Below are 236,067 nucleotides of genomic sequence, written 5' to 3' on the forward strand. Positions count from 1 at the left end.
GACAAGAATGATATCATTTAGAGAAATTGCTCAAAATTTTTATTATTTATTTCATTTTATAAATAAATATAAAACTTTATATATATATATATATATATTTGTGTGTGTGTATAAATTTTCTGTAGAAACATGGTAGGGTTTTTTTTTCTTGAATTGCTGCCGCCACCTATTATTGATTGCAGAAAAGTCTAACTTAACCATATTTACATCTAGCACCCTATATGATGTCAACATTATAAAAGTACGTGATACGACCACGCCAAGCCCGATTCCAGCTTGGGCTTTCCTTGATGTGGATTAGGATTAAGCCCAACATGCTAAAATTCTAGGCTAGAGGCCCATGGTTTTTTATAGTTGAGCCCCCACGCCACTCGGGCTGGCCGGGTCCATTAACATCCCTTAGCACCTAAACCAACTGATCCTCTCATCCATCGCCTCTTGCTACTAGGAGCCAAAAAGCATAGTTCCCTTTTTTACTTGGATTTCTTATATGGTATAGGAGAGACAAGGAAGATGTTTCTATAGTTTTGGCTTTACCTTTGAATATTTCTTGCTATGACTACAATAAAAAGCTTTGATCCATGGGTGAATTTTTTAGCCTTTTTTTTAATTGATGAATTTTCTTAGTAAGTTAAAATATTTCATTTCAACCTGAGATTTTTTTTTTTTTGGCGGGGTGGGAGGGCGTAAAAAGTTGTGCGGAAGATAAACGAAATTTACGTAACACAACCAAATTTGCCGGCGGCACCTAAAAAAGCCGACTCTAGTCAAATAATTGAGCAAAGTATGAACAAACTCTGAAGGAAGAAGATCATCTTGATCATGAGCAGCCCTATTTATGAGCAAATTATGGAGATAAACAGTCCCACTGGAGTTCCCTCTTGGATAGCCAATCAGCAGCCCTATTTTTTCATGAAATACATGAGCAGCCACTTATGCTGGGAACAACTGTTTTCAAGCCAAGATATCCTTAAACAAAAAAAGTTCAACCCTAGATTGATGGTTTGATGAAACTCTTTGTTCTGAATCAATGTACAGATGGATGGATATCGATTCGTTCTTTATAGGATGCTTTCAAGCCAAGATATCCCACCTTCATAGAAAATCGCATGATTTTGTAATGCATGCTTACATGAGCAAAGTTGCTAGTTTAATTGGTAAAGTCTCTACAGGGAATATAATGAAATATTGCAACCACTCTAAGGTCCCCTAAGAAATGAAGCATCGAATGGAGCCGCTACGGATAAGTTATGGGTGTAATGAAGGAAACATACAATGATGTACAAAGTAACAAATTCTAAATTCTCATTAGCATCAAATAACCCACATTAAGGATATAATCTATGCAGCTGAGTGGATTTTCCCTCAGAGCAAGAAAAATGTTGCAAACCTGCTTATTAGCATAAGATCTGATTCATTGTAAGAAAACTATGAGGACCTGTGCAAGCGTGTATTTAGTCTCACATCGGTTATTCGCTAGGTAGATCATGAGTACTTATACAGGATCAAGAAACCTAAATAATACCTTTCGGCTAACCATGTTGGGTGAGGTACTGGGTTGTTACAAATGGTATCAGAGCGGACCCAGCCCATAACCTATGTGGACTAGGGGACACTATAGCACGGATCCATTGGAGCTGACCACGAGTCGATCACGGTATTTGTGTTGGAAAAATTAATGGTGTATGCGGCTTGAGACACTTTTCTCGGGCGCGTGGGCACCTGCTGGCACCCGCTGGGACATCCACAAAATAATCGCGGGCTAGCCACGTCCGCATTCCGCGGACGCGTGCTAGCACCCGCTGGCCGCGAAATATTCGCGGGCTGGCCGCGAAATGTTTGTAGGTTGGCTGCGTCCGTGTTCCGCGGATGCGTGCCAGCACCCGCTGGCTGCGAAATGTTCACGGGCTGGCCGCATCCGCATTCTGCGGATGCATGTCAGCACCCACTGGCCGCAAAATGACCGCGGATGCATCCGCAAAAAGACCAAAAGGCATCTGCTTTCTTTTATTGGGCCAACGCCTGAATTCTATAAATACCTCTCATTTTCCTCCTTTCTGGACATGGAAAAAAATAGAGAAAAATACTGAAAAAATTCTAAAAAAATTTCTTCCCCCTCTTAGCCACTTCTGATTTTTATTTTTTCACTTTTATTCAGCATATTTTATTTTATTATTTTTATTTCCTTCTTTGTTGGATATACAAGTCCGATCGAGTTCATTTTGGTTTTTTTCGAGACGTACCTAAGAAGAACCTTTTGCGTCGTCGTATCTCTGAGAAAAATTGCCAGGAGAACTGTACGTGGGGGCAAACACTTCTTGGGACAGTGTCTACGCGCTTCGACCTGCCTTCAATCAGGTTATTTCCTCTCACTTTTATTTCAAATTTAATATTAGTAGATCTGTAGTATTTGCAATTTTATGATTTAAATTTATTAAATGAATAGATTTATTTTATGCTAGAATAGATTTTTTTGTGCTAAAATAGATTTATTTTGATACCGAATAATATATATATATATTATTCCTTTTAAGATTTTCTATTAATTATAATTATAGATTTATTTGCTCATTTAGGTGATATATTGCTAACAATTTGTGCTTAGATTTGAATGGATTTGAACTCTTAGCCTGACGAGGACGTCAAGTCTTGAACGGAGGAGTATGTGAGGACTCGTGCGGGCATGTATCTAGTCCCACATCGGTTATTCGTTGGGTAGATTATGGATATTTATACAGGATCAAGTAATCCAAATAATACCTTCCGGCTAGCCATTTTGGGTAAGGTCCTGGGTTGTTACAAAATCGATTAAAAGGCACAATAAGGAAAAAAAAAGATTTATCTCTTCCTAAGAAAGAGCTTTTCTTGCAGAAATTTTAAAATAGGATTTCCATTGTTGTTAAAGAAATTTTCTGCAACTTGGTGCTGGTTAGCATTCATGTCTTGTGATGCCTTCATTAACAAATAGTCTTATGTCACTAAGCCAATCATCCTTCTTTGTTCTGTAAAGAATTTGTGCAAGCATACCAGCCCAAGAGCAATGGACACCATGAGAACTCCATGGTTAAATGTGATTAGAACATCAAAAAGATAAAAATGGAAATCCTTCATAAGTGATTCAGTGATTGTTGCTTGTTGGTCTTTGAGAAATCCAGACTCCAAAAGCATCAAGGCTTTGGCTCCCCTTAATACTAGTCTATCAGCTTACACCCTGGAGAAAAGTAATGACATGTCTACAATGTTCTTTTGACTATATATAATGTTCCTATCATCCTCATCCTACGGCAGTGGTAAATCTTGTTATAATATATCTGTTTAATATTGTTAAAAGATGGAGATTGAGTTATAAATTGTAGAGAGAGTTAGATGGGATTGGATCTGGTTTGGATCACATATAGCAAGTGTTTTTTTATTTTTTAGAAATTTAAAATATAAAAGAAATGTGAAAAATGAAATACGAATCCACAGTGAAGTGGATGAATATAGAATAAAATGAATGCATACCCATATAGTATTTCTAATGAAATAAACATTCTGTTTGGTGATTCGAGATACTTATATACTATCCACTAATTTAATTATCCTTTTATGTAGAATATTTCAAAATAAACAAGGATAAAACTGTAACATATGGCTATAAAAACACAAAAGATAGTATCTTATTTTAACTTGAACTCCAATAAAAGAACTTGCTAATTGTATTATTTGAGATTATTAGCGATGAGTAATTTACGAACCAGATAGTCGAAGAAATTTTGAAAAATAGACTTGCACACAATTTAGTATGCAACCGATACAATCAAATTGGGTCCTGTGATTCAAAGGAATGTAAAGTCAATCATCTAGATCTGAATCTTGTGATCTTAAACTGATCCTGATCAATTAAGGGGGATCCGGATTATTTAGGACCGTTTTGATCCAGATCGTAAGATCCAGACTGTAAATTATAAGATTTTAACAATAATATATGTGCCTAATGGCTCTATACAGTACCATTTTCTTATGTTTCAGGGAAAAAATTGATTCACCAATTCATTAGCCAGAGTCATCAAATGATGAAGTACTATTTGGTTAAATGACAAGGACCTCTCTCTTCACTCATGATCCAATATGGCTTCCATTTCTGAAAATATTCTGACCATGGAAATGTGATGCAGATCTCTCTCACATGGTTTAGTGAGCATCTGGAGATCTACCTCTAGGTTATGATGGCATATAAAGAATTGAGTTGTGGCTTCGCCCTCTCGATCATGATCAAGAAGCTTCGAGGTATATACATACATTACTTGGTCGAATCGAGAACCGGCTGAATCGAAATGATTAGTTGGCGCTTTCAAGAAAATAAAAGGATCATTAGATTCTTAATGAATCAATGAGATATAATCAGGGGGTGGAAGAGTTGTATTTGACTAGATCTCGCAGCGTCTAATTTCGATCCTCACCTTGCTCATCGAATCCAGATCACATTTTTAAAAAAATGATGGAGAACCGGTCGCGGTCGACGACTTTCAAATGCTGCAGCCTCCATGTGCATGGCATGGAGTCCCAGCTGCACATTAACCCTAGGCTCATGTGCCTTTCCTTGGAGAAAGATTTGGACTAAAGCTGCAAACTAGTTTATGAATTCCATCATGTGCTCCTTTTGCTTGGACCCCATTCCCTAGTCTAAGGATTCCATATTACTCCACCATGGATCAATTAAATCCATCCCTTGTTCCCTAATGATCATGTAGGGTTCACCACAAGTTGGTGTTTTATATAAATATGTATACTTATATATATTGCGGACCGCTGATTCTTGGATCTGATGACTTAGATCAATGCATTTAGTCTGAAAATAATGGATAAGACTAGTGCTCGACTCCTTATTAATGCAAGTCGGAAGAGTTGCGGTGTAGCTAGGGATCGGAGACGAGGTCAAGCTTAGCGGCACCTAATGAGGTTGTCCTTAATATAATCAACAAAGCAATTGTTTTCCACTAAGAGATCCATGTGGTTAACATCAATCCTAATGCATCCCTTCAGGAAGCACCTGTGGTGGTTTATCTTCCAAATGCTCTGTGGTCCCTGGGACAGGATGTTGCAAGAGGTTGATCATCCATGCAGCAGCTAAGTGGTGGTCCTGCAGTGACATCCAAGCTGCAGCTTTTATCTTAAGTTGGGTTGTTGAACTTATCAACCTCTTAGTTGGAGGTGACGCAAAAGGTGCATCTGAAATAAAGATCACATGAAGTTTTGCTAGGGCCTACTTGGCAACTATTGATTGATAACCATATTGTTTTGCTAGCCTTTGCTTGGTGGTAGTAAAAAAAATCGCATAGAGGTTCTTTGTTGTGTTAAATCTCGATTCCGCTGTCCATTCACTCTCAAAAATCGCATGAATGTTTCATGGTTAGATGGTGTTTGTGTGAGAACCCCATATATTTTTCCACAACCACTGTTATATCGAGCGAGAGCTTGCAACCCAAATAATACCTTCTAACTAGTTTTCTTGGGACGTTAAGTAGGATATGCTAATCGTGCTATAAATATATACCTTCTGCTGCAGCGTTTAAACATGTTGTCCCAAAGGAATGGGGCCCAATTAGAAGGAAATGTTGATGTTCATTAAAATAATGGCATTTACATTGAGAAATGCATTGGGGCACCAATTAGCATTTCTTCAATTAAAAATCATATAGTCTTTGCTTGTCTGCATCATTTGGCCTTATCATACCTAAACAATGACCTAGCAATGATGGTTTGTGGTGTCTAAAATATATGGAGTAATATGTTACCCTTATTCATAAACATCCGATCCTTCGCACATGCCTCGCAAAAGTGAAAATAACTTCATATAGGATTAAAGGAGATTGCCCTTTGCATTCCTTGTGAGTTTCTAAGAACCTTGCTAGGGCTCATTTACCCAAATCAATGGGCTTGGCTCACAAGGTTTTATTGGTCATGGTGTCTTTTATAATAAATACATTCATTAGGGGTAGCTCAAGTCTCCCTTTTCATAGGGTCATGAGGCTTGTGGGTTGTGGCTGCTATTAGGGACAAGTTTGGGGAAGGATCCTATCTGTAAAACTTCACACTAAGAAGCAGTCCTTTTACTTCTTCCTTCCACTTGTCTTGCGGCCTTTGCCGGCGCCTAGGCAACAAGTACAGCCTGCTTCGAACTATTTGATGTGTGTATCTGTACTAATGAAAGGAATGTATTGCCTGCTTACTTTCATTAAAAGAAGCTAAGCAAATTGCAAATACCAACATATTTCTCGAGTGCCATAAAGATTTAGACTTACCAAGAAAAGATTAATTTGTGGTGACCTCACTATTTGCTTGCAGCTGCATGAGGAGAGAAAAGGCATGATAGATTTGGTCTAAGGATCGATGTCGAGATGGCCAAGGAATCAGAGCATTTTCAGAAAAAGCTATTTTAATTAGTAAATCTTTTAAACTAATGGCTATGAATGCATAAACTAATGTGACATATTTTAAGATGCAGTCTTTCGGTATCGAGATATAATTGAGATGAGCTTGAAATTAGAGGTGATTTAGATCAAGTCATAATAGATTAAATTAATAGCAGACCAAGTGAATAAAGCTTATAATGGCAATAAAAAAAAATCATCCATTATTTAAATAATAATAATGCAGGTAGATATGATGATTATATTAATAAAATTATTGTGGATAATACTTTTATATTTTAAAACGATGATAATTTTATATAGTGGTTGTCCCTTACAGTTAACAATCATGATGAATTTATGATGGCTCATATTGAAACCATCCTAAAACTTGTATAACAGGATCTGTAATGTTCTAATGCTTTGCTATGTAAACTTTCAAGTAGAATTTTCTTTTTTTAATGTTTAGTCACATCAACATTTCATGTTTGATGCAGTCCAAATTTGATGCCCAATTACAGCATGACATATGGTTCATAGGGAGACCTATGTCAACCTAGCTCAAACTCCTGGGTGGATCAAGATAATGTAAGCTAGAGGTAGCTCTCCTCTCGACTTGAGACTAAGCCTAATGGGACTATCACTCCTCTATAAAAACAGTGCCAGGGATCTAGCCAGGCATGCATGGCTCATTTTATATACAATATTTCACTATTATACTCTTCCGGCCTTTTCGTACTCATCTGTTCCCTCGAAGTTCTGTTTGACTTAAGCATCGGAGAGTCTCCAGTCGGATCATTCTTAGCGACCTTCAATCTTTCTGCTTCTTATTGCGTACAAATTGGAGTTCTTCTTCTGAAAATAAAACCATCAACAATCCCCAGATCGTCATCAGCTTCGGATCGAGTTTTGGCAGCAACAACATACATGAACAAAGTATATTTTTGTTGTTTGGCATATGTGAATGCATGCCTGGTACTGTGTTGTGTGTACATGAGAGAGAGAGAGAGAGAAAGAGAGGAGGAGGAGGAGGTGGGGTGGGAGTGGGGGTGATTTCATTTGACTTTGTGCATTAATCTGCTTTGGCATTGGCAAATACTCTCTCCCTTGTTTTTCTCCTCTTCTCCTGCCCTTTTCATGGATACCCTGTCCCCGTAAAGGACACTCTCTTACCAATTATTTTATTCTTAAAACTTGAAGCAACAAATCCAGCAGATCCCGGTTTTTTTGATTTAATCAATGGCCGAACATTTGTTTGTCTTTTATATTCCCATTTTTTTTAAAGAAATCTTACCGACGAACATATTTTAATACAGAAGAATTAAATACCACCCATTGACTTCTATCTGATTAGTTGGCCTATCCTTTGCCCATAAGGCCTATGGACTTGCATTAGCTTTAATATCTGATGTGATGAAGCTTAGCTCATTGATGTATATATTCACAAAAAATTGATTACACAAAGTATACAGCTAATGTAAAGCTAAGAATCATTAAGATAGCTTTCTTCAGTAAAATTCAACAAGTTTAGTAATAAGAACAACATGAAGTGCTACATGAAATGCATTTGGCAAAGGAGGCCTTTTTTTTTTGGCAGAGCCTGTTAAGCTCTGTCATGCTGTTTTCAGATGATGTTATGCATTGCTATCGATGTTGAAGTTCCAAAACCAGTTCACTGATAATATGCTATTGATGAGTGAATTATGAGAAGATGAGCTAAGATTCACTATAAATGACAGAACTCCTGTCTTCAATCCTTTCATCATACTTCCTGGCATTTAGTTTTCATTCTCTTGACCCACTCATGTACACGAAAAGATGCATCACCTATTGATTGGATAATGTTGATCATGTTAAAAAAGACAAGGATTTTGAAAGCTCCCAAACTTGTCTTATATTGTAAATAGTATTGGAATTTAGGATACAGAGATAGCATTACCTCCAACGAGTCTTGTCTGCGTAATGTTGCAGTTTGACAAACTTAGAATGAAAGTAAACACGACATTCCGTCAATCGTAAGTTATTTGAGATCAAGTAGACATTCTACCGAGTGTAAATCATTAGACATTTTATAAATGTTCAGCGACAGAGACCACTAAAAGCAAGAAAAGTTCAAAACTCACCAATAATATAAACAAGCTCGAATAAAGGTTTCACTTTACATCCAAATCTTAGTTCAGAAGTCGAAGTTAATGGCACTCTAGATACATCTATAGTACACACCTGAGTTCATCATTGTACTGTTCTTTGTCCAGATTAGAAATCTTAATTTATATTTGTAAATCAGTAACAAGCTTAATATATATATATATAGACACACACACACACATTGAATGAGTACGTCTCAACTACTGAATTCCAGCATGATTCTCAGTACATTCCTAATGTTAATAAACATGCAAGCCCTCCTGTAGCAGACAGGCTGTTGACAGAGTCTCATTTCAGAACAAACTGCCAACCTCTCCCCTTCGTTCTCTGGTCACAGGTTTTAGGCTTCGCTCAGGTACAATTCAGTGAGGTCATGAGAGTGAACTTAGAGCAAACCATGCATTCATGCATGCGAAGCGACATCAAAAGCCTCTTCTGCTAGACTAGCCAAATTCAAGTGGACAGAGAGGCGAAAGCTTTTTGGATGACTAGTCTTGCAAACGTAATCCCAACACTTTCAGTTCCAAGCAGTACTGTTTGGGTCCCTAAAGTTAGTGCAAGGGTACTGAATTCGTGACGCTGGAATTGCTTGTTGGTTTCGACTTTTTGTTCTCTTTGGATATTAAAAATACCATGAGGTTTGACCCTTAATAGCTGCATCTAATCACAGCCTACCAGACATGGGCACATGTGTAGGACCTCCACAACCTCTTCTCCCCCCTACATTTTATGCTCTTTCCCATACATCTGTTTCAAATGCGTCGATTCCAAAAATTCCAGCCCAAAGGCCACTAGTTTATTCACCTCCTGCCTTCCTCCATCAGAAGCTACCAAGAAGCACAAACCTGCAATTCGGAGAGAGGCTGCTGTTTTTATATATATGAGGCAGGCCTAATAGCTTGAAGGCCAGGTCCTTTGTGGCAGCCTCTTCCCCCCCCTTAGGAAATGAGCCACCACCACCTCCATAACATACATTCACTTCCATGGCTATCTAAGTTCAGCTTTTTCATACGTCGGTCATGAAAGTGTTTCTTCGCCTCCTGCATCGAACTCGCCGGTCTTCTCCAGCTTCCCGATATCGATGATGATCCCCGAATGCGATCCCGATGACGGAGAGCGCAGCATGAGGCTCATCGAGGACCTGACCGCCAACACGTCTCAGGTCCAGCAGCAGGTTCTGAAGAAGATCCTGACAAGAAATGCGGGCACCGAATACCTGCATGGCTTCCTTAGAGGCCACGAAGATGGAGATCTCTTCAAGAAGCAGGTGCCTGTCATCGACTACGAGCAGGTCAAGCCTTACATCGAGCGAATTGCCAATGGCGAGCCATCTCACATCATCTCTTCTCAGCCCATCACAGAGCTGCTTACAAGGTGCTTGACTGTGCCATATTTCCAGCTACTCGAGCACCTCTCATTGAATTCTTTCTTCTTTGCAGCTCTGGGACTTCCGGGGGCCAGCCAAAGATGATGCCTTCAACTGCAGAAGACCTCGACAGGAAGACCTTCTTATACAACCTCCTGATTCCTGTTATGAATCAGTGAGCGACTTGCTTTTCTTCATTATAGTCTAATGGAACAGTGAAGCAAACGATCCATGAGTCCACTGATGCTTCGTCTTTTGATCTCAGGTATGTGGAGGGCCTCGACCAAGGGAAAGGCATGTACCTCCTGTTCGTCAAGCCGGAAATCAGCACTCCCTCGGGCTTAACGGCGAGGCCTGTGCTCACGAGCTACTACAAGAGCAGCAATTTCCGAAACCGGCCCTTCAACAAGTTTAATGTGTACACCAGCCCGGACGAGACCATCCTCTGCTCGGATAGCAAGCAGAGCATGTACTGCCAGCTGCTTTGTGGTCTGATCCAACGGGACGAGGTGCTCCGAGTCGGAGCTGTCTTCGCCTCGGCCTTCCTTCGGGCAATCAAATTCTTAGAAGATCACTGGGAGGAGCTTTGTTCCAACATCAGGACCGGGCATGTCGGCGACTGGATCACGGATACTAGCTGTCGAAATGCTGTTGGCAAAATTCTTGACAAACCGAATCCTGAATTGGCCGACTCCATCGAGCTGGAGTGCAGAAAGGAGCCATGGGAGGCGATAATTAGGCGGCTGTGGCCGAGAACAAAGTACGTCGACGTTATAGTAACAGGATCCATGGCGCAGTACATTCCCTTGCTCGAATTCTACGGCGGGGGGCTGCCGCTAGTCTCCACCATGTACGCATCATCCGAGTGCTACTTTGGGATCAACCTGAGACCATTAGACCTGCCATCTGATGTCTCATACGTCCTCCTGCCGAACATGGCCTACTTCGAGTTCATCAAGGTCGAGAGGACCGACGAAGACGAGACCGGCAGCATCGAGTGCAATGGCAATGGTGAGTCCAGGGTGGTGGATCTCGCGAACGTGGAGGTTGGTAGCTATTACGAGCTCGTCGTGACCACATTTACAGGTGAGATATCGCTTTCTCTGCATCTGAACCACATCCCTCCATTGACCTCCATGGCTTTTCTTGTTGCTCTAATGGTAGGCAGCGTCCATTCGATCGCACCTCAGCCACAGTGCATGCACAGTTTTTTTTTTTTTTCTCTTTTCCAAATTTCACAGTGCTGTCATTGGATCCTGCATGCTTAAATAACATGAAGTCTTGGTCCAATTGGGAATCATATGGCTCCCACTCTGGCCATCAAGTTGACTTTCTCCTGTGATCTCCCAAAAGGCTATCAACTTACGCAATTGGTTTTCATAGCATGGCATTTGAATTAAGACTTTGATTATATGCTCGAGAGTATTTAGAAACCAATATTCAAAGAATTGCTCGAGTCGGTTGGTGAACATCGATTCAAGATTCGAGCTAAAATCCAGACCGAACCCAATTCCAGACCTATCAAACCAACTCTAACACCAAAACTAATCCATTGCTCTTAAAATTTACCTTGTGCTATATGGTTGAGATCAAGTGGCACCTAGGAGCCTAACTCTGCAAACCATTTGTTATCTGAATCCAAGCACCTCACCCCCCACAGATTTTTTTTTCTTTTTTTATGTGAGTAAAGATGGAGGAAGTGAGACACTTCCCCCTGATTTATTTATTATAGGAGCCCCCACACAAAGATAGAGACTACCCCCATCAACTTTAAACAACTAAGCTGAAGTGGCCAGCTGCGGGGATCTGACCCACAAACTTTGCCTGCACTCATGGAAGTCCACAGGTTTGGCTTCATTTGTGCAGATGCATGCACATATAGAAACCAACTGCCCCACTGATCATCTGCTGGAATCCGACCAGGAGTTAATCTGCTTTTGGTTTGGAGGTGTACCTTTTGGAAACTTAGGCCCACTTCATTGATGCTGAAGTCATAGATCAGGCACTGCTATCAGAATCATACATGGGATGCATTGCACCCTCACCCATGTGCATCTGTTTCTACAATAAATATAACAAATAATCCTCTTTAATGTCTGGTTAGCCGAAAACCTCGGCTAGCTAGCCACTTGTATGGCATATCCTGAACCATACATGAAAATTTTGATATGATCAATTCGATGAATAAATCTTGAGTAGTTGCGACAAGGCTTTTCGGTTAAGATTGCCAAGTTTAATAGAGTATCCACTCCGAGTTCTTATGGATATTTGACCCGATTGAGCTGTTGGTAGGACTAGACTTCGTCCTTAGAATGGAAGGGATGGAGTTCTAATCTTATCAACTTTGGCTGAGCATGATGGATTAGTCTTAATTCTATCTTACAAGAATTGTTCGGTTTTTGCATCATATATGCAACCAAAAACTTATTTTTCCTCTTGTCAAATGCAACCAAAAGTAAATGTATGTCGGTCATAAAGATTGATCATTTTATTTGTGTACATTTCTTGGTGTATTGCTATGCACTCGGTTCATGATTCGACATGCCAATCTTTCATATGTAACATGGAAGTTGCCTGCAAATGCTTGTCAGTATTCAGCTACAACTGAAGCTAGCCTTGTTGCAACTTATGTCCATATATTTACCTGGTATATTAAAACAGTACTTCTTTCTTGCCACAAAATAAAAGTAGATTTTCACCAATAGTTTGAAATATACACACACAGAAAAAAAACTTATGTAAAACTACTAACATCAGTCTGAGAAGATCATTTTAAAGTTTAAACCTCTCAGACTATTTCTTGTTTTTGATTGCATGGTGAAGCCCTAGGGTGGATGATACTTCTGCATGCCCAAGTAATTAAGACACTACTACTCCAAAGTCCAACTAAGGTTTTACTTGAAACAGATGATATACTCCATTTGCTTTCTTCTTCTCAGGCTTATACAGGTATCGGGTTGGCGACATCCTCATGGTGACCGGTTTTCACAACACGGCGCCCCGATTCCGGTTTGTGCACCGCCGCAACGTAGTCCTCAGCATCGACACGGACAAGACCAATGAAGAAGACCTCCTCAAGGCCATAACACAAGCCAAGCTCCTCCTGGAGCCCCTTGGCTACCTTCTCACTGAGTACACCAGCTATGCCGACACCTCCTCCATACCTGGCCACTACGTGCTCTTCTGGGAGCTCAAAACAAAAGGATGTTCAGATCTCTCAAACCTTCATCAGACTGTCATGGAAGAGTGCTGTTCCACAGTGGAGGCATGCCTCGACTCGGTTTACCGCCGGTGCCGGAGTAAGGACCGGTCGATAGGGCCACTGGAGATCAGGGTGGTGCAATGTGGTGCTTTTGATGCATTAATGGATTTTTGTGTTTCTCAGGGTTCATCAGTGAACCAGTATAAGACACCTAGGTGCATCAAGTCCAGGGAAGGCATTGGAATCTTAGAGGAGAGGGTGGTGAGGAGGTTTTTCAGTGGGAAGGTTCCTCTGTGGGAGCCTTACAGGTTGGAGACCGGGGCTGATTGAAGGAGGTGGTCGGTCTTTCTCTTTCTTTGACTGCTCTTGAATGCTGGGCTCCAGAGAAAGTTTGGAGGAATCTTTGCTGTCTGTTGGTGGAAAGCTGAAACCCAACTTGGAGACTGTGCAGCGATGTGAATCTTTGGGTTCCATTGAAGTGCTGTTGAGACTAGGATTGTGTGTAGGTGAGATAGTTTACTAGTGCCCCATGTATTGAATTAATTAGGTTGGCCCAATTGATCTATTAGTCTATTTCAAGCATAACAATGTTAGCATTTCACTAGTGGAACATGGCTTCATTTGCTTTAATATATCACTGGAGAATCTTATGCCAATATTTTGAAATCCAGCATGGATATCTTTCCTTTCTCATATTGTTCAGAGAAAGCCAGTCAGAGAACCAGTAGTGTCATGGAAAAATGAATTGATAGAGAGGAAGAAAGGAGGAAGACTTGCAAAATTTTGGGCCAGTCTGAGAATACACTAAAATTCTACAGGATCTGTGATCTTAAAAGTCTTAATAAATCATCGTAATGATTGATTGCAGAAATAATTACAAATTGGCATAATTTTTTAGCACAAATTTTATATGAAATATCGGATAATTTCTTTTTCTTCGAAGTATGATAGTACATAGGCGAGAAGTTCTCTATAACCTGTTCGACCTAACATATATTGTTGATTCATTTTACAAATTTGAAGTTTTTGAGATTAAGTGGGCAATTAATTCGATATCAGAGTCAATAATGTTAGAGCCATGAGTTCAAATACTCTCCAAGTCAATATTTATTTAATTAAGTTAATTATTTTCTGAACCCATTTATCTAGCATGATGCAGCCTGCATTGAAGGTGGGGAGAATGGTCAGATGATAGGCATAACATACACTAGCTTGAAGAAAGGGACAAAAATATAGTTTTCTTTCATAAAATAGCTGTCGCCAGAAGAAGATTCAGCTACGCTTTCTCTATCTCATTGGAAAACATAAAAACATCTCACCTAAACTTGACGAAGTCTATCCTAATCGACTATTTCAGAGATATGTTTGGCTCTCTTCCCTCTACCTTACTAGACTTGAGTTAGGAATCCCTTGTGCAAACTCAAGATCAAATGTTGACTACACTTGAAGCTCCTTTCATAGAAGAAGAAATTAAAAAGGCCATCTTTGGCTTGCCTAACAACATGACTTTTTTTGGATAAGTCTAAAATTTACACTAGACATGAAAACAGAAATACTATTCTGGCATGATACGTAGTTACCACAACATTCGCTGGCTAATTTTTTCCCTAACCTAAATTTGGTGTCTGAAAGGAGGGAAGTTACTATTGCAGACTATTGAAATTTTTTGATGTAAAGGGAGGCAAAAAGGAGCTAAATAGTTCCAACAAGCAGGAGCATTTATTACCTGAAAGTTTTTAGTAATTTCACAAAGATTCCTAGAAAAAAGCAATCCAGAATAGCTACAAGCTCCAAATTTCACAAAAGCTTGAGAGAGTTTTTAAAACAGAAAACAACTAATTTTCTACCACCAATTTTATATGTCGTCTGGTATCTCTTCCGAAGCATAATACAATTTGATAGAAGGTATAAGAGGACGAACATGAGCTGTAGCTGAAGGAAATAAAGTTGTGCCCGGCTCTTGGAATTACTTAACTGAAAGTGACCCCCTCTGGTCTAAGTCTACATCTTAGGAACTAAAATAATTGGCCGACATCTTCCATAGTGTCTCCCCTTTGACTGATAATGACAAATTTTTATTCAGATGGACTGCAAGGTGTACCATGTGAAGTCCTTTTACAAGCTCATCAACCAGGAAGGAGTTATTTTTCTCGTCACCCCATCCCTTTGGAAAGTTGTTGCTCTTGAAAAGATTAAAATGTTCAGAAACTGTCGAGAATATCTTATTGAAACATTAGTTTACTAAGCAATATTGGCTCTCGGTGCCTGCAGATGACCTAGAAGATTAACCCTTAAGGTGATGTAGCTAGAATGGAGAAAGAGTTCTGCAATGAGAGTATACTGTGGCATATGGGACTCCTTTGTCCTGCCTTTAACTTAGACACTTTGAGTGGAGAGAAATAGAAGAATCTTTTTGAACAATGAGAGCATAACTTCGCAGTCTCTTCGTAAGGCCACTGACATCTGTTCCACCTAAGTGCAACTCTTCCCCAGTAGTCTATTCTCTTATTGAATTCATCAAACATATCATATAGAATGTAATATTGGTACACATGTATCCTTGCTCCTCTTCATTTTATAAAGAGAATCTTTTTCTTGCACTCTTAATTTATCTTAATGAACATAGGTAGACCTTTGGCTCTTCCTTTGCAAAAGAAAAAGAGAGGAAAAAACACTACTACCCATTTTAAAAACCTTCAATTTTTAATGTTAAATGGTAAGTTAATCAATAAGTTCATATGGGAGATCTTCATAGATCAAGCAAAAATTGACCAATGAAAGTTCTCTCTACAGTGGTATTGCTCTTTTAGGCACTCTAGCAATCTCATGCATAAAACCAGAAAGACTGAGTTGCCTATTGATGCATTCCACCAGGAGTGAGAAATGTTTATAACTTTCCATGAGCCTTGATGGCCAAACAAACATACTTCCCCTCTTCTCTCTGTTGAGGGCGCAAAAGGCCAAGTGCCATGAATTTGACCCAACCGAACAGGGGACCCCTTGGTTGTAGGGTCGTTTCATCGCCGAATGCATGCACCTTTTCTCGGAGCATTTATGAGGAACCCGTGAGGACATTGACTCCTTCTTTTGCCTCTCCTTTGTAAGGGCTTGCTCTAAACCCATTTAATCACCTTGGTGGCAAGAAAAATTGAAAAGTAGCTACTTCATTAATGAGTCCTCGCATGCTACAGATAAGCTATCGTTTTGTTGAATTTAATATGGTTTCCCATCAGATAACTTCCTAGTAATTATAGCTTATCTTGCATGGTTTCTTGGGAGATGATGGTTTGACAACATATGTCTTGGATAGCTCACACAGAAAATATACTTATGCTAGCTGTCTTCAGCAACGCTAAACTAAGAGCATATTTATGTTGGATGATTTTCATTCTAGCTGTTTGGTTCTTTCAATTCCAAGAAAAAATAAGAATTGCCCTTATCCTCCAGAATCCGATCCGACTCCTTCTTAGTATTAAAATTTTATTTTGATTTCGATTCTAAAACCAAGTCCCGATTCCCATTTTAATCCATTCAAATTTTGATTCTAATTATGATTTCGATTGCGAACCAAACACATTCTAAGATGCTTGTTTGAACTTTATACTAGTGTTGTGTACTTTATGTTACATTGTACAGCTCAGCACACTTACTATATCGGTTGGCATTTATTATGACATGGGAATTGGTATGATTCACCAGGGGTCGGTCTTATTGATGGGGTTGATGGCCCTTCTTCATAAGCTTTACACAACTTCATGAAGGAGATGAAGGGAAAAGTGGGCCTCTCGAAAAGGAAAGGAGAGATACAAGGTAAAAGGAAGAGGGGGAAAGCACACCAAAGATGAGAAGTGATGGAGTTACATGCTGGATAAACTATTCAGACTATTACAAAGAGAGAGAAAAAATCCATTCAACAGCAACTTGTTGGAAGATATATCCTTCCAGGAAATGAACAAAGAGATGTCTTTTTATTCAAGGTTGCTCAAGGCGTGGCTTCCTTGTTGAGGAATATCTTCTTATTCTTTTTTATCCAAAAAGACCAGGAATTGGTAATGACTAAGGAATTTCATGAGACATTGGCATGTTGTCCAGCTTATCTATAAGGCTTTAATACACAATCTAGGAGTCCAATGTTCACAAATAGTACTATTAATCAATCTCCAAATGTAAGAAGATTACTTGCAGTTTAAGAGGAGGTGGCCTATACTTTCTGATAGAGACTTGCAAAAAGGACAATAGAAGAGGGCACTCCAACCTTGTTTTTTATTTAAAACTTCTTCCATATTCAGTTTGTTTTCAGTAGCTAACCCCATGAAAAATTTATATTTTGTTGGAGTGGTGGCCTTCCAAAGAGCAGGAACAAGTGGACAGATCATGCTTCCAAGATTTATGAATCTATAGAAGGACTTCTTAAAATACATACTTGATCCCTATCGATGCCCCAAATTCATTGGCAACTAGTTACTGAACAATGAGTGTCAAATTTTGGATGTCAGGGCCAATCATTGTGTCAAGTAAGATCCAGGTTTAATAAAATTATTCTTAGCCCATGAATCTCTAGCAATTAGCACAAGAGTAATTAAGTAGGCAGGAACCGGCCAGACCCCCTTCTCTTCCTTCCTTCCTTTTGTTATGGAGAAAATGTGGCAATCTTTTATGTCTTCATTTGTTTCACTCTTTTCTTTTCTGGATTGAGAAATGAAGACAACATCAACTTTAACTCTTTTTTTGCATGAAGACCCCCTGACTGCTAGATTTTACTAGCTCTTTCATTCCCTCTTGTGCCGACCATGGTGTCAGTGCCAACTTGGGAAGCATGTTATGGAATTTGAGTGGCGACTCGGGAGCATGCAGCATGGTCTGCATGTAAACCTCTGTAAATAGGATCATAAAACAACCATGAAGGGTAGCGTACCTGGATCCATGGATTTTTATGAATGATCAAGCTCCGTTTTCTCCCTCTTGACCCCTGTTCAAACACCCGATGATGGAGACCAATTTTGTGTTCGCGTTATGGGCAGAGGGTGAGACCCATGAAGTTATCCTACCATCAAGGATAACGCAGCGTAAACTTCTCCGTAAGTGGTTACAGTAACCACCCACGTTTAGTGGCCCATGAGAGATGGTTTAGTGGCTGTACATCATAATACGAATGGCGTCGAACAGCAGTAGTACTGCTGCTGCTACTGTTCATAAAAGTATGCCGTGGATAATAATTTGTGAATCTTACTCTATCCGAAAGCAATTTCTGGTGACACGGGCAGCAGTAATTTTTCTTTGGATGGTAAGCGTGTTCTTGCTCCATATCTCAGAGAAATTATCCGTAAGTGATAATCATTAAAATTCTGCATTCCTAGGATGGATTTCTTGAGTGGTGAGTTTTCTTTTTTCATCAAACTCTGTATTCTTTGAGTTGATTCTTTTGGATGGTAAGTTTTTATCTATCAACTGTTCTAGTTTTTGGAGATTTTGGGTTCACCGCTATTCTTAAATTTCTTAATGGTTTTGGAGTATTCATTGATGTCTTTCCCCTCTGTTTTTTCGGCATTAGTTGGAGAGCTCTATCTGTGCATGGTACATGCATCAGTTGGCTTCATAAATATTCTTGGTCACCAGGTTAAAAAATGGAGAAGGATTTGGAGAATGCCGGAGAGAGTGTGTAAATAGGCCATTTGCACCAATTTCTATACCCAAGAAAACCAAGTGTAATTTTTTTGGGTGATGAGGGACAAGTGTGTCGATAAGATGACAGGAATAAGTGAGGCCCTTTATTCCAAGAGTAATAAACAGAATGATTATTTTATTTTTTTGCATGCAGCAAGATCTATTCCAAACTCCATCCCAAGCTTATTTCTGATGCGAAAACTGGTGAACCGTCCGGTGTGGCTGATCTGGAGTCACGACTCGAGACTAATTGTTGCGGATGGGTATAGACGGATGGCTATCAAAACAGAGCTAAGAGCAGCATAGAAAAGCATTATATATGCGAGACGGGTGTTACGGATGGAGTGTATTCTGCTTGAGAAAGATTTAGTCACAGTGATTGATTGAATTTGACTAATGGAACCAAGGAGGGGTGACAACTCTTTGCTGCATTATATCTGGAGGATGGCGGGCGACTGCATAGTTTTACATATATATATATATATATATATATATATATATATATATATATATATATATATATATATATATATCATGAGATGGACAGAATTGTTGGTTGGATTGTCTTTTTTGTTGTTTTTTTTTTTTATTTTTTTCTACTGTACTCGAGTAGAGTGGCGTATGGAGCCGGTGTAACTAAAAATTGAAAAAAAAAAAAAAAAACCTCGGCACACGGATTTGCGCATCGGGACGGCTCCCTCCACCGTCGTTCTTCGCCTTTTCTTCCCTAATTCTCCATAAAGTCTCCGCTCCAAACTCCGCCGCCCTCGATGCGCTCCGCCCTACTCGGCGGCGCTGCCTCCCCTCTGTCGGAACCCTAATTCTAAACCCCTAAACCCCCTGTTCTCTGTCGCCGCTGGCCAATATGATGTCCGACGAACCCTTCGCCCGCCACCGCGCCTTCATCTCCTCCTCCTCCAGCGCCCCCACCTTCCCCACCTTCACTTCCCCCGCCGCAGCAGCTGCCGTCGATCGCCGGAGCCCCAGCCCCACCCCCCTCCGCCCCTCCCCCTCCTCCTTTTCATCATCCGCTGCCTCCTCCTCCGCCGCCTCCAAGAGTCGCCTCCACTCCCCTCCCTCCTTCGCCCATAACGCCCGCGTTGCCCTCGCTCTCGCACCCGCCGCCGCCTTCCTCCTCGACCTCGGTGGCGCCCCCGTCCTCTCCGTCCTCGCCGCCGGCCTCCTCCTCGCCTATCTTCTCGACTCCTTCCGTGTCAAGGCTGGCGCCTTCTTTGCCGTCTGGTTCTCCCTCGTCGCTGCCCAGCTTGCCTTCTTCTTCTCCGCCTCCCTCCACTCCGCCATCTCCTCCCTCCCCCTCACCGCCCTCGCCCTCTTCCTCTGCGCCGAGACCACCTTCCTCGTCGGCGTCTGGGCCTCCCTCCAGTTCCGCTGGATCCAGATCGAGAACCCCTCCATCGTCGTCGCCCTCGAGCGCCTCCTCTTCGCGTGCATCCCCGTCGCCGTGCCCGCCCTCTTCACGTGGGCCGTCGTCTCCGCCCTCGGCATGGCCAACGCCGCCTACTACTTCATGGCCTTCTCCTGCGTCTTCTACTGGCTCTTCTCCGTCCCCCGCCCCTCCTCCTTCCGCTCCGGCAAGCAAGACTCCGCCGCCGCCGGGGATTCCCAGGTCCTCGGCCCCCTAGAGAGCTGCCTCCACACCCTCTACCTCCTCTTCGTCCCCCTCCTCTTCCGCATTGGCTCCCACCACTCCACCATCTTCTCCTCCTTTTCATCCGTCTGCGATCTCCTGCTCCTCTTCTTCATCCCTTTCTTGTTCCAGCTGTACGCGTCCACAAGGGGGGCGCTCTGGTGGGTCACGAGGGACGCGCACCAGATGCACCGGATCCGGATTGTCAATGGGGCGGTGGCGATGGTGGTGGTGGTGATCTGCCTCGAGGTCAGGGTCGTCTTCAATACGTTTGGGAGGTACTTGCATGCCCCGCCACCGCTGAACTATCTTCTTGTGACGGTGGCGATGCTTGGAGGAGCTTCTGCTGTAGGAGCTTATGCTGTTGGTATGGTCGGGGATGCTTTCAGTTCAGCGGCCTTCACAGCTGCGTTCATTCTGGTTAGCGGAGCTGGCGCTATAGTTATTGGGTTCCCAATATTGGTATGCTCTCGATTTGCTTGATATCTTTTATCTTTAATGTTTCCTTTTCTTTATAATAATCTGATTTTGAAAAATAGTCCGAACTCCGAACCACTTATCGGAGAATTGGAGAAAAAAGAGCAATACAGCATAATTGTTAGAACTAAAGGAGAAAAGTAGGGCTTTTGTGATGTTCCTTTTAAGAAATCATGAAGCTTACCCCTCAAAAATGGTAAAGTGGCAGTATCCGACATGCCACCCATGGACTAAACAATAAAAAAGTTGGGGCTTTTGTGATGTTTCTACAATCACAGAATGAATCCAACATAGGCATGCACCTTACATATGAAAAGGTAGGTGACAAAGTAACCAAGCTACATTTTTTAAATCTTTGTAAAAAGCAGTTAATATAACAAGAAAACAAAAGAAACAAATGTCTGGCCATAAAACACAACATGAGAGAGGAAAAGGCACAGACATTGAAGCATAGGAGTTTCTTAACTACATATAGGAGTTTTAACAATGATTAGAAACTATGTATGCATGGATATTGAAGCATGACACTGTTCATTAAAACTTTCCTAGTTCTAATATATTTAATCACCAACAAGGCTTCAGTTTTGCATGTCATGGGTAATTGCAGATTAAAAGAAGCCCAATTGGATAATTGTTTCTGTTTGCAGAACTTAAGATGGTCTGTTTGGGGAATATTCTCTTAGCTTGATGGATGGGATTGGAGTTTTCATTGTGGGTAGGGAATTAGAGTCCTAAATTGAAAGGGACGCTAAGAGAATGTGGGTTCTGACAGAGCGAGTTGGACTATTTTCCTTTGCAGGAAAAAGTTTTGAAAGACTATAGATGGTTAGGATTGAATCAACAAGGTCCAAAGGTTGTAATTAGCTCTGGACAGAAAGTGTCTGTACTTTTATATGTGGTACAGATTTTATAGCAAATTTTGGAAAGCAGTGATCAAGAATAGGAAGAATGTACTGCACTTGGAAGGAGATTGGTAATGGTTATTGCAACTTAGAAGAGTTGCTTTTTTTTTTGTTGGGAGGGGGGTGGGAGGTGAGGGGCTATATCAAATTACAAGATATCCTTTCTGTATGGTAGTTTTTGCTCTTGCTTAAAGTTCGCATTCTGTTTGGATTTCTGTAGAGTCTGGGGCCAACTTCTGTCGTTTAAGATGATATGCAAACTTATAATTATATTCAATGTCGTGTTAAAATACTGAGATTTTTCATTACTATTTGTGCAGTTCATCCCTCTCCCATTGATTTCCGGCTTCTATCTAGCTCGATTCTTTACTAAGAAAAGCTTGTCATCATACTTTGCATTTGTGACGTTAGCAAGCTTGATGGTTCTATGGTTTTTTGTGCATAACTACTGGGATCTCAATATCTGGATGGCTGGTATGCCTTTGAAATCCTTCTGCAAATTGATAGTTGCAAGTATACTGATGACAATGGTTGTTCCTGGTCTGGCACTTCTTCCATCAATACTGCGTTTTTTGACTGAGCTTGGTCTTATCAGTCATGCATTACTGTTGTGTTACATAGAGGATCGGTTCTTCAACCATACCTCGATATATTATTATGGATTTGATGAAGAAGCGATGTATCCAAGTTACATGGTTTTGACAACAACATTTTTAGGCTTAGTTCTAGTGAGGAGGTTATCTATGGATCATCGGATTGGACCAAAAGCTGTCTGGATCCTGACTTGTCTATATTCTTCAAAGCTAGCAATACTATTTATTACATCAAAATCAGTTCTGTGGGTCTCAGCTGTTCTGCTTTTGGCTTTTTCCCCACCATTGCTTCTTTACAAGTATGTTATAAACCATCTTCTTTTTTCTGTGTCTTAATGTGTTCCGTTCACTGGATCTGTAATAGTCTCTTTTAGTTTCATGTTATGTTGATTCTCCAGAAGTATTACTAGGTTACTTAGCTTATTACTTCACTCCTATAGTTATTTTCCTTTGAATGCTTGTCAGTCAGTCATTGCATTCCTGTGAACTCTTATACTCAGATCTTGTTTCCCTGTTTGAGTTTCAGAGACATGTCGAAAGGAGCTTCAAAAATGAAAGTATGGCAAGGATATGCTCATGCATGTGTAGTAGCTTTGTCTGCCTGGTTGTGCAGGGAAACAATCTTTGAAGCTCTTCAATGGTGGAATGGAAGGCCTCCATCAGATGGTTTGCTTTTGGGCTCCTATATTCTGTTATCTGGGATTGCTTGCATGCCAATTGTTGCTCTTCACTTTTCCCATGCTCAGGTATTTGCAATTCAGCTTCTTCATTCTACTATTAGGTGCTGAATTATTATAAATTTAATATTTTTACTGATAACATCTTGTGATAGTACTGACATGTGGGAAACAATATGAAGAAAACTATTTTTGTTGCTTTCCACGGTCTTAGTTATACTGGATGTAATCCCCGTAATGCATTTGTTTGTGTCTTTTCTTGTTTTACAGATTACATCACTCAGTTGATGGTGCTAATTCTGTTCTATTGTCTTTTATAAAGTCATGCACATGAGGTCCTTGTTTGGGTCCAAAGATCAACGTGCGTTATATAGATTGTGATAGTTTGGTATCTTTTAGAAGATGAGTTTTTGCTTAGGAAGAAATTGATGGGTTATGACATGAGTATTTCCCCTTGAAGTTCCTCTAATTATCTTTCGAAGTGATCTCAAAGTTAATATTTCTTTGAGTCCTATAATTAGGATATGGACATCTCACCATCCAGCAAATGAAGTGGATTATCTATGGTTAGATGCTTTTCACACAAGAGACCTTGTCTTTTGGAAATTGAAGGACTGAGAGTAGGTTGTACCAAACCAAACCGGTCAAGAATCGAGACGACTTGAGCAGGTGGGATGGTTTGGTTCCTTAATTAATCCCCAGGCTACCACTTCTCCCCCCCCCCGACCCCACCCCTTCGAAAGGCTTTGAGCAAGGTCGGAGGAACCGGTTCTTCGGCGGCATGAGCTGGTACGGGCCGTGCCGGGCCCGTACCAACGAGCGAGGGAACGGTACCGTGGGAGAGAAAAAAAAAAAGAGAGAGAGAAGGGGGAGAGTGGGGGAGTGGCGGACGCCAACTGAGGCCACGACAGGCGAGGCTGAGGCCTCCGCTGGCCCTTCCGACCTCTCCTTCTCCCTCCCTCCCCCGCTTGTTCTCTCTTTTCTTCTTCTTCTCTAGCTCCGGCAATAGGTCTCGTTTCTGTTGCCGAAACCATACCGGTGAGCCACCGGTACGGCTCGAATTGGCCAGAACCGCCCGATTGGCCTTGCCTTTGAGCCTTCGACTATTCACCCTTCCCCTAATTTTGCCATGTTCGGAGCTTCAAAGCTCTACAGTACCCAACGAAGGCTCCATTGATGATACCTCTCTATCCACCGAAGGCTCCATGGTACCCTCTCCATCCACCATGGTCAAAGCTCTCTCTTTCTCTCTCTCTGAAGCTCCATGTATCCCTCTCTCTCTTTCTCCCTCCCTCTCCTTCTCCCTCGCCCCCCTCCCCATCCGTCTTTCTTCCTTCTTTTCTCCGAACCCTCGGTTCTCCTAGGGTTAGGGTTTTCTCTCCCTCTCCCTCCCCCTCCTTCTCTCCCTCCTCTCGCTTTCACCCCCTCCCTCTTCCTCCTTTTCTCTCTCTCCCTCCCGCTTCCTCGCCCGCCTTCTCCCTCTCTCCTCCCTCTTCATATTTCGATATGCCCCAATACAAACTGAATGTTGGCCGATACGGGCCCTAGTGTTGGTCTGGCAAACCCTGATTGAGAGCATGGTTTAGATTTAAGTGTTTGTGGTTAAATGGTTTAATAAGAGATTGGGCACAACTAGTTGGAACATCTACTATTTTTAGGAGGTAGAGTGCCTCCGATTAAGTTGGTCATCAAAAAATGTGTCTGTATGTTTACATGGTGGATCTAAGAGAGAGTTGTAAACAAGCCAAAGAAGTATCAATGGAAATTGTTACAAAAAGGAGGTAGGGTGTGCTTATTGATTGGTATCGCCTTGTCGAATGAGATAAGGTGTGTGGTGCATAAAAGATAATTGTCGCTTACTTTATCTCATTGGAGATTTTTTATTACTGGATGCATAACTAAAGACATCTTACTATAGGAAAAGACTACAGTACATAATTCCATGATTGGGACAAGAGAAGAGAGGGCACAATCGTACATTCCTGCTAGATGCCTGCAAGTATTTTTGATCCTATATGAACTAGTTGTGATGAGAAGAGAGTTGCATGTAATTAGTTTGATTTCCGGTAGGCAAGATATAATGAACAATGTCTTTTTGAAGGAAAAAAAGGGGTAAAATCATGGAGACAGAGATGAACATAACTAAAAAAGAATATAAAAGAACAACATACCTCAGAAAAAGAAGGTGAAATCTTAGAGATAGAGATGAACATAACGAAAAAAGAACATAAACGAACAACATAAAAGGAAGGAAGAGGGGGGAAAAGCAAAGGAGAGAGGATAGATATAGGAGATTGTTTTTCAAAAGGACTTTCATGATTCATTTGCTCTGGTTTGCATGAGTTTAAACCAAGGTTCGCCATCTCTGTACCGGACCTCGTACTAGTGCTACATTGGCACTGTGTAAGTACCTGCCACCTAGCTTTCCAAGTTTCAGAACAAACATCTCATTTGCCTAAAGTTCTCTTGGATAGGATCTCAGTATCAATTCCGTGGATTGACATCAAGTTGCGAGCTGTATATTTTCAAAGTCTAATGCCTTGATCTATTCATCCAACCGCGGATGATGGAAAGAACTTACTGGCTTAATATTTTATCTATTAAAAATCGCCAAAACTCAGGACTCTGTAATGCATATTACATCAATAGATGCCTATTTATTTTCATGCATTTCATACTAACAGGTATAGAACTGTCTTCATCAAATCTATAACCAATTAAGCATTTTTAATTATAATAGTCAAAATTTAAATATTGAGGTTCTATAACATTGCTACTAGATTTATGCCTCTGAACATTTTGATTTGTTAGAATTATGGGTATGAATTATCAAACCTTGTATTCTTTTGCTCAACCACAATGTTTTTCTGGGCTTATAACTCCCATAGCATCCAATTTTTTTTACTCTTGTTGGAACTTGGAACCATTTTATGCATTGTCCGGATCTTGGATGTTGTCCATTGCCATAGGAAGGATTATGCCCTGGTAAGGCTATCCTCTAATGACATCAACTTTTCCCCTTTTCTGTCAAGCTGATTGAAGAAGCTTATTTTGTCTATTATTTCAATCTAGACCTTGACAAAATGGATGCAAGCTCCGTTGAATGTATACCCTAAGGATATTGTAATATTGAAAAATTGTATGTGTACAGTCCATTAACTGAAGGTGCATTGTTATATCAATTGTCTCGAATCTCGAATACTTGTAAGTGCAACTTATCTAGGTCATAAATCCTTCTCCAAACCGAATAATAAATTTAGTTCGATCCTTTTATGACAACTTGAGACTGTAGAGAGGTTTAAAACTGGAAACCCCTCAGATGAACTACGTCAACTTAATGATGGTCTCATCTTTAGTGTCCTCCAGTTGTGGGCATAAACCATTTGGTGCGGCAGCTGTATAAATTCTTGCACCTATGTTTATATCCCTCATGTGCTAGGGAAACCTAAAGATGGTCAGGTTACACCTTCAAGGCTTGAGGAGACCTGATAGTTCTCACACCTTAATACTGAAGGTAATATCTAATGGACTGACAATATGAAACGAGAGCTATGGAGATTATCATCACAACAATCATTTTTCTGTCTATCCCTAATATTTTCTTATCCTTTTTAATTGATCTTTTTGACTTTTTTTAAGTTTCATTGTTCAATTAAAATAAATCACTCCAATCTAATATCAAAATTTCAGCAAGCCTAAATTCTTCTTTATTGATTCTTTAACTCCTTGTAATTCTTAATCTAACATCGAGATTCTCGATTCTTAAGATAAACCTAATCATCTATCACCTACTTTCCATAGAAAACCTCCTTCCTAGCTTACTTTTATTGAATATTCAGACGGTTTTGTTTTCTGGCATATCATATTTTTCTAGCTTTTCTACATAGCCCTATTATCCTACTATATAAGGTACGCTATACTGTATCGAATCAGACGGTAGGGGAATATCACCGTACCGGTACTGAACTGGTATACAGTACTAGGGTGTACCGACCCTTAGTACACCAAACCGGCTCCTGTACAAGGTATACCGACACTGTAGCAAGACGGCACCGGTATGGGGCCTAGTATTGAGATGGTGTACCTTGCTACTGTATGCTTGTCCCCTACATTCTCTTGCATTAAAATTACACGAGTTGGCTAGGACAGCAGGTTTGGGAGGGCTTATCCTTTATTTGAAAAATTAAACGTATGCTTGATTCTTCATTTTCATGAAGGTGGGTAGTCTGCATTTTCTTTAACTTTCATAATAAGATGTTTTCATTTTAATGAAATAACCTAACAAAAAGGTCAATTGTATGGTTTTATTTGACTTTGTACCCGTGTAGCCACCATAGTAACACGAAATCACCATGGCTGAACTATGGATATCACTGTCCTTTGTTAGCATCTGTAAATCACCAAAAAAAGTGATTGGATGTGAATGAGTTGCCGACGAAATGTGTGTATATTCCATATTCAAGTTTTATAATTTTTCTCTAATATATAGTGAAGCAACAGAATGCACTATAAAAACAGATAGTGATTATTTACCGAGTTCAAGTACAGTCGGAAATTTTGGTGTCTATGGGAAAGGCTCAGTCTTTTGTTGAAGTACCAGATTTTACAAATAAATATTGGTTTCTCTTTGTATGTATGGTTTGTCTTCTAGATTTCTTATTGGACCTAGTTATGTTATCCTTTTTCACCCAGTTTTTGTTCTAGATCGTACGATTCTAGCACATGTGCCAGTTGAAAGTTGATTGATTGGGTTCATTCATAGTGCTTTCTTATGTGCAGTCAGCAAAAAGGTTCCTTGTGCTCGTGGTAGCCACAGGTCTGCTATTTATCCTTATGCAGCCTCCTATTCCTCTGTCGTGGGCATTCCAGTCAGACTTGATCAAAGCAGCGCACCAGTCTTCTGATGACATTTCAATATATGGCATTGTGACTTCTAAACCTACATGGCCAACATGGTTGCTCATAGCAACAATCTTACTTACATTAGGAGCGGTCACCTCCATCATTCCTGTCAAGTATATTGTTGAGTTGAGGACTTTTTACGCAGTTGGAGTTGGAGTGACATTAGGTATCTATATTTGTGCAGAATACTTCTTCCAGGCAGTAATTCTGTACCCCCTTCTTGTTGCAACCATTGTGTGTGCTTCCGTCTTTGTAGTCTTCACACACCTTCCATCTGCATCAAGTACAAGAGTTTTGCCATGGGTATTTGCTTTACTAGTAGCCCTCTTCCCGGTGACGTACTTACTGGAAGGACAGCTGAGGGCCAAGAGCATTGAAGAAGGGGAAGAAGCAGGCATGTTCACTATTATGCTGGCAGTTGAAGGGGCAAGAATGTCACTTTTAGGTCTCTATGCCATGATATTTATGCTGATTGCATTAGAGATCAAATTCGAGTTGGCATCATTGTTGCATGAGAAAGCCCTTGAAAGAGGTGTTGCACCCAGTCAGTCTGGTCGGAACTCTGGCTTCCCACCAAAATTCAGGCTCATCCAACAACGGAGGGCATCAGCTGCACCATCCTTCACAATCAAGAGGTTGGCGGCTGAGGCTGCTTGGATGCCTGCAGTGGGCAACGTCTCTACATTTCTGTGCTTTGTCATCTGCCTGATACTGAACATGCATCTCACTGGTGGCTCAAATCGTGCAATATTTTTCCTTGCACCAATCCTTTTGCTTCTCAACCAGGACTCAGATATATTTGCAGGTTTTGGGGACAGGCAACGATATTTTCCAGTGACAATGGCTATCTCTGGCTACTTGGTCTTGACTGCCTTGTACAGGATATGGGAGGAAGTCTGGCATGGAGATAATGGATGGGGACTTCAGATTGGCGGGCCTGGATGGTTTTTCTCTGTGAAGAATGCTGCCCTTCTTATTCTCACCTTACCAAACCACATTCTCTTTAATCGCTTTATGTGGGACTATGTGAAGCAGACAGACGCAATGCTACTGCTGACAATGCCTCTTAATTTGCCATCAATCATAATAACAGATATAGTTACTGTGAGGATTCTAGGATTATTAGGAGTTATTTATTCTCTTGGTCAGTACTTGATATCAAGGCGGATAAGAATTGCAGGAATGAAATATATATGAAGCAGGTTAGGTCTGCACAAAGAGGTATCCCTTTTTTTCTGGTTTCAGCTTCCTTGCCTTCTTCATCTTATTATATATGGTTGAGTTGCTGAGGTTGTTTGCATCCGTTGGGTTACATGTTTGAACCACACTTTCTTATCTTGGAGCTCGGAACAATTTTAGTTTCTATTTCTGAAGAGCAGAGCCAAATATCTCTGGGTTTTTTGCCTTGATGAACAAGTATATGGGCATCACAGGAGCTTGTATTGCGAGCACGGTTAGAAAGGTGGACAACCCTACCTGCTTTGCTGGATCCCGATAGTTGTGAAGGTGTGCTGTAAGCTTAAGAACCTTATACCGAGCCAAGAATCTGTTTCCCATCTTTACTTTGATATGCCATTAGAAAGTGGTGTGTTTGATGCTTTTACTTGTGTAACAACCCAAGCTGAAGGGGCTTAACTAGTTTTCTATATTGGCAGTTTTTGTCGAAATTAATTTATATATGGCAGACGTTAGAATAGAGACTAGTTTCTCACAGATTTCTGCTTTCTTGTACTTCGAATCAGCCGAGTCCTATGTACTCTGGATTATTTCGCACGCTACTTCTGGCATGATGAGAGCTAAAATGAACAGGCTTTGATGATATAAAGGGGAACTATTTAGAAACTCACCCCTCTTAATTTTTTGAAGCCAATTACTGTAACTATTAACAAAAGCAGTTCTTCCTGGTGGGTTAAGAGGGGGCCATTTCACCATCCCACCCTCCAAAAAAAGAGAAAACGAAAAGAAAAGAAAGAAGAAGAAGAAAAGGAGGAAGAAAAAGAGGGGGCCTTGTTCGGAGTCTGGCAGCAATAGAGGGCATCAGGTGCAGCATTTGTTAAACTTTAGGAGCACCTTCCTCCAGAGCTTATGGACTGTAATTTTTTTTTTCTTTAAGCTCTTAGACTTGTTTGTTTACAACTGCCCACAAGATTAAGTTCTGGATTTGATTTTTTTTTCCCCCCCCAAAAAAAAAATTAAGTCCATATGCGCTTGGTTCTTGTATTAGCTCCCCAGATATTCTGTCTTGCATTTTACATCACACGTCCACCTGTGATGCAGAATATTTCAATTGTTGAGCCAATAGTTAGAGGAGGGTCCAGGACAATCCCCAACAAATAGGCTGATCAGGGAAAGTTCTGATGGTTAAAAGCGTCCAACTTCACTGACCAGAAAGCCCCAGATACATTTCCACAGCCATTTAGCTCATATTACATTCTATGCTGCAAAGAAAACATCTAGATATTCTGGGAAATAGGATAGATAATGCAATGGTGATGGAAATGTAAAACACAACGCCATGTACTTTCATTTTGTCAGACTAAAAGCAACTGAGTCAATTCAATTATCATGGTATATACTTATTCAATTTAAAAGAAGTGCTGCTACATAAACCTGCAAAAACTTTCTCTTCCACAACAAATCACATAATTAGATCTCAGAATCACTAATACAGTCCCTTATGTCTCAGAACCCTTTATAATATGATAAGGGTATCATGGCCCATCCTTCCCCCTCTTAAATGTGGCTCACAGGAAAATGATCAGAGGATCAAACGAGGGCAGAGAATAGCCTGAATGAGATTATATACTCAGTTGCTAAGAAGTTGCTCCAGGGAGGTATATGCGGTGAATATTGCTGATGGAAAGTTTCTCCCGGCATGTTGGGCATCTCTTCTGCACTCTGATGGCATCAGTGATGCAGGGTTTGCAAAACACATGCCCACAAATTGTCGATGTCTCCTCTTTCATAGTGTCCATACAAATAGCACATCTCAGTTTCACCTCTATAGAGTCCGACATGTAGCGGCTACTTGATGCCTGTCCACACCCAATCATGTTAATGCAAGATGACTTGTGGTGCATCCGCTAACATGAACAGAGATTCATATAGTCAATGAAATCAGTTCAATCTATAATCACTAAGAAAAGGTGAAGTTCCAATTCAAATTTAGATAGAATATCATGGAGAAAATAAGCTTAATGGTGCATCCAAAATTTATATGCATGAAACTGAGGAAGAACGTTGACACCATGGAAAATTTTAGAAAGCATGCTTACCAAAAAAACAAGAAGAAAAAATCAGAAAGCAAGCATACCAGCATTCCTAGTAAGCAAGTAACTGATAAAACATAAAATTTTTATGTTAATCAGTAAAAGTGCATCCTGCTAGCGGCAGCACCAATTTCTGGTATCAAAAATTGTGAGATGTCCAATCTAGAAACTAGTAGATCACGTGCATAAATGCATACATCTCTTAACAAAAGATCCTCTTGTCATGTTCATTTCCTCCTTGAATCCAAAAGTCAATCCAAGTAGATAAAGCATTACCTAGCAAGGAAAAGGAGAAACTGAATGTATACCTTGCTGGATTTCCAGGCATTGGGGTTTCTGAATCTATCTTCTAATGTATTAGCCCCACCATTTGAATTCCCAGAATACCCACTAGAGGCTGCCACAACACAAAAAGCATAATAAAAACTGGTATGCGTCAATATACCTGTCAAACTTGGTTCAAAAAGAAGATGGTCAAGTATACACAATCAGTATTCAGAAAAGCAGAAAAGATAGAAGTTAAAGCAGAATAGAAGAACCTTTGTAAGCCTCTTGCTGATATCACCATTCAAAGTATTTTCCAGCATATGTATCATATGTGCCTTGGTATCTGCAAGCATGTCCTAGTGTAAATCTCCTACAGCTCTAACCGCCTAGCCAGGTTAAAAAAGAAAAAGAAGACTCCAGCATCAGCAAGGAGTAGCTGATTAGTTGCTTTACACATCCAACAATTAGCTTTTCACATCCACCTTTTGGTCAAGTCAGCAAAGCAATAGCCCAAAAGGTAGCTTAAGAAACCAAGATACCTTGGTGACTTTCCTAAGTGTCAGTGAGGAAAATATACCGAACCTAAGCTAAACGGTTCCCAAAAAATTGATAGTAAGCAGAAAAAGAGGTCAAATATTAAAGAGTTTTTTTTTTAAAGGTGGTATTATATAGAGATTTGACCAATGAAAACAGATCCCAACATGCTCATAGCCAAATCTAAATCTAACAAGATGACAGATGTAAGGACACAAGCAAGCAACAGAATATTGCTTCTCTTCTTGGAGGTCTAACATGCCACATATGTTGGAAGCAAAGAGCTCCTACAAGATGGGATTTGGAAACAAATCTAAATTTCAGATAAAAGTTCTTTCATTAACCACTTTCTTCAGGAGAACAAACACACCTTAAAGAATCATCTAACCTCGAAAACTCTTCAAGATCAAAATCTATTAACCTATAATGCAACCTGGAGACAACACTGTGCACCCATAGAATCCTTCATCTAATAATGTCTAGAGTCACCTAGAACCTGTAAACAACCTCAGAAAACCTAGTGGCAAATAAGAACAGACTGCAGAACTAGGTAGTTAATAATCGTACTTTCCTGCTCAACCACCATATAGCAACTGCCCTCAAAGCTACTCTCCTATCCAATTCACATTTCCCCATACCAATTAGGCAATCTTCTAGTAAGGGCGTGGGGGAGAGGGGTGGGGGGTTCTGTAGTGCGAACTTGCCAATACTTCCAAGCATTTACATCCAACCAAAGTGGGCTTGGGGAGCAACCCCCCCCACCAACCTCCCCACCCTCTGCGGGGAAAAAAGAAAAGAGTCAGTTCGCACTTCTTCATGAAGCTAAGGCTAAATTTTGGCAGTTTGATTACCACAGCTGCCAAACCCCCACAGGGAACCAGCGAATCCTATCAAAGCTCAAGTTCAAGCTGCCAATTCCTCCAAGCCGCCAAACATGTCCTAAACAAACATGCTCCTTTACAGCCACCATTAGATTCTCAAGATATACAGGCATCTCAACTTTCTTGAATCCTCACCACCAATTGGTTGTCTTATCTTTGATGCCCGCCCAGCAATCCTAAGGCACAATTCTTAATCCTTGTTGTGAGAGATGAATTTGAACCCCGAGCATTTTCATCAAAAGAAAAAAAAACACTTATTGTAAATTTAACTGTCATAAGAAACATCAGGAGTTGGAGGGCATGGATCGAACACAAATACTTGCAGACAGGATTGTGATTGAGTACATGCACTGCAAAAACTACAGTATTATAATCTGACTGACATTTTAACCACTAAGAACTTATAAAACAGCCAATTTGTCACACTTAAGGATCAATATGTCTTGATGTGTCAAATACAAAAGAAAGGATAAAAAGGAGATTTATAGAAAAAAAAACAAAGAAAGAAAAATCTTATTGTTGTGAAAAGTATAAAGCAACAAGATACATTAGGTGTTGCTTTAGTTTGTTATTTGATAGGCATGTAGATAAACTTAACAAAGCTACAACATCACACCCCAATGAATAAAAAAGAAAGAAAGATTAGGCATTCCTTACACAGCCAACACACCTTGGCAAGTCAGCTATTTCAGACCTCTTGTTGCTGCCTCTACAAATATGACGGAAATGTCTCCCTTCTTAATGCCTTCAACCTCATCAGAGACGGGAAGCAAGCTCCAAAAAAGGTATGTTGACCATGACCATGTTATTGTACACACATCATCATGCAGCATGCACATTGTACAAATCATCATAAAGTTTCCCATTATGCTCTCCAAAAAAAGCAATAAAACATCCCTATGTAGGCATTCCCTACTATCTTTCTCAAATTATCATTGAATGGCTCCAAAAAATTATTTACCAAGTCGAAAGTAAAGGTAGTCAAACCATATCAGTTTGAGCAAATAAGGTTTTAGGCACCCAGAACTGCTGCAATTATCAGCAAGTATCCTATAATACCAAAATGGTTCAAAAATGAAAAAAAGAGAGAAAAAAATAATAAACAATTGCTTGACATAAAAATCCCATACATGTGAAGAGAAGACTATATCCTAATGTCAGTCCACATATTTCCCACCACCAAGAGAAAATATTCTAAATAGTTGTTTCTCTTTCTCCATATAAAATTTAGATGTTCATATTCTAGCACAATTATGCCTCCTGCAACTTTTCTTAAGAGATCTCATGCACCTCAAAATCCATTGAATGCAACAAAATATTAAAGATTTCTAATCGCATCACATCTAGTCTAAAGAACCATTGGCAGTTCATTATCATCCTACTGTTGGTGAAGTTAGTGGTAGAAATGAAGAATTTTTAGGTGTCCATCATCCTACATAGCATTATTCAATAGATCCATATTAAATTAGACCTAAAACTTACTCATAGTTCGTTGGGAAGTCTTGGAGCTGATACCAATTCCTCTTATCAACTATCAACAAATGATAGTAAAAGCTTACCCTTCTACAGACAAGATCGTGTCTATACTGCTCCCGTTTCAGAATTAGGCCATAATAGAAAATTTGACAAAATGGTGGAAACAGTACAACAGTGGTCTACTAAGAAAGAGCAAATTCAAAAGATAAAATATGATTATATTCTGGAAAAAGAATTGTTCAATCACCTCCAACTCCAAGACGAAGTTCTAAGTCCTCTTCTCTGATTGCAGGTGCCCATGGACTTGAATAAGGGAAAACCCTAAATGTCTGAAGGAAAGCAAACATATGTGAACATAAGTAAGCAGCAGCTAAAAATTCGCTCCAAATAATATGAGAAGAAGAAGATCAATCTGGTTTTGTGCATGTACCTCGCCCGAAGAAGCAGCAGCACATATTTGCACATCATCATCATCATCCTCGATCATTATGAAATCGGGGCAACCCCTTAAGCAATTAGCAGCCAACATGCCTCCTTTAGATGGATAAGCAGGCCCAAGCCTTAACTCAAGATCTTGAAATGTCTCCCTACTTGATCTCGATCTACTCATGGTCGATCAGGCTCTCCTCTCTGTTACAGTAACCCTGAATTTGATTTGCATGGATACATTCAGTAAAGTAGATAGGGAACCAAAAATCAAATAATTAGAAACAGCATAACACGCCGTGCAGCAGAAAAATAGAAACTTTCTCGATTAAAACATCGCTAACCTATGACCACTCCCAGCAAAAGAATATCCGGCAAAATAAGGTAACTTTTTGACAGAATTCTGCAGCCGAGAAGGATAATTTGATAGAAAGGGTAAACCAGAAAAGAAGAAAAGGACAAGCTAATGAGAAAATCGGAAGCGATCGCCGCAGATTAGATCCCAGGGACCTGATAAACATCTTTTTTCTCAAATAGCAAAAGAAAAAGGAGCCAGAATAGATCCCCAGGGAAGCATTTACCGCAAAAAGGAGACTTAAGGAGCCCATTGATCCATAAATTCGATAGTATCCCTTCCAAAACAGAGAAAAATTCGGGAAAACAACTGATCTTTACATCAAAATCAGCCTTACTTCCAACAAAATCGCCGATTTTCCCCAAAAAAAACATGGATCCGAGACCGATCTCGCATCTATGCAAAGAAGAATTGGGGAATTGGAGTGGAGATAAAGGGGAAGGGAATTAGAAACCCTCACCATAGTCTAAAGGGGGGAAGAAGACGCATCTACCGCGGAAGTAAATTAACCTAGATTAATTTCGTGCGAGATAAAATAAAGGAAAGAAGAGCGAAAAGGGCAAGAAAAGGTTACCCCTTTTTTGTCCAACAGCAGGCGAGATCGTGGGATCAAATGGGGAAGAGAGAGAGAGAGGAATTGGGTTTGAGAACAGGATGAGCGGGAATTAAATAACCGGGAGGAGAAAAACAATGATTATTCTCTTACACCCAAAGTCTCACCCCATATTGACAGGTTGGCATCTGCCCATGGGACCCGCATTCCGAATGAGTGGGTGTGAGATTGGATGACGTTTTATTTGGTTTAGTAAGAACATCCTTCAAAGGAAAATGGCAAGATTCTTTTGCCATGGATTTTGATTACATAACAGTTGTTTTTACTGCTTTTTTTTTTTACCATGAATTTTTATGATATAAAAGTCGTTTTTACTATTTAACTCTACCTCTAAACTTTAAATTATAAATACATATTTGCGTCGGTAATGTTGGTAAATAGTTGCATGCTATATATTTTTCTCTTCATCTAAGCATGCAGTCATTGGCATATAGGTTTTATCTTTCATTGAATTATTGCTTGCAAAAAGAGGATGTTGTTGTGTGCTTATTTATCATTGTTTTAGAACCAAGTGTAGAGTAAGTTGTGCTTGAAACAAGAAAAAAAGATTTTGGTATAAGTAATTATTATACATGAGGTAGTTCGGGTGGATAATAAGATGTGTTGAGGGTTCTAAGTAAAAACAAATGCTTGATGATTATGGTGCAACTATTACATATCTAAGTTCTAATTATTTATTTATTTATTAGTAAAAGGATATGCACAAGTATATGTGTAGAATGAAAATAATCAAAAATTCTAATTTGTTATGATCTAATGATTAACTTTTATCAAAATATAGTATGGTAAATTATTTGAAGGCTTTTTATATAATGGCCATAGAACCATTTATGGTCTCCACATGAAACATGCTAAATAAAGCCAAAAAAGTGTTGCTCTAAAATTTATTGATTATAATAATACCTAAATTTTTGTATTTCAATATATCAGCATAAAACCTTTCTAGTATCACTATAATTTAATGATGTGGTATACTTTATTAATTATATTAAGATCCAAATTTTATATTTCTATGTAGCAAGTACAAAATCACTCTTTTAATCCTCATATTAGAATAAGTAATGAAATCGGATGTCAATTTTTTTATGATTTTTGATTATAATAAAATCTAAATTAATGATACTATATGATGATCGCGTGACTATTCAGTAGCCACCATACAAAACATGAGAAATAGAAAGGCATTCTATTGTCCAATTTTATATGATTGAGATCATGAAAAATTATTATATGAAAAACACAAAATTATGTTGATTTTGTAGTGACTATCCTAAACACGAGCAATAAAATTTAACAATCAATCTCATTTTACTTCATATATATATATATATATATATATATATATATATATATATATATATATATATATATATATATATATATATATATATATATATATATATATATATTAAAATTTATATTTTTTAGTTTTACATAGCGCTCATAGTGCCATTTTTAATGTCAATACAAGAAACATGAGAAATTAAATTTGATGATATATCTTGAATTACAATAAAATCAAAGTTTTTATCTCGATATAGTAACTATAAAAAAACTATTCTAGGATCATTATATAAAATAATGAAAATAAAATTTAATAATAAGTTCCAATGTCAAATAACGGGATTCGTGTATCAAATGTATTCCAAGAAATTCTTTATATCGAGTTCGGGAAGACGTGAACCCAACTCTTGGCCATGGCGACCTTAAGGAGAGCTCTCCTCCGCCTCCACCAATCCCTAGTCCTAACTTCACCAAGGTCGTTGCAATCCCTTCTCCGGCATTCGAAATTTCCCATCATCAATTCCTTCTCTTCTCCATCGCTAGTTTCTCCTAATTCCAGTGTTTCATCTCGATTTCTCTTTTATTCCACCCTCTCAGGTATCATCTCGGATCCATCTCCCGGTTCTCTTCCAACCGCGGATCGCTTGACGTGGACCTTTCGGATGAGGAGAGCAAACGCCGTCTCCATAACAGGTTCTGAATAGGTTTCTGCTCTTAATCCATCGTAAGTGAGTCGATTGCATGTTCTGATGATCGTGGAAACCCTAAAGATTGAATCTTTTTGTAGATTGTTATATAGGAGCAGGCAAAGGGGATTCCTGGAGTTGGATTTGATTCTGGGGAGCTGGGTGGAGGAGAACATTCGCTCCCTGGATGAGCTGCGTATCAGAGCTCTCATGGACGTTCTTGACCTGGTAAATTTGATGACCTTTTGTTCCTTTTTCACTGTTCTTGAGTTTTATTTTGCTTCTGGAAGCTGGCAAATGGACTCGTTTTCACTCTATCGTGATGCGAAGTGTAACTTAATCATTGCCGACAAATATGTCGCAGAAGCAGTAACCTTTACCTAGATATGATTTTTATTTTTTCTGAAGGAAATTTATATATATATAATTATATAATTCATAGCATATTACTAGAGTTTGATGGTTTATGGCATCGTGTGGTTTGAATTCGATTGTTTCCAAGATGATAACTGAGTGTACCTTGTAGAAAAACTTAATAGTACAAAGTGCTTCATTTTAATCAAACATCTGAGGACTTAAACTTGGTTGTGAAAATTGACACTCGTATCATTATTGAGTAGAACAATTCATGATTACCCAATTTTCTTCTCATGTTACTTGTTCTACCTAGTCCAGATTGATCTTCATAATGGTCCTTTCTCTCTTAAGAAATGATTTACTGTCTTTTTGTGCATTCACTTTCATCACGTATTCTTTTCTACTAGAGCCACTTGCTTTTGGAAAATGCACCTATTGACATACAAAATTCAACTCGAGGATAATTTACCTAGTTATTCCACCATGCGCTGAAAGTCCTGATTACTGACATGTTGCTTCTGGAACAAATCAAAGCCTGCCATAAATGTCCATCACATACATGACAAAATGTCGATAACATACATTACAATATTTTTGTGAGGCACAAACCATCCATTTTGGTTTACAAGTCACCTACAGATTTTAATACCTCTTTTTGTATCCTTCCACTCATCCGTGCTTGCCTAATGGTGGTGCAAAATATAGATGTGTTTACAGTTGCATTTTTGTCGAGAGTAAGGGAGGGAGACCCACCTGTACTATATTTACTTGGGTTCAGATATTTAGGGATGCATCACCCTAGAATCAATCCCAGAAACTCTGATTCATAAGCAGAGGGGTGTGCATGGCTCCATTGAATTGCAAACTTTCTCACTGTGCTTGCACCTCTTTAGTATGCTGAGATTTTGAATGTACTGAGAGACATTTGTCTGTATGGAAAAATCCACAACATTTTGTATTGCACAAGAATAAATAATGTTACATATATATTTCTGATGCTCTATTTGTGATTGGATTCTCATTAATGCTTCAGGAAAACCCAGATTTGTGGAAATGGCTTACTGGCCAAGAGCAACCACCAGAGGCAGTCCATAATAATCCTGTATGTCATTCCAAGGCTGGAAAGCTTCGCTAATGCTTCTCTCTTTCCCTGCTGTAGCCTTGATGTTATACATTGTATTCTTTTATGCAGGTATTTACTGCTGTGCAATCCAGGGTCATGGGAAATCTCAACAGCCATGCTGCTCCAGAGACTCGAGCAAATCCTGGTCAGCCATGGGTAAGAGGATGGGATGATAAGAGGGGACAAGATGGTGGTCCAAAATATGGCAATCAATGATGCTAGACTCATATGTGGGTACAAAACATGAGCAGATTGGAGTGGTTTCTAGGTAAATCAATGGTTAGGTAAAACAGTATATAAGATCTACCATGTACTGCATCTATGTTCTGTCTTTCCTATAAAACTGCCGATGGAGTATGAACATCTTGTAATAATTATTATCTTTATCTGTTAAATAAGCTTGAATTATATTTTACCTTGAGGAATTTTGCATTCGCTCAATTTCTTAAGACTTCGATGCATGTAGTGGCATGCTAAATTTTGAGTGTTTAAGCAAGAAGCATATGTCTGGTTGTTTTTGCTTTCCAAGGAAAGCTTTTCTTGCTACATTGACACTCTTGATTCGTTAAGTCATCCGCTGACTGCTGAAAGGAAAAGGAAAGTGGAATGCTGGTGAGAGTTTTTGATTTATGGTTGTCAATCTGCCTCATGATCTCTTTTCCAGTTGTAATTCTATTCTCATACTGAAATCAAATTCGATTCAGATTTTTCTACTGATCAGATCAAAATTCAAATAGTTCCTTGTGATTCCAATTCTTAAAATTTTTAGGTGGAGGTGGTTTATTGTAAAAGACTCAAATCAATTGTCAATGATTCAAGTTTTCTGTTTCCTATTTTGTTGCTTATCAGAGTGTTTTTTTTTTGTATAAATTTGCAACTTTTAGTCACTTAACCATAAAATTATCCTCTATTATATAGCACGATGCTGACTACCATTGCAAAGCTTCTACATACACTTCCTTTTCTAGTGAATGCATCCTTTTTGTCTCTCTCTTCTTTGTTTCTTTTTGATTCTCTCTCTTTATAAATAATATTTTACAGAAAGCTGCATAGATCTAGCAAAAACGGGATTTTATTTGTCAATTCATAAGTAGATATAATTTCATTGTTGGGAAACTTAGTCCAAGGCTGTTGGTCTGTTGTTAAGGTCGTAGCTGTCCATCATTTACCCTCTACTCCTAAATGAATCATGTGAACCAGTTTATTTTACTAGAACCGTCTTGCCATGCTTTTGTATAGCAACATGAAGTTAAAAATTCTTCGCTATGAAACATGAATTTTCACTGTTGTCAAGTCAGATTGGATTGCAGTGATTCCCCATTTGATTGAAAATATTTTCTATTATCTATATAATTTGATAACCATACTCCAATTTTTGGGAGATGTACTTTTCACATTTCTCTCCGTTAGAGCTCAACTAAATGAAGTTTATTTATTAAAAATGGCAGGAGCTACAAAGGTTGGGAGAGTAGTACAAATGCTCTCAATAGTAGGATGAACTCTTAATTGAATAATTTCTTTGGAAGATGTTATATCCAGGAAATGCATTCTTTGCACCTGGTGCAGCCCAAAACAAGGCAGGCCTAGGCCAAATAAGGTGGAGAAGAATCACTCTGGCTCTTAAAGCAGCCCATGGCAGGGATTTAATTGGTCCAATCTGTGGGACTATGTAGATTCGATTTTAGATGCTTAAACATCTGATTTACAATACTAGTTTCATCCAGATTTCATGTGATCTGGCTAGTACTTTAGTGATACGAAGCTTTGGACATATTCCCTTATTCATAGATTGTCTAAATTTCGGATTCATTTGATTTTCAAGCTGTTTGAATCCTTTAAGGAGTCTGTTTTTAGGAATATTAGCTGGCTAAGGGAGAGGAATAGCTGATATAAACCAAGACACCAATTCAAGGTTCATGATAGTTAGATGTGAGAAAAAGAAAAATAGAGGCACTAGTCTCTATTTTCCTCTTCTGCTCTCTATCTCTCTCCTCACTATTTCTCTCTTCTTTTCTTCTCTACTCTGTCCTCCGTGTTTCTTTGAAAGTTATTATTTGCTGCTGAGTTAAAACATGGTGTAGATGTCATATCTGATAACTTATTTAATCCAAGTCTCTTATTCCAATTGTCTTACCATTTCATTACATTAATTTCGACTTAATCACATTTAGGGCTGCATGATCATCTCATCTCTTCTAGATATTGGCATTCTATGAAAGATTGCATTAGCTTTGAAGATTTATATGACTACAACCAAATGCTTCAATGCAGAAAGTAAACATGTTCTCCAATAATCTAATCCATGTAATACCCCAATGCCACTTGTCATGGATCGCAGACAAAAGGGTGCTCCAAAGGCACCTTGCCCCCCTAGACTAAATGTATCTAGTATAAACACCAACTGAACAGTCATCTTGTATCAATACAGTAGACTTACCAACTCTGCCAGTTGGCATCCTTCATTTTCATTCAAGTATTTAAAAATCATTATTTGAAAAATGTGACTGAGAAAGGAAAACAGATCATGCCCCATGTATCTTCCTCTTAAACTTAAAATTTCTTTCATGAGGCCATAGAATAACTATCCTTACGCATGAACAAGTAGCTGGCAAATCAAAAATGGAACTAGTGCAATTCATGGTTTGGAGGCTTTTGCCCAGTTTGCTTATGTTTGAGCAACATGAACTTTCTTTGAAGCTTAGGTGAGGTCTAGCTAAAATGCCGAACACAAATAGAGATGTGCCTTTCAGAACAGACTATTAAAGAAACATTCCAAAAAAAGAAGGTTGCATTTACATTGCCACATATTAACAAATCCAGATTGAAGTTGAAGTGCCACATTATAGAATATTAACAAGTCGATCACATCTAGAAGAGAGGAAAAAACAATCAAAGTTCAATTGATTTGAGCAATGCTTTCTTGGTTCAACCCAAAGTTACATTGCAGAAGCCACAGATGACATATATCGAGCTGTTCTTCTCACATGAACATCAGCACAGAAGAGCGCAGAGTCTGGAAGTTCCTCCAGTTGCGGATCTTGTTTATCTGGGATTTGCTTGCTTATCTTGTTTGCTTTTTCGGAGTCCGATGCTTCGAGCTTTTGTTTGCTGCTGTCCTAATATCATTTTGGATGGAATGAAATTGTATTCATGGTGGACTTCAGAACCTAGTGCCTTTGTTTGCAGTATATAGTGTATTTGGCACATTTGATGGATGTGAAAGGACTTATGATGGTTAGACTACTTATTTGTTTGGAAATATAGTTATAAATTTGATGAATATATTTCGTTTTCTTAATGCCTGCCCTTAAGAGAGAGCTAAACTAGATGAGATATAGAAACATCTTTTATTTTCTTAATTGTTCTTTTCTGGAGAATACTGGCATGGTCATGCAGTCTCCCTTGAAGATGAAATCTAATGTTCAAAAAAGAAAAGAAAAGCCTGCTTTGTTCGCACCTTCTACTTCCAAAAGATGGGATAGAGAGGGGGACTCGAGCCTGTAACGGGTCGGATGATTGCGTGGGTATGCCACTGGTATCTAAACTGATAAAAATAAAAAAAAATTTATAATTCTAATTAGCGGAAAGCTCCTGCTCTATGTTATATTCTGATATTTATATAATTAACTAGAAAGTACCTAACAACTGCTTACTTTTTATGTTGAAGCATGTTGTGGTCTGTCCTTCGACTCTTTTCTGGCAGGTTAGAGCAGTCAGTTCCAGTCATTTGTTCCACTTTTCACATTCTATTTCCCTGATAACCTATACAAGTTGCAAGTTCTAATTGGCCTCATGTTCTGGACTTAGCTTTTTGGATAGGCTACCTTCACTTGGTCTATGCTTTCAATCTTTTAAAACTTGATCTATCCTAGGGGTGATTCTCGGCCTGATTTGATTGAGACTCTTTTTGGTGCGACTTGGCCTGTTAGGGGTCACACGGTAGTTTAATTAGTCGAGTTTCCAATCATTTCATTCAACCTGTAATTTGAATAGAAAATCTAACATCTCGATTACCAGCCTATGTGTTCATCCTATTTAATCAATCTTAAATGCTCGGTCCGTCTTCTATGACAAGAACCTTTAATCATTGCTTTACTCCAATAGGTTAGGTGGTTGTAAGCACACCGGCCCTTGGTATTTATTATCAGTTAGGATATGGTGTAAACAATACTTATATCTCATCGGCCAATGATCAAAAGGATGATCGGACGTAGCTATACTCTCATTCAGCGCTAACACCAAAATAGGTCTTTCAAAAATATCTATCAGAATCCTATGATACATCTAGATTTATCCTTACCCTTATTCAAGGCACAACCAAATACATCTCCTTAACCCTAAGCAGCAGCGTGTTCGTACAATACATACTGCCCTTTATCTATATTTCTGAAATCAGACCGAATTCATCTGTATCTCTCTTTTATTCGTATTTCTGAAACTAGTCTGAGTTTTACTTAATTGATCTGTTTTCGGCTTCAAATGACGTAATAGCAACCTTTAAAACATTAACTGCTCTCTATAAGTATTACAAGAGCACCCTATAAGAGCATTACTCCAAACCTTGAGAGGTCTTTATAAGTTGTTCCTTATTCTTTAATAAATTAGGTACCAGGCTTCCAATCAAGAACAAAGAAAAAAAAAAAGAGGTATTAGTTTTTTCAACAATATATTGCATCTCTATGTTTCAATATAACCTAACCATGGCTTTCAGAGAATCTTATCCCCACCATCATCTATGGTGGGTGGCAGAGAAAAACGGTGCCAAAAAGGCACCATGTCTTTCAAGTTAAACTCATCTCAATTGGGTGGCCTATCTTCTTCAGCAGCAGTGACTGAGTGCCATGGTCATCAGGATGGTGGAGTCTTAGAGAAATTTTTTGGAGAAAAAGAAAGAGATGCGTCCAAAGCATTTCACCTCAACTTACAATGCGGAAGAAGCAAGACTTGGTCTCCATGCCAATTATTTTATGTTCTCCAACAAAGGCATGGGAGAAGAAAATCTCGCGTTGACTGGTGACCAATTGCCCATTAGATTTTTTTGCCATTAGATAGATTCTTTGCTTCGCATGATATCAGACAGGATTTCAATGCATGGGTCCAGACAACAGAGTTCGAGGCATGGTGGTCCGCACCATGCGCGGATGGTGCAGTTAAAGTAAGACTTGTGGGTCAATCTATTTGGACGTTAGCATCTAGCTTGTACTGTAATATGACAACTGACATGCAGGTTATTATCTATTGTTTTTTTTTAAAAAAAATCTGAACTTTGACAGGAAAAGCATTTCAGGTTTTAGAATGAATTATGATTTGGTTGTCGCTATTAGAGATGGATGATTAATAAAATAATAGAGAATTGATTGAAATGATACAAACATATACGGCAACAAACTAAGAAGGCATCAATTATGAGGATCCGTGCGGGTACGTGTTTGGTCTCAACATAGTTATTTGCTAGATGGATCTTAGATACTTATATGAGATTAAGAAATTTAAATAATACCTTCCAACTAGCCATTTTAGGTGAGGTTCTGAATTGTTACAAATGGTATCAGAGCGGATTCAACTTATAACCTATGTGGACTAGAGAACACTGCAGCACGGATTCAATGGGGTTGACCACGGGCCGATCGTAGTGCTTGTGATTAGATTTGAGTACATTTGAACCCTTAATTTGATGAAGATGTCAGAGCTTAAATGGAAGAAGTATGTAAGGATCTGTGCAGGCGTGTGTTTAGTTCCACGTCGGTTATTTGCTGGATAGATCTTGAGTATTTATATAGGATCAAGAAACCCAAATAATATCTTTCAACTAGCTATTTTAGGTGAGGTTCCGAATTGTTACACTAGTAAAGAGCGATGTCATCGACCTAAATTGTGAAGAAGGATACGAAGATTGCTAAATTAAGAACTTTTGGCTATAAGGAATAAATGGTTCCCATTTTACTGCGCATCACTCATATTTCAAAACATAGGCATCATATCTGCAAGCATGCATGGAATCCAGCGCTCTACAGTCTGCTGGTGGAGTGAGCCAAATTCTGTCGATCGTATTATATTAACTAATCTCAATATAGGTAGGTTGTTGAGCTCCTATAACTTGATTGCCTCCCTTGTATCAACCTTAGGCCTCACTCCATCCAAGGATTAATCTAATCAAGAAATCATTTAAATAAAACTTTCTTAGCTTGGTGAGCCACAAATAATGACCCACATCACCTCCTTATCCTAACTGGTCTCATAGGTCCAAGCCCTCCCAAACTCAAGGTTCTAAAATGCTTTGAGGAGTTCTAGCTCTCAAGTCATGTCCTCCTAGGTGGAGATCCCTAATCCTTTTCACAGTACCATTCTTCAACTTCCCATAGGCTCAAAGCTATAGCCTTTCCATGCACCTGACCATTTGTTACATGAAACAAACAACAGAAAAAGATCAAAGACATGGACCATAGCCACTTTACAAAATTGATTTCTGTCTAAAAGATTCACGGAAGACTGGAAAGCTAGCAGCAGAGTTGTCCCACTGCTATGATATATTATATTAGATGTGGTGTTTTTTACTTGAGCATGAGAAGGGAATCTTTTCTTGTGAGTAGAGGATGCATGATGAGGGACAACGGGCTCCCCGTACAGAGACAATCAGCTAGATTCGTGGCCTTTGGCCTCATGTCCCATGATTTGCCCTCATCTGAAGCTTGGGTCCGGGTAATAAGGCTTTCGTTTCAGTAAATATATCCATGCATGGCCACAGATTTCCATGCACTTGATTCCCCTCCTACCTTATTCACATCCTTCTAATGTATATGTACTACTAGTTACTTCTCTTCTTCATGTATTTATCAAGAGCATGCATATATATATATATATATATATATATATATATATAGTTGTTACCATTATTCTGGACTACATGCATGTGGATAGTTGTTACCATGTTCTTTGTGTCAGCTACATGGTATTTAAGTTTAATTCTTTAATTTTTTACAAGTTTAGATGACTAATTTGAGATGATAGGATTGTGTGAAGTGAAAAATTAAGCAGATTATGATCAAGATTTGCAATGATAATTATGGAACAACAAACTAATCTAAGAGGAATAAGACATGCAAGAGGATATGAAAATTAAGGATAGCAACAGTTAATCGTTTTATCTATTTAAATTATCTAGTTAATAAAATGATCCAATTTGAATTTAAATTTTTGATCTATGTAAAAAAAATAGATTAGATTTGTATGGACAGATTCTTGACCTATTTATATCCGTTACGGTCTGTATCTTACCGATCCGATTGCCCCCTCTAAGGTTTAAAATAATCAAAATTTTAATACCCTGCAGTATTAATAAGTCAAAATTAATAAAAACAAATAAAATGCAAAATATTTCAAGAGTGCTTGTTTAAAATACTTTTCTAGCTTGGTTCACATCTCAGCATTTTATTGGAGCACTTTTCTTTATAACCACTTGGTACGTACTCCTTGGGAAGTGTTCCCTTTTTGTTTGTGAGATTATATATGTCAGAGAGAGAGAGAGAGAGAGGGAGAAAGACTCTAGCCTAATTTAATCTTAATCTAATCCACTGAGTTTTTGGGATATGAGCTTTGGCTGTCAAGTAAAACAGGGAGCCTTTTCAATAAGGGTGTAGAAAGGTATGGCAGAACTTTTTGTATTGTTCCTGTGGGTCAAGTCAAACTACAAAGAAGGAACCCATGGGGCCTGCAGCCACTTGCACAATGGCTAACCCTAGGGCTCACCCACAGCTTTGCTGGGTGGATTAAAAATTAATTATGTATACTGACAAATATGTGCTCATGAAAGCTAAAGTTTTTCTAGCAAAAAAAAAAAAAACAAATATCTATCACTCCATTGGATGAAAATATAAATTTCATTATTTTTTCTTAATTCTATGCTATAAAATATCCTAATAACCCAAACAGCCATTAATTGATCATGATCAAAGTTATAGGTTTATAACTCAGCCTGTGGTCGGCCTCTATAGATCCGTGCTGCAATATTTTCTAATTCATATAAGCTATGAGCATCGAATCAACGTAGACATGTTCAATTCAACATTTGTGGCTTGTTTCAGATGAATGATGTTTGGATGGTTTATTTGAACTGCAATTATAAAAAATTGTTATCTAACAATAATAATGGTGATAAGAAAAAGAAAATAAGTGCTAATATAGATGAAATGAGATCTTCTGGCCTATCGTGTAGCAACTTCTTGCTACTATACATCCACTGTTGAAAGACATATTGCATTGGAAGAGGATTATGGCTGTGTTTAAGACAACCCATATTTTCCATGAGGGGAACTAAGCGGCCGATTGGGTTGTTTAATACAAACTTATCTTCCAACTAGCCAGATATTTTCTTTGGTCTTGCAATCTATGTTACAATCGTGTCCCCAAATCTAGATATGATCTTCACCTTTCACAACCAACTAAAGGTGCTTCCAATTGTGCAAAATTGCCAACCACAATCTTTCAAAGTCTCACCTACCAAATCTCCAATCATTTTTTTATAATTGACACTTTTCCTCCTTGTCCTCCCTACCAAAATAGACCAAGAGGACACCCAACTAATCCATCTTCTCCATAAGATTAAGATTTTCCCATCCTTTCAACTTCAATTCAATCCTTGTTAGGCCTCCTCTCTTCCCTTTAAGTCTCACTGTGCCTAACTCTTAGCTAACTTAGCTTAGCTTGTATTCACATCACTCTTATACCCAATGCTTTGCATATACTCTTTATACCTTAAATCACCTTTTAATAGCATACTTATATCTTTATACCATATTTAAATCACTTGAAGCCGGCCGTGGCCAGTTAATCTGGTCCGTCCGATCATCCCCCGTGTGGGCCCACCGGTCGCACGTGATCCGTGGGGCAATCCAACGCCCGCGGCGAATCTTTCTTTCCCTTGAATCAGTTAAGAGTAAGAAAAAAAAAAATATTATTTATTTATTTTGAAAAATTTATAAGCTCTTGCTTCCTCTCTCTCTCTCTCTCTCTCTCTCTCTCGCTCGAGCCTCCGTTTCTTTGAAACCTCCACCACAGCTCACGGCAGCGCCCTCGCCGGAACCCTAACCCTGTACGGAGAGAAAAAAGACTATTCCTTGCCGAGACCATGCCGGCGATGGCCGTTTCGACGACGACCCCCTGACTTTCTCCGGCCAAACCTCTCCTACACGGTCGCCGCCTCCTCCGACGCCACGGGCGCCTCGTATCTCCTGCGGTCGGAAACTCGCTCGCCATAGATTTCTATCTGGCGACAATGGCGGTGACTGTGCTCCTCCTCCTCGTACTCGCTCTCTCGGCGTTCTCTCCCTCGGCGTCGTCGGATCCCGTGGCTGCGGGCGAGATTGCTGCCCTGCTCGCCTTCAAGCGCTCGATCTCTGCCGACCCTTCTGCACTCATCTCTGGCTGGGACCCGGCCGTCCAGCGACATTGCGAGTGGCGCGGCGTCACCTGCGACGCAGCCTCCGGCCGGGTGACGGGCCTCAACGTCACTGGGTCGAAGTCTTCGCCGCTTGCCGGAGCTCTAGCGGTCGCTGTTGGGAACCTGACGGAGCTTCGCGTCCTCTCCCTCCGCCACAACGCCTTCTCCGGCGAGATTCCGGTGGCGGCGGTCGGGGCCCTCCGGCATCTGGAAGTGCTCGACCTCCGGTACAACAACTTCTCCGGCAAGATTCCTGACGAGATAAGCTATCTTCCCTTCCTCCGTGTTCTTGATCTCGCTTATAACTCGCTCTCTGGTCCGATACCGGAGAAGTTGATTGGATTCTCACAGCTCGAATCCGTGGACTTGTCCTTCAATCAGCTCACTGGAGAGATAAAGATTTCTCCTCTCAGTTCATGTCGATTTCTTACTCATTTGAAACTCTCTAGTAATTTCTTGGTTGATAAGATCCCGCCGGAGATTGGAAATTGCTCCAATCTCCAAACTCTATTACTGGATCGAAATATTTTAGAAGATCAGATACCGGCCGACATCGGCCAGATAACCAACCTTCGAATTCTCGATGTTTCGAGGAACAGCCTCACTCAAAGTATACCGAGAGAGCTCGGGAATTGCCGCAAGCTTTCTGTTTTTGTGCTTACCAATTTGATTGACTTCACCTCTTCTGATAGTTCTTCAGTGGGTTCGAGTGATATCGAGGAATTTAATGCCTTTTCTGGGGCAATTCCACCTGAGATACTCTCAATTCCGAGCCTTGAGATTCTTTGGGCACCAAGAGCAAATCTTCATGGTCACCTGCCAGATTACAGGAATGGTTCATGCAGTCTGAAGTTTCTCAATCTTGGGCAGAACTACATTGCTGGTCTGATACCTGAATGGCTTGGAATGTGCAAAAACCTTTCTTTTTTGGATTTGAGCTCGAATTATTTGCAGGGTCTGGTGCCTGTCTCGCTACAAGTTCAGTGCATGGTTTACTTCAATGTTAGTCAGAACTTGTTGTCTGGTTCTCTTCCAGGATTATCTGAGTCTCGTTGTACGGATGGTTTGATATTCGGTAGTCAGAATGATAGTTTGTTGGAGGGTGAAAATCTTGGGACAGCGTACTCTGCAAATATTCTCCAGAATGCTGGAAATGCATTAGAATCAGTTTTGAATAATGAATTTGTCATTCTTCACGACTTCAGTTGGAATGGCTTCACTGGGTCCTTGCCTTCTTTCTCATTACCAGTTGACAAAAAGTTTTCTTATGGTCTCTTTCTGAACAATAATAAGTTTAATGGATCACTTTCAAGCAAGCTCTTTGGATCATGTGAGGTTGGAAGTGGCTTTGCAGTTAATCTAAGTGTTAATCAGATATCAGGTAGCACCGAGATGCTTTCAAGTTGTTTGCTTCTGAAGAGTTTTGAAGCGGCTAATAATCAGTTCAGTGGGCCGATCACTTCCGATATTGGAAATTTACATTTGCTCAAACATCTTGATTTGAGAAGAAACCACTTGAATGGCTCTATTCCAGGTCAGCTGGGGGAGCTGAAGTATATGGAACAGGTTCTGCTTGCTGGCAACAATTTATCTGGGGTGATACCTGTTCAGCTTGGTGGATTATCATCTGTTTCAGTTCTGGATTTGTCCGGTAATTCTTTATCAGGCAGTATTCCAGCAAGTTTGGCACATGATGCTAAACTTGAAATATTGTTGCTTGATCACAATCGACTCACGGGAAGTATCCCTCCTCCTTTCTCCACGCTTGCTCGACTTACTGTGTTTGATGTTTCTTTCAACAATCTCTCTGGGTCTATTCCTCATTTTGAACATTTAGGTGATTGTAAATTTTTCATGGGCAATTCCTTTCTGCAGCCATGCCCGGATTCGAATTCCCCCTCACCATCTGGACGTTCATTTGAAACTAATGATTCAAACCGGGGTGGCGGAAAGAGTGGATTGAAGCCTTTCACTGTGGCAGCAGTTGCTTCAGCCTCTATCATAGTTTTAGTTCTTGTAGTGCTGGTTCTTGTTCTGGTTTGCAGAAAAAGGAAATTTGTTAGGGTCAAAAGCCTAAGGAGGAAGGTGGTTGTGACCTTTGCAGATGCTCCTGCCGAGCTGACTTATGATTATGTTGTCAGAGCTACAGGTAACTTCAGCATCCAGAATTTGATTGGGACTGGTGGGTTTGGAGCGACCTACAAGGCAGAGCTAGTTCCAGGTTTCTTAGTAGCAGTCAAGAGGCTCTCCATAGGCAGATTCCAGGGTCTTCGACAGTTTGATGCTGAAATCAGAACGCTTGGGAGGATCCGACATAAGAACCTTGTAACACTTATTGGGTACCACATGGGAGAAGCTGAAACTTTCCTAATCTACAACTATCTCTCTGGTGGAAACCTTGAGACCTTCATCCGCAATATGTCAAGCAGAAATGTGCATTGGCATGAGATTCATAAGATAGCTCAGGATGTTGCACAAGCACTAACTTATCTCCACTACTCTTGTGTCCCTCGAATAGTTCACAGGGACATCAAACCGAGCAACATCTTGCTTGACGAGAAGCTAAATGCTTATCTATCGGATTTTGGTTTAGCAAGGCTTTTGGAAGTTTCAGAGACACATGCTACTACTGATGTTGCTGGGACCTTTGGGTATGTTGCACCAGAGTATGCAACCACTTGCAGAGTCTCTGACAAGGCTGATGTTTATAGTTATGGCGTTGTGCTTCTGGAGCTAATGTCGGGGAAGAGGTCTTTGGATCCATCATTTGCAGAGTATGGGAATGGTTTCACCATCGTTGCTTGGGGAAGATTATTGATCCAGGAAGAGCGTGCGGATGAGCTTTTCTCTCCAACACTGTGGGAGTCGGGGCCAAAGGATAAATTAGTTGAAATGCTAAGACTTGCATTAGCCTGCACTGTGGATTCTATTTCTGTTCGGCCATCAATGAAGCAGGTTGTAATGACATTGAAAGAATTGAAGAGAGAGTAATTTTCATGCATGATGAGCTTCCTAGGACAACATCTAGATGGCTATCAAGCTTCTATCAGAGGCTGAGCACGGTAATCTTCAAGGAAACCATCTAAAAGAGCCATCCAACCTAAACTTCACCAAAAATCTACAGTGTTGAGGTGAGGCAATCGATAATTTCTTAAAAATAAGTTTTAATTTTTTAAACACATTTTATTTAAGTTATTCTTTTCTGAAACTAAGATATCAGGACCAAAAGTAAAGATCTCAGGTCTGATAACACATTTTCTTTCAAGCTGATGAAGAAAGTTTATGACTCAACAATATAGAAAAATATTATGGAAACAAATTCCCCCTCGATGAAGTAGGACCTTAGACTCTCATAGACGTAGATGACAATTTTCAACATTTCAGCTAGTTCTGTCAGGAAGTTTAATAATTTTTTTATTTGAGAAAAAGTTCGAGAATGTTTTAGAAGATTCCATTTTCAAAGTTTATGACTCAACAATATAGAAAAATATTATGGAAACAAATTCCCCCTCGATGAAGTAGGACCTTAGACTCTCATAGACGTAGATGACAATTTTCAACATTTCAGCTAGTTCTGTCAGGAAGTTTAATAATTTTTTTTATTTGAGAAAAAGTTCGAGAACGTTTTAGAAGATTCCATTTTCAAAGTTTGAGAAGATTGAAGAACCAAAACCTGTCTTCTTCTAGATAAATGAACTTCCAGATATAATTATAATCATTTGATTCCATTTCTGCATGGTAATATTCCTTATACTAACTCATGGAATTTGTTACTATCGCAAAAATGAGTTGATCTTCTGAAACCAAACTTTATTCCATATTTCAGCTAGATGATTCGATTTTATAGTGCTTTTGATTATTTCTTGAATGAATTGTAGCTCTTATCTTTATCCTCCTACTTGAATTAGCCATAACATTAGCAACCATACGTGACTATCTAGCCATCTAGCATAGGTGTACATACTTAAGTTTGTCCACATTTTTTTTTTCTAACCACATAATATTTAGGGTAATCCCATAATTCTCCTGTTAAATTTTTGAGAAGTCTATTTTCATGCCATAGCTGCTTTATCTGCATGATTATGCACATTTGTGATTTATGTATGTGTTTTATCATAGATTTCTACAGCAGCACCAGTCTCATGTAGTCCAAACTTATTTATGGATGGGATTTTGTATTACCATGGGCCTGATGACTATGGTGTTTTCTTTAGGGAACTTGGAGAGTTCAGGAAAATTTGTATGTGATTCGCATTGATGCTTCATGCTTTTTGTCGTCTCTCCATCCAGGGTAATCATTATTAACTTGCTTTTCCGATCCATGCATCTATTTTTGGTTCTGGACGTCACATCTAGTCTTGCAGTCTATTCCCATACATTCATATGAAGTATGAACTATGTTTCTTGCTTATGTTGTGCAGAAGTTGTCATCTGGTTTATTTGATCACGACTAAAGAAATCCTTGCAGCGACCAGTCTGAGGAGATTAGCATAGACACATGCACATATGCTCTTGCTTGTGCTGTGCAGAAGCCATCAGCTGGTTCATTTGACCATGACTCAAGAGACAAGCTCTCCCTGGCAGTGACCATTTCTTGGTTGCCTAATCCATCACTAGGTTCTGCAATGCATCTGATGGTTCCTCCAGGTTTCTCGATTGCAGCCAGCAATTTTCCATGCTGCTGTTTGAGGATTTCGCTCGTTGTAAAGGACCGTACGAGGTAAACATACATTTCTTTTTGAGTTACAACAGAGTGCAGTGGACCGGTGATCCATTTGATCTTTGAAGCATGAATGAGATATGTCTTAATTGTAGAGTTTTTTCCCCCCCGCTTTTCTTGTAAAGCAAAATTGGTTTTACTGGTTGTACACCTAGATTAACCAAAACAAGTGACCCTTCTTTTATTCAAATATTTTAACTGTGAATCGCATGGGTGCCATCTCAAAAGATGTCATAGACATTAGCTTCTTCAGTTTCTTTTCTCTATTTCCATTTCATTTTTAAAAAAAAATACTTAGGACATATTTCATTGCTTGCTCTTGAAGTTGCAGAAAATATATACATATGCATATATACATACATACATATGTATGCGTGCATGTAGAAAAAAAAAAGAAAATTTTTTTGCAGTCCTGCCTGAATATGTCCGGACCTCTATCAAACTACTTATAGTGATTACTCCTGTCCTGATTTATCATTTCCATTGTTCATTTCTTGTCCATTGTTTCAGGTACGATATTCATAGATATTAGTTCAAAGGTAAAACAATGACACATGGCACTAATGACAACGTGGCAAGATGGTGATGTGGCAATAATAAACATAGCGTGGCATTGTTATTATCCAAATGACCCCAAGCAGTTCAAAGCAAAAAGGAAGTTAATAGCAGTTCTGGTCAGTTTATATCAGTCCATAACGGTTCTATCAACCAGATAAAGAGAAAGAAGGGAAACTTCTGCTAGGCCTCTTTCAACACTCGGACATTTCAATAAGGTTACTTCATGCTTGAAATCGATCAAAAGTTATTTCTCCAGCAGTGAGATCGATCTCTCCTAAGTGTATCTTATCTCAATTCTCTTTGAAATATATGAACATTATCTTTTCCTCATGCATTCCTGAATTTCTACTGTTTAGCCTGATTATCCACATCATCATCATCATCTAATAATCATGCAAAAATATTCTCTAAGATACATATAATCTCTCATGTCCTCTTTACTCCCTAGTCTTAAACTTCTTGAGTTAGGTTGATATAAGCTTAAGTAGAAACCTGGCCAAGAACGAGAGGGCACGATGACATGGCACCCGACGGTCTCAAACAAGTTTCCTAAGGCTGTGAGGTAGGAGGTCATTCGCGGTCGCTCCTTCTGAGCCGTCCGTCTTCCGTGATGGGTCCTCCCCATCTCTATCGTCGGTGAAGCAGTACGAGGGCGCCTGCCACTGCGGCTCTTCCAGCGTCACACCCACCTCGAACGTCATCACATGAGTGGATATCCCTGTACCGCATATTCATCATGCATCAGAATTACCCTACGGTCTGTGAAGGTCACTCATTCTTCAGTAAAACTGAAGTTTTATTTAAAATTATTCCTTAAATTAGGAAATAAAAATATTAAGAGGAAATTCAGATGATGACCGACCGTCGTAGAAGTCCCATCGGACGGGGCGGCGGGTGGAGGCATCCTCGTAGTACCAGATGAAGTCGACCTTCTCCCAGAGGTGGCACAGGAATCCGTCGGTGTACCGCAGGCCGAGGTAGGTGGAACCGAGCATGAAGTCCCGCCGGGGGATCCCGACCGGGAATAGCGTGGTCCGGCAGTACCTGGTGGGCCCCAGCGTGTAGTAGAAGGACGTGCCGTTGTCCCACTCCACGTCGTGCAGCAGAACCCCCAGCTGCTTCTGCATCAGGTTCACGTTCCTTCCCGCCGGCCAGTCGTACCACAAGTCCGACATCTGCAGCCGTCCGTCGCTCAGGTTCATGTACAGCAGCGCGTGGAACCTCTCCGGCCACGCCGCTGGGGTCGGCGGATCTTCGCCGTACGATCCCACCACGGCGGCCGGCGTCGCGAGGAGGAACACCCACCAAGATACGACGGTGATCCGCATGGAGATTAGTGCCATCTTCTTCGATTCTCTCTCTCTCTCTCTCTCTCTCTCTCTCTCTGGGTGGCAACGAGCCTATTGGATTGCATTGGCCAGGATAAGGAGGTTAGCTTGTAGTATGACGTGGAGCGTTTTTGCAACGCACCACGCCTCTGTGGTCGTCAGATAGCTGGGCTCTAGAAAACTACAAAAGTATGGGCCAAGTTATTAGCCTCTCTCTTTGGGAAGGTGGGGTCCATCAGGTACCAGGTGATTTAGCTCTCAATCCATTGTTTCATAAGGTTTTCGAGAGAGTCTAATGTCAGAAAAGTATCCATGAGTAAGTAAGATTCGCTGTTTTGATAGCGGATCCCGTATCAATGCCACACTAGCACTATGTCAGATCGTATTGAATATCGATACATCTTCTGTACTGGATACTGGTTTAGCCGGTGAACCCTATCTGTTGAAGGTTAGAACTAGAAGGGTTTCGAATGCGGTGGTGTTATGGTGACCATAACTTTGCTTGATCTCTCTTCTACTTCTAAAGAATAGCTCTGCTTGGTAATATGGATTGGCTCTCATATGTTCATCACCATCATGCTTATGGAAATTCTGCTGTACATTAGCAGTTGTTATTCAATATAGTAGCCACAAGTATACATCATTTTCATACTGATCGGAGGAGAAAAAAAATTCTCATAAAAGCAAGCATTGTGATAAAAGAGAAAAAAGGTTATTTCTGTATACAAACTGAAGGTATGAAGACAATAACATAATTACATAAAAAACTAATAAAAGAATGAGGTGAAGGTTCGTGGTCGGTTTATATTACATGAGTGGATTGATGAGGTTGAAGGATTCCAAGCAGTCAGCTGAAAATGGAAATTCCACATCTTTCTCAATGCATCATGTTAAAAGATTTACTTAAAATGGTGAGGAAAGAGGTGTTAGGAATGTACTTTACCTTGGAAAATTACTTGGCAGGTCCTTGTTGGGCTCTTATCACCATTTCTTCAGTTGTGGTGCCAATGATTTCATTTGCACGCTTCAAATTAACACAGGAGATACTTCCAATGGTGTCCTGGACATACAAGTTTGCATCTCTTTGTCATCGTCCAGAGATAAAAAGTCTAGTAAATCAACAAGATAATAGCCAACGATGCAGACTTATTTTCGAAATTTCAACAAGAAATCACTAGAAAAATGCTCCTATTCTTCCAACTCATTGCTACTTGAGAAGCTGTGAATAAATGCTGCATTGGAGAAACTGATATGATCAGGATCTGTTTGGTTGAGAGAAGATGTTCTGCTACATCCTTAACAGTTGATTTTCATCCAAAGATAAAGAGGTTAGAAATCCAAACTTATCGAGGAGTTAGAAGTGGCTGTTCTGTTTGTGCGACCAAGTTTGATCATATTTGACCAACCATGACTTACTCTGCATGCAACTATCAACCAAACACTTCAATAATTTCCTTTAAATTCATCAAACACTCAGAAGTAACTTCATTGGATGTTAATGCTTGCTCTAATGGATATAGATCTAATGCTATTCTTGCAAGGTAGGTCAAGTTATTAAGGTCTCCTTTCTCGATAAAGTTATGAAGACTTTCAATGCGAATCATATCAGCAACTTGTTATTTTTGTGTCCTTTATTACAGCCATCGGATTGGGTTTTAATCTAACGATTGTGGTTTGTTTAAGGTTTTATTCTATTTGCACTAAAACAGATTGTATGCCATCATCCTGCTTCTTCATGGGTTGAGAGAGGGAGTTAAGAGGGGTGTATAAGGATTATAGGGCTTGGGTTTTGGGATGAAGTCTAAGCAAGAATTTTCCTTGTATTTTTCTCAATTTTTATTATAGTGAAGAAGGTGCATGCTCCGTGGACGTAGGCATGCATTTGCCGAACCTCGTAAAATTCTGTGTTCTTTTATGGTTGCTTTGATTTATTTTTTCTTGTTATTTTGCTGAAAATATTTGCTGCAAAACTCAACACAGCTTCACTAACATGTTGAGAAAATGTAACTGATCAATGAATCTACACAAATATGATAAATTTCTCAACAAATAATAAGATGATGCCACAATGGTAGAGTTTTTTTTTCTTTTTTTAAAAAAAAAATAGTAATTAGGAATGGCAAAACATGTGAACACTCACTCTAGCAACAATTCCAAGCTTCTCTAATTTCTGCACAGCATCCTCGACATCAAAATTGCATTCAACACCAAACTTGTCTTTGATTAGTTGTTCGCACCGCTGGTCGAGTTCCTATGAATATGTACTAGAGAAAAGTTAGTGAGAAGATCTAGGCATGATGAATTATTGACTGGAAAACAGATAATCAAAATTCTGTACCTGTATCGTTGCCTTCCCCTGCTCCATCAAAATAAAATAAGAAATTATCACCTCTTTAACCTGCGTATTCAGAATTACAAAGACCTCGTTAGAAAGTCGAAGGATGTCAAAATGACCAATACAAGTCATCAATAGATTACACAACAAGACAAAACAATCTTTTGACAATGCTCACTTCCTGTTGAATCACATCATCACACAAGTGCAGTAGTGTGCCTCTCCCACTATCCAGTTGCTTGTCATATACTGCTTGCATGATTAGATTTTGGTAAGCTCTTATGTTCTGCTGAAACCTGCAAAATAATGGTAAGGCTTTACCAAAAACAATATTGATCTTAACTAAAGGATTAAGCAATCTTTTTCTCTTCTTCTTTCAGTGAAGTAGCGACATGATTAGATGTTTAAGAGCAATTACACAAAATGTTATTATCACATGCATCGCCTAAGTACTAAATCCAGGAAAAGATGTAGAACCAATGAAAGTAGAATATGTGAGTTTCATTGGTGAGAGGCTCCTATTGGACGTATTAATTCTTGAACCCGTAACCAAAAGAAGCAGGAAGTGAGGTCTGAACAACATCAAATGGAAGCAGGCTTACATGCATACATATGCAAGCAACTTCAGAGCTCCAGTATGCAGGCTTACATGCATACAGACATACAAAATTCTCATTTACAAAATGAACTTACGTGAAGTAGACTTTAGAACAATATCCAATGAGAGCAGAGAGGATGGCTATAACAACCCAGATATCAGCTTTAGGCATTTGAAGAGAGCTAACAAGAGTAGCCTGAGTAGAAGAAAAGAATCAAGTATAAGCTGCAGAGAGACAAAAATAACCAAAATCACTTGATTTTATGTCATTTTGAAACTTACAAGACCAAGTGCTGCAGAAACAAGGAATTTCACCCAGTCCATTGGCGTTAAACCCGGGTTTATCTTTTCAGGCTATAAAATCATTCATCCAAATTAAGCAATAAGTAAGAAAAGTTGTGGGAAAAGATTCTAAAGTGCTTCTGTGCTTTTAACAAAACTTTTAGAAGAATATCTCACCAGAACTATCTCCATATCTGCCAATGGAATATTCTTAAAATGTTTCAAAAAGATTCCTCGATCTACTTGGGATTTGGTGCTAGACTGCCTGAAAAATTACAATTAGCAACACCCACATGCGACAGGTCGTTAAGAGAAATACAGGGTACAGAGTAGAAACTAATGGATTTTCTAAACAAAATGATTCCATAAAGTTAAAGTTTCTGTTTCCTCCAATGACAACTTTAGTCAGTGTCATTTTCAGAATCCTTTCTCATCAAACAATTTTTAAGAACCAAATAATGCAGATCTCATTAAGTGGACTTCCTTATAGACACATCTTCCTCTATGACTGATAAGCAGTATCTATCAGACTATCGCCCATTTCTCTCCTTTAACAAAACTATACCTGTAGACAACGATCATCCTATCAAATGTTGGTTCTTGGATTGTAAGCTGGCCAAATAGATTTCGCATGCTGTAACATGTAAAATGTGAACACATCAGAACATGAGAACATTTTTGTTGCAACACCTCTGGATCTATAAAGAACTAAATTAAGAATTAGTTAGAACCTTAGCTCCATGTTGTCAATCCGAACACGTTCTACAACTAAGCCTTGCTCTTCTGTGTCAGCACTTGCTTCATGAGTTTCCTTAGCATCTTTCTTGGACTTCACAATTCGCTTTTTGGAGAAGAGTCGCCGAAGCCTGGAATTGTCATTACAGTGGATTATGTAAATATTAAACTTTTTATTGAAAAAAATGAGCGTAAATATAAATGGAAGCATTTCTCACACATGGCTTACCCAAAAACTCTAAGAAACCCTCTCCAAATACGTGCTAGAATCATATTGAGTTTCTCCATAACGAAGTAATCGGTTGTATGGTCAATTCCAATGCCCCGACGAAAAATGATGTACTTCCATACAGAAAAAGATCAAAATATTGTAGAAGTATTTAACACAATATAAATTAGCATTTCCAAATAAGTTAGAAAAGCTTACCAAAATATTCACAGGCAATAGAATCAAATTGTTATTTTTCTTGCTAAATATTAAACCATATTACTGGTTCTGCTACATAAGATAATAAGGACAATGTAAGTATGTCTGCAACTTTATATTACTTAGTATGCTCCAATAGCTATGCATAGCTGTACTCTTTATCTGTCAGGGCGACAAAACAACATTTACAAAGAATATGAAAGTTAAAGCAACCCAACCTTCTTGATATTGGATTGCATTGGAAGCGTTAAGAGTCCCAGAAAACCAAGGGCAAACATTACAAAGTAGATTAACCTGTCACAAAGAATAAGCTACACTGTATGCCAAATTTTTGCCAATATACCTCCAAGGATCTAACTGCAATTCCCTAGCCATTTGCATATGTTTAATTAGACTCTAGCATGACTGGAATGTTAACACCGGAAGCAAATAGATTCTGTATTTACTGTTTTCTCATCGTTTGACATCATTTCTTGGTTCAGGAGTCTTAAATGGATCAGGTTTCTCTGCTCATTTTTGATAACAGATCCATGTCCAATTTCTTCATTTAGTTTTTTAACGCATAGCACATGCTATTTTTGATCTATTTTCCTCCTCTGACATCTATTATTCATCAGATAAATGAATGTAGAGTACCTAACTGCAAGACCCATCATATCAGGAACCAAAGACTAGCTTGAAACTGGAAAAAGGATATTTTTATACTGGATTGGGTTTGGCCCAATCCAGTATAAAAAACCAGTACGGCTGTGCATGGGATACAAATACCAAATAAAGAGGATTAAAAAGTCCAAATCTCAATCTAAAAGGATCCTGGCTTGCTACATAACATTATTTAAATGGAGAGCTTTTTATGCTTTGAGGAGAAAATATTTCTTGATTAAGGCTAAAAGTCTAACTTACAGGTCAATAATAGATGCCAGGAAGAGAGGAAATTGTATGTTGTAGGAGTATTTATGATCAAATTTTGTAGATTAACTTGCTGGAAAGGCCCTAAAGATCCAACATATAATGTTGCCAAAGTAAAAAAGAGAATGGGTGTTCAGTTTGTATGATACAGGTGGAGAATGATTTACAGGATGGGCCATTCTAGAAAAAGCTTGCTGGAGTAACTACTCTGATTGCACCTGTAAGAACAAGTGGAAAAGAATTGGTCGAACAATAAAAATTCCGAAGACAGAGTCTGTTAAGCATGGGTGAGTGCTATCTTACTTGTGACAGAGGGATGAAACTAAAGAACTCAGTTTAAGATACACTTAATAGAGAAATATAAATTCATAAAAGCACATAATACATCTGGTAACCAAAATATGATATTCTGTAATAATATTCAAACAGTACCTTATCAGAAAATTCAGGAAGGTTTTCATGAGGATTGTCTTTAAAATACCCCGGGAAAAGCTGTTTATCCAGCTACAAGCCTCAAAAAATCAAAGAGTTAGTTTGCATTTAGTAGATCACGAGCATCAAGTGGAATGTACAAAATCATGTTTCAGACCTTAGAGTCATCCACTTTGACAGGAAGGTTTAAGAGATATTGCCCAGACTGTGCGATGTTGATCTCCTCATCAGTCACTAGTCTAAAGTTGCTCTTTTCCATTATCTGTTTCAAGAAAAATAATTTTTTTTTTAAAGAAAGGCAACCATTTGAGGATTAAAGTTATGATGATCATGGAATACGTAGATAAGAGAAAGCTAGACATGAAAATGTGACTTGTTTGACCTTTTTTTTTCTTTTTTTTAAGGTGGAATAGCAAAGGGTGGGAGGACATATGTTTATCCCTATACATCTTAAAAGTCACACCAGTTCATTGTCACTATTTAATAACATCATGAATTATATTGAACGGAAAACACATAAACTTCTTTAGTTAGGACTTCGGATCATCGACGTTATAATACCAAATTAACAAACAAAAGAACATCCCAGTTCTTTGAGATTCTTTTGAATAGCACCACTGTACCAGGAATATATATGAGCATGAAGCAAAGAGATAGAACAAAGATAAGTTCCAGTTATAAGCAATGGTATAGTAGTAAAACTAAACTTCAAAATTTTCAGTCATTAATTGTGATACCCTGCAAATGGTTGTCTTAACTGTTCTTTAAAGTTATGTCCTTATCTCATCGTGCAAGACACAGAGTCCAAGAAGGAGTTGGTGATTTGTATCTAATTAGATAGTCCGGATGGAAAGTATTTCACCAGAGCTCTCGCAATGTCCTAGTCTCCCACAGGGTAGCTGCAATACGCAAGCAGCCAGCAAATGCATAAAGCTTAAGTGAAACAAAAGGCACTTAGTTGAATTGTATTAAAAGACTATAGATTAGTTAAATTCATAATGAGAGTACCGATTGTGAGTAACAGAAAAATAGAAGATTAGTTAAAGAAAATATCTTGTATTTTTATTGAAGACCTAACATCGCTTAACATGTTAACTAGTTAAGTGAATTTTTTCCTTACAGATGTTAGAACAGTATTTAAAAACACATTCAATGGTTTATGTAAATGTGCAAAATAAGTAACTTTACCAATGACTTATAACCAATATATCATAAAAAATGAGTAATGTAAGATTGGTAGAACTTTTAAATTGCAACGAAGGTGTAAGACACCCTCAAAAATATGTGGCATGTTATAATTATCCTGCCCACCTGCCTCATATCCTGATCTAACATCTAATACCCAACCTGCCCCAAAGAAAGATAGGCCAAATCTGACTCACCATCACAGAGGCCTCGGGCAGCTGCTTGGACAACCGAGGCCAATCCTGAGTATAAATTGTCCAATTTTACTACTATTTTATGATAAAGAATAAGAAGGTGAGGCAAAGCGGCTTATTGAACATCACAATAATCTTGCCTTGAAATTCATCTGAAGAATGCAAGGTCATGTTTATAGGTACATTCCATCATCTAATATCAGATAGCTTGCCAAGCTCAAGCTATATTTAAGGATTTTCTCACTAAAATTAAGATTTTAATGCATTCTACTAGAAGATGTGTGTCTCTCTGTAACATGACCATTAAGAATATAAGATACAAAGATACAAGGATAAGATACAGAGATGGAATGCAAAAATTGACCAACCTGGAAAAAATACTTTAGAAAATTAAGTTCGAGAACATGTATCTCTTCCGAAGATAAATGCTGCTGCTCCAATTTCCGACCACCATAAATGGGATCAAACAGAGAGTACAGTTGCTGCAGAGAAATTATTCTCTTCAAGGTTGATATCCAACATAGATATAGTGAATACATCCAAACAAACTCATGGGTACATGCAAATTCATAAGAAGTGCTTAATCATAATACAGAAATGTATGTATATAAACACATAACGGCATGTGCAAAACTCCACGTAGATACTCTTTTGTGAAAATAAACTGTATGCATGGATACTTACATGTCTGTGCTTAGTCATTTATATATTTTCAGATACATGCATTTATTTGTGTATGTATGCCAAGTGCCAACCATGATACACACATTATGCTCTCAAATATACGTATGCATGTGTATGTAGACATTTTTATGTCCTCAAGGGAATAAATGTGTGCATCACATATATACACACACAGTCAATTACTTCTACAGTGGATTTGCATGCATGAATTCGGAAATGCATGCATATCAAAAGGGAAAAGGACATGACTATACCATCAGATCCTCAAATTGCAGAAGATACCAAGCACGAATTGTGTACTCAACTCTCTTGCAGAGCTTCAGAAATTCCATCCGGTCAGAAGCAAACACTGGAAGGAAAATCAAGGTGGAAATGTCAACTCAAAAGCTCGAGAAGTGGTAAGATTAAACACAGAAGCAAAATACACTCATTCAGATCCTGTGGATCTGCAAGGGGGCAAAAAGCATTTCAAACTTGAAGATTAAAATTCAATGAGGCAGGGAACCAAGTCAACATCAACATGTACTTGATACAGAATATGAACAAAAAAGATGTAAAAAAATCTGAAACTTAATCATATTTGGCTATGAAATTCCATGCAAGTCATCCAACATATACAAAGAGACAGAAGAGGTATTTAGACTCAATATACCCAGAAACAATGGCTCGAGCTTGACGCAAGGTCAGACTGTGGACTAGGATACCAAGGTTGCTTGGTTTGAGGGCATTGTTGATCTTTTTTCTTTTTTTTTTATTGTTCAACTCTCATAAAGAGCCTTTTAGGTGAAAACAAGTCCAGAAGTTAAAGAATAGTTTTCTTAAGTTCCATATTATATTAAACATTACGTTGAGCACCGTTACAAGTGTTCTTGATTGTTTTTAGTCTCCTTATATATGAGCATTAACTGGTTGACAATGATAGTTGTTGAGAAGAAAGACAATTTAGGATCCCTTTAAGAGCGTTTCCAATTCAAGGGGGTGGTTTTTCAAACTGGTATTCCTCAAGATGCAAGGAAAAGAGCTCAGAAAACCATACTTCCCTGGAAATTTTAATTTTCCTTTTGTAGGTTCAGCAGAAAGTTAAAATCAGAAAACAACCAGATTTCCTGGGAAAAAATGACATATTATTGTCCACTCTCTAAAAGGTATCATAAAAATGTAAAACTGAGGTCTCCTTTTTAAATTCCATATTCTTTTCCCAGTATCCCAAACACTCTAAATTTAGTATTTTTTACCTTTTCCATGATAAGAAAGTAAGAAAATCCCACCCCATGACGAGTGATGAATGAATCTCACAACAATTGCTATTCTCTCTCTCTCTCTCTCTCTTCTTTTTATGTACATGATTCCGTCCTTGCATTTCAAATCTCAAGACCAATATTGCATTCAAGAAAAACCTTTTAAGCATCCAAGAAACAATAAGCATAAAAATAAAACCAGAAAGCGAGAACCAATATCAATTTCAATATATATTGTTATGTTGAAAGCGAAAAACAACAACAACACAACAAGATTCAAATGACATGAGAGAGAGGCAGAAACAAATCTTCGAAAGAACAAATCTTCTAAAAACCAAGAAAGGGATGCATATACAATACCAATGAGGGAGGCGAGCTTCATAATGAGCCTGGGCTTGATGACAGGAATGACGGCCTCCCGCTCCAGCCGTATCACGTCCCTCCTCTTCCCATCCTTCTTCCCCTCCTCCATGTCCAACGCTTCTATCTTCCGTCTTTGGAAACACCAAGTGTATATATATAACGAGAAGAAGAAGAAGAAGAGATCTCTGTCTCTTTATATATCTTTCAAGAGAAGAGATCGAAGAGAAGAAAGCGAGAATGGAGTTTAGGAATCGAAAACTTTTCGTGCAGAGCAATCGATTCGATTCAGAGAGAGAAGAGAAGGAAGGCAAGGCTTCTGTGAAGACGGAGGTTGGGATTCTTGGGAATGGATAATCGCGGCGTACGAGCCCCGTGACGTCTGTGGGTGGGGTCGTATGGTATTCTATTTATAGTAATAGTTGTAGTAATATTTAATATTGATAACAGTATCTCTATCTATATGTTAGATTTCGTATTTCGGTTGATATTGTCGTCGTGTCAGCTGATGCCGGTCGACAGTTATCGGACCGCTGACCAAGTTTAATCTTCTTGCCGCTGTCTATTTTTATTCTTTCGTGGGAGAACAACTGCTTGAACAACGAGGGAGAACGTTTTGGACGCTGCACCTACTTGGTGCGTTCTTCTCTTCACCTTCACTTATCTAGTGGGAGCATTCCATATCCAAATTCCAAGCCCGTTAGCTTAGAGTTGAGTGAAGATGCAAATAGATAGTTCTCTGATGCTTATACAAAGTCAAAACATTCAAATAGTACCTTTTAACTGAGTTTTTTTAGATAAAATTCTAATTTATTATAAATGGTATCGGTGCAAGTTCGGCCGATAGCCCATATAGATTAAAAAATACTGTAACACGGAATTATAGAAATTGACCACAGGTTGATCATAATTTTTGTGATTATATTTGAATGGATTTGGATTCTTAATCTGGCAAGGACGTCAAAATTTAAATAGCTATGCACTTGGCTAGGTTTTGGACATTTATATAGGGCTAAAAAATCAAATAATTTCTTTCGACTAGCTTTTTTTTTTTTTTTTTTTTTGAATGATTATATAGTGAAAAAAAATTATCAAAGAAATTTTAAACCATTTTAAATATTTATTTTTGTGGACAATAATCTAATTTTTCGAGACTTTCAACGTTTATTTTGGTGTATGGATAATGAGGCACAAGTACTGAAGTGCCACTGTGATGTCATTCGGGTGGAAGTAAAAAACTTAATATTTCAGGTGCTGGGGAAACTTATTTTTTACAGTTTCTTCGAATCAAACACTAGAATTGCCTGATTTCACTTTAACTCGACTTTGCTCTCTTGCCAACAACTAAATGAAATTGTGAGAGATTTGTTTGTCAGTGTTAGTGTTGGTAAAAGATGCAGGTGGGTCGGATGTGTGTGGATCTGACCTGTTGCTGACTCTGACTAGATTTGACTCATAACAAAAAGTTTAGATAAATTTGGGTACCAGATTAGCCAGGACTTAAACATCCCATAAGGTCAGAAATGAGTTTTTACAAATTTGCACTCAACTTACTGGACCTGATTCCACTTAAAATGATGCTTTATTTTTCACAATTTTGGTGATAGTGTTGATAGTCTGATGGCAACATTTTTCCTTTAATACTCCCTTTCCATCAACAATAGAGCTGATCTGCATTCATGCTCTTTTGAATTAGTAGAGTATGTTCTTTTTTTAATCCAGTGATAAGATGCCTCGTTGTTTATTATTGATACTTTGTACACAATTATATTCTCCTAATCGGTCTGATACCAAGTTGTCAGAATCAAGCGCTACCATTACACCAAAACCCGCAGATGTTAGTGAAGGTGCAACTTTATTTCCTTAAACTAGCGCTAGGCCCATAGTGCCACGAGTCGACTCCGACCAAGCCTCGCCCGACTCCGGACTCTGACAGGGCCTCGCCAATGGGTTCAGGGATCCCCTAGTGGTATAACCCACCCTACTCCTCCAACGCATCCACGTTGGTAGGCGGCAGGACTGACTCGGCTTTTCAGGCCTCCGCCAACATTGACTCGGCCCCTCAGGCCTCCGCCAATAATCCCCCCAACGTGATGCTTGGGTTTCGAACTCGAGACCTATGGCTTTGATACCAATTATCAGGATCAAGCACTACCATTACACCAAAACCCGCAAGTATTAGTAAAGGCGTAACTTTATTTCCTTAAACTAGCGCAGGGGCCCATAATGCCATGAGTCGACTCCGACCAAGCCTCGCCCGACTCCGAACGCCGACAGGGCCTCACCAGTGGGTTCAGGGATCCCCTAGTGGTATAACCCATCCTACTCCTCCAGCGCATCCACGTTGGCAGGCGGCAGGATTGACTCGGCCCTTCAGGCCTCCGCCAACATTGACTATATGATTGTAAAAATTAACAATAACAAACGGACATTGACATACTTGACAAGATCCTCAAGGGGGAAAATGAATCAGATATGGGTTCACAAATCTCCCATGCAAACTCTTTGTTTTTTCTCTCTCACACTCTTTTTTCTTATGCACGCGCGGGCATGCATGTGTAAGAGACTGAGAGATCCCATGAAACGATGCAAACTAGGTTACGCCATATCGTACCAAACTAGATGGTAATAAAGAGTCCATACCGTATCAAGTTCAATTCTAGTACATAGTACGGAAGACGTACCGAAAGTCAGTATGCCGAACTGGCCTCCGTACTGAGTATACCGACATATTGATAGAAAGGCATTGTATGGAGCCTGATACTGAGATGGATGGCGTACCTTCATGCAACACTTACATAGGTCTTCCTTGAGTTGGTATAACATGCCTCAGTCCTACGGGAACAAGAATGAAAGACGCCATGTAATTATATGTAACTGATCTCTTTAGCATCACCAATCAGATGGTCATACGTTACAAGCTCATTACAGAGTGTCCCATCTGCTTCCTTCACCTTTTGATCACTCGGAATAACCTCAATACAACAGTCTGATCTGCTAACAGAGGGAACATCGCATCACAGACGACTGAGATATGATGGTCACCAGTTCAATGCTAATCTGCTTGCCATTTTACTCCATTCCAGCTTCAACTAATTTCTCTCCTGAGGAAAATTCCTCATCTCATTGCGATTGTGACTGGATTTAGATGGTAAACCAGTAACTCAGTTCAGTTCCAGTCCAATCTCTAGCTTGATCGGGCAAAACCCTCGACATGCATACATAAATCTGAGGAAGGTGTTGCCAATGATGTGGAAGTTGCATAGAATTTCTTGCGTCAGAAAATAGACCCTGTCATCATTCCTAGATTTGCAAGTACATGAGCTTAAAGCTTCCATCAACCTATATGAAGATCTCCAAGCAATTGGCCTACACAAAAAGGAGAATGCTGGCGCTCCTGCAAACTGTTAACATGTTTAAAGCAACAGACTCGAGCTAATCCAAAGAAAACAGAATGAACAGAAGGTTTTTTAACCAAGTATATGAATGAAATTTTTTATTGTGCAGAGGAATTCACCTCCCCCCCCCCCCCCCCCTAAACATGAAATATGCCCTTCAACAATGGAAAATCAAAAAAGTCGAACCAAACTACCAAAATTACCGATTAAACAAAACATATATTAAACCTAGGCATCTTAAACCCTCTCCTATCCCATATATACATGGTACAAATTTATATGTACAAAACATCAAATTTCATGTTTGTGATTTGGATTACCAAGAAGCAATCCCCAACGAGAGCTACAAGTTAACTGACCTGGGAAACCAACTTTTCGCTTTCTGCACATAAGCTTCTCCCCGACTGAGCCATAATTGACTTAAAAAAGTGGCCTGATATTGTGCAATATCGCCAAACGTGCTACCGGTTCCAAGGCCTCAGAAAAGGTTTTCCCATGGGGTCGTGCAGGGAAGGATTCTGATGTGGGAAGTTCATCCATGACATATTGTTCATGGAAGGAGTTGTAGCTGCTTCTTCACTGCCTGAATTGTCAAGTTGATGATGTGCATACCCATAAATATTTTCAGCTGCGGGAATACCCCCACCCCGACTTGAGTAGTTCCTCGCTTGGATATACTGTTCCGAGTTTGCAGTGTCGTATGGTGAGCATGATGACATCTTGTTAGAGAAAACACTAAAGAGGCTTCCATCTGCATTGCTACCATCAACCAAGCACTGACCTTGGCTGCTTGAAGACTCAACTCCAGACCAATTATTATAAGCTTGATGCTCACCAGGAAACCAATTGTACCCAATGGATCCACCATTTACAGAGGATTGGAGGGCAGAAAAACTCTGCTGATCAACTGGTGAAAAGTGCCCTTGGCTTGGATATCTGCCAGCGCAGTAGACATTTTTGTTCATTATCTGATTCACATAAAGCTCTTTCTCTCTGCCCTGCCTCTGCCCCAGAAGCTGCTGTTGCTCATGGAATTGGTGGGAGAAGTGACCAGGTTCTGGCAAGCTGTCATTGGTCATCAAAAATTGCAGACCAGGCTGTTTCACACCATTCATCTGTTCATGTGGATAAGATGATAGCATTCCTGGTCCCTTTGAAAAGTTGGGAAGCAGCTCATTGCAGTCTTCGTTTGCATAAGAACAGAAGAGCGATGCCCCACTGTCCACATGAAAGGTTGAGGCAACAGGGGCTCCAGCATCCGGTTCCATTATGTTTCTTTCTAAATCAATCACATCAGTTGTGCATTCTTCAGCAAACTGGGGTTGCCCAAGAGATAAATCACCAGCAGATGTGCATGCATGGTTCTCTGTAGTAGCATAGTAAGGATCATCAAGGCTTTCTGTCCGCCACAAGTCCTTAGCAGGTGAGCAAGAAGCCTTTGGTTGTGTAACATCGTCATCAGAAGGATTCTGTTTTTCTAACGACTGTGAACGAGGTGAGGAACTTTCCATTGGTTTTAATATTTCTTGTCCCTCTGCTTCTTTATTCAGAGCAATTGGGCTAGGCTCCATTGTGCTTGGCTCCAGATGACTGTTGAGGGAAGGAAGACGTTCCAGATGATGATCATGTGTGGAATTATGTGGGGAATCAGCATCATCTTGATCTGCCACATATGGGCTGGCTTCACGTTCGTAATCACCATTTCCTACCAATTCTTGAGTTGAGGTCTCCAGATTCTCTGTCTTCTCATCCTGACCAATCAAACAGAACCATTGATTAGCATCACTAAGCCTTCTTGTACATTCTTTTTCATTTGATCAAAACCTCAAAGAACTAAATGTGAAAGGAAGATTACACAAAAGAAGATGTAGAGGAAGATAAAAACAGAATCAGAGAAGAGTAGAAAACAGGGAACAAAATGCATGTGGTCCCATTCACGGCAGCAAATTGGCAAGTAGAAACCACCATGTCGCAAAGAGAAAAGGAATACAGAAACTGCAATCAACAAGCTAAGTTCATCCAGTATCACCAAGGTCATCAACTCGAAAATTTTGCATTTCCTTTTTCCATTACTGGCCCAGCATGACTAATTTTTTTGTATCTCTAAGGGGAATGTAGCTCAAATTATACTTGCAGAATGAGTTGAAATTTTCTTTAAGAAGGATGTTCTCATAGCATTATATAATTATATTAAAATAAAAATCTCATACAATTGTATGAGGCAACTACTGCTTTAGACCTGATATTCGTGAAGTCATCAAGCTGGCCTGCCATCAGCTGACAATAGCAGTCTGCCAGCCCATTTAGATGGACATTAATAAGTAGGTTTTCTTAATAAATAGTTCTTCTTCCCCAGATGTCTTGAGAACATCTCCCTATTTAAAGTCTCGTCTGTGCTTTGAAATAGTAAGAGTATGTCGTCTTTTGTTGAAGTATGGGAGTGTGTCAGAAGTCTTAGAAGGTTAGGGTGATTTCTTATCACTTTTGGGTTGGTCCATGTGGGTAGTCCTCTTTCCCTGCCTTTCCAGTAGGTAAGGTCCCCTGTAACTATCTTCTTATAGTCTAAATCTGGGAGAGCCTCATCTGTCCATCCAAAAAAAATGAAGTCATCAATCAACAAAGCATTTATCAACCATGTGCATTATCATGACGAGGCTATGTGATCGCTGCATCTCGGTTCTCCTTTGGCTCAATATTAGAGTGGCAGTAAGGTTGGTAATGGTGTACGGGACTGAAAGTCTAAAAGATTAATATAGGTCCAGACACCTACAATTGGCATGGAGGAGAAACGAAAGCTGAGACAGTGGTCTGATAAACTAGGAAGAATAAAGTAATGGAAAAAGAGTTTATCGAGGTTGCTGCTATTTTCCCCGAGAACTTCCCAGAAAGCGCGTAAACCCAGTTTGATGTTCATTTGGGCCAGAAATGCCAACCTTTCCCTTGGCAGTTGCTAAAATACAATGGTTTACAGCCTTTTGGGAGCTTTTGGGGGATGCATATCATTTTCCTTTTGAAAAAAGCAATAGCGTATGAAGTGATAGAAAATAAATTTAGATAATAATAGCATGTAAACAGAGGCTTCAAATATCAACAAGGATCGTGGTATGTGGGGTGATGTGTCAGACAGAAGAAATGAAAAGACTATGGACAGAGATAGAAGCTATGAGAAAGGATATTAAAATGTTGGTTTCACAGACATGCAAGCCATGATAGGAAGAAACATGAAAAAAGTGTTTCCAGGCATGAATGCAAAGTCTGTGCACTCAAGTCTTCAAGAACTGCTCGAAGTTACAATATATCCAGACAATGGGTTGAGATAATAGGTCTTGGTCAATCAGGCAGTATGCTGGCGGAGCAAGCAGATCAAGGCAAGAGGAAACGCAAATTACATCCATAGTGCATCAGTGAACTTAATTCGCCAGAAAGAATATAGCTAATATATGAGATCATTTACCAAGTCAAACCCCATGTACGGGTCATTTGCAAAACCCACTAAAAATAAATATACATTTATTTTACATCTTATTAAAAACATATTGTACAGATGTATGTCAATTATCATGTGATATGTCCTGTAAATGTCTAACATTCCTTCTACTAATAATGATGTAAGTGATATTGTACATGTAAGTCACTATGCAACACACATACATACATACTAATTCAGTGCAGACCTTCATGGTGAAATGGAGCACCAGAAATTAATTGATGAAAGAAGGGTCGCACCGCAACTAATATGAAATGTCCAGAAAAACTGATTTTCTTTATAGCTTGAAGTTTTTATAATATGATAGGGCTAAGGTATACCTTATCCATTATTAATTTCTTTTTTTCCACAAGTTCCTGTTCCAATGATTTCATCCATTGGTCTCTCAGCAGCTTTTTATTTCTATGGACCTCAAAAGCTGATGGGAGATCTTTGTTTGCCACCTGCAACCTGTTTAAGCAGTCCTTAATTTTTCAAAATTTCGAATTCAAAAGCGTAAAATGACTACCAATTAGTTGAAAAGTTACTAACCAATGGTCGTGCAACTTCTTCTTTTCTTCCTCTTCATATGTTTCAAATGGCTGTACATCAAAGCTTTTAATATCACCCAGTACACGGTTGAGAGACTTTGATTGAATGCCATCACCAGAATGCTTTATATTTTTAACCAGCTGGTGCTGAGTCCTGCTTACCTGAAATGTTCAAAGGGAACAAAATATATACATAAGCAATTAATTGCATAAATAGAATCCAACTCTTAATTCTTGAGATATGGCATATTATTTAGGAGAACATGGAGATATTTAATGGAACCATTTATTGTTTCTAGTCCAATTTGTTGTAAAGAATAACATGGAGAAATCTCATTTTACTACAGATTTATTTTCTTTTAGGAAGAAATTTCACCATAGATCTTTAGCAGTACCAAAGCCAACAACTTCTGCACCTTTGTGGTGAGATGAAAGCCTTTAGAGGCTCATAAACATATAGATATTAAATTTAATCCAGATTAAGACTAATATGAACAGCAATACGTTGCTAAGTCAGAGAACCAACAATAATAGCAAAATATCAACTATTAAAATGATGTAATCAGCAGTTAGTTACTTTCAAAGTTCGACAGGTTATGCTACCATCACAAACAATGGAACTGGTATTTTCAGCCAAATATCTAGACTAATATTTGGACATCTGCTTAAATGTATATTTGTCCCAACACTAGCATACAGCTATTTTCAACCATAAAGCTAAAAAAAAAGAAAAATTGGAAACTGAAAAAATAACGTTAAGAAAAATCAAAGGTGAAATCCCTTGCCAGGTTTTTTAAGTAATGCAGAGATCTTAACCACAGCTTCCAGAGGAGCAATTTTATGAGCTATAGCATGTGCATCACATAGTGATGACTTCACCTCAAATCAAGTTCAGAGTTTTCCAGGAATAGTTATGCCCCAGAAATTAAAAACAGCAAACAACGTTACAGCATGAGCCTCGTGGGCTTATATGGTCACCTAACATCTAAAAAGAGATATCATGGACTAGAAATATCATGTGAATTAAATCATGACCCAACATACAACAGCACTATAATGAGGGTGGACATGATTTTTTTTAATCCTTGGAAGCACCATGCTCTTCAGAATTGCCCATGATCATCAGAATTGCCCATGACAAGCTGTAGCATTGTCAAGGCTTGATGTTTGATCATCAAACAACACATATAAATATATCATACTCATCCTGCATGAAAGTATTTTAGGACCACTAGCTGAAACAGGCTTTTGTGTTCATTATTTACCAAAAGAAAAGTGAGTTTGTGAAACAAAAGAAATTGCAAGATTTCTCACACAAATAGACTCATTTCGTTGAAAATCAAGTTCATACTTACCCGAAGCATCTATTGTACTATTAAAAGCAAATTCCAGAGCAGCACTTTTGAGGCTCCACTCAAGAGGTCATCCATCTCCACTCTCCAGTCACATGCATCGTGCATATCAAATTCAAGTTTCTTATAAAAATCATTTTCCATCCTTAACCTATTATTTTATCAGTGTAACTGAATTTAACTTTTTTTTGGTAAATGTAACTGAATTTAACTTTGAGCGAGTCTTAGGTGCAGCATTCATATTTGTCTGAAAGAGATGAGCCACAGTGTGTAAATTCCAGAATGAAAATGTTGTTAAGTATGTAATTTATTCATCATCCATAAGATGGAACTTACTAACAATGTAAAGCAAACCCCAGATCCTAGTTATTAAAGTTGTACCTAAAGTTGCTCAAAAAAAAACCTAAAGTGACTAAGAATATATTTGCCTTAACAGCGAGCTAATCAACAAGTATGATTGGGAGTCATCTGACCTTAATAAATGACATATATTTATCAGCATCACCATTTCGGATGCAGATTTTATGTCGGATTTCTTTCTTAGCTATATTAGGAACTTTAGTCTTTTCTGCAAATGCTGTTAAGCTTCCTTGCTTGTGCTTGGTAAATCCTTCCCTGCACATCCAAAGAGTTCAACTTAAAGGTGCCATAAAATAGCAATGCACTGGCAAACAGTTCTTAGAAATTAAACATTTAAATAGTAACACGTTCAAGAGAAAAACAAGATAATCATGGTCACAAAATGATGGTAGCAACTTTATATAAAATATAAACTAAGATGCATAGGAAAATATAGACAGAAAGCTGTGTTCGGGTATGCAAATTGTGATTTTGGTTGATCAATTTTATCAGATATTTTTCTGTCATAAACAATTCAATGTATGAACATTAGCCTTACAATACACAAACATCTTGCATAAATAGGAGCTACATATTATTTGGCTAATTCTGAGCAACATAACAATCTAATCTTTCCTTTTCATCAATTTTGACATTTGCATCATATCTTCTTGGTAGACATGTAAGCATAAATTTAGGATTGCTGAAAATAGGAACAAGAGCAATGGAAATAGAAACAGTACAAAAATTCCTCAAAAATCCTTAATGCATCTTTTTTCACAATATGTGAACAAAAAACACAAAAAAAGGAAAGCCATCTGGTCCAAGGTACTTCTTTTTCCATTTTGAAGATTGCCACTTTCACCTCATTCAATTACCTTCTGGCTCCTCTCTAGCAATGTTATCGAGTAGCTACTCAAATTTCCATCTCCAAGTTCTTTCTTCCCCATACACATTAGACTTAAAACATCTTATGACAAATTTTCTCTGACTCACCATGTTTCCTCTTAACTGCTACTAGTCACCGTAACCATAACCATTCAGCTTTTTCCCAACTATCAAGGTCAGCTTTCTGGATCCTAATTTTATTTTGTTAACTATCTTATGAGAAAACTTAGTGTTTTTATCACCTCATTAAAACTTGGCCATCCTATGTCGTAAATATGCAGTATAATAATATTATTAGGTAAATAAGTTTGTTATTTGTTGGGATAAAAAGGATGTGTATATAAGTTATTTGGCCTTTTTATGATTTGAAACAAAAGAGACAGGTGAGAACGAAACTTAAATATATACATTCTGTATAGCTGCCCATTTCTGAGTTAAACCTGACTACAAGGATGAAAAGGGGCAATATTGCAAGCAAACATCATGGATTAAAATGTATTGATCAAACTGAGTAAACATCAGATTGACATTTACAAGAAATTCAAACCAACAAATCATCAACCAAGCCCACTTCAAAAGTTAGAGATGTCAGATTGGAAAAAACTGTGCTTGATTTAATTATGTTGAAGATGGTAAAGAGTATAAGGAAATAAATCATGCAGCCAAAACAACTGTAACTCCAAAAAAAAAAAGTGCCATGAACATTGTTTTAATCAACAAGCAAATTGTACTAGAAGCGCAATATTCTACATGCATCTGTGTGCAAATTTTAGTATTCTTTGAACTTCAATGTGAATTTAGATATTGTTGCACCACAAACTATCTTGATGACTACTTCAGGCACGAATATTCACAAAAAATCAGACAAGGGTTCAGTGGAGAGAGCCACCTCCACAGCCTTTCTGGATCCTCGCAGCTTAAGCATCTGTCCTTCCATTTTTGCAGAACCTCAAGCATGCTGCCACCAAAAACATATCATTGAGCACAATAACTACTTCAATAGCAGTATTAGCACGAATAGCAAGGAAGACAGTCAGAAAACTTTTTCATATTTGACATACCCAGTATGATACTTATTTATCTCATAATAGTATGCCCTTCTATTGTCTCTCAATTGCCGCTCTGTACGAAGAACAGCATCTGGATGAAGATTACCGGAGCAAAGTGAAGAAGACCTGTAAAATATATCACATGCATTCAATCACATCAGTATATGGCCAATTTCATTAAGGATCAAAGGCATCTTAATAAAAGATCCTTCATGGAAATAGGCTATTAGTGATAAGCAAGACAAAAAGAAAATGAGACAAAATGATTTGATCGAGATCAAATGCCCTGCCATGGCAGCAGCTGTGATTTGTGCTTGTAAGGAAGAAAGTATTGTCTTAACTAAAGAAATATCACATTCTCCCATGAGCCTTAATAGGGACTGAGATATTGAGAACTCAAGCTGAAAATTCCAATAAATGCATATATAGCCATCTTCATAACATGCAACATTAATTTCTTATCTAACGATGCATTTACATCTTTCTGACATTTTGCATATTCAATCTGAAACTTAACCTTCTATATATCATTGTTCTAAACTTATAATCCTTTCCTACTAACCACACATAGCTTTTGAAACAAAATATCTCTCCTCTTACCAATCCCTTCTTCACAGGGATGCATTTTAACAAATAGAACAACATTGCACCGTAGTCAAAGAAAACTAAAAAGGGAAACATCAAGGGGGGGAAAAGCACATCAAAGAAAAATTAACAAAGAAAACATCAAGGCAGAAAGCGACAAGTGCACAAACTCAGCATATTATAGAAGAAGAACAAGAGATGCTTGTTCAACCCAAGATTAAAACAAGACATCACATATTTCTAGTGGCCATTGTTCACGTAACCTAAACAGTTCCGCAAAGCTTTCAGTTTACCACAAGAAGTTGACAAATATTGTGGTACATGTACCAGATGCAGACTTTCCTGGATTTTGAATGTCCTCTGTAGTTGTTCAAGGCTTTAACTTGCTTCTTAACCATATGGATTTCAATGTTGGATTTCTTTGCCACCAGGGGAATTTTATTTGATTTTCTATTAATTTCGCTGTTGCATTCTCTTTTTTTCTCTCATATAATTTTCTGCAGCTTCTTAAACATTAAGTTTGAAATTAACACATGAAGCGAAAGTTAATAATAACATGCTCACAAATAGATTACCGACCCTTAGAAATATGCAATTAAGTGAATTAACACGACACACTGCAAATACTGGCAAAATAGAGCTCTAAATTGTTCGCCATAATAAGTGATGACTCATCAGCAAGACGCAGAAAGACAGAAAAGTAACCTTTGAGAATTTATAAGCATTACTTGCCATTTAAGATAAGGATTCCCAAAGTGATGGTTTTCCCCCTTGAGCAACGAATGAACTATTTGTTCTGCACCTGTCCCACTAGGAAGAAACTGAGTCAGAAACTTTCTCTCCGACTCTGACAGACATGTAGCCCAAACCTGACAATAATTTGGAAACAAGTTCGTAAACTCTACCAAAAATTGAAACAGATTTCTATGAAGTACCAAAAGAACAAATTCAAACAAAAGGATATCCCATATTTAAAAAAGATAAACACAATCATACCTCATACGAAAGCACCTCAGTCAAATTCTCCAAAGAAAAAATTTCTTGGGGAACAGATACAACATCAGCTAGACCTGAATGAGATTTGGGAATTGAATCAACAAAAGGTGCCATGTCCATCCATTTTATCCCGATTTGTTCCCTCTTTGCCACAGCTCTCTTCAGACTGTCATTCCACTCCAGGTCAACATGCGATCTCAAATTCAACACATAATCAGATGAGTCCAGCATTTTCTTCTTCTTTCCTCTATATTGTTCGCGCAGGTTAGAACTTGCTAGCCGCTTTTTTTGTTGACCAGCTGCCATTCTGCAAGTCATCTGAATATGATCGCACCAACAATTTGTTTCAGTTTGAGTGCATCCTTGATCTCTACCCAAACATATTCTTCATTAATATGGTTACAAGGTACCTTGATATAAGCTACAATGCTTATACTAAATCATTCTGACTATTTTAACATAACAATGGAGCATTCATAAGGGAGTGCAGCAACATCAAAACATATCAATCCACTGCAAGAGCTATTTAAATTTCTATTTATCATTATGCATACAGAACATATGAACATAAGTACATGGATCTTCGCTTTATTGGAGCAAAATAAAGAAAAGCATAGAGTTTGTGATGATTTGGAACTAAGAAAGTAAATCTGGAGTCTATCTGAAGATTTTATGAGAAACTAAATTTTCAATGGTGTATTCTGATTTTGGTTGTGTAAAATTCTTCATACAAGCAACCAAAATGAACAATAATTCCTAGAAAAATAATCAAAAAGAAATTCGCCAACATTCATATACCCTGATTGAAAATATGTCATCAACAATTAATCGACATTTTAAACATTTTCAATTACTTTTCTGTGGCACCATGCCAATTCTCTGCTTTAGTTAGATGCCAAAGTGATGGAACAGAGATGCAGAAAGACGTGACAATTTCTCCATAGAATGGTTATTGACTATCGTTCCTTTGATTTATATAGCACCTTTAGCTGCAACTAAAAGATCACATGCCAAACAGGAAAGAATAAAGTAGTTGGGGGAAAATGGGCCAAAAATAACGTAACTGAAGAGGCAAAAAAGGAGTATCAGAAACATGAAAACAAAGATGAAAGCATCAATCAATGCCCATAAACCAATATCAAGAGCAGGAAAGAGCAATAAAATGAAAGAAACACAAAAACCAATATCTGCGGCCAGTAAAGAGAGGAGGTAGGAAAAAACTATGAGAAACACAAAAATCCAAAAAGGAAGGCATCAGCAATAAAATGGACAAATCCAGAAGGGGCAGAATAACCAAAATACTCAAAGGTCAATTAAGCAACAAAGCCTCCCATGTATTTCCACCAGACAAGCATAAAGTAGAATATATAAACACCAAATCTACAAAAGGTACAGAACTGAATCTCCAATATGACAGTTGCATAATGCAGGAAAATGAGACAGTAGCAAAATTTAGTAAAACATTGTTTTGATTAATCAATCATATTCAACCTAAAGTAACAGTGTCAATTTCACTGGACAATCATTATATTAGAGCATATCAAGGCATAAAAATTAATAATAATAGTATAAAATGAATAAGAGCATGTGAAATCCTGTGATCCAGGATTATAACAAGAGAAAGAGCAAATTGATGGAGTGGGTACAGCGCCCAAGTCAGAAGGTTCTGGCAAGAAAGCTCAAGAAGAAGGGCTATAGACAAGAAGGGCAAGAGAGAATCCACTAAGACGGTCGGTGAAAACAGCAATAATTTGTGAATTGTAAAAAAAGATTATCAGCTTTTGTCAGTATCAATATCCTGAATATCAACAGCATATAAAGGAAAGGAATTACAGAGAAAAGAACTCATACAAGAAACATCGTGCCCCAAGCAAAATTTTCTACACCTCACATTTTTCACATAAGTTCACACCTTCAAAGCTTCCATTAAATGTGCTCATACATGGAAGCATTAAAAAAATCATAAAAAAGACAGTTCCCTTAACTAGAATAACTCCAACTGAAAATGCAACCTCCTGGACGTTTTTTTGATACAACAAATTCCTTCTTGATGTACAAGAAGTTAGACATCAACTAGCTTTATAGGAAAAAGTCATAAGAATACCTTCCAGACTTCCTAGAACTAAATCTATGAATCATTAATCATTAAATAGAAACAAAACACTAAAATCTCTAGAAAATCCTCATGAAAAATTCTGACTTATGCAAACAATGGATCATTTAAGCATTTTCTCATTACATCCACGTTATGTATAACACTCTATTGCTAAAATTATAATGAAAATGGCATGACATTTTGCAAGCTATTTCAAGTCCAGATGGCCATGATAAATAAGTAAGCTTGCACATTTGGAATGCTCAGTTCAATATGGATGTTCCATAAGATGATCCTGCCGTAGAAACTTTAAAGTAAGTGAAGAAGTGTAGACAATGTTAAGAATCACTGATCCAAGCAAATGTTATAAGACCTAATACAATTCCCCAACAAAACTTCCAGACACCAGCATCTCTGTCACCCACCAATCTAAGTCCGCACAGGAGTCTTCTTATAAACCCTAGTTAGAAACAAATTACTCCAATATCTATTCTTTGCACCTTATTATCATACCGTCATGGTCAGTCCATACACCAAAAGGATAATAACTGTAGCTATTGCGATGGTGTCCAGAACTAAAGGTAGCCTGCCCAACCCAATACATGGAGCAAACTGACTTCAGCTTGAGATATGAGGATATCTGACAAGAACAAGTTGGGGCTTGGGTCAAGACAAAGCCCGAACAAATTTTAGATTAGATCAGGCAGTTCAATGTGCAGACCTAGGAGTCCAGTTTGGAAGGCTTCTAAAGAGGCACATTCATCCTCTTTAAAGTACAAAAGTGTTGGAATCACACCGCTCAAACTACGGATCTCTAAGTGGTGACTTAAAAAGTGAGAAGCTGTGTATGGGTCACTTCCAACCAACCCAGTTAAAGTTCTTAAGTTAATTTACCAATAACCACCGAGCTTTATGAGTCACGATATCATCTTATAATGTCTGCATGAATACTTTTGCCTATTGGAGATAATGCATGTCTTACACTCAGAGACAGAAAAAATGCATAGAACATTGGTGAGCAAACCAACATTTACATATCTGAACAATGCAAGATCCCCCTCAATTAGGAAAAATTTATGTTATGCACCTCAACACTTCAGTAGGATGCAGCCATTATTTTATCATAACAGAAGTATAAATCATGGGGGAAAAAGCATGATACAAGACTTCAGTATCTCGAAAAAACATGTCTTAGGAGTCAACTTTCAGGTGCCAAGAAATAATGATGGAAACACTATTTCAACTTCACTAGTCAAATTTCAGCATAAAAAGGCACTACTGTCGCCACAATCTGATGGCAAAGAAAAGAAAAATCCAAACTACCAAGTAGAAGCACTACTTCTTTTTATTTTTTTAGGAGAAGATAAGGCAGGGCCCAGCGAAATTCATAAAAATAATTTAAAAATAAAAGGATTATTTATTTAGTGGAACAAAATAAACATATACCCAGTTATTCCAAACCCATCTTAACAAGGCAACATCAAAAATACAAGAAATAAAGGCTACAATGCAATGCAGCATAAAGAAAAACAATACCAAAACAATTAACATCTCCCTATTATCCATCAATCCTAGTTCACTGCACACAACCAGAAACCTACTTATTGAAGGGAAAAGAGATAAAAATAAAAATAAAACAGAAACCTATTTAACAAAACCAAAAAACATAAAGAAACTTATGATATTCTATCAAAGAAATTTCTCGCCAAAAAAAACATAAAGAAATCGACTAGAACAATATCAGTACCAAAACCAGAACTTGGGGGCGAATTTCACGCCAAAACCATCAAATCAACGACTTCCTGCACGAAGATTGATCATACGAATCGAAATCCAATCAATCAAGAACAAACAATAGCGCGGTCCTCCCGGAGGAAACCCCGCATAGCCAACAAGAAACGAAAAGAATACCCTATAAATCAAGAGAATGGACAAGGTGGAAGAGAAAACCTATTCGAGTTGGGAAAGGAATGATACCTTTCGCATCGGAGACTAGAAGAGGGGAGGGGCAAAGGCACACTGGATAGGGTTTCTTTTCCGAAGGGGGATTGACAGAGAGAGAGAGAGAGAGAGAGAAAGAGAGAGAAAGATTTCTCTCGGAACCGTTAAAACTCGTCGGGCTCGGGCATGGCGCGGCGCCGCGCGGCTCTGCACCGCGGTGAATCGGGTGTGGGCCATAGCTGGAAAGCCTATCGAAACTTGCCACGTAAACGAATTTTAGGCTTATTTTATAATTCGGGTTGTAGACGATCCGGATTGCGTTCGACGCCCCGTTTCCAGGGGGATTGGGTGTGGGACCCACCTCCGCGACGCCGACCGCGGACGGCTATCGTTCGGATGAGCGCATACAGATCTTATGCGGCCACTGGATCTGCCGTCCATGTTGCAGCTGGGGTCATCTTGATGCCTTCAGTTGATGGCGCATAGTAATATCTATGAGCGTACTATTCTGTTATGTAATGTGGAAGTACGATTAGGACCTTGGATCATGATAACGAATAATCTTTAGCGTGATGGGATGGCCGCCAGCCATCCGATTGGTGGGTTTTCTATTGATAGGATGGAGCATCTATGGTAGGTTCTCATGGTACGCTTCTTTTTTAGGGCGTAAAACCATTGACTTGGGATGGAGATGGTCAACTACGAGACCAAGACTTACAAATATAGTTATATATTTGTAACTCTCTTTTTTGGTAAAATATTTGTGACCTTTTTTTTGGACTAAGCATACGAGTATGTATAATTTTTGAGATTTCTATGAGTTAGGACTTAGGGGCTAAAAGATAAAGGAAACGTTTTTAGGAACCAATCATTGAATTATAGTAAAATGGAGGAATGTTTTTTCTTTTTCTTGTTTAGGACAAAGACTGTCAGGTTTATTTAGGCTGGGAGAATATTTTCTGATTCCAAAATCTCACTCAAAAGAGAAAAAAAAAAAACTCAACCAATGCTAACTCTGTCTCGTAGAGTTTTTTCTAAAGATATATAACGCCTCTATTATTGGAGCAGAGCTGAGGGCAGCATGAGAGCATTGAAAGGACGCCTCCTATGCAAGGCATGCTCTGGGTATGGATTTCATTCACCTGGAAGGAGAGTTGGCTACCGTGATCGAGAGGATTTGAGGGCGGCGCACCGTGACGGACGAGCAGTTTCTGCTTTATGATATCTGGAGAATGGCAGAAGATTGCGGCTCCTTCAAGGCTACTCATATTTATCAGGAGGCAAACTGACTTTATTGGTTGTATTAATTTGCGTATGGTGTGAGAAGCCGGTGTAACAAAAAAAAAAAAGTTTTCCCTAAACAATGAAATAAGGATTTATGATATTCAAATGTAGATTCTATCTAATAAGATAATTAATGATAAAGATGAATCTGAAAATTATACAGTGATTGCTTCCTTCAGTTTCTCTACAAAAACATCATGATCAGATATCAACGTAGATCCTTCCAAGAAGTCTCTGAATTTTGAAGATTGGAGTATCATAATCAATGTAGGAGAAAGCCTTCACAAGAATCTTTGCATAAAAATGAAGTGATCGTAGGGAGTGTCTGCTTTACACGCAAGAAAAAATTCTAACGCTACATGATAAAAGTGGATTAGTTTGCCAAGTCAGCAAAATGCAGACCCATGGAGTCTTTTTGAGTGCACCAATGGGTGCCCCAATGCACCTCTCAGAAAAAAGTTCTTAATTTTGGCATCCATGCTATCCCACAGCATATTCTCCCTGTCTGCATGAACATGGGCAGCTGTAACTATGGGGAACTTCATTTTCACAGCAATCTCAGTGCAATAACATTGTACCAGAGCCATCTTGGTATTACAGTCCAAGATATCGGACTGATGCATCTAGATTGTGTCAATCTCAAGATCATATTTTGATGGTTGAGAGAGTAGGGAGCGGTTCACTAGTGAAAGCATGGGACGATCTAATCATTAAAAAGTTTAGTATTCGCCAAAGAGCTCCATTAGAAAGGAGTAATGAGAGAAGTTGGGTTTGAGATATTCATAGGACTATGATGCTCATAAGGCTGCTTGGCAATGCATTAAACACAAATCCATAAGCCCACCATGTATTTTGTTCAGTTTGCAGCAGATATGACATTTATGTTACTCAGAATCAACATATATGCTGCTTAGCAAGCCTCACTCAATATGCATTTTCCTTTTCATTTCTGATTTTTCTTCCACTGAAAGTGGCATTTCAATAACAGCTATTATTTCAAGCTCCAAGAGGGATGATATGCTTTCAATCGATCTATCTTCCCCATGTCGGTACTGCTTCGTAAGCCCTATCAATTCTTCCCCTATTTTGTGTTGTTTGTGAGGTTGGATCGAATAAGGTTGCCATTTTGTATTCACCCACCTTTCGAGTCAGTCGAAACCTACATATAGAACTTACGGATCTATAGATGAATTGACAAGAACTCGCTTGCTGGATCGACAAGATGACACTCATTCAGGCATCGCAGCCTCATGAGTCATGACCTTCGTTCATATAAAATGCAGCATGCCACTATCATCACCATCAATGCACCAGACCAGCCATTGTGTTCTATGTATGTTTTGAGATCAACCAACTTTCATTCATGCGTCGACGCTTTCATTTACTTAAGTTAGGATGGCTTCAATAGCCTACTTTACGCAGACTGTTTGCTGCAAAAGCTTTCCCTGTTCAAAACATGTCATCTTCATAAAATAGAAAGGCAAGAAAAAGTTTGACACATTGAAATGTCTGATTGGTTGGTGCAAAAGTGAACTGATTGCTAATAGAAGTTTTGCAAAAGTCACCAAAATGCAAAGTTCTTTTGATATTATTCCTGAAAATAAGTTCAAACATGACTTTCATATTTTTATGAACCCTTGCAGTGCTTCTTTGTGGCTGCCTCCAAAGACCAGCCAATCATGTAACAAATCATCCTTCAACAATGATGCAGGTAGGACATATCGATGATAAATGAGAGATATCTGGGAAGGGAAGGTCAGAAAACGAAATTAGGTACCAAGCTGAAAAATTGCTGCACATTCTTTACCCTTCACTCTGAATCTGTCAAAACCACGATAGAAAACGATCGAGAAGGATTATGATTAAATTAAAACAGTTCATAAAATGTCTACAATTTGTATCCCGTTACAACAACCATAACATGAATTCTTCCAATCAAATATCCTGACCCTACAGAATTCTTAAAAGCCCGAGGAAGTTCCATGAGGATGAAGCTATCTTACAGCATACAAGCCCAGCGAGATCCCAGAAATCAGTTTAAAGTTAAATATAAATCTCACAGGCACTAGCATAAATCAGGGGATTCCACACCTAGCATAGGTGCAGATTATGTAATCAAATGAAATATGGTACAAATTAAGCACCGCTTGAGCTATCATATCTTTCTTACTTGCCCTCTGTTGAGCTTATTGCTGTGCTTGTTTTCAACACTTCCACTTCAACTTCCTTCCGAGCCCTGTACTTGTATCTCTGAGCGAAAAATAGAAAAGCACAGAAATTGATCAAGCTCAAAACTGCCAATAACCAGTACAAGTAATCGAACCTCCCAGTATTTATGTTCTGGGAAAGCCATGATTGGCGCCCCTCGGCCTCATTCCCGGTGACTGATTTCACAATGTTGTTCAATATGGTGGCCACGAAGCAGCCCAGACCACCAGCAACGGCAGCATAAGCCGACCCAACACTCCTCATGGCATCCGGAGCCTCCTCATAGAGGAACTCAAGCAGACCCACAATGCAAAACACTTCAGCTACTCCAATCAAGCAGTACTGTATCAACAACCAGTAGGCACTCAGATTGGGCATTGGAGAGAGGAAAAGAGCCTGATATCCATGTTTGATGGCATAATTCCTTCTGTACCTCTCAAAAACCCCAGCCCATGCCACTGATAAAATAGATATTGCCAGGCCGAGGCCTACTCTTTGAAGCTGAGATGCGCCCTGACGGCGACCTGTAATGCAGCGTGCCAAAGGTACAAAGGTGGAATAATAGAGGGCCAGGATGAGAAAGATGCTTAGGGCAGGAAACACAGGCATGCAAGTGACTGGAAGTTTCAGATGACCCATATGTTTGTTCATAGTATAAGCTTGTTGGACTGACAAGGTCAAATACTCGGTCAATATTACGCTAAGCATTATCGTGCAGGTTGGTACTGGTAGAAGTTTCAGTAGTATCTTAACCTCTTCAACTTGTGTTACAGTGCAGAGCCTCCAGGGACTAGGATCTGCACCATCCTCTTTCAGTTGCAGAGCTGCCTTGTCTAACCACCTAAGAAATCAAAATTCTGATACATCATCAATTGCACACTGACAGTATTTTTAAAGGAAAAATAAGTCATCTAGCTATTGATAAGAAGAACTGAATGCAAATATGCTTATATATGGAGATAACAAATCATCAGAAGTCTCAACTATGCATGCAAATGATGCAGTGAGAAATTAGAGAACTGATGGATATATAAATTCAGCTTAAAAAAAGAGGGAGGAAAGAAAGAAAGAACAATAGAGAGTGTGCACAAACTGGATAATACCTGAAGCCATCGGTGTGCTCTATCTTCCCACTACCCTTGATGGCAGATCTTTTGCCAGGGACCTCATACAGGCCAATAAAGTCACTGCTGGAGAAGGGCACATTTCTCTTCCTGAAAGCAGCAACAAGGACTTGAGCAACACGCGTGAGAGGACTGCCTCCTGGTAGCCTATGCCTGTACAGAGGTGTGCCAAGAAAGAAGATCACATTTGAAATGCCCATTGCTATGGCCAAAGAACCAAAGGCAGAAGCCCATCCATGTTTCATTTGAATGTATACCACCATGGTGAAAGCCGCAATTGCTCCAATGGTGACAGAAAGATAAAACAAGTTGAAAAACCTATCTAAGTGAGCCCTGTAGTCTCTACTCCTCTCATCAAACTGATCAGCTCCAAAAGATGACACGCAAGGCCTTATCCCCGCAGCTCCAAAAGAAGTTATGTAAAGAACTATATAGAGGTATAGCATCTGCCATGGTTTTGCTGGTTCACACGTGCCCAGGAGTATAGAAAGCTGATCACACTGAGCCTGATTTGGTACAAAGATGCTCATTGTGGCACATAATGTTATTCCTGTCAAGCCCTGGATAATACAATAAAATAACATCATTAGACATCTAAATAAGTAAGCTAAGATTAGGAATTGATGATTATTGAAAGCGGATGGATTGATGGACACTTTGACAGCTTGCCGCTTGGAAGGGGAAAAATGGCATTGGTAGCACCATAAAAGGAAAATAAGTCTATGAAACTTTTTGAAAGACATTTATGTACAATAGGAGAGACATCATGAATAAATAATGATAGTCTAATGATCTCGAAAGCATGGATAATTAGAAAAATATTATGTCTTATATGAAGTAATTAGACTTAAGCTATATGAGACGGTTGCATGCTATCCACCAGAGCAAACATTAGCAAATTATTTTTGATAACCAGCAGCACCACATGGCGCATCATGTGTCAAGATTGTTTAGAACAAGTTGCAGGATCTTAACATCATCAGATACTAAAGAGGGGTAAATCAATGCAACCATAGCTTCTTCAAGGTTAGTTAAGAGACAGCAGAAACATAAAGACTCACTGTGGTTGTCCAGTGATATGAGCTACTCAAGTTAGGCTCAAATATATGCTCAATCAGGCTCAGCTTGATAACAATCAAAATTCTGTGTCATCAGATATTGGAAAGGGGTAGGGTAATGTAGGGACAGATTCTTAATGGTCAGTGTAATGGGTAGTGTAAATATAAAAAGTTGCTTTCAATAGACCTGTCGATTGCTCGAACTCAGCTTTAGTACAAGCTTGCGCAGGTTGGGCTTGATAAATCAGACACCCCATGTATGGAGCACTTAAGGTGAGAAAGTCCAGCCTATCGGTCAGCTTATCGACACTACTCCCATCATTTGTTCTCTTGCCTCCCACCCATCCAGCTAATTGATTTTGCCACCAGCCACCGCTGCCACTTAATTCTCCACCCAAAGTCCCAACCCTCCACTATCGCATCCTCTGCTCCCTTCCTCTTCAATCTCCACTCACCCACCTCCAACCATGATCAAGCCTTGTCACTCATCACCTTCTCTGCTCCTCCCTCTCTACTCCAAGTGCTTTCCCCACATCCTACTACCATCAAGCCTGGCCTCAACACATCATAAACTTCTTGAGGGTCAATTTAAGCTTGAGCTGAATTTAAACCAAGCTTGATTTAGTATTGATATAAGATCAAATTGATTTTGGCTTGATTTAAGGTTATCAAGCCAATCAAAGTAGGCCTGAATCAGGTTCAGTTCAGTGCTGGGCTCAATTAACTTGATCGAAAGATAAATAAGCCAAGCTTCATCTCAATCTTCAGGCTCAGAATTAATTTCAAGCAGAGGTTCATGAGAACCACGCTTGATCGAGCTTGGCTCAGTTACAAACCCCTACTCTCCATGAAACTCTGGAGAAAGGGATATGGAGGGAATACAGAAAATTCTGTCATCCATAAGTATGCATCATGAGCTCAAACAGCGTTTCATATATATCCAACTTGGAGCTTTAGATTTCTTAAGAACTTCTCAAAGGAAGATCATATTCCCTTACAGAAGGGGAAACATGTACACTAGCTATGAAGAAAGAGGAAGAAATAGCAAAAGAAGTTGAAAAAAAAAGCAGGTTATCAAAGTTCTTACCACAAGATAGATAGTAGTGAAGATTGCTATCGTCCAATATCTACCAAGGTAAGCATCAGCCAGAAATCCACCAAGCACGGATGAGGCTTGTGATATACCCAGGAAATTGTTAACCACATTTGCAGAGCTATTAAATGGGCGGTGCATGACATAAAACATGAATGTCACCATGTTCACAGACAGGCCAAAGTAGGCCATCCTCTCTGCCATCTCATTACCTGACCACACAAATATCCAACTTACAGTTTGGTCAACTATAGTGGAAAATCCAACAAAGATGTTGCAAAATTTCCGGGAAGAAGCAAAAAACACATGAATTAGAATGTTATGACAATAAAATGGAGTTCCTAACTAAACTTGGACAAAAAGAAGAACAGAGACATTCAGTATCAACACATAAAAAAATCAAACTGATCACAAAGCCAAATGCTTTTTTCTCATAATTGAACACCGAAAGAAGGAATAAAAGAACTTTCTATAAAGATAAGTTTCTTTCTGGTTTTACTAATGTGCCGGTTTATAATTGATAGGACATATATAACATGCTGTTTGATACAAAATAGCAGAGGACTCACCTGATTCGGAAAAAAAAATCCAGTTAAATTGATAGCAGATGAAAGAAAAACAATAAATATACCTCAGATTCTCGACTAAATAGAAGCCAAAAATAATAATAAAAAAAAAAACAAATTTTGAAGCAACTGCGGTAGAGATGGTAAACCGAAAATGAAGAATGCTGCAATCCAGCCGCCGGTCTTGGAAAGATCTTCAATCGGCTTCCCTCTTATATTCACTGGCGTCGTACCACCAGAGACATAGTCCCCGCCGATCGCCGCCGGAAACCGCCTCTCATCACTCTCCGCGAAATAAATCCCCAGCTTCTTCCGCCGCGCCAACTCCAGCATCCCCTCCCCCGCCACCGGCGATCTCTCCGGCGACCGGATCTCCTTCGTCTCCATCCCTCAGGCACCAAAAAGAACCATTTTTTTCCCAACAAAGGAAGAATCAGGGAGTCCTGGAGATCAACTTGAAGCCCGGGTTTCCATCAAGTACGGGAATTTCAGGGCTCCTCCCATCTGGGGTGAGGGAGGGATCACAGAAATGGGGTGGGCGGGCATTAAAGGTGTTGCCCAACCAACAATCCTGTTAGACGGTGGGGACTGGGACAATAAATGGAGTGAAGGAACGCAGAGAGAGAGAGAGAGAGGAGAAAGACGGCATTAATGGCCTCAGCTGTGAGGGAGGTGAGCTGGTGAGGATCCATGGTCGCGGACCGTTGGATCGTCCTGAACTCAATCTCTCTCCGTCGCTCTCAATGGGGACCCAAGCCCTACCGTTTCCACAGGTGACAAACCCTAACCAAAGGGAGAACAAAAATATCTTCGTCGCTTCTCGACGCCATTGGAGACCGGAGAGGTAGACGCCGCAAAAGCTCTCTCTCTCTCTAGTGCGCATATAGTTCTCTATGCGGGACTATGATCCACCGTTAATAGCGCCAGATGAGCCGTTTAGCGGCGCATATAGTTCTCTATGCGGGAATATGATCCACCGTTAATAGCGCCAGATGAGCCGTCTTGTTCGCCTATATAGTTTTTTTAAAAAAATTATAATTTTTTTTTGCATGAATACCCTCCTAAATACCTAATTTTACATAAATACCTTCACAAATTAATATTTAAAATACTTATTTTGCTATTCTATTTTTTTTATTCTTATTTTTTTGCCTATATATCCACTCCATCTAACACCGTTAAAGAATTAACAGTTTCAAATTAAAATGACTAAAATACTCTTAATGGGTACATATGCAAAAAAAAAACATCTATAAGACGATCGCGATGGAAGACAAAAAAGTAATTTCAAAATTTTGTTTTATTTTTTAATTAAAATAAATATGAGTTTTATTAGCGGCGCCGGTGTTAGAAGAACCGTTGTATTAGGAGCATTTGCTAAAAACAGTGTTTTATGAGAATACAGGAATAAGTATAAATTTTAAGAGTATATTCACGTAAATTTAATTTTTTAGAAGAATTTTCATACAAAAAATCCAACTAGATATACTTCATGATAGTGCATCATACGCTCGTCTCAAATTATTGCCCTGTGCAACTTCTTATGGTTTGTTCTTGTCGTGCACCAGCACCGCAGATATGATGCGCATGGTGTAGAATATAATTTCTACTGTTATTGCCATGGTATGTTGATAATTTGGTATTCAACCACATTTCATACATCTCACTAGTCCTACAAGTTACATCCGTCCCTTGTATCATTGGGATGAGACAAGTTTTATATCAATGAAATAGGCATTCTCTAGCATTCTGATTCCTTTAGGGTGGAAACTGAAAATGATGTTAAAATTTCAAAATCAAATCAAATCTTCATGAGAGGAATAAGGAAAGGGCAAGCTCTCTTGCCTAGCTCAAATTATACTAACTTTGCGCCTGGCAAGTCATAAAAAGTTGTGATTTATAACCATTTTATCATGATTCTAGGTTTTGGACAATTAGATGAACCATTATCCATGATTATAACCTTGTTATGACTTTCTTTTTTTTTTTTATTGAACCCTGTTACGAGTTTCAGGAGTCATTAATGGATCTAAAGGGATGCAGCCAAGATCACAGACCTGATACTTTTCGCACATAAAACTACAACTACTTCTGAGGCCTTAAATGCTGCCATCGTAAACATGGAACCACCGAAGGTGGGGATCCATGAATACATATCCATCTTGATAAATGAGCTCCGTGAGATGAAGGGAAACAGGCATACGGAGAATCCAAGCTATAATTTCCCTTGCACTAAAACCTTGCAACATCAAGTATCATGAAGATCCAAGATCATTGAAATGCTCATCTCAACTGTTCGCATTTATGATGGCAACGGAGAAGAAGAGATTTCTGGTAATATAATATGTTCTCCTTCTTGGCTTCTTAATACTACTAGTAGCATGGTATGTCATATCGAATCAAATCGGACGGTATGGAATATACTATGCTGCATTAATTCGATATTGGTATGGACGGCGTATTGACACTCGGTATGCCAAAAAATTTTCATATTGTACCATACCGATATTTTTCTACTGTGGCACCAATACAGAGTTCGATACCGAGACGGCGAATTTTGATTGGTAGCATTCCCATATTCAAAATAAGAGATCAAAGATAGGCAAATATTCCATGTTATGATATGCTGATCGAGTAGACGACATCTCAATAAGTGATGATTTGAATTAGTCACTAAGGCACGACTTTATGGCTTGATGCATGCTGCTAGTCAAAACAGATGCCCTATAATAATTGTAATCATTTTCTTTCCTGATGCTTGAACCAATCTGAGAGGGCATGCTATATTGACTATTTGTTGCTTCTGCCTTAAATTTAGGGGTTTGTGTTTTTCTCTTTGTAATGCTATGTTTACTAATGAATGATATATCTACAAATGCATAGAATTTGAAAAATGAATGTGTAGGAAGTTGGTTTAAGTAGTGGGATATAATTTGACTTAGGGTACTCTAGTAAATAGCCAAAACCTATTATACTACCTTGTCATTAGTCAAAGTCTCAACAACTTTACTGGAACAAATCTTTTATAACTCTATCTGTAGCCTGTAGGAAGTCTCTATAATTAAGTGCTTAGTAAATTTTGATTTAAAGTTGCATGCAATAGATGAAGCAGGAGGCTTCAAGTGAAAAGTAAATCTTAAAAAGTTCTTTTCTTGTTTTAAAAAATATTTACACTAGACTTGTATTGGGACCTTGAGATAATTTAGATTAAAGAAAGAGTCTGAAAATACTTTTTTTTTCTTTTTTTTTACTTTGATGCACTATATATTAGATTAATTCAAATTTATCCAAGACAATTATGAAGAGATTGGTTGTATATCTGGATTGGACTATCATCCACCTTTTGCATTAGAGCAAGATGGCATTTATCTTAAAAGGAGCATCCACCATAATGTTTCTCGAGCAGAACCGGTCATGAGCTGAGCTTTATATCTAAATTGTATTTATTTTTACTCAAATTTTAGATCAAATTTATTTAAAATTTAATATTTTTTATACTGAACAAAATAAATATGTTTTCATAACTTTTTTTTAAAACAAAAAGTAGACATTCCATACTGATCATTTTGAGCTAAAATCAAATTTTTTGTTCAATCTATTATCAACTTTAAGCGCGAACAGTTGATGTTATTGGACCGTGATTGTGCACTTTTCTTGTGTCCATCCGTCGGATTATCTACTGCACGGGTCTTAAAATACTTCGGCTGTGGCCGTTTATCATTCTGCACAAATCTCAAAGCAAATAGGGTGATCGGACATATCATATCTATAATATTTTATTACGATGGTAAGTATGAAATTTTACCGACGCAAGAGAGCACGGCATAGCACGTGTGATGGCTTTTTATGTAAACGAAACTGGAGGTCTGGCTTTCTACCACCTGGCTTTTTACCGAGCTTAAAGCTTTCTCATCAGTCCAGCCCGTCTTCCATCGTTTCGTATGCCTCTTTCCGTCCATTTCTTTTTTTTGGCTCTTTTCATGCGATTTGGTCGCTTAATGCGGAAGGAAAAAAGTGGGATGATCTTCTAGGTTATCGATGATGGTGGCCGCATCAATGAAGAGGGGTAGTAAGGGTTTGGGAGATTTGAAAATCTCAGAGCAACCACTTCGATGAGAGACGGCGGTGCTCTCCATCTCTTATGACGCCCTTTTCCTACTTCTCTTCTTCTGGATTCAATGGTGTTCTTCATTCGCTCCCGAAACCCTAATTTCTGAGTTCTCGCCAGACCATAACCTCAGAGCTCCCCCACGAGCCGGCCGGGAATGGAGTCGTCGAAGAAACGCGCAGGGTCGAGGGAAGACGACGACCCGGCAGCTTCCTTCCCCGAGCTGCTCAACTTCTGCGCCAGGGCCCAAACGCTGATCGCCGAGCTCCTCCTCCTCTCCGATCGGATCCCCGCGGAGTTCCTTGATCGCCGCTTCGACCCCGTGCTCTTCGACCTCAGGTGCGCCAGTTTCTGAGAGCCGATTAATTGCATTCGAATCACCTTCTTGTTTCAAATGTCTCTTCTTTTATTTGTCTTTCAGTAATTTCTTAAAAAGCTAACACTGGGCGTATTTTGTCTCGTACAAACACGAAATATGTGACTCTTGGTCACTTCCCCTCTCTCTCTATCTCTATTTCTTAAATTGGCTTTCTTGTCTAATGCATTTTAAGATTTAATTTCTTAGCAGGTAATTACTTGTCTCAAACAGCATAAAATTTAATTTCTGATCTATCATAATATTTCTAGTACTGAAATAACGAGGACTAGTTTTAGCGAGACCGAAGTGCTCCAATTATGAGTACGCCGAGACCAAAGGTGGGCTTGGGATTTATTTATTTGCTTGCTGTTATTGGGCTAATTAAACCACGGGGATCTATTTGTGAGTTATTTTCTTTGAGAGAGAGAGAGAGAGCTATTCTTTTGGATTTGAACAGAGATTTCAGAATTTTGTAATGCTCTTCCAGCATACACGTTGATGGCAAGCAAAGTAGAAGTTGACATTACACTTATGGATGTTGTGGAAGTATCTATCATCGCTCTGGAGCTGGGGGTGTTGGGTAATAAAATTTATTTAATGTCCACATAATGTACTCATTAGATTGAAATCTGGAAAAAGGAACTTCTGCACTTATAAAATTTCTTTTTTCTTTATATTAACATGCAAAGCAGGTTTCTCAGGCCATAAGCTATTATCAGTCTACTAGGTAGTCGCCTGAAAGCCCAGGTGTGTGCTTTATGGTTCATGGATAATCGGGCATTGTATTTGGTTGCGTGCTAGTTATAAATTCATGGCATATGAGTAGCATGGTCATAATCATGATTAACTTAAGCCTCCCCCCTTTCTTTTAATAAGAGAAGGCAATAAATATAACTGCTATTTATTTATTAATTTGTGGATTAATCAGTAAGCCATCTATTCTTCACTCATTTGAATGTCTCATTTCCAATTCAATATTTTTAGGTATTTTGACTCCCCCAATGATTTTGAGTCAAGGATTGAAGGGAATGAGGAACTGGAAGCACTAGAAGATTGTCTTCGGGAATCTTGTTCTGCTTATATGCAGAGATTTTTTCTTCTGATGAGTGGTGCTGTTATTTACCATTTGGAGCTACTTAAATACCTAAATGACCTTCAGGTATGCTCTTACTTAATCCTGGATGAGTGACAAAAACCTCCTAAAGGCATCAGTAAGCATGTATTATTTGTATTTGGAATCTACAAATGTTTCTAGTCACCTATAGGTTTCAAATTGCTTGCAGTGTGATCCACTTCATCTTTCTCTTTGGAACTTATTGAAATTGTTTATTATTAGATCTGGCAAATAAAACTGCTGAACAATTGCATTGGATGTTACTGAAGATGTGAATAGACCATTTTTTTAAAGCAGAATGCTAGATACACTTGGAGTGTTAGAGGTATTGGTGAATAATGCAAGAGAAGAATTGCGAGTCTTGTCATCTAACAGTAAAATTTTTTGATCACTCTGATTTAGGAAAGCAAGAATTGGTCATATAAAAGTAGAGAGCTAGGCTAGTTTTAAGAAATTTTAGATGCTACCTGCTGTGCCCCTCTAAAAAATTGTAAAAGAATCCGAAATATCTTCTCCTACATGCTTATCTTCTTTACACTCTTCAATATTCTTCTCATGCGCTTTAGTATTATCTTTTTGTAAAAATTAATCCTAAAGTTATTTTTTTCGCTGTAACCTTAGTTGCTGTTGAGCCTTAGAAAGTTTAGGAGTAGGAACTAAGCAAGGAAGGAAGTGAAGGGCATCTAACACCTTAGCCCATCCTTTTTATGGTCCTTATCTCCTCTGGGTTTGTGGAACTGGATAGGAGTCGAGGTGTATTAGCTCTAGGTAGTTCATTTTTTGTAAGTTTAGGCCTCTGTGTAGTTATTGGCTCTACCTTCTTCGTAGCAATGTTAGTAGTGCCGGCTGTCTTCACATATTATTAGGAGCCTGCATTGTGTGACTAGGGATATTGGCTCTTGTCCACAATAGCATATTATTGTAGCTTTGGATCGGTACTTATGAATCCAATGCTTGATTCTCAAGCTTTGATATAGGTGATTAAAATATGTTGCATTTGGTTTGCAACCTCTTGGAATGCAATTTTTCATTTGAAGTGACCTTGCTCAATGCTGCTGCTTATGATGCTTTCCTTTGCTTTTGCTTTATGCTTCCTTGCTATATGATTAAATAGGACCCAAGTCAAATTTGGTGATTCTCATTTTGTGTGAACACGCTTTTCCTAACACTTCATGAAAACCTTTCATACTGTCCTAGTGGTCTTAGTCTAACTCATTTTTGCTATTTGTAAGTTTAGGCCTTTGTATAAGTTGGTGGCTCTAGCTTCTGTCTACCAATGCTAATAGTGTCAGTTGACTTCACATATTGTTAAGAGCAAGGTTTGCCGTCTCGGTACCGAACTCTGTATCGGTGCTACACTAGCACAGTGTCGGTACGGTACGAATTTTTTTGACGTACCGAATGTCAGTACGCCACCCATACCGGGTATTGATACCGAACTGATACGGTATGGTATACCCTGTACTGCCCGGTTCGGGCAGTACAACGTGCCTTGATTAAGAGCCTGAATTGTGTTGCTAGGGATATCGTCCCCATTCGCACATTATTGCAACGTTGGATCACCATCTATTGATCCAACCCTTGATCCCCAAGTTTTGGTACGGGTGATAAAATGTTGCATTGGTTTGCAACATCTTGGAATGCCATTTTTCATTTGAAGCAACCTTGCCCGTTGTTGTTGCTTATGATGCTTTCCTTTGCTATTTGCTTTAGCTTCCTTGCTACGATTAAACAACAAGAAGGACCCATGTCAAATTTGTGATTCTCATTCTGTGAGCATTCTTTTCCTAACACTTCTTGAAAACCTACGAACTATCTCAGTGGTCTTATGCTAACTCATTTTTGCTACATGCGCAAATGTTAGCTCATCCATTTTGGCTAAGCACTTTCTGTTGTTTGTCATAGAATTTTTCTACGTTTCATATTTCTTTTTCTCTTAAACGATAATCTTTAGAGGCAAAACTCTCTGCATTTCCTTGACTTCTAGTGCATAATCCCTAACTTTTTCCAATATAAATTTACCTTAAGCGGCCTTGTGGTGGTGGCACTTAAATTGCTTTTGCCTTTTAGGAAAAAAATGGGAACTAGTTGGCATGTCTAACATTTCAAGGAATTGATTATAAATGCCTAAGAAACTATGGGATAGAGAATAAATATTTTTTCTCTCTACTTGTTTCCGGACGTATAAAACAATGACAGCTAAGAGGACTCTGCATGAGGATACTACTTTTAAGTGCTATCATGAGGTATTCAGTTGCTTGGATGAGTCAATAAAGCACTTCGTGCTTATTGCCAAGTCCCTTGCTGCAGATCTGAAATTCAATAGGCTTAATATTGATGCTGCTTGATTGCCGGATAAATTGTTAAGAAGTTAAATATAATTATACCATCATTGTATTGTATTTAATTAGCTCTGTAATTTAATAGGTAGACTTATAAATAAAAGAAACACTACTTATGTTGGTCATCAAGTCTATTTTGATATAGATGCATTTTGTCATACAGGAAGGTTTGTATGGGCAGTCTACACTAGATAGAGTATTGGATAATCAATATGGACGACAATTGCTGACGGAATCAATAGCACTGTTTGGATGCATGCTGATACTGATGGAGCACTGTTTGAGTGGCCATTTGCGAGAGAAGCTTCTTGTGGCACATCTACGCCATGACTGCTGTTTTGACTCTCCAAATCTAGAGCACATATGCTTGATTTGTCGTGCCCACATGCCTCCATCTGGCCCATTTCATCATAGCGGTTCACCTTTTGTAAACTCCGGTATGGTTTCTGTACAAAAGACTGAAGATCTCTTTGCAAGATTTCCATTTCCCAAATTGGTGGTGGATGCTGTTATACATCGTTTGCGGAATGATGACTTGTACAATCAAGTACACCACTATCCAGATCCACAGCACCGAACTGTGGCATTATCATTACAGAGTGGATACCTGTATATTCTGTTATTCTATTCTCCAGAGTTTCTACGCAATGGTTTTGTCATGCGAGAGATTGTTGATCGGTTCTTTAGAGATTGTTGGGTGGTTCCAATATTTTTACATTTTGTGGTAGATCTGTTTGTGTCATGGGATGCATATAAAGAAGCAAAAGCATCATTATCCTCTAGTGTTTCTCCAACATTTATACGGGACTGCTGTCAATATCATTGCACTAAGGTTGGTATCATGTACATTTGAAATATGACGCCTAATAGCTGACTATGGGTACTTTTCTTTTTTTTCAATTTTGACTTTTTGACAGCAGATATGTCTCACATTTCCTATCTAAGTTGGTCTTAACTTAATAAAAGAACATGTTTGTAGTTTCCTCATTAAATTGATCCTCATTCAAGAGAAAGTGACTATAGTGCATCACTTTGATTCTCATGCATCTTTCTGTTTTATTTATTGTAAAATTAAGTTTTATCTGCTTGTGGACTAAATTATGTGCACCATGATGTGTTTATTGAACCTTCCCACTTTCATAACTTCAGATATAATTTTGTTTATGTGATTATTTGTTTCTTTATTGTTACAGAATTTTCTTTTTCCTACATAGTCTTTTGAACTTGGTCATATTTATCTTGCAGGTTACGCATCTCTCATCAGAGTTGGGTTCAGTTCTCTCAAATTGTGTTTTAATCAAAGATTATGTGCTAGATAACTCTCAATATCTAATTTCCTTGGTCAGAGATTGCAATATTGCATTGCGCTGGGTTTTGCTTCACAGAGCTGTGAGTCCTGAGTCAGATTTGTCAATCTGCTTCATTCAACCATGTTAACTGCAGCTTGAAAATAATCGAAGAACTTCTTGGCTTGGTTTTTTTGTGCCTTACAAGTTACAACCCCATATTTGCTTGTCATTGTTGTACTTAAGGTTGTTATGTTTTTGGTCTCTCCTGACTTAATGATGCCATATTCATGAAATTGTAGAGCGGCGACAAAAGATCGAGGGACATAGTAACTTCTGTAGGACTCGCACTGCAAGTTGATGAAGACAATCTGTTACAGCTGCTACTGAAGACCTCCCAAGTGACGATTTATTTTCACAGAAATTTCTTTGGTCGATTTATTTGTCTTGACAAAGTTCCATTTCAGATATTTGACATTGATCACCAAATTTTACACATCACAGCTTGAGTTCAAGGTGAAGCAGCTCTATGTGGAGCTTTTGGAAAGCAAAGAAGCTTTGTGGCTTGAAAAGAAGCACTGTGTTTCTAACTGCATAGAAGAATTATCTGTGCACTGTTTTGGCTCTTGGGTAAGTACTGATATACTTCTATAATAACTTAATGATTTAAGCATGTTATTTCTGTGAACTGTCTTGAGAGTACTTCTATTTGGAGGGACAATATTTCAGTTTGGATTTTTGGCTTGCAATATATGTCTTAGAGATGGATGTGTTTGTGTGTGTGTGTGTTTTTTTCTTTTGAAGTAAACAGGGAGGCAAAGCCACCCAGATGTGGTTGCGTATTTAAACGTTGTTCTCTTCGCTTTACCACACACCCATCTCATCTAAGGAATCCTTGATGGTTGGTTTCCTCTTGCATGAGCTAAAACACTGATACCAATAAGATAGCCATTCATGTCACTATGCTATTTAACATCAATCCCGTCTCTCTTTAAAAATTTCCTGCCAGAAAATTCCACATCAATTTAAAGGATCGAAATCAGGTATTCAGGTTCAGAGATGGTCATAAATCATTCTCATGGATGGACTGCTTATATCATGATCTTCAAAGCCAAACCCCCCTAGACTTGTTTCCTATTTTTTCTAATCCCTGCACAGCAAGCTGCTTTTCAAGGAGAGCTAATGCTTAGGCTTGTTGGGTGTTTTGGTTTAACACTGCTTCACACCCAAAAAGAAGCGAGCTATGTCTCAGCTAAGCTTGGATATGACAGTCTTCTTTCACTTCTTGACAATGAAGTAAGACCAAGCTTATGAGCTTATCATCATAGGTCGGACCGTCGGAACAAGTTGACAGGATCCTCTTTTTTATGTCCCCATGCCGTCACACAAGAGGGACATGGGGGCACAAAACAAAAAGGAAGAGAGGGATGGGGTTTTTCTCTTTTTTGGCATAGCAGACCACCCTATGGGAGGCCCACATGATGGGCTATGAGCTCAGTGGTAGAGCGCATCCTTGATAATTGCATCGTTGTGCTTGGGCTTTAAGGTTTCTCAGCCGCATGGATAGTTCAATGTGTTCAGCACACCTGACGTAGAGTTGCGAATTATCCAAGACAGATTACATGGTGTACCCCTGTTCGAATTGGCCAGTTTAATTTTTAGGTTCATTCCCAACTTTTCATCCATGTGAACATGAGTTATCTTTGCCGCCAAACTTTTCAATCCATTCGAAGGTACTGGTCTTAGTATTTGCACATGAAATGTTCATGTGACAACGGTTTGGCACTTCTAAGCACATTATAATTTGATCTACCTTGGTTTTATTTGGTCGGGCATGTTGTCATCTAAGTCTCATTTTTGAACAAAAGAATCACTCAACACTACTTTTTTTCCCTATATCATTTTGTTGTTTGACTAATTCTGGTTATGAGATAACAACATGAGGTGCATTTTGAATAATCTTAGCTTATAGGCAAACTTTTTTTTTGTGTGTGTGTGTGTGTTTGAGCACAGACACGTGGCACCATTTCTGTGGAAATGACTGCAATATGGGTCTCCATTGAAGTGAGAGAATGGAAGTAAATTTCTCTTTTGAATGCAAAAATAGATCTTTAACTAATCTTTTATACTTTTTTGCCTATTAAATTATGGCCGAGTTATTGAAATGCGTTTATATGTATTTCCTTAACATTGAATAAATTAACCTGTTCCTTAAGTCTTGCAAGCATTAATTGATTTTCATGATATAGGTTTCATCATGCAAAATCAAGAATGAAAGCCTGAATGATTGGTTTCAAAAATTGTCAACAGAGGTCAGTGGTCCCATTTTAGTTATTGCTTTACTCATTTTCTTTTAATAAATATTAATTTATTCATATTTTGTTATTTCATGGCCTATATATACAAGAACAATATAGAGGGCGAGCCTTGGTGCAATGGTAAGGTTGCTCCGTTGTGACTTGGGTGTCACTCGTTTGAAATACAAAAACCGCCTATCCGCATGTTGTGTACATCTGACCCTTCCGAGATCCTACAGTGCCGGAAACCTCATGCACTAGGCTATCCCTTTTTGTATGTACAAAAGAATATAATGAAGTAACCATGCAACATGCATGTTGTGTAATGAGGAAACTAACAAAAAAATCAACATGATAATCTGTTGCACTCTTCCCATTCCTTTGATGCATTATAGAAAGTTATAATTAGTTGGTAATCATTACAGAGAGGACAAATAAGTGAATATGTTAACTCTGTTATTTTCTAAGACAAATTTACTATTTCTAGCTAAGATCCAGAAGTTATTCTTGATTATTGTGGACGTTGTTGAAGTCAAGATTCGCCATTTCGGTATTGAACCCCGTACTGGTGCCACACTAGCACTGTGTTGGTATGGTACAGGGTTTTTTTGGGTACTGAGTATTGATACGCCACCAGTGTTGGGTATCGGCACCAAACCGGTATTGTACGATACGTCCTGTACCTTCTGGTTTGGGCCGGTATGGCGAACCATGGTTGGAGTTATAGCGTTTCTTGCCATTTGCTTCCATGGTAAATAGTACTTAAGCTAACAATATAGACCTAAGAATTGGATAGGGAGATTAGTTTAATAATAGATGAGCTCAATCATGTACATTCTGCAATATATATATGTTTGTTTTTGTGTGTGTATATATATATGTGCATGTGTGTGTGTGTGTATACATATGAATATATGGAGATGTCTCAAGCATGTAATGAGGCAGATGATTTACATTAGCATTATTCTTTGCACTAGCATGCAAAAGCAATCGCTCTCTGTTTCATTTACAGCAAATTATTAGAGTTAAAAGCTTATACAAGAGGCTCTATGTGAAGTACTTAAAGCATATAATTGAGCAACATGTAATTTATTGTAACTATTGAATACCTTACAAAGAATAATTTCCTCTGTACTGGCAAATGTTTGATGTCTATAGCTGACATTAGCATAAGCACCTATAATCACAGGTCTTATTTTGATTTATCTTCTCCTGTGTTTGATTCATCTTCTTTTCTTCTTGTTGTGGAGGAGAGATCCTTGGGCTCATACATGATCATTTATTGAATATTTTTTTCATAAAAAAATATAAAAAATGCTTCTATTTTTGTAGTTATTTTTTGCTGGATGTTAGGATCGATCATGACTATTTTCTTTTGCAGGTTCAGTCATTAGACTGTACAAGAACTGGAAGTTCAAGCAGAGCAATCTATCGTGTATTATCTGCACTGAAGGATCTCGAGCAATTCTGTCAAGTAAAATCTTTTCCCCTTATAACATTGAAGGACTCACTTATAATGCAATATTAAACTTGTCAGCATCCTTAATATGTGACTACATCTTTATATTTGGCAGTTGTCGTGTTTATATCTGTATTGCGATTGTTAGTTCGATGATTTGGTTGGGTTCAATGTGCAAATCAGTCTCTTACAAGGTTTGTTGTACTAGCACCAGTACCATAGTTGTACCTTACCAATATGGTATGGTATAGCTCCGTACTGAAATGGGGTTAGGAGACCCTTTTCTCACATGCAGCCATGGTACAGCCGGAAATCAGGTGGTATGGTTAGTACAACACGAAACCAAGTGAAATCGTAGGCTCCACCCAGTACAGGCCGGTTTGGCCCCTGTGTTGTACCAAATCTTGGTATTATATTGGTACCCTACCGGCTTAGTATAGTACGCTTAGTACGGGGTGTTACAGGTCGATATAGTGAACCATGGTCACATATTTAAATTATTAAGAAATCACTATTCTTCAAAAAGGCAGTTAATTTTCTTTTTTTCCCCTATTGCAATTGCAAAGTTAGTGGTTTGTTGAAGCAAATGCCATGCATGGAATGATTTTTCCCTAATGGTCCTCAACATGTGCAAGGCAGTCACTCAACCTTGATGGCACTTGAGGAGAATGATCATGTTAGGAAGTTTGTAGAGCTCTATTATTCTCTATAATTCTCTTAGTTATTCTAGTTCTGCTAGAATTTCTTGATTTATATACTATTCTTTTAACCATTTCATGAACAGTTTATATTACAGTGGCCTCTGGTATATTTAGGAGATGCCCTTCCATGTAACCACTCTTCTCCTTCATAGGCAAGAACAATTCTTTTGCATGCTTTGTTGCTCTTTTAATGAACTAAGTAACTGGATGAACATCCTGAGTCACCAAAAATTATCCAATAATTAACATGTGCCCCTAAGTTGACATGCACTAAACTTGTCAAACATAGGGCCTAGTTGATGCAAGTAGCAAGTCTTCTGTTTTGGTTGGGTTGGTTTGAATAAAACAAAAGATCAGCAGTGAAGTTTATTCGGTCCTTATATGCTGTCCAGGGTAATGGTGGTCATGTGTTAAAGATAAAGATGAATATGAAGGCCTACCTACCAACCTCTTGGTTTTCTTGCAAGAAAGAACCAAAGTGTACAAAATAATTTCGGTCAAAATGTTTCTTCAATCAGCTCTGATGTCTACTTTGTTGTATTTGGAATTATTACTTCTTTAGATATTTCTATTTGTTTCAGGTAAACCTTAAATATGCTTCAAACTTTAGTTCTGCTTCATATTTTTAACACACGGAAATTATATATTCAACTAAGATCTCATTGGCCACAAGTGTTCACCACCTGACCTTCGCCTTCGTCATTTGCTGCAACCACTTCTTTCCTTGTTTTCCACCGCCCATGGCTGCATTGCTTGCTCCATGCTCGCTAGCCACCACTTTTTACTCGGTGCCACTACCACCATCACAACCCAGGCTGCCCATTCATGGTGATAATATTAAAGAGGAGGGGAGCAGTATAAGTAGTCTCGCTTTCATAGAATGGCTGAATGCCCTACAAAGACAGATGACACCCAAATATATTTTCTTTATGATCAATTTGTGATCATAATGGAGCCTACAGATTTCTGTTCTCCCTTTTTCTTTCTATTCACTGTGATAAATTTTCATTTAGAGAACAAATGGTTGGTGAGGAGGTAGGGTGGTAGAGATTTTATACCAATGCATATGCGATTCTTTTAGCAGGCCAAGTTCTAGGCTTGACCTAGAATAATGTAACATTATTAGAGGAGACTCAAGTCTGACCCGTTGTTCCCCACAATAAATATTGAATATATAGCGCATCTGAGTTATAATCAATGATGAAGTTATTTTCTAGTGTTACAGTATAAAGGAATATTGTTATTATTAAAAGCATGGTATGCTGTACCGGTCGGTACCAGGCGTACTGTACCCGTACCGATGGATACCGGTATCGGTACGCTAGTGTTGGTACGCCTAGCATACCGCATATCATACCGTACCGATACTCGGTACGCCTATGCTAGTGCGGCACCGGTACGGGGTTCGGTACCGGTACGGCGAACCTTGATTAAAAGCTTATATTATTGGATATCTTACTTATACAATGTGGCAAAGCCTTTCCTCGGTTTTTGTATCTTTCCTGCCTTTGATAGTAATGTGATGATCTTGCTAGTGAGTGAAACTATGAATACAACAGTCAAAAATATCTTTTTTCAGTCATTCATTTGCATTAAGTTAGAATACTGTCAGTCTTCTTAAAATGAATTTCTGTTTTGTTGACATGGCTCTTTATGACCAAATATTTCAGATTGATCAAATCAAGCAATGGCTATTTGAAGCCCAAAAGTATCTGCAGGATATGATCAAAGTTCTCAATCTAGATGATGAAGCAATGTCTACATTCTCTGCGGTAACTCTGAGACGTTATCACCTGGCAGCTGTTATTGCAAAATCCAAGGCATAGAGTAGTATAGCTCCTTATGTCACGGCTAAGTGCTCTCTTATCATGCTATTCTCAGTAAAGATGTCAAATTCCACCATATCTTATCATTTTTTCCCATATGTGAATAAGGTGTCTTGCTTCCAAGATAAATCTTTCCTTCTCTCCTGTCTTTGCTTTCATTCTAGATGATTCACCGCTGAATACACTAACCTAAGAGGCATTCGACTTTTCATGACCATTCAGGTATTTAACTTTTAAAGAGAAAAGCTGTGGTTACCAAAAAAATAAAAGAGAGAGGCTGCAAATGTTTCAACATCCTTTTCCAGACAATAGTAATATAATAGGGGATCCATTTGTAAAAGTTTCCATTTTTCTCCAAGGTAATTAGTATTCCACAGTCACCTTAAAAAGATTCACTTTTTACCAATTAGCTTTTAGAAGTTATTTGAGCTAGGTCTGACTCCTTGATTCCTGCAGTTCCAACCTCCTTTTTGACTTAATAAGGCCAAAAGTACTTTTACTAGGATGCATAAGAGGAGTTCTAATATTGGTTTCCTCGGTCTTCTCATGACTATTGATAGGACCATAAAAAATAAAAAGACAATTGATGCCAAGCAAGGTTCATAGCACCAGTTTCGATACCCATGCTGGTACCATTTTGGCATAGTGTTTGTACTAGTTGGTTCATGGTATTAGCACTCGGTACACCCCTGCACCAAGTATTGATTCACCATTGGTATGGTATCTATGCCCAGTACAATAAACCATAATGCTAAATTGGTAAATGCTATATTGAATAAAGTAATTCGGCCATAAGAGGATTGCTTTTCTCCTTTCATTTGGCTTGTATTCTGATGTGTCTCCATAATCAGCACCTCAATATTCAAGCTTGTTAGGGGCAAAAGGCAACCCTTAGTATCGAGGTTTTAAATGTTGGTAATCCTATACTGTTTTATTATCAGAGTGGTATGATACTGATAGTTTGATACCAGCGGCAAATACCAAAATCAACACCATCAAAAAGCATGAAAAATCATTGGTATTGACTAATATGGTTAGCATGATACCATTGATATGCAGTATCAGATATTGGTACTTTACTAGAATGGATGGTTTTGGCATCCGTATCAGGGCTGATTTTGTGTTAGAATGGTTCAATACCATACCGACCCATGGGTTTTAAATTTGTGCTAAATATTGATCTTGGAAAGTCACTAGGTAGTTTACGATGTGATGCACTATATGATAATTAGTTATTGCCTGTAATTCTGATTGCTTCCCCAATGTCATTCTTTTCAAATTCTCAAACAAAAAACTTTGAATAACCTTTTAGCCACTCAGTAAAGGCCCACAATGCTAAGTGTCCTAGATTGTAGTAACAAATGTTTAACCTAATTAAGCTCCAATTTAGTAAACCATCCTGATGTAATCTTGAGTACAGAGTTGCATGATTTTGTAGTAGAGAGGAAAGAAAATAGGAGTAGAAGGAGAACAAGATGAGAAAAGGAAAAGAAAGTAAGATAGGGATGTGAATCCACCATAAGAGAAATATTTTCACTCAAAATTCAACCATAATTTCTCTTGATCATGATAATGGCCCACTTATTAAGCAATTGAATTGGTGTTTGCCTACACTAGAAATTTTAAACTTCTAGCTTTAAGTAAACACTCAACTCAACTCAACTAAGCCTTAATCCCAACTAGGTGGGGTGGGCTACATCCTTTTTCTCCATTCCTCTCGATTTAGGGCCATGCTTTCTGAAAGATGTTGAGATATTAAGTTTTTCTTAATACTTCATTCCATGTAATTTTTTTGTCTACCTCTATCTTCTTCATTCTTTTAACATGTATCAAATCACTTTTGGTACTGGTGCATCCCTCAGCTTATGTTGTACATGCCAAATCATCTAAGCCCTTTCAATTTATCTTCAATTGGTGCTACCTTCACCTTTTTTTATAAACCATTGAAGTCATCTTTCTCTCAAACCGACGCAACGGGAAGGAAGAAGGGGCGATTAGATTGACGAGGATATGCTTCAAAGATCAACACCCAAATAGACGGAAATTGGATTGAAGAATCCTTCACTTGGGAAAGAAATTCTCTCAAAAGAAATTTTATTAATATCTCAAGTGCTGCTCATCACAATGTATTATGCGCATATTTATAGGTCATTACACCATAACCCTAATTCATGTATTAAACCCAATACAACATCATACTCGAAATAAGACTCGACAATAAGAAAATATTCTAGAATTATTCTATTACAAATATGTGAACCTGGCTAAAATTTGATACTATTTTTAATGAAAAATTTATAAGAAAATTTGCCGAAAATCTCTTGGCATGGCTCAAATATTTGTTTACTGCAGTCTTCACCCTCGAATCTACTGGCTCTTTTGACGCTTGGCATGGTCTAATTGGTCATAGTACTTGTTGGCTGCACCCTGTGCTGCATCACAATCTATTCGTTAATTGGTGCTACCTTCATCTATTTTACAAATAACTTCATTTTTTATGCAATCTTTTCTTGTATTACTATAAAAATTCTCATTTCGGCCTCACTTATCTTGTGTGTATGTTGTTTTCTAACTGCCTAATATTCTATACCATAAAATATAGCTAACCTTGTGGCTGTCTTGGAAAATTTTTTCTTCAACTTGGTAGGTATCCTATGTTACATAATATTCTATTTGCACTTCTTCATATCATCCAATCCGCTTCAATCCTATAGTTAACATCCTCTTCAATCTCTCTCTCCTTCTAAATAATCAATCTCGAGTACCAAGATGATCACTTTTAGGAACTTAATGATCCTCAATTTTCATTCCATCTTCATCTATATTTCTAATTTTACTACAACTATGTTTCATGTATTTTATTTTGGTCCTACTAACCTAAAACTCTTAGATTCTAATGCACTCCTCCAAAATTCCAATTTACGGTTAACCTCGATCTTAGTTTCATCCACTAAGACTATAACATCCAAAAAAAAAGCATTCATCAAGGAATATCATCCTAAATATGCCCAATAAGCCATCCATAATTAGCACAAAATGATCATTCTTAGCTTGAAGTAAACAATGATGAAAATATAGAAGGCGGTACTGTCCTGAACCATCTGCTTCAGGGCGTGCCTAACTGTACCGGGGGCGGACTGACTTGATTCCGCCCCACTGTTTGAGAAATCCAATGAGGGAGGGGGAGAGGGAGAAGGAAAGAGAGGAAGGGAGGGAGGAAGTTAATCATAGACTCTCTCCCTCTCTCTCTTCCTCTCTTTTCTTCTCCCTTTCCCCTCGCTCGCCGGCTCTGGCTGTATTAGTACGGGCCTAGAACAGCATGGTACCATACCATATTGTACCGCCAAGCAACCGGTATGGATCTTGGTACCGACACATTATACCTTGGATGAAAATGAAGTACTTCAGGTAAGCTGCGGTTAAATTGATATATTTTGAGGTATATAGTATGGGGTAAGTCAATTATAGACTTGAATCAAGAGCTCCTGAGCATAGTTCACTTTTCTATGAGGATGCTATCAGTAGATGACCATTTCTAGCTAACCTCTGCAAAACATTATCGGTAACATCTAGTTAGAAATATATCAAATTGATGCTATATGATTATTCTAACTTTTAATTTAATTCTTTATGGGTAATTGTAGAAGAAAAATTGATTTTTCATTTAAGTTATTTGATACTTTTTTTGTAGATTACTGATGCTCTCTATGCATGGGCATATGTTGCAAGATTTGGCGAACTACTAGGCAAGAATATTGAGCAAGATCCATCAGTTGTGCTGAGTCTGCATACATATTTTCTAAAATTTTGGATGTTGTTGAATGTACCATTACGACGGATTGAACAAAATCAAAGGTTGTGTTTAAAATAAATAACAGTCTCCCTCCACCTATGCTTTGGTTTCTTGCTCTTCTTTGTAATTTCGGTTATTTGGCTTCTAATTTGCGATTATACTGCGAGTAGGTCACATGCATTAAGCTACAAAGAACTAAAAAATAGGGACTTATTTGACCTCTCTGTCAACTGTTGGTTTTTCAATTTAGTTTTTTCATTCCATTTGGCTTGGTAGGATATATTATTTGGATGCTTATCCCCAAGGATCTCTTTTGGAGTAGAAACTCCTGCAACTTATATTAGAATTTAAGAGGCTGGTTCTTTCTAAAAGCCCGTTAGCAGAACTAAAGATTTATCTACTACTTGAAGCGAAAGCTCATCTGACTAGCAGTAATTTAAAAGTGAGTTGGTAATTATTCTACTTCATCTATATGCAAACATCAAGGCTAGATAACCTCCTATTGACTCATTGATGTTAATGCATGGAACTCAATTTGTTATGTGAGTCAATCGAAGCTTTGTTCAGCTTGTTGTTTGCCTTGCAAGTGTTTTGAGTATATGGAAAATATTCAAAAAAACGAGAAGATGAGAGTGCTTGCCAACCAATGACATGGATTTACATGACTGAAGGTGTCAAGAATCATCTTTTTATGTGCTATCTGTCATTTCCAAATAAAGAGACATCAATGATTTTTTACAGAAAAAAATATTTAACTCATCACACTTTATTATTAGCTGTCACAAGCTGTGTGGTATTGTATACATTATACATGCAGATACATATGCATGTATAGTTGTATATGATTGTTTGCCATCTGTAACATCTGAAATGGACAATGAAAAAAGGATTAACATTTGCATCCAGTTGCCATCCTATGGTCAACTTTTAACAGAATGATATGACGATTTAACATGCTTTATTGTTTAGAAGTATCTAAACCACTTAATTTTGGTTCATATGCATTGTAACAGAGGTAGATCATTGGCAAATGGTGTAGGTTTTCGATTTAACCAGGCTCAACCAGTACTATCCATTTTGTGACAGCCTGAGTATGAAACATTTGACATGTGTCTTTTTTAAGATATAATGAGCAATGTGAATTCTCACTGGGGCCGGCTTATCAAATAATTTGCACTTATTTGATTGATCCAATCTGAATTCCACTTAGTAGAGTTTTGGTCTTTCCCTCTCTCTCTTGTGAAAAACAGACATGCGCACATACATACGAGCACAAACATGTACATTTAAGAGGATCATACAATATTAGGAACTAAACCAAATTGCATGCAATACCTCATCTTATGATACAAATATATATGTCTTCATGCAGTTCATGCAACTTTGATGTTTCAGGAGTTTGAGCATAAGCATAGACAATATTGAGCTCAAGGTTTAAAATATGGGTATCACTGTCCATAGTCAAGGTCGGCAAAACCGTCCCAAATTGGGCGGTTCCGGCCGACTTGAGCCGTACCGGTGGCTCATTGGTATGGATCCGGCAACGAAAATGAGATCCGTTGCTGGAGCTGGAGAAGGATAAGGACAGAGAGAGCGAGCGAGGGATGGAGGGAGAGGTGGAGGACGCCGTTGGAGGGCCGTGGGGGGAACTGGCTGCGCCTTGCCTGCCGCGGCCACCGCCGCCCCCCCCACGCCCTCCGTCGGCCCGCCTGCGGCCCTCCGCCGGTGTCTGCCACCCTCCGCTAGCCTCTCTCCCTCTTCTCTCTCTCTTTTTCTCTCTCGCACGGTACCGATAATCTCTCTCGGTACAAACCCGACACGGTCCATACCGAATCGTCCGGTACGGTGCCCGGTACTGGTTTCTTTGACCTTGGTCCATACTATTATTTTTTGGGGACAATACAGTTTTAGGATATATCATTCTATCTCTTGGTATGGTCCAATATCCTAGTGGAGTCATAGGATGTTTTCTTTTTTTGATTTTATATTTTTTGTATTTTTCAATTTTTATTTTTTTTAATCTCAAAATGATTTGTTAGTGAAAATTTTTTCCATGTTCAAGTGTTTTTTAAGGCAATGATGGGATATGAATTCAATAATATTTATAAAAATTTGTCATTAGTTCACTATTTTTCTTATCCTTTGGCCCATTAGTGGAGAAAAAAGAAAGATGGCAAAACAAAAAAAAACTGTTTTTTTTGGGGGGGGGGGGTGGGGGGCGGTGTAGGGTGGGGAGGGATGAAGCGTTACTGGATGGATGACGTTTTTAGTGTCAAGGAGACTGGATGGCATCAAGGATATGCTGGATCTACCCTTCTTCCCTTCCCCTTTCCCATCCTTCTCTTTCTCGCGATCTCTTTATGCCTCTCTTTCTTGGTTTCCATCCATAGGAAACCCTCGTGATGAAAGCAAAGGAAAAGAGGGTGTGGTCCTCCTAGCTCTCTTTTTCCCTTTATTTTTTCCCTCAATGGGCCAACTTGGTCTTGCTGTGCTTGGTACCGGCCCAACTGACTTTGGTTACCATCCCATCCTGATTAGATTTGGATGGAACTTCTGGATCCAGTTAAGGATTGATGTCCCACACACCGTATTGGTCTTGTTGTCCATCATGATGGTATGGTACTGGTGGTACTGTCTTGTTTTTGTGGGTCTCTAACCCTTGATTAAGCTCATAGTTTTCGTAGATGCCTCCTGGCTGTTCTTGTTTTCTAGAAGGGATAGACCTTAAAGGTGCATCATGTATATAGTAAATGTCAGTGTATTTATTTCCCCCTTATTTCTAAGGAAACACCTTTGCTTTTCTTGATCTGTGTTGTCAAGTTATTCAATCTGCTCTATGATTTTTCATTAATCTATATTTAGTTGTTAGAGACAAATCAAACTAGTTTATTAAATACTCATACATGGCAGATCCATGCATATCAAACGACCAAATTTTGGATGCTATTTTCTTGCCTTAGGTAATTCGCATGGTCATGACCCCAGTCAACTCAAGTCATGGTCATCTCTTCAAATCATGATTTAAAGTAATTTTGCTTTTAACACGGACAGTTTCTTCTAAAGAAATTTGATATTTGACTTTACCTTTATTTTCCTCCAGTTTGACAATGACGCAAATAAGTGAGGGGAAAATGTTTCATTCGAGTGTTTAAATGTTATCATGAACTTCATTATTCTTTTCAGTACTTGCTGACGTGTTTTATATCTTTATCACTTTCTTCTTGAAGTTCTTTCAAGGCTGAAATGATTCGATCTTCTATCAATTATCTAGTTTGTGAATCTTGATTGATGTCTTTACTCACCAAGACTTGCTTAGGTGATTTTTATTGCTTTTACTGCTGAACTTGCAGTTCTGATCTTCTTTGCGTCTCAAATTACTATTCCTCAAAATATGCAGCTCAGATATGTGCAACTTTGGAGATTATACCTGTGAGTTCCTTTTCAATATGAGACCCCAATACACACTATCATTTATTTAGATCTTAAATCTTTATCATATCATTTTCCTTATATTCCCATTTCATCAATGAATACAAAACTTGTCAGTTACTCTTTCATTTCTTGAACTTTTATAGGTCATTCTGCTTGGAATATATATGGATGATAACTTACAAGCTCAGCAGCCGTTTCACCTATTGAGTCGTATTGATAAAGATAGTCTTCCAGAATTTATGCAGGTATTTGTGCATCTGTGTGATGTATAATGGATTTTCTTTTCTGATATTTTCCTATGAATTATTATTGCTGCAATTGGATATAGTGATCATTGATGAGGGGATTGAAATTTGATGGTGTATTTACAGATTACTCCTGCTGCTCCTATGTATATAATTCTTCTTATATATCTATATTCTCATTCAGTTATCTTTCCAAATTTACATTCATGGTTTGTCCTATTGTTTTACATTACAAGGAGTCAAGGACCAAGATTGTCATTGTTTTGATGCAATGGAATTTCATGGAAAAAAAATACTGAGGAAGTTTAATTGTTGGAAGGGCAATTGAGCTAACATTGTCATGCATTGCAGTTGCTATGCTTAACCTATATACAACCAATCTAGTGGAGTAATGAAGCAATTGAAGGGCGCCATTAACATGGGATGGAACTATCCTAATAATTCAGTTCTCATAGAAAGTAATAAAGATGCCAATTGAAATTTAATCATGACAGTTCAACTGGTAATTATGTCTTCACCCCTGCAGTAGCCTGAATCTTGAAAGTTGCAAAAAGAGACTTGCAGATCTATGTTGGCAATAGGTTATTTATTGCAAGGATGGCAAGGTGTATAGGCTGGACAGTTAAAATTAATTGTTAGGTCTCTACAAAATCTTCTCAACAAACTCAGCGGATCTGCTTGTCTTAAAGCCCTATGACCCTCCTAGGGTTTTTTATAGTAATAGGTTTAATCATGGTATGCCGTACTGGCTCGAACCGGACGGTACGGGCCGTACTGTACCGGTTCAGTATCGGTACTCGGTATGGGTGGCGTATTGATACTTGATATGCCAAAAAAACTCTGTACCATACGTACCAATCAAGGTCCGCTGTACCGGTACCGGTCGGCGTACCGGTGGCGAACCGGTAAAAATAAATTACTGGTACCGGATTTCATGCTGATCCGGTACCGGTCCCAGGTCGGACCGGTACGTACCGGCTTGGAACCGGTACGTATCGGCCGGTACGGCAGACCATGGTACCGATGCTGCGCTAGTGTGGCACCGATACGAGGTTTGGTATCGAGACGGCGAACCTTGGGTTTAATAGTTTAGTAAACCAAAAGCAGATAATGTGGAAAAGGAAAGAGAGAAGGCAGAAAAGAAACCTGTTTTGATAAAAGAAAGAAAGGATTCTATGGCTGAAGAATGGCTTGAGGGAGAGTATTGGGCACATGTCTGGAAAAAAGAATAGAAAACAGAAAGGGGCTGACCCTCTTTATGTTCCACACTGTCCTACCACTTAGACCCTCTCCCTTCAGTGCTGTTGGATGGCCTGTTTTCTCATTGAAATGCATCAACTTTAGTCATCAAAAACTTATAAAATTTAAGCCCAAATTATGTAGTGCAAGAAGCATCAGACAACAAGTCAATTCTAAAAAAGAACTATCTAATACCCAACAAAAGAAAGTGAACCGTGGTACCCGAATGAAAAAAATTTAACTGCAGCAGGATATGGGAAAAACTTTGACTTTGGATTCAATGATATCTAACATGCTAACATACTAACAACTAGTTTGCACAGTGGCATTGGAATTTTGGATCTAATTCTACTATTAAATTGATGTTTGACTTATGGTTGCTACCATAGTCGGTTCCGCCCGTACCGGTGCCGTACGGCTATTAAAATCGGTTTCGAACCAGATTTGGGTGAGAACCGATCGGTTCATGGCATGTATCAGTGTGAACCGGCTCGTTTCGTACCGGTATGGGGTGTTCTTCATGGGAGAGCGCGTGGCTAAAGCCAGGCGTTAAGTGCCACGCACTATTGCACTTTTGGTACGATACCGGTTCGACTCGGTTCGGTACTGGTACCATAGCGGTACCGGCCGCACCGGTATATCGGTACGATCAGTACAGGAAACCTTAGTTGCTACATAAATTAGAAATTGCAGGTACTTGATATAGCAACAATTTTATCAAAAAGTTTCTGCTGCTTTTTTAAAAAAAAAATAATAAAAAAATTCCCTATATTTCTTCAAACTCATTTGTGATTCTGGTTGGGCTTGATCGAGTATAGATGCTGTTCTTCAGATTTATTAGTGGTCCGCTAATACTTTAAATCGTTTATTGTAGTTTGTGTACATATATCAAGGTTTTACATTTCGGAGGGACGGGGCCCTCCCGGTAGTCCTGTCCCGTTCTTGTGAGAACGGGACCGAGACAAGGTCAGGACTCAGGAACTGATCCATACAAGGAGAGAAGAAGAAAGACGAAAGAAAGAAAGGAAGATGAAGAAAAGGAAAAAATGAAAGCAAAGAAGAAGAAGAAAAATAAAAAAAAGAAAGGAAGGAAGAAGAAAAAGAAAGGAAGGAAAGAAGGAAAAAAGGAAAGAGAAAGAAGAAGAAAAAAGAAAAAAAAAAGAAAAAAAAGAAAGGAAGGGATAAGAAAAAGGAAAAAGAAAAGGTAAAGGAAAGAAAGGAAGGTAGAAGAAAAAAGAAAAGAAAAGAACAAAGGAAAGAAAGAAAAAAAAGGAATGAAATAAATGAAAGAAAAAAAAAGGGGAGAGAGTTGGAGGATATATACTAGGATGCATGTCTGGCACTGCTGCCGGGATAGAATGGGACAGTGGGGCGTCCCATTCCATGGAGAAACCGGGACACCTCCATCCCACAGGATTTAAAGCCTTGGTATGTATTCATATGTTGGACCATTTATATGCTGCATGTGTAGAAAATTGTGCTGTGGGATTTACTAATTCACCTTTATGTAATCATATACTTGATAAAAGAAGATGGAAAAGAATATATCAGGTTGTAAGTAACTAGCTCCTTGTCAGATGACTGTTGCTTATATTATACCTGTTTTGGGACCTGATACCATCTTTCACTAATATCAAAGTGCCACCAGATCAGGATTCCTGAATTCTGGTCGAACATGGTTCCTAGTATCAGAAATTATATAAATTGTATATTGTCTCTGATTTGAGTATGTCATGTCAATTAATTATGCTCAATGCTCACAAGGCTAATTTGGTATTGACAAGTGACCAGATTGAAGAATATGTGTGTCACTGAAGCCGCAATTGATATTGATTGCTTGCTCTTACTGTGTCCACTTATGCTTTTGTATTTCTGTATTTTATTATTTTATGTTGATGGTTCACTTGTACTATTGATGCTGTAGGTGGATCAACAACTCAATTTAGCAAGGGCAGCAAATAAAATATCTATTATCTCGGAGGTAATTTTAACTAATACATAATTTTGCTTTTGAATTTCAACTAATTGGATATGCATGATACAGAGAAAATGTTATACATCACTATCTGCTAAAAGTCAGATAAAACTCAAGCATTCCACATGCTACAACTCAGGTTCACATGCCATTGTCTGTCCGGTACTACAGCATGTAATGAGAAACTGTCATGAGTCATGACTATCTACTATAAGAAAGTTATCTACAGCCATTGAATGTAATATCAGATTTATCTCCTAATGCACTGAAGTGTCTCTTTATGTTCCATGGTATACTTTTATTTAGTGCGGAAACACATCATTACCCTCTTATTTTGTGTTCTTGGATTCACCATATGATCTATGACCTGTCATGATATATTGTACAGTGCTTTAACATATGAATTACTGCCATACCATGATTATGTGCTTCTTGTACGCCCTGTTTGGATGCCAGAGTAACTTGTCCGGCGATAAGATGTGTTTTAATCTGGAAACAGTCAAATGATCGTGAGTTTGAGGACAACATATGTAATGGGATGAGAGAACTTAACCAAAATGGAATATACTTATCAGCTTGTATAAGGAAAATCAGCTTTCAAAATAAGCAAGTATCTATTTTTGGGGGACAGCGCAATCAGGCACTTTCTTATCATCGGAGATTCTTCTCCTCTGGCGCTTTCCCTTCCCTTCCATCATCTACTACTAGAAGGCGTTTATTCATGGACAGCTTATTGGAGCTTCCAAACAGGGCCATACTGAGGAATTTGTGTGGTGCGATTTAGGAATCTCGGGTGGTGCTCTCGGCTAATAGTTATTTTTACACTTTATATTCTTTGACTAATGAATAACTTTTCACAAGATCACCTTAGTAAGCTCATGTCCTGCATTAAATCAACAATTGCTTCATTAGAAATCTTAGCTATAGAAAAGGAGAAAGATGGGGCAGTGATATGAATTGTTGATGAGATCCTTTCTCTACTTCATGGCTGATTGTGATGTTTAAAAAAATGGCTTGTAGTACTGCCAACGGTCTAGTTCTTTTTCCCCCCTCTCCTTGGAGTGCTACTTTACAGATAATCATAATCATTGATTATTATCAAAAGAAGGCCGTTCCGGTGGGATATCCTGTAGGACACTGTGACAGGGTACTGTCCCAAGTGTCGGGATAGGACCATCATGCCATTATCCGAACATCTCGATCGGCATGTCTTGGGACATCTCTTGTCCTAAGTGTTGGGATGGGGCCGAATAGTGGCGTGTCCCATTCCGTAGGCAAAGTGAGCCAACCCTATCCCACAGAATTTAAAACCTTGATTGTAGGTGGAATCTCATTTAACTACACCTTTTTGCAACACATTGATTAGCCCCAATATGATTGGTTTGTTGTTCACTATTTTGTAGTGGACTGAACAATCTGAAACTTCACAAAGAAGATAATCTAGGCAAGAGAGTTCGACAAAAGTAGCCAAAAAAGATCAAAATTTAAGTTCAATCTGGATTGAGCAACTGTCCATTGCTTGCAGGAGCTCCGAGAAAAGAGACACTTATCCACAAATGCAAAAGTTACTGGATCATTTAGAATCAACCTTGATCAACATCCGATATATTTTTCTCTTTCACAGTCTGCATCTCTTTTCAGCTTACCATATATTAACTAATATTGGCACAAGTGGTAATACTTCAAATATTGAATGGTTGTTAAGTGTCAATTAGAAAACACATTCTATGAGGAATACACTAGTACTTGAGAGGTAGCTCAATTGACATTAATGTTGTCTTTGTCTCCATCCCTTGTTACTTTTGCCAGGTATTTGTCCTCTTCTCACTCTTTCGGAACATCCAGTTTAAGACCATAACCACATCCATAGTTTGTCGTACCAATCGGTACGGGTCAGTACTGGCCGGTACGTACCGGTACCGGACGGAACTGGTACGGTACAGCTATATTTTTCGGTTCTGACTATTCGCAATCCGTACCGGCCCGTATCGACCTCAATTTTTTTTGGCTTTTGGCCCGAACCAGCCGAACCGGTACCGTACTGGTACCGGTGCCCACCGGTACATCGGTATGGTCGGTACAGCGGACCTTGACCACACCCCTTGTATATGTCTAGAATCCATTGATGAAAGGAGCTAGGGAGAGCTTGAACCCAATTCCAACAATGATGGATGTAAGCGCAATTGAAATTTCTCGGGAGTTATACATTTGTGGATTAATAAAACCATTCACTACTTGAAGCTTGGTCCTGCAGCCCCCCCCCCACACCGCACCAAGATAAACCACATAGCCAAGAGCAACCATGAACCAGAATAGAAGAGCTTGCCCCATTCATGAGTAAATATATAGTTGTAGCCTCTCTAGACCATACATATCTCTTGGTATATCAAGATAATAAGTAGGAATATAAACTGAAACATTTTGGAGCTATAAAGATAGTTATTGAATTGTTAGCACCAAGGTATGCCATACCGTACTGAATCGAGCAGTACAGGGTATACGGTACAGGGCGTACCGACAGTCAGTATGCCGAACCGGCCTCCATACCGAGCATACCAACATAGTGACAAAGTGGCATCGATACGGGGCCTGGTACCGAGTCGACATACCTTGGTTAGCACCACATAGCTGAAAAACAAAAGGCAAAGATTAATATAGATTTGTTATTTGTTGTGCAAATGGATATCATCCATTTCAGATATCCTGATATTTTCTTTTATCCATGTTTTTTTTTTTGTTTAAAACTGCATGAAATGAAAATTAGGCTTTGGATTTAAAGAAGATAATTGTCGCTGCAGGGAGTGCTGCTCATGTCAAGGAATTTTCGTGGCCTTATAAGTCTGGTACATGTTTCTCTTGATTTAAATCTTCTGAGAATATCTTTATTAATTACTTTCTTATCAGGGAATGCTGCATTAAAATTTAGGAATTAAATTTACTCAGCTTGTTTATTCAGGAATACTAAATTTGTTATAACAGAAGCAAACTGATTGGCTGTAACATTTTGTATCGTCAATTGATTAGTTTCTTTCTTTTTTTTGGAAAATGGATTGGCGTTATAAGCATGATAACACGTGGTTTAATCTACATCTAAATCTATCAATTTTGTAAACGTCAAGATCTTATGTTGCTATTGGTTGATGTAGACTTATCACTCATTGGTGTTTAACTTTACCCTTGCACATATATTTTTTTAATATACTCATCTAGGTGGGCTTTAGACTATGAGCTCGGGTAATTGAATATACAAACATCAATTCCTTGTGAAATGATGCTTTGGAGATGAACCAAGACATATCTATAAATTATCGGAGGAGACTGCAACAATAATAACAACATAATTATAGGAGCACATTGTTGTCATTCAGCTAGGACGTTAACCCTGTTAAGATAATGTGTCTGAGTCAAGGCATTTTGCTGCGAGCTTCCTAGTTGCAGGGATATTATTTCCAAATCATTTTTAACTTTTAAGGCACGCGATACACTATTTCTTTCAATTTTTCATCGTACAAGTTACAACTATTGACCAAGATGGACGGGTAACTTTATTTGAATTTCTCCTGAGCTTGATAGGGTCAACATCTTTTGGTCTTTCCAATTATTTATATATCTGGATTGCATTTATGCTATTGAAGACCTAAAAGCAGCGAAAGAAGAACTTGATTTCAAGGGCACAGGTATGTTGCCTTTAGAGAACTTAAAAGTTTAGTGCTTGACCAGGTTAGTATCACCCTTTTGTGGTCCCTTGCAATGACTTGAAACTCAGTGAAAATGAGGATGCAGATTTTCATTAATTTTACTTAAGCAGAAAATCTAATTTATAACTTTGTAGCGTCAATAGAGGACATAGGCACATGGCAGTGGCATTCTTTCTCAAATCTCATAGAAAATTTTCTGTACAAGATGAATTACTTGGTGCTTCATACGTAATGGACTAGCAGCTGAGTAAGAGAGAACATATAATTTAATTGTTTTGTGTGTTTAGGCTGATGCCAGTAAGGTTTATGATAGCAGAAGGTATAATTGATGAAGGTCCATGAGAAATTTCTAAAATCATGTAAGATTGGTTGAAAATTCTGGAAGAATTTAACCTTTATTCTTTGGCGTTAATTTTCAGAGTAGTATATAGCTTACTAGCCGAGGTCTTCTATCTAATGTAATGCACCCGCTTCGCAGTCTTCCTTGAATATTGAACCCACGGTGGCTTCCTAAACGCTTCCTTACGAAATGTGTTTCTAAAATATCTGCTTCCTCGCATGTGTACCTGCATCCCCTCCTGCTATTCCCGATTCTAGCAACTAAGTTTTGTAGCAATATTTGAAAGAATTTAAGAATGATAAGGGTTTCACAGCTGATAACTATACTGAAAAAGAGGACATGGTTTTTAGCAAATTGGAGGGCTTTCAGCTTTACTAATGATGGGAGAGAAGATTTAAGTTTAATCTACCTGAAAAATAGCAAAGCCTGGTATTTTGAGCCTTTAAGGGGCAAATCAAAACTGAACACCACATAACAGCTTTGAAGCGCTTTTATGAAGCCAGTTATTTGTTATCTTCAAGGAGGGCGTGAAGATAGCTCCTAAGGAAGTTCTTCATCATCATGAGTTATATTTTATTTTTCCAAGAAGCTAATCTTGATCTTTTGGGGGAGGATGTGCTTGATGATAATTTTGGGGTTCTGGACGGGTAATTATGGATTCCTTGCAAAAGTTAGTGGGTATTCTTATTTTTTTGGATGAGATGAATACCAACGTAAGATGAGTGGTGGTGTTTCTCCATTAAAGAAAAATGACCTATAAGGTTTTGCTCACTTGGGAGGACCTTTTGTAATGATGAAGAATTGGCTTTGTCCTTGGTTTCTTTAGGCTGCCGGAATGTCTCAACATCATGTTTTGAGAATAAGGGGACCTCCACGGTGGGAATATGAGGAGCTATTGCAGTTCTTTTTTGAATCTATTGGTCCTCTGAAGTCTGAACCGTGTATAGGGGAATCACTTGTTTGAGCAACTAATTTTGTTGAATCTCTAATTATTTTCCACAAACTGTTAGCTTTCCAGCTGTTGTGGTTCCTATGCACTTTTTTTTTTTGAATTCTCAAGCATGTTGATTTTTTGTTTTCTATGGTACAGGATTTGGAGGACTGGCTAGAGGGGCAAGTGAGGAAGGAACTATCAAAACGACTAGAGAACAAACTGAAAACTTTTTTCTTGTTGCCCAATGGTATGTAGCTGCAATTTAAACTTACATTCTGATATTATTGTACTAGGTATCAGGTTATTTTCTCTGCTCCATCTGAGCAAAAATGTGAATGACATTATGGCTATGCATTATGGTACTCTCCTTTTGTAGAATCACATAGATAAATATTATCTAGTACTACCAATTTTTAGTTGTTGCAAACACCTAGATTGTCTAGCAATGTTTAAGATCTTGGTACCATGGTACCGGTACCCATACAGGTTGGGTGCCAGTCCAGTACAGTGGTGGTATGCACCTTATCATATTGGTACATGGTACCATGGTTGGTACCAGTACGACAGGCGGATTTTTTTTTTAATTTTTGGCTATAGGTATAAAGGGCATTCTGAGTAGTGAGTACCAGTTCAGTATGGTATGGCCAGTTCAGATTGGTTCAGCATGGTACTGAAATCCTTCTGCTCTGTTTTTATTACCTTGTAAAATGGTAGTATCATCTTACAGAAAGCTGACTTTAGCATACATGAATGTCTACTATTATTGCTCTATCATCTTAAAATGAAATCAAAGTCTATATGATGATTATTATGGGGCCAAATCAATTATGCTCTTCATCCACAAGTTTTGGACAATATATGTTGGAAACTAATGTGCCCCCTCGATACCAGTCTAAGTATGAGCCATATGGAATTGGTGGAATTCTTTCTTGGTTTCAGGATCTATCCGTGGTTTTGCTTTATATACTTTTTGTCCTATTCAAAAGCACTCCTTGGTGGTAGCAGAAATATCCTCCTGTGGTATTTTGTCAAGGCTATAATGAATAGCAAGAAGTTCAATTTCTTCAGAACAAATTATTACCTACTGATTTAGGGCATTCTCGTTTGACTTATAATGAAGTTCAAAGAGGTGGTGCCCGAAAACAAAATTCTATTCATGGAAGCTCAGGGTTACTTACTCCTCTAGAATTGTGGAAAACTTACATTTAGGATGATTACGTAGCATCTTGATGATTAGACAATTAGTAAAAATGGGAAGCATGCAATTTTAAAAACTTTTATAATCCAATATGCAAATCTGAGTAAGCACACACAAAATCTAAAATCACTGGTAGAGTAAGTGCCTGACTATCTCTTTAAAGTTTTAACTGTTGATTAACTGACTGTTTGCTTAAACAATACACAAGTGAAAATAAGAAAAAATTTTAAACAAATCTTTTTGGGGGTTGTGTAATTTTCAATGTTTAGAAATGCTTATTTGGAGGTTGTGGTGTCTCACATGTTGAGGCTCGGCAATCAAATAACATGTATAGCTTTTCCATAATCATAATCATGCATAGCTTTTCCTTTTTTAACTTAAAAAGGAAAATTCATCTATCTTACCTTTTAATCCTTACACCTCAGGATTTAAGTCTGGCTTGACTATTCCGCCTTACTAAAGACTGGTAGTGAAGTTTCATCATCTTGCATTTACTATATGAATGAAAGTTTAAGGCTTTGGTTACAATCAGTAGGTAAGAGATACTATGATGTGGTTGTGTTAACTTTGGATCTACTACACAATAGAATGGAGACTGGAGAGCAAGATGAAACTACATCAAGTGGAATTATAGCTAGGTGGATGGGTGAAAGGAAATCTCTAGGGTGTTACGTGATCAACATATGGCATCATGACTTAAGAGTAAAATTTTGCTGTTTAGGAGTAAGGCCTGCCAAATATTGTATGATTAGGGTGTTGGGAAGTAAAGAGGGTCCATCATGAATGATGGATGTGACTAATATGTCATTGTTGAGATGGATGTGTACATATTCGAGGTACAGGAGTTGCATCATTTGAGGACAAATTGAAAGAGGTGAGATGACATGGACATGTGCAATGAAAAACCAAGGAGGTGCTGATAAGTAATTGCTAAAATTTGGGTAAAAGGAATAGCAGAAGGAAAAACCTAGGATAAAAGTTGTGAGAAATGATTTTTTTTTTTTGCTTGCGGTTAAATTTAGAGGGAACTCAGGGAACCTTTAATGGGAATAATTATCATACAAATGTCTGTATATCCACCCTCAAATAGTTGGGAGAAGGCTAGATGGTTATATTTGATTATGTATTCCTTTTTTTGTTAAACAAAAAAATGTGGAACTAATGTGAGAGATCCATAGAGCTCCATAGTATTAATAACGTTGTTTAACTTTCCACAGTTGGATATGATATTTTGGAAGTCAATCTGAGGACATTATCAGCTTATATTCTTTCACAATTGCAAATGATGGAATCCTTTCAGGTGATGATTTATAACATTTGTTATTAGTTTTGACAATCATATTATATTCTTTCCATTACTTTTCCATATTAACTATCTCCAATTTTTTATCTTGGGTTTTGATGTCGATTTTATATCAGATGTTGAGTAGCGTATACTTAATATGTTTGTGGTTGTCTTTGCTTGCAATATGGTTACTTGGTTATCAAGAATGTAAGAGATCAACTTCAACTAATAATAAATGCCTTTTTAAGCTTCATCTCTTATTATGGAAATCGTAACCTTGTCCTTTGGAGTGACAGTGAAGTTAGGCCAATGTGCTCTCTTGAAGAGATTTTTGGATTGGAAATAATGTAGCATTGTATTCTCCTTCTATTCCTTATCTCTTCTATCAACTTTTCTCCTCAAATTCAAGTTTATGTTTATGGTTGGTTGTTGTAAGGTCACATGGGACTCCAATCTACATCAATTGTCACAAAAAATATCATTGCTTTCTCTAATTAGGTTTTCTGTATTAAGTTTTGTTTTATCATATTTTGAGATGTGGATTAGTAGTTAGATGAGGAAGTCATCATTGTCATCACTCATCGTCACCATCATCCAAGCCTTTTGCTGTCAAATTAGTTTGCTAAGGAGTGTGAATTTTAAGTGGAAACAGCCCTATGAAAATTTTGAACAAGATTTAGAATTGACTATCGGCCGTATGTCAATCCTCAAAGAATTGATGTTGAGGCAACTTTAGGCAAGAGGAGGCTAATTTGTAACCTAGAAGGTCAGCTAGCTGGTAAAATAAAATCTGCTTATTTATTGCAATTTAAACTCTTGTAACTTTGGGGCAACCCTGCAAAACTCCCCTAGACATTGAAAGAATTAACTGAAGAGAGAAGATAATGAAGTTGATATACGGAAAGCTTTTGTTGTATATAGAAGTATTCTATATAGTTTTCTAGTAACTTCAATCATAGTTTCTGAAATCTAATTTATAATGTGACACTTTATTTTCTTTTTTTAGTGCTTCGAGTCCAGATTAAAAACATATATTTTTTCCAATATTTTTAGATATTTTTTCAGCTTTTTGTTAATGAATTGTGCATACCTGTTTAATTGTTTGCGTCACATGTTTCTTACCTGACAATGATTTTTGTTTTAATTATTTCCCATATCAATAGGTGGAGGAGGGAGTGAGTGATACTTGTTGCTTTTGTACCTTAGGCTAGTAAATGTTGAAGTGCTTAAAATATTTTCATTTTCTTACATAAAGAATCTGTAACATTAAAAGAAGTAAAAGAGATCACACATAAAAAAGTGCCAACTATAATGGTGAGATTTCATTTTTCCTTCTTTGTTTGGTTTCCTTGGCTTCTTTTTTAGTGGGGGGGTTGCGGGTGTTGTTTCTTTAGGGACATCCTCATTCATCTCTTCATCCTTATAAATCCAAGTTAGCTGAAGTGGTTTGTTTAGAATCCCTTTTCCTCATGCTAGCTACAGTTGGAGTTATTCTTGTATATAAAATGCATTTGCTATATATAGTGCCGATCACCAAATTCCAAATGCTAGCTCTCGATTTACATCCTTATATACTAAATAACATTTTCTTGTTCAGCCATTCTGCTTTCTACAAGTAACATATTTTTTTCTTTTGCATGCCTTAATGCACCCCTGCCTTTCAAATTTTGTCGTCATGCAATTATCTCCTCGATCTTTGACCTAGTACTTACATCTTTACTTCCATTATTATATACCATTAAACCAGCTTCTTTTCTATTATTTTCCTTTCCCATATGATGCAGCTCGTGATCAGATATCATCTTGACCTTATTGTTATAGCTGGCTGTTCTCTCAATACTTTTAGTGGTCAAAATCACGACATTGTGACTGGCAAGCAGGCTATGATTCCACTAAGTGTGGTTGATGTCAGTTGTTGATGCAACCAGATGCCATTGGATTGTATTGCTAAAGGAGGGCCAGAAGAAGGCCAAAAACGTCAATATGAAGCAGAAAGGCTATCTGTCTACCAGAGAGAATCTTAGGATTTGACCGCTGAACTGACTCGGGTGTTCAGATGCGAAAAGTTGATAATTCTTAGGAAAAAAGGAAAAAATTGATTTTAGCCTTTTGAGGGAACAGTGTAAAATGAACATGGACTTGTGGAAGATCTTCGGTTGTTGAACTTGGTTGAAACAATAGACAGTCACAACACTGACTCTCCACCACAAATTCCATAAATAATTTAGTTGGTTTGTTAAGAAACAAATGCAGATCGATGGTGACAAGCCCTGAGGTGGTCAAGTTCCAGCATCTTTTAACGATTTTGGGGTGGGTTATAATTAGCAACAGATGGCATAGTTAGACTGTTGATGTTTTTTGTTAACTAATAAGCCAATATCATGTGGAGGTGTCCAAGTTTATTATCAAGAGCTTGGGAGCTAATGCTATGTTCTGATGCTACATGCCTCGAATAAGAAGTATTCAAAGCATGGTTCGCCATACCGGCCCAAACCGGACAGTATGGGGCGTACCGTACCGGTTCGGTACCGGTATCTGGTACGGGTGGCGTACTGATACTCAGTATACTAAAAAGATTTTGTACCATACCGTACCGATATAGTGCCACTGTGGCTTCAGAACTGAGATGGCAAATCTTGATTCGAAGTATAAAATAATGCAAAAAAGACTAGCTAATCAAGAGTAGGCTATATCTCCTCAAGTGTACATAATAAGTGACCTGACTATGTATTTACATGAACAGTACGATTGAAAAATTAGTCTCTGTTATATTAAAGTAAAGAACATATGTAAGAATTATAATTAATTTTATGAGATTGTTCATCTTGTGTAAATTGGAGCCAGGTGTTGAGCAAGTATGGTAAATCTTACTTGGGCACCACAGCTCTATGATTGGAATCGCGTTACAATGTGGGTGTATAGATGCTGTTAAAATTTGCTGTCACTGACTATCCTTAAACCATCCAAGTAAATATCTTGCCATTCATCCTTATTAAAGTTCAAGTCCCCCAATTGGACCTTGTTACTACTGATTCATTTTCAAAATTTCTGTCTAGCTCATTTAAGTTCCATGCTGCTCCCCATTATTTCCGTCTCTTCTGTCCAGATCTCAGTCCCTCTCCTTGCCAACACATGTTCTAGTGTCCAGTGCATATGACTTATAAGTCTTAACAAATGAACCATTATTTTATCCCAAGCTAATCAATTCTTGAGCTTCCTCCAAACTGCAAATTTATTTTTCAAACTTTACTAGCACATCCATTCATCTTCCTCCACAATTTCTGGTGTAAGCTCATCTTCCCTCCACGAGTCACTGTATCGCTAGATGGTCAAAAAGCATTCAAGAAAGACACCTTTATTGTATGCATTTGGTTCTGTACCTTTCTTCGTGCAGAAATGATGATGAATAATCATTGCAGGATTTACTTCATATACCTGGGAATCGTATTTGGGAAGAAACTTTTACCAAAGTTTTGAAGCAGTGTTTTGAAAAGGTATATCATAGGCTACTATTTTTTTCATTCCTTTTTTTTTTAGCTATAGAACAGTTGAAATTTGAGTATCGTATGTGGTTTTTATTCATTTGGTTTTGAGACTGAACAGGAATATGCTGCATTTATTAAAAGAGAGCAAGGATCTATAGTTTCAGTTGCACAATTGAATGACTTCTCTAAAGCACCAACGTTCTATGGTAAGCTCTCCATTACCACTATCATAGGTGTTGTCATTATGTGTCTTGAGACTTCGTATGTAGCTCACTCTGGACAAATGCAAAGGTATTTTTGCAATAAGAAGGCCCTCAAGGCTCTTTAACTACTTTATGTCTAAAGTTTTGATTGGAGTTAACCCCTGAAAAGTTTCACACGTAAATATTCTTCTTCTAGCTTGGTAGCCATAAAAGTATCTGAGTAAATGTTGTGTCAATCATGCCCACAGCAATTTATCATTGCACTGTTTACCTATTTTCAGGACATTTGTTGCACCAGCTATTACGATTGACGGATCCTTCTCGGTCAATGTTTATAGAGCCTATGAGCGGTTGGTGAGTATCTCTTGAGTAGAACCGAATTACTGAGTATGTGATTTAAACAATATATTCTTTGTTAGTTAGTCTCCTATTTTTATTAGCTTTGAATTATGAGACTTGTATAAGATCTGATAAGTTGGAATCATATGTCATTTATTAATTTGTTGTTTAGGTTTGATGCTGAAGGACATGAATTACTAGGATTGCACTTCATCAATCTAATTGAGTCATGGTATGCGACTACCTGCTTTCATTTATTACTGGAATTATAGTGTTTTTGAATGGGGGAAAAAGTGTGCAGATTGTATCTATCTGTAATACAGTTTCTGTAACTTATCTCATTATCTTATATGAAACAAATTTTGTAATAGGATAATGAAATTAGGTTCTTTCACCTGATGCATCTTTAATTCATATTTAAATCTTCTGTCATAATTAACTTATCTATTCTTATTATTTATGTAAATTTGTTTTTTTACTGGTCCATGTGAAAGAACATCTGCAGATATTTGTTTCAGACATTGTTTGTACTATTTCTCTGCTTCACTCAATTGATGGTTTTAACTTTAACAGTATTTCTCATAGTCACAAACATGAGAGAAAATGATGATGAGCATCAGCTTTGTAGCCATTTCTACAAGCATCGTTAAATACAAAACTAAAATCCATTTTAAATAGGTTTTTTTTTTCATATATGCTCCTCAAAGCTTCCGATTTTGTGTGAATGTTGCTTAAATTTGCATTTTGCACAAATGCCATTCCAATAATGATTTTTTGCACTAACATCCTTGATGTTAGCTATTGTTAGCAGCAACGTCAGCGGAATCGGTATCGGGCACCGTACTAGTTGCTCGGCGGGACAAGTCAGTACGGGCTGCGCCGTGCCAGGCCCGTACCGACACAGTAGAAGAGATGGGAGAATGAAAGAGGAAAAGAGAGAGAGAGCGGGGGAGGGAGAGAGGGAGAGGAAGGAAGAGAGAGGCCCCCGCCTCCGCCGGCCGGCCCTGACCGGCCTCTCTTCCTCTCTCTCTCTCTCCCTCCCTTCCTTGCTCTTTCTCTCTTTCTCTTTTTTCTTCTCCTTCTCTCCCTCCGGCGAGGATGACTTGGTTTCAATGCCGGAACTATTCCTGTCCGCCGCCAGTACAGCCCGGGACGCCTTGAATCGGGCGGTTCGGAATGGTTCTGCAGACCTTGGTTAGCAACCATCAATCTAACCTAAGGTCACATTTCATTGTACCATGATTTAAACATAATTTATTTGCAAAAATGATATAAATTCCCTTAGATTTGAAGGGAGGCAAACCATCTTCTCTCGAGACCATTCCATGGTCGAGGGCATACATGTCATTTCATAAAAAATAACTAGTTTTGACACCGTTCAACCGATAATTAAAAGCAAGGGCATTGGCATAGAAAAATGATATTTCGAAGGGCACTCATGCAAAATGCAAAATTACAGGGAATACATGCAACATCTGAAGTTTTGAGGGCTATATATTGGAAAAACCACTTTTAAATATGCTTATGTTCTGACATTGGCTGGTACTAATGCATCACTACTTTTGCACGTAAATCATTGTTAGAAATGGGTGTTGGGTTGTTGGGCTGCACCTTAGATGATGAGAAAACAGTACTGTTATAGAAAATCAGTCTGATTTGATGAAATTCTTTTGTCATCCTTATAAACAAGCATTGGAAGTGTTACCAGCAGTAAATGCTACAATAACTCAATATATACAATTTCAATATGCTATTGCCTTCCATATATAAGTTGCCCGCTTCAACAAGAATGTTGCATTTATGTAGATTATAGTGGTGCTGAAAGGATTTGATTTCTGTGGTATTTGGCTTCTTCCTGACCAGATGAAAAGCTTCACTTGATGTTTGCATGGAATGACAATGCCTTATTATCACCTAAATTAGGAAATCAGGCCTTTCTTTGTAGTTAATATTTTTTTCTCTAGAGATTTTCCACTCCCTGACGAGTACCTGAGGCACAATCAAACACATCCATCGCTTGTACACTCTAATAGTTTATGATCTACATCTACTGTCGGTGATTCATTACAGTTTATATGTTTGAATTTGTGTAATCAGAAGTCTATTTTAAATTTATGTTTGAAAATCTCTTAAGCTGTCAACTAAGTTCATTTGAAGCAAACAAGACAAAAGATGTATACAACCAGTTATAGTATTGGTGAGCACTATTCTGATTCTGAGTTATTGTACTCTGAAGAAGTCCTGTATATTGAAATGTCTTCTACTGCTGCCCAATTTTGCTGCCAATACTGCTACGTATTTATACTTTTCCAAGTGTTTCACTGACCTGATATTTTGAAAAATAAGAAAAACAAAGATAACTAATGCTTCATATGCATATTATTGGTTCACAGTTCCATATAGTTTCTTTAACTTCACCCCAATGGCCTTCTTTTAGCAGATTTATCTTAGGAAACAATTATTTTATCACAAGTTTCTGCTCTTCGGACTTAACTATAAACTTCGTCTCAAGGCTTCTGTTTAAGGAAGCAAGATGAGGTGTATGGGGATGGTGAAGTCAACAAACTTCTATGTTACATGTACTTTCTGAAACAAAAGCTTTTAGCTTGTAGGTTATGCTGCACTTTGTTTCTCTAGTTGTCTGTTTTCACCACTTCTAATTTTTCCAGAGCATGTTAGTTGTTATAATAATGCCAAAACTTCTTTGGAATGTTTCTGAAAACTCGTTCTTGCACTGGCTTCCTGAGCATTTTTTAATTTTTTGAGAGATCTGCTTCCCCATGTTTGCATCTGAATCTTTTCCTGCAGTGCTTTTGATTTTTGAGCAACTAAGCTATGGATCTACTACCAACTCGTTGAAAGTTTATACTCAGCCACTATATCCATGTTGGCTATTTTTTCTAAGTGATGAATAATATTTATGCTTTCTCAAGTCCATTCGCCTCTTTATTTTATATAGAACATAATTTTTCCTTCAAATCTTTTTTGATATAGATCCCAGGTAGTCATCCTAACCTCCTACCACAATTCATTATCACAAGAAGCACACAGGAAATCTTCCCTGAGTTAGTATTATACTATTATCCATGTGTTGAAAACAACTTGGTCCTTTCAAGGTTTACTGCATGTGTTATTACTTCCAGTATTATTAGTTAATTTCTTTTCAAAACTGATTCATAATTTTTTATCAAAGACTTTCTGCGGATGAATGCTACTGTTATTTATTTCATTACTGGATGATAAAAGATAATGAATAAATACATTATGTTCTTCAGTGTTGGGCAGGTTGGTCTAGCCAGCTTGGATTCTCTATTAACTGCACTTATTAAGGAGAACTTAGAGTATGCATTGAAGGGTTTCAAGAATTCGGTGAGTTTCACGATGATATATTTGTGAACTGCAATATTTAGTGAACCATAGTCAGGAGTGAGCATGTACCTATGCATATATACTGATTTGATTGGATTGTAATAGATTAATAAAAAATTGATAAGGTACCAGTGATAATGTTGAAATTTTCTTCATGACATTATCTTATCATGATCTATTCCTTGAGGCAACTCAAATTAGACTTGGTTTGCAGCAAATGCATATGTAATCATTTAGCAGGTTGTGCATGAGGGAATATTTCTTGACAAAATTAAGTATCTTTACAAAGAAGATTATTTCTCTTGTGAATTTTTTCAGATTGCTTTAGGTAAGTTCACTGGTTAATGAAATAAGTGGATTTTGCTTCAGTTAGATTCCAGATGCTTGGAAGAACTACGTAAGCTTGATGATTCTTTGGGCCCTCCTACATCCCTACCTTTGCTGGGTTGGTCATCATATATGCAGATGGTATGAATGTTTAAATATTTTATGTGACTGTTGTTAGTTTCATTTGAATCTTGTAGAATTTTCAAAAAGTGATGTTTAGGTAGTTTTTTTGCTCCTCGCACAATTTTTGAAAACCAAAAGTTGTCATGCATATGAATTTCCTGTATCTTGCTTGTGGATAACCTGTTCTATCTAATTCAATAGGTTTGTAGGATGACTTCAAAAACAAAAGTTGGATACCAATAGCAGAGATGGTTTACTTGCCATTGGCTTGCAACCACCTTTATTTTTTGGTTCCAATTATTTTCTCAATTTAACTAGCAAAGGAAGCTCAGGGTTCAAATTATCTTTAGTACGAATCATGGTCTGTCGTACCCCCCATCATGCCCGATATGAGGCGTATTGTACTGTACCCGAAGGAAACTGTACCAAACTCAAATTTGAGTTGCTACAAGTCTCGTACCAAGCAATACAACCCAGTATAGTGGCGTACTGATCTATACTGAGGTGTATCGAGTGTACCGAGGTGCGTACCGGACTGTACCAAAGTGTACTGACCTATATCAAAGCGTACTAAGATAAAAATTGAGAAAAATGATTAGAGAGCTATTTCGGTATACAATGCGTGTGGTACCCTACCGATTGTATGTACCGAACCGGCAAGGTACCGATATTGTAATAACCCCAAAAAAAAAATTTTATATAAAGAAGGATAGAATAGTCCTTAAAAATTGATATAAGGGGTAAAATTGGAAGGAATCAAAAGATAATGGCATAATTGTAGATACATTGAAGTGGCAAGGGCAAAATGGGGATTTAGCTTTTATGATGTGATTTAAATGGTGGGTTTGGGTACTGTGTCGGTGGAATAAAACAGAGAAGGAGAGGGAGGTCTCAGGCGGTGCAAGAAAAGAAAAAAAGAGAGAGAAGAAGAGAGGGAAAAGAGAGAAGAAGAGAAGGAGAAGAAGAAGAAAGGAAGAAGAAAGAAAAGAGTAGTCTCTTATCCTTGGTGCAAAGGCTTCAATCTTTCAGAGAAAAGAGGTGAGTAAATGGTTTTATCTAATGTTTTAAAAGTCTGAAGATGAAAAAAGGGATAGATAGGGGTTTTAAAAGGGATCCAAAGTTAGAAAGTTGGACTTCAACAAGGTAAATACCCGTCCCTACATAGTCTTCTAATTAAATTAGGCTATACAAAAGGTGGATTTGGCCTAGAGAGGTTAGATAGAAGTGTTAGAAGTGGTTAAAGGAGAGAAAATCGGATTTCGACAAGTTTTTCCGAGGCTGCAGAAAAACTGTGTCGAAGTTCCAACTTCGGTGAATTATTTCGGGGGTCAATCGGCCTCCGATGGTGATGCATGTTAGCATTTTGGAAACCCCTATGAGTGTAAAATGTTAAGTAAAAATTTCATAAAATTTGGAGTTTGGAAAGTGGATCAAAATCGGGATGAAGTAACCTGCTGTCAGTCCAGCTTACTGTTCATCCGGATGAAGAAAGATGAAAAAAATGGTGTTGGGTCGACTCAAAGTAAGCCGGAGTCGACTCAGGGCTGAGTGGGGTCGACCCAAGTCTGGTAAATTGATTTTATTTCCTCTATTTCAAAGACTTGTAGAGTCCTGTTTAGTGGTATATTGAGTTACATTGCACTCCCATGATTCCTCACTCCCAACCTCTATCTACATTAAACTATGGAGCGGCACAGCTAGCAGGCAATCTCTAATCCTGCTCCTCTCTATACAACACCTGCCCTGCAATCAAAAACACCAAACTGGAGAGTGAGTATATGAATACTTAGTGAGTGGAGTAGAGAGTACTATGCACATGAGACCAGATATAATCATGGCTCGAGGTGAAATCTCAAGAGCATATGAGCAGTCATCAATAACAGGGTGCACACAACTCAACATAAGAAATATGGAGTAAATCATCACAGTATCACCACAATCATAATCAACTCATCGGGAGCATATATAGAATAATCAAATAAACATGAATGATACATCATGAATATGCTCAATAAATTATAACACTGAAATGTGTAAATCAGGATGTGAATATGCGAAGTCATCACTAGACAGCCGTCGGGAGGTGGGTCTTACGCCCCAGGCGAACCACAATAACTTTCTACTGTCACATGCATATGCAGGATAAGACACCATACTGATAATGTAAATGCTGGCCAGTATCCAGAACAGAAATTCATAGAAACATCTCATATCTGCATACTAAACGGCACCTCGCGGGGTCTTACTTTGCCCAGCGGCAAGCCATATATAAGTCGCAGGACTGGCCGATCCTACGCTTAGGGCCGTGTCCCTCCTAGGAAGGGACTGGGTTCCGCCCACCCAGAAGGCTACTATGTGCACATAGGCCGATGTCTAACCCCATCGACTATAGGTGTCCTGTAGATACTGCCAAGCCATGCATAATGCCACAATGCACCCTCCCAATACTCTACTAAAAAGGAGCATAACCAAGACTACCACTCACTCGACCACGACCCAATCATAACTAACATCAGGGTTGGGAGTGAGGAATCATTGGAGTGCAATGTAACTCAATATACCACTGAAAAGGGCTCTACAAGTCTTTGAAATAGAGAAAATGAAATCAATTTACAAAAGAAGTCATTTCACAATTTGGAACCAATTTGACTACTCTTTTACCCCTCGTAATTCCTCTCAATGTTTCCTCAGATGCGTGTACAAAATAATTAAGCATGGAGAAACAAGATTATAGAGGAATCTACTACAATATCAATCAATATGCACAAGTGGAATCAATTTACAATAGGTGACATTCATGAAAATGAATTAAGAATGCTCATGGTGCAAAGTACATGACTCCCACTCATCTGCCAATCCGGTACGGTCCTGATACACCTTCAAAATCTACAGTAGGCAGTAGAGGACTTCTTCCTCTTGTTCCCTAGCTTCTTGCCCGACTGTGACATGCATTAATAGCACATTTATTCTTTATCAAGGCCCAATAACCTACGTATCAACTGTAAGCATAAAAGTTTCAGTTGACTCAACTCCCCCCCTTAATTAACATCTTTTCTTTTTCCCTTATTTTTATTAATTAATCCTCAATTTACATGAATCATGATGCAAGAGTATCCCACACACACCTTGGACTAATGCTATAGGGTCAAGGTGTGCGAAAGGATCGAATCCCTTCTAATCCAAAATTTTACTAAACATTGGGTCGACCCCAACTTTGAGAGTCGACCCTCGCTTGGGTCGATCGCAGCTTACCCTGAGTCGACCCCAAGCACAGAGCCGAAAATCCCCATTCTCTGGAATTTTCTGAGAGAGTCGACCCTACCAGACTTGGGTCGACCCCACTCAGCTCCGAGTCGACTCCGGCTTACTTTGAATCGACCCAACACCATTTTTTTCATCTTTCTTCATCCGGATGAACAGTAATCTGGACTGACAGCAAGTTACTTCATCCCAGTTTTGATCCACTTTCCAAACTCCAATTTTTATGAAATTTTTACCTAACATTCTACACTCATAGGGGTTTCCACAATGGTAACATGTATCACCATCGGAGGCCGATTGACCCCCGAAATAATTCACCGAAGTTGGAATTTCGACACAGTTTTTCCGCAGCCTCGGAAAAACTTGTCGAAATCCGATTTCCTCTCCTTTAACCACTTCTAATACTTCTATCTAACCTCTATAGACCAAATCCACACTTTGTATAGCCTAATTTAATTAGAAGACTATGTAGGGACGGGTATTTACCTTGTTGAAGTCCAACTTCCTAACTTTGGATCCCTTTTAAAACCCCTATCTATCCTTTTTTTCATCTTCAGACTTCTAAAATATTAGATAAAACCATTTACTCACCTCTTTTCTCTTAAAGATTGAAGCCTTTGCACCAAGAAAAAGAGACTACTCTTTTCTTTCTTCTTCCTTTCTTCTTCTCCTTCTCTTCTTCTCTCTTTTCCTTCTCTTCTCTCTTTTCCTTCTCTTATTCTCTCTTTTTTTCTTTTCTTCCACCGCCTGAGACCTCCCTCTCCTTCTCTGTTTCATTCCACTGACATAGCACCCAAACCCACCATTTAAATCACATCATAAAAGCTAAATTCCCATTTTGCCCTTGCCACTTCATTGCATCTACAATTATGCCATTATCTTTTGATTCTTTCCAATTTTACCTCTTATATCAATTTTTAAGGACTATTCTATCCTTCTTTATATAAATTTTTTTTTTTGGGTTATTACATCTTCCCGCCCTTATATAAAATTCGTCCTCGAATTTAAAAGAGTAAATTACCTGATTACTCAAAGAGGTGAGGGTATTTGCTCTTCATACTTTGTTCCGACTCCCAAGTGCATTCTTCAATATTGTGTCGGCGCCATTGGACCTTCACCATACATATTTTCTTATTTCTCAGCTTTCTGATCTGAGTATCAAGGATAACTACAGGAAGCTCTTCATAAGAAAGGTCTTCCTTTACTGTAACTTTCTGCACTGGTAGGACATGGGATGGATCCGACACATATTTCCGGAGTATAGATATATATAATACTGGATGCACAAGGTTGAGGTTTGGAGGCAGTGCTAATCTGTAAGATACAGTGCCAACCTTGTCTAATATCTCAAAGGGGCCAATGTATCTGGGACTAAGCTTGACTCTTTTTCCAAACCTCATTACCCTTTTCATAGGAGAGTTCTTTAGGAAAACAAGATCCCCCGTGCCAAACTGCACATCTCTCCTTCTGAGATCTGAGTAGCTCTTCTGCCTACTGAACACTGTTCTCAACCTTTCCTGTATCATTGGCACTTTTTCTGATGTGCATCTACCACAATATTAGCTTTTTCCGGATGTGAGTAGAGCAGCAATGCTACCAGAAGCTTTTCTGATCACTGCATCTACCATAACATTAGCTTTTTTCCGGAGGTGAGTAGTGTATAGACAAGGCATAATTTTTTATCAATTCCAATCATCTTCTTTGTCTCATATTGAGTTCCTTCTGGGTAAAAAGGTATTTTAGACTTTTATGATCCGTATACACCTTACAAGATTCATCAATCCGGGACGGAAGGTATTTGTTCTTTATTGTTACCTTCCTCGATAACCAATACATTACCTCAAACTTCCATCTTTCTTTTTTTTTACAAACAATACTAGAGCTCCCCAAGGTGACACACTAAGTCAAATGAAGCTTTTATTAAGCAGATCTTGCAAGTGCTCCTTTAATTATTTCATTTCAGCTGGAGCCATTTTATAGGGGGTTTTAGAGATCGGTGTGGTATTGGAAATCAAATCAATTGCAAATTCAATCTCTCTATCTGGTGGCAAACCAGGAAGATCTTCCGAAAAAACATCAGGGTATTCATTCACTACTGGAATATCTTCCAATTTGGTCTCCTTTCAAGTATCCATTACACAGGCTAAATAAGTCTTATACTCCTTTCCTAATGCTTTCCTAGCTTTCAGGGCAGAAATTAAATGTAATGATGAATTACATTACACGGATGCATCGCTTTGAAAGAAGAACTCTGGTTCTTCAGGTATCTAGAATATCATTTTTTTACTGTAGCAGTCAATACGAGTGTGGTACTGAGACATCCAGCCTATTCCCAAAATGATGTCAAAGTCTTGCATGTCAAGTTATATAAGATTTGTCGCTAACTCTCCTACCCCTATTTGAATTATGCAATTCTTGCACTAATGTCAACAATTACTATTTTCTATAGGGGTGTAAGAACATACAATGGTTCTTCTAGTTTCTCAAGTATGTAGTGTAATTATCTAGAAAAAGTAACTGAAATAAAGGAGTGCATAGAGCCATAATCGAACAAAATAGAGGCATCAACCGAGTTGACTGGTAATGTACCTGTCACCACCCGGTCATTGGTACTGGCATCTTGGTGGATTAGTGCAAAACTCGAGCATTGCTTCTTGGCCACTGGTCACCAAGTACAGGAGGTCTGGGCTCATTCCTCCTCTTGTACGGGCAATCACGCGCCAGGTGTCCAGTCCGCCCACAACTATAAGATGCCCCCGCTCTCCTCATATAGGACCCACTATGGGATCTGCTAGAGTAAGTGCGGGCCCTGGGCTTCTTTTGAATTGGAATGCCCCTGAAATCCCATGGCCTGCCACTCTGACTTCTAGCTAATCTAAATCTCATCAGGTCAGCCCTTTCTCTATTAGATCTTTTCAATTCAGCCTCCACTTTCAAAGCTCTGTCCAAAATATCCATATAGCTGGAAATTAACTGTGAAGATGTTCGAGACCTGATCTCATATCTAAGCCCTTGTTCGAACCGGTTGGCTCTACTCGTATCGTCCTCCATGAACTGGGGGCAGAATCGACCCAGCTCATCGAAAGTCAATTAATAAATTTGGAGAATATTGATTAGAGTTGTGCATGGAAAGTATAGTGGATCGAGTCAATTTAAATTGGTCAAAAATATTGACTGTGATGGGAAACTAGATTTTTCAATAATGAAGATTTTTGTTAATAAGAGAAGGTGAATACTGTTGATTCTCAGATTAATCATGATATAATTATGTTATCTCTCTGATGGTTTTTGCTATTTCTGCTATTCTAAGAAAATAATTTATGTAAACTCATCATAAATTCTTGGCTGCTAGGTGGCCGTAAGCAACATGGAGGATGAAAGAGAAATAAGGGTACCTTCTTCGGACCCTGACAGCCAATCAATTTCACAAACCACTCCACACTTCGTAGCAACCAAGGCAGACCTGGCAGGAGTGTACCAGTTAATGGCACAACTGCTTCAGCAACAGCAACAGATGTAGTTGGCTGCCCAACCTGTACAGCCGATGGATTCCTATTACGAGAGGTTCCGTAGGCTAAATCCACCGACGTTTGATGGTGGATCCGATCCCATGATAGCTGAGATCTGGATCCGGGAAATGGAGAAGATGTATCAGTTACTCAAATTTCCCGTGGAGGTAAAAGTCAGAGTAGCTATCCTTATGCTAAGGGGGAATGCTGAGTTTTGGTGGACTGCTATGGAGACAGCATATGAGGTCAACGGAATGGCCTGGGGAGATTTTAAGAGGGTATTTTATGCTAAGTACTTTTCGGACTCTGTCAGGCAAATAAAGCAGAATGAGTTTTTATCGCTGACTCAGTTCGAGCATATGACTGTCTTGGATTACGCCAATAGGTTCGATGAGCTGGGTCGATTCTGCCCCCAGTTCATGGAGGACGATACGAGTAGAGCCAACCGGTTCGAACAAGGGCTTAGATATGAGATCAGGTCTCGAACATCTTCACAGTTAATTTCCAGCTATATGGATATTTTGGACAGAGCTTTGAAAGTGGAGGCTGAATTGAAAAGATCTAATAGAGAAAGGGCTGACCTGATGAGATTTAGATTAGCTAGAAGTCAGAGTGGCAGGCCATGGGATTTCAGGGGCATGCCAATTCAAAAGAAGCCCAGGGCCCGCACTTACTCTAGCAGATCCCATAGTGGGCCCTATATGAGGAGAGCAGGGGCATGTTATAGTCGTGGGCGGACTGGACACCTGGCGCGTGATTGCCCGTACAAGAGGAGGAATGAGCCCAGACCTCCTGTACTTGGTGACCAGTGGCCAAGAAGCAATGCTCGAGTTTTGCACTGACCCACCAAGATGCCAGTACCAATGATCGGGTGGTGACAGGTACATTACCAGTCAACTCGGTTGATGCCTCTATTTTGTTCGATTATGGCTCTATGCACTCCTTTATTTCAGTTACTTTTTCTAGATAATTACACTACATACTTGAGAAACTAGAAGAACCATTGTATGTTCTTACACCCCTATAGAAAATAGTAATTGTTGACATTAGTGCAAGAATTGCATAATTCAAATAGGGGTAGGAGAGTTAGCGACAAATCTTATATAACTTGACATGCAAGACTTTGACATCATTTTGGGAATAGGCTGGATGTCTCAGTACCACACTCGTATTGACTGCTACAGTAAAAAAGTGATATTCTAGATACCTGAAGAACCAGGGTTCTTCTTTCAAAGCGATGCATCCGTGTAATGTAATTCATCATTACATTTAATTTCTGCCCTGAAAGCTAGGAAGGCATTAGGAAAGGAGTATAAGACTTATTTAGCCTGTGTAATGATACTTGAAAAGAGACCAAATTGGAAGATATTCCAGTAGTGAATGAATACCCTGATGTTTTTCTAGAAGATCTTCCTGGTTTGCCACCGGATAGAGAGATTGAATTTGCAATTGATTTGATTTCCAATACCACACCGATCTCTAAAACCCCCTATAAAATGGCTCCAGTTGAAATGAAATAATTAAAGGAGCAGTTGCAAGATCTGCTTGATAAAAGCTTCATTTGACTTAGTGTGTCACCTTGGGAGTCGGAGCAAAGTATGAAGAGCAAATACCCTCACCTCTTTGAGTAATCAGGTAATTTACTCTTTTAAATTCGAGGACGAATTTTATATAAGGGGGGAGGATGTAATAACCCCAAAAAAAAATTTTATATAAAGAAGGATAGAATAGTCCTTAAAAATTGATATAAGGGATAAAATTGGAAGGAATCAAAAGATAATGGCATAATTGTAGATGCATTGAAGTGGCAAGGGCAAAATGGGGATTTAGCTTTTATGATGTGATTTAAATGGTGGGTTTGGGTACTGTGTCGGTGGAATGAAACAGAGAAGGAGAGGAAGGTCTCAGGCGGTGCAAGAAAAGAAAAAAAGAGAGAGAAGAAGAGAGGGAAAAGAGAGAAGAAGAGAAGGAGAAGAAGAAGAAAGAAAAGAGTAGTCTCTTATCCTTGGTGCAAAGGCTTCAATCTTTCAGAGAAAAGAGGTGAGTAAATGGTTTTATCTAATGTTTTAGAAGTCTGAAGATGAAAAAAGGGATAGATAGGGGTTTTAAAAGGGATCCAAAGTTAGGAAGTTGGACTTCAACAAGGTAAATACCCGTTCCTACATAGTCTTCTAATTAAATTAGGTTATACAAAGGGTGAATTTGGTCTAGAGAGGTTAGATAGAAGTGTTAGAAGTGGTTAAAGGAGAGGAAATCAGATTTCGACAAGTTTTTCCGAGGCTGCGGAAAAACTGTGTCGAAGTTTCAACTTCGGTGAATTATTTCGGAGGTCAATCAGCCTCCGATGGTGATGCATGTTACCATTTTGGAAACCCCTATGACTGTAGAATGTTAGGTAAAAATTTTATAAAATTTGGAGTTTGGAAAGTGGATCAAAACCGGGATCAAGTAACCTGCTGTCAGTCCGGGTTACCATTCATCTGGATGAAAAAAGATGAAAAAATGGTGCTGGGTCGACTCAAAGTAAGCCGGAGTTGACTCAGGGCTGAGTGGGGTCAACCCAAGTTTAGTAGGGTCGACTCTCTCAGAAAATTCTAGAGAATGGGGATTTTCGGCTCTGTGCTTGTGGTCGACTCAGGGTAAGCTGGGGTCGACCCAAGCGGAGGTCGACTCTCAAAGTTGGGGTCGACCCAAGGTTTAGTAAAATTTTGGATTAGAAGGGATTCGATCCTTTCGCACACCTTGATCCTATAGCATTGGTCCAAGTTGTGTGTGGGATACTCTTGCATCATGATTTATATAAATTGAAGATTAATTAATAAGAATAAGGAAAAAAGAAAAGATGTTAATTAAGGGGGGGAGTTGAGTCAACTGAAACTTTTATGCTTACAGTTGATACGTAGGTTCTTGGGCCTTGATACAAGAATAAATATGTTATTAATGCATGTCACAGTCGGGCAAGAAGCTAGGGAACAAGAGGAAGAAGTCCCCTACTGCCTACTGTAGATTTTGAAGGTGTATCAGGACCGTGCCGGATTGGCAGGTGAGTGGGAGTCATGTACTTTGCACCATGAGCATTCTTAATTCATTTTCATGAATGTCGCCAATTGTAAATTGATTCCACTTGTGGATATTGATTGATATTGTAGTAGATTCTTTTATAATCTTGTTTCTCCATGCTTGATTGCACACGCATTTGAGGAAACATTGAGAGGAATTACGAGGGATAGAAGAGTAGTCAAATTGGTTCCGAATAGTGAAATGACTTCTTTTGTAAATAGATTTCATTTCCTCTATTTCAAAGACTTGTAGAGCCATTTTCAGTGGTATATTGAGTTACATTGCACTTCCATGATTCCTCACTCCCAACCCTGATGTTAGTTATGATTGGGTCGTGGTCGAGTGAGTGGTAGTCTTGATTATGCTCCTTTTTAGTAGAGTATTGGGAGGGTGCATTATGGCATTATGCATGGCTTGGCAGTATCTACAGGACACCTATAGTCGATGGGGTTAGACATCGGCCTATGTGCACATAGTAGCCTTCTGGGTGGGCGGAACCCAGTCCCTTCCTAGGAGGGACACGGCCCTAAGCGTAGGATCGGCCAGTCCTGCGACTTATATATGGCTTGCCGCTGAGCAAAGTAAGACCCCGCGAGGTGCCGTTTAGTATGCAGATATGAGATGTTTCTATGAATTTCTGTTCTGGATACTGGCCAGCATTTACATTATCAGTATGGTGTCTTATCCTGCATATGCATGTGACAGTAGAAAGTTATTGTGGTTCGCCTGGGGCGTAAGACCCACCTCCCGACGGCTGTCTAGTGATGACTTCGCATATTAACACCTGATTTACACATTTAAGTGTTATAATTTATTGAGCATATTCATGATGATGTGTATTTGATTATTCTATATATGCTCCCGATGAGTTGATTATGATTGTGGTGATACTGTGATGATTTACTCCATATTTCTTATGTTGAGTTGTGTGCACCCTGTTATTGATGACTGCTCATATGCTCTTGAGATTTCACCTCGAGCCATGATTATATCTGGTCTCATGTGCATAGTACTCTCTACTCCACTCACTGAGTATTCATATACTCACTCTCCAGTTTGGTGTTTTTGATTGCAGGACAGGTATTGTATATAGAGGAGCAGGGTTAGAGATTGCCTGCTAGCTGTGTCGCTCCATAGTATAATGTAGATAGAGGTTTATACCTTTTGGTGTATTATAAATCTTCTGTTGTATATAGTGTATAGTTACAGTCATAGATCCTGTTGTGGATATGGGTTGACCATGGATGGATTAGGAAGCAGGTATATATATATGTGTGTGCAGATCAGTTTTGTGCCTGTGATAATGTATTGCTATATATTATCGAGGTTTATTATGTGACAGATTATGTGATTGCTGCTCTTACAGGTAGTGTTGTCTGTATTGAGATAATCCTGATAGGTCAATATAGGAAAGGTGATCATTTTGTGCATGCCTCATGCCAAAATTTTCAGAATTTATTGATGATTGATAGGTAGTAGGGTTCTACGTGGTGGCTAGCGGCCTTATGCCTATCCGCAACCTAAGACCGTCGCGGCGGCCCGCCGGATCGGGGCGGGGGTCGTGACAGATATGGAATCCGGTACCAAGATTGTAGACCTTGGTACTAATGGTATTAATTATTTGTTCTTGTGAAACTCATTGTTTTAATTTATCAGGAATACAAGCGCTATTTATTATTATCTAATATAATTTAAAATTTCTTCAACAGGGCAAGGTTTTCATCGCATCATGGGAACCATTGGTCGAGTGCTTGGCAACTATTGGACAACTTCAACTACTACGCCGTCTTATTTCCTTTCAATTGAAGTGTACCTGTAAGGTAATGATGTCAGAATGTCCGTGTTGACATCTGAAACAATAGAGTATTGCATTGGTCTATCCTAGTTTAGGCGTTTTTGTTATTCAACAGGTTTTCAAATTAACAAACAACACAATACTTTTCTCATCCTAGCTTAGCATCAACATCACCGGCATCGCCCGAAAAAAAAGATCCTACTGTGCTCTATCCATATATTCATTCTGAATATTATGTAAAGTTACAGGAGTAAGCAATGAAGCATATCACGATGCAAAATACATTTTCATAATTCATATAATATTGATGCTTACGAAAATCTCTACCTTCTACTGTGATAGATAGACTTTCAGAAGAAATTTCAATTGGATAATGGATAAGAGTTTGCTTTGCAAACCCAGGATCCATGGCAGATGAAAATATCTCTGCAATTGGTGACAAGACTAGAGCTGAAGAAGCAAGAGTATTAACTGGAATGATGGCAAACTGATGGTCGATCTCAATATGCTCCATCCATTAATGGAAACTGGAACGGCATATTGCTTGCAGTCTGACTAGAATTTTCCTTACTAAAATAGAAATAGGGAAGCAGTAGTTCTTATCAATTATGAAAGAATTTTATAGAGCTTTATGAGCCTAGCTGTTATGAGTCATAGAATATACTTGGCCATGGTGCCAACCCCCCCTCTTTATTCCTTTAGGAGATTAGAGTCTTCAAAGTGGATGAGAATCTATTGGTGGGATATTGGTCGATAAGATCACCAGCTTGATGAAACAGCAGGAAAGGCTCATCAAAGTAATAAAGAAAGTGGTCAAAAGAGTTTAGTCTCAAAGTTATCAGGTGATGCAAAGAAGGGCAACATAATGGATGAAGTGAGAAGCACTAGCATACTGTTGCATATTGTCAATATTATGCATCATGGGTGCATGACTGGTGGTCCTGTAGGCAAGAGCGTGAGACTATATAGTAGCTTACAATAATAATTGTATCCTATTAAGGCTTACCATGGGTAGGACAAGGCTTTTATGGAGCTCCGAGTGGTAGGGATGTGATCTCAATTTAGTGTTCTTGGATATTTGTACTTGCTATACAAATTTGGCATGCAAAAGCACCAGTATTCCTACCATACGTGCAACCAGAACTTTATAAATTCTTCAATAAATATTTTAATCAAAACATGTGAATACATGTATAAACAAAGAAATTTTGCCGAAATATATGCAGGTATTTTACATGTCGATTGATAAGTTTAGAGTGTCAATCGATCCCCATTGTTGTCTATTAATAAATCTATTGCAGTCTTTTATGTCTGTCAGTCTTCACTTTTGTTGTATTCACTTGGAAGCTGATAACCTGGCGAGCTGCTTGGCCAAGAATGGTGGTTGAAAGATCAGTGCTAACTGTAGCTTGTTTTGTCCGTTCTAGGCTGTCTGTTCAGTTTTGTTGTTTGAACCTTTCGAGGACCCAAAATAAAATAAAACAAAATCTTTCTCACTTATTATTCTGTCTTGAACTTGTAACAACATCGAACTACTTCACAAATCATTACATAAGATCATATTCGACAGAGCTGTACTGAAGGCATGGTATATGTGGCAGGTTAAAGCTGCTTTGATAACTTCTGCTGCTGAAGGTATGCTTTCCTCAATATATTGCCAGAGACGAAGAATACTTGAGGTCAGTAGATGATAATTTTTATTGATTATTAGTTATAGATATAAGAATAATGACAAGTTATGAAATGGGTTTCTGGGAAATCAGTGCATGGAAGAGAAAGATAAAGATAAAGATGGTGCAAATTTAGGACTCTTTCTCCAAGCATTGGATGAGCAACGAAAAATAGTTGGTTTATTGTCTCCTCTTCAAGCTGTCCACATCTCAAGCGATCCTCCTATATTTTTGGGCAGATGTGCATTCATTTTTTCAATATCACAGGTTCTTTCCCCTTTATATTCTATCGAAGTTATCATTTGTTGATCTTGATTTTTTTATGGGAAAAATGGCAATAGCCTTTTTCCTAAATTGAATCTTATTTTCTTGAACCGAGTCTCTTTTTGTTCAAGTGGGAATGTGAGAAGTTAGTACCCTTATTATTAGGTAGGCAAGTCTTTTTATTTGAACATTTATTTGGATGAAATATAAAAATGTGTAGATAGTTAATCTTGTCGGGTACATGCAAGCATACATACATACATACATACATTCATACATACATACAATGTGCATGCATGCTTGTATGTCGTAAGGACCTTGTTACTTCTATAACCCAATTTGTGATCCCTAGAATTCTCAATACCCAACTCAGCTCCTGATCTTTAATTTTTTATTTTCTTTTCTCACCCCCTGCCATCATAAGAAGTGGTAAAGGTTTGTTGGACCTCCTGTACCTTATTTGAATTGATGGCTCTACCATCCCACCTCTCTTTAAAAATATTTATTATTTATGAGTTACTTGTTTAACCAGTATTCATGAGTGGGCACCTCCCATGTAAACTTCAAAGACAAGAACTTCCAGTTCTGTGCAAGGAGCTGGTAACGTAACAAAACCATGAAAACTTGCTATGCCAAACAACTTATATTTACAATCACAAAATAGGGTGATCATAAAATCTACTTAAATATAAGGTCATCTAAAATTGTTCAGATGATTATGCATATCACCACTTTTGATGTGCATAAGAAACTTATCTAAATTTTTATTACATGTATGGTGATTAGGCTTTTATTCACCAAATTGTTTTGTGTTAATGCATGCTGCATCTACAGAAGATTACTTGTACTATTACTATTATTGATCACTCTGATCTTGTCACGTAAGATGGTTCATGCTCATAAGAAAATTTTACTGTAATCATGGTGATGACCTATCACTCAAGTTGATGTGTTCCTAATCATGGTAAATTGCAGAGTTATAGTATCCAAATGAGTTATATTTGATGGGCCTTATTCCGCTTGGAAGTTTTTGTGGCAGTTTCTCTGGGACTAAGATTTGAGTTTATTTTATCAATATGGTTTTGTAACATGAAGCATATCTGTCTCATCCTGACTTTTGAGGTGAATCTGAAACAATTCGCATTGTCGCATGCCTAGCAAGCCAATCACTATGGATTTGTGTGCTCTGGTTGTTGTTCAAACTTTTGTTTGATGTACTTGTTCAGTAGACTGACCAAACTTTATTTTTAAAGTTACACCATTAGCATGACAGAACCCTTCCACTTTCTGTAGGAGTACACACCAGTGCTCCCAATTGATTAATTTCAGTGTTTTTAACGTGCAGTTGTCACGCTATGTGCTTGATTCTCATTTGGGCACTTTGACCAGTCGATTAAAGAAGTCCATAATTGATTTTTCTCCTGTGGTAAGTTGTTCGTTTCGTGGAATAGATATAATTCTTTCGTTTCTACTGACAATCTACATTGCTTTCTCCCTGATATTGATGGAAAGCATCTTCCAAATATCCATGCACATCATCTTGAAATCTATGGCTAAATTCTATTCTACTCATCAAAAATTGATCACAATGCATGTGTAAATTACACCAGATTTCTCACAAATCCATCATATACAGGTCTAGCATGAAATACTGACTTAGTTGCACATTATTTCTAAAACATCACTCTCAAGCTTAGAAATAATTATCATCCAATTTTTTTTATGCAGGTTATCTGGCATTCTAATATCATTATTTTTGCTAGTTATCATGGCATGTAGAAGTTAATGCTGTTTTTTTAGGTCATTGGGATCGGAACCTTCCTCAGGCAATTTCATCCTTCTCATATGAACCAGTATGTTCAGGTAGTAATCAAACTGCCAAGTTGTTCTGCTATCCCTATAAATCTTATGGAACAAAAAGTTTATATATTGATCTATCACATGCAGTACATGGGTCAGTATATACGCACAATAGCAGAAACAGCATTTGGGACAGTCTCTGGACCTCACAAAGGATCCCCTGATCCAGCAGAGGTTATAACCTTCGCACCTGATAGTTTTTTCAGTTACCATGTGAGTTTTATTCATGGCATGCCTACCAGAATCTGTCCATGCTCGTGATAAGCTTGCTACATTCCCTGGGGTTCCCTTGATGCTGGTATTTGATGATAACGGCCTCTTTCATGCAACTTTGTTCTGTGTGATATAAATTTTATGTTAAGACTTGAAAAAGTTTACTTTTAAATTGTATTTACGGTGTGAATTTCTGTATATGTTCCTTTTGCTTTATTTTTAAGAATTTGGTCATTAGTTACATTCTCATTTCTCAACCTTGAGAAAACTGTGATGTTCCTGTTGAATTGCGATTTTTGCCATTTTGTTATCCCATCGATTTCATGCCCACAGATGTACATATGGTTTCACTAATTTGCTGTTGACTGTATGTTTGCAGGTGCTGAAGTCAGCGTTCTGGCTAATGTGTTTCTGCAAATATATGGATGTTTCAGAGGATTTAGCCAACTCGTGCCTACCACCTTCTCTTATCGCTATTCTCCAAACTTGAAAAGCCCCAAGGTTGTTATTAATTTGAACTTCAAAAGCATGACAGGTCTCTGCTTGATCAATCTACAAGTGTCTTAAGGGTTGAACCGGAAAAGCTGTATCATGCAAAAATTCAACAGCACTTTCATTTGCATTGTAAATTATGATGTGATTTTTCCGACAATGGTCTTTTGACCAAGTCAAAGTTGCAGCAGTTCTCCTGAGTAGATTCGAGGTACAACAGATCCTGGTCTACCTCATGCTGCCTGAATGATCCATCCTGCCAAATAGGGCCTTTTGTTTTAAGATTTAAGGCAGATCTGTGAATATAAGCTGTATGTTATTTCACTCTTCATCTGAGTCCTTATGTCTTATAATTTGGTTTGGAAATGAATGGTTGGATCTATATTTGTATAAACAACCTCATATGGAGCGGATCTGCCAAAAATTTTGCTGATATTAAAATTAATCTGGTAATTTCCATGCTATTTGCTGCATATATCTTGTGGATACTGGTTTGCTTGTGACAAAAAAAAAAACGTGTATAGTGGTATGCACTGTTCGTGAATTGACTTGCTTTAATCTTCTCTGTCCGAGCAAAAAAAAAAAAAAAGCTTCTCTGGTATGCCTGTAATTTTTCTGTATCAGTACTGCTTTGGACCACCTATTGGAACCTGGAATTTGCCTGTAACCTGATTTGCTAAATCAGAACGGGATTTGCAGTTGTTTCAGACTGATTCTATTCAAATATAAATTGGTATAATAATATGAAAAAGGGGGTGTATTAGGAATTTAAAATAAAGGTTCATTCAAATCCAACTTTTAGATGCAGTTGGTTTCATCATGTAGCTCCCGATCGCTAACGAGACAAATATTATTTTTACATCTAGTTTTTATAAGTTAAGATATAATTGAATATATATTTATATATTATGGAAATGACTCTTTTGCTCTTTTGGTATCATTTTTATTTTTTTACAAAACAAAATAGAAATTTTGTTTTCATTTTATTTTTAAATTTTAAAAATATAAATGCTATAGTTGATTATATTTAAATATTAATATCATAATGATAATCGAGACGGTGACAGTGGTGGTAACAATAGTGAGGATGGTAGCAATAGTGTCCATAGCGGTAAAAGATGAGTTTTTTATTTTTTAAAATAGCAAAAAGTAAAAAAAAAATATTTTTATTTTTTAGAGATAATAAAAGTCTTGATTGCTATGTTAGCTTACTGAACTAAACACTGATCTAGTAGGTGATTAGTAGCAATATTTTAAAAATTGAAAAGAAAAAACTTAAGAGTCTAGTTCAATGTCTTATTATTCATGCATCACCTAGCGGTTTGTGATTGGATCGGGTGGGTGCTTACGATGTCTAACCATATTTTTTGGTTGACGCATCAACCGAAGGGTAAATTGAACTAGTGTAAAAGCACTTGTGAAAAACTAATTACCAAAATTATGACTTTAAAGACCAGATGGATGGCACTCATGTACACTTGGAAGAGATCCGGATTTGAAATATATTTCTGGGGCTTCCAACATATTTATCATAGAAAAATTTTAAAAATGGAGGTGGGCTTGCACTTTCGAGTTTGGTAAGATGATGCATTTTCTTTGAGATGAGGTGAGTGTTCCGGAAGGCAAATAGTCCGCAGATTTGATGGCCTTTCTTTATAGCTAATCACTATTGAGAGTAAAAGCCAAAAAAAAATTTAGAAATATATTCACATCAAAATGGCGTGAAACACTTGTCTTTCAAAAAAAAAAAATTCTAAAATTTATTTTGATGAATAAATGCTGTCTCAGCAAGGGCAAACAATGAATTAGATGGCGTTGATCTTTGTTTATGTCATCTCGAAAGTACCAGCTTTCTAAGCTAGTAGAACTTTTTGTAGTTCTAAAAATGATCTGACATCGAATCTCGTCAGATTTTTGGATGGTTACAGATATCTGTAGAAGGCTACCATCCCCCCTCTCGCAGCCTGACCGACTGAAAACAGACCGGAAGAGGCAGCCGCGGAGAGGCGGCGTTGGCGAAGGCCACCGGAGATATAATAGTATCTTTAATGCGGTCTCTCTCTATCTCTCCCCCCCTCTCCCTCCCTCCCTCTTCTTCTTAATTTCTCTGTATTATAAAATCTACCGTGTTGAGGAATTTTTCCTCTTTCTTCGCGAATTTTTTATGTTAGACAAGCTGTTTGGTTCCAATTTCTTGCAGAAAGTTGCGCCACTGATACAAATCTTCTACCATGGATGGTACTGAAGACGGTTACGGATTTCATTGTTCTTTCTAATGTCTTTTATTGAAAAAAGCTTACTTTTTGATGCTTTGTGAACCCTGGCAATCTTATTTAGAATGTTTCTTAGCAATCTTCTGTTTCAAGGTCCTGTTGTTTAATTTTGTTTCGAATTAGAGGGAAGTATCATTAAAGTTTGAATTTTTACTATTGGATGCGTTGTGACTATGTGGTATTTACTTCTGAATTGGCAGGTACTGGCCTGGACCGGATTTTGAAGAGGATGCCAAGGACCCATTTCATGATATCTCTTTGACGGACTCGACGGAGAGCTCTTGTTCATCCAGTGTCCCATGAACCAATTAATATCTCTTTGACAGACTCAACGGAGAGCTCTGGCTCTTAGTATCTTGTATATTTTCTGTGTGGACTTATCTGCAGGTTCTACAAGTTCTAACATTTTGGAATTTGTGTACTCTGTTTGCTAGTGTTTGTGGCTTAGATGCAGGATCACCAACATATGATGCATGCATTAAGTGCACTAAGAAACTGGTCTTGTGTTGATGATTCTGTTTACCATGGCAGGGAAGTCGTATGATGTCGTTGGCTTTGATGTTCAAGAGCATTATGTGCTTCAGTGTGCTAATTGCATATAATCAAGTGTCATCAAATTAACATATTCCTTAATCTTTTAAATGTGCTTCAGTGGGGAATATTTCACGCAGAGTTTGTTTAGTTCGATATCCAGAGCCCAGTGAATTTGAGAAACATGTTTTCAGTCATCTCAACTTGAGCAGTCGAAGATCTGAGGGTAATGCCTTCCATGCTAGTTTCTTTCTTTGTTGCGTATTTTAACTCCGATAAACTTATATTGTTGAATGTCCTAAACTGCTAGTCATTCAGACACCACCTTTCCTCGTGCATGATGGCACATGGTTGTTGGAAAAGGAACCTCTGTTACAGTGTGTGCACAACTTCTTAGCATCATACAGCCTTCAGTTGGCTGAACATGATTGACTCTTGTTTCAAGGTGTCTGTGGTCGAAAAGTTCATGCCACAACATTTTTGTAATATAGTTGTTATTATTATGTCTCGGGTTCCATGCGAAAGAGTAGGTCCTGTTCCAGGGAGTTTGGAAGCATGTCTCATGATACCTTTAACTTCAGCACGTAGCCTTGGAGAAGGAAGTGTGGAATTCTCACAGCATTCCAAGAAGAAGAGATGTGAGGACAGTGCACTGAACTCTGATACATCTATGAGGTCCATAGAATGATCTTCTCATGCTTCTGGTCCAGAAAGCCAGATCACCAGTACTTCATTAGGATCCAAGCAATCAAAGAAGAAAAAGAAGGAGAAGAAGATCATAGTCAGGAGTAGATACTTGTTGCACACTAAGTCTAGGAAAGTTTGGAGATGTTTCAAGCGCGACTCTTAAGAGCTTACAAGCCAGAATTTCTCAGCCATTCAGATATTGTACCTGGCCTTTTGTTGCGTACAGGTTTTGTTTTATTTTTGTCATTAGTGAGATAATTCACTACTAAAGCACACCTGGAATGATCAAATGCCAGTTGATTTCTTTTATCAAAGCTAGAACAGGAATTTGGAGCTCTCAAGAGCATTAATAATGTTTATCAAATGTTCATGATATTGCTTAAGATGACAAATATCAGCGGCATTGACTGTTTTTTCTTATGGTTAGTTGCTTTTGGAGTGAAGTTCATATCAGTAACCTTGATCTGCACAAGTTTTAATGACAAGCTCTTCAATGCCAATGAGGAAAGAAGTTTCACTTGTAGTGGGTGAATATGCATGCCCTCTGTAATTATTCTATAATATGTAGTTTCATGAATGAAAAATCATTATATATGTGCACAATGCAGTCCCTTTCCTTTAACATTGCATCCCTAAGACTGCAGATACTGGATCGAACCTGAGATGCAAAACTGGCAGTATATGCTTCCTTCAGGTACTCGAGAATTATTATTCCCCAATCCTCGATCTATTTCTTGTTCTAGGAACGATGAATTCACCATCTGTCACAGAAAATTGAATGACCTTCAGAAGGTTTTTGAGGGAAGTAGGTGATTTCCATCCTGAGAACCTGAGAAGAGTTGCATAGAACTATTAGATCGCTATATGTGCATTTCTATTTCATTCAAGTTCATTATACAGCTTTACTTGCCTCATATGGCATTGATTCGGAATATTTGATGTGCAAATATTTGCAAATGAACTCATTAACCTCTCATAGTTCTCAGCTGACAGGCATATATTTTGTCATTCAGATCATATGATAGTTGAATTTTATTTCTTGGTTTTATCTTCTTGATCACTGAAATTTGCATTTGTTGCTTGTTTAACAGAAACCTCACAACTTGAAATTGGAAACATAAGTACATTAACTTATTCTGTTGTTACAGATGACAGTACATTATGAATACTAATATTGACTCGACCACTTTCAGAATGAAGAAAAGAGGAGCCTCATGATGCTCCTTGCTCACACTAGTAGGCATTGTTGAGGTAGAAATACAAGCCAGCTAGCCCTGCAACTCCAAGCACTATGGCAACAGGTAACGCTTTCCTGAAAGCACAAGAGTATCAAGAATGATATATATAAGCGAGATATGCTTTCAAACACTCAGGATCCACCCAAAATTTCTTATAGTTAGGCAATTACCCAATGGCTTCATCTCTCTTCATCTGAGCCTTCCTGGCTTTACGGGCATCTGTGTCATTTGCATCCTTGGCAACTGAAGGTTCATATGGCCTGAATCTCCGTTTGGGAGCCCCGCAGACTATAAGAAATTAATTAGAAGTCAGGAAATGCATTCTCTCTCCAATTCTAGCCAATTCAATCATGGAAAGAAATATGTAAGATTTCAACCGCTGTGGATAAAAGATCAGTTTCTTTTGGTGGATTAGTGCTGATTTTTTTATCTTAAACTGGTGTTCGAGGAAAAGTTTGGTCAAACTATGTAGAAATGTATAAAGATCATGTTGCTTGCAGTTTACTTTGCTGGATGTATAGAACACCTTATGAAGCAATGAGATGGTACTTTAAAATGCCATGGGTTGAAAAGAAGAAGACAGCAGGATGCTTAGAGAAGAGATCTGAAACCATGCAACAAGACTGATTACATGGGAAAGGAATGGAGTGTTAAGATCAATCAAGGTGAAGCCAAATATATCAGGGACAATGCATGAAGTAATTATGTATTAAAGATTGTATTATTTTAGGAGATACTAGCATCCTTAGCTTGACTAGATAAAATGATTGAGGACAGTCAGAGTTTAATGATTTAATCACATACAAGACAACAAAAAAGAAAAAAAAGAAAAAAGAAGGAAACTGGACATGGAGAAGAAAAGGATACAACTCACCAGGGCAGAAATACTTATCTGGAAGCTTCTCAAAGGGTGTTCTATCATTGTATATGTAACTGCACATAATTTAGAAACAAATCACAGTTAAAAGACATCTGAATGCATTAGTACTCAATGCAGTATCAGTAAAAGAAAGCTGAGGAGAATGGAGAATTAGGTTGGTGGGGAGAAGGGATTATGACCCGCAGTCGCGGCAGATATAGGCCTGCTTCGAGGCGACGCGCATGGAGAACCTCGGGGCGGCGGCAGGAGCTTGTTGCAGGGGTGACAGCAGGAGCTGGACTGAGGGAGAGAAGAAGGCTGATCGAAGGGCGCATCGATCGGAGGGTCCTCGCAGGCCAGTTTGGCTTGGTGGTGGAGATAGTAGGGATGGAATGATCCTTGTGGTGGTGCACCTGAGCCCTGCTGGTGCTTGAAGGGCCATTGCTCTCTTCTGTTTTCCTCCTCCCTCTCAGGCTCTCATGAAGGGATAAGAGATGAGAGTAGAAGAAGTGGGGATAGTTGTCATTTGCCAATGAACTTTTTGTTTGTATGAAGTGCATATAAGTAGGAGAGAGATGTGGAAGCGTGGCTTCCATGCTCCCTTTCACTCTTTATCTTTGTTTATTTTTTTGCACTTAGGCCCTTAAATATCTTTACGTTTATGTCTAGCCCCTCTTCAATATCATTACATTCTCAGAAACGGCAAACTTGAGGCCATTAAGGTTTGAACATAATCCTTACTTATAAGGCCTTTTGTCTAAGGGCTATGATTGGGGGGAGTTGGGAATATAAGCAAATATTATAGTATCAGATAGAACCTTTTGGAAAAATGAAACTAAAAGAAATTGAGGGCTATATTTTTGAATTTGATATCATTTTTAGATGTTTCTTAGCTTTCAATAATTTTGCTACTAAATAAAATTATATAATATATTACGACTCCATTTGAATTTGTTTAAGAATATAATAAGCAATCTAGATAAAAAAAATTTCTTGATGACTAGGAGGAAAACCTTAGTTTGTCGTACAAGCATCCATTCCATATGAATTAGCAAATAAGAAGAAAAGAAGGAAGATAATCCTAGCATAATATTATTCTATTTCAAAGATACTACAAAATCGTATCATCGCTTCCAAAGATTTTTCCTTTTTGTATGCAGTTCAAAATTTGAACTTTTGTCATGCTTTATTAATGTCTTCCTACTATTTTTATTCTCCATTGTAACTTTGGGGATCAAATTGTGAATCCAGAAATCATTGAAGTTTTTTTTGTTTGTTTTCTTTAAGCAAAAACTTAGCTTTTCTAAGGCTTATAAATTTAAAATTCGTTAATTTAAAGTCTAAAAGGGCTGGAGCAAGATCATTATTTTTGTCAAAGGAACAATTGTTTTTATACCTTAGACCCTCAAGCCAATATCATAATTAAGGTGCAAAGTTCTTGTTTTAGAGACTTATTACCCCTACCTCCTAAACTTTATGGATACCGAATTAATACCACCCCACTTCAAGGACAAAACTACTTCCACGTGTCGCTCTATCATCCTCATCTTGGCAAGAACAAGGGCTTTTCCGAAATAAACATTTTATCCGAGGGCCTTATGATAACTTCTCCAAAAAAACCCGGGGAAAGAAATCTTCTTCTCTTATCTTCTACGTTCCAGTTAGTAATGGCAGCGGCAAAGCCTCTCCTCCCTTCGCCACCTCTCACCGCCTTCTCCTCCCGGCCCGAACCGGGTCGAGCCGGTCCACGGCTCCGGCCGACGGGGAGACCCAGGGTCTCGCCGGCGGTTCGCCTCTCTCTCCTCCACGACCCCCTGTTCCTGCTCGAGGTGGCGCCGACCGCGACGACGGCGGCGGCGGAGGTGGGGTACTCGCCGGCGAGCTACTATACCTCGCTGGGGCTGTTCGTGATCTCGGTTCCCGGTCTCTGGTCCCTCATCAAGCGCTCCGTCAAGTCCAAGGTCCCCATTCTCCTCTGTCCCCTTACTCTTCTATATATACTGAAAAATTCTTCCTTTTTCTCTGAATTGATGGCTTTTCAATCTAAAGTTGAGATTTTTAATTCCTTTTTCTTTGATAATTGTAGAGTTAGTGATCATTATTTTTCTTTTGGAATTCTTCTTTCTTTCTTTCTTTTTCATCTAAAGTCGGGATTTCTATCCTTTTCTCATTGTTCGGTTTTGGATTTAAAGTTGATGTTTTTATTTCTTTTTCTTTGGTAATTGTTTGATTTCTGATCAAAAGTTGCCATTTTGGTCGGCTGGAATTGATGGCAGATAGTACAGAAGACGTTTGTGAAGGCGGCGGCGGCGCCGCCAAGTCAGGTGGCGGGAGAGATTCTCTCCTTCTTCACCCGCAACAACTTCTCCGTCTCCGACCGTGGGGAGACCATCACGTAAGAACTCTATATCTCTCTGTGTATAAAATTTTGAGCCATTCAGTACTCATAAAGAATTATAACCAAAAGCTCAAAATTAATGAGATCACCCAAAGCAGCAAAAATAGTGGCCTAAAGTATCGGTCTCATCTTTATTTTGTAGCTCTTCTTATTCTTTAATGTGGTTTCTCGGATCAAAACTCATTCCTTGGCAGAGACTCTGGTTAACATTATTTGTGTTTTTTTTTTTTTTGTATTTCTTTTGCTATCGATAGTGAAGAAGAAGAACGGGATTAATTAACAGTTGGAGATAAGTTTGGTGAAGAAACAATTTTTATTTATTTAATTGATATGGAAAAAACATCAAGTTAAAAAGAGTTGGTTAGGTTTAATCCTACCCTTACCCTGAGTTTTTGTCAACCTTGCAGTTGTCCTGAATCTCCCACAATTTGAGCTCAAAAAAATTTAAAAATTAAAGTAAATCTTGAACTCAAGGGATTGTCAATGGCTGCTTATATGTGACTGAATCATGCATGATAGCTGCATCTGCCCAAATTCAGGTGTTGAATACTTTTTTTTAAGAAAAAAAAATCGTTTGAGGCATTAACAGTTTGAGATTCAGCTGTCAGATGAAGCAGTATCTTGATTGAGGGAATGTTTGCTTGTGTTCTAAATAGGTTTGAAGGAATGATGGTCCCTAGCAGAGGCCAAGCAGCGTTGCTCACCTTCTGCACATGCATAAGCCTTGCCAGCGTCGCCCTCGTCCTCTCCATTTCTGTCCCTGAAGGAGGCAACAACTGGTTTTGGCTGATGGTTTTAAGCCCATTAGCGTAAGTTTACCGAGAAATTGATCATAAAGATAATAATTCGAACTTCAGAAATGAAAATGGGAGTAATGCTGTTTTGTTTGTGATGGATTAGGGGAGCATATTACTGGAAACGGGCGTCGAGGAAGGAAGAGATTAAGGTCAAGATGATGGTAGATGATGATGGAAACATCTCGGAGATCGTTGTTCGTGGTGATGACGAGCAAGTAGAGCAAATGAGGAAGGAGCTTCAGCTAAGTGAGAAAGGAATGATATATGTAAAGGGAATTTTTGAAAGATAATATGGAGACTTGCATGAAATGAAAGGCAATTAGAGATCACACTACCATACCAATTTTGTAGCATGACTATTTAAGTGAAGAACTGGAGTTTTATGATATTCAGATGTGAATTTTGGTGGCAATCATCAATAAAATCTTTTTACATCATCTTAAAACACATGCTTTTTTCATTTATTTTTTCCAATGCCTACTCCACTGTATTCTGAAGCTATTAGATATGCAAAAATCCAGCAAAAAGTGTGACTTGCAAACTAGCAGCATGGGAATAAAACTAGATATAAAAGTTGTCTAAAGTAACATTCTTTCATGCAAAAATAATGATAAGCATGACAAGCAACTATTCTGGAACAGTGTTACTTTAGAACAGTTGTCACATTCTTCTTGAAAGTAATGCAGCCTGCACGTCACATCAAATGCAAAATCAATGGTATTACACTATGCTCTGAGTCCTCTGGTGTCTTGATGGCAAAATCCCAAGCGCCTAGGGAAGATTGTGCCTTTCTTGTAATGTGGAATATCTGTGCAGCTCTCGATTGTCCCATACACAAAGTATATCAGATGCGTCCCTGCAATTGCATAGATTTCACATCTTAGACCCGTGAAAAGAGGCTGTTCTAAGAAATAACATTAAAAGAGTTAATGCACAACAAACCTGGAGGGAGACTAGTTTGGAATAATTTTAAGAAGCTCTATATCAAACAAGAGAGTTTTGTCTATCAAGCCCTGATTCCTCAGAACAAAATCAAGAGCTCTCTGGCCCTGTGAAAGAAACAAAGTAATCAGCAGGTCCATCTGTTCAGAAATAGCACCAACCATTCAGAAGCTAGAGTACCGAAAAAGTTGTTGGTCTTGGGCCAAGCTTGTTGAAGTCATTATCTGGATATCCCAACTCTGGAGGTACTATTATCCTGAATTTCTGTGGAGTAATCTGTTAGTCTCCAGGAGAGGAAAATAAGCATGAATATCGTATCAGGTCAAACATATATCCACCTGACACTATCTATCTAGGATTAATTGCATATAAAGTTCTACATGATAATGCATAGACCGCATAAAATTGAATCTTACAGTTGCCCAAAAAGAGGTCAGCCTTCAACCGGAACTGCTTTTACCACTTGAAGTTATGTAACGAGAACCACATACCTTGGCCATGAAAGTCCTATGCTAATGAAGTTGTAAATCTTATTGTAGCACCTAACACATTTGTTTCTCTACATCTATGATGTGCTAATGACATCATATCGATGATATGCAGGTTCAATAGATGACTGGAGGCAGCTAGCCATACACATTGCAGAGCATAACATGATTCATGTAATCCTCATATTTTTTTTTCCAAACAGTAGTGTGTGATTCAACAATTCTCATGTCTTCTAAAATTACTATAAATTCACTTTTTAAATTAAAGGAAAAGGGGGGACTCGGGTTAGCAATATGCAAGGAACGTGGACTTGCATAGAACAGACACATTGCTGATGCACTTATGCATGACTGAAAGGCAGATGCACATCTGTACATAATAATCTTTGAACAGGAAAGAGAACAACTAATTTTTGAATACTGGGAATTTCATAGAGTTGTAAATATGAAGCAGTTAATATTGGGAGGACTGCTACTTCACCTCCTAATACCTCCTGGTGCCATGCCTACAACAGCTTCCTCAAAAGCTGGTATGACCTGAATGCGAGAAAAATGATGCCACATCAAAAAAAAAGTTGTGAACCTACATTTTCAATAGCAGAAAATATTCCACTTGAGAAAGAATATCACATTACCAATATAGTACTTTAATGAATCAGAATGTAATAATTTTAAATGAACTAAATTTATCCATCTCTAAAACCAGCATCTGATTGTGTATGATGGAATACTTCACTTACAGCTACTACTTTGGTAAGACTTACTGCAACTACCCTATTATTATGATGGTTTAGTTTCATGACATCACCAAAAGGAAAAGAAAGAGTACATATACATATGTGCTTTCTTAAAATATTATGTCATAAGTAAAAAATTTCCCAACAAATGGGATCAAAATCATTAGAATCCTCACTACACTATTATTCCACACACTAGGCCTTCCAAATTATGTTATGAGCACAACATCACAACGAACAACTAATTGAGGATCCTTAATGAAATAGGCAAAATGCCATAGTCCAATGGCGCCATAAGCTTTCCTCCCTTCCCTTTAAAATTTATCAATCAATCATATATAAAACTGAAGAGTTAAAATGAGCACGTATAGACCATGATAACCAACCCAAACTGGTTGGTTTTTCCAGCACTGATCTCAATAAGAACATTTCATCAGGAAAGTCAACTTCATGTAGGGGTGTTTCTGTCTATAGCAGATGACTAAATATGAATCTTGATTAGAAAATTACGAGTGCAGTGGCATGACACAAAACAGAATTCGACACCCAAACAAGCAACAGAATTTCAACAAATGGAGATGATTCAACTCGAATCAGATGAGGAAGCATTTGAACAACGGAATTTGATGCCCAACCAGATAAAGACAACTATTTTGTTCATCACCTCTAATTCCATAGATGCATAAATTACTTTTTGAGTGATCAACTAATCAATCACCTGTCCCAATCCAAGCTTAAATTTGAAAAAACCTTTATCGTCTCCCTGCAAGTTAGCAGAACAAAACGTAAGAGCTTTGAGTCATATGCAGACACGCAAAATTCAACATGTAATGCACTACTGAAAAATGTTAATCTTGAGTTTCATATAAATAGTTCTTGACAGATTAGAGAAACAAAAAAATAGAGAGGTGACCCTATTTCTTTGTGACCGACAGAAAAACAAAGAAAAGAAACAAAAAGTATAACCAAGTATAACCCATATTTCTTTCTTTTCAACCTGACCAACTCCAGCAGTCGAAATAACCTGATAATCCTAAAATGCCTACATTACAAAGCTCTTTCCCAAGTTTAGATCCCAATAACACCAGCAGCCAGATTAAATACATTTTCCACACCCATATTAGCCCTTATTGCATCGAGTAAACAATTGAATCTGAACATGGTTAATAAGGTCATTTTTCCCTCATTTCCTTTACCATAAGGAAATCATTTGTGCTCCCTCAGTATCAAGTGGCAAGCCTGCCAGTCTCATGAATATGAGCATATGATGCATGTGGTTATATACAGAGAGAATGAGAAATATAACCACCCCTAGCCTGAGATAGAAAGCAGCTTTCTGTTCCGACTTTACCGTCCACAATGAATCTATCCAACACAAGGATGCACCATATTACCTTGACATGTTGATACCTAAGACCCATATATCTAAATATATCCTCCCACCGTACATCCCATATACCAGACCCCTCCAAACCAAAAAATCATCAAAACCAGCCTTATCAATAAAGATGTATAACCCTTTAAACGCATAATAAACTTCCTATTCTTGAACTACATAACCTCCAGGCTGCCCAAAACCAAGGTGTCATCAAGATTGAACTACTTTAATAGAACACTGGTTCCTATTTAATAATTCCACATCACTTATAACAGAAGATCATCATTTACTGCAAGCACAACCTTCTTAAAATTCCTTCAGAAACCATTCAGAAAAAATCCTTGACAATGTCAAGTCTAAAAACCTTCATATCTCTGGAAGTGATGTGATAATGATTTACTACCCCCCTGACAAACACCTAAGAAACCTCAAACTTCATCGCCCAATTTTATCCCTGCTGAAGAACTTCTTCCTTCTACACTTGTCATTTATAAAACAAAGTATTGCTTCTACTTATATCTTTATCTACATTGCAGTTGTCACCAAATAATTTCCTCTCTTTTGAACTACCCCCAAACACCCTTTTCAACGGAAAGTCTTTCACAACCTCACATCGAAAAAAAGTATGATCAAGAGTTGATTCATGAAGATTGAATGAAAAGTACAGATCAATGATTTTCTTAATCTACCTCACAGAAGCATCATTATTCCTGATCCATGCCTAGCTAGTAGTGACTCTTTACTGCCTAATCATGTCAAATTTACATACAAGCTTTAGCAATGAAGAGTCGCTGGGCAGGGCTCTTTTTTTCACCGTCTTCTTGGAAACACTAACTTGATGTTAGAGGTTTGTAGTTTTGGGAAAGTGATAAGGAAAATTTATAGCTTTACACTTCTTGTTTGGAAGAATCAACAGGGTAACTCATGAAAATTATAAGAATCAATAACTGAGATAGAAGAATATAGTGTGCAATACCTCAAAGGAACCACCTTTCGTCTTGTTTCGAGCTTCAAAGATGCGACCATAGTATCCTATTGTATAACCATCCCAATCAACCTTAAATGCATTCACAATTTCAAATCTGCATCAGAGTTTCTCCAACTCAACTAAAATAAATCATCAAAGCTTATACACAGGAAGCAGATAACCCAAAAATTAGGTAGAAGGAGCTTAAGTGGATGAAAGATGTCCTAAAGTCGATTATTTTGCCAGTAGATAGGCCTAGAGGTTAGGACTGCATTTATTGACTTTTTCTAATCCTGAAGAAATCATTAACATGGACAAAATTTCTCGCTTAATTTTAGACTTCAATCCCCTAGGCAATCTCAAAGCTAATTTGATTGCAGAAAGTTTGTCCTCCATGTAAGAAAGTTTGTCTTTCGTGTGTGTGAAACAAAGTTATAAAGTAAATATACATATTAGAACTGAACTTCTTTCTCACCACTACCATGTCGCCCATCTTTGGTGTGGGACCGTCACCTACTCGCAAATCCTGCATAGATAATAAAAATCCTGATGAATGTATTTAATAGCAGTTACAGGCATGAGAGCTATCTGATAATGGATAACCTTGTATTGAAGGCCTGATTGTGTCTCTGTATAATCTGGATATCGCATTTTGGTTTTTCCATAGTCCTTTCCACGAAGTGCTGGCACTAAATCCACATTTCAATCACTAAAGTAAGCTCAACATTCAATACGTTAAAATTGGTTGTTAGAAAAAAATGATGATAGTATATGGCTCTGCACCACTCAATAGAATGATAAAGGTAAACCAGAAAATCAAAGCATGAAATAACAAATACTGATAAGCTCTATTACACCTAAAAGCAGTCAGCTCTCCAAATCAAGGTATCCATCTAAGTTTAGAATCATTCATGCTGCCTCTCGCCTGAACATTAATCCTTTGAATTGCTACAGAGTTCTTGTTCAAGGCATTGTGAGCAAAACTGGAGCTTGCTGTGAAACCTTGGATAGTCAGCAGGTATAAAACTTAATCTATTGGTTACATAATTTACGCTCATGCAGTCAAGGGGCAAACCCTCCAAGGTCCCTTGGATGTGGGAAAGAGACTAGTCGGGGAACAAATGCAAAATTTGGCAAAAGGAACAGCATTATCTCCAAGAGATAAATCATTATCCGTTGCGCCCATATGAAACACAGTCCTCTAACAGCAATTATGCATACAACTTCAGTATATCAAATACACACTGGCTATAAGTAGTAATTTTTTTTTAGAAGTACAGTTTAATCAATTTAGCCACATATAAGTTCATCTTTATGTCAAAGATAACACCACATCCATAAAGCTAAACTATAAAGTAAAAGGAATCAAAAAGAATTAAAAGGGAGAAATAAAACCATAGAGTACTTAAAGAAAATAACAAGGCTAGTAACTTACTAAAAGAACAAGAAACAGATCCATGAAAGACTTACTATCAGCAAATTCAGATGCTCCTGCCTTTCCATTATCCAGAGCATGTTGCAGAGTACCAATAGCAAACCCAATTGTGGAAAGCAGCAGTAATTTCCTTCTTGTCTCTCCTACACCCATCAAATACACTATGCATCAAGTACTCAAAGTATGCATCACCTTCGTTGCATAAAACATATGAATATAACTTGATTTCATGGATGCAAACAGGCTCTTATCAACACTCATGAACCCAATAATATTCTTACTACATATGATTTTTGTGGCTATGATTTATGTTAGAAGCAAGTGTTCATAATAATATTTACAAAAGTTGTCCAACAAACACAGTGCCATATCTATTGGGATTGAATGGCCAAGTCATTGAAAAGCCTAGATTCGATTGTTTTCAAAGAATGTTCCTATGCAAGGGCTTCTAGAGTGCAAGGTGATACTAGACAACTAGAAAGATCCAATATTCTAGAAGATATTGATTTCAAGATGAGAAAGAACAGTTTCAATTTTTTTCCCCTTTCATATGATTTCGAAACAAAAGGACAATTAGAACAATTAGTATAAGCAAGTTGTGTTTTCTTGATAAAAAAACAAGGTGTTGCATCTGGCACTTGACCATTTCCTTTCAAGCTGGAGCAATACCTAAATGATCATTGTCACTCCAATCAATTTAATGGAGCTATGTCATAAGAAGATAAAACTCTAATAACCCTCTTTAGTCGGTAACAAGGTTGGCGGAACCGTCCCGAACCGGACGGTTCCGTCTATTCCGAGCCGTACCGGTGGCTCACGGGTACGGTTCTGGCCATAAAAAATGAGACGCTCATCGGAGCCGGAGAAAGAGAAGGAAAGAGACGGTGAGCGGAGGAGGGAGGGAGAAGGAGAGGTGGTGGACGCCGGCGGTGGGCCGTGGGGGGCCAGCGGAGGCCGCGGAGGGGGGGCGGAGGCCGCGGCTGGTTCTCCTGTTTCGTTCGAAATAGGAGAACGGCTGCGGTGTCACCTGCCGCAGCCTTCGTCGGCCCTCCACCGGTGTCCGTCACCCTCCTCCGGCCCTCTCTCCCCCGCTCGCTCTCTCTTTCTCTTTTTCTCTCTCCCAAGGTGTCGTGCCCTCTCTCGGTACAGGCCCAGCATGGCTCGTACCAAGTTGTCCCGTCGGAAAACTGGTACAGTGCCCGGTACCGGTTCCTCCAACCTTGGTCGGTAGTTAAAAAATCACTACAATATAAATTATATATTTCATGAAAGAGATTAATACTGAGCAACCTGAACTTTTTATCAAATAAATGCAGCTAAAGGCTTTTTTCGTCAAACAATCATGATTGGGATGCCCCGAAGAGTCAAGGTCTCGAGTTAGGGGAGGTCAAACAAAAGAGTCGAAGATTGGTTCATCCAAATAAATAAATAAATATACAAAAGTTATAAGTATTTCGCCCAATTAATAAGCACTACAAAAGAAAATTTTCTTATCCATCAAGGCTAATTCTACTGAAAATATTTATACCTATGTCAAAAATTCTCATCCCTTTGTATTATATTAGATGCCAAAATATTACTTGCATTTGCTCCCTACTACTCCAATAACCAGCTAAGGTCTTCTACTACATAAAAGAAGTGATAGCCATAACTAGAGCTGTTGCATGAGTTCACATGTGAAAAAACTTAACGTCAATAGGGAAACTTAGACTTTGGCATGTGGGCAAACAAGATAGTCCTGTGTAAAAAGCAAAACACAAAACAGCTACCTCATGAAAGGGGTGTCATGCAATATAATAGTTTAGCAGTCAGAACTCAATCACAACTTCATTCCAGTTTACTGTAATTTATGCCCCTAATATGCATTACAATCTCATAGGCTAGTGAAAAATATGCGTGCAGATGTAAAGATGAGAATGATATAGTAGAAATTTATAATTTGCCAAAATATGGGTGTGCCCATGATCATTACAGTTTGAAAAAAGATATATAGACATGAAGCCTAGGGATGTTAGCAAGCTAGGCTTCGATCAAGCAAACCCTGGTGCTAATCACCAACTGACTAGAGTTATCCTAGGCTTGTCAAAGCCTAAACCATCAGTTGCTATCCTGCATACAATAACTCTGTAATTCTTTCCTGAATTTTGTGATCTTAGATATTATTATAACTAAAGCGTCTGATGCAGCATAATGATGACTCCAAGCCTGCAATAGCTCTGTGACATCCCTCCATTGAATTCTTTCCTAAATTTTGTAAGCTTAGATATTGCTATAATTAAAGTGTCTGATGCAGCATATTGATGACTCTAAGCCTAACCATATCGTTAAGTGTTCTTAAGTTCAGACATGAAATATTCTGGATCCACTGTCAGCAGTTCACTGGGACCAGGCTTGCACTTCACCAATACTAATCTGAGTTTAATTTTTAGATGGCTCTCGTAAGCAATGTTTCATGGTTCACCTCAAATTTTATTTATGTACATGATGATCGACATATGGAATAGTCTTCATAGGACAAAACTCAGAGAAATATAAGTTCCTTTTTTGCTCAGTGATGAATTCCACATAAGATACCAGTACATGCTTCTGCTAAAGAGAGGTCCTAGACATAAAAGTCACTGTGGATCCTCATTCAGTGTTATCATAGTAAATTGCTAACTTTCATCATACTACTGAGGTAAAATAAGAAGTAATTATTGTGAACATTTTAGACACGATCCAGTTTAGCTAAGATTTTAGAAACTTATGTCATTCACTGGTACAAGGACAATGTTGGATGGCCATAGTTTCTGGTGACATTCAGTGTAGCTCCTCTATAATCAGAACATATTTTTTGGAAAATACGGTGAAAATGCCACCTCCATGATGCATGGATGAGGAGAATGGTGTGACTACAGGACCCAAGTCCAGTCGGCCCACCACCATGACATGATTATCATAGTCATATTGTCCCTTCAGTCCATTTTTCCGCTGCCTTTTCCATTACAGCATTGACTGAGATTGCACAGAACAAGAAGAAACTCATTAATTACTTACAACCACACCGATACACTAACTAATCATGAAACTAATAGAATTAGATATATGCCGAGGTAAACTCTCTCCACCACAGTTCCAAAATAACATCCTCAACGCAACAAAACTTCATTAATAGGCATCAGAAACGCTAATCATGACCTCCATTACTTAAAATACGAAAAGGGAAAGGACTATCAAATGATCCAGGAACATCAAGAAAGCATTTTTATAGAACAGGAATCGATCAAGAGCTCACCGCCCAAGCTGAAGGCCTCTGACTCGAAGAGCCCATCTCGTTCCAGGGCAGATATCCTTGAAATCTGAGGCGCTCCCCTCTTAAAATCCCTACCCTAATGGTCGATAAAAACCACGCAAGAAACCGAAGAAGTTTCAAGCCCACAGCTTAAGGAAACCCTAGAAGACGCATCGAATTGTTAGCGAATCGAACCTCCGGAGGAAGAAGGCGAGGAGAACCTCTTGCGAAGTTTGTGAGGTTCGGAAAGAACCCTAGAGCCGAAATCGACGCCATTTGCGTTCTCAGGAGGAGGAGGAAAGGGAAGGCGGAGGGGGAGAGATAGAAGGCCGGAAGCACACGAAAAGACTATTATGCTCATGGGTCACTGGAAGTTAACAGGACGGAAGCAAAGAAAGCGAGAGGACTTTTTGGTCATTTGTAATGTTGGCAGTTGTCCAGGGATATCCGGAGAGAGAGGTTGTGTGGAATAGGATAAACCCGGGACAATACGAGACCATCAAATAGCAATCTGAGTAGGTTAGCGCTTACTGAATATCCCTAAATCACTAACTTCTTAGTAGGACAGATAAATAGATATGTAATCCAATCACCATGCCAAAACAGGATAAGCTAGCAGCATAAATAGCACGATCGCTTATTGTCTATTATCAGTCCTCGGCAGAAGAAAGGCTAGATTTAGATTTCAATATCGATGCATTATTAATTTTATATTTTAATCAAGTATGATGTTTGGATATTTGCTTTAGAATTTTCTTTTTTATTTGATTTCTATTGAATCGGACCAGTACTAATAATTGATGGTCCAACAATATTTCAAGCTCAACACGATGGCAAGGCGGATAGAGCTTGTAAGCATCTATCAATTCTAACCATAGATTGTCTAACTGTATGGTTGGAATAGTAGGAAAAGATTACGGGAGAACATGGAGGAATTGAGATAATTAGTTATCAAGTTTTATTAAAATAAGTAAAAAATTAATTTGACGCATGTTTAGTTACTCTATATATTTTCATATAATTAGTTATGTACAATTAATGCCAAGAATGCATCATTTCAGAATTTCATAGTAACGATAACTACCTTTTGCCTAGAATATGATATCTAAAAGTTATTATAGCAAGTTGGTCGGTGAGCTCATCTCATAGCTCGCATTCACATAAGCATTCGTTAGTTATTTGGAACAATAATTAGTAGTTGAATGACAAATCAACTTAGAAAAATAATGATATAGACATCATGATCATAAAGATTAGAACCAAAACTAATACTTCCTAAATTCCGATAAAAATATAGAAAATACATATTGAACCTTTCAAGTTTCCACATAAAACACTAGATGTCATTTCCAAAAAAAAAAATCAATTAACATCATGAAGTTAATTTATTGGAGCAGTGCTGTTAAATATATAATTCATGTTTGCTGCATGGTTTCTCCTAGAAATTTTGAATGAGTTGGATTTTTTTTTTCAGAAAAAAAGGACTATCCATCTCTTATCCATATCTTGACCTATTGAATTCCTTTTAAAATGTAAAAGCAAAAATAAAAATATTTATACTCTTTGTATTTTATATCTCACATCTTTCGGTATCTTTATTTTTTCTTAATTTAATTTTTAACATATATTACATCTATCTAGTTGCTAGTAGTTTTACAATAGGGCACGATTAGGTTAAAACTGTTCCAACGACCTTTGCGATATCATTTTCAAGTTCTTTGTTGAGGCTAATTTCTAACCTTCTGGCTATTTGCATTGATTTAGACCGTTTGGATTTCTTCTGTTTTGCATATGAATGAAATTTGGAGATGTTTATAGATTAGACCATTACCTTTCCAGTTGAGTGGCCAGGGAGATAGAGTTTACTAGCATTTTTATACTCCTAAAAATCAAATTATGCCTAATGTTATGAGATATAATTTGCAGCCTCCGGTGAAAAATAAATAATATGTATCACCTTATTTTAGTGCATTTCCCAATGCATGACTGTCAAAACAACAATAACTGGGAGGCTGGAATAAGCTAGAATCAATGAATTTATAAAACCATTAGCATGGAACTATCACATTAACAAAACAAAAGAGGGTGGGAAAAAAGGCATAGAACTATCACAAGAAAACTCCTATTACATGATATTCAAGTCTTAAGGTATAAAAGTCATGCTTAATCAATATAATAGATAGAAAGTTGCTTTCTTTTTTCCTTTCTTGCATAGGTCAAATACAGTCTGTTTCCTATCACAACCATGTTGTGGAAACATAGGACTTTATATATATATATATATATATATATATATATATATATATATATATGTTGATGATCTTTCAATTAACACATCTTCATGTAATCATATGTCACCCTTCTAAGCTGGCAAGCACATATATAGGATACACAAATCATAAGTGAGGCCATGCACCCATGACATTTATATCTTGTTATGATCCATGTAACATGGCCTAAGAACCACATAACATGAACCGATCAAGACTTGACTCATTAATTTAGATTAACTAATCTCGTTATTTCAGACTCGAAAAAAAATTCCCAAACTTTGTACCAAAAAAAAAAAAAAACAAGAAAATTCCCAAACTCCCAGCAAAACAAAGAGGTGACTTCCCAAACAGAAGGTCAGCAGGGGTCCACACGACCTGGTCTTTGCAAGAAAAAGAAGGCAAGAAAGAATGGATACGGTAAACCCTCCAAGCCCCTCTTAACAGCATCTTCGCTTGCACTCTCCACCACATAAAACCCCCTCCAATAACAGGTCGCACAAAGCTATTATTGGCAAGCCAACCTCCTAACTCCACGACCTTGGTCCTTCTCCATACTTATTGCTCTATAAATCCTAGTAACCAGCCCATTGAGAGGAGAGGAGAGACAGAGAGAGAGAGAGAGAGGGGGTGGGGAAAGAACCAATGGCCAAGCTGCAGCTTCTTCCTGTCCTTGTCGCGCTCGTCCTCGCCCTTGCCGGCGTTTCCCTCGCTCACGATTCTGTCACCAAGACCGTCGGCGACGCCCTCAATCCAGATGGCCTCGTCCTTGAAGGCCGTGTCTACTGCGACACATGCCGTGCGGGCTTCGAGACCGACCTCACGGCGTACATACCCGGTAAGCCAGCTAGCTCCATTGGAGAAGCTTAGATGCAGTCCCGATTCCATTGCATGTCATGCAATCTACTTAAATCCTCCCTCGAACTCCAATTACACCGTGACATGCGATTCTGATCCAAAAGATTAAATAAACAAAGCATTACGACGTGCTACTCGATCGTGATCGGTATGCATGCAGATACTGAGAATGCATGGCTTGCTCTGATGCAGGTGCCAAAGTGAGGCTAGAATGCACGCGATACGGCACCGATGAGGTCACGTACGCGGCGGAGGCGACGACCGACCTCTTGGGTATCTACCAGATAGTAGTGCCTGGCGACCACTCGGAGGACCAGTGCTCGGTGGTGCTCATGAAGAGCGCGGTCGACAACTGCACGGAGATCAAGCCCGGCCGGGACCGTGCCCGGGTCGTGCTCGCCCAGGACGGCGGCCTGCTCTCCAACGTCCGCCGAGCCAATGCCCTCGGCTTCCTCATCGCTGAGCCGTTGGCGGAGTGCGGCAAGCTGCTCCAGAAATATGGCTTTGCGAACGACGACGACTGAGCGAGGAGAGCAGGCAACAACACTAACGACGGTCACGTTGCATGCCTCCAATAATAACACCTCCAATAATAACAAAAATGATGATGATGATGATAATAAAAGCATGGCTATGTGAATGCCGGTTGAACATTTATTGTATTATATGATATGAATGTGCCTTCTTGTGACAAATGGTCATCTAAGTTGGTTCTCCCTAACATCTGTCATGGAATTTATGTCAATTTCTATTATTATTGTAGGAATGGTCATCAAGAGTATTCAAGACTCGGTTTGGCCTCTGAAGCTTGGGTGCTAATCCTGCTGTTGGGTTGGCTGGATTCTGAATGTGCATTGCATAGGACCCAAGGGTGTGCTATTTGTATTGAATGAAGGCCCCACTTTAAGAGATGGCCATTTTGTGGGTCACATTGATGAGCGTGGGCCATCTTTCAGCGGCAAGCTATTTTGTATGTTTTTGAGATTTATGTGGGTTATATACAGGGACATTGAACATGGGCTAAGTTTGGCTGAGTCAAATTCAGAATTTTCAATTAGTCCAATCCATATGAATGTAAAATTATGTCTACTGGTGACCCATTTTCAGCCCTAATTATTTCGTGCATTTGTGAGTAAAGAAGAGATTTGTTCAGCTAATCATTGTAATCCACCATGGCAGTAGTTATGTTTACATATTCCAACTATCTGAACTTTTCGCCAAGAATCATGCTGATTAGATTTTATACTCAATAGATGAAGAAAAAGAGATGTAGAGGACAGAGACAGACTAGCGTAAAAATTTCAACGAAGAAGAAACAAAAGAAGAGGAGAAAGATGCAGCCTAATGATTTGCTAGTGTTCCAGACATGCCATTTTATATTAAAAGAACACTAATCTGTCATTCATTTTACTACATTTTTGAGCTATTTTAATGAGAACTTATACTCTGTTTCTTATTACTTAACACACATCTTATTTTTAACATTCCAACTAAGCATTACCTGTAATCAGATGTTCTCATTACAAACTTCAATATATGGGCCTCCTGATCACATGAAAATAAATGCTAATGTTGAAACCTTCACTTATAATATCAATTTATGACCATGTAAAAGGCAACATGATCGTGCCCCGATTCATGCTACAAAAAATTATGTAAAACAACAGCTTAACAGCAAAACAAAAATGTACAGTTCAGAGTAATTGTCAGCGCCGATGGTACAGTTTCAGCAGCAGGAAGGAAGCAGCAAGGGCAGCAGACTCAAACTGTTGCTACCAAGGCTTAAGATCGCCTACTGGACCTGTGGTCCAGTTCAGAATCTTCTCACCTGGTTTCAAGAAACAGTTCTCATGGTGCGGCAGCTTGCGAGCCAGACCATTCAGTATTTGATGGAAAGCATCTCCTGGTTGGGCAGGTTGTGGGAAAAGCATAGCCTGCTTCATCGAAGGGTTAGCAAGTAATCTCTGCTTCCTTAATATGACCTCTGTTGGTATCGATGTGAGGATAGCATCCAGCTTTGGAACATCCTTCTCAGCCACAAACACACCAATCTCCTCCCATGGAATAGCATCAGCAAAGGGCAGCACGATGTCGTCGGCTATGACTACTGGTATGCAACCAAAGATCACTGCTTCCACTAATCTGGGACTCCATGGGGCCCAACCCAGGGGACACAAGCAGAAAACAGCCCGCTGCATGTCTTCATAGTAGGTAGTTGGGTGCTCGGTAGAGATGTCAAAAAGAGGATTGTTCTTGAAGTTCTCCCAAACTGATGCCCGAGCACCTCTGAGCAACAAATATTAGGGAAAGATACTATGAATGAGGATGACTACGATTTAGCAGGCAAGCAGTCAAGTGATGAATAAGCTTATCGAGTGACATAACGTGGGTCGCTATAAGATTCTGGAAGTTTACCTTGCATAGTATCCACCCTCTGGATCATTTCCCACATCGTAAAACAAACCTCGGAAGTAAACAAAGATAGAACGAGGAATGTCAGGAGGGATCAAGTGAGCCTGCATCTTCTGTGGAGGAGCATACGGAGGAATGGTGATGGAACCATCCTTCAAGCAAACATGATTTCGTTGCCCGAAAGTTTGAACCAGTGTGGCTCGTTGAAGCAAATGAAGAATTCCCCGATCAATTGCTTTCTCTTCCTATACCACAGAAAGGAAAAAAAAAAAACACTGATTATATGAGCATGAGTTTTAACAAAAAGGAGCACTGTTTTACATCTTAGCAGTGCAAATATAGATTGAAGAACACGAGCGCTATTTTCTTACCTGATAGTGAAAGCATGCCCCAAAATCATGCGGAACAACAAAAAAGTGGTCTGCCCCTTCTGTTCTATTCCAGTAAGGCCAATTTGTGGAGATTAGCTGTATAGCACTTCTCATCATTCGTGGCGATTTAAAGGGCAAGGGAAGTCCATTAGGAGTTAGGTCACAAGTTGAGTATACAGGCGTGTAGAACCAATCAGCTTCTTCAGCGTTAAGAGTTCGGACAGCACTTGACAACAAGAAACGATGCATGAAGATCTCTGCAGCAAACATGTGGGTGAGGCATCTGGGATCCTTTTGGAGGATCTTCTTGTTGTATTTGCTAGGCAGCTCATACACAAACACCTTCAACCTTCCAACAGGATCATCTTCCAGAACATCACCAGCACTCCCTACATTAGGAAGTTTCACGACATTAAAATAATTGCATTGGCTCATCCACATAAGACCCTAAGACAAAACTCAACATGCAAAGCATGGATTAAAGGATTCAAAAGTGAACAAAAAGACAAAGCAGCAAAAGCATCAAGTTTATATTTTATATGAGTCACAGGAATGGAACACCTAAAATTTAGCGAGAACAACTATTATTTGTAATAGATGAACAAAGCTCGCAAGGAGATAAAAAGTAGCTAAATATGCATTTATTAAAAAATAAAGACTTCATTGGTATTTGATGGCAAAAGTTCAGAATGAGCATAATTTGCTAGTAGCTGGTCTAATGTTGAGCACGGTTTTACAGGCTCAAATTTGTATTACAACTTAATAAGGGGCCCAGCAGGAACAGAGAACAGAAGGAAATAATATATAACTAACCACTTGCACTGCAAGTCCAATTAATGAAACATGTAGAAGGTGAAATATGATAGTATGGCTATTTCAATTGAAAAAACAAATACTATGACCATGTTTTGATGACCTATACTGAAAAACGTGCATTATATACTGTTCAAACCAAGGTTTACTGAACTGGTACCGAGGCTCATAACAGTCGGCAACCGGTTCGGTACGGTATGAGTCTGTACCATGCCGTTGTGGGATGTACCAAAACAGGAAGAGGGAGGGGAGAGGGAGAACAAGAGGGAGGGGGGGGGGAGAGAGAGGGAGGGAGAGGGCAGAATAGAGAGGGAGAGAGGGAGAGAGTAGCCGAGTCCTCCAGAAGCTTCAAGAGCTCTAGATCCACTGATGGGACCGGGATGGGGAGAGAGAGATTCACCTAGATCTTCCACCACCCCTGCGATGGGGTCCTAGGGTTTCGAATGAGAACGGAGCACTTTGAACAGGGACAAAGCATCGAGCAAAGCTGCAAAAGGGCTGGAAGAGGTGGCGAGAGAGAGAGAGAAGGCTTCGAGCTTTGGATCTGGCCTTTGAGCGAACATTGAGAAAGAGAAGACTCACATAGAGCGAGGAGCGGTCAGAGGAGGAGGCTTCAAACACATCACCTAAAGCAAGGAGCAGTTGGAGGAGGTTTCGAACACATTAGAAGGGGAGAGATGAGGTTGTAGGGACAGTAAGGTTTATGTATCGAATCAATGGGATATACTATGCCGGTAACCGACTAGTCTAATTCAATACACTCCAAACTAGCTAGTTCAGCATGGCATGCCAAACCTTAGTTCAAATCATAGATCACAAGATCAATGTTAGGTCTGATATACATTGTTGACCCTTTCTTTATTAGCTTAAGTTTTTTGGGTCAACTGATTACAAAATATGGTACAAGAGCTCATGTTTCCTGGAAGTCATGAGTTCAAACCCCTCCAATTTAGTTTTATTTAGTATCTTATTTATTTGTTATCTTGATTTTTATCTATTTCTGATTGAGCTATTCCTCCAAGTGCATGGTCCAGGATGCAGGCTGGATTTTACTTGAGGGAGGGGGTGTTTTCATATAAGCCCGATATACATTGTTGACCCTTGCCCTATCAACTTAAGCTTTGGAGGTCAATTGGTTAGTTAAAAATATAACAGAATGAGCAAAATCAACCTGGCTAATATACATTACAAGTAAAGGTTATTAGTTTTTGAGTTTTTTTTTATTATTACCTACATCATACACAGTGAGCAGAATCAAGCTGGCCAAGATACACTGCAGTTAAAGGGTATTGGTTATTCCATATTTTACTTGCACCTATATGACAGTTCATGGGAGATAACCCTGTTTAACTTGAGAATGTACTTCAGAAAATTACATTGCGGGAGAATAAAATTCAACAAGTATGATGAACTTTACTTCCAACATTCTTAGAGAATCTTAGTGTATTATCCAAATGACACTCATATCCTCTCCATACTCTCACTATCAAGAGACCCTAGGACTCCTGCAAAGACAAGAGAAAGTAACAATGATGTGACAATGTATCACCAAAATGAAAATGGAGAGCTAAAGTTCTTAATCACCTCCCCAAGCCATGAGTCCTTTAAGTTACTTTTGTTAATGTCTTGTAACTTCTTGACTAGTCCTGAAGTGCCAAGTCTTTGCTTATGCTTATAATTATAATTGAACCGTTATGATCTCCAACCATAAGTTGGATAATATGAAGTTTTCCAACCAATAAATTAGCTTTAACAGCATGTCTATCAGAAGTATCCATAGTATAGGCAGGCTTGTATGTGAAAGTCATTAAGATTTAGGCTTGCATCAAATTAAGCTCTTTCATGCATTCAACGAAAACTCAAAGTGTGAATTTAACTACTTAAAATTAGCCACAAGATGATAATAATCTTTATCTTCTCTATATTTCTCCCTCGCTAATGTTGTATCCTAAAAGATCTGGTAATTTTTTTCCTTTCAACCACCCCATCACCCCTTTGTTATGCTACATAGCAGTAACAACTAAGAAGATTGCGGTGAACGCTAAAACTACACCCATCAACATGAGGTAATTTCCAATGAGCCTCGGAACTTCACATTATGCATGAATAATCAGCTATGCACTTGTCAGTCATGCAAATAAGAAAAAGGGGCAGGTAGAAGGAATATATCAAAGTTGTGATTTCACTTCATTTCAATATCACTTGTGAGTAAATATTTTGTTTTCAGTACCACCCATATAAGTAGATCCATACTTACTAAGGCATGATCACTCTTATCGTGGAATAAGATATGCATCAAAAACTCAAAATCACCAACTAATTTACTTGAGCAAAATAAAATTGTTCCCAGGAAGGAAAGGGGGAGGGGAGGGGAGCAAGTTCCCACCCTTAATCAACACATTCCCATTATAGACTAAAAAGATATCCCCGTTTGCTGCTTTCAGATGATACCACCGACTCAGCAAACGAATAATGGATGATACAAGCTCTATATCTAAGAGGTGCATAAAAAAAACTTCGATGTTTTCGGCACACAGAGTTATTTGTGAACTTGCCAGGACTAACAACACTTTAAACCATTAAGTAAAGATCTGGCCAGAATTCTCACCCAGTCTCCAACATGGATGCTTGAGAAGTCAAGGGGAAAAAACGAATATTGAAATCCAATTATGTGTGATCTAGGGATAATCATGTCTCGGATCCATCATCCCGGCATAATTAGAATCCACAAACGACCATAAGACAGAACTACTGCATCTCAACCATGCAAACACTCATATTAACCTCAGAATGGCAACTTACAGAACCAGGAACCAGTATAGTTCACCTAAAAACTACCCATAAACTTCCAGTTCCTCCACACTCATAATTCTAGCATATTGAGAAGCATAAAAACCAATATTCTGAAAATAAATAAATATATATATATAGAGAGAGAGAGAGAGGGGTGATAAAAGAAAGACCTTTATCATGAAGCCATCATAGCATATAAAGCAAAAAGCAGTCTCCAACTTTCTTTTCCTATCGGCAACCTTAACAAATTACAATACAAAAAAAGGAAATCCACAAGCCAGTTCGAACCAAATCTCATACAGAAACCAAGGACAAACCCAATCCAAGCTCCAAAAACACAATTTTTGAAGCATTCACCCCCGGATTTCATCCAATCCAGATCGAAACCAAAACTTATTCAAGACCAAACAAGAAAATTAACACCGAAACACACCTGAAATCCGCTCTGTCTTGCGATTCAGCTCCGCCGCCCGAACGCCAATCCCGTCAAAGAGAAGGGAAAGAAGAAGAAGAGCAAGGATCCACATCTTAGCTTCCATCGTTCCCCTTCTCCAAAACCTCCAATTTCCAGCTGGAGAAGCCTAGAGAGATCGAAGAGAAGAGGACTAGGAATTGGGTACAACGGAGAGAGGAGAGCCGGGGAAAATTGTCTATAAAGTCGATTGAGAATGGTTGGGGGGTCAGTGGGGGAGTAGTTGGGGGGTTGGGGAGAGGGGAAGGTTTTTCTTAGGAATTGGGCTTCGTAGCGAAGAGAAGAGAAGAAAAGATGAGATTGATATAAGAAATTTAGACAGAGCACGTTGGTTTCAATAGGACTTGCTTGATGAGAAGGAGAAAAAGAGAGCAGCTTTGGAAGAGAGAGAAAGAGACAGGGAGAGAGCCGTAGATTTCTTAGAGAGAGAGGCGTGGGGTGGGTTTGCTGGAAGGTCAACCTCACCGACACACGAAGCTGTGGCTTTCTTTCATTCTTCCCTCCACCTCACCACCTTAGTCTTCATGGTTTTTCTCTATATTTTTTGGCTTTATTCCCAATGGTGAGATATTTTTTTTATTTGTAACGTTCTTTAAGTTTATGACTTGAGTTGGATTTAGGGCATGCTAGATCCACATGGATGCTTTCATGACTAAACCTAAAAAGCTTGTATTGGCTTGCAAATGATCGATCAGTGTTCGAGTTTGGATCGAAATAGAAGGCTTTTAGGTTTAGGATTCAGAGTTAGAGTCTAAAATCGTGCTTATCTGATACCAATTAATCACACTTGTTATTTTTTATCGCAAAGGATTAAAATACATTCTTCTTTCTCTAATACTCATACCAATATCATTACAACCACTCATCTTTCTTTTCATAATTAAAAAAGGCCAATGCAAGGACATAATAAAATAATAAATAGTTTTTTTTAATAATTTTAATTACTTTGATATTAGTTAATGTGGATCATCTTCTCGATCAAATCAAATATGGATGTTAACTATAGGTTCGAGCTCGATGGTCTTGAGCCGATCTTGACGGTTTATATCCTAATTGACAACCATAGTTTATGAGTTCTATCGTCGATATTGAACTTGCTAGCATTAGACCAAGTAAACTAGCAACAGATCCACTAGTCAAATCAGCACCCATAGGAAAAAAATTACCATGCAGATCACCTAGAATTTTAAGTGTCTGCTTGACAGGCAATCAAGTAGATCAAGATCTAATCATGAATCTAGTTTCGGGTTAAGTGAAAATTAGAGACTGGAGGAACAATGGAACTAAATTAGGCTGGATCAAGCTCTGGCCTGCATACCTCATCTAACTTTTTATGAAATGAAGGTGGAGTTCAGCCCTCGTTGCATTCATAAATGATGTATTAGATCCCTGTTTAATTACGAAATGACGTTTAACTTTAATCCAGTGCATCCTTAATCAAGAATAATAAGGTGGATGAAAGCAGGCATAATAGATTTTATGCTCAAGACTATTGGCAAATATTGCTTGAGCAATGCTGATGACAACAACTATATCAAATATGGAAATCTAAAAACTCTCTAATTCTCAAAGGATCATCACATTCTGGAGGTAGGGACCACTTGTACCAGGTTTTTTTTCTACCAAAAGCAAAGGGTTGTAATTGTTCCATGCAAAGGTTGTCATTATAATATTCTCCATAGTATTTTACTGATTTTGAGTTTATTTCTGTATGGACTTTCACAGAAGGATCAGATATTTGCATGGATCTTTTATAAAAAGTATGCACATCATGCCTTACTTTATGTATGAATAGCATTCGTAATTCTCTCATGCATATCCATGCAAACATGAAGACATTTTAACTCATCTGACATAAGTCAGGGAGGCAAGGTCCCTGTGTAATACTTTCATGGCTTTCCACAATAAATTCAGTAACAAACCTAAAGTTAGGCAACCCCTTTTACCTAAATTTCCTGACATTTTGATACAAAATCACTAGATAGAATATATGTTAGAGAAACTAGTTATTGCCATGATACGAAGTTATTGTTTGGGTGATCCTATGTTTTAATATGTAGATACATGGAATAGAAGTTCTAAATTCATCAACCACAATCCGCGCTATGAATGGGATTTTGAACTTGGAGGTTGGGGTGTTAATGAAACAGTTTCAACCTTCAGGGACCAGACCTATATGATGAGAACCATAAAACTTATAGGACTATTTTGGTCCACAGAAAGAATTTTGGGACTCAGCTACAGTGATAGACTGGATATGAGAGGAGGGGTAGAGGAGGGATACGAGCCCTCTACTTCATGACATTTGGTAGATAGTGAGAGGATGCAGCACCTTTCAGATTATGCATGTTTACTAGGAGGCAAACTGAGCTGCCAATTGGATGGCTACCTATGCAGCGCAGCATTCTGGAGAGGTCTTTTGGACTCATCAGGGGGTTGTGCCAGGTTCTAGCCTTTGATTCGGTTGACTACGCCTACACTAAAGTAGGGTGAGTAGCCGGTGTATAAAAATAAATGAATAAACTGAAATATTTTTTCTAGAAAGCTAATGCCTAGGTATATGATGTCTGAAAAAATAATTTTTGCATATTTGGTTGTTCATAAAAAAAGTGGCATATTCCAGATTAGCTTATATTTGGTAGAGTAGAAAGTTGTATAAAATAGTTATTATGTCACATTCAATCTAAAAGCTTAAAGAGACTTTTGCAAACAAAAAAAAAAAAATTCTAATTTTCAGCATATGAAAATTGGACTTTTTCATGCTCTATATAAATTTTTCGTTTTCATGAAATATGAAAATTTTGTTTCTATAGAAAAACCACTTTTCTATCTCTCTTCTTTCAAAACTCTAACCAAACACGAAAAATTTCTTCATTTTTTCGTTGTCCTTATTCCTTTTCTTCTGCCCGCAAACCAAACGAGTCCCGTAAAATCTTCTTTTGTTCTTGCTAGCAAGTTGACATGATATTCGGCACGTGTGCCTAAATTCATGAGTTGTCCAATGATAACTTGGACGTATACCTATAATGCCAGGGTTGCAACTGACCACACCCAACTTAATTACAATATATAGAGAGAGAGATCCATGAGCTTCTAATTTTAAAGGGCGACACCGCGTTCTTGCAAGGTGGCGGGTGGCTTTCGGGCAAACCACTTGCTTACGCTATCTTTCCATTGGGAAGTAGACCAAAAGGTTAGGTTCCAATGTCCTAATTTTAATTTATAGCCGGGTTGTTGGGTGTCAACCACCGGGCAAGCAGAGTTTGGCCGTGGAAATTGACCTCCAACCTCTTTTTCCTGTGCATCCGCCCGCCATCTTATTGGAAATTATGGTTCTCGTTGGCACAACTCGTTCCAATTCGTGGTCTAGACGCCATGCGTAGAAGGAACGCTTCCTTGGATTTTTTGGTTTGGACGAAGACTAGCATTTAGCACTTGTGATTAACATGACTTGTTTGAGATGGCGGCGGAGTATTCGGTGAAAGCTGGCTTCTCATCTACCAGTATTTTTCGACCAATCAGCCTGTGTAATACAAGATACGAGCTTGTTAATTATCAAAATAATGGCTTTGTAGTGGATGAATGTGATGCATGAATTAGCACCGGAAGCAATACACTTCGTTACATAGAGCCCATGGTCCTTGGTAAGGATAATAGTTAAGCTGGACATGGAGAAAGTATATGACAGAGTGGATTAGTGCCACCTCGAAGCTATTTTAACCAACCTTGGATTCTCTTAACAATGGTTAATCAAGGTCGATGCTTGTGTCAATGAGGCTCCCTTTGCAGTTCTTCTTGATGGATCTTCGACAGAATTCTTCAAATCCATTGGGAGGGGATGCTGAATTTAATTATCTCATGTCCATTCATATTATGTGCAGAGATGCCCGCTAGGGCTCTAAATCTAGAGACGGAAACGGGACATACTTATGGTTATAAACCTAACTGCAACCGTTCAGTAATTGGTCATCTTCTATTTGAGGATGATTTCCTATCGCTATTAGGAGCCGAGCGAAGAGACTGCTATAATATGAGAAATCAGGATAGATGGTTTATTTGGATAAATCTGTGTTATTTTTAGCCCATCTACCCCATCTATTCTACAGATTCGAACTTGGCCATTATTTGGGGGTTTCTTTGTAAGGAATCAGATTGAACCAAGCCAAGGTCAGAATTAACCGAAAGGCTGGCTTTGTGGTAGTGGTGCAAGCTATTCTTTGCTCGTGGGCCTACTCCAATCAAATCGATCCTCTGCACCTCATGTGAGGCCCAACCTCATTAGGTCGGCCTGTTGGCTCAGCCCAATATCTGAATGCAGCCTGAAGGCCCGTTCGAACCAGAATGAGGATAGAGCCCTGATTGAGCACGGCAGAGGACGAGTCCTCCTCCTCCTCCTTGGACTTTGTCCGAGACTAAGAAACTTTAGTCTCCGCTCTATATAAGCTCCTCCCCATCCTCTCCATCCTCCCCTACTAGAAAGCCAGCCCCAATCGGCATCCTCTTCCTCAGACTCTGCTAGATACTAAGAAACTCAATCTCTGCTCTATATAAGCACCTCTCTATCCTCCCCTACCGAAAAGCCAGCCTCAATTGAAGTTTAGTCATCGGCTTCCTCTTCGATTCTTTTACGATCGTCGACTGTGTCAGCGTCGCTGCTGTGGCCCACCATCGCCGGAAGCCAAATAAGAAATCGGCAACTTTAGATTAACCTTCTTCTGCTTCTTCTGTGGTCTTTGGAAGCCCTAATTCCGGCCGATGATCGCTGCAATTTCTGTCAATAATGGGTACTCTGTTTTTTTTCTATTTTTCTTTAGATTTTTCTAATTTCATTCCTTCTTTTCGATCAGTGATGCTGCCAGATCTTATCACCAAGGCCTCCACCCGGTTCCTCATGATGCTTTGCAGTCGTGGTCGGGGCTCCGACCGTTGGGAAGCCTTAGTTCCACGATATAAGGTGTAGAGATCTTTGTTTTCGAATAGGTTTCCACCGTTAGCACTTGCTACCACCGGCTACTGACCATCAGTCGGTTGTGGTTCCCTGGGCCTCCCATCTTCCACCAGCAGCCACTCCTCTTTCTTGGTTAGAGAGAGAAGCTTCCTTTCTTTCTCTTCCCCACCCTTTCTTTCTCTTGTTTCTCTCACTACAAAGCTTCTTTCTACTTGGACTTCCTCTCTACTCTCTTTAGGGTAATTGGATCCAGTAGGGACTCTTCACAGTGACTTTGGATTGACCTTGGTAAAAGACCCTGGCGGGTGGCACACTATCCTCCACTTTGGCTCTTTCCGAACATCGTTAGATTTGATCACCCCCCCCCCCCCATCTCTGTCGAACCATTTGTGCTCTAGTCCGAGCATGATTCAATGAATTTTACTTCATCGAACCGACCGGGGTGTGGGGCACTCTCGCTTGGTCAGCCCTTTGAGGGGGTTAGAATTTAAGATTTTTATTTTTAGAAAAATAATTATGATAAAATTTTAATGAAAAATATAATTTTTGGATATTAGGCTTTAAGAAGGATTTTCAAGATGAATTAGATCTGTTAGTTGGATTATGTTCACAAGATAAGTAATGTATCACTTTTTCTAAATTTATGAGCCTTCATTAAATTATTATATTCATGACTTTTGAGTGGTATAATTCATTATGCATAAATTTGATGGATAGTATATTATTACAAAAAATATTATTTTGGAATATTATGACAATATATGATCTTATTATGGATATGATTGATTGATTTTGACACCAAATAATTTTGGAATTGAAATATAAAATCTAGAACCATTTAAATTTCGACATGACTATGTTGAAGACTCCGCTAATGAGAGCTAATACATTGGCACACGATTTGTTCTGAAGGTTGTGTCCAAAATGATTAGTGACATACCACCAGCAGACCAGCAGTCATAAAGGACTTTGCTGCAAGATATGCACAGCTCACTACAAGAAGATTAGTCGGTGTTATGACCCTGCTACATGATGATATGGTCATAGCTCAGGATCGATTAGATGAATTGAATATTTGAAAGAATCTAAATTAATGAATAGAATTTAATATTGTAAGAAAGATTTGATTCGCATATTAGTACAGCATTTATGATTATTTTCTATAAATTATTATCTATTTGACTGTCTGATTTTGTTTAGTTAAAGTGATCATTGTCTAGCTTATTATACGATTCTTTATTTTTTTACAGATTCAGATAACTAGCCTGATCGGGGTTTGCAATATGGAAGAGCGACTAGCAAAACTTTGGCACAGATTATCTTAGAATAGAGTTTATTTAAATTGATGTACTACCCTAAAATATTGTTAGAATTGTGAGACATTTAAATGTTGAGCTAGTTATTGAAATAAAGTTTGCATATTATTATTTAAATTATTTCGATGTATATTTATGATATCATATTGAGATGCCTTGCATGTAAGGCTGCAAATGGGTCGGGTCGACCCAACCTGGTTAGACCCGGCCAAACCCATTTTAGAGGATCTGTGGGTCTGGGTCAGATTTTAAAATAGGACCCGTGGACCTATTCTATTTTTCGGGTCGGGTCATCAACCCAATCTTGACCCAACCCGGACCCGACCCATTTCTTTTTTGGGTCAATTTGGATCGTTCATCCAATGACCTAATCCGACCCGAATCCAGATTATCCATTTAGGCCCGCAAGCCGCAGCCCATAACCCATTCACTGATTGATTAACCCATTTTTTTGAGTCCTCAGGCCCATAACTCATAAACCATTCCATTGGTTATTTGATTAAGCATCAGCAAGAGGCCAGAGCCATGAGCCATCAGTGATTCAGCCATAAGCCCACTACTCAGAAGCCCATTTTCAGCCTTATTAAATCGAAGGAGAGTCCCCAGTCCTTTAGGGTCCGTTTGAAAACTTGGAATTGAGGAGAAAGAAATGGAATGGAAGGGAAAGTTAAAAATTTTGATGTTTGGAAGTATTTTAGTAGAGGAAAAGGGAAAGAAAAGAAGGAAATAGGAGGAAAAATTTTGGTCTCCAATTCTCTCATTTCTTTCCTCCCATAAGTGAGAGGATTTGGAGAGAAAGGAATTGGAGCTTAATAAATTTTTGATAATACTTATCTTACCCTCTACTCATAAGTATGCCCCTTTTATAATAAGGGTATTTTAGTAAAAGTGTTAAGAAGGTATGTTTTTTTTTTTTTTCTCTCCAAACTTCCAAATAAGAGGAAGGAAAGTACTTTCTCTTCCCTCCTAAAACTTCCAAATAGAGGTGAGGAAAGTCTATTCTATTTTATTCTTGTCTTTTCCTTCCTTATTAAAGTTTTCCTTTTTTTTCTTTTCCCTCCAAAACTTCCAAACGGAGGCTTAGAGAACCCTAGAGAAGTAGAACCCTCCCTTCCTTGAGCGCTGAGGCGGAGGCGAGGAGCCGCGGAGGAACCCTTCCTTCCCAGGTCCATCTCCATTCTCCCCCTTCAAGGCTTTCTTCCCGGGTCCATCTCCATTCTCCCCCTTGAAGCCTTCCTTGCCGTGGAGCAATCTGCAGCGATTCAGAGGAAATGAGAGAGGAGGGATGAGCATTGTTCCGGCTGGAAAGAAGGGACTCCCTACATGCTACAGAGGAAATGAGCATGTGAAGCCACTCGCGATGACATTAGTTTTGTTTTGGGTGGAGAGAAAGAGAGACGATGGAGATGGGACACCTTGGACGGTGGAGATTCTTTTAATTTTCACCCTCGCCAGATCACTCTCTAGGAGGACGTCTCTTTCCTGCAAGGCACGCCGAACATAATACAGATCAGACCATGCCGCTCTCAGCTCCATCCCTGACACCAATATATCAGACAAGTGGTAGCTTCCAGCCGCAATCATTCTAAAATCGGGGCTCCTGACCGTGAAGTCTGCCCCGTCCCGTGGGTAGGGGTTTCTTTTTCTTTTTTAGAAAAAGAAGGGAAGGAAGTTTTAATGGGTGGTGTGCTGTGATGTTGCAGTTGCTGCCTGGGTACTCCCTTTGAGGTGGAGATGGTGGGATGGGACTTTTATTAGTGAGGTCCCCGTCCTCCGTCCACGTGGTCCCTTCTGGTGCCCAAGATGAATAAATTTTTTTTCCTATGGGAGGAATGATCGCAGGCTAGTAGTTTGGCCTTGATCTGCACATAAAAATACTGGGCATTTTGCTCTACAACCTGAAAACCATGCGTTTGCAGTTTTTTTTCGGGTGCAGGCTAGTACTTTTTTTTCAGCTTTTTTTTTTTTTTTTTTATAACTCGGATCCGAATCCGACCCAGATCCAAATTTTTTTAGGTCGGATTTGGGTTATACATGGACCCGATCCGACTTGAATGACCCATTGAGTCAAAAATTGTTATCGTTGATCCGATCCGATCCAACCCGATTTTCGAATGAATCGAATCTGGATTCAAAATTAGGACCCGAACAAAAAACTAGATCAGGTCAGGTCACTCAAGACCCGACCCGATCCGACCCATTTGCACCCCTACCTGCATGCTTGTGAAAAAAGTTTTCTATGGATATATAGTAGTTGACACGACCCCCGATTTGTGAACTCGGGTCGGGAGCGCGACACCTCACCAGTCCATCACCCGGCACATGCTATTGTACCAATCAGTCTCATACAAGGTCCTTGGTGAATCCACGCATAACTGAACACAATTTCTTGGAAAGTCATATAGAAGCCACAATAGCAGGCTGCGCTTGGAATTCCTAAGCTTGAGGATAGAAATGCGATGGATTACTGTCACTGAGCCATGGTTCAGCTGTATACCAATATGTAAGAAGGATACAATGATGATGTTGCTTGGGTGTGGCTACATGCAAAATGGTGTACTTTTCCCTATGAAAGCTTGCCTTGGTAAGGCTACCTATTGGCCAAGTACTGCACTAATATGGTTTTGAGTTTCTGATCATGCCCATGCTGTTGGTGTAGTGAGCTACCTAATTCTAACAAGCACCATAGATTGGAGCCATGCAAAAACCTTTCTCCAATCATTTCTGATGATAGTTGATGCCTCTACTGAACAAACAAAGCTCATTTACTTAGTATGGAAGATTCGGAAATTCAAGGGAACAATGAAATGTTTCAAGGTATGCAATCTCCACCACATCAGCTAGCTAGATATACTCTTCTTGCTGCTGAATTCTGGAGCACCATGATGAAGGAAGCTGATATTCTATGTGGAAACTGGAGCTACTCTTCTAGCTCTCCAATAGTAGAAGCTAATTCCTATCAAAAACTTGTTCATTGGCAACCCCCACAACCAGGTTATCTTAAACTTGGTTTCAATGGATCGGTGCATCTTACATCAGTGAGTGGTAGATGCACAATTCAAGATAGAGAAGATCGACCTCTACTGGCTGCTACTCTCCGTTTCCGACCTTGCTGATAGGTCAGAGCTCAATACAACCTATATGGGGATGATTGTTGCTACTTCAGTTACGAAGGTGCCTCTGCAACTAGGATGTCTAGCTCCATAGATCCAATTCCTCATCACATCCTACATTGCAAAAACCTTGTCAATTATTTAGATCTTTGCGAGATGCCTACCTGCCTTCCATATATTATGAGGATTCGTAAGTATGTATTTAGTCCCATATTAGTTGTGCACTAGGTAGGCCCTGGATACTTATACAAAACCAAGAAATCCAAAATATAGCCTTTTTTGGATGAGATCCTGAATCTTTAAAGATGGTATCAAAGCAAACCCATACTCTAACTTTTTATGTAGCCTTTTCAAATGAGGTCCTAGATCCTTACAAAAAAAAATATGAACCACCAGAAAGAAAAATAACTAAATAAAAATAAGTAATCAATATTTATTTATTTAATTGCTCTTGTAAAAATATGCATGAGGCAAGAACAATAAATCATAGTTAAAAATGCATAGCAACAATGATGCATGGCATTTTATTGCAAGTTTCTAAAACAAGATGAGCATTTCTTCAATATTCTCTCAAAAAAACTTGAGTAAGTTGTGAACTACTTGTGTATAAATATTAAAGTTCATGAATAAAGGAATAATTCTTGGTCAATTGAATTAATTGAAGATGATTTGGAATGAGGATAGTTCAAAAAAATCAAATTGGGGAATGAGGATTACAACCCTAGCCAGAGTCAGGACAAGGATGGCTAGATCTTTTGTCGGCTATGGATTATCATGCATTCAACAACCCCAACTGCTAATATTATGAGGATTGTAACCCAACACACATCCCCCAACCCCACCACCTTCCTCTCTGAAGGGAAACCATTAAGTAGCCAACCGTTGCAAATTTTTTTTCCAATATATACGTATGCCTGTAACTCAGTTTAAACCTCTGGGGTTTAAGCTCGAGTCCACAAGGGGGGAAATGGAATCAGAAGGCCAGCCTTCAGGAGGTGACTGCTTTGGAAGCAATAACACAGAGAGGAAGGTGGCCCAGCTGAGGGCCATAGTGGAGGAACAAGACCCTGCTGCCAAGGTGTTGCTTCCCGTCATCCCTTGCTCCCCTTCTCTTGTTTTGATTGACTGGTTAGCTTTTCATTTATGGGTTTGTGTTTGATGTTTTAGTTTTATTTCAAGTTTATTTTAACTTTAATTTTTTGGAATTTGTTCGCTTTTCTTTGTGTGTTTGCATTGACTTTCTTTTTTTAAGTTTTCTTTCTCATGCTTTCCATTGGATCTGACATTCTCTTATTACGTTCTCTTTTCAGGCTGCAACTTTGCTCTCTCTCTCTCTCTCTCCCTCTCTCTCTCTCTCTCTCTCGCTCTGCTTCATATTTCAATCATTTATTTGTTGTGTTTTATTGGTTTGTCAAGTCCCGATGCTGATATCTATCTGCTCTTATACACAAGGTTTTACTAATTTGCTTTTCAGTTGTTTGCCTAAATCAAGTTGACCATTGGTTTAATCTACCTTCTTGCTCCATGCTAATATGTAGATAGATACATTTGAGTTTACACACACACACACACAAAAAATAATAATAGAGAGAGAGAAACACACACACAAGAGAGAGAGAGAGAGAGAGAGAGAGAGAGAGAGAGAGAGAGATCTTCCAGCATAAAGTTCAGGCTCTCATAATCAGCAATTGTTGAAGCATTCTTCTGTATGATTTAAATGTTTCAGCTTCCTATATCTCTTTGCACAGTGGCTAATGCTTAATACTCTTTCCAACAGAATTAACTTTGTATTTGTGAACTTTTTTTTGGTGGTGGTGGGCGGGTGGGGCGTATGCAGGAGTTGGACAATTTAACTCTCAGAAGGTTTTTACTAGCACGCGATCTTGATGTCAGGAAGGCTTCCACCTTCCTCCTGAAACACCTGAAATGGAGGCAATCGATGGTTCCAAATGGTTTCATCTTAGAAGCAGAGATCCAATATGAGCTTTCCCAGAAGAAGGCATTTGCTCAGGGATTCGACAAGATGGGGCGCCCTATAGCAGTTATCATTAATGCTAGACATAATGCCTCTAAAAGAAATATGCATGAGTTTAAGCGTGAGTTCTTCAAACTGGATCAAAGTATAGAAAGCATTCACAGAAGCAGCAAGTCTAAGTCCTTATGAATGCATTTCATCTCAACTTATTGCAGGTTTTGTTGTGTATGTTATGGACAAGCTATGTGCAAGGTAAATATCGATATTTAGCTATTAATTTAGAGTAAAGGAGAAAAAGGGCAATTCTATAATGCGAAGGACAACTCTTACTAATTTCAGATTTGATGATCTATATGCTTGAAGAAATGCAGGCATCTTCGCATGACTGAAAGTTATGAGCAAATCACAAAACACCCACCAGGAGAAAAGATGACTTGAATTCCAATGGTTGAACTTACATAGGATGTTTAAAGATATATACAGATTAGAAAATTAAGAAATTAGACAATTCTGCCAATGAGGTTCAAACATAAGAGAAAAGGGGCAGAGGAAACTGGGGGCATGTATATGATAGGCCTAGGTGTTATGGGGTGGGTTCATTGATGACGAAACCCACCAATTCATTCAACTACATTTGCCTTGCAGGATGGCAGGAGGTCAGGAGAAGTTCTGCATCATTGGAGATTTTCAGGGCTTTGGATTCTCGAATTGCGACATTCAGGGGTTCTTTGCAGCTCTAGAAATCTTTCAGGTCTGTCTCTACAAAAGCTCTGGTAACTAATGTGGTTATCTACAGCTACTAAGAACTAATCCTTTGCCAGTTTGTTGCACATATGATGATTTTGGAAAAGAAAACTACTAGAACTGTGAACCTAGATAACAAGAACTTTGCTTAAATACATTTAACTAGATGCTCTGCGAGACTTAAGTGGCGATCGAACAAGACATTGGAATTATTCTGGAAGGATGGAAAGAAGGGATGTCTGTGATGTGAAAACATATGGTTAAACCACAGAAGAAATTGGGAACATCATCTATACAGGACTTAATGGAAATATAGAGTTCATAAATTCCCCATGCAAACAAAAGTAGATGACAAAAGGAGTATGTTACCGAGTGAGATAAGTTCTTAGTGTTTGTCGACAGAGGGTGGAATGGATGGATGGCAGTCCGAGAGAAGAGAATGAAATTATATGATTGACTAAATAATTAGCAGCCGCAGAAATTCGGAGATAAGCAGTATCTGTTTCATACTGGTGCTATGACTGAGCCCTTCTATTTATCCAAAACTAGAGGGAAAGAAAGGACAAACTAGAATAGATCAATATTTATACACCCTCACTTCAAAACATATAGTTTGAAAGGGGGAAAAAAGAAATAGCTAACTGCTCAAGTCCACTCAAAAGCAGTTAATGATAAAAGTTTAATAGCTGGAAGATAAAAAATTTGAGTGGACTAGAGATTACAGCCAGTCTTCAACTATGTTGTGATTTTACATTAGAGTTTTGAAGTAACAAAGACTGAAAGTTTGCCATTTGTCGGGTCATATCATTCAACAATTGCATAAGCATAACCAATCAAAGTAATGTTACTTCATGTTGTAATCAGTCAAATTCCCAGTAGGTAACTCATAATTTTATTAACCATGTTGCTTTGCATTCATTACCTTATCATAAACATGTTTTCATAATATGCTTTACTGAGATAAATCTGTATTTAGCTGCACCACAGTTAGTTAATAGCATGAAATCTAATTACTCCTGTCCCAATCCCTACAATGACAGAACAACTACCCAGAAAGGCTTGGCAAGGCGCTTATGATCCATGTGCCATATATATTCATGAAGGCATGGAAGATAATATACCCATTTATTGACAGCAATACCAAAAATAAGGTATCATCACAAAAATTGCTTTTCCTTGTTGTAGTGTGAAAGTTGGCCTATGCATTCTTTTTACAAATTTCATCAAATGTCTCCAAAGAGACAATTATTTATAGCAATTGATCAAATGAACAAGAAAACAATTATTCAATAAAAGCGCAGATTTTTATTGTAATTAAAAGTCGTTACATTCATAATTTTGTGGTTTTCCATTGACTTAAGAAATAAAGATTCCAAATAACATACTCACATGATAATATAGGTTTCTTGTAATTTTACATGCCCTATTTCGAACTCTCATGAAATTTTTTATTTGGTTTGTCATAGTATGTTTTTGTTGATGAGAAGAATACGAAGGACAAACTGCTGGAAGAGATCCACGAGAGCCAGCTTCCAGAGATATATGGTGGGAAGCTGCCACTGATTCCCATCGAACAGTCCATCTAGTTTACTTATTCCCTGTAGTTGGTCTCCAATTCTAGATGAAATGTAGCAAATAAAAGAGTTTTCTTGTATCAAAAGCTTTAGTTTATGCTCTTAAGATGTTGGCTCATGCATATAGAAGCAATGAAATATGAAGAAGATTCTACAGTAACTGTGTTGCCATCATGCCTTGCGGTCAATTAACTCCAGCTTATGAGTTTCACCCCACAAGCTGTTATTGTAAACTGTGGGCAAGGTAGAAGTATTGAATCAACGCATTAAGTATACCAAACTAGTGCAGAAGTCCATCCCACCAAAATATAATGATGATATTGTGAAAATATTTGTTAAGCAGCTTCTCAAGGCTTTTGCTCCAAAATCGTCTCCTCTGCTATTCTTATTCCTTTTCTTTTTAAATCTTTAAAAGTCCATGTTTTTTTGATTGCTGAAAGAGAATTATCTGCAATAAGGTGAAGAGAGTTTTTTTAACTTCAAAGTTTTCCAATGCCAGAAATATAGTTTCATACTTCTTTAATCTTTTATCATCACAAATATACCCAATTACCATTGTACCGGAAAGGAAGTTTAGAATTACATTCTAAATATTATCCATGTGATACCCCTGCAAAAGTTACAAGGGCTGAGAGAGAATCCAATAGGAGTGGGATGAGGTTGCTTATCCCAAAAATTTCAGGGTCACCAAAAGCCATTCAAAAACTGATTTGCATTACCCTGAAAATATTTCTAAAAGCCAGATACATCCTTTGTCAACCTCTACAATTCTTGGCTCTTTTTCGCCGTGCAAGGTTATCATATGTTTAATGAAGTCAGGCATGTATATAAACTCTTAACAACATCAATTGCCCAGTTGAAGTATGATAAAGATCCTTAATGCTCTATCAGAACCTTTGTTAGAGACTTTAAATCCATGTCTTAGGAGAAAGCCTCATTTTTTTCATATTATCCCACTCTCTTTTAGAAACTGCAACAGTATGTTCACCTTTCATAGCCTATCTAATTTAATCTTCATTCTTCCCATCATCAATACCTATCCATGTTTTAGTTTTACAAGCATAACCTAGTTAGGTGATATAAGCTCTTATATCTTACAAAAAATAATTAAATCCCTATTATGTTAAAAAAGAGCATTAATATATTTTGGGTCTGTCGAATTTGCCCACAGATGAATATTATTTGATGCCCAAAGAAACTTTGTGATACAAATTTAATTAGCATGGGTAGCTTCAGAAAGAGAAATGCCACATCCTTTCTTTTTCCTGCATTGGAATCCAAATTTACTAAAACTTTTTTAATTAATTAACATGGTAGCTTCAGAAAGAGAAATGTGACATCCTTTCTTTTTCCTGCATTGGAGACCACATTGATGATGATGAGTTTTTCCTGCATTGGAGACCACATTGATGATGATGTTACAAGAATAAGATATATAATTTAAATTAATCTTAATTGACATCGAGTGTGCTAGTTAGAATAAATGGTCATATGGACATGGCAACTTCTCCAAATCATTTTCTGATTCAAGGGATTCAGGCTATTTAGATCAAGAACTTTGGAAATTCAAGCAACAGTTTCCTATCTAATTAAGATGTCATTTAACATGCCATCATACAACCCGTTCAAGAGCCACAGAGAACTCTCTTATCCATCATATGATGGCTTGAGCATGGCACCATCATTGAACTTGAATTGGACACTGGTCATGCTATAATTATCAAACTACAAATTAGCGATAAAGGGAGAGCAGAAAATATGGACTATGTATGTATATCTACCTAACAATTAATTATTTTCGACAAAGAAATATGTGCAAGAAATTATGATCACCATAAAGCAGATGAATGCAGGTTTCCCATAATCAAGGCGGACCATGAATTTGTTATCTCCGCAACATTAAACAGATTACAGAGAGAAAAAACTAACCAGACAGACACCCCAATGGTAAAATAAGATTCATAAAAGAATTGCTGCTTATGATCCTGTTGTGGCAATACACCATGTCTCAAAATAAATCCAACTAAAGGAACAGAATTTTTTCATAGTTTGGAACCAGAATCACACTGGCAGGCAAACATCAATATTTAAAAACAAACTGACCAGGCAAAAATATGGTCTTAATGAAATGAAAAATTTAGACCATAACACCTATACTCTTGGGCGAGGAGCTCAACCAATCAATAACTTGTTCTCGTCCAAGAAGATGTATGTGGGTACCTCCAAGTTGAATGGTGCAGGGCCCTTGCGGATTCTGCCGGATGCATCATAGTGAGAACCATGGCAAGGGCAAAACCAGCCCCCAAAATCTCCAGCATTGGGTAGAGGAATGCAGCCCAGATGAGTACAGACACCAACAACCACAAGCCACTCTGGGTTTTTCACCCTAGCTGAATCCTCCTGCGGATCACGAAGAGATGCCACATCCACACTGTTTACCAGCTTGATATCATCCTCTGTTCTACGCCTTATGAACACTGGCTTCCCACGCCACTTCACAGTCACCGTGCTCCCTGGGTCAATGCTAGAGAGATCGACCTCGAGGGAGGCCATGGCCAGTACATCTTTACTAGCAGACATGCTCAACACAAACTTAAGAATAAGGAGGCGAAGCAAAGATGCATAGACAAATCTGCCACCACTCAAAACAAAGTAGGCAAAAGCTCTCTTGCTAGGATCCCCTGGAGGAAAGCGCTGATGGTTGTGTTCATCATAGACAATCTTTGAGGTCGGGTTCTTCACAGCTGCCACAGTTGCAGGAAGGTCAGCTAACCCCACATCCTGATGCCTTGGGATGAGAGATTCAGTAGAAAACCCTGAACAGTCAAAAAATCAAGAACAAACAAGTTATTAATCATATTCTATCTTCATCAACTATAGATACAAATCCTAAGAGTGCTGTAATTTATAGCACCAAGCACTGTATTTCATGATATGCATGATGGATCCAGTCTTTCCTGAAATCATCCTCACAAAACAAAACAAAACAAAAAAAAGAAATCCCAGAGAGTTTGCACAAGACAGAGAAGCATACAAGTAATTAGAACTGAAGACAGGCACGCATATATTGCAAACGATTTCTGGCTACAATAAGGTAACTGCGGTACATGGCAATACAAGATTACCATCAAAGATGCACAAAAAGAAATAAGTATTGCAAAAAATGATCTTGTCAAGCATGCATGACTTTATGATTCAGCACTCAATCCAATCCAACAAACATTAGATTATGTAAAGGAAACTCTTGAAGTTGGGAACACTAGGCTGACACTGAGAGCATCATTTTTTTTTTGCTACATTTAGGTGAGTAACTCAGTGGGACCTATGCACTAAATACATGAGAGAAAAAGGCAGATTGAGAGAAGAAAAGTGAGAGATATCATTCTTCCTTGTCTCTCAAATAGAGAGAGAGAGAGAGAGAGAGAGTTTTATCAGTACTATCATCAATCAACTGTTCATTCCTACTTAGTTCACCAGTCCAATGTCGGCTAGGAATTGGCACAGTACAGAGGGGTAGGTGGGTGGCCTCTAGCATTTTTTTTATTCTACCATCTCTCCCCTTTTCATGAAAATCACAAGCAAAGCATGTAAGAAATGCTAGTCGAAGATTACGAATATGGTTAAGATCCTGAATATGGTTAAGATCCATTGACCACAAGTTGGCCTGCTTCAGATAAGAAGCAACATGGCTTCACAGGCATTTCTTATATCACAAAAATCATTCAAACAATCAGCCTTTATCTTCTGCATGACCAGGTTGTGCAGGTAACCAAAATACATTTAGCGTGCATGTTAAATTCTTGAATAAAAAAAAAAAGATAGACATCTCTTACTCTCTGGAGGGCGCCAAGGTATAAGAAAAATCTGAAATAGTAGATTTGCAACTTAGCAATCTAATACCTACAGCCTAAACAGCCCTAAGCAATTAAAAGTTCTGGCTAGCCCAAATATAAACATTAAGGCCTTAGACTGAATCAGATCCTATTATAGGCCCGTGATATCAAATCCTAGACCCAAGCCCAATCCTAAATGACTACAGTTAACACCTGTTCTCAAATCCAAACTCGGAGAAGTATAAAGAAAACCATGCTTCCTTCAATAACTTAAGCCTTCAAGGTAATGACATATACATAGATATAGTCCTTATAAAGAGAAAATAAGGAAACAGTGTCTTGCCAAGCGCAGTCTCTCCACCAACCTATGTGCTATGAATCCATTAGAACAAAATATATAAGCAAATTCTCCTTTTTCATAATGGATTTGATACATGTCATAATAGTATGTTCAAGATTTACTTACGACCCGAAATTCAATCACTTCAGCACATTCTAAGAACCTAGAAGAGTAGCCTGGGACATTTTGTATTCAAGTACAGGTATAGACTTATACGACAGCGTGATACAACATAGGTTAAAGGTACCAACTACCAGCCCATTTAAACCATCAAGGTGACCTATAATTGTTGGCATGTCGGCGTCACAAAATGCTGCAAAGGAGTAGACCCACTCGATGGTAAATGATCTTTAACGCTCTCTAACTTTTTATCCATCTCAGTCCTCCGATGTCAAAGGTTCCAATATCACTAATTGGATCGATAGGCTCCATAAGTCGAGATTTGACGAGAAATCTTTGAAAGCTGATGTCAAGGACATCAACTATCAAGATGAAACATTTGCAGATGAAGGCAACACAATAAACTATGAAATTTAGAGTCATTTCCACAATATTAACGTGATATCTAGAGCAAATATTATATAGAATCAGACAAAACGGATCCAAAAACCAAAATAGTACAGAAAAAAGTGATATTTCCATCTCCTTGTAAGAATCCAATGTTCGTCGAGAAAAAATCAAAACAAATCCTCGAAAAAATGGGTTTATCCGCGAAACGAGATGCACGAATTAAAATATGAAAAGAAACCCTAGAGATTTAGACGCGAAGGAAAGATGATCTACTGAGATGGGGAACCCGAACCTCTGGTGGCACCGAGAAGGCCCGATTCGAAGGCGACACGAGCGGGGGAGGCGGCAAGCGGTCTGGAATCGTCCCGGGAGGAGAGGGGGTCGCCATGCATCGGATTCCCGGAAAACAGGGACGAGGAGGCGGCGCCCGTCGGCCTCAACGAGGCGGCGGCGGCGAGCCTTTTTCCGGCCAGCCTCAGCATCTTGCGGCAAGCCTTCTTCTCCTCCTCCTTCCGGTTGGAGCTCCGCGGGGATTTCTAGGGTTTCTTTGGATCGATCGATCTCAGAAGCGAGAGAGAGAGAGAGAGCCGGGGGGGGGGGGGGGGGGGTGGAGGCCTGGGATCGTGAGGAATGCGACGAAATAGGAGCAAAGAGATGAAGAGGTTGACCAATCTGAACCGTTCGAATGAGGACCCGTAATCGGACGGTCAATATCATTCAACTAGGATGGTCGGTTCCTTTCTGGAATTATTCGCAGATGATACCGCGGTGGAGATTGGGGCCACAGGATTTTTTAGGCTGGGTTGACTTGGGCCATGCCACAATAAGCTAATCGAATCCGCCAACTTACTATGAAATCCATTATCCCAAAAAGGCTCTAAAAGATTAGTGAGGGATTTATTTATTTATTTATTTATTTTGTACATTGGCAGCTCACACTAGTCTCCTATGAGCATTATCATCAGAGTCAAAGGACAAAATACTCCATAGAGAATCTCTCCGAAATTATGAGCAGGAAAGGAGGCGATCCAATCAGCAGCTCGATTCGTCTTCCAGAACACATGCACAACCTGATAGGCATCGCACTCTCTCAGCAACCTCCGAATGAAGATTAGTGAGGGATTCGGCTTCGTTTTTTATGTCCAAATTTTTTATGTTTAATTAGCCATAAAAGGAACAATTAAATGAAGAAAAACTCGAAGAGACTCGTATACGAGTCAATGGGATCGAATGGGTCAAATCTCATTCCTTGCACATGAATTATTTTTAAATGCACCGACATTTTCGGAACATGTCGTTGCCAATTAGCTCATCTCCTTTCAATAGGCAAATCACCAGAACAATTGAATTGGATCCATAGCAGAGAGATAAGATGATTGGTATGGTGCACGGCAAGATGTAGGTTATAATTTCTCTATGAATGAAGGCATGATGATAGATTTTAGAAGGAAAAAAAAAAAGAAAAAAAAGCTTATTGAGAGTCCTTGAATATATTTTTCACTTTGAGCATTCTAATATATCATGCTTTGTATTCTTTTCGTTGGAAAGAAAAAGAAAAAAAAAATAGTTTTACTGTCCCTTTTATCCCATGCAGTGCTACTTACCTTTCTACAAAATTTTACAATTAAATTTTTTGCAAGTGCATAAAATAACCACACTTATTTTCATTTATTTATAAAAAAATTTCATCAGCAATGTACTTGGAATTTTTACTTCACCATTATTTTTTTATCTTAGACTCTGCAAAACTAGTAGTGATGGGGTGGATATAGGGTAGAAAAAGGTGTGATTATTCTCTCATAGTCTCAAAAGGAAAAAAAAAAAGATGGAGAAAGAAAAAAGTGGTGATTGATGCTGATAAAGTAGGATCTATACTTTAAACATACAAGAAAACAATTAAAATAAATTCCTTTCTCTACAAATTCAGTAATTAAGTTATTTGGAAAAGCTCCAACAAGGAAATATTTAGTCATTGCCATCTGGAACTTTAACTTCCGTACAATAACACATTGTTAAATTTTTTTCTTCTGATGTAAATACATTGTTAATTTAGGATAAGTAAATAGTCCAGACTCCAATCCTGGAGGCCGCATCAATTCAGACAAGATTTTCTTTTATGAACTCACATCCAAAAAAATGGGCATCCATCGCCTTCATGTAGCCGTTTCAGTAACTACACAAAGAGATAAGCTTAAGATATCTAATTCTCTAGCTCATCTTTTTAAATTTATACTATCCTTTATCTTTCATTTCTTGATCCCTTTTTTATTTCCAATATTCTTTTTAAATGGTATGTTAAAGTGCGAAATCTTCCACGCATGTCTTTGATTTTTTATTCTTCTTAATGCTTCTCTTCAAACGAAAGATCGTCACCTTTTTATGCTTTTCATTTCAAAGCATCAACTCGAAGGTAAACACCAAACCAGAACCACGCATCCCTTTATAGTTTATTTATATATATATCGTATCTTCTTTCTCGAGCACATAAACTGAAAGCAATGTTTTTTATAAGAAAAGGATCGGTCGACGCCATGAATCCGGTCAGGAGATTGGTAGATGTCTGGACGCGTGGGAGGGGGCCGACCGTGACGAGTCGACACATGTGGAGTTCTCCGTAGTTTGTACTGGACGACTACTGAGCTGAGAGGGAGAGAGAGAAGGTGGTGGGGGTGGCGGTGGTGAGGTGGTGGCTCTGCCGCCGCGCGTGAGCGGCTCGCCGGCCGAGGTTTCTCCCGTACTGATACGAAATGAAGGCACCGAAAAGCCTGCTTCCCCTCCCCCGCCGTACCCCGGACGTGAGGTGGAAAAGGGCGAGAGAGAGAGAGAGAGAGAGAGAGAGGGGAGGTTCTCCTCTCAGCCCTTCATCTCTTCTTTTCTCGAGATTTAGTTGGAAGAGACAAAGGAGGAGATCGACGCGAGGTGTGGCCAAGTACGGTGACCAGCCTTTCTCAGCCCTTTTCGTTGTAAGTGCTTCCCCTCCCCCAAGCTCTCTCTCTTCACTTGCACAGATGTTTTACAGCACCTTTTCCAGAACGAAACAAGATAATTACAGCAATGTCAGCAATGTCCCCGGTTGGAAACAGGCCCCCGGCTGGATCAGTCTTGATTGTTTCAGAGAGGATTCAGACTGATTTCCGGGACATTAAGCCAATGAAGAGACAAATGATACACTTACATGCCTAATAACATATGTGAGCACGTGAAAAAACTTATATTTTCTGTAGACAACTCCTGGTGTCTGAAAATTCTAGGTTGAAACTTTCATGATGTCACGGGCACCTCACACTAAACATAGATAAGTACATTTAATATATAATTTTTTTAATATTATATGGTTCAAACATTTAGATTTTATTCTTTTAATACTTTTTTTTGCACAATATGAATACTAGCTAGCTAGTGGTAAATTTATGATTAAGGTTGCATTAATTTGAATGAGTAAGACGTAGATAAAACAATCACATATGGCCCAAATATGCGCCAGCAAAACCGATTCATTTAATACTCGGAAAAAAAAGGTCTATTGAGTTTTACTTGCCTTTTCATATATAAATTAGAGAGGTTGATTTGTAATTTATGTCGTAGCAGTGTGCCACTATTTTGTTTAAATTCTCATTTAACAACCCTGATGCCAACTTTAGTATTTATCAAAGTAAGTTCTTCAAAATGAAGGTATTTACCAATTAATTTATTAGTTTCTATTTTGCTAGACAAAAACCAACATATGAACAACTAGTTTTGTGTGGAAGTAATAGGTATTTTTTTAACAAAGTACCAATACTTCACGAAAAGAACACCTATCTTTCAATTTTAAATCCGAATGGCCAAAAATCTGCCGCTATTCCCACGTCCTACTTTCTGGATTTAATAATTTTTGTTTTCAATATGATGTTTATTCACTAGTGAAGCTGCCCATTATTCAATCTCTTAAGTATGCCATGAAAGTTCAACCATTGAAGCCAAATTTTTCTATATCATTTTCATCGAGTTTCATGATCCATTTGTTAAAAGATTCATTGCAAGTCCATTGAATCAAGATGTTCAAAAATGATAAGCCTAGATATTCAGCAGGTATATATGACATTAACAATGTCAGTACTCACCAATTCTACTGCGTTTTCTTGGACCCAGCTCTAATTGAAGGTCAAAGACTATTTTTCTTTTTTTTTTCACTACAATGAATAACTCATACAATTTTCGTAAATAAATTCAAAGAAGTTGAAAAGTAACAACTTCTTCCACCAAATTAGAGAACTCTTTAAAAGTAATTTGCCACAAACGAAGCCGTTCATCACGGGGCTATGCCCTAAATATTTTAAAGCAGAGAATGACAACTACTTATGCCACTAACATATCTTTCAATATTATAGCTGAATCATCTTCGACCGAGATTGTGTTGGCCGGCAACAAAATCAATAAACTCCTAAATAGTCCATGATGGGACAAGGAAGGGCTTGATGGTAACTTGACCGAGTGTACTATATAGGCTTATCCTCTCTCGTTGCGATAGGCCTGCAGATGGAGTTAAAGTGTTGTTACATCAAAAGATTCATAAGCTAACATAAAGTATAAGTAATATATATTATATATTAAACCTCGAAGCCCCATTTTCTCTTGGATCAGCGCCTTGAAGGCCCCAATGCTGGTTCCATGCAAAGGCAGTCGTCGTACCCCCGCTTGCGATTCCCCAGGTGCGACCCTGTCGTTTTCCGGTTCCGATGGTACAACTCCACATGTACCTCTGCGACGATCCATGTAAACGAGGGAACCCTGGCCGCGCTCGGTGGAGGGGAATATCGGAGTGGACTGTGGATAGAGACGCATGCAATCGATCAGCTTCTGCAGCTGGTCATGAGGCTTCATCTGATACCAGACTGACAGTCTTTCCACCATGCTGAGCAGTCAAACATAAGAGGAATGGCAGTCAATATATATGCAGCTAAAAGATTATTTATCGAAATCAAATAGGAGGATTGATATTTTCAGCAAAAGATATATATATATATATATATATATATTTCCTCTTTGCATTGTATTATGGAGCTTGTTGAATTAGTGCTTGGATTAATTAGATATCGTAATATTTTATTAGCATAATATTATAGCAGTAGATAACTCTCATCGCAAGCACACCGATCAGTAAACGAATTAATGAACTAATAATCGTGAGGCTATGAATCTGGCAAAGGCAAAAATTGTAAACAAACTGAGAAAATTAGACTGGTAGCTAATTAAATTCAGCAAAATAAATGCATCGATTGGATGATATTGGTCATTTGTAATTATCTTCTTCCACTCTAAGCATCTTAATAACTATCTAGTGTTTTTTCATGGGTATGCACAATTTGGCTTTAGAGCAAAGACCGGTGCGCAAGTGCATTGAAAAAAAATATATTTCACCGAATCGGCTTCTCTACGTACTCGGAGTATGAGTTTTGCATCGCACCGATCTCCAACTGCCACATGGAATTGGATCAATGAGAAAATAGTGAGGTGTATTGGTTAAGCACTGGTGCATTACACCATTGAAATTTGGAGATGTACAAGCAACTAATTAGTTTGATAATTTTTGCTGGCTAATTATTTAGTGCGAGAACATTTGAGCTAAACAAGGCAAATAGGCGAGCCTTGTAGCGACAGCAGAAAGAAACCGCCTGCCGTAGGTAAGGACACCACGGGACAATTTGGTAATTTCATCTTTCCAAGGCAGCAAGCTGCCAGCCTCCCCGCTTAAAAGCGAGCGAAAAGCAAACATGAGAGAAGAAAGCGAGGAGGAGAGAGGCCAATCAACCAATGGATCCCGGGGACGCCTTCTCGGCGAACGCCTTCAAGTGGGATCCCCGGGTGCCGGCGCCAACGCCGCTTCCTCACTGTCGGTCGATGGAACCCCCACCACCGCCGGCGGCTGCGGGGGAAGAGGAGGCGGTGGAGCATCGGCAGGAGCCGCGGGAGCTGGGGGAGGTGTTCGCGGGGTACGGGGTGCGGTACGCGACGGTGGCGCGGCTGGGGGAGCTAGGGTTCACGGCGAGCACGTTGGTGGGGATGACGGAGGGGGAGGTGGAGGAGGTGCTGGCCGCCCTCGCCCACCTCTTCCGGTGGGACCTCCTCCTCGGCGAACGCTACGGCATCAAGGCCGCCCTCCGAGCCGAGCGCCGCCGCCTCCTTCACCACCACCAGGCCATGCTCTTCCTCCACCACGACCACAACCACCAGCACGCCGCCGGCGATGATGTTCGTCGAAGGATGCTTCTTCTCAACTCCCCCGACCGCCACCTTCTCGCCGGGGTCCTCGACGCCCTCTCCCAAGGAGGTGAGACCCCCCCCCCCCCCCCCACCAAAACCAGCGCACGTTAGAAAAATCACGCCTCTGTTTGCTGTAATGCGCCGTAGGTGTGGCGTTTTCGGTTTAGGTTCGCCTCGACCTTCTTGTTCAACTTGAAGAACGTTCTTTCATCCTTCTTCGAGCTTTTTAGTGCATGGCGCCGTATATCCTCCTACTAGTTCGTTAAATTCTCCTTTTCTTTTGGTCATTCTGAAACCCACTTTTGTTGAGCCCTGGAAACGGAAGCCCAGTGGTCCTCATAACTCCACTGATTGGAGAACATGTCGATCTACACCGAAGGCTTCTGTTCTGGGTTGCGTTTTTGATGCTTAAATCAAGTTTTTATCCATTTCCTTCATCATTATTTATTTTTTATTCGAGTTCAAGAATGAATTACTTCTGAGGAAGCTTTAGGTTTGCTAAAATGACCAGATTCAAATATTAGGGAAGAAAAGCATAAAAAAGCATGTAATAGGAAATATGATATGGAAGATAAGAGTATAAAAAGAATAAGTGGCAATTTCATAACCTTTTATTAGATTTCGGTTGACGGAAAGCATGCAGCCCGTTAACGTTTTTTCTTATACATACATTTTTTTTAAAAAATACACAAAATTCATACAAGTGTATGATCTTACACTTACGACCCTGGAGATAATCTAATATTTTCTCTCTCTTAATGTACAGTATTTGATACCAATTGTCTTTGATTTTGGATTCTCAGATATATCCAATCTCTGGCCTCCTGTAAGATATCTACTATCTCTTTGAAATGAGACAGGACTGTCTGAGGAGCCGGTGCAGCAGGAGAGGGAGGCGGCGGCGAGCGTCGGGGAGGCGGCAGCGGCGGCGGCGAACAACGACGGCAGGGCCAAGCAGCGGCGGAGCACCACGAAATCCAAAGCCAAGAAGAAGAGATCATCGGAGGAGGAGGGGGAGGAGGAGGAAGATGGGTGGGGAACGGGATCGGAGGGCTCGGAGGGATCGGAGAGGAGCGTTGTGGAGCGGCAGAGGGAGCACCCGTTCATCGTGACGGAGCCCGGCGAGGTGGCGAGGGCGAAGAAGAACGGGCTCGACTACCTCTTCCACCTCTACGAGCAGTGCCGCCACTTCCTCCTCCAGGTCCAGTCCCTCGCTAAGGATCGTGGCGACAAGTGCCCCACCAAGGTACGTACCCGCGTGCTCCAACCCTCTCCCTCGCCTGCCACGTACTCTCTTTTCTTCTTCACCATGTCACGGGCCCCACTGCTTTCCTTGTATTTTATCTATTCCTTGCCTTCTCTCCTCCTAAGGTGGCGGTGCAACGCCCCGCCAGCCACATTTCGGCGCCCACAATGCAGACTTGGTGCATCGCACTGCGCACTGCTACCCATGCTATCTTTTACGCACCGGTGACGAGACCTGACGATGTGTCAGTGTGTGGTTGGTCTGAAAGTTGGTGCCTGACTTGTCTTGTCGGGTGCATCGACCCTCCTTTGACTGCCACCTCAGCATGAAACGTAAGCCAGAGCAACGATGGTCTCTGACACATGGACAGGTCTAATTAAGTAAGGAACAGGACATGTGAATGTTGGTCGGAGCACGCATCTTATTGTATCTGTTTGGTTTCATCTAGTGTAGTTTGGCATCACTCATGTTTCTAAGCTCATTCTCTCAATTATAACCATGCTTCGAAGATCATGTTTCACTCTCTAAAACTCAAGAGCTCAATGTTTTCAATTCTCCACAGAAAATCAGCAAGCCATGACGCACAGAAAAACTCAAATACATGGAATCGAGAGTTTACGTTGATAACTTTTTGTTGCCATGGATGCAGGTCACGAATCAAGTGTTTCGATACGCCAAGAAGGCTGGGGCGAGCTGCATCAACAAGCCAAAGATGAGGCACTACGTGCACTGCTACGCCCTTCACTGCCTTGACGAAGAGGCATCAAATGCACTGCGGAGGGCGTACAAGGAGAGAGGGGAGAATGTGGGTGCATGGCGACAGGCATGCTATAAGCCCCTCGTGGCCATCTCTGCGAGGCACGGCTGGGACATTGATGCCGTCTTCAATGCACACCCTCGCCTTTCCATCTGGTATGTTCCGACGAAGCTCCGGCAGCTCTGCCACCTTGCCCGCAGCAATGCCGCCACCTCCAACTCTGTCTTGGGGGCCACCTCATCCAACGGCTTCCCGCCGCCGCCGCCGCCGCCGCCGCGGACGACGACGGCGACTATGTTTTAGTTGTCAATTAGGAGCTGCCTGAGGTTTATTTGGAGGCTGTGACATGTAACTCTTCTTTACTGTATCATGACCTGTTTAACAATGCAGCGTCTTGCTGCTAAGACAGGACTGGTCCTTTCAAAGGCAGATTGAGAGGCAACCGGGCCTCAAAAATTATATAGTGATTTCCATTGTTTGATGCTGATGATATAGGAAATTGTGTGCTTGTAGTTCTCATAATTGACATGATAGTTGAAAGGGCAGACTGTTCGGATAAACAATTGCATTTTGTAGCCGGTCGCGTTTAATTCTTTAATTAGCAAGATTTTTTTTTTTTTTGCTAAATGGATGATTCATGTAGTTCTAGTACGGATACGTCAAAAAAAAAACCGAAAAACAGCATGTCACCGAGTACTCTAGGTAACTCGCTCTCTTCATGCATAGAGCTTTTTCGAAGTGATCGGCCTAGAGGCCACTCAATCCGTGACTCCATTAGCCTCTCTGTAAATATGTTTGGCCTGTAAAGCTAGCTATATCGAGAATTGGAACGATTAGTAGGATTCTGTTGGTTGCCGCATTGGCTTCTTCTAAGTGAGATGAACTAGGAGAAATTAGACTTGAATGTGCAGGTAAATAGCATGCTCTATGCTTTCGGTATTTGAACTCAAATGTATAAACAGTTTGTGTGAATTCATTTGCATGAGAAATCTAGATAAAAATATGTTCAAAATCTGAGAGTTAGTGTTTTGCAAGGAGTGAATGATTCTCTTACCCGTTCAAAATCTGAGAGTTAGTGTTTTACAAGGAGTGAATGATTCTCTTACCCATCCAAGGGCCTGCTAACCTACCTACAGTCCTTATATATGAGCAAGCACCTCTCAAACTGATGGAACCGAACTCCTATATCTCACCACCACATAGCACCTTTGAAACATCTTAATTCATTCATGACGGTTCCTACTGGTTTGAAGATTCTTCGGCACCATAATCTCTACCCCTAGGCTCATCTTTAGGGCTGCAAATGGGTCGGATCGGGTCAGTTCTGAGTGACCCCGATCCGATCCGGTTTCTTGTTCGGATCTTAATTTTGGATCTAGATCCGACCCGGTTGAAAATCGGATTGGGTCGGATCGAGTTGGGTCTATACCTACAAATTTTGACCTGATGGTTCATTCGGGTCGGATCAGGTCCCGATCTATATATTTTTATATTCAAAATTTTACTATATAATAGTAAAAAACTGACCCAAAAAAATGGGTTACGTTGGGTCCAGATCCGGGTCAAAATTGGTTGGATCCGACCCGACTCGAAAAATTGAACGGGTCTAAATTTAGGACCTGACCTAGCCTCGTACGTCCTAAAATTCGGATCAAGTCGGATCTTATGCGGGTCGGATCGGGTCACATATGGATCCGACCCATTTGCAACCCTACTCATCTTAGGTACACTATAAGCCATCTGCAGTTTTTCATTATGATTCCTCTCCCTCCTCTCAAACCGCTGCCAACTTAGTGACAGGCACCAACCCTTCCACTAAAGCTCCTTTAAAGCAGTTACACCACACTCCATAAATACTATCTATTTCCAGGTGTGATTGGTCTTCGGCCTTGAACTAGCGCGCAAAGGACTAAAACAAATCAGATATTGGTATATTCATATTCGTGTTAATATTTTTCAAAAAATATAAATATAGATATAAATTAAATAGATACCAAAATTAATATTTATATATATTTGAAACAGATATGCGTACAAATTGGATATTAAGTATATTCATATTTGTTAAAAGCGGATATGAATACAAGTCGGATATTAATTACATCCATATTTTTTCCATCTAAATATGTATAGAAGTCAGATATTACTCAGATATAAATTAGATTTTTTACTAAAATTCAATAATAAAAACTAATACTAATCCTATAATTATAAAGGACAGAAACATAATTCACTATGCATAATGTAGAGTCAAGGCTAACTCATCTGACTAGATTTATAATAAAATATTAAAATAAAATTATCTAATGATAAAAATATAATATTAAAAATATTAATTTTTTGTAAAAATATTATCATTACTCTTTAATTATAGTATAAACAAAAAATAATCATGAATTATCTATTTTTTAGAGAACTTATAAGAAAAAAGTATATATAAATGTAGTAGTACATAAAAGCTACTAATATTTATAAATATTTTTTGTACAAAGCCTTGAAAATATCTCAATATATATTTTTTATTTTAATCAAAGAAAAGGGATCTTTTTTTAAAAAAAAAATATGATTAAAATATAAAATATAAATTATGATTAAATTATTTAATGATCCGAACAACATTTTAATAAAATAAAAAAAGCCACACGCATATATGTATATATTAAGAATAATGTTATGATTTGGTGGTTGAGTGCACCATCGGAATTCGATACAAAAACAGATTCGATCAGATTTTATCCGAACCACTTTTAAGCTTAGCAGTGCACCGTGCCCTCCAACTCCAACCAACTCAGCCCGTCTCTTATGAACCTGATTCTTTTTCATGACCTCTCTACCATCACACTTTGCCATCTTTTGAATCTCAACCTCCTCTAACCCAACCCTTGGTTCCCCTTACAAGCATTAACCAATGCACTTGGCTGAATTCTGCAAGTTCTGTGCCGGAGGATAGGCGATTTCCATCTGTTGTTGTTGAGAGATATCCAAGCCATGGTTTGTGTTGGAGTGGTACTTCAGGCAAAGCATGTGTTCGGAGAGGCCAATGGGGCCGCAGATTGGGTGACTTCTTTTGTTACTAACCACTCCGAAGACCACCTCTAGGTGGAAGAGGCGGAGTTACCCAGTGCTCTCCATGATGTGTTGCTTTTTGATTATTTTTTTTTTTGGCTGTATCTATACACGTTATGTATGATATTGTCACTTTAGCCAAAAAAAAAAAAAGAAAAAAAAAGTCATGTTATCTGCTTTCATTGGCTCCTTTTATCACCTCATATGCCTCGTTCAAATGCCCAGCTCGACTTAGAGCATTGCCTATCGCACCGCCATGGTGCTCGATCCTTGGCTTGATTGAGTACTTCATTCATCCTATCAAACTAATGATGAGCTTTGCCATCAACGGTTAAACGAACACACTGCATCAGGCATCAAACCTTCACGTCCCATCCTAACAAACGCTTGGGCTGCATCCGAACCAATCTCATGGATAGCCCAGAGAATTCCGAAAGGAAATATTGTTCCTTCGAATATGATTGAAAACTTCCTTGGCCACTTAAAATTCTCCCACATTTTGATCAATGTCTATTCAAGGCTCTCAAGATACACCTTGCTTTTCCGATTTATTTTATGATTTTTTTTTTCAGTGTTCTAATCTCCTGCATAGCATCCATAAAAAATATGATATGTTCTAGTTGATTCATCGGTTGCAGCCTATGTGTTATCGCACGAGCTTCCAAACCAAAAGAGCGTTTGGTATGGGGCGATCATCTTAGGATCGAAATTGATGTGGGTGGAGGTAATGAGATCACTGCATTTGGTTGCACCATAGAGATTCTACGTGGTAGTGATCCCAATCACCCCCGCCCCTCCATCCCTCAAATTACCTCCCAACCTAGTGATGGGGTACGCATCTTTGAGGTCGATAATCCAAGATCACTCTAGAGCCGTGATCTTGAGCTGCAAATTGAGGATAAAATCATCCCTCAATCTAGCGAAAAAAATTGGTATATCAATATACCATCAATATATTATTTTATATTAATATTATATATATTATTTATGATATATTATATTATAATATATTATTAATCATATTATTGTCATATTATCCAATGATAATTTTAAATTATAGTAGAAATATATTATTGTACTTTATATTTATATAATAAACATATTTAATATATTACTTCTATTTGCCTTATTTTACTAATCAAAATAATTATTAGACTAAAAATAATATATTATAAGTATAAATAAAAATATTAATTCTATAATAACAATTAATATACTTATAGGATTAATAATTTATCAAACTAATAAAAATATATTTTTATGGAATATATCAGCAGTAATTTTGGCATTATATGATGAATGATCTTGGATTTCTATAGAATACCAAAGAGGTTACTCATGGATACCTAGAAATCTTTAATTACTAGAACATAATATACCAAATGTGGTGATCTTAAATTATCAGGAATCAAATTATTCCACAATAAGGATCACCGATGATCTAAGATCACCTCGGTGATCTCATTTGGGTTTCCGAACGCCACCCAAGTGGTTTAGGTATCCTTATCATTTGGGTCACCGAACGCCACTCACTGGAGTCCCTTATTACACCACCTATACCTATCTGTGATGAAATCCCATCTAATGAACGTTTCATATTAATCTTGAGGCAACATGAAGTTGGTGGATCCCAAACCACCTGCACAACTTTTGATCCATCTACCAATCTAGCACTCATGTCTCTATCTGTAATTTACTAAAATATTTAGATATTAAATTTAAAAATAGTCAGAAAAATAGGGAATAATTGTACCTAAGTATTATACGATACAAGTTTTCACAAATATTAATTCCGAGCATTGCTCTATAGACACTTAGTTTGCTTACTGTTGCTGAAAATTGGACCCGGGGGCGACTATCGGTTGAGAAGGAGGAGCTCCGATGCTGGAATGGCAGGTGGCGGTCCGTCGGCGAGTGGCGTCCTTCAGAAGACCTGCAGCAAGCCGGTGGTCGGGGTTTCCGGCGCCGGCCCTCTGATGTTTAAGTCAGAGGGGGCTTAATGTGTAGAAGAAAGGAGATGTGTGTTCCTGAGTTTTTGAGTTCAACCCCCCCTAAGATGAGAGGGTTCCCCTTTTATAGTGGGGTACTGGATTACTTGTGATATGATGGGGCCAAGTTACCGTATGATTGAGCATGTCGCGTGAATTAATGCGTGATCGTGCGAATTAATGCCTTGTCGTAGCAAATCAGGCCGGAGCCAAGAAGTCGTCATGGCTGATCAAACGCTGCCGAGCAGATTTGTCGTGGAGGACTTGAGATCCGTAGATAGCAGGAGGCACGCGCATTAATTATTGAGTAAGCCGGAGGTCTGCAGAGACTATGCGCATTAATTGTTGAGTAAGCCGGAGGTCTGCAGGAGCCATGCACATTAATTGTTGAGTAAGCCGGAGGTCTGCAGGAGCTATGCGCATTAATTATTGAGGGTGGCGGCAGGGCATGGTTCCTGGTCGTACTGTAGGTGGATGTGACCGCAGTAAACAGGTCGAGCGCTTTCAGGTCGGACGCCAGGCCGGGCGCCTTCAGGTACGTGTTGGCTACGCGGTCGTATGTTCCGGAGCGACTCATTTTTCCTCCAACATTTACGTTCTTCACTCATAACATAGATGTTTTTTAGGGATCATCATTAAAGTTTATTACTTATTATGCAACAAAATTTATCTATTAAAATTTTTATATTATTATAATTTATTATATTGACACATTATATTTTAAAAATAATTAAAAAAACGTACAACCGTATATTTTGTACGGTGCCGATCGAATACATACTAGTTAATATCCATTTGTATCTGTAATTATAATCCTTAAAATCTTTTTTAACATTACTTATATTTATAAACTAATCATCCTGGAAACGGATTCTGATAGACACTGCCATTCCAAAGTTGGAGTCCTTTTCAGCCAAAAGGAAACACCCGCCGTGCTTCCATTTCTTTCGTCAGCGGCGCGGGAACATTAGACGTACTACTTCTCCGAGCCTCGAGAAGCCGTGAAGCCCAGAGGGGAACCCTGCCGCCTACTTCTCTTTTCTTTAATGACCCAGCAGTCCTACTCTGCTGTAAAGGTATATATATGCCCACTGCCATTAACTTGGAGCAGGTAAGTCGAGAATGATTCGTCCATAGCAACTGCACTCTTCGTATGATGAGCAACATAACTTATAATCCAGTTCCAGTCCACCTGCAATGGGCACCAGGTGCTAAGCATAGGATAATGATCCTTGTAACTTGTCCCTGGGTGCCTTTACAAAGTCTATAGTAGCTTGCTCAACAATGAACCATTAGTAAATAAAAACCCAAAAAAAAAATAGAAAAGTTTTTTTTCCCATCGGTTGAAAATTAGGATTTTTTTTTCTTTAAAAATATTCTTAAGCTATCAAAATTCATGAGTAAGATTTTTTTCTTTATTAAGAATATAATAGATATTTTATATAATTTTTGTAGGGTGGTCTTGAGCAGGCAAGGGTTGAACCTTTCATCGACATGACTGGAGTGTGGGGTAGAGGAATATGTGGACCATGTACTTTTTTAGTGCGATTGGGTGGTGCAAGTGTAGAGACTCTCTGACATTCTACAAGAGATACTCTACATCATGACCTTGGCTGATGCCTTCCTCTAGTTAGTGAGGAGGTGGTGTAGCATGCCTCATTTTCAGGCCGGGGCACTTTTAACTACTTATTTTACCTATCATATTTGGATAGCCAGAAATTTCTAGATTTTCAAAGAGAGCAATACACTGCGGAGGCTTATCTTGAAGAGGGCGCGCATTGGGGAGAGGAAGGGGGCGTTTCCCAACTACAACATTGCTTCTTGGTGCCCAAAATCCAAGTCAATTTTTTTAAGAGCCATAAATGCACTTGAACAAGCGATGTCCATGTCCTGAAATTTTTATAAAATGAAAATCATGTAAGTTTTTTTTTATAACCTACTACTTATATGAATATAAATAATAGATAATAATTAATCTCCAATCATCTTTATTATATTTTTTCCTAGCTATTTTTTTTGAAAGTAATTAATATTTTTAAAATAAATTGTTTTTTTGAAAGTAATTAATATTTCTTAACCACCGCCTCTAAGGCGTTGGTTATTATTTGTCTCATTGTTTTATGTTAGAATATTTGTTTTAAAAAAAGATTTTAAGAAACAAGTGCCCGCTTCTCCCGCCCGGACGTTGGGACCTCAGTGCGCATTCGAACTGCACGGATTGTAAGAAGATTTATTACCTTGCTGTAGCTTCCCTCTTCTGGGTGGAGACGCGGCTACACTCAATTGGCTTCACGAATCACGAAAAACTTTTTGCTAAGAACGGTCTCTTAGGATGTCAAGTCCCGTTGAACCGGCGCGGCGAGATCTCTTGGAAAACGTCATAATGAAACGGCGTGCAGAAGACTGCTGATTTCGCGGCTCGTTCTACGTCATCACGTTTTCTTCGTTTTCTCGATCTCTTGGAAGCGGGAACCGGCGACCGGCAGCGTCGGGTGGAACCACAGGCTCCACCTACCGTGGCTTCTTTTTTTTTTTTTAATTTAAATAATAAAAATATTTTTTTATGAAAATAGGAATTCATATAGGAGTACATTCTGCCAAATCAGAAGAAAGTGAAAAATATAAATAAGACGGGAGCTCTACTGTGGATGTCCAGTGCAACTCCCCAGAGTGTCGTGCAATATAAGAGGCGACCCAATCTGCTGCCTTGTTCGTCTTCCGAAAAACGTGTATTGCCTAAAACTCATCCATCTCTATAACCAACCTGCGGGTCTCCCGAATGAGCGGGTGACTATCTCCATACCTATCAGCACCGTGGATCCAATTTATAACTATGGAGAAATCCCCTTCAAGATGCACCCGCCTCGCATAGGATATGCCCGCCCAAGCTGCCCACAGCTCTGCCCCAGCAACAGTGATGTCTGTTGAGCTCCGACCACCCACTGCAACCAAACTCCCAAAATGGTCTCTGATAACAAATCCAACCCCTTCCGACCTCCTGTCCATCGCCACACTGCCATCAAAATTCACTTTGAGATAACCAAGAGGTGGGGGCACCCAAGAATATCATTAATAGATAAATATGCAATATATATGTATATGTAAATAATTTTTTTAAAAAATATATAATTTTATATATTTAGAATGATATATATAAAAAAAAATTAGATTTTTTTGCATAGACACTCTTCTAAATATTTTCATGAATGCCCTCCAAATTGATATAGAAATAGCATGAATAGAAAAAAATAAAATTAGAATTTTTTTGCATATAAACCCTCTTAAATTTATAAAATTGTATAAATACCCTTGAAAGTGTTATTTGCATATATACCCTTATAAATATTTTTTTTTTCATATCTACCTATTAAGAGTATTTCAGTCATTTTCAATTTTAGACTACTAATTTTTTAACGGTATTAGATGATGTAGGCATATATACAGGAAAAAAGAAAGTAAATGATATACAAGCAAAATAAGTATTTTATGAGGATATAAATATAAATATTAATTTTGAAAGGGTATCCAAGCAACTTCTAATATTTCGGAGGCTATATATGTAAAAACAAAAAAAAAGAAAAAAAAAGTATTCCACCTTTCTTTTGCATACTTTTGGTTTGATATATTTATAAAAATATAATTATACATGTCATTTAGCTGTATGAAACAATATCATATTTTGTAGCCATAAAAGGTCCACTTTTCTGCTCATGAATGTTTTACTAATATAACTGGCCCTGTTTATGAAAATTAGAGTTGGCTCTGTCATTTGGCACTGCTTCTCTTCCATACTTGCAATGCAATATCATTTGTATAACCATGCATGCACACCATGCTCATGGCATATAAAGACATGAAGGGTATACAAGGGAGAATTTTGGGTGGTGCAAACTTTTGTTCCACATTAAAATGTACATATTCTATGCTTGATAAATGAATTATAACAAAATCAATGAAAATGACCTTTGTATTCTTCACTCAGTTTCAATTTCAGAGTTGACCTTACTTGAATAAATGTACAACCGAAGTCTGTGCCCATATAAATAACTTGAATTAGGATCCATAATTGAATTGTATGTATAAATCCGGCACGCTTTGATTTTTCTTGACTAATGATATTAGTTTATACATTTGAATTTGACCCTAAAATAGTGGGTTAGATGTAAAGTCAATCAAAATTCACTTGACTCGAGTAGTGAACTTGCTAGGTCGAAATGTATATTTGTATCCAATATTACTTAGATGTATCCAACTTGAATCCAAGCTAGAGCAAATTCTGTTTTTTCAGCAGATAGTCACATAGCATCAATTGCACAGTTAAATGTTTATGGGTTGATATATATAGTTACAGTGCTACAATTGACCAACTCAAATGGTAGATTAGACTACCAGAAGGCTTATCTTTCTTTGTTGGTTGATATTCAGCGGCTCATAGCTAGCTGTAACTCCTATATGATAAAACATATTTATAGGAAGGCCAACAGTGCAGCTGACTAGACAACAATCTATATAGTGGAGCATAGTGGCACAGTGGAGTGGAGTTCCTCCTTGGATCTGTCTTAGCTATTCAGAGATGTTCTTATGGCAAATGTTAGTGGTTTTATCTATTATAGTGTTTTGTAAAGCAGTTGCTTGAAAAAAAAAAAACTCACATGTATTGTTTACATTGCATCTAACTAGGGCCGGAATGGGATGGGCTAGGCCAGGCTATATTCGTACTCGAGCCTGGACTAAAATTTTTTCGAGCTTCAAGCTGAGCTTGGGCCCAAGAAATTTTGGAAAACCCAGCCCAAGCTCGACCTAAACCTAATTGGGCTGGCCCGAATTTGTGAAGTGGACTGCGGTCCATTGAATCACAAATAGCTTTCTCATTAATAATTCAGAATTCCGATCACTTTAAGATATCTTGAATTACATACAACTATTATACCTCTAGATAGGCTTAAAAAACATCAATACTTAATAATTGTGAATCCAAAGATTTAAAGAAGGATGATAAAGGCTTTGAGACTTGTTCGAGCGTGAATTCGGTCTCCATTTCTATTCTTGTTCAGGCTCAGGTCGGGCCAATAATACACCTGAGTCCGTCCTGAGAGACAAATAGGCTATGTATTTAAGCCTAAACCTATTCTGAAATCTTTTGAGCCTAAAATGGCCTTATTTTGTTCGGAAGCCGAAAAATGGCCTTCCATTTTGTTCTTCTTATTTCTTTTCTTTGGCTTATTTTTAACTCAATTGTACCAACTTGGCGGAGATGGTAGGATTTGCTGTATTTCTTGGACACCTCCTCATAGAGCCCTAATTAGAGAGTACTAGACATTAGGGCTGCCTATCTGGCCTATTATTGCTAGTTAAATAGGAATGCCTGGGTCTTTGAGGACAACAGAGCATTCCCGAGTCAGGTGGCAAAGAGGGCTCTTCCCTATGCAGCAGAGGTCATCCACTTTACCATGTCATCGTCCCTCGGGATGGTCGAGAAATGCTAGGGTCCCCTTTTGCTTGTGCGGCGCCCAAAACTGTGCTAGTCTCATGGAAGCCCCCATCTCTGTTTTCTTAAGGTGAACTTTGACGGGAGCGCTAGTGAGAGAGGAAGCACTAGAGGCGTCAAATTTGTTATTCGAGACCACACTACTAGACTAGTAGCAGCTAGAGGCCGACGGATTTTTGATATGTCCGTGATATGTGCTGAGTTTCGAGCTGCACAGGAAGGGGTCACCTGTGCAAGGCATATAGTAGGGGCGGATCACATTCTCCTTGAGGGCGACTTGGCCATCGTCATCGATTGGATCCAGAGTTTAGGATGGGAAGCCGACTCTAGTTAGCTTCTCCACGATATTTGCAGGCTTTTAGAGGAGGGTGCTTTTTGGAGGACATCGCATATCTACAACAATGCGAACATCGTTGTTGATTGGATAGCCTTCTACGCGGCCCATTACTCTGAAGGTTTTATTTGAGTGGACCATGTGTTGATTTTTTTTTCTGATTCATTAACTACACTTACATCCATAAGTGTGAACCGCCGTTGTACCAAAAAAAAAAAAAAATCCACGGGCCATACATGTATGTACAATGCATGCCTTCCGCTATGAGATTCATAACATGGTGCAGCAAAATTGAACCATATACACCGGTGCACGTTGCATCCAATTGGATATACCACAACCATTCGCACATCCCTTGCAACCACCGACCGTGCCATCCCAGTCACCACGCTCTGCAACCGAACACAATCATACACGTGTGCATGCTCTCGCATGCGACAAGCCTCAACTCGCACGCTTGCATTCGCAACTGAAATGAGTTCCACACGAGTCGTTCGGAGCCGGAAAATGGCCTTCCATTTCGTCTTTCTTATTTCTTTTATCCGCCTTATTTTTAACTCTTTTGTACCAACTTGGCAAAGAGGGACACGTGGTGAAATCTCTTAGGGAACTAGGGTTGGAGGCAGGTTGGACGCAGTTCAGGGGAAAGCGGAGGAGAAACCTTTTCAGGCTGGCGCACGCCACCTGATTGGAGGAGGATGGATGGGTGAAATGTACCACAAAACCTAGACTAAAATAAAAAAAGGTACATGCATGCATTAAAATAAGTGTATCCTCTCACGATCTGCTAAAAATATTTTCTATTCCCAGTCTCCACCGCTGATAGGACAAACCCCAGTCATCGTGTATCAGAAACAGATTGCCTACAAACCCCCCTACCTAAAGCTGGTACTTCGTACAAGTACACTCAGCGAGCATGCTATAAAAAAATTAATTTTACATAAATATGCTCCTAAAAATTTAAATTTCTATAAATATCCTTTTAAAATTATATTTATTTTTTATTTTGTTTTACAAAAGTATACAGATAAATATTAATTTTTAAAAAATATTCATATAAAATTCGATATTTAGAAATATATTCATACCAAAAAAAAGAAGCTCCTCATTAATTGAGTGATGCACTGCAATTCCATGCATACCTTCTCTCTCTTTTTTTTATTGGTACAATGAACATCTTCTCTTTATCTTTCAAAATATAAACAAAAAATAAAAAAAAAACATTAGCCTGAAAAACATAGAAGGTGACAAATTCTGATAATTAATATTTTCTAATATATCCGGTATATAAAGTTAAAAATTAATGCTTAAATGTTTAATATACGTTACCTTCCAAAATATAAATAGAAAATAAAAAAATTATTAGCTAGATGAGACAAATTCTGATAATTAATATTTTCTAATATTTCCGGTATATAAAGTTAAAAATTAATGCTTTAATGTTTAATATACTTTTTGTTGAAATATAGTAATTAATATTGGAACTGAAAATAAGCAGGAAAATTCATCAAATCTAATCACTCTACCAAATTAGCTTTTATGGAACCAATTATTATACAATTTTTAACAGGAGTGTAACATAAAGACAAGAATTAATTCTAGAGCAGGAGCGGGGGGCCAGGGGCAAGAGGGTCAGTTCATTTTTGCAACGGACCCCCCGGCCCCCGATACATTCCCCATTTGGCCCTCCCGACAGTGACTGGGCTCTCTCTCTTCTCTCCGCAGTCCATGCGATAAAGAAAGGAGTCTCTTCGGCTTCCCTTCAGGTTTCAGACGGAGAGACGGAGAAAATATTTCAAACCGTCTTCTCCGTTTCCTTCCGGCATCCCGCCGCTCTTCGTCCTCTGTAAACCCTAACCCTCTCTTCCATTCTCTCGAAGCGTCTCCAATGGCGATCGACCTCCCCTGCGACGGTGACGGCGTCTGCATGGTTTGCAAGGCGGCGCCGCCGGAGGCGGAGGTGGTGGAGTGCCGCACCTGCGCCACCCCCTGGCACGTCCAGTGCCTCTCCGCCCCGCCGGAATCCATGGCCTCCCTTATCGACTGGCAGTGCCCTGACTGCTCTCCTCCCCCGGAGGGCCTCCACACCGCCGGCGCCGGCGGTGCCTCGTTGTCCTCCGCTGCTGCACCGGCGGGGGAGAACGCGGGATTGATCGCGGCCATCCGGGCGATCGAGGAGGACTCCTCGCTGACGGAGCGGGAGAAGGCGAGGAAGCGCCAGGAGCTCATCGGCGGCACCGCTACCGCCTCCGCCACGGCGGACGAAGAGGACGTGAAAGGGAAGAAGGTTGCGATCGGGGATAACGATGTTCTTGCCCTCCTGGACGATAAGTTCAAGTGCGTTTTCTGCATGCAACTCCCGGAGAGGCCTGTCTCTGTGAGTTATTTTTTCCCCTTAATTTTAATATTTTCACCCTTTTCCCTTCCTTATGCTCTCTATAATTTCTATGAATTTAGAAGTTATTATGAGAAGAAAACATAGTCTTGGATATCAATCTATGCTGTTCTTTTGATTGTTGAGAGGCATACCTTAAAAGCTACCGATGCTCTGTTTTCTTTTTTTCTTTGCATCGATCTTTCGGTTCTACTTCGTTTTTCTCTTCCTATCGGTCGTTCTTTGATCTGTTTTAGAGAGATTCTATTTCACCGAAGTCGGAAGTCAAAATGCATATAGTTTAGATGATTCCAATTTGATATTTTTGTGATTTCTTCGCAATATTTGCCTAGTTTTTATGCTATTTTTTGTCAATCGATCCCTGTTTTCAAGGGGTTTGGGGATGATTTCGGTGTTAGAAAGCTAGCAGTCATAGACTGCAATGAAGTTTCCCGTTTATATCTAATGGTTTTTCGTGTGAGACTTCGTTTTCTGAAGCTGAGAGAATGGATAGACTCATCGTTCTTGGAAATTTCTTCATGGCTGTGGTTACTTTCCCTTTTTAGGCTTGGCTTCCTCGATGCTTTCATCTCTAGCATGAACAAAAATTTACTCGCATGCATGCGTTTTAACCACTTATTCTGTCTTTATGCGAAAATTTTTAATGAAGTTTTAAGTAAGGGATGGCAAAGGATATGACTATTTCCATTTCTGCTTTGAAACTCCAAGTGGACTTTTCACAGATCGATGTTTATTTTTTGGTTTTCTTATTTTCTATTGATGCTGATGCGCTGTAGAGTGACGAGGCCAGTTGATTTAATATCCGGTTTCTTTTTCTTCTTACCTTTTATATGCGAAGTCAGTCGCTAGTTTGATCTTTCTGCTGTACTGCATCTTTTTTGACGATAACTGAGCGTTTATAGTCGGTGTCCTGATATGGACGCTGTATCTTTGTCTTCTTCTCTACTTTGTATTTATTCGATAATATTCTTTTTTTTCTCTCCTTTTCCAATTTGTGTCCAAACTAAGGTATCTAAATATTTTTCCCTGTACCTTTTGTCATATCAGTCATCAAAAAAACTTCATCCCGCCTTTTCTTGTGTTTTTCCTACAGGAAAAAAGAAAATCTTTTCCAGTCTGTTGTCATATCTCGGAAGTGCTTTAGTGAATTCAGTATTTCTGCATGCCTCCTTATTTTTACCCAGAGTACATATCATACAGTTTTATCTTGTGGACCAACAACTGACATATTCGTTAAAGCTTGTATGCTTTCGTCCTACATTTTGTTCATTAGAAAAGAAACACTGGAGCTTCTTTATTTTTTTCAGAACACTTGCATCTTATGATCAAAAAACAAAAAGATGGAAATCAGTTTCAGTCTATTTTTTGACCCAGCATGTCTTAATTAAGTTCCATGAATATATATGCATGCTGCCTTATTTTTATCGACAATGTGTCTTGTCTTGGCTGTCTTATTTTTATTGACAATGTATACTGTCTTATGTTTAGAGTTTAAATAAATAATTTATATTTTCCTAATTTGCCTGGGACCTCTCAAGTCTAAAACTGATACTTTGATGGATCGTGCTTATATCAGTCAAACATGACTTGAGAATTTTTAATTAAAACATACAAGATATGACTAATTTTGCAACAATGTTTTGTGGTAAACTACATGCAACTAGAGAAGCTCTCAAGTCACCAACAACAGGCTTTTCATTGTTGAATGTTTAACTCTTTTACTTTTCTAGTCACTAGCATCCAGTCTATTTTAGGGAAGTAGTAAGAGTTGGATATGCTTGACGTACTGGATGTACTTTCAAATCTCAGCATCAGCTCTTATGTTGATAAGATGTGATACATCACAAAACAACATATAGTTTCATTAAATGAAACTAGAACTACTAAAATTATCAGCCTTTTCATTTTTGACCAATCATATGTTATTAATTAGATGTTTCTAACTGAATTGAATAAACAACTAATCAACTTTTTTTACTAAAATAAGATTTTGATTTATACTTACAAGTGTTACAAAGGGAATAAAAGAACCTGGATTTTTGGAATGCATGTCCCAAGAATCTTTATGCTTCAAAAGGCCAAAACAACATTATGGTTTAAATCTTTGGTCCTGCCTACTGCATTTTCAGTTGTCATAAAATAACAAATAATAATAGGTTTCTTGGAAACAAGGATTTAAATATTGGTGCAGGTACTTTTTTTGATCCTTGGCCAATACTACATTACTATGCCATGTGCTGTAGTAACTCAACGCACATGCTGAGGCTTGTTGATTCAGTTGAGCTAAAAGATGTATCGAGCAGCACTGGCCACTATGCATTCATCATGGGTCGAATTTCCTGAGAATTGGTGCTTGGGAGTGTTGGCTATTGGTTCCTAGTCCTTATGACATGTATTAGCTAGCATGGATCTGTATACTTGACTCCTCAATCCTTACTTGGAGAATAGTTGTTAAGCATTCCTAAAATGTGATGTTATTATTGTCTTGTTCTTCATTGTATGTCATTAAAACCATCTCTTCAGAAGTTGTCTAGCTCTTTTTTTTGAGTGTTCTATCATGTCTTTCTTATGATGTTATCTATGCCATGATTTTTATAGCATTTGAATGTGTGTGTCGAAGTGATGCCGAAGTTAAGGTTATTGCAGTTATCATTTTTCACTAGTTTTTCCCTTAGTGTACCAAGCTATCAAAAAGCTTTCTTTTATCCTTTAAATTGGTAAATTGCTGGTTGTTCACCATTGAAAGATCTCCCTTCTTTATAGCTTTTGTGTCTTCTATTTGTTGTCATCTTCATTATCTTTGCATGATTATCGGGACAACTCCTTATGATGCAGTATAGGATAGCAATGCAACTTGTGTTGGTGATGTTCTGATAGAATAGGTCGAAATGGAAGGCTGGAAGAACCGATGACATGTTGGATCTTAGATTGAGATAATGGGTTGTGTCGTGTTGTTTTTAGGTTGGATCGACCTACTTAATGTAACTAAACTTGACTCAAACATGGCTTCTCTTGATTCGGTTTGCTTGCTATGGCAACTTGTGTCATGAAGGAACGGGAACAAGAGGAGAGAACATATAAAAAACAAGGGTGGAGGAAGGCTTGGCGATGGCAACCGGTAGAAATAGAGCTCAATTTATGGTAAAAGTTTTCATGCTGGAGTGTCATGATGATGGCAAGGTTGAAGATGACAAAGTAGCAAGGTTTTTGATGGCATTGGATGAAGATAAGTGTGGCTATGGTGGTAGCGATAATTGGTTGGCCAACTGAGATGATAACGTCAGGAAAGGAAGTGGAGTGACAAGGACATGTCAAGTTGGAGGGTCCAACAAACTGATTGCATTGGAAGAGAAAAGGGTGGTGGATGCGGAGGGATGAAATGGGAATGTGAGAGAGGATGATGATGGATGAATAATGTTTTTTTTGGGGTTGGGAGGCTGGCTAATGATTGCTTTGACTCCATCCTTGAAATTCTTAAGCGTAATATATACCCTCTGGCTTTTGATTAGTATGCCTCTTTTATATGCTTTCCTAAAGATAAACTAATGTGGTTTATTTGTTATGTACCTATCATGAAAGGGAGTGTTTATGGAAGTATTTTCGAACAACGTAAGTCTAGTGTCTAGATTGTGCTTGTCACATGCTTTATGCCTTCAAAATCCTTGGAACTATAAATAAGTAAACACTTGTCCTATTCAACTAAAAAAGGGAAGTCTTTTGAGTATAGCACTTTGTACATGCGGCTTCCAGGAGGGCTAGTTTGCCTTAGAAATTGTGCGATCCAAACTGACTAAATGATTTGATGTTCTCAGGGGGTTGTTGCTATAAATCAAAAAATTGATCGAAAGCTGAGGTGCAAAATGTTCCTCCACTTTCTTAGTTTTGCTGGTGTGTAGTTATCTCCAAAAAAAGAAATGGGGAGTTCTGTTGTTGATTGAAGCATGCATTTTAATAGAAAAGATTTTTTTTCCGTTTGTTCCATTGTTGTTGTTGAGAAGCAGAGTTCGTTGTCCATCTCCAATAGTTCCTGTTCCATTGTTGTTGTTGAGAAGCAGAGTTCGTTGTCCATCTCCAATAGTTCCTATTCTATTGTTGCTGTTGAGAAGCAGAGTTTGTTATCCATCTCCAATAGTTTCTGCTCGACGGTCGCATCGGCGTATGGATTGATAAAACCGATGAAAATGATAAAAAATGTCAACCACTGGTACATGTGCTGCTTTGTGAATTTGATGGGATGTATCTCCCACCTTGGTAGGTAAGTTGCAAAGGCAACTTGCATCTGCTGCTAGAGGGTATGAAGCCTCAAATCTAAGCGAGGTGATGGCGGGGAAATTCGAAAAATATAATAGAAATATAGACGAAAAAAGATTGGAAAAAGGTCGAGAGGTACGAGGATGATGATGATTGTGAATTTTTTAAAAGGTTGTTGGAGCAAAAGAACTGGGGGATGGATCGGCTTGTAGATGTGAATGACGCATTGAAAGCACCTTATTTGAAACTAGTCTATCAATTGACCTAGCTTTGCCATTCGAATTTACCAGTCAAGCTACAGAGAACCTCGTGATTCGGGTGAAGAAATCAAGTCTTACGATCAAAGAGAGGCAAGAAAAAACAAACCCTACCCTTTTTGAAGGGATACGGTGGCGAGGTTCATCCAACAACTTATGAAGGCAGGATAGGTCATCATGGGCTTTATGTGGTACTCCCAGGCCATTGCATTACAAAATGTTGTTGATAGGAAGCTTAGCCTCATAGATATAATGGGTCAAGTTCAGTTGGTTCTAGTTTGGGTAGGTTTAATTAACAAGTTTGCGTTAAAGGTCCCATCCATGCTAATGAGTTTCTTTGCTACTCCATGACCTTGTATGGGTTTCTTATTGAAGGTTTTTGTTGGTTGACATCTTGTTCGGCATTGTAAGCAACATTAAGGTGATAAGTTGGTAGAGCTCAAAATGTTTCTTGATTTTATGAGATGCTGGCCAAATTAGGATATGTCGTACAACACAGTAAAGAAAAGAGTAACAATTGATTAAGCCTTATTATTTACTCTAAAAGAGTTCACCAAACATAGTAAAAGAGTTAAAAAAATATTGTTCCATATGTTAATGTAACATTGGTTGATATCTTATGAGATGTCAGATTATAATTGAGATAGTGAAGTTGGATGTTTCTTATGTCGTACTTGTCAACAATTGATGCCGATATAGCTGCTATCTTTGTCAATATGTTGAGCAAAATGAAAATTTAAAGTTGTCATTATTAGAAGTGCTAGAGTTATGGACATAGCTTATTTGATTTGCTAATCACAATAAACTATGAAGTAGCATCATGATGTTATTGACCTAATTCGTTTAGTTGCAATTATTTTAGGTGCCGGGATCTATATTGAAGTTGTCAAGATTGCTTGCTGTGCACTGCTTGTTGCACCCACATATTAAGATTGTGGAAAAGATGATACTGTAGAGACAGGAGAACACACAAAGTTGTGGCAAAGAATGTCTTTCATACAAAATAATTCTCTGACCCACTCCACTTTAGCATCCCTATTAACTTCATGGTCCAAAACTCTTTAGTAACTCCATTGTTCTTTCTTTTCAAGGGGCAGACGCTTATATAGCTCATGCCAACTATACATATAGTGCACTATTTGCTATTTGCATAGGTATAATCCGGCCAATATTGTAGTGCTATTCCTGCTTGAATTCAAATTCATTCACTCAACCATGGATTTAGGAGCATAATAGTAGAAACCAATACTCCTATCCTAGTCTTAGCAGCTCGAAACATATTTGCTTTGGAGACTTGTCCTGGCATCTACCTAAGTGTTCCCTTGTTCTCGCATTTGAGTATCCTCCCACACTATATCCTGCTTTTAGAAACTAAGAATTGTTGTCGATCTGATGTTTAAACTTACTTAAAAAGCGTTGGGCCATCTTTCACTTTTTAACTACTTAGCTAAAGCTTATATTGTTATAGCAAATCTTTTTTCCATGCAATTTTGAAAGAACCCAAGTCCAATTATGAATCTATCCTCATTCTATTCTTTAGTCGAGAATAGGTTTCTAACTCAAAAGGAAAATCAAAATTATGGTAATCTAACCTTAGTTGCTGGATGTGAGAGTAGTAGTGGCTTTGGATGTGCCCACAAGGCGGCAGGTTTCTTTGAAAAAATATTGAAATGTTTTGGAATTGCGTGCAAATACGAGTTTCCAAAGAGGTCGCACCCTCTTAATTTGAAGTTTCCAACTATGAAGCCCCCAACAATTTGCTCTTGGTCCTGTTTAGAAACTTATGTCATATCCAAACTCGTTGGTGTCCATGCAAGGAGCAGCCGACAGCTACCAATTGGTCATTTTCCTTATAATCGGAGTTTCACATGTGAGTCACAAGATTGCATTATATGCAAGTCGTTAGTGCTGATAGGTACTTAAAGTTCATACTTTAGGTTTGTATCATGTTTGTTCTTGTTGCAATTTGCAAACATTCAATACTTTATTTTAAATAACTTTCAGAGAAAATCGTCAATCTTATAAAATTGATTCTAGCTTGAGAAAACATAGAAAAGAGTTTGGGAACATAGTCTTATAGGCATTTTCATTATAGGAAAAAAAATCATCAATCGTCTATTTTATGTGTTTCTGATTTTTATGTGATTTAAGTATTGTGGGGATGCTCATGCTAATTTATGTTCAATCGTGGGTGTTTTTTGTGCAATGATAGAATAAGTGATATATTTGTTAAATGAATTGTGTACAAATTGAAGATTCAGACATATGGCTTGACATGTACAAAAATAATTAACTAAGTCATTGTTTTAACCATCTGTATGGGTTGATGCTTGTTCGATGTGTGGGAGAGAATTATTGGGTTTGTTTAGAACTATTTATCTTTGGAAGGCCTAAGTATATATTGTAAGAGATATAGTCAAGAATGTGCTTACATTGACTCACTTATGGAAGAATGAATAGCTCATCATAAAGGATACAAGTTATTAAGGATTGTAGAATCATTTGAAATTGGGCAATTCAGCATACAAAATTGAACTGACCATGAACCGGGACGGTTTAGGCTCTTGAAATAAGGTGAGGGATGAATTGGTCAAAATTTGATCAAACCATGCCGAATCAGCTGGTCTCACATGGTTTTAGGCACTATTGACCTGGTTCACCTAGGCCAAAGTGCTCATCTCTATATATCTATCAACTCTTTCTTCATCGTGATCCGACTATCCTTGCCTCTCTCTCTTTTGCCTTTGCTAATCCTGAGGACCTTGCCTAGACTCAATGTTAGATTCACCTAGGTCATCTTTACTATGGCTCTCATTTGCCTCTGCATTGGTGCTGACATGAGCTCATTAGATCCATCGTCGCCCTCGATCACTTCTGCTTCCTTGGGTCCACCTCCACTTCCATGGCTCCACCAACTCTATCACCACCACCTTTTGCACCGGCACTAGTAAGACATTGGAAAGGTGTTTCCCTTTATGTACACCCTTGTTCTCTCTCTAGATTTTAAGGTGGAATTATATGAACTGACATCTTGCTACTACTGGCATGTGTATTGTATGTCGATATCATGTCCCATTGAGTACCTATCCTATACCTAATTGGTGTCGGTCATAGTACCAGTTCCATCAACATTCCAATGTACCCTCTTTATTTGGTGCATTTCCAGAATATGATGTTGTAATCATGGTGGAAATGCATTGATGGGATTATAAAGGGAAAGTGGGGTTAGCATTCCGATTTGTAATATGCGGCATAATAATTAGGCATTTGCATTATTTGAAGGAGAGGTGCCGGTAGATCAAGAAAATCTCATTTGTGTCCTTAGATGCTTATAAGCAAGGTCTATGGTACTGACCTGTACCGTCCTGTACTGACTGTATTGATACCTGAGGTACCGGTATGGTACTAAGGTTTGTTTCGGTATGCAAGTAATTGGTCTATACCATTTTGAATCATCATGTACTGCATTGTAACTCCCTATACCGTTTCTGGCAGAACCATAGCTGGGAGTGAACATGATACGTATCATATCGATCATATCATGCCATACCGATAGTATATCGATATGGTTGGTGGTACCAATTTTGTGGGCCCTGCTTATAAATTTCTTTTTCTGTCATAGAGGATGAATTTGTAACTTAAAGGATGAAGATAGTGCTTGTTCTGAATGATTTGCTGCAATAATAACCTTCAGAGAATGGAAATATCATGTACAACAGTAGGATTATCATATCAATCGAGTGCACATGGAAACTGTGGCTGGTTGATGTTAGGTTTATAGCTAGCCATAACAGTAATATCATAGAGCAGTTTATCACCTAAGAATGAGATAATGGGGAGGGATATTATTGTATATTTTGATGACAAATATATTGGGTTTGTGCAATTCTAGTGTTGGGCCATTGTTTCTTGTTGGAGTGCTTGGAGTTTGATGCATGACAAGCATTAGCTGCTGCATTGTGAAATGAAATGGAACATTCAGTTGGGTTAAATTAAGGAGAGTACAATTTTAGACCCAAAAATTGCAATCCCATTTGAAAGACTGATGTAGCTAGATATTGACAAACTTGTGTTCGAAGCTATTGGATACATCTTGGTCGGTATGGAAGGCTAAAGAATTACCAAACTGATATATGGATATCTGAAAAGTGACCAAGATATCAAGATGCCCTAGTAGATGTATAGTGATTGTCATTTCCATGTATTGACCGATATAGTATGAAGGATGTTAACCATAATTTCATGCATTTGTAAGATTTTATTGATTAGAAAACCCATAGCAAGATAATCAAGAGATCAAGTCACTCACATGCTATTAATATCCTAGTGGTTGATTTATCATCATATATGAGTGTAGAACAGCTGAAATGGTTAGTGCCAATAATTTACCATTCTCGTATCAACAAGTGCTTAATATGCTTTGGAATTGGTTTTTCATCTGAGATGATAGTTAGAAGAGGGAGTAGATTGTAGACTGATTTCATAGCAAAAATGCTTTTGATCTTTGCTTTAAGCACAGAAATGCCCTTCTTGAGATTTCTAATTGCCTGAATTTGAGTGTACAAACTACTCTGCATATATATGTGTTTATAATATATATGCCAACAATTTAGTCGATACTTCTTTTTTTGTCATGAGAAATAACTACCATTTGCATCTACAAGTGAAGACAATTATCCTTCCAAATGAACACACATTACCCTATGATTGTTTTCCATTTTAATTGTCTTTCTGCTGTTAAATTCTTGCAGACACCATGTGGACATAATTTCTGCTTAAAATGCTTCCAAAAGTGGGTCACTCAAGGGAAGAGCACATGTGCAAAATGTCGGACTTCTATCCCACTGAAAATGGCCGCTCAGCCCAGAATCAACTTGGTGCTTGTTGCAGCTATCCGTATGGCAAAGATTGCAAAGAGAATCACATCTGATGTTCCACAACATGTCTATCATTTCCTGCACAATGAGAACAGACCTGATAAGGCATTTACAACTGAGAGGGCCAAGAAGCGTGGGAAAGCAAATGCTTGCAGTGGCCAAATCTTTGTTACAGTTCCTTCTGATCATTTTGGTCCAATACTTGCAGAGCATGACCCAAAGAGGAATCAAGGTGTGTTGGTGGGAGAAACTTGGGAAGACAGGATGGAATGCAGGCAGTGGGGTGCACATTTTCCCCACGTTGCCGGGATTGCTGGGCAATCTGAGTATGGGGCTCAGTCAGTTGCACTCTCAGGAGGATATAAAGATGATGAAGATCATGGAGACTGGTTTCTCTACACTGGCAGGTACTTTCATTCGACTTGGTAGCTGACAGCCTTTTGATGAGTCTGGCTAGTTGATTGGTATGGTATTACTTTCTTCGTTGCTGTTTTGTTGCTTTTTGCTTCTGCTCTGATGTTCTTGTTGTTTTGGCTACTGCTTTGCTGGACTGTTGTTGTTATTATTGCCTCAGCGGAATATCTTGGGCAAACCTTTTCGTCTTTGGCAGTGTTTTCCCTTGACTATTCATAGTAACTAGATCCACTATTGGTTCTGTTCTTGCTTCTGGTTTCTTTTCCATTCTCCCAGTTATCAGAGGAATAGATACTCCATTTCTTTTCCTTTGCTTATTCGTTATTTCTATTGAAATTCATTGCTCTTTGGTTATCAAGAGGAACGGACACCCTCTCTTATCATTAAACAATGCCACGTTTCTCTATTCGCACACTTTAGCTTCAAATTTCTTAACAAAGTGAATTTCAATGCAAAATGGACAGTGGTGGACGTGATTTAAGTGGAAACAAGCGCACAAACAAGGAGCAGGCATTTGACCAGGAATTTGATAAGCTTAATCAGGCTCTACGGGTTAGTTGCTTGAAAGGCTATCCTGTCCGAGTGGTGAGGTAGGTGATGTGTTTCCTTTGGAGACTGATGATTTTATTTTAAAAGGATTTTTTCCATTGTCATCTCACCTTCTATCATTGTGTACTTTGGAGATTAATGTTGCATGTCAAGATTTAGGTCAAAAAGTTGATGTCCTGCTCAAGTTCAGTTCATGATGTGCTTTTAGGTTTTGCATGTTTGTTCACAGATTTCCGTGTTATGATTGCTTGAGTAAGTAGTTGTAACTTCCCTGTTCCATTAGCAGTTTGACTGCAGCAGGATAGTAGTTTGACATGAACATTGCATGGTAAGCTTATCTTGCAGTTGAAACTCAAAAATTTGATTGGATTAGCGTCTTTAATTATGGATTTTGATGCTAAATATTTTTGATCTGGTATAGAGGCTAGTGATGCTTGCCACAAATCTAAGGGTGGTTGGTTCTTTTTGGTTTTAGCATAGATCTCTTGAATTTGTGTCCTTTAGTTTGAAGTGAATAAAACTGATGTTTTGTATTAAGGTCTTGCAAAGAGAAGCGGTCTTCGTATGCTCCTGAATCTGGTGTGCGCTATGATGGAATATACAGGATTGAAAAATGCTGGAAGAAAATTGGAAATCAAGTACATATCTGTTCTGTGTTGCATATCTTGTTTACATTGGGCTTGCTTTCCAATTGTGAGCAAATATCGATGTTTAATCAAAAATTGTCTTTATTCTGCCTCAGGGTACTTATATGGTCTGCCGATACCTGTTTGTGCGATGTGATAATGAACCAGCTCCATGGACCAGGTCTTGCACCTTCAAATCCAGTCTCTCCTTTAAGTTCCTGTATTCATGTTCTATGTCAATTTTAATGAAAGATGTTTGATCTGTGGTCCAATTTTTACTTGAAATATAGTGACGAGCATGGTGATCGCCCAAGACCCTTGCCTGTCATTAGAGAATTGAAGAATGCAACTGATATTTCTGAAAGGACGGAAAGCCCAGCATGGGATTATGTTGTATGTGTTCGTTCCTTTTTCAACTCTTATGATGATCAAATGATGATCTTGGTCTGTTGGTGTATTTCTCTGCCATCAGATCCTGTCACAGATTACAATCAAGCAAAATGAGTTTTCTGGATACAGTGTTTCTTTTGGGTGGGCATGTATTTACAATGCAATTCTTCTAGCCATGTCTATCGGTTTTAGTAAACTATGGTAGCTTGTTCTTCAATGGTCTATCATGCTGCAAGAATTTTTAAGCTGTGTTTCTTCAGCAAGTACAAAGCAACAACTTATTTTTTGAATGTCATATTTTTCTAAGATCTCTATTGTGATAATTAAAGAATAATAATACCAACAAACACATTGCTGCCTGACTTGAGTATGGCAAGTCTTTGGCATGAAGGGATTTGCTGGCTGTTCAGCACTGCAGACTATTTTACACGTATTCTTATGAGTTTGACTTGGTCGTAAATCAATTTTGTTTTTGTTATGGCAGGAAGAATTTGGGTGGAAGTGGATGAAGCCTCCACCAATAAGTAAGAAGCCTGTGACAGCTGTAAATCCTGAAGAGAGCAAAAGAGTGAAGCGAGCCATAAGGCATGCCCAGAGTATATCTGTGAGGGAGAAACTCTTGAAAGGTTTGCTCTGTTTTAAATGTTAAAATGTTCTGCAATTGTAGCTCCATATACGTTTAAGGGTTTAGTCATTGTGCTTCCAGTTAACATATCTTTATTTACTTTACTTTCTTATTTTTCTCTTAAGTGCTCTCTGCTTGGAACTGCAGAATTCAGCTGCTTGATTTGTCGGAATGTGATGGTTTTACCACTCACAACTCCCTGCGGTCATAACTTTTGCAAGCAGTGTTTGCTTGGGTCATATGCTGATCAGTCTTTTGTGAAGGAGAGGACATGCGGTGGTCGGACCCTTCGAGCTAAGAAAATTGTTAAAACTTGCCCTAATTGCCCAACTGATATAGCCGATTTCTTGCAGAATCCCCAGGTAAAGGCTAGTGGTCTGTCCTTAGCTGTTTAGGTTGAATCCTTGTTTTGCCAAATTTATGCATCATGTGGTATGTTGGATTATAACCTATCTGAGCTGACTCCAACCGTGGTGGTGGTTCCAGATCAACAGAGAGTTGATGGACCTGATAGTATCATTGCAGCACAAGTCTGACAAGGATACTGCAGAGCAACAAAATGGGCCCGATGCTGTTCTGATCGAAGAATGTATCGAAGATGTAGGGGAGGAAGCTCTTGAGTTAGCATATGCGAATGGGGATGTGAATCTTGCAAAAGAGCAATTGGTTGAGGAAGGAATGCCGTCTGGCGCTAACCCACTGTTGTCCTCCAAGCGGAAGAAAACTGCTGTTCCCAGAACTGGTAGTAAAAGGACCAGAAAAAGCGAACAAGTAAATGATGATGCAGGTCACAAAAAATTATTAAATGGGAAGATATCTGATGCTGCGGACAAGAAACCAGTTAATGAAAACAAACAACCTGCTTCTGGCGCGGCAAGCAAAGTGTTCTGAAGAAAACTAGGAAGACTAGAAAGTCTAATAAGGCTGAGGCTCCATCGAATCCTCTCAAGGCCCAAGATGATGATGATGCCTTCCAGTGCATGGTGATGTTTTGCAATTTATCAGGTTGTGTTTCTAAAGTATTCATCCTTTTGTCTGCTTTTATTGCTGGAAAATTGAAATGCAGCAGTAGGCTGTTGGGTTCTGAACGGCTCCTTTTTGGTTCCTGATGTTATTACTGTCAACATTGTTTTTCTTTAAATGTTTTTTTATCAGCTATTTTAGATACCAAGATTAATACCGGTAACAATATTCTCCTTTTTGTTTGTGTTTTAATAGCTCTGTTTTAAGTCTTTTACATTTCTATGTTCTTATTGTGCGAATGTGATGTGCTTCGTTCCAAGCCAATTTACAGCAGTTTTGAGAAGGTCATTATGTCCAAGAATTACTGCATGGAACTTTCTATGCTTCTGGGGCTATGGTGTGCTCTGCTCTATGCCGTGCGTTCTCAGTCAAGTGGTAGCAGGAAGCTGACTTGTGATATGACATCAAGTTTTGTTTGTCTGGAATTTTGATTCTCGTCCTGCTATCTGTTTTTGACAAATAAATCTTGCTCGTTTCTAGTAGGTATATCAGATCAGATAGCCTTGCCTTTATTTATTTATTTATTTTTGATTGAAAGTATTGTCTGTTTTTATGACCAATAACTTTAGGGGGGTGTTTGTTATGAGATGATGACCTCAAGAACGATTGTGATGTGGGTGGAGGTGACAAGGTTACTGTGCTTGGTTGCATGTTGAGCTAAACTTTGGAGATAGAAATGCCTTTTGTTCGCATGGAAAAAAATGGCCTAACTTTCCTCCGGGTTTTGAGAAAAACGTTCTCTTTTCTTCATAATTGCGGCTCTTTCGGGTTTGCACGAGTATAAAATATATCTATAGGAGTTCCTTGTAATAGAAATTTGGGTTATTGTTTTTAGAATTCAGTAACTTCAAGTTTTTCCCTGCTTCCAAGTCAAAGTTTGTAGTTTTAGGGATTTTCTGTGTTTCCAGTTAATTATTATTTCTTTATCGTCACAACTCCTTCAACTTGCACATGGGTTTTAGTGTGAGTTATTTTTCTTTTGGTCTATTACAGAGTGGATCCACTCAATTTTTTTTATGGGAAAGTTTGGTAGTTCCCTAGATATTTTGACAGTTTTTTATTATTATTTTAATTTTTGGTCTCGTTGAATTGGTTTGGAATGATATGTTTTGATAATTTCATTTATATTGATGTGTATTTTTCTATGATTTATTTAAAAATTCTGTTTAGTAGATGCATAATATATGAAATATATTAAGAATAGTTTTGGTATTATATAATAAGTAATTTTGGATTTATGTAGCATACCAAATAAGCTAATCGCGAACCCTAGAGATCTTTAATAGCATATCAAATGTTGGGATCTTAAATCGTCAAGGATTAGATTACTTCGGAATTACGATGACTAATAATCTAAGATCACCATGGGGACCATATTTGAATCAACCAAATGCCACCTCAACCTTTTTGCATTGGTTACATAAGATAGCAATGATTCAAGTTAGATTGTGCAGGAACCTTTAATGCTTGTAAAATCTTGTTAGCTTAGTTATCATGTAGTAATGTAGGTTCCGAGAATTTATCCTGACTTGTGCTGCTAGTGTCAGATTTGCTGCAGCTATTGTCAGCTAGGATTGTTTTTCTGTTTTTTAAATTTGATTAGGTTGCTTCATCAAGATTATTTTATCTATTTGTTCTCACAAATGATCAAATAAACAATCTATTTGCAACCTTTATTATTTATCATATTATAAAAAAATATTATTTATCAAGATTTGTTGTTTCGGTGCTAGACCCATACCGGTGCTCCATTTGCACATTATCGGTACAGTATGAAATTTTTTTGACATACCGATTATCAGTACGCCACTCATACCTAATACTGGTACCGAACTAGTACAGTATGATATGTTCTATTATTTTGAATCCATGAGAGAGTGAGAGAGAGAGAGAGAGTGAGTGAGAGAGAGAGAGAGAGAGAGCACCTATGACTATAAGCATTAATTGAATCCATATCTTTATTTATCTTTTGACATAATGTGCTTTGGAATTTTTGAAAACATGATGAGAACTTATGAAATGCAGATAATGGTTTCAACCTAGTCGAGCTGCCAAATACTATCAACGCTTCATCAAGATGGTGAAGTTGTATATCTAAGAAATGTGAAAAGAGAAGCAAAATGAGCAACCTCTGCTGTGGTTCGAGTGCTTTGGTAGTGACATTTCCCAAATATTATGTGGTTCTGCTACAGGCTGTTGGTTCCACATCTGGTCGACTACAAGGAGGCCCCAAACGAGAGGAAGAAGACACACATTGCTACAATATGTGGGTTGGAAAAAACTCTTTAGCACTTCTCACCCGCAGTATGCCTGAGATTTACATGCTTTCTTGTGTTAACCAATAGGTATGTTTGTAGAAGATTTGAGAATCCAAGATCCAGATATGTTTGGGAGCAAAGGTTGCAAGGGGATGGATGATGGATGCTGTTTCACGACAAGGTATGTTCAGAGGAGAATGGCCCTACCATTTCCATTGTTGGACAATTTGTTACTAGTCTGGATAGCTTAAACCTTTTGGTTTGGTTCGCAAAAAAAGAAAAAAAAAAAGAAGAAAGAAAGAAAGAGAGAAAAGTGAGATCTATGGAAAAATAAAAAGATGCTTCATATTTGGTTGGAGTTTTTAAATAAGAGAGATACAAAAGTGACTTTCTCCATAGGAATAAGATCCATATATTTTACGAAAAAGAAAAACTCGTATAAAATATGAAAAGTTTAATTTTCATCAGATGGTAATTGAGATTGTTTTTTCAGAAATATTTTTAAGTTTTCAGATAGAATAGGATCTTTTCTTTATTAACGATATAATAGATATTTTAGATAACTTTTTCAGAAAAATAGATACTTAATTAAAATATGCCACTTTTTTATGACCAAGAAAATATATAAAAATTATTTTTCTATGCATGATATATTCATGCATTAGTTTTTTTTACAAAATATTTTAATGAAAAAAGAACGTTGTTGCTTCAATTAAAACAAAAAAAAACGGCGAAGTGTTAAGTAAAAGCTTTAAAGTTAGAATCAGAGATATATTAGAAAGAACAAAAGCTCGGAGGTCTGTATTCCGAGAGCAATCGACTTCTAATATATTCTTTTTCGCAATTCGCATGAGTCCACGTATTCATATTTTTCCAATGGGGCATGACCTGTCGACATCCACCTATTGCTGTCCCCCAAAAATTCCAACGTGCTCGTAGCTGCGGAAGCGAGCTAAAGGTGACAACCTAGGGGCCTCAAATACACTGAACCTTTCATAGGTGGAGAACCGGACTTTGGAGGGGAGAAGGCATAAAGAGAACGGTGCATCCTACTTTATCAAACATGTTATGTCTTTGTGGGCAGTGAATTAGAAGCATAGACTTATCCCTTTTATAATCTTTTCCCTTTAAGTTTTTAGGAGCAGAGGACCTCCTAGGCCTTATAGAGTACCTAGTGATGTGATGTAAAAAGGGGATCAGAGATGCTTAGAGGTGGCAAAAGAGTACATAATCACAAGAATAAATTATTATATATATTTAAATTAGAGCTAATTGTAGATTAGAATTGAGAGAAAAAAACAAAAGTCATCTCTAAACAATCCAACCTGAAGCACCACCAAAAATGAATATAGTTTAAACTCGTCGCATTCATGATGAGCTCTAGTTTGGTTCTTCTTTAATTGTTCACTCAACATGCCTATGGATGCGATTTTCAATTACGTACAGTCGGTGATTGTATATATTTTGGCCTTTTCAACTATTTAATTATTTATGCTGTGCTGCAGCTTGTTTTGTTAGATGGTAGAAATTTTTTGAATCACCTATATATTTCGTGAAATGGATAGGATTTGATCTTTTACAATGTCTTCAGCATTAAAACTATTAGTTGCTTATGTTCATTGCTAGCTAGCTTAAGGTCTTGGCATGGTGAGGGATGATGTTTCACAATGTAAGTCCAGCGCTTGATGATCATTCAACTCCATTGGAATTTAGTAATCGTAAAGAGAAAAAGATATAATTTTAATGCCAAAAAAAAATTGAAGGGCTGGAGGGAGCATAAAATGTCATTAAAACCATATTAGATATACCTTATGCATGTTAAATCATTAAAAAAAAAAAGCCCAACTGGCTGACTTGGTGAAGTCTCATTATATGGATACAAGAAATCCGAGTTTACTCTTGCACTCATCAGGATTTTCAGATTGGTTTCTTTGGAAATACGGAAATATAGAAGCACGCGGATAGCGCGTCAGCCCCTCACTCGTTTTGTACGACTAGTGTACGTACGTTTCCTTAGGGATGAGAAGGAGTCAATATAAACTTCTTATAATTCAGTATTTTCCATCTTATATTTCAGAAAGTTTTTGCGAGTTGTGGCCGTATCTAAACTTTAAAAAAATGATCTTTATGGCTTTATAATAATTATTTAATTGTTTTTGGATATCCTTTAACTAGGGCCGTAGCAGGTTGTTTAGTCTTACAATTAATAATTGTTAGAGCACAAGCTTTTTATTTTATTTTCCATCATTGCATGTTACTATTCATGATAAGAGTACAGTTTCCAACACTTATCAAATCACTGCTTAGTTCATTGGACTCACAGGGGAAAGTTGACGATGTCAGAAGAGGCCCGCACCGTTCCCAACCAAGCAGACTGAACGATGGTTTGGTGACTGATCTTTACCGTCTTTTTATCATAAAAATTATTATTTTAAGCTTTGTTGCTACACTCAGATTGAGGTCAGAGCTCAAAGGGGCAGCTGAGTTGCCAATTAAGGGGCTGATCTCAACAGAAAATGGCTCGTAAGAAGTCCGCTCATGAAAATATTTCTGTCAAAATTTTATTAATGTTTAAATCAGAATAAAGAAGTGATATTGTGAAAAAAAAAATCTTAGCAAAGTAGAGTTTTTTGAATGAATGAGGTTATCTGAGAGCCCTCAGACTATATATCTCTTTATATAAAGTAGTTAACTGTATGATTTGATGCAACGTATGTTAATAGTTAGATAATAGTTAGTTGTACATTCATAACGTGAAAAATATACTGCTTAACCAGCATAAAGCAGTAAATATACTAATCATGCACTAGCAACAGTATTAACTTAACTATTGATTTTTAATGGCATATATAGATTGGCTTATCAATTTTACTGAAGTCGTTTATCTCGATCTATACCCAAAAAAAGAGACCGGTTTGATCCGAGATTGGAATGTCTGATGTGAAGTAAGTCCTTGATGATTAAAAGAGAGGAGAAATTAAAAGTGCTTCTCAGTTCTCAACTTCTAGGGCTAATGCACACGCCTCTACTTTTTCTTTTTATTTTGTCTTGGCAATGTAAAAAGGATCGAGTTTGGGCCGCCAAGGTTGACGTCGGACAGCCGAAAGAACGAGCACATCATTTCCCATGCAAACTCAAATAAAAGACCAAACGAAAAAAAAAAAAAAAAAGTAGCACGCCATTTAACCACGCAAGCAACACCTCGGTGCGCGTGCCGCCTGCGTTTCTATTATTTTTTTTTCAAAGTGGGCCCCCGGCGCCGCGCACCCATAATGCTACCACACCACCCACGTAAGCTGACCCGGGTGGGGCCCACAGATCGTCGTACCGCCGGAGCAAGCGTATTTCCGTGTGGACGTCCGCGTGCCACGCAACACCACGAAGCTTCCGCCTCCCTCTCTTTTGTCGGCTAGCGTATTTTATTGCGTGGTATAAAACTAAAGAAAAAAATATATCAGAAAACGGATCCGGATCCGCTATGCAACCGGGTTCTCTCGGATTTGAGGTTGAACATCAGGAGTCCATGTAGCTGGTCGTCTTATGTATCATGTGTAGTGTCACAATCATCGTGCAATGCGTGTGTGTGGGTGTGTGTGTGTGTGTTAGGTGGGATGGTCATAAGGATCCAAACCATCTTAGATGGCTTCTTTATACTCTTGTTCGAGATACAAGTAGATGATCAAAAATAAAAATTTTCTGTCATAATACATGATCTTATTCTAAAAAAGTTGGTCGAAACTCTGATTTATTTAGAAAACTCTAATGTTCTCGCTAAGTTAAGAATCCAAATTCATTCCAATCTAATCACAAGTATCATAAATCAAATTATAAACACCATATTCTACTTGAACTCAATCTAAATGAATCCGTGATATAATGTCTTCTAGTTCACATAAGCTATAGATTGGATCTGCTTTGATATTGTTTGTCGTAATTTAGAATCATATCTAAAAAGACTAATTTGAAAATATTATTTGAGTTTTTTGATACTCAATATCTACATAATCTACTACTGCCAACGTGGGATTAAGTAGATACCCATATGAGTCTTCTTCTATTCTTACAATGACTTGGATGGCAAATTTCTTGGTTTTGCTGTTCTAGTTTGCATTAAGACTTTTTAGGATGTTATAAAGGAATCATTGCTCCACTAGTATAGTTTGATACCAAATTGTTGTTGTTTTCCAATCATAATAATCTTCATGGCTGTTGGTTACTCTGATGCGAAGTAGCCATTGTTGTCTAGTTGGTGGTAGGTCTCTACAATTCTCATTGAAATAAAATAATGGCCGCTCCACTAAAACATAAATTATTAAATTTTTTTTTTCACTTACCTAAACTCTTTTGGCTTCCATATATGGAAACATGGAGGAGGTCAAAAAATGACCATTCTTACAATTACGTATTATGTACACTATAGTTCAATAGCACTTGCACGTCAAAAAAAAAAAAAAACAACAAAGGGATAAGTAATTATGATCTCCATTAATGAAAATTTTGATCAATGCACTTCTACGCCTATTCATGGCGCCTTCTCTTATCCATGTCTTGCATGGAGTGTGCCTGAGTCATTACCCCGGGCACATTAACAGCAAAACAAGTACTTTTTACCTGAAAATACTCTTAAAATGCTGAGGTTAGGCATGTGTCCTTTTGAGCTTTGAACACATAGATTAAAACAAGTACTTTTGTCCGAAATGCTCTTAAAAAAAGTTGAGGTTAGGCATCTAAATGTCCTTTTGTTTTGCTTTGCACATATACAAGCAAAACAAGTACTTCAATCGATCTGAAATGCTCCTCTAAAGTGCTGAGGTTCGGCATCTAAAGTGTCCTTTTGAGCTTTGCACATGGAACTTGTGGCACATGAAAACCCTCAGAAACTCTGATAACATTCACACATTGTTGTGAACGGATGATCTTAATTAGTGGAGCAGTGGGCCAATAAATAGCCTCTTCCGTGGAAAACTTGGTTGAGGTCGGAGTCCAAGTAATCCGAGTTTTAGGGACAGTCGTCCCGTAGACCGGAGCACCACCCCAGTCCAAGAAATCGGTGCAAGGTCATGGTCAGTCTGAATGGATGATTGCTATAGGTCCACCAATACCCCTAGATCCATGGTCCCTATTCCTCTTAATTCCTTATATCTCGCTGAGGCTGACAAGGACCTGCCATCTTTATGTGATAGCCAAAATTGACCAATCCCGCCGAATGTAGGGTTTGAATTTACACCTATTTCGACCTTATTCTCGCTGAAAAGCTAGAATGAAATCATAAGAACATAGAAACCGCGTCTACCATAACTTGTAATGCAGGTCAACTAATCTAGACTTTGAGCAAGTGACGACAACTTCCTTGAGAACGATCATTACTTCGCATTAGCACCATTATTGATGCTCGCCATCAAATTTTAGCATAGCATCTTACACATTGTGAAATGTTAGAATCTTGATGAGTGGCTATTTAAGTTGGAATGAGATTTTGCTTATCTACTCTTTCATATTTGAGAAATTGACCAGGACCAGTCTAAATATGTTGTCTTGCAATTTCTTCCAAGTATGGGGACTCCAAACAATGCATGAACATGGCTACTATCAGTATATAGTAGTTAAGAGAATCGTTACTTTATTTGGTGGTTGGTGCGACCCTTCAAAATAAAAGATATGATGCTCTGATTGGAGTCAAAGCAAGTACATTTGCTAAGATATTAATTGAAACCTAGAACTAGCAACATCATACAATCCAGTTCTCACATGATTGCCGTCATCTACTAAAGATTAATACTTATAATTTAGAGGACATATATCACTCGTTGGACTCATCTCAATTCAAATTAAGTGCCACATATACATGGTAGCTAGGTAGCATCATTGATCCTAGGAGCGATCCAGGACTTCACCCTTATTCGTGTGAACAAGCTAGCATTGACGTCCTAGGCTTGTTACTTGTTTCATTCCTTTTAATTGCATGCTTTATATTGAGAACGAGTTGATTTGTGCTTGAATAACTCATGAATAACTCTTTGGACACGGACGCACCCTCATAAGTCTACATCATTATCTGAAAAAGAACTATCGAAGAGACGTGTAATACGTAGATAGCGAGGCCTATCACCACGAGTATTTCATTGAAAAAAAAAAAAAAAATCTAACCACAAGATATCACAAAGAGCATCAACTTCGCTGGCGTAGTGCATGGCCATACGTGCCACGTAGCATACGTGCATGAGAGACATCACCGCACACGTGGTCCAAAATACGAACGTGTGGGTCCCGCCCCAGATCGACTGGTACACGGGATTCTCCTCCACGTGGACGCCACCTCATTGTGGGTGGATTGCCGACATGCACGTGGCCAAGCATCATCAAGGTTAGGTGTTTGAGAGAAGATAATTAAGAGACGTGAGGAACAAAACAACGGTAGAGAGAGAGAGAGAGAGAGAGAGAGAGAGGGGGGGGACGGTACTGCCACGTGTCACGATAAATGGGCTTCCTTCTAGAAGGCTTCGAGGCCGGCCGAAAAGCCAAGGGTAAAGCTAAAGCTAAAGCTGTCTCTCATGGGATCGTAGCTGCCAGAAAACCTAAAATCCGGTGCCGACTTCCATGACTTAGAAAACCAATATGGGTGGTTGAACGAAGACCAGATGATGGATTCTTGTTCTTCTTTTCTTAACCTCTTCTCCATCT

At 38.6% G+C, this 236,067-nt stretch overlaps 19 protein-coding genes and 1 long non-coding RNA gene across 69 annotated transcripts; 11 read left to right on the forward strand and 9 right to left on the reverse strand.

The window, feature by feature from the left end:
- Positions 1-9,294: 9,294 nt before the first annotated feature.
- On the forward strand, positions 9,295-13,764 carry LOC103712412 (indole-3-acetic acid-amido synthetase GH3.17-like). Its single transcript, XM_008798929.6, has 4 exons — positions 9,295-9,914; positions 9,980-10,081; positions 10,172-10,992; positions 12,846-13,764. The coding sequence occupies exons 1-4, from the start codon at positions 9,622-9,624 to the stop codon at positions 13,436-13,438; spliced, it is 1,809 nt and encodes a 602-aa protein (XP_008797151.2). The 5' UTR covers positions 9,295-9,621; the 3' UTR covers positions 13,439-13,764.
- Positions 13,765-19,313: 5,549 nt separating this feature from the next.
- On the forward strand, positions 19,314-29,684 carry NEF1 (no exine formation 1). Its single transcript, XM_008798931.6, has 4 exons — positions 19,314-20,882; positions 22,120-22,691; positions 22,919-23,138; positions 27,849-29,684. The coding sequence occupies exons 1-4, from the start codon at positions 19,638-19,640 to the stop codon at positions 29,166-29,168; spliced, it is 3,357 nt and encodes a 1,118-aa protein (XP_008797153.6). The 5' UTR covers positions 19,314-19,637; the 3' UTR covers positions 29,169-29,684.
- An 834-nt stretch (positions 29,685-30,518) lies between these two features.
- Positions 30,519-35,890, reverse strand: LOC103712381 (uncharacterized). Of its 6 annotated transcripts, none has more exons than XM_008798893.6 (5): positions 35,754-35,890; positions 34,829-35,042; positions 34,646-34,727; positions 31,549-31,637; positions 30,519-31,006 (listed from the first exon to the last, which is right to left on the reverse strand). In XM_008798893.6, the coding sequence occupies exons 2-5, from the start codon at positions 35,006-35,008 to the stop codon at positions 30,785-30,787; spliced, it is 573 nt and encodes a 190-aa protein (XP_008797115.2). In that variant the 5' UTR covers positions 35,009-35,042; positions 35,754-35,890; the 3' UTR covers positions 30,519-30,784. The 6 variants fall into 6 exon arrangements, with proteins under 6 accessions (XP_008797115.2, XP_008797110.4, XP_008797112.4 ...); XM_008798888.6 differs by having other exon boundaries at positions 30,519-31,054; XM_008798890.6 differs by having other exon boundaries at positions 30,519-31,054; positions 35,640-35,793.
- Positions 35,891-37,402: 1,512 nt separating this feature from the next.
- SDHAF2 (succinate dehydrogenase assembly factor) lies at positions 37,403-39,667 on the forward strand. 2 transcript variants are annotated; one of them, XM_017844100.5, is made up of 5 exons: positions 37,403-37,551; positions 37,674-37,769; positions 37,876-37,990; positions 39,153-39,221; positions 39,312-39,667. In XM_017844100.5, the coding sequence occupies exons 1-5, from the start codon at positions 37,490-37,492 to the stop codon at positions 39,456-39,458; spliced, it is 489 nt and encodes a 162-aa protein (XP_017699589.1). In that variant the 5' UTR covers positions 37,403-37,489; the 3' UTR covers positions 39,459-39,667. The 2 variants fall into 2 exon arrangements, with proteins under 2 accessions (XP_017699589.1, XP_008797117.1); XM_008798895.5 differs by having other exon boundaries at positions 37,404-37,551; positions 37,864-37,990.
- Positions 39,668-48,199: 8,532 nt separating this feature from the next.
- LOC103712388 (LRR receptor-like serine/threonine-protein kinase RPK2) lies at positions 48,200-54,290 on the forward strand. Its single transcript, XM_008798901.6, has 4 exons — positions 48,200-51,809; positions 52,893-52,969; positions 53,100-53,398; positions 53,909-54,290. The coding sequence occupies exon 1, from the start codon at positions 48,514-48,516 to the stop codon at positions 51,667-51,669; it is 3,156 nt and encodes a 1,051-aa protein (XP_008797123.3). The 5' UTR covers positions 48,200-48,513; the 3' UTR covers positions 51,670-51,809; positions 52,893-52,969; positions 53,100-53,398; positions 53,909-54,290.
- On the reverse strand, positions 54,227-55,432 carry LOC103712387 (uncharacterized protein At4g14100-like). The gene is made up of 2 exons (XM_008798900.5): positions 54,819-55,432; positions 54,227-54,674 (listed from the first exon to the last, which is right to left on the reverse strand). The coding sequence occupies exons 1-2, from the start codon at positions 55,297-55,299 to the stop codon at positions 54,493-54,495; spliced, it is 663 nt and encodes a 220-aa protein (XP_008797122.3). The 5' UTR covers positions 55,300-55,432; the 3' UTR covers positions 54,227-54,492.
- A 323-nt stretch (positions 55,433-55,755) lies between these two features.
- On the reverse strand, positions 55,756-65,053 carry LOC103712386 (uncharacterized). 4 transcript variants are annotated; one of them, XM_088719441.2, is made up of 16 exons: positions 64,664-65,053; positions 63,320-63,414; positions 62,750-62,863; positions 61,160-61,264; positions 61,003-61,074; positions 59,464-59,576; positions 59,231-59,365; positions 59,065-59,133; positions 58,677-58,764; positions 58,500-58,571; positions 58,313-58,413; positions 57,798-57,915; positions 57,623-57,682; positions 57,425-57,535; positions 56,228-56,344; positions 55,756-55,875 (listed from the first exon to the last, which is right to left on the reverse strand). In XM_088719441.2, the coding sequence occupies exons 1-15, from the start codon at positions 64,773-64,775 to the stop codon at positions 56,237-56,239; spliced, it is 1,473 nt and encodes a 490-aa protein (XP_088575567.2). In that variant the 5' UTR covers positions 64,776-65,053; the 3' UTR covers positions 55,756-55,875; positions 56,228-56,236. The 4 variants fall into 4 exon arrangements, 3 of the variants coding, with proteins under 3 accessions (XP_088575567.2, XP_088575568.2, XP_008797121.4); XM_088719442.2 differs by having other exon boundaries at positions 55,804-55,878; XR_015976940.2 differs by having other exon boundaries at positions 55,865-56,135; positions 57,425-57,548.
- A 2,879-nt stretch (positions 65,054-67,932) lies between these two features.
- Positions 67,933-81,496, reverse strand: LOC103712385 (uncharacterized). 9 transcript variants are annotated; one of them, XR_015976939.2, is made up of 10 exons: positions 81,360-81,496; positions 77,288-77,605; positions 76,997-77,160; positions 75,719-75,832; positions 75,547-75,615; positions 73,904-74,045; positions 72,080-72,240; positions 71,869-71,998; positions 68,421-69,812; positions 67,933-68,060 (listed from the first exon to the last, which is right to left on the reverse strand). XR_015976939.2 is itself a non-coding variant. In XM_088719438.2 (10 exons), the coding sequence occupies exons 3-10, from the start codon at positions 77,603-77,605 to the stop codon at positions 68,523-68,525; spliced, it is 2,388 nt and encodes a 795-aa protein (XP_088575564.2). In that variant the 5' UTR covers positions 81,130-81,184; positions 81,360-81,463; the 3' UTR covers positions 68,130-68,522. The 9 variants fall into 9 exon arrangements, 7 of the variants coding, with proteins under 7 accessions (XP_088575564.2, XP_008797120.3, XP_008797118.3 ...); XR_015976938.2 differs by having other exon boundaries at positions 67,934-68,067; XM_088719438.2 differs by lacking the exon at positions 67,933-68,060 and adding an exon at positions 81,130-81,184 and having other exon boundaries at positions 68,130-69,812; positions 81,360-81,463.
- A 2,949-nt stretch (positions 81,497-84,445) lies between these two features.
- Positions 84,446-89,541, reverse strand: LOC103712389 (Major facilitator superfamily protein). The gene is made up of 4 exons (XM_008798902.5): positions 88,806-89,541; positions 88,085-88,302; positions 85,919-86,499; positions 84,446-85,656 (listed from the first exon to the last, which is right to left on the reverse strand). The coding sequence occupies exons 1-4, from the start codon at positions 89,041-89,043 to the stop codon at positions 84,774-84,776; spliced, it is 1,920 nt and encodes a 639-aa protein (XP_008797124.3). The 5' UTR covers positions 89,044-89,541; the 3' UTR covers positions 84,446-84,773.
- A 2,996-nt stretch (positions 89,542-92,537) lies between these two features.
- On the forward strand, positions 92,538-146,729 carry LOC103712390 (uncharacterized). Of its 25 annotated transcripts, none has more exons than XM_088719452.2 (31): positions 93,142-93,460; positions 93,610-93,702; positions 93,815-93,869; positions 94,107-94,281; positions 96,724-97,410; positions 97,824-97,967; positions 98,167-98,265; positions 98,369-98,494; positions 100,114-100,176; positions 101,543-101,635; positions 103,992-104,141; positions 107,839-108,002; positions 111,291-111,369; positions 111,516-111,617; positions 114,781-114,837; positions 117,630-117,674; positions 119,960-120,050; positions 122,219-122,301; positions 125,706-125,780; positions 125,890-125,977; positions 126,256-126,328; positions 126,486-126,545; positions 129,589-129,682; positions 130,052-130,150; positions 141,672-141,782; positions 143,359-143,436; positions 143,521-143,694; positions 145,037-145,117; positions 145,492-145,554; positions 145,639-145,725; positions 146,144-146,729. In XM_088719452.2, exons 4-31 carry the CDS (start codon positions 94,204-94,206, stop codon positions 146,252-146,254), a joined length of 3,255 nt encoding a protein of 1,084 aa, XP_088575578.2. In that variant the 5' UTR covers positions 93,142-93,460; positions 93,610-93,702; positions 93,815-93,869; positions 94,107-94,203; the 3' UTR covers positions 146,255-146,729. The 25 variants fall into 25 exon arrangements, 20 of the variants coding, with proteins under 20 accessions (XP_008797125.5, XP_088575574.2, XP_088575577.2 ...); XM_088719454.2 differs by having other exon boundaries at positions 93,148-93,460; positions 96,742-97,410; positions 103,992-104,093; XM_008798903.6 differs by lacking the exons at positions 93,142-93,460; positions 93,610-93,702; positions 93,815-93,869 and adding an exon at positions 92,538-93,103 and having other exon boundaries at positions 96,742-97,410; positions 103,992-104,093.
- A 4,121-nt stretch (positions 146,730-150,850) lies between these two features.
- Positions 150,851-152,403, reverse strand: LOC103712398 (uncharacterized). The gene is made up of 4 exons (XM_039133444.3): positions 152,045-152,403; positions 151,860-151,918; positions 151,156-151,273; positions 150,851-151,059 (listed from the first exon to the last, which is right to left on the reverse strand). Exons 1-4 carry the CDS (start codon positions 152,284-152,286, stop codon positions 150,981-150,983), a joined length of 498 nt encoding a protein of 165 aa, XP_038989372.3. The 5' UTR covers positions 152,287-152,403; the 3' UTR covers positions 150,851-150,980.
- Positions 152,404-153,300: 897 nt separating this feature from the next.
- Positions 153,301-155,484, forward strand: CCB1 (cofactor assembly of complex C). The gene is made up of 4 exons (XM_008798914.5): positions 153,301-153,805; positions 154,121-154,239; positions 154,899-155,051; positions 155,143-155,484. The coding sequence occupies exons 1-4, from the start codon at positions 153,443-153,445 to the stop codon at positions 155,327-155,329; spliced, it is 822 nt and encodes a 273-aa protein (XP_008797136.3). The 5' UTR covers positions 153,301-153,442; the 3' UTR covers positions 155,330-155,484.
- An 89-nt stretch (positions 155,485-155,573) lies between these two features.
- LOC103712401 (FKBP-like peptidyl-prolyl cis-trans isomerase family protein) lies at positions 155,574-164,693 on the reverse strand. 8 transcript variants are annotated; one of them, XR_015976945.2, is made up of 11 exons: positions 164,453-164,690; positions 164,261-164,354; positions 161,022-161,129; positions 160,155-160,240; positions 160,027-160,077; positions 159,561-159,641; positions 157,925-157,969; positions 156,951-157,006; positions 156,162-156,245; positions 155,982-156,088; positions 155,574-155,895 (listed from the first exon to the last, which is right to left on the reverse strand). XR_015976945.2 is itself a non-coding variant. In XM_008798915.6 (11 exons), exons 1-10 carry the CDS (start codon positions 164,531-164,533, stop codon positions 155,993-155,995), a joined length of 774 nt encoding a protein of 257 aa, XP_008797137.1. In that variant the 5' UTR covers positions 164,534-164,680; the 3' UTR covers positions 155,574-155,895; positions 155,982-155,992. The 8 variants fall into 8 exon arrangements, 5 of the variants coding, with proteins under 5 accessions (XP_008797137.1, XP_008797139.1, XP_088575589.1 ...); XM_008798915.6 differs by having other exon boundaries at positions 156,162-156,237; positions 164,453-164,680; XM_008798917.6 differs by lacking the exon at positions 159,561-159,641 and having other exon boundaries at positions 156,162-156,237; positions 164,453-164,682.
- Positions 164,694-167,172: 2,479 nt separating this feature from the next.
- LOC103712402 (major pollen allergen Lol p 11-like) lies at positions 167,173-167,987 on the forward strand. Its single transcript, XM_008798918.6, has 2 exons — positions 167,173-167,365; positions 167,578-167,987. The coding sequence occupies exons 1-2, from the start codon at positions 167,173-167,175 to the stop codon at positions 167,907-167,909; spliced, it is 525 nt and encodes a 174-aa protein (XP_008797140.3). The 3' UTR covers positions 167,910-167,987.
- Positions 167,988-168,945: 958 nt separating this feature from the next.
- On the reverse strand, positions 168,946-174,798 carry LOC103712403 (putative beta-1,4-xylosyltransferase IRX10). Its single transcript, XM_008798921.6, has 4 exons — positions 174,208-174,798; positions 170,169-170,557; positions 169,801-170,042; positions 168,946-169,671 (listed from the first exon to the last, which is right to left on the reverse strand). The coding sequence occupies exons 1-4, from the start codon at positions 174,311-174,313 to the stop codon at positions 169,158-169,160; spliced, it is 1,251 nt and encodes a 416-aa protein (XP_008797143.3). The 5' UTR covers positions 174,314-174,798; the 3' UTR covers positions 168,946-169,157.
- Positions 174,799-184,548: 9,750 nt separating this feature from the next.
- On the forward strand, positions 184,549-188,076 carry LOC103712417 (uncharacterized). 2 transcript variants are annotated; one of them, XM_088719466.2, is made up of 7 exons: positions 184,551-184,701; positions 184,934-185,329; positions 185,461-185,719; positions 185,814-185,850; positions 186,244-186,349; positions 187,383-187,493; positions 187,809-188,076. In XM_088719466.2, exons 3-7 carry the CDS (start codon positions 185,563-185,565, stop codon positions 187,926-187,928), a joined length of 531 nt encoding a protein of 176 aa, XP_088575592.1. In that variant the 5' UTR covers positions 184,551-184,701; positions 184,934-185,329; positions 185,461-185,562; the 3' UTR covers positions 187,929-188,076. The 2 variants fall into 2 exon arrangements, with proteins under 2 accessions (XP_038989371.2, XP_088575592.1); XM_039133443.3 differs by lacking the exon at positions 184,934-185,329 and having other exon boundaries at positions 184,549-184,701.
- Positions 188,077-189,861: 1,785 nt separating this feature from the next.
- Positions 189,862-193,193, reverse strand: LOC103712404 (cytochrome b-c1 complex subunit Rieske-4, mitochondrial-like). The gene is made up of 2 exons (XM_008798922.6): positions 192,892-193,193; positions 189,862-190,732 (listed from the first exon to the last, which is right to left on the reverse strand). Exons 1-2 carry the CDS (start codon positions 193,079-193,081, stop codon positions 190,089-190,091), a joined length of 834 nt encoding a protein of 277 aa, XP_008797144.3. The 5' UTR covers positions 193,082-193,193; the 3' UTR covers positions 189,862-190,088.
- A 5,199-nt stretch (positions 193,194-198,392) lies between these two features.
- Positions 198,393-201,154, forward strand: LOC103712418 (floricaula protein-like). Its single transcript, XM_008798936.4, has 3 exons — positions 198,393-198,909; positions 199,703-200,088; positions 200,738-201,154. The coding sequence occupies exons 1-3, from the start codon at positions 198,393-198,395 to the stop codon at positions 201,146-201,148; spliced, it is 1,314 nt and encodes a 437-aa protein (XP_008797158.2). The 3' UTR covers positions 201,149-201,154.
- A 12,306-nt stretch (positions 201,155-213,460) lies between these two features.
- On the forward strand, positions 213,461-227,320 carry LOC103708115 (E3 ubiquitin-protein ligase ORTHRUS 2-like). Its single transcript, XM_039133442.3, has 9 exons — positions 213,461-214,098; positions 223,376-223,908; positions 224,380-224,505; positions 225,003-225,102; positions 225,207-225,271; positions 225,381-225,483; positions 225,965-226,106; positions 226,253-226,467; positions 226,592-227,320. The coding sequence occupies exons 1-9, from the start codon at positions 213,610-213,612 to the stop codon at positions 226,994-226,996; spliced, it is 2,178 nt and encodes a 725-aa protein (XP_038989370.1). The 5' UTR covers positions 213,461-213,609; the 3' UTR covers positions 226,997-227,320.
- Positions 227,321-229,266: 1,946 nt separating this feature from the next.
- Positions 229,267-231,847, forward strand: LOC148703637 (uncharacterized). The gene is made up of 3 exons (XR_015976948.2): positions 229,267-229,394; positions 229,474-229,567; positions 231,710-231,847. It is a non-coding gene; the product is annotated as an uncharacterized LOC148703637 (long non-coding RNA).
- The last annotated feature ends 4,220 nt before the right edge of the window (positions 231,848-236,067 follow it).

The sequence above is a fragment of the Phoenix dactylifera genome, chromosome 4 (genome assembly GCF_051530095.1).
Source record: "Phoenix dactylifera cultivar Ajwa chromosome 4, Ajwa_hap1_PhDact_Kaust_v1.1, whole genome shotgun sequence".
Classification (NCBI taxonomy): Eukaryota; Viridiplantae; Streptophyta; class Magnoliopsida; order Arecales; family Arecaceae; genus Phoenix; species Phoenix dactylifera.

What these genes read in the sequence shown, in the direction of transcription:
- SDHAF2 (XM_008798895.5), top strand. Translation starts at nt 37,490, where the DNA reads ATGGCGACCTTAAGGAGAGCTCTCCTCCGCCTCCACCAATCCCTAGTC. An exon ending in CTAGTCCTAACTTCACCAAG is followed by an intron (nt 37,552 to 37,673) that starts GTCGTTGCAATC and finishes CCACCCTCTCAG; the next exon opens with GTATCATCTCGGATCCATCT. An exon ending in AAACGCCGTCTCCATAACAG is followed by an intron (nt 37,770 to 37,863) that starts GTTCTGAATAGG and finishes ATCTTTTTGTAG; the next exon opens with ATTGTTATATAGGAGCAGGC.
- LOC103712386 (XM_088719441.2), bottom strand. Translation starts at nt 64,775, where the DNA reads ATGGAGGAGGGGAAGAAGGATGGGAAGAGGAGGGACGTGATACGGCTG. An exon ending in TGCAATTTGAGGATCTGATG is followed by an intron (nt 62,864 to 63,319) that starts GTATAGTCATGT and finishes ATTTCTCTGCAG; the next exon opens with CAACTGTACTCTCTGTTTGA. An exon ending in AGCTTGGAATTGTTGCTAGA is followed by an intron (nt 56,345 to 57,424) that starts GTGAGTGTTCAC and finishes TTGTATGTCCAG; the next exon opens with GACACCATTGGAAGTATCTC.
- LOC103712398 (XM_039133444.3), bottom strand. Translation starts at nt 152,286, where the DNA reads ATGGCCCTTCAAGCACCAGCAGGGCTCAGGTGCACCACCACAAGGATC. An exon ending in TATATCTGCCGCGACTGCGG is followed by an intron (nt 151,919 to 152,044) that starts GTCATAATCCCT and finishes AATTATGTGCAG; the next exon opens with TTACATATACAATGATAGAA. An exon ending in AAGAGAGATGAAGCCATTGG is followed by an intron (nt 151,060 to 151,155) that starts GTAATTGCCTAA and finishes TTGTGCTTTCAG; the next exon opens with GAAAGCGTTACCTGTTGCCA.
- LOC103712412 (XM_008798929.6), top strand. Translation starts at nt 9,622, where the DNA reads ATGATGATCCCCGAATGCGATCCCGATGACGGAGAGCGCAGCATGAGG. An exon ending in CTGATTCCTGTTATGAATCA is followed by an intron (nt 10,082 to 10,171) that starts GTGAGCGACTTG and finishes TTTTGATCTCAG; the next exon opens with GTATGTGGAGGGCCTCGACC. An exon ending in CGTCGTGACCACATTTACAG is followed by an intron (nt 10,993 to 12,845) that starts GTGAGATATCGC and finishes TCTTCTTCTCAG; the next exon opens with GCTTATACAGGTATCGGGTT.
- LOC103712417 (XM_039133443.3), top strand. Translation starts at nt 184,591, where the DNA reads ATGGAATCAGAAGGCCAGCCTTCAGGAGGTGACTGCTTTGGAAGCAAT. An exon ending in CAGCTCTAGAAATCTTTCAG is followed by an intron (nt 186,350 to 187,382) that starts GTCTGTCTCTAC and finishes CTACAATGACAG; the next exon opens with AACAACTACCCAGAAAGGCT. An exon ending in ACAGCAATACCAAAAATAAG is followed by an intron (nt 187,494 to 187,808) that starts GTATCATCACAA and finishes GGTTTGTCATAG; the next exon opens with TATGTTTTTGTTGATGAGAA.
- NEF1 (XM_008798931.6), top strand. Translation starts at nt 19,638, where the DNA reads ATGATGTCCGACGAACCCTTCGCCCGCCACCGCGCCTTCATCTCCTCC. An exon ending in TTATTGGGTTCCCAATATTG is followed by an intron (nt 20,883 to 22,119) that starts GTATGCTCTCGA and finishes CTATTTGTGCAG; the next exon opens with TTCATCCCTCTCCCATTGAT. An exon ending in TTCACTTTTCCCATGCTCAG is followed by an intron (nt 23,139 to 27,848) that starts GTATTTGCAATT and finishes TCTTATGTGCAG; the next exon opens with TCAGCAAAAAGGTTCCTTGT.
- LOC103712418 (XM_008798936.4), top strand. Translation starts at nt 198,393, where the DNA reads ATGGATCCCGGGGACGCCTTCTCGGCGAACGCCTTCAAGTGGGATCCC. An exon ending in CGACGCCCTCTCCCAAGGAG is followed by an intron (nt 198,910 to 199,702) that starts GTGAGACCCCCC and finishes GAAATGAGACAG; the next exon opens with GACTGTCTGAGGAGCCGGTG. An exon ending in GCGACAAGTGCCCCACCAAG is followed by an intron (nt 200,089 to 200,737) that starts GTACGTACCCGC and finishes CCATGGATGCAG; the next exon opens with GTCACGAATCAAGTGTTTCG.
- LOC103712403 (XM_008798921.6), bottom strand. Translation starts at nt 174,313, where the DNA reads ATGGAAGCTAAGATGTGGATCCTTGCTCTTCTTCTTCTTTCCCTTCTC. An exon ending in CAAGACAGAGCGGATTTCAG is followed by an intron (nt 170,558 to 174,207) that starts GTGTGTTTCGGT and finishes TTCCTAATGTAG; the next exon opens with GGAGTGCTGGTGATGTTCTG. An exon ending in GAGGGTGGATACTATGCAAG is followed by an intron (nt 169,672 to 169,800) that starts GTAAACTTCCAG and finishes TTTGTTGCTCAG; the next exon opens with AGGTGCTCGGGCATCAGTTT.
- LOC103712404 (XM_008798922.6), bottom strand. Translation starts at nt 193,081, where the DNA reads ATGCTGAGGCTGGCCGGAAAAAGGCTCGCCGCCGCCGCCTCGTTGAGG. An exon ending in CCTTCTCGGTGCCACCAGAG is followed by an intron (nt 190,733 to 192,891) that starts GTTCGGGTTCCC and finishes TTGACTGTTCAG; the next exon opens with GGTTTTCTACTGAATCTCTC.
- LOC103712401 (XM_008798915.6), bottom strand. Translation starts at nt 164,533, where the DNA reads ATGGCGTCGATTTCGGCTCTAGGGTTCTTTCCGAACCTCACAAACTTC. An exon ending in CTCGCCTTCTTCCTCCGGAG is followed by an intron (nt 164,355 to 164,452) that starts GTTCGATTCGCT and finishes ATCGACCATTAG; the next exon opens with GGTAGGGATTTTAAGAGGGG. An exon ending in CAAGACCAACAACTTTTTCG is followed by an intron (nt 156,089 to 156,161) that starts GTACTCTAGCTT and finishes TTTCTTTCACAG; the next exon opens with GGCCAGAGAGCTCTTGATTT.
- LOC103712385 (XM_008798896.6), bottom strand. An exon ending in CTGAGGTGCTTTCGTATGAG is followed by an intron (nt 77,161 to 77,287) that starts GTATGATTGTGT and finishes AATTATTGTCAG; the next exon opens with GTTTGGGCTACATGTCTGTC. An exon ending in AGAAATTAATAATGGATAAG is followed by an intron (nt 69,813 to 71,868) that starts GTATACCTTAGC and finishes TTGATTGGTCAG; the next exon opens with GATGAGAAGACAGAGAATCT.
- LOC103712388 (XM_008798901.6), top strand. Translation starts at nt 48,514, where the DNA reads ATGGCGGTGACTGTGCTCCTCCTCCTCGTACTCGCTCTCTCGGCGTTC.
- LOC103712390 (XM_088719444.2), top strand. Translation starts at nt 92,922, where the DNA reads ATGGAGTCGTCGAAGAAACGCGCAGGGTCGAGGGAAGACGACGACCCG. An exon ending in CGGATTGAACAAAATCAAAG is followed by an intron (nt 108,003 to 111,290) that starts GTTGTGTTTAAA and finishes CTGAACTTGCAG; the next exon opens with TTCTGATCTTCTTTGCGTCT. An exon ending in ATCAATCTAATTGAGTCATG is followed by an intron (nt 126,546 to 129,588) that starts GTATGCGACTAC and finishes TATGTTCTTCAG; the next exon opens with TGTTGGGCAGGTTGGTCTAG.
- LOC103712402 (XM_008798918.6), top strand. Translation starts at nt 167,173, where the DNA reads ATGGCCAAGCTGCAGCTTCTTCCTGTCCTTGTCGCGCTCGTCCTCGCC. An exon ending in CCTCACGGCGTACATACCCG is followed by an intron (nt 167,366 to 167,577) that starts GTAAGCCAGCTA and finishes GCTCTGATGCAG; the next exon opens with GTGCCAAAGTGAGGCTAGAA.
- LOC103712381 (XM_008798888.6), bottom strand. Translation starts at nt 35,008, where the DNA reads ATGAGTAGATCGAGATCAAGTAGGGAGACATTTCAAGATCTTGAGTTA. An exon ending in CTGCTGCTTCTTCGGGCGAG is followed by an intron (nt 34,728 to 34,828) that starts GTACATGCACAA and finishes GCTTTCCTTCAG; the next exon opens with ACATTTAGGGTTTTCCCTTA. An exon ending in ACTTCGTCTTGGAGTTGGAG is followed by an intron (nt 31,638 to 34,645) that starts GTGATTGAACAA and finishes GTGTTGTGGCAG; the next exon opens with CCTCTAGTGGGTATTCTGGG.
- CCB1 (XM_008798914.5), top strand. Translation starts at nt 153,443, where the DNA reads ATGATAACTTCTCCAAAAAAACCCGGGGAAAGAAATCTTCTTCTCTTA. An exon ending in GACCGTGGGGAGACCATCAC is followed by an intron (nt 154,240 to 154,898) that starts GTAAGAACTCTA and finishes TGTTCTAAATAG; the next exon opens with GTTTGAAGGAATGATGGTCC. An exon ending in ATGGTTTTAAGCCCATTAGC is followed by an intron (nt 155,052 to 155,142) that starts GTAAGTTTACCG and finishes GTGATGGATTAG; the next exon opens with GGGAGCATATTACTGGAAAC.
- LOC103712387 (XM_008798900.5), bottom strand. Translation starts at nt 55,299, where the DNA reads ATGGCACTAATCTCCATGCGGATCACCGTCGTATCTTGGTGGGTGTTC. An exon ending in CCGATGGGACTTCTACGACG is followed by an intron (nt 54,675 to 54,818) that starts GTCGGTCATCAT and finishes TATGCGGTACAG; the next exon opens with GGATATCCACTCATGTGATG.
- LOC103708115 (XM_039133442.3), top strand. Translation starts at nt 213,610, where the DNA reads ATGGCGATCGACCTCCCCTGCGACGGTGACGGCGTCTGCATGGTTTGC. An exon ending in GCCCAGCATGGGATTATGTT is followed by an intron (nt 225,484 to 225,964) that starts GTATGTGTTCGT and finishes TTGTTATGGCAG; the next exon opens with GAAGAATTTGGGTGGAAGTG. An exon ending in GAGGGAGAAACTCTTGAAAG is followed by an intron (nt 226,107 to 226,252) that starts GTTTGCTCTGTT and finishes TTGGAACTGCAG; the next exon opens with AATTCAGCTGCTTGATTTGT.
- LOC103712389 (XM_008798902.5), bottom strand. Translation starts at nt 89,043, where the DNA reads ATGGAGACGAAGGAGATCCGGTCGCCGGAGAGATCGCCGGTGGCGGGG. An exon ending in TGCAGCATTCTTCATTTTCG is followed by an intron (nt 88,303 to 88,805) that starts GTTTACCATCTC and finishes TTGTGTGGTCAG; the next exon opens with GTAATGAGATGGCAGAGAGG. An exon ending in GAGCACACCGATGGCTTCAG is followed by an intron (nt 85,657 to 85,918) that starts GTATTATCCAGT and finishes TTGATTTCTTAG; the next exon opens with GTGGTTAGACAAGGCAGCTC.